This window comes from Mesoplodon mirus (assembly GCF_964341445.2).
Source record: "Mesoplodon mirus genome assembly, chromosome: 11".
Taxonomy (NCBI): Eukaryota; Metazoa; Chordata; class Mammalia; order Artiodactyla; family Ziphiidae; genus Mesoplodon; species Mesoplodon mirus.
In genome coordinates this window covers 14,067,334-14,355,691 of record NC_138987.1, presented here as the reverse complement: position 1 = coordinate 14,355,691, position 288,358 = coordinate 14,067,334, and the positions used below count along the sequence as shown (strand labels likewise).

At 38.1% G+C, this 288,358-nt stretch overlaps 1 protein-coding gene and 1 pseudogene across 4 annotated transcripts; one reads left to right on the top strand and one right to left on the bottom strand.

Moving 5' to 3' along the window:
- Window positions 1-100,961: 100,961 nt before the first annotated feature.
- On the bottom strand, window positions 100,962-115,090 carry LOC309812486 (small ribosomal subunit protein uS2-like; annotated as a pseudogene). The gene is made up of 2 exons: window positions 114,950-115,090; window positions 100,962-101,858 (listed from the first exon to the last, which is right to left on the bottom strand). The product of its transcript is annotated as a small ribosomal subunit protein uS2-like (transcript).
- Window positions 115,091-115,340: 250 nt separating this feature from the next.
- KITLG (KIT ligand) lies at window positions 115,341-222,989 on the top strand. 3 transcript variants are annotated; one of them, XR_014295397.1, is made up of 11 exons: window positions 115,341-115,554; window positions 151,796-151,909; window positions 163,186-163,248; window positions 178,562-178,732; window positions 180,468-180,627; window positions 181,065-181,148; window positions 189,746-189,855; window positions 190,537-190,604; window positions 191,864-191,940; window positions 199,698-200,101; window positions 222,980-222,989. XR_014295397.1 is itself a non-coding variant. In XM_082636876.1 (10 exons), exons 1-9 carry the CDS (start codon window positions 115,540-115,542, stop codon window positions 191,901-191,903), a joined length of 825 nt encoding a protein of 274 aa, XP_082493002.1. In that variant the 5' UTR covers window positions 115,341-115,539; the 3' UTR covers window positions 191,904-191,940; window positions 200,289-203,919. The 3 variants fall into 3 exon arrangements, 1 of the variants encoding a protein (XP_082493002.1); XR_014295396.1 differs by lacking the exon at window positions 163,186-163,248; XM_082636876.1 differs by lacking the exons at window positions 199,698-200,101; window positions 222,980-222,989 and adding an exon at window positions 200,289-203,919.
- The last annotated feature ends 65,369 nt before the right edge of the window (window positions 222,990-288,358 follow it).

The following is a 288,358-nucleotide window of genomic DNA, read 5'->3' as shown; positions in this document are numbered from 1 at the left end:
GGCATAGATGATATATTTGTCCTAGTTTTCAGGATCCTCATGAGGATCAAATGGGATAATGAGTGAAAAAGCTTTAAAACCTTAATTGCCATAGAGTGGAATATTCTATTAATAATAATGAGTCAATAATGACAATTCTGCCTGAAAAACTCAGGTCTCCTTGGCAGCAGGAACACAAGGTGTGTATTTCTGACCCACGGGCATAAGGAGAATCCAGCTCTGCCCTGAAAATGTAGGGCAACTGAAGAACACATGGGATAACTTTGAAGATGACTCCAAAGCAGAAGACCAAAAGCTCTGGTGCTGACAATTTGAAAGAGACAAAGTTGTTGGGGATTTGAAGTACATCAGATATAAAACCATTGGTTTCAAGACACAGGAGGCCAAGCATTGATAACCTGCACCAGGCCTGCTACCGGCTGCAGGCAAGATGATGTCAAGCATCATGCAGGTGACCGTGAGTGGCCAGGGTCCCTGGCACTTTTCTAGCTTAGCTCAATGGCACCGACCTCCTCCCCCTACTGCTTCCCATGGACCATGCACTAAATGGCCTGATAATGTATTGAAAGATTAAAGTGTGCATGTTCTGCCTACATATTCCCTCCCCCTCATTTCTAACAGGCAGCCAGCTTTGTAATTATGGCCTCAAAGATTTGGGCAGAGGCAAAGCAGAAGCAGCCAAATGTTGACAGCTTTTTCTGCTTTTATTTAAAACAAAATCTCTAGAACGATTATGCCAGGGAAGTATAAGAAAGTGGAGAGGGCACTGGAAAAACTATGAGCACTCTAGGATTGACTGAGGAGGGGGAGAGAGGTCTGAGAGGCCTTGTGGTGCAACCTTCTAGCAGCTCATACAGGGGAAAGATTTCCAAGGGAGTGTGCTGCCTTTTGAGCATTTAGAGAGCCATGAGCCCAGGCACCAGGGTTCTTAGTCTCTCCAAAGACAAAGATGCATGTGTCCAAGCAGCAGAGTTGCCCAAGCTTAGGGAACCATGAACTTAGAAAAGGAATATCCTCATGATAAGTGGCATGGACTAAATATCCAATAACCAGAGGATTCCCCACAGCCTTGAGCTATGTAAGATCCAAGAACTTTGCCCCGCAAAGAATGAAGAGCCTCAAAAATGACTGAGATCTGATGGGTTGAGGTCTGGCGTTTGAATTCAGTTGGTTTAAATAAACAATTTTATATGTGATCATTTTGGCCCATGTAAGTGTGTAGACTGAGAGCTATATCTCATTATATTGACCTCTGACTTCTGAAGTCATGGCCCTGCTGGGGTATTTCACTCAATCTTAGACTTCCCTGATATTTGATACATTCACCTTTCCCTTTACTCCGAATCAGAACATAGGTGTCTCAGTGTGGCAGGTTCCAGCATGGAGATAGCTGTCCAAGGGACTTTACAATGAGGTGGGAATGAATGAACATGAGGTTGAACTCTCTAGAATACTTGAATCTCTACTTACATAGTTTTGTTTTTTTTGTGATACGCGGGCCTCTCACTGTTGTGGCCTCTCCCGTTTCGGAGCACAAACTCCAGACGCGCAGGCTCAGCGGCCATGGCTCACAGGCCCAGCTGTTCCGCAGTATGTGGGATCTTCCCGGACCGGGGCACGAACCCGTGTCCCCTGCATCGGCAGGCGGACTCTCAACCATCGCAGCACCAGGGAAGCCCTCTACTTACATAGTTTTTATGAAGAACATTTACTAGCATTCAGGATGCATCTCAGACATCCTATCCCAATCTTCCTCAATTTCCTAATACCTAGTTACGTGGCCCCTGTTTCTTGTTCCCTGGGAACTTGTGCCTATTCCTATCGTGACGCTTACCATTATATGCAACTGCCTATTTGCCTCTCTGCTTCTCTGTTTCTCCACAGGATTGTGTGTATCCTAAGGGCAGGGACTGGGTGTCTAAACGCTAAAACCTCCAAATAGTATTTCAGCATAATAAAGTTCTATATTGGGAATGAATATAACATTGTGAAGGGTACCCCCTGCCTAAAGACTCTATTGGACACTTCTGAGAGGTTATTGACAAACAGATTAGAGTTATGAGGAAAAAATGACACTTCACCAAATGGATCTAGACAGGAAATCCTGTTATTAATAGCATCTCAATTTGGGGGGGATGGTACTGATCTTTCTGCGTAACTTGAAAACCAAAGTTAGACTTGAGAAACAAAAATTCATCAAGTTCAGTTCTTAAACACATACTAACCTCAATAGATGTTCAAAGAAGGAGAGGAAGATGAAATAGGAGGAGGAGGAAGGGGAGGAAAAATATGCACAACATTATTCCCAAATTTTGAGCGTCAAGTTTCTACTGAAATTGAAAATTTGGGGTGTGAATTTCAAATTTTCAGTGAAATTAAATACAAGGAAAACACTTGAAGTCTGGGAATGAAATCAATCAGAATTCAATGATTTTCTAGATCATGACATATCTCTCCAATGTTTATTTTTATTGAATTCTTAGTTCTTATTCAATATTATGGATAATTTTAAGCATTTTTATTGGCATTCACATGTTATATGGATAATTTTTCTACCTTTCAACAGTAGTGAACTGTAAAAGGAAATCTCGGGCTCTTTAGCAAATGATTCTCACACCACATTTGTTGCTATTGTTAAAGTTGTTCATTTTCACAGCATTATAAAAAAAATGTGATCCAGGATGAAACCTGGCTTGTAAAGTCACAACTTACAAGTCAATTTTAAACAAAGTCTTATCATCTATCCATCCCTTTGTTACATGCCATTCTATGAATCAAGTATAGATGTAAGAATTTTAGATGCCTTTTGCAATTGCATCACCAACAAATGGTTTAAAAATATAGTTGTAATTTTAAAAGTACACATGCTTCATAATATTTTAACACCCCTTGACTTGTGAGGTAGAGGGAACAAAAAAAGCAGTTCTTTTTTTTTAACTTCTGAAAAATACCTCCTCCATTAAAACCTTTCTGTTCTTGAACCTCAAACTTTTTCCTAAGCCAATAGTTTTCAGTCTTTTTTATGGCAATTGAAACTCCCTTTAGAATTATGTTTTCTGCAGAATAACGTACACTGAACAGGTGAAAGCAGAGCTGCTCTGATTGAGAGAGATGATTTGAAGCCCTGCAGGTAGGGTTGCCTCCAGCCTCATCCCATGGCCTCTGAAGGGAGTGAAAATGGTGCCAGCTGCTTCAGGACACTCCCGGTTTGCACCAGGTGTTCCAGCATAATTATTAAGAGTCCCCCCCCTTCCACACTCATAAACTGTATGGTCACCAGGCCTCTGAAGCACTGCCACAGAACAGAAGAGCTCCATAGAAAACTGATGAAAACCACTGGTCCATAGACTGATCTAGAAATCAGAGGACAGAACTCTCCTATTCTTTTTTTATTTTTAATTAATATCTTTTCTCTCTTCTCTTTTAAAGACTTTATTGTTTTTAAGTAGTTTTAGGTCACAGTAAAATTGAGAGGACGATGCACAGATACCCCATGTACCCCCTGCCCCCCACCATGCACAGCCTCCCCCATTAAGAACATCCCCCACCAGAGTGGTCCATTTGTTACAAGCGATGACTCTGCACTGACACATTACCGCCCCAGGTCCACACAATAGTGTTCTCTCTTGGTGTTGCACATTCTATGGGGACATCTCTTTCCTTGAGGCACCTCTTCTCCTCGTGCCTCGTGGCACCAACAGCGTCAATTCAGCCAGGCCATATCACATTCTAGATGATTCTGGCTATCTAACAGTAACACAGAATTTGTCCAAAACAAAAGTCCATCACTTTTCCTACTAAGGTACTCAGGCTGTATTCTGTTTCTGCTAATTCTACTCTCTAGTCATTAAAACCAAAACCCTAGTTCATTGTTACTTTTCTTTCCTCCTTGTGCCAAAAGCTATTTCTTTGTCAATTTCTATCAATTCTATTCCCAAACATCTCTCTCCTATGTGCTTTTTACTTCCATTGTCACTATCATTTCTCTAATGAAGGCCTATGTTTGCTCTTGTATGTTGAGTGACAAGGCATAGCCCCTCTCCACCTTTCAATTTCTATTTCAATCGTCTCATTGATTCCCCTCGTTGCAATTTGCCATCACCCCACAAACCTTTCCCAGTTCCCCCCCAGTTTGAAGCAATCTCTCTCTCTTCTGAATGTCATTACAGCTTCATCCATGCCTCACTTGTGACTCATGCAACAACTTTTTACTTTCAATTTTAAGTGTATTGCACATCTTATTTCCTCTATTAGTTTATCAGTTCTTTGAGAGCGATATTCATGATTCATCTTGGTGTTTTTGATAACACCTTGCCTTTTGGAGGTTATGAATGTTTATCAAATGGATGAACAAACAAATACAATGATATAAATTGCTTTTACTACATTCATTGCTTCAACCTTTGCAATCTGACTATATGATATTCTATCTTCTCCATTCCAAGCAGGAAAGTCTACCTAATTTGTCCCAAGCATAAGCCACCTTCTATCATCCTTTTCACAAATGACCTACATACAGAGATTTCCCCTTGTTTTCTGCTACTCCTACATGCCCTCCAGGTTTTCAAAACTCAACTCAAAATTTCATTTCTCCTCACCAATAGCCTAATTAGTGAGCCCCATTGGGCAATATTGTTATTCCATATCATTTAACCAATCCCTATTCCCTGGTATCATCAACTTTTAATGACGCAAATAACACAAAGAGCAGGTAAAACTAATTCATAGTTGTCTATACCATGCATTTCTCCCAGATCTTTCTTATAGTTCACTGTTTTGGGGTATTTACTATATACCAGACCCTGTTCTAAGAGTTTTCCTATAACAATTCATTAATTTTTGCTGGAATCTCCACAAAACAGGTACTACCCTCCTTTTACAAATTAGGAAACTGAGGCCAGAGAGATAAGTAAGGAGCAGAACTGGGCTTCACATATAGGCAGTTAAGGTGTCAGGTTCCACACTTGCACCTACTGCGTGTTTCCGCTTCTCAGTGCTTTGAACATGCTGACCCTGAGGTTGAACATGTGATGTAATATAAAGCCTGCCGAGTTTGGCGAACTAGGGTTCAAAGTCTACATCTGCTACTCAATAGCTCTGAGACCTGAAACAAGATATGTAACTGAGGCCTCAGTTCTTATCTCTAATATTGGGAAGTTTTTAGAATTATGAGAATTGAACAAGTTAGGACACATTTCATCAAAAGTACCCAGCAGAAGTTTTAACACAGTGTCTGGGTTCAATACATAAAGTACATGAAAATGGAAATTTGCAACATGGAGATTCAGAAAGAACCAAGGAGCCAATTGTTATATTGTCTTCACCCTGGCCATAAGGTCCCTAGCCTTTCAACTAAGGGAGAGTGGGTAGGATAAGAGTTCAGAGCCTGGGCTCTGGAGTCAGTTTGTCTAGATGTAATCCCAGAATTACAAAATACTAGCTTCGTGAATTTAAGCACATTTTCTAACCTTAAACTTCAATATCTTCAACTGTCAAATAAGAATAACAATAGCACCTATATCAATAGGATTTTGTGAATATATGAATTGAAATGATAAACAAGGCTTAGTGCATAACAATCTGCTATTATTAACTAACTAGACCTTTAACCCCTTAGTTCAAGAGGCTAAAAGAGCTCCTGAGTGATTTTTATACATTTAGGAACTTTACTATCCTGTACAACATTGCCAGGATCTTTGTGCTAAACAGAATTCCAGATGGCCCCTGTGACTTTAGTCTCCTAGTGTTACTCTTGTAACATGGTGAAAGGGATTCTGCAAATGTAATCAAGGTAACTAATCAGTTGACTGTAACATAGGGAGATTTTCCTAGTGGGCCTAATCTAATTACATGAGTCCTTTAAAGCAGAGCTATTTCTCAGACTGGTGGCAGAATAAGAAATCAGAGAGATTTGAAGCATGAGAAGGACCCTATGCTCTGCTGCTGCCCTTGAAGTTGGACGGGGCCATGTGAGAAGAATATGGGTAGTTTCTAGGAGCAGGGATAAACCCCAGATAACAGCCAGCAAGGAAATGGGACTTCAGTCCTACAGCTGCAAGGAACTGAATTCTGCCAACATCTCCTCTAGATAACAGATCCTCTAGATAAGCACCCAACCCATCCAATATCTTGACATCAGCCTTCTGTGACCCTGAGCAGAGAACCCAGTCGCTCTGTACTGAACATCTGTCTTGCAAAACTGTGAGATAAAAAGTGGGTATTGTTTTAAGCTACTAAGTTAGTGGCAAATTGTTATGCAGCAATAGAAAACAAATAGAATCATCTTTCTAGATGATTGATTCATCATTTCAATGGATTCTAATTATTTTAGCCTGCTGTACAGGACGATCCAAAGTGTTACACTAATCTAATCTTTCCAACTGTATCTCATTTTCACTAGTTGCTCACAAGTAATCGCTCCCATCAAAAGAAACAACTATAAAAAAAAAAAAAAAAGAGGCAACTAACCTTCCATTGTGGCTTTAATTTTCCAAACTCCTGCTCTTAGCAATTGCTCTCACATTGGAGGACAAAGGCACACCTCCTCTCTCAATTCCTTTGTGGCTTCCATTTAGTGTGTCTCATTGGATCTTAAATCTCTATACAGAGGGGAAGGCATAGTCCATGGCTTACACTAACATTTTCCATTTCGGGTCCTTTCACAATGGGTTTCCTGACTCCTGATGATGAAAAGGTTTGGTGATGAAGATGTTGGTGATCATAATGATAAAAAGACTCTAAGAATAACCATAACAGCAATAGCACAACAACCATTTTGTTAAATACTTAGAATGTCCCAAGCTCGGTGTTAATTCTTTACATTCTCTCTTTTACTCCCTCTGTCAGTCTGATAAAATAGCTTTAAATAACCTGTTTGTAGAGGCAGAAGTTCGAACTCAGCTGGTTTAAATAACGTAAGATTACATGGGTAGCAAAGGATACACACCTAAATCTATTTGAGTTAAAAGTCCCTACTTTTAACTAAATTTAAGTCTTAGTCTGGTTCAGGTGCTAGAGGATATCAGGGGACTTAGGAAGGATTATGATTTCTATATTGCCTTGTAGGATGACAGTGTTTTTAGTTGAAATTAGTCAATATTTATTTAAAATTTACTTGTGCCAGCCACTGTGCAAGGCACCAGGAACCTGAAGATGAATATAAGCTGCAGTTTCTTAAGAGGTTCACAATCAAGGTAGGATGATGTAAGAGAAGGAACCCTTAGATTGGGACTTAAAGGATGAGTAAGACTGTCAAAGGGGAGGGGTGTTCCAAGCAGAGGAGACAGAGGGTATAATGGTATAAAGGGGAGAAACAATGAGTGGTTGAGTGAAGACTCAGACAAGACAAGCCAAGGGAGAAGAAAGAGGCTGGAGAGGCACACAGTGGTCAAACTCAGAGGGCAGAGTGCACCAAACCCAAATTATACCCAGTGCAGAGGCAGTAAGGTATCTTTGTTTATTAGATTTGAACAAGGTTAGCAATCTTAATAAGAATAGATAACATTCATCATCGCAGATTTACTATGTTCCTGGCCCTGTGATAAGTGCTTTACATACTTTATAGTTTCTAACTTTCATAATTACCCTATGAGGCAATACGTTGAAGCCAATTCTACATATGACGGAAACAAGGTTCTGAGACATTATGTATTTAACTTGCCCAAGTTGAGCGCTATTAAGTGGTTGGTTCAAAACTCAGAGCCAGAATTACCTGGAACCAAAGCCCATGTTCTTAACTACTAAATTCGATTAAGGTCTCAGTGGTAATCCTGAGGTAATCTTGTGCTAATCTTGAGGTTAGGGCAAACTTTAAAATTAGAGGGACTCATTGACTCAATGGCTAATTAAATAGTTTTGTTTACATGTAATGTGTCCTGTGATAATTAAAAGCACTTTCTCACCTAAAAGTTTGTTCTTACAATATTACAGCAGCAATGAGAAAGAAAGAGAACTTACTTTCCCTTTGGATTTAGACAGGATGAATCTGAAATTCCTTTATACTTTATACTTTCCTGCTATCTTGAATCATTTATTTTAAAGATATGTTTTTTTAAATGTCTTAAAGTGATTAATCTTAAGACCTCATTGTGTATTTAAATATGCATATTTGTAAAAAGCCCCCAGACTTTTAATTTTATGAGTTCTGGGTAAAATAAAAAATGAAATATGAGTTTATTACTCTTTTTGATAATTTGAGAATAAAATGTTCTTATTTCATTTAGAGTATTCCATATGTTACTTTCTTTCCTTTATCAGGTAGGAGTGCTCAACTCATATCTCAAATATTATTTATTAGTCTGAAAAAAAAATACAACTAGAGATTTGACTAAGACAATTCCTGCCTTTGATTAGCTTACCAACCAGATGGGGAGATGCCACATATTCTCATAAAAAATAAAACCAAAATGTCATTCAGTGATCAACACCCAATCAAATCATTAGTGCTGTCAGAATTGAAAGGAGGAAGAGATTTGGAGTGATTTGTGAAGGGGAGGGTGTGGCTATGTGGTCTGGGTCTTGAAAGAGGGATCAGATTTCCTTTGAGAGAAGAAAACAATGAAAGGAAGATAAATGGGCATCAGTTACAGCAAGGAGGTTGGGAAGCAGTGTAATTTTTTCTAAATAAAGACAGGAGACTAATTGTCTAGAAATTAAGGTTTGCCTAGAAAAGTAGATTTTAATATTTGGGTGATACCTATGTCTTTGAGACTCTGATGAAAGCTATATACTCACTTCAGAAAAATGTACAAATGCAAATACACTGTTATCCTCTCATACAGAAACAACTACTCACCATTTTGGTACATAGCATTCTAGACCTCCATCTCCAGTCATAGATATATAGGTATATGTGTATAAACCATTTATTAAAAATTAAAGAATAAATGTTCAAATATAAAATAAAATACAAGAAGATGGGAAGCATATAGATTTTCTGTATGTATATTTATGTGTGTTTATGTATATATCTCTCCCTCTCCACAATGACTGATATGTAAGTTTGGTCATTTGCAGCAACAGGTTCAAGTGCAGGGACCAGCATTCATTTCAGAACCAAAAATGCTATTACATTCAGAAGTCTTTCATTAGAGCAAATGTTCATTCCTTTGAATATTTTTATCTTTTCAAAATAAAAATAGCTTTTATTCTTAATTATATCTAAGAAAAACTATCTGCTCATAGTAAAAATTTCAAGCAATCCACTAAAGTCTAAGAAAGAAAGTGAATATTCAGGTGAAATCCTACCAGGAATGGAGGGGCTTTTGAGCAACAGAATAGTATAATTAGTATAGTTCTCCAATTGGTATTGCTCTGTGAGATGAATTGGAAGAGAAAAAGCCTAGAAGCCAGGAAACCAGTTAGACAACCATGTAATCATCTGATAAATAGCTAAGGTTAAGAGGAAAACTATCACCAGCAGTGACAATGAGAACCAAGTTGTGTTGAGCATCTAATTTGTGCCAAGCACTGCAATGGACATACTGAAGAAAATTTTAAAAACATCTGACCTGTGCTCAATTTAGTGGAAGAGACAAGTTCATACATAATTGAGGTTCACAAAACATGCCTGGGGAATTTGGGTGAATAAAATTCATTCCTGGTACATGTCCTTTTCCAGCTTGCTGCTGTGTTGGGAAACATTTCAAATCCATATTTTTAATTTAAATTTAAGAGATCGGTGATAAGCAATAGAGAATAACCGTATCAGGGCTGTGGTGATACCGAAGTTTGGAAAACCTTCAAATCTACATAAATCATTTGATTTGAGAATGCAAAGAAAGACATAGGTTTGTAGGAAAAGAAGGACTACAGAGTTAGAGAGAGCCTGGAGGGCGGAAGTAATCTCTTAAAGGTGAAGCCTCATAAAACATTTATCTCTTGGTGGCTGTCTGACCAGAAGGGTCAGGCCAGGGTAACATTTGTTAATGATTATTGAGTGTAGAGCTGCTTTGGAATGTACCTAGAGCTAATTTTCAAAGCAAAAGTAAGATACAAGAGTAACTGAGACTACAGCAACAATTAGTTGGAAACAAAAGGGAAAAAAAGAAGGAGCAACTGGGAAAATAAATGGTTCTCCAAGTAGCTGGAGTTTTTCTCCCCAAGAACATGAATTTTAGTGTCTATCTGGAATATTTTTCAATGAATCCACTTCTTTACATAAACATAGGAAACTTAAAATAAATAGACTTTCTTTTATTTTCCATGCATATTTCTGATAAAAAATTAACTGCAATGATATGTCAAAAGTAGCAGAGTTAGAAATGAACAGCTACATTTATAACATTAGTGTGATTTTATACAGTATTCTAACATAATTTTCAAGTTAGATTTCCTTTTTTGACTATATAAGGGGGAAAATGTTGAAAATAGATCTTTGAGAATGCAGACACAAATCATTTCATACTAAAATCTGCATCTGATTCTTCCATGGTTATTGAGGCTGGATCACTTTTTAATGTCTTATTACTCTGGTAATAAGTAATAGACAAAGTTTTAAAGATATGCAAATATATATTGACGTATGACTTACATATGGAAGCTTATATAGATTTTAAATTGAAATACTACTGCATATTCCCCATTTTAATTTCACTAACACTAGACAAATCCTTTTAGTAATCTAAACACAACTTCTAGGCTGGGAGGGGCTGGCATTCATTTTTTGATTCAATTCCAAAGTTCCTTTCAGAGTAATAAAACATTTTCTAAGGAAGCAGAGGATGACTTTGCTTCATTATTTAAGTGGCTCAGTCTCTTTTATTTTCCAAGCTCATGAAGTTGTCTTCAAGGACTTTTTTTTCCCATAAAGGTTTTCAGAGGCGGGATGATATCATCATGGAAGTTGTCAAGCATGATGCTTTCCCAAAGACACTGCTCTGTGCTAGATATTAGGAAGGAGGGGCCCAAAGACAGAAATCGCCAAAGACATATCTAGATTTAGGTCCAGATTCACATCTGTTCTTTTTTAGGAAAAGATTATGCTTTGAAAGTAATTCAAAGGGACAAAAACATATAGAAGCAATTATATGCACCTTTAATGTAAATAATACTAAGATAATAAATCACCACAATCAATTCAGAAAAAAAAATGACATTTGGTGCTGTTAAATTATATTTCTTATTTTAATTGTGTATTTTTAGTTCTGGTAAAGACATATGGCTCCTAGATAATATAAATTAAATATCTTAAAATTAATTGAAAGTAAATGGTAAAATAGTATGTTAGAAAGCATCCTAGAATACACATGTAATTAATTTCTCCATCTTGTCGCAAGTTGATGGATTACATCATCCAAATTCCAGTCTAAATTTCAAGAATGTAAGGAGTTACAGGTAAACTAAAAAAATGGAAGTATCAAAAAGGGCTTTTGCTATATGATAAAAAAAATGACAGTGTAGATTAGGTCTGCATTCTACACAGTGCCCCCAAATTATTTGGGTCAGATATCCATTTTATATAAATATTTAAGCTCCCCCAAATCCTGTTTCTCATTATTTTTACTTTAAAGAATTATACTAAGTCGTCCTCGGTCTTTTCTACTTCTTTTCTCAGCCATTGTAAGACCCTTGATTATTTTGCTCACCTACTCACTCTAGGTGAAAAATTGCTCCGTAATTTATTTTTCTTCCCAAGCTCACTCATCTTCAGTCCACCCTCCTCACAATCTGATGACGTGATTTTCCTAACACCAAGCCCCTCCCTGAGTCTCTTTGGCTCTCAGCCCAGTGCACTGGCCCTTGATCTTCTCAAGCGTACTTTACCTGACCCTTCTATATCCCCACATACACCCCCAGTTATCTCCTCCAGAAAAACTTTTACACTAGTTCACTCTTGAAACTTTTATCAGCTGTGCTAAGCTAAAAGGTCAATTATTTAGGCCTAAAATCAGTGACCATTTAAAAAAAAACCCTCACTGTCAATTGATACTTTTTTATCAGTATAAACTATTAAATATTATGTCTCATTAAAAAATATTACATATTATCTCATGATAAAATCAATAAAATAACTCCTTCTTCATGTATTTATTTATTTATTTATTTATTTATTTTTTATTTTTTTATTTTTTATTTTTTTGCGATACGCGGGCCTCTCACTGTTGTGGCCTCTCCCGTTGCGGAGCACAGGCTCTGGACGCACAGGCTTAGCGACCATGGCTCACGGGCCCAGCCTCACGGGTCCAGCCGCTCCGCGGCATGTGGGATCCTCCCGGACCAGGGCACGAACCCACGTCCCCTGCATCGGCAGGTGGACTCTCAACCACTGCGCCACCAGGGAAGCCCCATGTATTTATTTTGTTATAAAATTTTAAATATCTTAAAAACAATCTACACAGCAGCAGTCACTAAAAGGCCTTTTAGCTCTCCAACTTTTTTATACTCACTCAAATTCAGAACTACATTCATTTCGAGCTCAGTGTCTTCATCTAGTAAAAACTGAGAGAGACAGAAAGTCAACCTGAATTTGAAAAGGTCTTTATTTTTCAAAGTGTTTTAAGGTGAATCCTCAGTTATGTCCTGATGAGAAGAATTCCATTCTACATGGTTAACAGAAGAACTTTTGTCAGTAGGACCGGCAAAATGTGCCTGGAATATGTTCAGCTATTTTGAAAATAGATGTCAGGACATCAGCTCCCTGTTTCTCTTGCCGCGGGCTATCATGATTTAGCTATAGAACACTCATTTGCACTGGCCCTATGTATTAAATAACCCCATTAGAGATGTGTAAACAAAATGAGACAGCTCCTGCTAACCAACTTCCCATTCTTTAATGTCACACACATTAAAAAAAAAAACAAAAACCTTACTTTGGTTTTCTCCCTCAGTGCTGTGTTTTCAGATTGAGCAACTTACTATAGATGTACATCTACAGTCATAAAAATACAACAGAAAAGTAACTCTATCATTTTTCAGTCAGTAATGCTGGTCTATTAAGTATGACAGAGACAGAAGAAAAGGTAGGCTTGATGGAGGAGAGATGAACCTAGCATTCATAAAGCCTTTATAATTACAACTCCAGTAACAGTCACATTCTGTGAGTCTCTGTCATTTTACTTGCTATCTTCATTTTGCAATATTCAAGTGTATTCATAGTAATTTCAAGGCAGTCATGGAATGTTCAAGAACAAATCAGCATGAATTCATTTGTACTTTTAACCTCAGTTTATACCCTGCAGAAGCATAAAGAGAAAAGAAAATACACCACCAAATCAGATGGTCAATAGCTATGTGATTTCCACTTAAGATCTCATCATCACTGCAGATTAAAATAATTCAGCTTATTTTTTAAGTTGCATGAGAAGTCATTTTGAGGATGAATTGGACGCATATATGGAAAGAGGGAAGGAAGGAGAGGTGGAAAACAGTGTTTATTTTCTAGCCATGAAGTTTCTTAACCTATTTATGCCAGTACATCAAAGCTCCATTTTCAAAATTTCCATGTAAGGACATTTATCATGGCATTGTATACAATAGCAAAACAGTTGAAACCACTTGAATGTCCTACACTAAGAGATCAATTAATCAATAAAGATGTCGGCATAACAGAATGTTATACAGCTATTTAAAGATACTAAGATATCATTATAAGAAAATAAATTCATAAAATATTATCTTACAGTTATAAGATAAGCATATGTGTATTTATTTATTAGGCATAAATATGTATATGTATTAAAATCTATATTTATATAGAAGCAGTGGAAGGCCATGTACAAAAATAAAAACATGGTTTATGTTTGTGTGATAGAATTATGGATGATTACTATTTTTTTCTTTTTCTTGTCTGCATTGTTAAAATTCCTATAGTAAACATGTTACAAGTATTACTTTTCTAAAATATATTTTAAGTAAGATTGATGTCATTCAAGAAAAAATTTAAAAATATACTATGCTTACTATAAATATATATGTATGGCTCTGCATGTGTGTATATGTAGATATGTAAAATACATACATATATAAATATGCACAATACATATATAAATTCCCTACCTATCTGTCTCTCTATCTACCTATCTAATTTAAGATATATCACTGAAAATGTCTCCTAACACAAAATTGCTTCTGATCCTGGATTGATAGGATTGCAAATATGTGATTGACAAAATAATTTTCATTTCCATTTTGCATTCAAGCTTAACAAAAGTAGAAATGAGCTAGTACCTTAGAAGTCCGAGTTCCATAGCCTTGACCTAATCTTGTAGGCATTAATTCAAGGATTGATACATTTTCAATTTTCCTTTTAATCAGATCTATGAGCCAGAAACCAGGAAATGAGATCACAGCGGCTGAGTTACAGCTGTAGTCCCCCACCTCCAAAACTGAAGATGAGGCGTATCAGTAGCACAAAGTCCATTTAGTGGCCAAAAATAAGGGGAAAAAAATCACACTACCCAGCACACAGACAGACAGACACACACACCCCACAGTGTTTCCCAAGATTTAGTCAGAATTCTTAGAAAATATTTTAATATGTGAAATCATTTTGCTTCCCTTTTAAAAAAATAATGTAATCAAATACATTTTTTAATAGATCTTTATTGGAGTATAATTGCTTCACAATACTGTGTTAGTTTCTGTTGCACAGCAAAGCAAATCAGCCATATGCATACACATGTCCCCATATCCCCTCCCTCTTGAGCCTCCCTCCCACCCTCCCTATCCCACCCCTCTAGGTCATCGCAAAGCACTGAGCCCATCTCCCTGTGCTATGCTGCTGCTTCCCACCGGCCAACTATTTTACATTTGGCAGTGTATATATGTCGATGCTACTCTCACTTCACCCCAGCTTCCCCCTCCCACCCCATGTCCTCAAGTCCATTATCTATGTCTACCTCTTTATTCCTGCTCTGAAACCATTTTTTTTTCTTTTTTAGATTCCATATATATGCTTTAGCATAATGTATTTGTTTTTCTCTTTCTGACTTACTTCAATCTGTATGACAGACTCTAGGTCCATCCACCTCACTACAAATAACTCAATTTCATTTCTTTTTATGACTGAGTAATATTCCATTGTATATATGTGCCACATCTTCTTTATCCATTCATCTGTTGATGGACACTTAGGTTGCTTCCATGTCCTGGCTATTGTAAATAGTGCTGCAATGAACATTGGGATGCATGTGTCTTTTTGAATTATGGTTTTCTTGGGGTATATGTCCAGTAGTGGGATTGCTGAGTCATATGGTAGTTCTATTTTTAGTTTTTTAAGGAACCTCCATACTGTTTTCCATAGTGGTTATATCAATTTACATTCCCACCAACAGTGCAGGAAGTTTCCCAAATACATGTTTTTAAAATGGAAAACAAAAAGAGAAAAAAATTCCCATAATCCCATTCTAATAAAACCACAAGTGAAATTAGGAAAATATTTTTGTGTAACTATAATTATTAAAAAAACATAAGCTCAGTTATATGAATTTATCATCATTACAAATCTGAATATTCATATGTACATAATATGTAAAATCCTTTTGGGTTTTCATGACTTTAAATTTGTTCTCTTGCAGCAAATGAGTCCATATCCCCTTATTATAATCTTCATAGGTCCCTATATTTTTCCATTAAAACATGTAATTATTTTATCTTAAATTTATTTTATTAATACGACTCCTTAATAAGACTGCAAGCAATTTGAGTGCAGGGACCATTCCAGCTTTTTCTCTTTATGGTACCCCCAGAACCTAGTTCATTGCTTGGCACAGAGTAGGGCTGCATCATACAATTACCAATAAATGAATGGCAGTTACCCAGTGAATGACTGAAAAACCTCTCCCTGAATCTGCATTATTTGATTCACTTTGAAACTTCTAACTGCTTTTGAATTAAATATCCCTTTTTACCTTTCAGTGTTTCCCTTCCTTTTTGCTTTGAGGAATAATAATTGCTATTTTGTAGAGTTATTTTAAAAAGCATGCATACAGCAGAATGCCTATTCATGAGTGCACAAAATTTGCCATTGTGTTATATTGGAAACACCATATATTCTGGAATAACATTAACCTGGGTTCAAAGGCTTGCTCAATTATGTACCTGTGTGGTATTGGGTAAGCTATCTTAACTTCTTTGCACTTCAGTACAAAAACATACACAACCTAACTAGCCAGCCTTGTAGTTGTGGATAAAAAGAAACACACATAAAGCATCTTGTATGCAGAAGGAATTTCCATAACAGTAGTTCCAACCCCTGACATACTTAGACATTAATACTAAATAGCAACCAAGTGACATTGGTTATCTACTTTGTGCAGGATTTCATGTCTTATAACCTATTTAGGAAATCATCACCTGGAATAAACAATCTATGAAACTAATGCTATCTATGAAATTGTCTCAGAATCATGGGCTGCCTTTGCCAAAACAACAGATGATTGGCTCCTGGAAGAGTCTCATTTGCAGCATAAGATCACTAATGCAAAATAAAATAAAATAAAATAAATAAAAATAAAAACCACCATCTCCAGGGGAAAAAGTGGAAGTTACAAAGAAGCTTTAGACACAATGAAAAATCATCAATCATGGTAAAGATAATTTAGCAAAGCAACAAAATCCACACATTAATTAATGAGGGTGTCTACAGTTTTCCATTCAAAGCAAATGGCCAAGATCTTAGAATCACCTTACAAGCAAAGTAACAACATGCCTGCCCATTTTTATGACAGTGTGCTGCCAGGTCTTTGAATCGCTGGAAGAAAACATGATTTATTCAACAACACACTTTGTGACATATCCAATTATTCTACCCAGAATTAGCAGAGACTCATACTTCACAGGTATTCAACTGAAGTTAATTGGGGTCTCAGCATAAAAAAATAACATTATAGGGTTTATATAGCAATTAGACCACATATATGCCTCCTACTATCACTGACTAAACTTTATTTTTAAAGTAACCGCTTCTCTTGTGCTGGAATAATAGGAAAGAGCATGTAAATAAATGAAATTCACACACAAAACTTTCAATACCTGAAACTTTGAACATCTCTTCCCACAAAACTAATAAAAATAAGAAAAGAATATTTATCAGCCAATAAATGTATAACACTTTATAAGTGTTATCTCATCTAAGACTTACCACACCCCATGAGCATTTTCCTATTATTAACCTCAATTTACAGATGAGGAAAGCAGGGTTTACAGAAGTTGAGAAACATACCGGAGTTACATAGTTGGTAACTGGCAAACTCCAATGAATGTACCATTTATCCACCTCCAAACTAGCTCTTAACTGAAGAGAAGGTAACTTTAGAGATCACTTTGCCCAATCTCTTCATCACCGAGTAAGGTCAAGACAGGAAGACAGGGAAGACCGAGCCCAGCCTGGCACCTCCCCATAATGTCATGGTATAAAAATCTTAACATTATTTCTTCCTAACCAGTTGAGAGAAGATTCCACCCTACTCCAGACCAATATCTTGATTTTGTAAGAATTTGTAAGAATTAATCTACATTAATCTATTAATCTAAATTAATAATTTAGATAATGTGCTATGTGTCTTTCCTCTTATTGCTCTGAAATAAATTGCCATGTCAGCAAGACCTATGCTTTAGCGATCGGCTCTGTGGACAAGGAAATGAAACATTCTATGAATGGGGTATTTTCTTCTCTAATGAAGTGGAAAAATAAGTAGTTAGTGAACTAATGTTTAGCATATTTATAGAGTCATTTACATACTACTAAAAAAATATTCAATCCACTTGTGGCTGCATTATGGTTTAAGAACACAACTGAACTATGGTTGACATTAGTTCCAAAACACCTAGGTGCATCAGAAAGGGAATCTTTGGGATTAAAAACTTGATCCAGGAAATACCTCCAGTTTAACTTCTTATTCCTCTAGTCTCTGTTTTACTCTTCATGCTCTCAGCATTTTGATGTTTAATTTGTCTCACTTGTCCTCGTTCTGCTTTCTAAATAGATACTTTTTCTATGCATACATTTGATCTCCTCAAACTAGTATGCCTCATGGGTCAGCTATCCCTGTTCTTTGTTTAGGATATTTTTGCTCCTTTATCCCTTGCTGCAATACTTTGCATGCCCAACGTGGCATTCTAACCCAATTCAGAACAATTTGATATGTAGGGAACTCATTCATGCATTCATTCAACAAATATTTAATTCATGGCAGGTCCACCTTAGGAGCTGACCAAATGTGAACAAGTCATTGTCCAAATTTTCACAGAGTTTAAAGTACTTAAGGAAGAGCTATGTGCAGGGTGTTATGGAAGAAATCGGCCCAGTTTGTTTGCCACAGATGTCTTCTTTAGAGAAGTAGTCCTGAGCTGAGACTTGAAAAATTAGTAAGAAATTTAGCCAGGTGGAGGATTAGAAGGACATAGCATCCTAGCCAGAAAGGGTAACTTGGTAAAGAAAGCAGTAGAGAAGTACCAAAGGGTTAGGCACACCTGTAACGTATAAAACTAACAAAGGGTTGTCTTTCACTTATTGTCAGCTAAAGTGAGCAATGGCAATGGTTTTCAAATCATAGCACTATCTTATATTCCCTCTAAAACCTTGGGCTGGTCTCAGTTTCTTATCTGTAAATGAGGATATACTGCCTCAAACCACACAGAGTAGTTGGGATGGTTAAGTGAGAAAAGCCCATGTTACATACTGAGCATAAAATGCCTTGCAGAAAAGTATTTTACTGTTATTAGTTTCCAGGTCTAGACAAGGTCACAATGGTGGAAATTTGGAGCAATCTGCTTATCGAAAAGACAGGATGTCGTTTAAAATTTTAAATATATTGAAATATGTAATTATTTGTATGCTTATATTAATTTCTATTTATATATATTATAAATATATATACCTCCCTGAATAAAACCATTTAGGCTGGCATAAAAGAGCAAGTGAATAAAGCAAATTTACAACGTTGAGAAGTTAAGACAGGTAAGGAGAGTGCGGAATGAAAGAATGCCACTCTTTTGTTTTCGACAATGAACTGAAATTACCTTGGAACTTGCTATCTTAAGGGGAACTTGGTATTCCTTTTGTGCCCTCAGTTAAACCTTGGCACTCATGTCATTCTTCTGGACACAAATGCGTAGTTAATGAGGCTGGACTGAAAAGCACAAGTCTCTGATCAATCTGTATTATGTTTAATGATGCCCCCTCCTCATTCAAATGCATGCAGTGTTTTACTTTAAAAAGGCACTTTCCCAGCTGAAGACTGATTTCTTCCAACTGCAAAAGGAGCTTTGACATTTCTTTCTGGAAATCTACAAAGAAATGTTAATTATTTACCCAAGGACAAGGCAGCTTACTAAACTAATCTGTTTAATGTTTACCAGAATCTGACTCTTTTTTTTTTTTTTTAATGATCCATTCTTCAATAGGCTCAAATTAGGGATACTCAATGTTTCTGTTTAATCTCATTTTTATCTTAACTACTTATGGGAACAAGTCTGGAGAAGGAAAGATAAATAAATAAAATGCTGTCATGTTAAAGTTGCTAACTTTATGCAAGCCAATATCTGCAAGGCTTTTTCCTTTATTTCCATGGTACTTGTGAGCTGATTTATGTATTACAGGCACCATGAGCTCTTCTAAACTCTGAGTCCCTTGAGGAAAAGGCTGTGTCTTTTCTACTTACTCCTCCATGCTTAACACCAGGCCCACCACTGAAAGATTTTTGGATGGATGGAAGGATACATTGCACAAACAAACAAATGAATCTTCTTAGGAATACAAGACATGCACATGTGTAGAAACAAACACGAATTATCACAAAGCAGTACACAGCTACGTGTGAAAAAATAAGTGGGAAAGACATTGTGTCTTTAGCTCTTAGAAAAATCCAAGTGGCTGCTGATAGTTTGTGGACTTTGAACCAGCATTAACTTGAAATAAGAGTATTGTTTAAATTAAAATAGCTGATTGGATAGAATGGTTCTTTACGTTAAGCAAAATTAAACTAACACTGTTTCTATTAACGATTCATTACTTTTCTACCCTGACATCTAATTTAACAAACATTATTGACCAATAACCTGTCATGTGACTTTCTTGCAATTGGCTGAAATTATTGCAGTTTAATTCTAGTATCCCAGGCTTGCCAGAACTTCTGATTCATACATGTAAAATTAATTTTTAAAAATGGAAAAATACTTCATTATCTGATAATGTCCAGACTTTTTCTAAATGTGGGCTCCACAAAAGAAGCAAGAAGTAACAGATGGTTAAAAAAAATTAAGAAGCGTGTGTTAATCTAAAATATTACTCTCTCATGATGCGCTCCTCTCTCTAAAAATCTGTTTTTCTGTTTATACTAATAATTCACATACATTAATTGTTCAATATACAGTTATATTTAAAACATGTAAACTATGATTATTCCAGAAATGTACAAAAATGTATACATGCTTATTTTTTAATCGAAATTTAGAGAAGTGAATATTATGGAAAGGGAAAATCCTCTATAAAACAGTAGAAAGTCCTAATTCTATAGCAAGAGAAATCTGGGGACCTGAGGCTCTCAAAGGGACTGCCCTATCCACACATCAGCCAAGTTAGCAATCCAAAAAAGACTTATGCCATCATTTCATTTACCCTATAAATGCAAAATGAAAATAGAATTTTCCATTCTGTTAGATATAATCATCTGATTGGATCACAGTAGTTGGTAGAATTAGATGAACAAATAAGATGAAGTAACACATGTGCTGAAATCCGTGCATGACTTTAGACTCTCTGATCGTGTTGACTCTACCCTTCCAATTGTGTTTTGGTGGCACTTGAGAGCAAAGTTATTGGTTTTTGCCACTGTCTCAGTTTATGTGCAACTTGTGTCTGTTCTTTGAAGCTCACTTTATCATTTTGTGACCCCAGTGCACACATACATAGAGCTTTGCTAATGATAGGAATATTTTCCTTTATCCATTGTTCATCTCTGGCAGATCCCCAGATTACCAACTTAGGTAATTAGAAGCTACTGAAGCTAAAATAAGAAAATGTAACAATAACAACAAAAAAAAGCAGCAGGCAAAGAAATAAATCTTAGGACAAGGATCTAAAACGGTGGTTGTTCACCAGTTAGAGTATAACGAATGTAAGTAAAACTAGTCAATTTTTAAAATGTAGATTTTTCTAAAAAAATAATTTCCTTTATGACCATTAGGAAAATCATCCCTCTATAACTATCTTCTGGCTGAGATAAGACTAGGATGGCAAAAGAGACTAAAGGTCAAAAATAAAGATCTATGTACTAGAAAGAGATGAAATATTAGAATGAGTCAATGCTCTCTCGACTTCATGTTTAACCTCTGGTTCACTTGAAGAAGCTTCTTTCAGTGAACACGAAACCCATTAAAAATTAAACCAAAGCATAGAGTGTGTACAGAGAAGAAAATCTTCCATAAATAAATTGGTTAGAGGAGATCTATATCATTTTTCTTCTGATTTAGTTGGAAAAAAGGAAAGACAGAAAGTTATTGATTTGGAACCCAGAAATTACATTACTGTTGGTCTCAAATTTAAAAAGAAGAAAGCGCCTTGTATAATCACAACCTGGGAATAAGGAAAATAAAAAGTCTGTTTCAGTGGTCAGCATGACTGCAGCTATTGCTGACAAGTGTAATAAAGGTTTTCTAACCAAGAATGAGCCTCTGCCCTTCCCATGTTTTCTGTTTCATGCAGACCTCAAGGAGTGATCCACATTTGGAAAGCAGATGGGGTAGAAAGAGCAGTTAACTCCCATTCTAATCCTCTTGTTTGTCTAGGGCACCTCTCTCCTTCCCTGCATGCTTACTTATTTTTATTTCAAAGGACTAAGTGTTCTTTAGCTTCCAAAACGATCATTTTTCATACATGGGTGAAAAGAAAACAGCAAGAATTCTTGTCACTAAGGCTATTTTATTTCAAGACTGAGAATAAAATAGTCAAAGAACCAAAATCCTTCTATTAGTAAGTGATTTTAATTTAACAGTTTCCTCCCAACATTAATCTTTAATTACGCAAAATCAAAAAGAAGACTTTTGAAAGGAGAACAGTTGGAAAAGTGCTGAAATTAGCATAACAGTCTAGATATATTCAGATAAGGCACGTTTAATAACACAGCATGTGAAAATCAGGGGAAACATTTAATAAGCTTGCACTTATGGTAACGTTTTTGTTCTTTAGTGAACAATGAGTTAGGTTATGCCAGGAGAAAATTCAGTAAAATAAAAGAAAAATATCCCTGGTATGATTTGGAAAGCTGATCATAAATATGCAAAAAATAGAGCAGTGAAGAATGAAACTCTTCATATAAAGCAAAAATAACAATACTAACGTTAGCCAAAGTCAAACACATGGTAGAAAATGTTAAAGTCAAGTCATTTTTGATTGATAAGACGCATCATCTAAACTGAAGGCATAACAGACCCACGATTATAGGTGAATAATACAGTATCAAAATGCAACAAGAAAAACACTCTAGAAATAAAAAAGTAATATATATATATAAAGACTGTAGTAACATGAAGAGTTAACAATTCATTGTCAGTCCATCAAAGGCAAATAAAAGACATAAATCAGAACATAAATAATAGCTCTGTTACGATTAATAAAATAAAATGAATAGTTATATTTTCAAACATGCTATTTAGCAACAAAACAAATACACTTGCAGCTCAAGTATTTATAGAAAAATTATAAACACTGCTCAAATACCTGGTAGCAAAAAGTTATGTATTTTATAAAATAGAAATTTTACATAAATATGACTACATTTTTTAATCAAATTGTTTAGATATTTAAAAGCTCAAAATATTTTGTCAATAACAGCAACTTTGAAAATAATAAAGATGAAATTGCCACATATCAAATTTAAGGAATACAATAAACTATAGATAAAGTTAATTTCATGGTCTTAAATACTTTACTAATAAAGTAAATGAATAATAGTACTTATGAATAATTTGTATTCTTAAATACTTATTATTTTAAAATACAGAAGATAAATGAAAATATCCAATTCAGAAATTTTATGAGAAAAAAAAAAAGACCCAAGGAGAGGAAGCATAATGAAGTAATTAACATAATAATTTTTTTAAAACAGGAAAAAAAAAAGAGGTATTTTTAAAAAAATCTGGTCTTTTGAAATAAAAGCAATAATATTGATTGACCTCTCAGAAATCTAATGAAGAAGAATTTAAAAATAAGAATGGAACTATGGAAAGAGCTGAAAAGAAAATTTTAAATATTTCAGAGAATATTGTCTACATATGCTTACAAATAAATGTAAAATCTCAGTGAAATGGATTCTTGGGAAAAATATCAAAATTGACTAATGAAGAAGTATGAAACCTGCATAGGTCATTCATACAGGGAAAGAACTAGAAAAGACTGACCCACCAGCAAAACTTTGGAGCCAGTGCCAATATACATAAATAATCTCACACTTTGAAGAAAGAGATGATTCCCATCTTACCGAATTCTTCCCAGAATATTACAAAGAGGAGACACAGTCCCCTGCTGAATAGGCAGCAGAGTTATGACACAGACCAATGGCATCTTACAGACCAGTGGTTTTTTTTTTTCACTATATAGCAACAGTCTTATTCTCTAGTGTGGCAAAGCATGTCTTACTACAAAAATATGTTTATTTTTCTTTTTTAAACCCATTTTCCTAGGGGGAATACTAAAGCTCAGTGAAGTAAAATAATTTTCCCCAGGTCACCAAGTAGAGGAATCTCATCTGTCTCTTCTAAAGCTCTTTCCACTTCCTGGTACAATGCTTGAGCCCTGAGCCATCAACCTCCAACCAGCAGCCTATACCCAAACAGTCATTCTGCAGTTACACTCACAACAGTCCAGCCTCATTTGTTTTTTATAACCACACTTAGCTCTCAAGCCTTGATTCTATTTGATAGTACAAACTTGAATTCCTTTAAAACAAAATAACTCAGTTACTTCTGTTTTGAACTGGATTTCTTTGGGGAAACTACTCAATCACTTCAGGATTCTTCTCAGGACTTTTCCCCCTCCCCTTTCCTTATTTTCTGTTATGAAGCTCTGGAGGTTCTGGGGTAAGGGTGAGGTTTACACAGACTCTGGGTATAAGCAGAGGGGCACCTGGTCCATGCTAACATCTCTGCTGGTGGACATGGCTCCAGTTCAACTCTTCCATTGGCTCGGGCAAAGCTGGAGCATTACCATCATCATAACCCAGCTTTGGTGGACTTCTGCTCATCCTCTGCTACAGTGTCCCCTTACTCTGCATCTCTGGGACCACCATCAGGCATGCTAGCTCTCATCTTTAGTCTCCTTTCTTGCTCCACTCATTGGATTTCTTCATTACCAGATAGATAAACTGTTCCTACATTGCCTGCTCTTCCACGTTGAGATGGGCAACTAAAGGGTACCGGCCCCAGCAGCTCTACACAAGAGGCAGGACATCTACCTTCTGGAATTTTACCAGCTTTTGACTCTCAGAAGGGGCTGACTAATGAGTATTCTCGGAAACCCCGTGCATTGAATACTAATACCTGCATGTTTAAATCTCCTTTCTCTAACACTTCTATACTAGCCCTGGAAACATGGTGGTGCCTGAGATGGAGTAGAGACCTACCCCAAGAACCCCAGAGAATTCTCAGATGTGGGACAGTCCACTTCAACACTTAATGTTTAGAAGAGAATAGAGGACTGTCATGGAATTCCAAGTCTCTAACCTTCATTCTCCAAACAAAGCCACAATCCACAATTTGGAAAGACAGACTCATTTTTTCTTTTATTCCCAGATTATGTAATCATCACTTCAGAATGCATAAGCAAAAGACCGAGTAAGGAAAAAATTATTTATTAACCTAATTGGCAGTTTTCAAATGTTCCTTTTGACCAACATAATTAAAAATGTTTTTCTACCTTCACAGTATAAGTGTATGATGCTCAGTCGCTAAGGTAACCAAAGATGTACAGAAGACATATACCTAGGAACTTTGCAATTTTAAACTTAAGTGAAATTTTTAGTGATAAGAATTAAGGAATTATCCCTTGGCTAACTTATTTAGTTCAGGCACTGGTACAGTTTATCTGGCATCTGAACTACTCTACTTCTATAGTAAATACAATTCACACACACACACACACACACACACACACACAAAGATCTGCACAGTTAATCTATTCACTTGACATTTTAATGACAAATAGGCTAGTCAGAAGAGTATATGCAGCTGATTTAGTCATATCACATAGACATGCTCTTTACACAAAACCTACGAACCACGAGAAGCTCCCAGAAACATGCAAGTCATCTTAAAAACCTCCTTTCCACTCAGCCTCCCCAACCTATCATTTATGAAATGTTGTCAGTTTTACTACTTTAATCTCTTTGGTCTCTCTCTTCATTCTTCAATTCTGGCAGTCAATGATTCAGTTTAAGATTCATTATTTTGTGACATTTATGACACTGGCTTCATTCTTTCTTACTCTTCCTGCCTTCACCTCCAATTCAACTGCCACACCTGCCAGATATTTCTGATCTGATCTGTCAAAGTTCCTTTTGCAGCTTACTATTGCCTTCAGAATGAAAAGTCCAAACAGCTTAGGGTAGCCTGCCAGGAGCTCCACAGTCTCATGCCAGCTACTTCCCCTGCCTCACCTCTCCCTACTTTCTCATTTTATTCTGCTGGCTACACCTGGAAATTGTCAAGTCTTCTTTCATCTCCAGACTTTGAGCTTGCTTGTTGTCCCTCTTTCTAGAACATCCTCTCTCTCTTCCCTCCCTTCACCTAGCTAGTATTTACTCATCCTCCAATGTGCAGTTTAAGTAGCATCCTCCTTCCAACTCCCCGCCCATCCCCGATCTGATCAGAACGCTGCTCTCCACTGGCTCCAGAGGCTCCTGTGTATATCTCCACCGTTAAGCACCATACTAACGTTGTTTACTTTGTTTCTCCTTCGGCAGTAAATCCCCACAGGACAGTGAATGTGTCTTTGTCACCTTCATAAACCCTGGGCCTAGCACAATGCCAGGTGTAGTAACATTCAAAAAGTATTTGTTGGCTGAGTCATTCAATAAAATAGTTAGTTACTTGGAAGCTGTGTACTCTTGAGCAAAGTACCTAACTGTCTCACCTGTCTTCATCTCCAAAATTGTTATAATATTACGTTTATCTCCTAGGATTTGTAAAAAAGTTAAGTGAAATTATATAACAAGGTTATTTGCTCAAGAACTGTTGTCTGACAGATTTATGTTTATATCCCTATTCTCTTTTATTGGCAGTGTGACCTGCTTTCACTGTATTACCTAGAGCAAATTTAATGATCTTCCCAAACTTTATCTTTCTTATCTGTTAAAAATTTAATGTTACGGTTTCCCAATGATTAAATTACATATGTGCATAAAAGATGTACCAGAGCTTTGTGCACAGTTGCTACCTAATAAAAGTTTGCTGCGATTATTACCACTATTAATATTTGGTCTAGTAATATTTACTATTAATGACATAGGTTATAACAAAGTGATTATGACTCTAGGGGCCAGTATTACAAAGAAGGTTCAGGACTTTCATTAGACTTGTAAAGAAATAAATTTCCTACAACAAAAATTGAACACTTTTGGAAAAACAACGTAAGTAATAAAAATTAATTAATTATTGTTATAACATATGGGCTTTATTTGCAACTAATAACAATAAATTATTCTCAAGATTTATATCAGATTTCTTCTTAGAATTGAAAAGACTTTGATGACAGGGCATAATAATAATAAGCAATGTACATATCTAGGGCAATATATTTTGACATTCTTCAACTACTTTGGAACATTACACATCAAGGGAAGCAGAAATAGCACAGAGAAAAAGGAAAAGAAATTAAGAATGACTTTAAAGAAAGCAAAGGAAACATGATTTTCATTTGACCTACATTTAGAAAGGGAAGTTCTGTAACATAGAAATAACAAGGAAATGTTAGGCACACTGAATATCTAATACTTAAATCCACCTGTTGCTAGAGATTAGAAAAATTATTAGATTTTTAAAACCCCTAATTTGTTGACTATATTTAAGGATCAAAAATGTCTCTTGCAAAAGCAAGTGTTAAAGATTCGGTTATTCAAAAAGGAAGTTTGTCTTAAATTGTTGCTTATGATCAATTTTGACAGAGAACACGTCTTTTAACTGCCGCAGCCAGTCTGAGGATTCATTATTTCCTATTTATTTAACATTACAGATAAAGTCAGTATTGCATCAAACGTAGACAGCTTGGTGCCTGCCCTAAGGGTAGAGGAAATTTCAAAATGGGAAGAGGACACAGCCTTAATAAGTGTATTATATTTATCTTTTGACTTTGGCTATATTTGGCAGCTCCTCAGTACAAATGACATTTTCTCTGTAGTATCAACTAAAACACTGCAGAAAGTTTAGTAATGTTACTTTCAAAAGAAATTAAACAAGCTGTGCCGATAAAGCTGCTTTCTTTGTTCTCCACTTACCTAAGTAGCTGAAAACCTTTTTTGGAAGAAGCCAGGGAATGAAATATAAACATTTTCCTCAAGCAAAGCACATTCTTTTCAGAGCAGCACTGGTTATATTGGGATCCGACTTATCTAGACACAAGTTGGAGGTGCTTAGAGCATGGTGAGAGGGGCATTACAGTTAAGCTTTAAATATTTCTTTTTGTGACAAGATTAGAGCCAAAAATGGTAAATCGTTGGCAGAAGTCTTGGTTTGAAACCAAAACACACCTGTCATAGTGAATGAGCCTCTCGTTCTATGATCAGAATCATAGAAGAACTGATCACTCCATAAACTCTATCAGGAGAATGTGTGTGTGCGTGTGTGTGTGTGTGTGTGTGTGTGCGCGTGTGTCTGGGGGCAGGGGCAACAGGAGGAAAGGACGTGGAAAATAAGCAGAACATGGAATTCAGTACAAAGACAAATCCTAGACAGGAGAAAGGTAAGAGAATTGAAGAAAATATCATGAACAAAATGGTCAGCTCCCACCCCACAAAGAGGTCCTCATGCAATTGCTCAAGAACTAGGAAAACACAATTTTTCTCATGTTTGCATCTCACAATGAGTTTCTCAGTTAGTTTTTACGAAACCAATGTTATTTAGCAACCTCTTGAAAGCTTTTTATTTTAAACATTTAAATACAGTCCTTTCTTTTATTTCAGAAAACGTATTACTGTCTATAAACTTTTGAGTCTACAACAGCTAAGTGTGAGGCTCAGAAAGCAAATTATTTTAGTAATTAAGTATTTCTGCCTCCTGACATTTCATCAGTTTTTCAGTTTGAAACGTTATTACTATCTGTCCTTAGCATTTAACTTTTCATCTGCCAGTCTTATATTCCTAATTAGATTGCAAATCCTTGTGTCTCCATAGGACCAACCCAGTATCTTGTATGTAGACAATAACTGGTTTTCATTTGATTTCATTGGAAATAATATTAGGATGGAAATCAGAAATAAATAACAGCTTCATTTTAAAGTTAACATGGACCCACTAAAAAGAAAATAAGAAATGATACTAGAAATAGGTGGAAAATGAATACTCCACCCACTCATTTACTCATTGAAAAATATTAGAATGACTTCCATGTGCCAGGTACTATTCTAGGCTTTTGGGACATGTTGGTGAATAAAACAGACAAAAATACTTGCCCTCTATAAAAACTATAGGCCAGAGGGTAATAAGTGTTATGGGGAAAAACAAAGGGTAAGGGGAGTGGCAGGGGCAGCAATGCTGGGGGGAATGGGGTGGATTTTTAATAGGGTAGTTAAGGAAGGCCTCACTCAGAAGGTGATATTTGAGCAAGACCCAGTGGAGACAGGGAATGAGCCAGGAGAGTACCTGGGAGAAGATTCCAAGCAGGGGGAACAAGTCCAAAAGGCCTTGAGGTTGAAACAGGTTACTTGTACTCAATGATCAGTGAGGCAGCCCCTGTGGGCCGAACATCGTGAGTGACAAGAGTGTTGTGGGAGATGAACTCAGAGAGATAGTAAGCTTGGGGAGAGGTGTAGATTGTGTAAGACCATTGCAGGGACTTTTTTTATTTGGGGAAGGGGCATGGACAGTGAGATGTAAACTCAGAAAATCTTAACAAGAGAAGTGCCATGATCTGACTTATAGTCCGATTTTTACTTTAGGATCACTCTGTTTGCTCTACTGAAACAGTGTTATAAAAGTGTAAGGGAAACCAAACAGGAGAAATGTCAACAATCTAGGCAAGAAATGATGATGGTTGGGCCCAGAACGATAGCAGTAAATGTAGTGAGAAGGGATAGGATTATGATTATATATTGAAGGTAAGGTCAATGAGATTTGATGATGTAAAGCACAAAAATAGGGCAGAAATCATGGATGACTAACCTAAAACTTGGAAATATGACAAAGGGATGACTGTGTGTCCTTTTATATTAGACCACTGTCTCACAGGCCTGGGCAAGGATGACTGAGTTCTCCAGGGCATATACTGATGTTGACTTACTATTTACTATTGTGAAATAAACTACCATGAAGTTACATGTTCCCTTGCAAACTTTTGTGCAGTAGGGATGCGAATATTTTCCATCCATTGCAGAGGATAACCTCAACAACATGACTGTCCTGAAGATTATTAACCACTTTTGTCTCCAATTTAGCAAACTTATTTTGCTTGCTTTCCTGACTGGCTGTACAACATCTGTTTCTCCTTTGAATCAGCTTTACCTCTTTTGAGTCTTTGATTCTTTTTGAATCAACTTTACCACCCTGCTGGTTCCCTCATACGTGAGCTAATAAATTTTTGGCACAAGTTCACCTTATACTTGTGTAAGAGTCATGTTTTTATCTTTTTAAAACATTATACTTTGACAAGGGTTCTGGGTGTGAGCAATTGGAAGAATAAAGCTACCATTTACTGAAGTGGGGGAGATTGTTGGAGGCACAAAGTTTAGAGGGAAGATTGATAGTTCAGCTTTGGACAGGTGATGTATGAGGTGCCTAGGAGGTCTTCAAGTGGAGATCTTGAGTAGGAAGTTGGATGGAAGAGTTGGAGTAAGGGAAGAGAGCTGTATTCAAGACACAAAATTGGGAGCCATCAGTGTTAGACATGGTCTTAAAAGTCATGAGACTGGATGAGATCTCTAAGGGAGTCTAGCTAGGAAAAAAACCTCTAAGGATTGATTCCTGAGGCCTGCCAACCATTAAAGTTCAGGGAAATAGGATGGATGAGAAGAAAAAAAAAAAAAGTACCTAGGAAATTCACAGGTTTATGCTGTCCTGGAAGCTAACTGAAGAAGATGTTTCAAGTAGGATATAGGAATCTACTCTGTCGATGCCACTGAGTCCTCAAACTACATAAAGACTGAGAATTGACACTGAATTTAGAAACATACGTGTCCTTAGTGCCCTTAACCAAAGTACTTTTGATGCAGTTATGGGGTTAAAAGTCTAAGTGGAAAAAGTTCCAGAAAGAATGAGGATGAAGCAACTGAAGAGAGTAAATACAGACGATCCTTTGGAAGAATTTTACCTTATCTCTTAGTAGAATTGTTCATTCACAGTAAGAGGAGAGCAGGCAGAGGCTGTGGGCACAGATTCAGGCCCAGGTTCATGGCTATGCATGTGAACTGAGACAAGTCAGCCTGACTGTGTACTTTTCTTAAGTCCTACTCTGCTCTGAGGGTATGAGTATAAGATGGACTAAAAGTTTGAACAGCAGCTGGCAACTTTTCAGGTGATCATGATGGAGCAAGAGAGGCTCAAAAACTTGAGGTTATACAAAGAAGTGATTAAAGTGATGGACCACAGAATTAAGCTGGAGAAGGAGAGTAAAAGGTACATGAGGGAGTAAATGAATAGTGAAAAAGAGGATCATAGGATCTTATAAAATGTTGAAGTCAGAGAACTCTAGAAATAAGTGATAAAGTCAGAGAACTCTAGGGAGGTGGAATTGGAAGGTTAAATTCTGGTAATTCAGACTATAGCTGGTTAATTATAAAGTCTAGATTATGACTATGAAACTTTGTGGCTAAAATAGGGTGGAGACTCAGGGTCAGAACCATGAAAAAAGAAGCAGCAGAGACAGAGAACACATTCAACAGTGAACAGGCGCATGGCATTGACTCCCAAGGACTAGTTGCCCAGCTATGAAGTGGTGCGGTGGAGTGAGGTCCCCAGCAAGTCTGGGTGGAGATACTGTGCTCTTAGATAATACCTGGTAATGTCATGCAATTGTTCAGCTGATGTAAAGTAAGTTGCATTGCTTTTCATAGCCTTAAGTTAGAGAAATAGGAAGCATTGTAGAAATATTTATTTTGTATACTAGAGTGGATGGTCTTCTAAATAACACTTTAAAATACCCATCTTTTCTACTCCTCAAAATAGCATTTCCTAAGTGAACAACAGCTCACCTTTTGGCCCTTTTCACCAAGAACACAAACAGAAAGCAAAGTAGGCAGTATAGAAAGCTAGGTAACAGTAAAACCAGTGGCCTACACATGAAAAGAATATAAAACAAATCAAGTGGTGGAGGCAAAAAGGGGGAAAAAATTTTTTTTTAAAGTGTCAAAGAAAGCGGGAAAAGTATGTTCAGGAGAATGAGAAAATAAGCTTATAAGGCTTTGCATAGGGATCGGAAAAGCCTACATATAGTAATAATATATATTACTATATATATAATATAATATTATATATATAATATAATATATTATATATTATATATATATTATATATAATATAATATTATATACATAATATATATATAATATATAATATAACATATTATATAATAATATAATAGTGAGTAACCTATGGAAAAAATTACTCAAGAATTTATACTGGAGAACAAAGGAAGATGTCTGATGAAACAATAAAACCAAGGTGCACCAGTCACTTCTGGTTAATAAACTACAACAGGTATCCTGGGACTGGGGAAGATTCGGAGCGTTTAAAATTACTCACATTGACAGCATTTGCTCAATAAAATACAGCCTATTTGTAATTTATTGTGTAAAGTTTAACTATTTAATACATGTATTATTTTACTCATACCATCTACATCATAACTCACAAATAACGCTTTTTCTGTTTGTTTAAAACACAAATACTACTAGTATTAGTTAATGCTTGAATCCAAATGACCTTAGGAAACATGAAAGAGTAAACAGAGAGTAGCAATGTTCGGGTAGCTATGGAGGCTCTCAAGTTGGTTCTGCTGGCATCTTCTTTCTGCAAGATGGGGTTACAGATTTAATATTTGAATATGTTTGGTTATACAATCACTCCTCTCTTGATATAAACCAAAGTGTTCACTCAAGAGCTTGGCTCAACTTTTTTTTTTTTTTTTAAAAAGATAGTAATTGCAATTAGATTATTATCATGTAAATTTCTCACTGTGATGACAGAAGCGGTAGAAAAATCTAATAAAAACAAATTAAAAAGAATGGTTTTGATATCTACTGAATCTGCCTGTGAAGTCTCAAGTAATCTCTTAAAGACTTGTCCACACCCTCATTATATAAAGGCGATCCTCTGTCACTTTTTCATTATTTTAAAGGAAAAATCGTTTGAGAACAAGTGTTAATTGCATACTGCCAGTTTTACAATAAAAACAAAAAGACTTGGGGTTGGAATGGTGTTATTTAAACAATTCAATTGAGAAATGATTTCGATCTGTCCTAGTACAGCAAACACAATTGAAAATATACACATTTATTCCGTTCTTTTAACTGGCAGGAAACATTGTTCCTTAATTCCAGTTTACACATTCCTAGCCATTTTCATAACAGCACTGAGAAAAACCAAACAGTACATTTCTGGGGGATTATAGCACTTCTCAGATAGTCGTAATCACTTGAAGAGCATTACTAGGTGCAAGGCTTAAGGCCAAAATATGCTAATTATGCACAAAGGCACTGCCTATCTTTAAGGAAGGCATCTGAACAAGACAGAACAGTATCTCTACATACGTCTTATCCTACAACGATTTAAAGGATTTATGGCCATCAAATAACTTGAAATTTTAGAGAGTATTTTTGGTCACTTGTAGAAAAGGCTGTAGTCAAATTATAGTTTCATGACAACAGTACCAGAAAATTTTAGAGTTTGCACTACCCTTTTACCGTCGAAAATGTAGTCCCACTGTTTACTATGATATATAAAAATTTTCATTTTGGATGGATGAATTCCCTGCACTCTCCACATACCCACATCCTATTACGCACTTGTCACATCCCATGTAGTTAGTTCATCTACTGCTAAAGTTTGACTGGACTGTATGTTATCTGTAAATTCCCCAAATCTTGATGAACATGTGAAAATTTCTTTCTCCTGGAGTCAGCAATCTCTGCAAGTCAGTTTATTCCAGGGGCAACTGAGAATCTTGGTCTGTTTCACAACTCTAAGGATTATGTTTGCCTCCTGAATTATAAAGCAACTCAGGATTTCCTGACAGAAAATATTTGTCACTGACCTTATTTATGTTTGTCAAATGTTTTAGATGCTCCAAATTGCTTCATGTCCATTATTTCTTTTGAATTAACTTTGAGAAAGGGCGAAGGGACTGGGTTCTCTTTGTTCAGGTACTGGTCTTTCATAATATCTCAAGGGTTTCTTAATACTCAGAACTCTTAAAGTTAAAAGTGAGAGGTGAGGTACCAACACATGTTTAAACAACAGCAACAGCAAAGTGTGTATAAAGTGAGAAGGGAGTTAGTTGGCTTACGGAACTTGAGCATTAACTTCAGAGAAGCCTAAATACAACAGAATCTAAGTTATATCATCGATGCTCAGTTCTCTTGACCTCTGAACTCTGCTTTCCTCCTGTGTCCTCTCTATTCTTAGACTGCCTCAGCCCTCTAATGGCAAAATGGTTGCCAGAAGCTCCAGATGTACCATATTTCATGAACCCTACATCATCACTGATTGTAAGGAAAAAAATTAATTTTATGTACCAGCAAGAAAACTGTTGACCTTTAAATAATAACACAATAGTTTATGACATAGACTGTAAAATGCATCCCAATCTCAGAGATATTAAAATGTAAGTGAAAATGGGGCATCCTAGAATCAATGAAATATAATTGGCCATTTTCTCAGCAACTCCAAGGTCATAATAGAATTTATAACACTTATCAGGAATAGCTGGACTTAAATAAGATCATGCCTATCTCTAAATGAATTAGAGTGGCTGGCCAGAAAACCAGTATATGCTGATCAATTTCACTCCAGCCCCTTGGGCCAACAGGAAGGAAAGGGTGGTTTCCTTGAGGAAAAAATAAGATCTCTTCCAGAATAAGAGGAAATAAATTCTGGAAAGGCAATATAATAATAAATGTCCAATGTTATAAATCTATAAAATAATAAAACCATAGGATGTCTGACTGTCATTGAATAATTATATGTCTTCACTGAATATTTGATCTCTGTAGCAAGATTTTTAGAACTCTAGAAGAATTTATAGAGAAGGAAAAATAATATTTGGGGGGCTGAACAGTTTCTGAAAATATTTCACTTCTTTTACAAAAGATTGTTTCTCTTTTTATCCCCCATCTCTTGCTTCAATTTTTTTTTTACAATACAGAAACCACCTACTGTTAGTCCTGAGGCCTACAGCATCAAGGCTACAAATATTTCTAGCCGATGAAACAACATTATGATAGTATTCTTCCAGTATTGTATTTGTTTGGACAGTACCCAAAATGTGAGCTCAATTTCATCTTATGTTTTAGTAAGGATGCAATTTATATAATAACTTAGAATTAGTTGAACACCCTATACAGCACTTTCATCACCAAAGGGAATAAACAATAAAAAATGAAAAGTTCCTCTGTAGATCCTTATAATCTGAGTAGCTGGTTACTTTTAATTCAAATTATAGGCAAAAACTAAGAAGTACCATAAAGAGGCTATATGAGATTTTTAGTTGTTTGGTTTTTCCTGTCAATGGGTAGCACTGATGCCCCTTTGCTAGGATCTCAGACCCTTTTTTACTTTAAAAGATGAAGCAAAAGATGCCCCCCAGTCTGGCCATCCAGCGTTAGGAAGAGCATTAATTGCAGATCCACCAGTGTGCAGCTACTCTGCAGCCCTCAGTGGGGTGGTGACCAAGGGAGTCTCTGAGTGACAGGCAGCAGAATCAGAAGTGGCTGCAGAATTTAAGAGCTATTTAAGATTCAATCATTACGCACTGAGTCTCTACTCTGTAGACACTAACATGCTTTTTCATTTATTACCATTTTGAAAGTAGAATTTAATTCAGCAACTAAAGCAGTCAGTGCAGCAAGAGCAGCCAAATAATGAAGAGACGCGTACAGGACAACATCAGGATACAGGTGGCCACAAACAGTGCAAGAGTGAAAGAACTGTGAGAATGAGAAATATATTCTATAAGGATTTACAGAGAGGGCATCAAAGCCCTAACAGAAATAACAAAAACTGAGCACTCGGCCACTCCTAAGAGGGTGGGGTTTAAATCTTCGGTAACAAATGTAAAAAGATGTTTAGGAGGCTGGAAAGGAAGGGAATATAGTGAAGCATCTTTAGTATGCCAAGTACTAAACTAGGCACAATTTCATTTAGACTCTACAACAACTTTAGGAGGTAGACATTGTTCTGTGTGACAGATGAAAACACTGAAACAAAGAGGAATTAAATAATTTCTTTAAGGAAACATAGAAAACCAAGGAAAGCAGGACTCTCCACTAGGCATCCATTCATAAATTTAACAAATAATTATGGGTACCTTCTATGTGCCAGGTACTTACGCTTACTTAGTCATAGTCAAAGTCCATGACACATTTTTAAATAAGAATTCTAAAATTAGTAAAGACATAAAAGAAGGAATCTAAAATATAAGAAAAATAATATGAAGAAAGAATAATCTGATTTGGAAAATAACTAAATAGAACTTCTAGAAATGAAAAATAAGGTCATTGAATTTTTTTTTTTTAATGCAGTGGGTAGGCTCATAAAATAACTGTCACTTCCTGGGCACTTAACCATGTAACAGATACTGTTCTGAGCATCCACTTACTTCGTCCTTACAACCCAGCTTTGAGGTAGGTATTATCAGTATCCACATCATGCAGATACACAAAAATGTGGAGGAACTTGTCCAGAGTCACATGGCCCATTTGAGATGCCAGGATTTGAACCTGGCATTGCAGAGTCTTTATTCTTTAAAAAAAAAAAAAAAAAAAAAAAAGCTGAATAAAGATACAAAAATAGATACATAATTCACATACCATACAATTCACCCATTTAAAGTATACAATTAAATAGTTTTTAGTAAGTTCACAGAGTTGCACAATCATCACCACAAGCTAATTTTAGACATTTTCATCACTCACAAAACAAAACCCATGCCCATCCCCTGCTCCCCATTTCTAAGCAACCATTAAACTACTTTCTGTAGTTTTGCTTATTCTGGATATTTCATACAAATGAAATCATACAATATGTGTCTTTTGTGACTTGCTGCCCTCACTTAGCATAATGGTTGAAAGGTTCATCCATATTGTGGCAGGCATCAATACTTCATTCTTTTTTTATTGTCAAATAATATTTTATTGTGTGAATAGACCATATTTAATTTATCCATTTATTAGCTGATGAACACTGCAGTTTTCACTTTTTGTTATAAGCTGAATAATTCTGTATAAATAATGCAGCTATGAATGTTCATGTAACAAGTTTTTGTGTAGATATATGTTTTTATCCCTCTTAGGCATACAGCTAAGAGTAGACTTACTGGGTCATATGTAACTTTATGCTTAACATATTGAAGAACTACCAAACTACTTCCAAAAGTGGCTACACCATTTTACATTCTAGCAGATGTGAAGTGATATCACATTGTCATATTGATTTTCATTTCCCTATTGACTAAAGATGTTAAATATCTTTTCACGTGCTTAGTGGCCATTTCTATATCTTCTTTGGATAAATGTCAATTGAGATCCTTTGCTCATATTCTGGATATATATTATTACTATTTTTTTTTTTGCGGTACGCGGGCCTCTCACTGTTGTGGCCTCTCCCGTTGTGGAGCACAGGCTCCGGACGCGCAGGCTCAGCGGCCATGGCTCACGGGCCCAGCCGCTCCACGGCATGTGGGATCTTCCCGGACCGGGGCACAAACCCGTGTCCCCTGCATCGGCAGGCAGACTCTCAACCACTGCGCCACCAGGGAAGCCCCTGGATATATATCATTTACATTGCCTTTAACCTAGCTCTTAGCAAGAAGTCTGTGAATGGGGTAGCAGGATAAAATAGGAAAAGGGAGGTAGTTATCATTGGATGAAAAAACCATAAAGCCTGTGATATGAAGTCCTTTGCTGTGAGACTTGCCAAGCCCAGAACACCAAAACTGGTGGAAATTCCATCCCAGAGGAGACAAAATAAATGATTGTTGGCCATGGGAAGGGTTTCCCCTTTTATTCCAAGTGATCAGTGAAGCAATTGGACGGTTTGGAACAGGGGAGTGACATGATCTGAACTACATGCTTAAAAAGTCAACTCTAGCTGCCATATGGAGAATAGACCACAAGGATGGAAGCAAGAGGTTCTGCAATACTGTAGACTTGAACCAGAGTGTGGCAGTGAGACTCCAGAGGACTTATTAAATAGCTGGATACATGAGTCTTGAATGCAGGGAGGAGGGCCAGGCTGGGCATATGAATGTGGACTGGATGAGATCACCAAGCAAATGAATGTAGAGGGGAGGAGTACCAGGCTGAGCCTCAGCACTTCTCTGTATGTAAGTGGGAAACTGAGGGAGATGCCACAAAGAAGACTCAGAAGTGACCAGGGAGGTAGGAGATGAACCAAGAGAGCGGTGTCCTGGACGCCAAGCGAAAAAAAAAAAATGTTTCAAAGAAGAGAGAATCACTAACCGCACGAAATGCTGCTGAGCAAAATAAGGCCTGAAAATTTTCAAGAGAATAATGAGAGTAAAAGTCTGATTGTAGTATGATAAATTTTCTTTACAGAAATTTCTTTTATCCCTCTCTCTGACTCAGTTCTATAGTGCTTAGGTCTCTTTCTTATCAGAGAAACTTTCTCCAACCCTGAGCAGCTCTGACTTACCTTCAACTCCTAATGCTTATGTTTTCTTGTTGTTTTTTGCTTTTGTCTTGCCTATTGGTTAGTAAAACATTATTTCACATTTCATTCATCATTCATTCAACAAATACTTATTCAGTGCCTGAAAAACACTTTCTTGGAGAGTTGTAATGATTGTTACAGATAGTATTTGAAAATTACTGGGAGATAATGGATATTGAAGAAAAATCTTATTATTTTGGTAATATTATTGTTCTGGTGCAATATTTATTCCCATTACAGATCTAAACTGCGGCAAGCATAATTTGTTGCAATAAAGTGGCTACAGAATACTCTGGGGTTAACCAAAATTTGGATAGCAAAAAATCCAGATAGGCCACAAACCTTCTCCCTTTATATGCAGCTCAATATAGGCTTTCATATTATAAAATATGTGTTAGAAAATGGTCTGGATAAAAGAGAGGCAGAGATAAAACTGACCCATTTTCCAATAGTATGGGGAATCAGACACTGACACCAGCCCTTCTGCTGAATAAAATATTTTTTAAATCTTTTGAAATACATTTAGCCAGCTGGCAAGAAATCAAGGAATCTCTAGAGAGCAAATGTGAAGCAAAAGCAAGAACCCAAAGAGGTAAGTGGATTTTCACCCTGTCCTAGCTCAGACTCCCTAGAAGCAGAACCTGAAGCAGGAACTCAGATGCATGGATGTAGTCTCATCTAAAGTCTAGCCTTGGTCTGGATGCAGGGAGCAGAGAGGACAAGAGAGGTGGGGCATACATTTCACTGCAGTATTGTTCCTCTCAAGGCAAGTGGACCAGATTTTTGAACCACTGTATTAGTCAGTTATTGTCTATGGGCTGATAGAGGCAACCTCACGAGGGAATCAGCTCCCATCAGCCCTAACTGGGACAGTTGTTCAGAAAAGAGAGGGAGCTGTGAACTTTTAGCAGCCAACTCACATCAGCTGTGGGATGAAAGCACCAGCCCAGTAAAAGGGTCTAAGGAGGAGACTCTCTGAATCACCACAAGACTATTACAGCCCACCACTTGCACCACTGAGATGCATTTTCTTCTCACATCAAGTTCACTCCAGCTGGTTACAATGTCTCCAGGGTACTATGATGTTAACTCCTGGGAAAACTTAGGAGGAAAGTATTATTGGAATGAATAGAGTTCCCACTGCTGCAGCTGATCTCTGAGAGAAGACTGATGCATATCTTCTAGCTTTCCATCAATCCCGGATAGCACATCCGCAGTCTAATGACTTGCCTAATGGGATGACCCAGATTCTTATCCCTGAGGGGTTGAACCCCTGGTTATCATGGTCTCATCAGGCCGTGATTGCTTTACATGCCCATATACAACTAAAATGGGGCACAAAGATACCCCAAAATGACCCAGTTCACCGTTGTACTAGACACGTCCTACCAGCCACAACACGTAACAGCAGTCATGCCTCCTCATGAAGATCAGGATCAATTACACCTGCCAGTACATCTCCTTTCTGTGCCTGCTCTTCTACAGGCACGGGGAACTCAAAATGACCACATGGCAGCTGCATCTTTAAATTTAGGCAGACTCTTAACTCTGTACCTTGGGCACTACTATCCCCACTACTAGCCAAGACCTCTAAACCCACCAGGAAACACAACTTTCCCCTAAGTAGTTCACTGGGACGGATAGTACATGGGGCCACTTCTATTTTCACCCCTTGATTTCTGAACCTATTTATTCCACCTATTGTGGACACATCAATAAAGAGTAGTCGTTGGTTTAAGGAGTGCACTGCATCTTAAAGGACAGCCCCATAGTGGATGTCTTGGTGCCCCAGCCAGATCTTGGCTGATAACAAATCACATATGCCCCCTCACTAGAAAGTAGCCCTCAGCCAATGGAGCCACTTGGCCCAGGAAGCTATGTATGCCTCCATTCTGGGGAAGAGGAGGGAGTAGATTTTAGCCAATGAGTGACTGACACAAGGTACAAAAGGTCATCACCCTTATTAAATATAGAACTAACTCTATGATACAATGTGTGCTCCGGATCTTCCCGATGGGATTAGATTGAAACTAGTCTCCAGCTGAAACCAGAGTCATACTTAGCTTTTCCCCTCTACCCTATCCAGCTTCAATCGGGGCCTTTCTTCTGAGAATACTCCCTAAATAAACCACTTGAACTGGAGTTTCTTTTTCATGTTTTACCTCTAGGGAACTGGACCAAAGCTAGCAGTTCAGCCTTGCAAAGCAGCGTTTCTATGAATACAATAGATGTGATATTAAGAAGCCAAACCACCACCTGAAAAGCACTGAAGAACACCACTGCCATGAAGAACTATGGAAACAGTAAATAGGTGGGTAACTATACGAGATTACTTTTTCTTTATAAAAATTCTTTAAAAGTTAAACATTTAAAATAAAAATTAATATTAATGTATTATGGGGTTTATAATATATGTAGAAGTAAATATATCACATCGATAACCCAAAGAATGGAGGAAAGGTAATTGGAATTATACTGTCGTGAGGTTTTTACATTATATATGGTGCAATAATATTAATTCAAATAGACTGATAAGTTAAAGACCTATTGTAATCTCTAAAGCAACCACTAAAAAATAATACCAAGAGCTATAGCTAAAATCTATCAGAAGAGCTAGAATGAAATCCTAGAAAGAAAATGATTGTCAGACTAGTTGAAAGCCTAAGACTCAATTGATACTGTTTGAAAAAGATGCATTTTAAATATAAAGAAAGTAAAAGGATGTAAATAAACATACCATTCAATCACTAAGACTAAGAAATTTAGTGTGACTAAATAATTTCAATAAAAGAAGTATTACCAGAGAAAGGGGGTTATTTTATAATGATAAAAAGATTTATTCATCAGGAGGACATAATTCTAAATGTGTACTCATCTAATTACAGAGCTTAAAAATAAATGAGGCAAAAAAGGACAGAACTAATGGGAAAATAGAAATTAACAATGATAGGTGGAGATTTTAACGCCCCTCTCAAAATAATTGATAGAATAACTAGCCAAAACTACTAGTAAGGATATAAAAGTCTCGACTGGTATGCGAAAGGGCACGTCAATACATATCCTGCAGACATTAAATAATAATACATAGATGTTATGAACATCTTTATACCAATAAATTTAATAACTTAAATTTGGAAAATGTTTGTAAAATGGAAACATTCCTTGAATAATAAAACTTTCCAAAACTGACAGAAGTAAAAATAAAAAATCTGTATAGCCCTATACCTATTCAAGAAATTGATGTAATTAAACAACTTCTGAAAAAGAAAACTCTAGGTTTAGATGGCTTCACTGTTGAAGTCTATCAAATATCTAAGGAAGACATATCAATCTTTGTGAGATCTTTTTAAAAACAGAGGAGGTAGATGCTTCCCAATTTGTTTTATGAGGGCAGTAAAACTTGACAAAGAAATTATCAGAAAAAAATATAGAGAGACCAATATCTCTCATAAATGTAGACACAAAAAACCTTACAGATTATCAGCAAATTAAATCTACTAGTACACAAAGAGGAGAATATATCATGACCAAATAGAATTGATTCCAAGAAATTTTGAGAAAAAATTTACATGATTATTTCAATAACACAGAAAGTCATTTGATATACTACACCAGCCATTTATGCTAAAAACCCTTGGCAAACTAGGAAGAGAAGGGAATTTCCTCAACTTGATAAAGGGCATCTTTGAATAACCTACACTAAATATCATATTTAATAGTGATTATTCCCCCTGAGATTGGGAAAAGCAAAAGTGTTTGAACTCACCACTTCTATTTAACATTGTACTGGAGAAACCAAGAAAAAGAAGAAAAAGCATCCAAGCTTGCAAAGGAAGATATATAACTATTTGCAGACATCACTGTTCGTGTAGATAATCCTAAGAAATTTACCAAAAATCCATTAGAATTAAACTAATAAATTTAGCTAAGTTATAGTATACAAAATATAGAAAAATACAGAAAGATCAATTGGAAAATACAATGTAAAAATATGTTTTACAGTAGCAATAAAAACATAAAATAGTTGGGAATATGTCAAATGAAAGATGTGCAAGTTTTATACGTTAAAAAGGTAAAATATTCCAGGGAGAATTTCAAAAAGACCTAAATAAATGGAAAGTTATACTATGTTCATGGGCTGGAAGACTCGATGCTATTAAGATATCAATTATCCTTAAAGGAATGGATAGGTAGAATGAAATACCAATTAAAATTCCACCAGGTTTTTGTTAATTTATTATTTTTTTATTGGGGTATAGTTGTTTTCCAGCAGGTTTTTATTTAGAGAAATCAGCAAGCTGATTCTACAATGATTATGAAAATATAAGGCACTTAAATTAGTCCTTTTATTCAAAAAAATCAAAAATTTCTGAAAAAGAGCAACAAAATTGGAGGACCTATGCTACCTCATTTCAAAGTATACTATAAAGTTGTATTTGTCAAGAAAATGTGGTAATAGTGTAAAGATAGACAAATAGATAAATGAAACAATAGAGAGTCCAAAAACAGACAAACATTTATATGGTCAACTGATCTTATCTATAAAGTAGCAAGGTAATTCAATGAGAGAAGGATAATTTCTTTAGTAAATTATGCTGGAAAAAATGAAAATACATAGAAAAAACAAAAACAAAGCTCAATTTCTCATACATAAAAGTTAATTCTGGATGTATCATTGACCTAAATATAAAGCTAACATTATAAAATTTCTAGATGAAAACATAGAAGAATATCTTTACAGTATTGGGGTGAGCAAAGATTTCTTAGGACATAAAAAGCTCTAACCATAAAAGAATAAATAAATAAATAAATACTCTATCAAAATTAAACTTGTGTATCTAAAAAGACATCATTAAGACAATAAAAAGGCTGAAATAATAATTCACTTTATATATATTCAGATTAGATAAAGAACTCCTTCAACTCAGTAATAAAAATTCAAACCAACAAAAAAAGTGCCAGACTTGAACAGACACTTTAAAAAAAAGAAGATATAGGAATTTCCAAAATATACATGAGAAGATACTCCACATCATTAGTTTTTAAGAAACTACAAATTAAAACCATAATAAGATATCACTTCACACTAACTAGAATGATCGAAATTTAAAATAATAATAACAAGTGTTGAGGATGTGGAATAAATAGGTCTCTCATACATTGCTGGTGGGAGTGTAAAATGAAATGGCCACTTTAGAAAATAGCTTGCAGTTTCTGCAACTATTTAAGCATACGCATACCCTAGGTCCCAGCAATCCCATTTCTAGGCATTTACCCTAAATACATGAAAACATATATTCATAAAAAGATATGTACAAGGAAGTCTGAGCAGTTTTATTCCTACTAGCAAAAAACTGATATATATAAAATGATCTATAGGTTCATCAACATGTAATTGTATTATAGTATTTTAAGAACCTGGAATACTTCACAATAGAAAGGATCAAACTACTGATACATACAACAAAGATGAATTTCAAAACATCATGTTGAGTGGAAAAAGCCAGACACAAAAGAGTACATTCTGTATGATTCCATATATATGAAGTTCTAAAACAGACAAAATAAAGCTGTGGTTTTAGAAATAAGATTGTTTCTTGGGGAATGGGTCAGGTGTGAAAGATTGCAAAGCATATTAGGGAATTTTCTGGGATAATGGAGATAATCTGCGTATTAATTGGAATGCTGATTACACAGGTATATTCATGTGCCAAAAATTACTGATCTGTACACTTAAAATTTGTGCATTTTATTATATGTAAAGTGTACTTCAATATAGTTTTAAAAACATTTTCAAATTAAGAATGACACTGTTGGGCTTCCCTGGTGGCGCAGTTGTTAAGAATCCGCCTGCCAATGCAGGGGACATGGGTTCGAGCCCTGGTCTGGGAAGATCCCACATGTCGTGGAGCAACTAAGCCCATGTGCCACAACTACTGAAGCTCCCACACCACAACGAAGAGTAGCCCCTACTCACCACAACTAGAGAAAGCCCGCGCGCAGCAACGAACACCCAATGCAGCCAAAAATTAATTAATTAATTAATTTAAAAAAAGAATGACACTGTTCTACCTGTTTTCTCTACCAATAGCAACAGCAATAATAAAACTAATGTTTATTGAGCACCTCTTCTTTGTGAGGCACTATGATAAGTTCTTCACACATGTTAACTAATTTAACCTTCTTAAGAATTCTTTAATACTTCATATCATAGATGTGATTATCTCCTATCTCCACTGTATACATAAGAAAGTTGACGCACAGATTATTGCATCAATATGCTCAATGGCTCACAGGTAGAAGCTGGTGGAGACAGTCTATTAATCTAGGCATTCTAAACCAGTCTATTCTAATCACCTAGCTGTGCTAATTTCTACCCTATAGTTATTACTGACTGACTGAAAGATAAACAGTTAATTTTTTAGCATTCTAATTTTAGATTCCACAAGGTTGAAAATTCCTGAGGACTTCGACACTAGGAACCAGATAAGCACGTGTAAATCCAAATTTTCTCTGGGCATCTGTTTGTGTAACATGGAACTACAAAAGTTATATGTCCATCATTTCTCCAAGTGTTACAGACAGGCTGGCAGTTCCTCAAAGCTGGCAACATTACCAGCAGCTGGCCAATCAGGTTTTAGCAGCATCACTGTGTGATCCACCAGAATACTTCGGATGTTTCCTATTCTCCTTTCCATTCCTGGGCTCCACTAAAAGCCTCCAGGTGTGCCTGGTCGCCAGGTGCTTTCAAAAAAGGCCCACTATCATCTTCCTTTAACAACCCATGAACTGAACCAAAAGAGAAAAGGATGTAGGCTTGTGGTAAGTTTCTCAGTGGAGGGCATATCAAGATTTAAGCTAGAATGGTAGGCATTTTGCCATGTCTGCATGGAGTGTATGCTTACTTGACAGCCAACAAGTCGGAACATACAACAGAATCTTACTTATTAAACTAATCAACACTATAATCTATAGGTTTATATTTGCCAAAACACTTAAGAATTGGATTTCATGTCATATGGTCAGATGTTATGAAATTTTTGTACTGCTTTGTAATCAAACCAATGGGTTAATTTGCTTTCCTATTACATGTTTGTGTGTAGTACTCATAGCTACCATTGGAAGGCAAGGTAATCGTACTTCCTTTTCAATCTTTTTTTTCATTTTTAAAAATAATTTACTGTTCTGTTTATGACAATTTGGAGGAAAAGAGAACTCATCAGTCGGACCTAGAAAATATCTTGCAAAGAAAGTTGTTTAATACTCGCATGTTTGCTTTGTTCCAGAGTTAAATTAGGCCAATGTGTCCCTAAATGACCTCCTGCATCAGGGTCAACTGACTGTTCACTTATAAAGTAGGGTCCTGGGTCCCGCCTCCATGCCTACTAAATCAATGTCTTAGCTGAGGATCCCAGGAGTCAACATTTTAGCAAACATTCCAGATGGTTCTTATTTACCCTTAAATTTGGCAACTTCTGCTTTAGGCCTGACAGAGAGGGAAAAATAGCCATCAAACATTTTATTTGTAAGAAGCAATTCCTAAAGTGAGTGGAGAATTAAACTGTAGCCAGCAAAAGAAACGTTTCACATCAGCATGGCAGCTTCTCTCTGCCAAGGGCTGCTTGCCGGCTTGAAAACAGGATCTGTAAAACCTATAGCACACGATGCCATTCTCTTCAACTACACAAAGAGGGTTTTAGATCTGCTACATGAAAGATGTTGTAATAAACCACACGAATGCCACAATGAACTAAAGCAAATGCAATGGGAGAATTTAATACCTACAGATAGAAAACCTCAGTTTGTTTTTAAAGATCCTTTTCATCTCAAGAAGAAAGAGAGATTTAATGAGCTCTTTTGCAGATGTTATCCCATGTCAGACTTGTGCCTGCCTTACTTTAGTTCAAAGGGGACAAAGGTAATTTCTTCTTCTAAACCAAGTTGGGAAAGGGAAGGAACTAAAATAAATGAGCAGCCACCTTTATTTCCATGGTCAGATGATGTATAATATAAGAGGCATTTCTATTTTGAGGAAAATGAACGTGGCTCCTATAGAATCCTTAATGCAGTTAAGCTGTGGTTTCTTTTTGTGTTTGTTTTCTTACTTTTTCCATTAAAATGAAAATGAATGAACGAATGAATGAACTAACAAATACTTTTAAATAATTTGATTGAGCATGTTTTATGTATTTCCTGTTCTTTGCATGATTTTTCACCTGTGACTGGAGATTGCCTGAGCATTACAAATGGGCTTCCCCTACCTCCTGAACCCTGGCTGGCCTTGGTAAACTTGACAAGCTAAAGAGCAAGGAAAAGATCTTTGGAAACAGATGGCTTCAAGCAAGACTTTGTCCTTTCAAAGCAACTCACCCCCTAGCTCCTGTAAAAGGCTGGATATCAGTGTGCTACTTTTCTCTCCAGGCTATTGTCATCATTGCTAGCAGGCTTTGCACCAGCTTCTTGTCTCACTCTTTGTTCCTCTGAACTCAGCTGGAGAGTAGTCCTCAAATCAGCTCTGCAGAACTATGATGCAAGCGCAGGAAAGAGGCAAACTAATTTCTTCTTGTTACCAAAGCAAGTACATTCACTGAAAACCTATTTAATAAAATGGCCGCACTTGATACAAACTGCAAATGCTTAGAAGAAAAGGAGAAGAGGTTTTGAAGTGTGTATTAGAATGAAAGGGTCATATCATGAAGTACTGAATGCTATTAATACTTTTCTTACATATTCTAAATAAAATGGCCACCTCATAGGCTGACCACTTAATTAGTTACTTGGGGGTCAGGTTTAGGTGGTTAAAGAAGTGTGGTAGGAAATAAATAGGCTTTTTGGAGGGATGCCAGTAGAAATGAGAAAAGCAGTTCTGGATTCTTCACTTAACTGGCAAGGATTTTCAAATCTGTTCTCATCGATATTATTCACTTCCTCTTCTGCCACACCTGGCACCATTTCAATTCTCTATCATCCTGAATCTTCTTATTTATTATGTTGACCACACAGCAATCACCTGCATTTTCTGTTATCTTAAAATAATGGTCCATTAACTGTCCCCTGAATTTGACATATAGGGTTTACATAGATTGGTATTTGTCTAATCTAATTGCTCTGCTTTATGAGGGAAAACCAAAACAAAGATTTTGGTGCTAACATGTTGAAGAAAGCCCCACACCACTGGGAAACTTAGCAATGCTCAAGGAAGGGTATTTTATATAATAAGGTATAAGGTGTAAAACTGGAGACTTACATAGAAAGATTAGTGTTTCTAGGACTAACTGAGGATGAAGGTCACACTTGTTCTCTTGTTAATGCCTGTTATGGTGATGGGGGTGGAGAGTTACTGAAACAAGAGTCTGTACATTGCAATTAGAGAAAGGATGTATAGCTATAAGGCTCATCAGATGTCTTTCCTGGAGCTGATCTTAGAGCTATCCAAAGCCATAATCCCTCAACTGCAGGAAGTATGATGGCATTTACAAAAATCTCTTTATAATTTGGACATACTACAACCTCTACCCTCTGTTATCATTGGACTTGAAGGGACACAAATAATAAAGGAATTGAGGTGGGACAATAGCCTGGTACAGTTAAAACCAATAATATCACATTAATATCCATAATGGAGGAGCACAGATGAAACAACCAAGTGTATAATAAATGGAAGCATACCCTCCAAATCTATAAAGTGAAATATTGATCCATCATTCGAGTATTCATTGAATACCTAATACAATCAGTGCTGTGCTAAATGCTGGGGGGATAGATGCATACGGAGCATAAAATGCTATTCCTGACTTCAAGAAGTTTAGATCCAAAAAGTGTATTGTGACAGTGCATTATTTCTTCTGCATTATATCATCCCATGGATAATCACCTCCCTTCTTGGTAAGAACTTAACTTGAATGCATCATTTGCACACACTCTCTGCAGGAATTCAGCCTCATGAAGGAAGGCAAAAAGTTCACCTGATTCCCTGTGGCTTGTCTGTTCTGAATTCATTTCACAGGTAATCAAAAGCTTATGCATTTGAAAACACACACACACAAACTTGTGCACTGGTAAGAATGCTAAAGGAAATAGATCAGTTGAATATTTGGCTTCTCTACTTTCAACATGTTTTATTTGAAATATGAAATTGTAGTTAAAGACAGTCTCTATAAAACATATCACCAGATACAAATTTGAGATTTAATTTATTATTTTAGCAAAACTGGATAAACCATGCTAAATATTTTTTGCTTCAGTTAGCTTTATGTTCTGATAAAATTTGCCAGAGAAATTCCACTGACCTTTGCTATGTTCATATAAATTCATTATGTTCCTATGATCAATATTTGTGTTTTATTACATGAATATTCAAGTTAGTTTTCATGAATCTCATAATTAAATTTGTATCATCTTTATAATTAATATAAATATGTACATTTTTACATTTCAGCTGACACTAATTTAATTCTTACTGGCAACCTGTCTCTTTCCCACTCTCCCTCTCTCAATGCTTCTGTGAGACTGGGTTGAGTATTACTCTCTGAGCTCCTAGATTACTATGATTACTAGATTACTGCTATATAGCATTGATCTGATTACCCTTTAATCATTTTCCCTCTCACTCTGTTTTTCCAAGTTCTATAAGGACAGAGGCTTTGTTTCATTTGTCCTTATTATCTCTAAGTCTTAGCACACAATTTGTCACAGGATAGGTGTACAATACATATTCATTCAATAATTAAATGATACCTCCCCCTGAAAAGATCAAAATTTAGTTGGGCTGGAAGATACGTATGTAACTAACTGTAATGCAAAGCAAAATATGATGAAAGAGTTATTACTTAGAACTTGAGAGATGTGTTTGCTCTATCCATTTATGTAAGATCAAATTATTTTTGCAAATACATTACAATTACTAAAAATTAAAAATTTCTGGCAGAATTTCACATAAATAATTGCATAGCACTTTTTTTCCTAAGTGTGCTATTTTCCTGATATTTCTTTCCCTTAGAAGATAAACAGTGCGTTTGAATTTTTAAATACTGACTTTCTATTTTACAATAGTTTCTTGCATAATTATAATGAACTTAAATTGAAAATTTGTCTTCTGTTTTCTCTCTGACTTTGGGTATATCTGGGGGAAAGGTGTATATAAACTTGACTGTAAGTAAAACAAAATTATGTCATTTATTTCCAAAAGAAGAAAGAAAGGGAAGGAGGAAAGAGGAAAATAAGAAGGAAGGAAGAAAGGAAGGAAGGAAGGAAGAAGGAAAGAGAAAAGAATGGAAAAAAATTTTTCCAGAGTCATGGAAATGCAACCTCCCTGTATAGAAATAGAACCTTAGTCAAATATTTGCCTGATATTAGTACTTAAGCTCTTCAAAATGGCACTTAATATTTTTTTCACTATGATGATGGTACTACCAAAATAAATATAAGTGATTCGTGTCAGTATTTTTATCTTTTTCAGTATTTACCAAAGAGTGCTATATTTACAAAGCACAACTGAATATTCAGAAGCTAGGTAGTTTTTTAAATTTTGAAAACCTTGCTTATATTTCTGTTTCCATCATAGCAGGGTCCCTATGATTACACAATCTTGTCTGGTTAATTTTAAACCAATGATGGCTAAAAAGGCCAGGGTTTTTTTGCTGTTCCACAAATATGAGTTTAATCCTGAATTTGTTACTATGAGCCACTGGCTCCATTTTTACAGAAAATAAAAACTTCCTCTTTTTAAAACAAATCAGAAGTAAGATTCTTTTCCAAAAAATGTATCACTTTATTACTTCAACCTATTGGACTCAAGCCTTCTTTCTTAGGAAAAGTAACTGCAAGAGGTGGATGACTCATATTACTGTCATGCCTCAAGTTTCATTTGTTCTTTTGAAGAATTCTTTATAATGGTTACTATTGTCCATGGTCAAAATTCAATTACTTTTTTTTTTTTTTTTTGCGGTACGTGGGCCTCACTGTTGTGGCCTCTCCCATTGCGGAGCACAGGCTCTGGACGCGCAGGCTCAGCGGCCATGGCTCACGGGCCCAGCTGCTCCGCGGTATGTGGGATCTTCCCGGACCGGGGCACGAACCTGTGTCATCTGCATCGGCAGGTGGACTCTCAACCACTGTGCCACCAGGGAAGCCCTCAATTATTTTTTAAAGGAAACGAAACCTTTATTTCTATTTATCATGAAACTTTCAGCAACACAAACCAATACCAATTAAGTTAAGGTTTGAAACAAATGAGATATAAAAATAATACTTTAAATTTACAAGGATATACATACATATTCTGAGGGGACATAATTTTTTAAAGAATTTGTCATTTGAGGGGATTTTCTGCTGAGAGGAGCTTTGGCTTCAAATCTTGACTATAATAATGACTAGTTATGGAACCTCAGTAAAGTGACTTACTATTTTTAAGCCTCAGTATCTTCATCTATAAAATAGTCATGATAATATAATTACCTCATAGGGAGAGATGCTGGGGGAGATAACATTAATATGTACAAGTATTTAAACTCATGATTGCCACACGATTACCTAACAAGGATTCAATAAAACAGCAGTAATTTTTATCGACATTATTATTATTATTATTTCCAACTGATGGCTTTAGATTTGAATGCTGTTTGCCTTAAATATATATATATATATATATATATATATATATATATATATAATTATGTAAATTCCAACTATGAATACCTATGTCTTTGGTTGGTTTCCTTAAAAGAATTTTAGTGTAAGTAGTTTATTTGGGGGATGATTTCAGGAAGCCTCAGTAAGAGAGAGGGAAACTGAGACAAAGGGGAAGAAAGAGGAGGGATCTAGAAAATGTTAACCAGAACACATATGAGCTTTAATCTGCAAACCCTGAGACAGTCTTCAAGTTAGCCTTAGCATATACGAGATCCAGACTATGATCTTTAGGTGCAGCTTAGCAGACTAAAGAAATGACTGAAAAGAACAAGTTTATCTCTTCTTCAGAGATACTATTCTAGGATTGGTCTTTTCTTAAAACCTTACTGAAAGACGCAGTGCTACAAAAAAATTAACAATAGCATCTACTAACTACGAATGTGTCACATTTTCCATTCTTGTTTGATTACTGTTTAGTATACAGGAAGCACTAGGATAATCTTACTGAAAGGCTGTTTAAATATGGAAGCTGATCCCTGTAACCAGTTACTTTTCACACTAAAGCTTAAGAGATAAGTATCACTCTTGGGCTCTGCTATTCACATGTAAAATATGTTTTACTATCATAATTATCACCTTCCTTATTTATAGAAAACCTGTAACTTTGTGAATAACAAACTATCTACTTTGTCAGTTTTCTATAAATATAATAATAATAATTATTAAAACTGGTGGTAATTGTGAACATAGCTGAGATAATAAACAGGGATGCCATTTACATGCCAAAAATGCAGAGGGAGAAAGTATACAATAAAAAGGCTGTAATCATGATCTCTTTGTTGAATCCAGCCCATAATTTCCAATGTCAGAATTCTATATCCATATGGTTCATGTAATACTCACTTGGTTAAATTGCATGCATTAAAAACAAAACTACCAAAACAAACAAACAACTCTAGGATAACTGAATGAATAAGCACAGGTCTGAAATGATGGAGTTCAAATTATTTCCTCTATTTAAGGGAGCAGCACTTAGGCTAAAATATGAGATAGTGCTTTTGGAATGTTGATAGCCTTCTCTTTAAAAAGTGTTTGAAGGAATTTCATGCCTCCAGAAATTTATCTTATGTAACATCTTTGAATCTGGAAACGTGGATTTTACCGTTGGTCCCACCATTGGTTTAGTAACAGCAATCTAGACGCATGTTTCCCTTCTCTCCTTTCTTATCCATCCTATTTTACAGAGTTTTTGGTAAAGGCAAAGTATAGGTAAACCTACTCATCAGTCTCATTTTTAATAAATAAAAATTCAATAACTAAGTAGACTTTCACATTAAAGTACGTTGAATGCATACATAAGTAATGCTCATTTAAAGATCAATTTTTTTTCAGGCTTACTGATTTCTGATATTTATAACTGATTGACACAAACAGGCTATGACCTGGTATTGCTGTTTTCTATGAGGAACTTTTCACTCACTATTATTCACCCTTAGGTTTCTGCTACTATTCATTCACCAAATATGTTTTAGCATATACATCAGCTACTGTTACAGCTGCTGGGAATGCAGGAGTGAATAATATTTATACAGTAAAAGTGAATATAACAGTTTGTCCTGGAGCTTATGTGTTGATTCAATCCTCCAAGATTCCAGTAAGTTCCAATTTATTGTTAAATTAGAGTAATTTCACCAGGAATAGTGAATTCTTTGACTTGCAGATGACAAAGAATAAATGAGTCTTTTGGAAAGGAAGGTAATTTATAAAGTGAAGAAAACACACATTCCTTGATTATGCACATTTCTTGATTATCCATGATCCAGGAATGAGGACTGTGTTTGACCACATGTTCTACATAACTCAAGAATTAGTACACATACACAAATCATCCACTCTCTCATCATCAATACTTCTTTACTCTTTTCCCTTAGCATGTAAATATGCTCAGATTTTTCCAATATTTAAAAAAAGAAAACTCACCATGGTTTGCCTCCCTCTCAATCTACTTTCTCTCTTTTAAGCATATTTGGAAAAGGAACTTCCCACTTATTTTCAGCCCTCACCTCTTATTGCTCTTCAATTTGCTGTAACCCTCCCTAATTCGTAACTCCTGATGTAAAAGGTAACTCCTGATGTAAAAGGTAATTTTAATTTTGTCTCCCAAGGGTAACTAAAATTAATTCAGGGTAATTTCCCCTGCTCGTAGAAGAAAACCTTGGCCAATGCTATGGCTTCTCTGCTTAATATTAAGTAATAGATGCCCCTGCTGTCAGTTTATGTCTCAAACTCAGTCTCTATTCAATAATTAGAATGTCTTGTCCAACATATTAATCAAAACTCCAAATTTGATTTTAGCGTTAAGCCTTCCCTCCCCCAGGTAGGGCCTGCTTCAGGCCCTCTTCTTTACCACTTTGTGCCTGAATGGGAGGAGGGAGGAAAGAGGAAAGATGATAGAAAAAGTCTTAATTAAACAAAAGTAGAGATGATTAATTTTTAGAAAATTGTAAATGTTTAAACTATACCCAAATACTTCTTTGGAGAGCATGTGCCTGACCCCCTCCAAAATTTAAAATAGGTTACCCCTGTTATTCCCTCTTATATAATCTAGTTCTTCTTCTTCGCATTATTTATTACTATTTATAAGATTATATGTTTTAATTACTAGGTATGTGTTTTTTTCATGTCTGTGTTTCTCACCCAAATTGACTTGATGTCAAGCCATGTCCATTGTGTTCCCCACTCTTTACTCAGGGCCTAGCACAGTGTATAATGCACCGTAAGTGTTCGGTATATATTAATTGAATATGTGAAGACACAGTCAAAGTAACATGGATAGAATTCATTTTTCTAAGATGAATTAGAATTCTGCTTAGAAACTGTCAGTGCCTCTGCGTCATCCTAGTAAACAGCAGTCATTACACTATTAACATGAAGTTCTACAATCCAAAGTTTGTTCTCCGTTGCAGTGTTATCCACATTAGCTCTTAGTATTCATTTAGAATTCACTTTTCAACATTCAGACTCCTTTCCATTTCTGCTTTGTTAATCATACTACACATATTTTACTTGCAATGTGTCTCAAATCAGTTTTTAGAAGGAAGCAGGAAGGAAAAGATGAGAAAGGGAAAGAGGGAAATGGATTATTATTGATTACAGTGGAAGTATGAAACTGCACCATTCTTAATGCTTGAGAACAGCTCACCAAGCAAGTTGCCATGAATCCAAAGCTAACTAATAAAAGACATTTGTTTAATGTTTTACAATTTATAAAGTACTTTCACCATATATACTCTCACACCTAATGTTCACAACAACCTCAGGGGACAGTTAGTACGTGGATTTTGGTCCACATTTCAAATATGGATCAATTTAGGCTCAGAGAAATTGCATGACTTGCTCAAGTTCTCACAGCTATTGGGTTGGTCAAGATATGACTCAGATATAGATCAGCTTTGCCAAGTTCATTGCTCTTTATAGAATACCACTGCACTTCCTTCGACAGTGAAATTTCTGTGTGTAATTGAAAAAACAAAACTTAACTAAGAATGGCGTTTTAATCAGGATTTCTTTTAGGGGAACAAGTAATAGGATCTGCTTATCATATTAAATAACAAGAGGAGTCCATTTACATGTACCCATAGCTTTGAGCTTATTCAAGCTACACTGAGATACTGAAACAAGTTCTACCAGGCATTTCTGAAATAAAGTGATGGAGTTTTCTGAATTCTGCATTTTATCAGATGCAGGTATAGTATTTTATATAGTGCTTGTCAAGTGATAATATCTAAAGCAGATCATTGTTTAATTACAATGAAAGCTGAAGTAAACAACATGAGTGATTTCTGAAAATCTAACCACTAACACCACACCCTTTGGCAACTCTCCTAAGACTCACAAGAAGACAACAGGGTAGATTTTGTTAAGAGAAAATTTAAAAATAAGCATTAAGTTCTGTGCCAAGACATGACAAAAGATAGAATCCTGATGAAAACTAATGAATATAAGTACTTAAACTTATGTAAGGGACCCTTCTTTTGTTTATTTTTTCATTTTTTTGCCATGTTTTAGCCAACAATTTCCTGTGTTTTATGATTACCATGTGAAAGGTATGGTTCTAAACAGAAAAGAACTTTCAATTCAGTCCAATGTAATATTTTTTAAAAGCATAAACTTGGGGGCTTCCCTGGTGGCACGGTGGTTGAGAGTCCGCCTGCCAATGCAGGGGACATGGGTTCGTGCCCCGGTCCGGGAAGATCCCACATGCCGCGAAGTGGCTGGGCCCGTGAGCCATGGCCGCTGAGACTGCGCGTCCGGAGCCTGTGCTCCGCAACGGGAGAGACCACAACAGTGAGAGGCCTTCATACCGCAAAAAAAAATAAAAAATAAAAATAAATAAAAGCATAAACTTGAAGTCAGGTAAATGTGAATTTGAATCCCACCTTTTAATTATTACTATTATCTATGAGGATGAAAACAAACTACTTAAACTTTTTGATAACAGGACATAAAGGACTACTGTCAGGATTAAACAAGATGTCATATTCATCTATTCATTGTTTCATTTAGAACTTACTTTATGCCAGGCACTGTCCAAAGCACCCAAGATACAGTAGTGAACAAAACAAAATCCCTGTCCACCTAGCTTCCATTCTAGTAGGCATGAAATAAGAAAGTGCATACCATAATGCATGATACATGAAAGGTACACAAGAAACACTGACTTTCTTTTTCTGTTCCCTATATCACTCCACCTGAAATCCTAGGTCCTTTGTTAACAGTAATTGTATGGATTAGGCCAACAATACTTAAGCAGTACTGCCAGTAGCTACCTCTGAAAGTGGAATAAAGGGTCTATTAAAAATAATAGCGGTAAAAAAAATAATAGTGGCTAAAATGTGTTTAAAATGAGTCCCATTCAGCCAAGTAACTGCTTATTCCTTATATTTTCTGAGTGTTTGGAGATCAAGAAATCAAAACAAAAAAATAAGAAATGGCCCTGGATATATATATATGTATAACTGATTCACTTTGCTGTACACCTGGAACTAACATAACATTGTAAATCAAGTATACTCCAATAAAAATTAAAAAAATAAAATAAGAAATGGCCCACAGAATGACTAAATCCATCACCCAGGTTTGATTAGCCTGGTCATCTACATGAGCTAAGGGACCATACTTGAAGAGAATAAAGGTTAGTCCAAAATTGTCATTAATTTCATCCATTTACTCTTTTATATGAATATGATGAGTCAGGCTATTTCCAGGAATCAGTTACCAAATGTACTCATCCACATGCTGCTGAGGGAAGGAAAGAAAAACAAAGGAGAAGTCGCTATAGATGTTATAAAGAAAGAAGAGTCAGAATTTGGCAGCTACTTGAAGACATGAAGAAAAGAAACAGGAAAAATCATACACATTTCGAGAATCTTGAGCTTGTCATCTAAGGGTGGGTTTATTTTTATACTTCTACAGGGAAATTAAGAGACAAGAAAAAAGACTCTGGTAACCTTAGTATTGCATGAATGGTTGCATTAAACGTCACTGAAAAAGGACAAGGAAATCTACAAGTTGAACTGCAAAGATGTGAAAACAAAAGGAAAATTTCTGACCTTAACCTAAAACCAGCAATCAAAGCATAAGAAACAAAATCTGCGGTGTGTGGGTCACTCACATTAACCAAATTAAAGTATGGTGGGTCTAGTAATTATCTTAAAGACAGATTTTAATTGTTGCAATCAACTTGATACACACAGTTTGAATTATTAAACATTTAAAATGTCTCAAAACTTAAATCAATATTATTTTGGCTGATTTGATTGTATAATATCCAGATGTAAACCCAGAAAGTAAACCAAGTAAAAGGAAGATGTGGGCTTAAGGAAATGGGATAGAATAAGGAAAGAGGCAATTAGAATATCCAGGATGATGGGGAAATATCCCAGGATGGCAGTCCGGTAGCAGACTTAGAGAACCATTCATCTGTTTTGAGCAGGAGGACAGAAGGCTCCAAGATAGATGTGTCTAAGAAGAATGCAGTGTGAAAATACCTGCTCTGGGGCTTCCCTGGTGGCGCAGTGGTTGAGAGTCCGCCTGCCGATGCAGGGGACACGGGTTCGTGCCCCGGTCCGGGAGGATCCCACATGACGCGGAGCGGCTGGGCCCGTGAGCCATGGCCGCTAAGCCTGTGCGTCCGCTGCCTGTGCTCCACAGTGGGAGAGGCCACAACAGTGAGAGGCCCGCGTACCGCCAAAAAAAAAAAAAAAAAACCTGCTCTGTTTATTAGTTTGAATGATTTGGGGAGGTCATTTGTCAAGAGATACAAGGGAAAGTAAACAATTGGAATGAGATAATAACTATATCCACAGAAAATAAAAGTTGTACCATAGTTCACAATACAGCTCATCTTTTAAAGAATTTACACAGAAATAATAAACACTAAAGATTTGCCTTGCCCTAATCAGCTACATTGAGAGGACGGGAAGAGATGAATGTGTGTGTTGATGGTCGGGGGCAGTTGGAAGTGGAGTGGGGATTTAAAAGACCTAATTCTCATCCTTCATATTGGGAAATACCTACAACTGAAAAACCAAAAGTGTTAATTTAAGAATACTACTTAGGGGCTTCCCTGGTGGCACAGTGGTTGAGAGTCCGCCTGCCGATGCAGGGGACATGGGCTCATGCCCCGGTCCGGGAAGATCCCACATGCCGCGGAGTGGCTGGGCCCGTGAGCCATGGCCGCTGAGACTGCGCGTCCGGAGCCTGTGCTCCGCAACGGGAGAGGCCACAACAGTGAGAGGCCCGCATACCGCAAAAAAAAAAAAAAAAATACTACTTAGAGATTTAGGGGTATGTAAAGAATAAACGGGGGTGGGGAACAGAGAAACAAGAAGAGTGAGCAAGAAGAAGCCTTGTAGACCTGTTTAACTTTTTAAACAATATGCAAATATAATTTTTAAAAATTAAAATTAGAAACAAAAGCAAAGGCCACAGCACTTTAAAGACTTTACCACCATTGCTGTAGAGCTTATCAAGGTAACGCAAACATGTAAATCTAACATAATCTGGTGAGTATCGTATCTAAAGCTGAGTTTATAGAAACACTGTTATCTGAAGGCACAGTTTCCTAAGAGGCTCTTCACTGAATTTTAAGCAAAGCTATTAGATCATGAAAGTCTACAATGTAAGTCTACTATCCAGCCCTAAAATCACACACAGTGATAGGTACACACGTCATTTTGCGATGCATTCTTAGTTTAAGATAAATGCTGCGAACGAAAAGAGACAGCGTGAAGTTTTAAAAGTTTATTATATCAGAACCAACAAAGAGACTGAGCAACTCCATTCTATCTTTCTCTTAAGCTGTCCACTGTCCCCAAACTATAAATGAGTTTAACCCATAATATGCGTACTTTTCCCACGACCCCAAACCCTGAAAAAGCACCAAACCCACCCCACCAGACATACCTACATCCACACACAAATCTGCTCAAAAGAAGACACTTCTGGGGACTTCCCTGGTGGTGCAGTGGTTAAGAATCCGCCTACCAATGCAGGGGACACGGGTTTGAGCCCTGGTCCGCGAAGATCCCACATGCCGCTGAGCAACTAAGCCCGTGAGCCACAACTGCTGAACCTGCGCTCTAGAGCCCACGAGCCACAACTACTGAAACCCACTCACCTAGAGCCCAAGCTCCGCAATAAGAGAAGCCACCACAATGAGAAGCCTGCATACCGCAACAAAGAGGAGCCCCTCACTCGCTGCAACTAGAGAAAGCCCACACGCAGCAGTGAAAACCCAACACAGTCAAAAATAAATAAATTAAATAAATAAATGAAAATTTTTTAAAAAAGAAGACACTTCTGTTATGTATAATTGTCGATGATCCTCCTGAGATGAGATGGAGAGACATGATAATGGGTAAATAAATATTCCAAAGAGGTCTGCCACCCTCTCATTCTATCAGTATGTGCTTAGAAACTATCTGCATATCTTTGACATCCACAGGCACTAACAATATGACGAATAATAACAGGATTGAAAAATTATTCTGCTCATCTACGTGTAAAAAGGAATAATTTTTAAAAACCAATAAAACCTTTCATTTCTATAGTTTGTGGTGATAATCAGTAATGGTACCAACTCAAATGACTGTTTATGATAAGAGAAAACCACACTCTAATTTGTATTCAAAGAGTGGTAATAATACCCCTAAAACAGTCTATTCCTCAAGCATATATATTTATTTTCAATTATCTCTATTATCTCATTGCACAGATCTATACCATTACAAAAGCATGGTAAAGTCCAAAAATAAAATGTAAACTTTATAAAATGTAACAGGCTTGACAGCTGCTTTGTACTTTTTTTTTTTTTTTGCGATACACGGGCCTCTCACTGTTGTGGCCTCTCCCGTTGGCGGAGCGCAGGCTCCGGACGCGCAGGCTCGGCAGCCATGGCTCACGGGCCCAGCCGCTCCGTGGCATGTGGGATCTTCCTGGACCAGGGCACGAACCCGTGTCCCCTGCATCGGCAGGCGGACTCTCAACCACTGCGCCACCAGGGAAGCCCCACAATTTGTACTTTTAAAAATCAATGAGGCAAATGTCTTACTCTTCGGAATTCATGTCTTAGTCTCTCACTTTTTAAATAGCTGTGATATTTCCTATTCTTAAGTGAGATTCTGCTTTTCATTGAAAGATTGCAATCACAGAACCTGAAGTGACACAAAGATCATTTCTCAACTTTCATATTTATTAAGGTTTGCTATGAAGGAAAGTGTTTATATCTGAGGTAATATATTTTTTAATAGTTTAATAATTTATCTATCCATCCATCTCCCCAGCTGATGAAATGATGATGAGAATGCTCCCCTCAAATGGTATTCAAAGAAAGGAGTCTGGTAATATAATGAAATTCTCTAGGTTTAACCTTCATAAAAGTAGAAAATATCCATTCATTCCTAGCTTCTTTGTCAAAGTATTTATTGTCTGCTCAGTTCCCAGCACTACGAGTGTTTTGATATTAGTTTCTGATTTCCAGATCAATGGCACTGTCCCTTCTGTCTTTGGAGACCTGGTTGTTCAATATTTCTTTATCTTTTCTCCCTCCCTCCCCTTTACCTCCCCTCCCCTCCCCTCCCCTCCACTCCCTTTCTTTTTCTCTCTCTCTCTCCCCCCACCAATCCTAGATTTTCTCTCTGTCTCCTTCTCTTTCTCCCTCTCTCTGCCTAAATTCTCTAAGTCAGTAGCATTCTCGTAATCCAAGAACCCTATTTTGAGCTCTGCTATTCTACTTACAACATTTCATAAATGTTTTCCTATTCAGTTTGATGGTTTATTGAGCATAGCCTTAAAATTATCTTAATGGGCATAGGAAATGTCACTGTGTTGATAGAGCACAATTATTAAAATGTTCCCTTAATGTGGGCTTTTCACTGTTTCGTTTGTTTGTTGTTTCTGGTTTGCTTCTCTAGATATTACTACATTGATGAGAAGACATATTTTTATAGCATCTTCTCTTTGGTGACCCCTATACAGGGACTAATCCTCCATCCTTAGAACATCCACCTTTAGAATGTCCACCTCTGTCTCTCTGATTACCACCTGACCTTGAACGACATCCCCTTAGAGTTTCTAGATTTAAGGCTTTTGTCCTGCTTTCAGATGCCCCACAACCCTTGTATCAATGTGGCTATTTCCATCACAGTTAGCTTCCTAAGGAATAATACAATGGGATGGGTGGTAGGGCACGGTGGGTTGCATATGGGGAGGCTTGGAGGCAGAACAGGAATAAAGAAGTAAGCAAAAGATAATTAGCACTTGCACATTTCTTTCTTCTGGGGAAGAAAAATAAAATAGTGAGAGAAAGTTGACCAAAAAATGATTTGAGAAAAATAATGGTAAGGATAAGGAAACTACTGACAGCTATACAGAGAGACATTTTATCCCTTCCAAGTCAAATTTGGGTCATATCAACGTGCAAAAAATGAATAGGTTACAACATGGCCAACATTTATTTTTAGTAAGTTAAGTATTAGTTCATTTCTCTGAATGTCTATTTTGCTGTGATGATTTGGATCAATAAGAGAGACAGTTAACCTTTAAGCTATATTGCAGTTTGGTTCAGCCACTACATAAAGATATAATCCTCATCTTTTATATTTTAGCTCCTTTCATTTAAAGCATGATAAATTTTTCAGTGAATTTTCAAAGACCAGTTTCTAAAGGAAACATGCCTTTGGAGGTCCATCAATGACAAAATATAATTTGATTTATTAGATGCCCATTACTGCAGCTACTGCTATATTATCTGTAGACATTAAAAAAGAAAACAGAGAGCGACTTTTAAATTGAGCTTCTTTAATTGTATATTGGAAAATTGGGAAGATTTGTTGAATGCAGTTTAAGGTTCATATTCTTTCACATAATAAAGATTTATTCAGATAGTATGGAAAGATACTTTATTATAAATGACTTTGGTCTTACTGATAAGAGTCTTCATCCTTAGGAGAAACAGGGTCTATAGGGAAAGACAAGGGTAATGAAAAGTACCCAAGGCTATGTTCCTGTCATAGGCTCAGAGTCAGTCTTTCTGAGACTACTCATTAAACAGCTAACTCACTTCCCACAATCCCACAATTCTATTCATGTTTTCTTTTAGATTGGCATAGCAAATCTACTTTCTTGGGCAAATCTACTTTTGTGGGAAATAACATAATACAGTAAAGCATGTATTTGAGACCTGGCTCCAAAATCTATTGGTACCAACACAATCTTACAAATTGCTCAAACTCTCTGAACATCAGTTCCTTAATCTATGAAATGGAGTGTTAATGTCTGTCAGACAGGGTTGTCATTAGGACTAGGTGAAATAACTTAGCAAATAAGTACTCTATAAATATTAATTCTCTTCCTGCCTCCCATAAGAAAATAATGCTCATTCAAGCCAAATAAAAAGGTCAGGCAACCTTCTAAAATGTGGATGGCTAACTTTATAGGTAGCGACCTAGATAGTCAGTATTGGACTATAGAGTCTCTGTTACAACTACTCACTTCTGCAGTTGTAGTATAAAGTAGCCATCAACAATATGTAAATTAATAAGCATGGTTGTGTTCCTATAAAACTTTATGGAGAATGAAATTTCAATATTATACAAATTTCACAAACATGAACCTTTATTCTTCTCCATTCTTGGGACCTACAAAAACATGTGCATGCTGCCTATGGTCTGTGGACCATAGTTTGCCAGTCTCTGTTCTAGGGAATCAACAACAGGTGAATGAGAAGATTGCTCAGAATCAAAGAATATCCCGTTAAATTAAGAATGGTAAGGCCTGGGGCAAATCAGGATTGCTTAGCATCTCTCCTCTGCTACTTCCATGATTGGTTTTGACACATATTCATCTCTTCCTTCCCTGATCTCCCACAGTACTCATGTTCTCTGTTTTCACACTAAGGGAATATTTGTCTGCATTATACAAAACCCAATACTCCAATGTGTGAGCAGAGATGTCTCAGATAGAAAGAACTTGGTTAAGATGGTCCCATTTATTTTTATCCTAAGCTCTTCTCTAGTCATACCTAGGAGGCTTTTATATCTAGTTTTAATATAGAAAGAGGAAGCTATTTGGATGCTACCTACATCCTGTCTTTTTCTGTTCTATAGTTGCTTTACTTATAAACTTCTTAGCTTCTCATGAAGATGGCAAGGACATTGAAACCAAGAAACATGCCAGGTAATTGTTTTGAATTTTTTACCATGAAATTGTATAGAGCAATATTAATAAACGACACTTAGAAGTACTTAGAAATTGTTGGACACATTTAAACAAGTTTGTGCTTTACCAAAGTTTCCCAGTAAAATAATTTTTGAAATTAGAAAGTATTAACTTTTATGTGACCTCAGAAGTATATCTGTTTCACATTGTTATTCTTCAACTTGTAGGATTGTTAAGAGCACCCAACTTCGTCCTTATTTTATGACCAATAGCACATATTACGATTCATCTGGCTGGAACCGAGAGCTATAAAACAGAGTATATTGTAGTATTTTATTTTTGTTTTTTAATTTTTGTGTGAAACATGTTGACTGACAGAGAAATCAAATGCAATGATGTGGACTTGATAGCGACACAGTGTAAACCACTGGTCTCCCAAGGGGAGGGGAATACTTACATCATAGGGTGCCAAGATGATCCATTGAAGGATAGGGGAAAAAAATTACAATCTCTACTTAGGTTTACTTTTAATTGAAACAATTAAGAAGAAGTTAAGGTTAACTAATATTTAACATATGCTTGAACTAGTGTCATCACTTGCTATCTTTGTAATGTAACCAGATGTCAAGCCCAGAGGCAAGGGATCCTGTGAAAGAATGGGAGGGAATTCTGACACAGGGCCTCTCATTTACTTGTTAGCTCCCAGTTTATTGCAGTTTAAGTAGGCTCATTGTATGTACAGATTAAATAATTTAGATTTAGCTAAGCCTAAGTTTACAAACTGGACAAGTGGCATAAAAACTTTCCAGTGAATAGATTACAAATTGAGAATATTGCTACTAATGCAAGCGCAGCAAACTATTTACAAAAAGAATACAGAGCTGACTCATCTCATGCTCTTAGAACAAGCTGTTCATCATTTATAATACAAGATTAAAGACAAGGACACCCTAATCCCATCTGACAAGAAGTCCACCAAAGAAATTCAAATAACCAATACTGTTTAAACAATGGACTTATATCCACAATTGTTAACAAAGAAACTTGTTCTACATGTATTTCACGCTGTAAAAAATTAGCTAATGAGGGACTTCTCTGGTGGCGGAGTGGTTAAGAATCCGCCTGCCAGTGCAGGGGACATGGGTTCAATCCCTGGTCCGGGAAGATCCCACATGCCGTGGAGCAACTAAGCCCGTGTGCCACAACTACTGAGCCTGTGCTCTAGAGCCCGTGAGCCACAACTACTGAGCCCTCGTGACACAACAACTGAAGCCCACGCACCTAGGGCCCATGCTCCGCAACAAGAGAAGCCACCACAATGAGAAGCCTGCACACCACAACAAACAGTAACCCACTCACCGCAACTAGAAAAAGCCCGTGCATAGCAACGAAGGCCCAATGCAGCCAAAAATAAATAAATTAATGAATTAATATTAAAAGTAGCTAATGATAACATAAAGCCATCACTTCTAATAATACATTTTAAAATATGGTTCACTTTTCATTTTGACCTTTTTAAATGTCTGTGCTTTATATCATTTATATAATTAATTAGTAAAGAATTGTGTGTATATAATTTATAAATAAATTTCCCAAGACACATGTGTAAGGATGTGTGCAAAAGGTTTACTAATAGAAGGGGGTCCACAATCAAAAAGTTTATAGAAAAAATTTTGAAATAACCAGCCGAAACAAATAAATATCATGAAACATAGGTTAATTTTATTCCATGTGTATATTGTCAACAGGGGAAGTGTGTTTAATTTCTGAACCTTAAGGGTGGTGTGCTTATTAGATGACCATAAAGCAGCCAGGTTTATATATGATACTAAAATTTATCCTGATACTGGAAACTTGCAAACTATTTGGCTTTTGAAAAATATCAGAATAACTTATTATCAACAGATATTTGGAAAACATTTTTTTTTTTTTTTTGGTACGCGGACCTCTCAATGTTGTGGCCTCTCCCGTTACGGAGCACAGGCTCTGGACGCGCAGGCTCAGCGGCCATGGCTCACGGGCCCAGCCGCTCCACAGCATGTGGGATCTTCCCGGACCGGGACACGAACCCGTATCCCCTGCATCGGCAGGCGGACTCTCAACCACTGCGCCCCCAGGGAAGCCCTGGAAAACATTTTTTAATACGGAATACCAATTACAATATCTTCAAAAAACAAAATATATGCAGGGAGTGAACATTAAAAACTACAAACATTGCAGAGTGAAGTAAAAGAAGAGAGATTTACTATGTTCACAAATTAGAAAAATAGTATTTTTAAAGTTAATCCTTCCCAAATTGATCTATGAATTAAATGCAATTCCAATGAAAATCCCGGGCTTTTGGGCTTTTTTTAAAAATAGAAATTGACAAGCTGTTCTAAAATTTTATAGGAATATATAAAACATAAAATAGCCAAAATAATTTTTTAAAAAGAACGAAGTTGGAGGACTTACACTATCTGATTTCAAGACTTCTTATAAAACTACAGTGATCCAGACAATGTGGTATTGGCATAAGGATAGACAAATACTTCAATGTAACAAAATAGAGAGGCCAGAAATTAACCCACTTATATATAACCCCTTAATTTTCAACGAAGATGTGGGGAAAGTTAGTCTTTTCAACAAACAATGCTGGAACAAACAACCAGCTATTCGTACGGGGAAAAAAATCATCCTTGACTTTTACCTTATCTATTCATATGGGGAAAAAAATTACCCATGGTAAAAAATTATCCCCTATTCATATGGGGAAAAAATGACCCTTGTGCTACACACAAAAATTTATTTGAAGCTGATCATAGATCTAAATGCAAAAGCTAAGGTTATAAAATTTCTTGAAGAAAAGATAGGAGAAAATCTTTGTCATCTTGTGCTAGGCAAGTATTTCTCAGAACACAAAAAAGCATAGATCATAAAAAACCAAAAGTTCTAAATTGGACTTTATCAAAATTAAATGTTTTTCTCATAAAAGAAACACCATATGAAAATGAAGATATAGCTAAAGACTCATGGGAGGTGGATATTTGCAATTCATGTATATAACAAACGAGGTACATCCAAATTCTTTAAGAACTCTTACAACTCAGTAATAACAAAGCAAGCAACTAATTAAAAGTGGTTGAAAAATTTAAACAGAAACTTCACAAAAGATATATAAATGGCCAACTAGCACAAGAAGTATTCTTCACATCATCTGTCATTAGAGAAATGCAAATGAAAACCCAATGAGCTTATCTGCCATGATCGTTTCGGCTTGCAGGTAACCTGTGCCTGCCCCTGCATGTGCTTCTCCTTACATGACCCTGATTAGGATGATGGGAGTCACGTGTTCTTGGGGCGAGACGGATGGTGGGCACTGGGGCAGGGACCGACTGGGGAGAGTTTTTTCACTCCATCAAAAGAGGAGGGCAATAGCTCCCGCCTTATTGCTAGGATGACAACATATAATGAGTGCAAGATCCTCAACACACACAGTAAAACTTGCCCTTCTCAGGCACAAAGTAAATGCTCAAGAACTCTTTGCTATTATTATTATTTTTTGCATGTCCTCTGAGACCAAGGGGTAGGTGGCTCTGTGATTTCTGCTTTTAACTTTAGGATTAATAAACAGACTGTAAATGCATTGCCCCATACGGTGGCGTACCTAGACACATGTGCTTACTGAGCCCTTGAAGTATGGCTAGTCAGAATAGGGATGTGCTGTAATGTAAAATACACCCAGGACTTAGTATGAAAAAATCATGTAAAATATCTCCATAATTTTTTATACTGATTACATGTTAGATTGATAACATTTTGCATATGTTGGGTCATATAAAATATATTATATTATTATATAATAATTATTATATATAGTTGTATGTAATAATATACAATGATTATTATGCTAAATTAATAATTAATATATAATAATTATTATGGTATTATTTTTTAAATTAATGAGGTACTACACACTTACTAGAAATAAATTAGGAGTATAGGATTAACAGATACACATTACTATACATAAAATAGATAAGCAACAAGAATTTACTATATAACATAGGGAATAATATTCAATATCTAGTGATAACCTATAATGGAAAATAATCTGAAAAAAATACATGTATATATAACTGAATCACTTTGACGTATACCTGAAACTAAATCAACTATACTTCAGTTAAAAAAAAAACAAAGATCCTTAACTCACACACACAAAAGAATGGCTAAAACTGAAAAGAATGGCATTACCAAATGCTGACAAGGATGTGGAGCAACTGGATGTACCCTCACATATTGCTGGAAGGAGTGAAAATTGAATAGCCACATTGGAAAACAGTGTGTCCGTTTCTTATGAAGTTAAACATACTCTTACCATATGGCTCAGCAATTCCACTCTCAGGTATTAAAAGAAATAAAAATATAGGCCCACACAAAGACTTGTATATAAATGGTCAGAGCAGCTTTGGAAATTGAAAATAATTGAAATATTCATTAAGAGGTGAATAGATAAATTATGGCATCTACCTAAAAGAGGATATTATTCAGCAACACAAAGGAACAAATTACTGATATGTACAAATCTAAAAAATATTATGCTGAGTGAAAGAAGCCAGATAAAAAGGAATGGTGTTGTAAGTTTCCACTTATATGACATTCTAAAACAGACAAAACTTATCTCAACTAATAGAAAGTAAGTCAGTGGTTGCTTGGGGTGCTGGGATCAAGGAGGGAAGTAATGACTCCAAAGAGTTCAAGGGAACTTTCTGGCACTATGAAAATGCCCTATATCTTGATTAGACTTGTGATTATCAAAGTCATTAAACCATACCCTTAAAATGAGTGCATTTCACTGCACATTAATTATACCCCAATAAGGTCAATTTTTAAAAATAACTTCTTATATTAGTTATTCATAAAAAAATACAGATGTCAAGTGAAAAAACTTGTACAATATGAGAGTTGTGAGTTAAGTTTTATTTGGCGCAAAATGAGGACTATAGCCTGGGAGACAGCATTTCAGGTAGCTCTGAGAAACTGCTCCAAAGAGGCGGGGGGAAGGTCAGGGGTTTATATGATTTTAGTGAAGGGGGTACATGCAGTCGAGCACACATTTTGGCAGAGGCTTACTGCTAGTCATGAGGAGCAGATGTCACCATTAATAATTTTAGTGCTTTTCTAGATATGAGGAGATGCAAGAATTGGGCTCATAAAATCTTCTCCTGAAAATATCTATCTAAAGACCTGTTCTGCCAGTTTTTCCCAGGGCACAGAGGGCCTCATTCCTGATCTCCGTCCTGAACTCCTTTCAGGGGGTGTTGAAGGTGAGAAGCTGCCGCAGTTCATGATTTAATCCTTGTAGAGGTAGATGGCAAGTGCCAATTTGTAGCTGGCACAGACTTAGAATGTTTACTTGCTGGTTGTTGGTTTGAAACTTCAGGAGCTCCTTGAGTGAAATCTGAAACTGGGCCCTGTACACGGAGGGCAAGGAGAGACTAAAGAAAGAGGCAGACCACTCCAGATAGGTAGGTGGCAGGTTTGATAAACGAGGGAACTTACATACAAGGCTTGTCTTGGGCACCACAAGATGAATAATCTCTGCACCCACCTGCCAGAATCCTCAAAGTTTACATAGAGGTTGTAACTGGTTTCAGTCACTTACACCATCCAGATGGTTCAACAGCACATTGTGCTCCCTCAAACTGTGTCCTTAAAATCAGCTCCCACTGTGGGCAAAACATACATTCCAAGGACAGGTGAAGAGGTGGGGAGCCTCCAATTGCCTGGGCCCAGCTTGTCGGTCAACTCTCAGTCATGTCTTCTTGATGACCTCCCCCAACATTAGTTTTCTCATTTATTCTCTGTTTCTCTCAGCAGACTATAATTTCCACAAGGAGATGAACCATATCCGTTTTATTAACTGTGCATCCAAGGCATACTGTACTTTGCCTGGCTCAAACAAGGCACTCAGTTAACACGTCTTGAAGAGATAACTGCGTGAATGAGTAAATGAGTAGTCATTTCCATTCCATTGTCTCTTGCACATCAGTTTTCTTAACTAAATCCATAATCAACAAGCCTGTTAATTTCCTTATTTTGAACTCAATCCATTATAAAATAAATAAAATTCAAATGTCTTCTGAGAATCATGGGACTCTGAGATTTAGATAGAATTCTCCAGAAAACAATTCATAGGCGAAGTAATACACAGTCCAGACCCTTTAAACCTGTTAAAGGTTTAGAAACCTACTTTAATCAGTAGATAGGTATTTACTTCCACAGAGCCTTAATTCCAGCCCCAGAGTCCCAGCTGGTTGGACACTGAATATGCAGTAAGTCTAATCCACACACAACTGCCTTGTATGAGTGATATTTTTTGGTGGAAATCAAGCATAGCATGTTATGATCCATGTCCGGAATAAGAAGTGGTTGCAGAATTGAAATAGCAGAACAACCCATAAACTAACTTACAGTGGAAGCATTAAACTATGGTTTAAGGAGTGAGGAGGCAGAAGTGTTTAGGATCCCACTGTGGCCCCAACATCATTGGAGAAATGGTGAGCACAGAGTGGGGCTCCATTACAAACGGTGTGTAATTGACACAATGTGATATGAATTCCAAAGGTCAGGGTTTCTTCAGCTGATCTTTGGATTATACTAAGTGCAGAAGTAGGTTATAAGGCAGGAGCCTGTTCTGTGGACAAAACTAGTGGGAAGGTAAGAAATAAGAACTGTGACTCAGAGCCATATGGATAGGTAGAAACAGGGGAGTCTAGAAATTCTGGCCTTGTTATATTTAGATTTTGGAAGGGTAACTCTTTTTATAAAATTCTTTTTCTTGTATTAAGACTTTATTTAAAAAAAATAGGGAAGTAGACACGAAACAAGTAACTTTACAAATAAGTGCTTGTTTACAAATAAATAATATGTGATTAAAAAAACAACCTTTTTTTTAGAAGTTTTAGGTCCCTACACATGCATAGCATCTCCCATTATCAACCTCCCCCACCAGAGTGGTACATTTGTTGTATTTAATGAATCTACATTGACACATCATCATTACCCAAAGTCCATAGTTTACATTATGGTTCAGACTTGGTGTTGTACATTCTATGGGTTTGGACAACTGTATGATGCCATGTATCTATCATCATGGTATCGTACAGAATATTTTCACTGCCCTAAAAACCCTGTGTGCTCTGCCTGTTCATTCATCTCCTTCTGCATCCCTCATAACCACTAATCTTTTTACTGTCTCCATAGTTTTGCCTTTTCCAAAATGTCATATAGTTGGAATCATACAGTATGGAGCCCTTTCAGATTGGCTTCTTGATTACTTATTTTTCAAATCTCAAAGACCAGCAAGAGAAGAGTATTAAATGGTACAGGAATGTTTTCTGGTGAGCCAAAGTTGGCCCAGGAAATGGAATTAAGAAAAGATAAATGAATCCTGTTGGGAAAAGCAGAGACCAGTTACACAGGGGCTGGGCTGATGGAGGGACACACAACAGTAATATTTACCATGCTCAGGAAAAGAGGGGCTTTGAGAGTGGGCAGTGGAACCAGCAGTGGGGAAGGGAGAGGCAAAAAAGGAGGGGAGGTTGTTATGTAATGGCCCTCAGTGTGCTGGATACTAAATAGAACCTTAGATTTCAACACAGAGAAGCTTAATAATGAGGAGCTTTTTTCTCCTCTTCCAAGTTCTTTCCTGTCTCACATTTCAGTTATAACTGAAAATGGCTCTAGAATAGATAGTCTCAGGTGTGATTATCACATTTGAAGGAAGTCAGCTGTTATGGTCTTAAGGAGGGCAGCTTTCTCCCTGTTTTACTAGTGCGTCTATTAAAGTTGATTACCTTTCAGTAATAGGAAGAGTGGTCTAAGTTGCCCTAATTCAAGCTCTTATTAGATTTTGTTGCTTTCAGAGAACTGACCAACTCTGGTCGATTCCAATCTCCCACTTTAAGGTGAGCTGGCCTCAATCTACTAAGCAGGTAAACTGAACCTTCTACCAAAGCACTGGGCATCTGGTTAAAGATTTTCTATTTTTAAAAGTGAAAATATTCAATAGATCTACCAATAACATGGCATGACTAGGTTAGCATGTTTAAAATACGTGACTCTAATACAGGATTTAGAAAAATGGCATTTTTGTGGGAGCCAAGGGCTCACAATGGATATTGGAAGATTGAGACAAGTCTTTTGGAGTAAAGCAGAAACTGTGAAATAGACATAATTTGGGGAAAAGGAGATCATTCTTGACCTTAGAACTATAATAAAGACAAAATGAAAACTGCCAAATAAGAGGAATACATATGGAACTTATTTACTCACAAGTACATGTATCTGATATATGATATTTTTCTTTTGCATAAATATAACTATGTAGGTAAATGTCTGGTCGGTGACTGTTTCATTGCTTGACCAAAAACTCTACAGTACAATGTTGCATAACAATGTCACCAGCTGTTTGTAAGAGCTGTTTTGTTTTGGTTTGATTTCTTCAGTTCAGCTTGGGTTGGCTTGGACTGACTTTAAACCGCTGCGCTCTGGAAACACGTACGTTTGTCAACGTGAGTCAATCCATCTCTCACCAGATGCTACATATCACAAGACTGGAAGCAACATCTAAGATTCTCTCCGCAAATGCCATTAGCACCATCGGCACTACCTTGAACGTAGGTCTGCTCTGGGCCTGAACGTATTCCAGTTATCTTGAATGTAGCTGGGTGAATATGGTCTTTATATTATCACTGATATGGAAGTGGGTTAAGATAACTCAATTGCTTTCCAGAGTAAGTGAAATATAGAATTCCATCTTATCTGCTCTATGCCTTGGGGTGGAAATATAGTAACACTTCACTGGACTGAAGCTACTGGATCATTGCATTCTCAGACTCATTAGAAATAATAGAAAGTACCTGAGCTTTGTAGATCTGGGTTCAAATCCTAACCCCATCAATAGCTGTGTGCCCCTGGGCAAGATATGTGACTCCTCTGGGATCCAGGTTCCTCCTCTGTAAAGTAAGAAGGCATCATCTACTTCATAGGGTTTTGTGTGAGTTAAATAAACTAACACAGATAAAGCATTGAACCCAGGTTTTGTAAAACAGTAGGTTCACAAAAAAAAAGGGGGGGGGCGGAATTCTCTTGCCATGTTCAAAGAGGATTGTATGTGATTTCATTCCAACTAGCTAGGGCCATCACCTAATACTTTATTTCTGTTTGTTTCCATTTCTCATCTATAAGAAAGGATAGAGACAGGTTTTAATGACTGCATTCACATTTTGCAGGGATGGAATTCTGGCATGGCCTAGCATAGATTTGGGTATGCATGTCCCCTCTGACACTCACTGGTTCCATGCATGCGGGATCTTTTTGGTTCCTTAGGGTCTCCTTACACATGGATTGCCTAAGCTGTGCCCCATTTTGATTTGAGGCTTTAGGCTGTTGACTTTTCTCAAATTCTTAAACCCTGTGAGCTTCCACCATCTCCCCCTCCTCATAAGCTTGCTCTTCCCTTTGATTTCAGTGGTCCTCTCACTGCAGAACTTCATACCGTCTACCGCAGTCCAGCTGGGACTGATATAGGCCATAGCACATTGGGAACACGTACCAAATGGTAATTTTCTGACAGCAATTTTACCTTTTTTTTAATACTACATCAACATATAAGATTACTTCGATATGGAGGCTTAATTATTCCTCAAAGTAATTTATTTCGAAGTAATATAAGCCCATAATAACATTTTAGTAAACAAAAATGAACATAAAATGTAACCATAGTTCCCCTTCTATTAATACAGTGACTATGAACATTTTGGTCTATTTTACTTTATTTTTTTCTTTAAACCATGACATTTTTCTCCTTTAACACAATTATAGTCAGAAGGCACATGCTATTTTATATTCTGCCTTTTCACTTTATATTACATTAATTTTTGCAGTGATTAATAATCATACTTTAATATCCAAATTACTATCCTAACAAGTAGATATAATTTTATTTATCCTGTTTTTCCTTTTGGATGAAAATTTAGGTTGTTTCCAAGTTTTGATTATATAAACAATACTGTGATAGACACTTAATGCATAAGGTTTATTATTTGCATATTTATAATTTATTTTTTAGGATTCTCAGAGGTGAAATTACTGAGTCAGAGTGGGCACATTTTTAGGGCTTGTAGTGTAGCTGCCAAACTACTTTCCAAATGGATGTAAAAATTAATGCTAGGAGACTAATTCTGCCTATATCTCAGCTAGAAGTAGGATCAGGCTCCATGTAGAAGTTGGAATTAAAGGCCTTTTAAGTGACTTTTGCTTCCTCCTATCTTTCACTTGGAAGAAAATTCGATGTATATTCTGCTCAGTTTTGTCAAGTCTGTTCTGAGTTATTGTTATAGATACATTTACTTTCAGGAATAAGATGGGGTTTAAATAAATACATGAGATATTCACCAACCAAGCACAGGCAGGTGTCTGAAATGTTTTCAAGGTTTGAGGGAACATAGTCTACTAGTTCTGTGCATTATACTCTAAATTCCAGTTGGTGCATAACCTCTGACAAGATCAAATTTTTCTATAACTCTCTCTGAGGAAATTGCTGCTTTACTGTCACATACAGATGGTGCCCAGTTAACACAACATCAATACGATCATTTTGAAAACATACAAAAATAGATCATCAAAGGAAAAAAATACTAATATACTTGGGCCATATAATTTTGCTCTCAAAAATTAATTTTAGAGAAAAATGCTTATTGTCGGATATATATACACTACCAAATGTAAAATAGATAGCTAGTGGTAAGCAGCCACATAGCACAGGGAGATCAGCTCGGTGCTTTGTGTCCACCTAGAGGGGTGGGATAGGGAGGGTGGGAGGGAGATGCAAGAGGGAAGAGATATGGGGATATATATGTATATGTATAGCTGATTCACTTTGATATAAAACAGAAACTAACACATCAAAAGCAATTATACGCCAATAAAGATGTTAAAAAAATAAATTAAATTAAATTAAATAATCACATTAGAAATCAACCCATCTTGACAGAGGGGCATGATCATGAAATTAGTGAAATTGAAAAAAAAAAAAAAAAAAGAAGCTTATTGAAGCTAAATATTCAGAAATGAGTTAAATATTCAACGGTAGAGAAATGGTTATAAAATTCATAGAGCGTTAGCTGAATAACAGTACAAGTGAACATTTATGATATTTTCCTGCCCAGCATGTACAACCTCTTTTTCTGTTAGCAATTCTCAAATTACCCTTTACCATATCCTGAGTGTATCAATCAAGTCCTTCTAGATGCTGTAAAGATATCCTCTGTTACATGGAGTAAAAATATTAAAATGGCTCCATTCTCAAGAGAGTCAGGGGTACTTATTAACTATACAGTTAGGAAGAAAGATTTCTGACAAATGTACTTTGACAGAAGGAAAAATGTAAGAATTAAACTTGTGAACAAAAGTAGCCTTTCATCCTTTTTGTGTCCTGATTCAACAGAAGTTCAGGCCAATATCAAAGAGCATTTGAGCTGAATAAAAACTGAGTAAGGACAGAAGCTTAAAAATTACTTGGGTAGAAACTAATACTGTATGCACTGTTGAAAAATGTAGCCTTATTTTCTTTTATATTATCTAGGTAAATTCAATATTCATTAAATATTCATAACATAATACAAAATATAACATATATATAGACAACTTAAAATAAGTTAAAATGAATATATATATTTCATTATCACAGTAGAAAAGTAAATATTAGTATGCCACGATGATGAAAATTGAAAAAATATGATATATTCTCAATAACCTACACTAACTATATTATGTTCTCAATTTTTGATATTTGGTAAAACCATTTTTTATTCTGATTTTCTGAAGGTCTTCATTCGGCAACATCTCTTCATTTTCTCATTCAGCCAGCATAAATTTACCATCTACTATGTGTAGGTATTGCTCTCAGCTGCCATATCCATGTCTATTTCCCAATATGTATTCTTCAGGAAGGAAACTGAACTTAATGTTAGCCCAATGAAAAATACAATTGGGAAGGCAAGACTGTAACAAGAAAATCATATAGACCACCACAAAATCTAAAATTTAGATACTCATTTAAATCTCATATGTTAGCAGGAATATATATGAATTCCATATATTACCAATGTCTGTACTAGCTTCTGAAATTTAATTTTAATAAGCAGTGCTTGAACACAAAAGGGAAAATATAAAGAAAACTAAAAATTCAAGAAACACTAAAACCTAGAACTACATACTTTAGGAAAGGAAACTACTCCAAAGAAATAAAATACAACTATGACAGAAAATAAAAATTACATCTTATTTGAAATCATATATGACAGAGTAGATTATTGGCTTAAGAGTTACCCATTTGGAAAATATTTGCCAAAAAACCCAATAGTGTCACTATGCTGAATCCATCTAAGCATTCATTTCTAATAGATAAGACATTTGTGGAAATCATTGTCCTTGATTCTCTTAGGTCCTAAAATATGTTTACCCCAAAGTCAAAGCATTTTTAATGAAATATTACTCTTTTGAAAGAAAAGTTGTGTTTGGTATCCCACAGGGAACATAAACAGCTCATTAGAAAAGAGTAAAACCCTTAGACTTGTAATACAATGTTACAGGGAAGTGCAACCTCCCCCAGCCCTCCAGAAGCCTTAGCCACGCTTGCTAACATAATCTCCCAGTTTATCCTTCAAAGCTGCTCTTATCTTGGCAATGTTTCTCCAAGCAGCTGTGGGCTTTGCTCTTAGTGTTTGTGGCCTCCCCCATCCCCATTACAGAAGGTGAATCTTTGACAAAGTGCCTCAAAACTTTAGCAAAATTCTCTGTATACATACTTAAGAGAAGGGGTCAACACATTTCTAGAAGCATAAAAGCTGATTACCTTTGTCTTTGGACACAGGGCAAATAATCAGTGGTAGAGATGGGCCAGAGTGCACTGAAACAGACAGTAACCTGTGGTTTAGTTCAGTTCACTCCTGTACAGAGGAGAGGAGAGATAAGAAGCTACTTTATGAGATTAGGGGAAAGAAAAATCTATACTTTCCATATGGGAATTTCTCATGTGTTTTCTTCATGAACACAGAGAGAAGTTTAGAGAGACTTTTAAGCTGTTAAAACTTTTAACATATTCCCTTTGGGGCTGGGAGAGTATAAATTTCCTAATTTCATCAGAACCATTAATGACTTCAGTTCCTTCCTTTTTCAACAAAGAAAGTGGAGGTTTTTTTTTTTTTTTTTTTTTTTACTGCACTATGATTTTGAAAAGCATTAGACAGCAGGAGAAATGATTTGTAATCATGCTGTAGAAAGAAAAAAATTTTTTTTTTCTTCTCACTCTAGAAATGATTCTCATTGTTGAAATTCTAAAAGCTTTTTAAAGGCTAGATAATTTATTGTAATGGAACATTCTTATGAGTTAGCATTTCATAATAACAGGGAAGTTATCTTTTCTCTTAGAAGGTTTATTTCTTTAAAGGCTGTCTTAGCCTCCAGTGAAGATTGCATGTTTCTATTTCAACTATAAACTCAAGACAGAACTAAGGAAATGTCAAGAGGGACACATCCCCTCTCATGCTCATCTTTTTCCATGATTTTTCAAAGGAGAGTCTTTTCCTCACCCAAATAACTGAGGTCAACAGAAGGAAGAGGTCAAATGTCAGATAAACAGACCAGAACCAGAAGATAATTCTTGAATGTAGGAAAAGGAACATTGTCCAATGCCCAGGTAATCTGAAGTGCTGTAAAAGGGGGGGAAGGTACAAGCAGGGAAGAAAGCACAAGTTCCTGAAACCAGAAAGGGCAGAGAACTACACCCTAGGACTCAAAATGTAGGCCTGCAAATACTTTGTAGAGCAGGAGGAATGAACAGAAGGAAGCAGCAGCTATTGTGATAGCTATATTGTGCTAGCTATTGTGCCTGGCTAGAGCCAGCAGACATTCATCTAAACAGCTAAATTAAGTGATATAAGTACTAGGAAAAATTTTTTTTAAGATTTAGGTATAAAGAGACTTCCCTGGTGGTGCAGTGGTTAAGAATCCACCTGCCAATGCAGGGGACATGGGTTCGATCCCTGGTCTGGGAAGATCTCACATGCCACTGAGCAACTAAGCCCGTGTGCTACAACTACTGAGCCTGTGCTCTAGAGCCCATGAGCCACAACTGCTGAGCCTGCGTGATGCAACTACTGAAGTCTGCGTGCCTAGAGCCCATGCTCCCCAACAAGAGAAGCCACAGCAATAAGAAGGCTGCACACCACAGCAAAGAGCAGCCTCTGCTCACTGCAACTAGACAAAGCATGTGTGCAGCAACGAAGACCCAATGCAGTCAAAATAAATAAATAAATAAATAAAATTTTAGAAAAAATTTAGGTATAATTTATTTGATTGAATTAAGTCAAATAAGGCATTTGTTTAATTCAGGCCAGTTTTTGCAATGCATATGTCCACACTCACAAATTCGATAACTTAGGTGAAATGCACAAGTTTATTGAAAGACACAAAAACACAATACACAAAAACAAAAACACACAAAAGGAGAAGTAAATAATATAAATAAACTACATCTATTAAAAGTATTAAATTAATAACGTTCCAAAAAAGAAAGCAAGGCACAGATGGTTTTCCTGGTAAATTCTACCAGACATCTAAGGAAGAAATTATACCAATTCTCTATAATCTCTCCCCCAAAATATAAGCAGATGGAACACTTCCAAACTCATTCTATATGACCAGAATTATCTTAATACAAAGGCCAGTTAAAGACACTACAATAAAAGAAAACTATAGGCCAATATCTCTCATGAACATAGATATAAAAATCCTCAACAAGATATTAGCAAATTGAAGCCAACAATGTATTAAAAGAATATCCACCATGACAAAACGGAATTTATTCTATGTATGAAAGTCTGGTTTGACACACTTACAAAATCAATTAATATAAATTTCAAACAAAAATGTAAGTCAAACCATTATGCTGTACACAACTTATACAGTGTCAATTATATCTCAATAAATATGGAAAAAGAATCAACTAATGTAATCTATCACTTCAACAAGCTAAAGAATAAAAGATAAAGGATTCAGTCAATAGATGCAGAAAAAGCATTTAGCAAAATCCAACCATTCATGATAAAAACTAAGCAACTAGGAATAGAGGGGAGTTTCCTCAACTTAATAAAGAATATCTACTAGAAACCAACAGCTAACACCATTCTCAATGGTGAGAAACTTGAAGCTTTTCCACTAATATCAAGTAGAGGCAAGAATGTCCCCTCTCACTACTCCTTTTCAACATCATACTTGAAGCCCTAACAATAAGACAAGAAATAAGACAAGAAAAGGAAAAAAAGAAAAAAAAGAAATACTGGTTGGGATGGAGGAAATAAAACTGTCTTCATTTGCAGATGACATGATTGTCTAGGTAGAAAATCCAAAAGAATCAACAAAAATCCAAAAGTTCAAATCCTGGAACTACTAAGCAATTGTAACAAGGTTGCAGGATACAAGGGTAATAGAAAGAGTCAATTGCATTCCTACATATCAGCAATGAACAACTAGAATCTGAAATTAAAAACACATCACCATTTACATTAGCATCCCCAAAATTGTATACTTAGGTATGAATCTATCAAAATACAAATAAAATCTATATGAGGAAAACTACAAAACACTGATAAAAGAAATCAGAGAAGATCTAAATAAACAGAGACATTTCACATTCATTGATAGGAAGACTCATATTAAGATATTTTTTCTTCCCAACTTGATCCATAGATCAAGGCAATCCCAATCAAAATCTCAGCAAGTTATTTCATGTATACCAAAACCTGACACTAAAGTTTATATGGAGAGGCAAAAAACTCAAAACAGCCAACACAATATTGAAAGAAAAGAGCAAAGTCAGAAATCTGACACTCCTTTACTTCAAGATTTACAATAAAGCTACAGTAATCAAGACAATGTGATATTAACAAAAGGATAGGCAAATAGATCAATGGACCAGAATATAGTCCAAAAAGAGAGCCACATAAATATAGTCAACTGAACTTTAATAAAGGAACAAAGACAATACAATGGAGCAAAGATAGTCTTTTCAACAAATGATGCTGGAACAACTAGATATCCAAATGCAAAAAAATGAATCTAGACACAGATTTTATACTCTTCATAAAAATTAACTCAAAATGGATTACAGGCCTAAATGTAAAATACAAAACTATAAAACTCCTAAAAGATAACAGGAGAAAACCTAGATGAACATGGGAATTGTGATGACTTTTTAGATACAACACCAAAGGCATGATCCATGAGAGAAATATTTGATAAGCTGAACTTTATTAAAATTAAAAACTGTAACTCTGCAACAGATGATGTCATAAGAATGAACAGACAAACCACAGACTGAAATATTTGCAAAAGACACATTTGATAAAGAACTATTATCCAAAATATACAAAGAACTCTTAAAAATCAACGATAAAGAAACAAAAAGCCCAATTAAAAAATGGACCAAAGATATTTACAGACACCTCACCAAAGAAAATATACCGATGGCAAATAAGCATATGAAAAGATGCTCCACCTCATATGTCATTGAGGAAATACAAGTAAAACAATAAGATATCACTACATGCCAACTAGAATGGCCAAAATTCAGAACACTGTCAACATCAAATACTGGTGAGGATGTGGAGCAATAGGGAGCTCTCATTCATTGCTGACGGGAATGTAAAATAGTACAGCCGGGCTTCCCCGGTGGCGCAGTGGTTGAGAGTCCGCCTGCCGATGCAGGGGACACAGGTTCGTGCCCCGGTCCGGGAAGATCCCACATGCCGCGGAGCGGCTGGGCCCGTGAGCCATGGCCGCTGAGCCTGCGCGTCCGGAGCCTGTGCTCCGCAATGGGAGAGGCCACAAAAGTGAGAGGCCCGCGTACCGCAAAAACAAAAACAAAAAAACAGGTGATAGTACAGCCACTTTGGAAGACAGTTTGGCAGCTTCTCACAAAGCTAAAAGCAGTCCTACTTTTCAAATCATAAGACATGGAGGAACCTTAAATTCATATTGCTAAGTGAAAGAAGCCAGTCTGAAAAGACTACATACTATATGGTTCCAACTAGATGACATTCTGGAAAAGGCAAAACTATAGAGACTGCTCAAGTTTCAGTGGTTGCCAAGGTTTTGGTTGGGGCAAGGATGGGGGATTAGGGGAATAAATAGGGGAAGCACAGTGGAAATTTAGAAAAGTGAATTCTGACTAACATGACAATGGTGAATACATGATATTATGCATGTATCAAAACCCACAGAACTGTACAAAGAGTGAACCTTAATGTAAACTATAGACTTTAGTTCATAATAATACATCAACATTGGTTCATTAATTGTAATAAATGTACACAGTACTGTAAAATGTTAATGGAGAAAACTGTGTGAGTGTAGGTATATGGGGACGGTCTATGGAAACTCTCCGTACTAGCTGTTCAATGTTTTTATAAATCTAAAACTGTCCTAAAAAAGTGAAGTTTATAAAAAAAGAAAAAAATTAGAATTATTTACTCTGTCTTTAGACAAGCAAAGAAACAAATTGGTTAAAAATTTGTTACAAAAATTTTTTTTAATGGTTAAAAAAAAAAACTCTAGTTTTCTTTGCCTTTCTTTACCATTTGAAATACTGTACTAACTTCAAGATTCTCAAATTCCAAATTACTCCCAAACAGAAACCTTATTTTATTATTTTCACTTTTTTATCCTAAGTCAGGGTTAATATATTCCCTCATATGTGCTTTCTTGTTTTACATCACTCTCTAACTGATTTGACCATTATTTATGTACTTGTCTCTTCTCGCCTACTCGACCACAGATATTATTTATTTCCCACAGCACCCTTGGTTATGAATTCTGAGGCAACATTAATACAGAAGTTTAGAGCTGGAAGGGGAGATGTTGATACCTGATGAACTCTCCTAGAGCATCACAGACTAGGCTGATTATCTTGAATGCTTATTTTCAGATTTCACATTTAATAGATTTCATTGTTTTCAAAAATTTGTAAGGCTCTCCCCCTTCCCCTTTGGTTAAACTCCTCAACCAAAGAAGCATTTACTTGATATGACGGATACATCTAATTAGTGATTTTTTTTTTGTAATGAATCAACTTCTCTAAGGGAAATATACAGAGTAGCCATAAAGTCTGGCAACAGAGGTGAACTGTGCACACTAAATGGTTTATTGCTATTATGTGATCTGTTCAACCTTCTGTTCCTCATCACCAATGAATAGAGTACTTAGTAAGGGAGCATTATTTTAAATCGCTACATATATTCTATGATGTGTTGCCTCAGGTGGCTTGTATGTCAGTCTGCTAGGGCTGCTGTAAAAAAAGTACCACACCTGGGTGGCTTAAACAACAGAAATGCATTGTGACATAGTTTTGGAGGTTAGAAGTCCAAGGTCAAGGTGTTGGCAGTTTTGCTTTCTTCTGAGGGTTGTGAGGAAGAATGTTTCATGCCTGTCTCCTAGCTTCTGGTGTTTTGCTGGCAATCTGGCTTTCCTTTACTTGTAGACACATCACTCGTTATCTCTGCCTTTACATTCACATGGCGTTCTCCCTATGTGTATCTGTGTCCAAATTTCCCCTTTTTATAAGGACATCAGTCATATTAGATTAGGGGCTCACCCTACTCCAGTAGGACCTCATCTTTACTAACTAATTATATCTGCAACAACTCTATTTCAAAATAAGGTCACATTCTGAAGTACTGGAAATTAGGACTTCAACAATGTGGAATTGGGAAGGACACAAATCTGTAACAGTCTGTGTCTCTAATTTTCACTGAATAAACCTGCACCTTAAGAGTATTTTAGAAGAAGTAATCAAGAAAGCCCCTCTATTTAAACAAAAGATCTATATTCCCGGTCTTTATGGCCATCCTGACTAGTACAGCAACATTGAGCACAGGTTTTGAATACCTGGATTTTAATCTCAAGAACTTACAATCATTATAGACTTTGGCAAACTACTTAAATGTTCTCCACCTCAGTTTTCTTATCTATAAAATGGGACTGGGACTTTCCTGGTGGTGCAGTAGTTAAGAATCCGCCTGCCAATGCAGGGGACTCGGGTTCGATCCCTGGTCCAGGAAGATGCCACATGCTGCGAAGCAACTAAGCCTGTGTGCCACAACTACTGAGCCTGCGTTCCACAACTACTGAAACCCACACACCTAGAGCCCGTGCTCCACAACAAGAGAAGTCACCACAATGAGAAGCCTGCGCACCGCAACGAAGAGTAGCCCCTGCTCGCTGCAACTAGAGAAACCCGGCACACAGCAACGAAGACCCAACTCAGCCAAAACTTTAAAAAATAGAACAAATCAATTTAAATAAATAAATAAATAAAATGGAACTAAGAATTACATCTGCACACAGGCTTATTGCAAATATTAAATAAAATAATTTACATACAGCATTTTTGACAATGCCTGTCGTAACTTCTAATATCAGAAAGAACATCATCTTATTGACCATCATCTTGCTCCAGAGAAATTCCTGATAGAATGTAAGATCTTATGATTTGTCTGTCTGGTTCAGAGCTGTACCTCAAATCCCGATGCCAATCATAATACCTAAAACATGATGGTGGCCCATTAAATCTTTTTGAGATGAATATCTGATATTCTACTTAATCATACCTCAAACTGAATTACTGATACTTGCACATACACACACACAAAATTTGCTCAACCTAAGATATCTTTTACACACAAAATCCAAGTTCTAGGATCTCATTTTTTTGCACCAGCAATGGTGAAGCATCCACTTAGGAGCCTTTAACACCATTAAAGTAGAAACAGTTACTTGACCAATATCACAGGTCAGTCAGATGAAGAAGGAAACCATACTTACTTTTCCTGTAGGTGCATCAGGAAACTAAGAATCATTATTCCTTTCTCTCCCTAGAAGACAAGCAATATTTTTGTGTTCTAGAGACTTTTGCTCTCAAATGTAATTAAAAAGGATCAGGATTATTTTAGAAAGAGACCGTCTTACAGGGATAAAAGAGGGTATCCTGACTCCAGAAGGAGGGGAGATTTCTGGGGACTGGAAAATACTCTGGGAGGAACCAGTAACTCTAATGTAAGTGGGCCTGGAAAGTTTGGGGAACTGAACCCTAAAAACCAAAGCTTTAGAAGCTTCATGGAAGGTCTAAGAAGCCAGAAATCTATGAGGGCTGCAAAGCCCCCAGCCTTCTGATGGGCCATGGCAGCCTAGGCAACAGGCATCTTTTGAGGTGACATAACCCTTCTTAACTTCAAGGCAAGGAAGAATGTTTAATTTAATTTAGAAAAATTAAATTAGTTTGTTTTGGAATAAACTTACATCTGATATAACAATGTTAACAAAATCCTAACCTATCCTGCTTTACCAAACCCGTCCTTTGGAGCTAGACCTACAGGGCAACTGGGGATCTCCCAGGATTTTAGGGTGTCTCTTTTCTGGAAAAAAAGAGGAAAGAAAAATAAAGATTAGATGGGATCATTAAATTCTAATGTCAGAAAGAACATCATCTTATTGACCAAACTGCAAAACTGCAGAAAGATGGAGCACCTTGGCGCTTGGAAAGGTGGTTGAGTACATGTTACTAAAGTATTTGATAGACTACATGGTAAAGCCATATTCTTTGCTTGATGTAGTGAGATGATTCACATTTAAAAGACAAACAAACAAACTCTAGACGGTACTAGATAAATTCATGATACTAAATGGGAGCATTAGAAATAAATAGGTAGACCTTTTTTCACACCAAAGGCAATCGTAAGGTGATTAGAAACTTCTCTCTAAATCTGAGATCTCAGAACAGGTAGACAACTGAACAGACTGGAAATGGCTCACACTTCCCCATATTTTTCTATTTAATTTTTAAGAGAAGATGAAATTCATGCCCTCTTGTGGTAGGGAATAAAAGAGAAAAAAGGTAAAAGCTTTTTGGAATCTTAATCTATTCAGAGGCTGAATCTGACATTGAGATATTTGTAGAATATTCAGACAATTGTTGGGGGGGAAGTGTTTTTTATACTTGTAACAAAAAGAAATGCTGCATGAATGATGACTTAGAAGAACACAGCGGTCTAAAATACACTCATTTCAAAATGCTCAATGGAACACGAATCTATTTGGCCAACAAATCATTCTTGATCACCAATTGCATGCCAGTCACCATGCTGTCACCTCTTCCTCCCCCCTCCCCATAGCTTACCACAATCAAAAAATATATTACAAGGCTTCCCTGGTGGCGCAGTGGTTGAGAGTCCGCCTGCCGATGCAGGGGACACGGGTTCGTGCCCCGGTCCGGGAAGATCCCACATGCCGCGGAGCGGCTGGGCCCGTGAGCCATGGCCGCTGAGCCTGCGCGTCCGGAGCCTGTGCTCCTCAACGGGAGATGCCACAGCAGTGAGAGGCCCGCGTACCGAAAAAAAAAAAAAAAAAATTACAACTACATCTCATCTTGTATGTTCTTCTCTCAGAACACATTTACCTCCTAGAATCCATTTCCTACTCTGGCTAACGTTAGTGTCTCTCATGTTCACGATACTCCTTAGCTAAATGTTATCTTAACTGGGCAGGTAAACCAATAGCAATAAGTTGTTTGTTTGTATACTGTATTTCTAAAGTAGCTATAGAGATCAGGATTAAATACATACAAATTTCCCCAGCTTTCCTAGTTTTTTAGAATCTCTGGAAGCTTTCCGTTGATTCCTTCCTTTGACTGGATTTTCTATTTTTTTTAACCAACTCTACTTGCCTTGCTGACAAGTAGATCTTTGGATCTTTTCTGCTCCTCAAATTCAAAAGAAGGAGAAAGTGCAAGTGAAAATAATACTCCTTGAGTGTCTCCTGTAGTTCAGGAAAGTGCTGGTCACTTTACATACATTTTGTCATTTATTCCTTTCAACAACTCTAGAAAGTAAGTACAATTTTCCCTACTTTAAAAAGCAGGCTTGGGGCTTCCCTGGTGGTACAGTGGTTAAGAATCCTCCTGCCAATGCAGGGGACATGGGTTCAAGCCCTGGTCCAGGAAGATCCCACGTGCCGCGGAGCAACTAAGCCCGTTTGCCACAACTACTGAGCCTGCACTCTAGAGCCTGCGAGCCACAGCTACTGAAGCCCGCACACCTAGAGAAACCGTGCTCTGCAGCAAGAGAAACCACCACAGTGAGCAGCCCACGCACTGCAACGAAGAGTAGCCAGTGCTCCCCGCAACTAGAGAAAGCCTGCACACACAGCAACAAAGACCCAACGTAGCCAAAAATAAAAATAAATAAAATAAAATAAATTAAAAAAAAAAAACAGGCTCCGAGAGGTTAAAGAGCCTCCCCAAGTTTCACAGAGCTAGTGAATAACAGAGCAGAGAACCAAGATTAAAATCTGTGTCCAGGGCCTCCCTGGTGGCGCAGTGGTTGAGAGTCCGCCTGCCGATGCAGGGGATACGGGTTCGTGCCCCGGTCTGGGAGGATCCCATATGCCGCGGAGCAGCTGGGCCCGTGAGCCATGGCCGCTGGGCCTGCGCATCCGGAGCCTGTGCTCCGCAACGGGAGAGGCCACAACAGTGAGAGGCCCGCATACCGCAAAAAGAAAAAAAAAAAAAAAAAAAAAAATCTGTGTCCATGTTCCTTTCACTACAATGCATTTCTTCCCCAAACTAAGAACTTTTGCTTCTTTCACAATTCTTTGTCCTATCTCTCCTAGATTATTTAATACCACTATTCCTTCTATTTCACAAGCTGAAAAATGAGTCATTTACCACTCTTCCTCTTCCAGTGTATCTATCCCTTCTTCTCTTTCTCATTCATTGGTCACCAGTTCTTGTCAAGTCTGCCATCCCCACCCAATGAGTTCTCGGACCCCACGGGTCTTGTCTGTTTCCATGGTGAGCACTGCATGTAAGACTCTCACATTGCCTATTAACTACTAACTGGTATTCCTGCCATGGAGTTTTTCTGGAAGGGGTCTATTCTTCTTTCTGTTACCAAGGTGACCTCTAGTACATGATCTCCATTTCCTCTTCAGGTTAAGTGATACACCAGGCCTGTACCAAGGTGCCCCCAGCCTCATTGCCATCCTCACCTCCTATTCCATAGGACTTCTCACCGCGCTTCACACTCACGGTGCTCATGATATTGCCCCTGCTAAAATACTCTCCTCCTTATTCCTCTAGAATCGTTCTCAAACGTCCTCTCCCTTCTGTAGCCCTTCTTGGCCGCCCTAAACAGAATACAGTGCTTCATAATGCGTGAGTCTCTGAATGTGTGAGTGTTTTTGTGGACTTCTTTCATAGCACTTAACCAATCGCCCTATAATTCTTTGTCTACAAGCTTATTTTTCCTCAAGACTATGTTATAGATACTGAGCACATTGTGTGGTGTGTTGTAGGTGCTCTTGTAGGTGCTCAAATTCATTGTAGTTTTAGAGTGAAGTTTTGGTTGCTGTTAAAACAGCAAAAACATCTGCGTAACAAATTGGCAAAGGATCTATTAAAGAGAACACTTACAACTGGAAACAACAAAAATTTATGGTCATTAAAGTGTTATTTAAATAAGGGGGGCTAAATGATTGTGCATAAATGCTTTCAAATATATCTCCTCAAATAACTGTCCAAGAATAACCCTAACCTATGAAGGCATAAAGAATACAGAGTTCTGATACTTTACTTGGATAGGGCACTAGGTGTTTCAGGAAGTTCTGACCAGTAATTATAACAATAACAACTTTAAAATTTAAATCAAATTTTTTTCTAGAATTACCCCTTGTACGGAGTGTGTTAATGAATCTAACTTATAAACTCTTGTAATAAATCAAATCGTATAGTAGCTGACAGTAGCAATTCTGTTTTATAGAAAGCATTAACTCCCCTCCTAAGAGAGTAAATACATATTAGATAAAGTCTATAAAACACTCCACAAATGTTAGACAAATAAGGAAATTAGAATGCCTTTGTATAAAAAGAATGGATATAATTCAAAGGCAAAAGAAAAATTACTCCTTAAAATGTTTGTAAGTTGTTGTTTAAAATTAAAAGTAATAAGGCATGAATGCATACAGCTTTTTTTCTAAAAAAAAAAACTGGTACAGAATTTCTTGGTCTTAAATAAGCATTTCAAAGACACTGCTTAATAGGAACACTTAAACACTCTTATTCAAACAGTAATTGTTTTCCAAACATTAGTTTAAGAAAGAATGCCTCTCTAGATTTGTTTTTAAGTGTTAGTTATCAGCTCTCCTTCTTTTCCCTTCCTGCAGGTCCCCTGGCCAAATTACATCCATGTCAGGACGCAGGAGAAAATTCTCTCCTCCTAGTAGCTTCCCCTAGCCCGCCCCCCACCTGCACACGTAGAAGCAGAGTTCATTGCTCCCCAGGCTGCAGTTCCATGGTATTTTATAGACACCATTATTATAGTCATTGTTGCTTTTAATTATCGCCATTTATACGTGTAACTCTTTCTCCTGCTAGACTGGCAGCTCATGCAGACAAGGACCACCCCTACTGTTAGGCAACAGAAACGTAACAAAGAATAAACCTTCCTAGTGATCATGGTAAAACAGCAGCAAATTGGCAGAACACAGATGGGTTCCAGTACTATTCCTTTACTCAGGGAAACATTATGGCAGTGACTCTAACGTGTAGCTTACAGCTGTAAAAATTCAGCCATTAAAAGAAGAGAGGCAATAAGTTAAGTATTTGTTGGAAATCACTGAAACCCTAACACTAAACTTTAGTGACCCCAAATATAGGCCAGAGGGGAGGGAGACATGTTAGAAGAAGTGGGAGGGCACATTTTTCAATGTGAGAATGCCTGAGAAGGTGTAGCGTGTCATTCTGAGGACGAAGTATATGTAATCTCCTCAGTTAAGGGCAGCAAGATTGGTTAAGACAGTGCTAAGAAACTGCCAAACTGCTTTGGGCTCAACAAAGCAAACAATGCATTTGACTAAGCTGATGTCTCTTCCCAGGCAAAATGGAACCAGAATGCCTCAAAGAACCAGCAAGCTTACCAACTCCCTAGGATCACGGTCATTTTTTGGGTACTGGGACCTTTTGAAAATCTGATGGAAAAAAATACAAAACGTATATATGATCTGTTTCCCAGAAAAAGACATATATGCAATTTTTTTTTCTTTCATGAGATTCCAGAAGCCCATCCATCCATGTGAGGATAAGGACCCCTGAGGAAGTCAGAAGCAGCTTCAGCAGAAGCATCCAGACTGGTGGGCTTTGGAAATGACAACAGCAAAGACGACTTTCAGAGGTTGGGTGCAATCTTCCAGAAGCCGAGGGAGTCCTCTAGCAGCCGAGCAGAGCAGTTGGGAGCTGAGCCAGTGGCTGCCAGATGCTAAAAGCACTTGGGACTCCAAGCCAGAGGTAGATAGAGCTACATGAAACGAGCCCGAGGTAGGAGGTCCAGAACACCACTTCCCTGCTCTGACCACCTGTTGAAACAAGGTTGCCTTGGACAGTTTCTAGGCCCATGAATGGGACTGGCTCTCCCTGATGCCCCTCTTGGAGCTCTCTCTTTGAAGAGACTTTGCAGGAAGGGAGTACAGATCTTTGAAACTGGTGTTTCTATTCTAGAGAAACAATAGGATATATACATAAAGAGATTTATTATGGAGAAATAGCTATTGTAATTATGGAGGCTGAGAAGCCTGCAGTAAACTGGAGACTCAGGAGAGCCAGGGGGATAGTTTGGGTCTGAGTCTGAAGGCCTGTGAACCAGGACAGCTGATGGTGTAGGTTGCAGTCTGAGTTTGACTCCAAGGGCAAGAAAAGACCGATGTCCCAGCTCCAAGACAGTCGGGCAGAGAGAGACAATTCTTCCTTACGCAGCCATTTTATTCTATTCAGGCCTTCAACGGATTTGATGAGGCCCACCCACGCTGAGGAGAGCAATCGGTTGTACTCAGTCTTCCAATTTAAATGTTAATCTCATGTAGAAACACCCTCACAGACGCACCTAGAATAATGTTTAACCAAATATCTGGGGACCCCATAGCCCAGTCAAGTTGACATATAAATTAACCAACACCATGACCTCTAGTGGAAGAACCACGAAGGAAACATTTAAGGGAAACCAACCACAGTCCAGAGGACATTAAAAAGACTTCAAATACTATTGCTGACTATGATAAACACACTTAACAAAAGCAGTCAAGAGGACATATTGACATTATACCATTCCTCTCTACCATAAGCAAAGTAACAACCCAAAAGTATGAGTTATTCCTTAGATCTTATCCCAAAATATAGGCAAAACTATTTTCTTTTCATATTTCCTTTAAGATAATGTATGCATTCAATGTCTATCAAGAATACACTGTGATGTCTGCCTTGTTGATCATGCTTTTTACAAAGGATTGTTTTCTTTTTATTTGTTGTAAATTTACTTCTGGGGCCATTATAATAGTTTAGAGGGTTACACAATATATATCTTGGCAGAAGTGGCTTAATTTTTTCAAAAATGTTGTATGTAATACTCTAACCCACCACACCCTAAGTACAGAAAACTAGAAGGTTTTGAAAGAACAGATTTTTTTAAACTATTGCTTGGACTTTAAAATGAGATCAAGGGTGATGCTAAAGAAGTATCGAATGTTTGGTCATTTCAGAATGCACCTATCAGTGATTTTATAGTATTTGGTAGTCTTCTTGTTTATCTGTGAGCTCCAGGCACCAGAATTTGTTCAACTGGTAGCCATCCATGCTAGTTAAGAGGAGTAATTTTAACAACAAATAATCTCAAATCATGAACAACCTAAAGCACACGGTATTTGATTTCAGATGTTCTGTGAGATTTTGTCTTTTTCACAAAAAGATTCCCTATGTTTTGTTGACTTCACCATAGCCTTCTTCGTCTTTACATATCAACGGCACAATGGGAGGAAATTCAGACCCTAAAACTCTACTTAATATTTTGATATTAAATTAAAAAGGAGTCTTAGATAATCCATGCGGTAAATAAACCTTGGGGAGTTGATTTAAAACTAAATACACACAGTACATCCAGTTTAAGAATGTTGATGGTGACTTTACTAAACTAAAGCCCATGGGAACAGAGGGCAGCAGAAACATTCTCATCCCCTTGAGTGTAAGTTTCCTCACTAACGTAGCCCCAATATAACTCTAATGCACTTTGGTTCACTGCCATGCAAGGCTTTAATGGCAGAGAAGAGAGGACAGAATTGTTTTCATATTGATTTAAGGGAAATTCTCAGAGGCCCTTCTCCATCAGGCTCTGAAGACTGGTTAAGGAAAAAAAGGAAACTGGAGTTTCCTATCTAATAATCACATTTATTTTTATGAACTTTCATAATACATATCTTTATAGATATTTAATTATTTAATGGGAACACCTACTGCTTTGAAGGCTGTGAGATTACAGAAAAGTTCAGGTGTGGGGAAAGCATGAATGTACACCAGCAGTTAGGGGAAACTCTGAAATGGTCTCTAGCACATGGTTCTTTCTTAAGTGTCCTCCTGCTTTCTTTCCCAACTTCTTGGATTTCTCTGCTAACACTTCCTAACCAGTTCTTCCCCACATCTTTTCCTTCTCAGCCGGCCTCCCTTTGATTTTTTAGCTGTAATGTTTTCTTTCCCAGGTGACACCCAAGCCGTCTCTTTTTGTCAGGACATCCTGTGAGGAGATCCCTCATCTCTCAAGCTTTCTTCCTCGATACCTTCCTCCTCCTAAGATTCCCTTTCTAACGTCCATATTTTTTGAGGTTGGGCTCCTTCATAATCTCAATTATAGTCCCTCAGGCCAACTCCCCAAGCGTCACTTTCCAGATGATAGTCTCTTAACCACGGATGGGGTAAAATGAAGAAAGGGAGGCTAGAAAATTAAGGGAACACAAAAGCAAAAAGACAAATCAATAGCAAGTTTATTCAATACTGGCTGAGCATCTCAGGGCAGGGGACCTGGTAATAGGTCACGACATCCAGAAATCACTTTGACAGCCCAACATCAGTCATGACTAAGAGCCAGGCCCTGTCTGTGCCTGGCGCCAGGTCTGTGGCACCAATTTATATCTCCCTTTAAGGCCCCTGACTCCTGATATAATCACTGATGTAGGGCATGCAGTGTCAACCACAATTAATACCCACGTTCACCTTCTAATCCCAGGCATTGGACTACTGACTAGTAGTAAAGATTCTTTTCCCCCAAAGATTAAAACTAACTATACTTAAGGAATATTATCTATAAAACCCTCACTGTTTGGGCTAGAATGAGCCAATATGAATTGGATGATTTTTAACTTGATGACAACAATTTGAGACAAATTAATTTCATCGTCCCAGAAGTGTCCCTATTTATCTTTAAACTGAAAAGCTCAAGGAGGAGAAAAAAAAATTGAGAGCTATAGAAGGACTATGGATCATGAACTTTTTATTCGTGAATCACTGTTACTGAGTGTGGCTTTGTGTTGCTTAACCTGAAGAGAATTTTGGAGAATAAAGCAGTGACTAAGAAAAAACAGCATGCAAAACAGGCATTGTATCAATGGAAGAATTCCAGGGTGATAGTGAAAAACTACACTGTGACTGATTACAAAGTCAGATTGTTTTTCCATCAAAATTCTCTTCTATGAGATCTGTCAATCAAGTAAACTCCATTCATCTTTCCAAAGTTAGATGACCTCTAAGAGTTCAGACTCTCCAACATTATCCATCTTTTTCATTGCAATCAAGTAGTGGTCTTGTATATCTGGATAAGATTTAACCCTCATACCATCACATAGGGTTTAATAGTCTATGAAATCACTTTTAACAGGAAATTGCTAAACTTAAGGATATTTAAAAAATGTTAGCCTAACAACCTCTTAGAATTGCTTACTTACAAAATGAACACTGTCCTTTTCACTACTTAGCACAGAATTTTTTTTTCCTTTGTACGAACCTCTCCCATCAGAGTCCATGCTCTGGACTTTGCTTTTTTTTTATAAGCAATAGTCCTGTAAAGGTGATTTTTTTCAAACAAAAGGAGAGTCTCCTCTCAACATTATATCATGCTCCCCCCGCCATTACAGAATTCATAAATAGTTGCACTTTTAAAATATTGGCCCGTTGCATGTATTAAATCACTGCAGTCTATGAAAAAGTGTTCTTAGGGCTCAAATGTGTTAGACATGTCACTTTTCAAAGGAAGAAGGAAGAGAGGCAGAGAAGGAAGGAGAGAGGGAGAGAGAAAGGAAGGGTGATAGTTCTAGGGCTGGAAAAGAAAAGGAAACACAGCAAAGAAGGGCCACAATTTCTTGCAAAATACAACTGGGACTTCAATATCCTACATACCATCAGGAAATTTCAGGGTACTGTTTGTATGTGTGAGCATGTGAATGTGGTTATTTTCCTTGTGGTTATGATACACCAGCCTATACCGAATTCAGTAGAATACCACACATAACAGTGAAACCACATTTTTATGTCCTTAACAATTGTAATTTTAAACAAATGTAAGAAATTCTCATGAATTCTGTACAGTGAAATTCCAAAGAAGGAAGAAATCCTCCTTCTTCCTTCTTTCTTTTTTAGGTTAGAAGCCAAGCAAAAGTCAGCAGAAGAGATACTCTCTATCCTAGTACTCTCCAACCGCTTGCTCCCACTTTCTTATATTAGAGTATAACTCCAAGGCCATTTCACCAAGTTAACCCTCTATCACTGTGTGGCCAGCAAACAGGGAATCTGGTCCAAAGTGCCAGAACAGGAGCAAAGCAGCTTGCAGGAGACCTAATTATCCAGTCACTAAACACAGAAAGGAGGTGAGAAGTAAAGAAAGCATCACACCCACACTAAAGGCTACTTAGCATTTCAGTGACCTCCATGTTAAGGAATTAAACTTCTTTATGTTTACAACACTCTCTCTATTCCTCACGCCTCCTCCACCAACCTCATCTCTTGCCCCAGCCAGTTCCAGACACTTCACACCTAAATACTTACAAATAAGGAAGAGATAGGAGAAATTTTAACGGCTGCTCTATTACCACATTGTCAAGGACATGCCCCATAACGGACACCCATGACCATTAGCAGCAGGAATTACTGTCAGAGATAAGCACCCAAGGGCTTGATAACCTCAGGTTTCAAAAGTTTGAAACAATAAACATGATTTCATTAAAGCCGGCTTCCTACTTTAGTAGGACCAGGCACAAACACAAACATGATAACGAGATTTCTTTGGAGGAAAGTTTCTTCTTCACAGTGCCCTGTCATGCTCACAAACATACAAAGCATAGACTCCTGAAACTGGAAGGGGATGCTCAATGTTCAGATGAGAAAGTGAGACTCAGAGAGGGGAGCCCTGTGTGCAAAGCCCACACCAATGGTAAGTGTTAGAACTAAAACTCAGGTCCTCAGATTCCCAGTTACTACTCTTTTATACGTACCAGTGATCCTCAAATGTTTGTATATACCTTGGAATCACCAGCAGTGATCTTGAAAAATGCAAGCTCCTAGGTCTCATCCTCAGAGCATCCAGGCTGGTAGATCACGTGGGACCTAGGAATCTGTATTTCTACTGAGTGGCCCTTTGTGATTCAAATGCAAGTGGACCATGCTCTGGAACAGTGTACAATACCATCTGGCTGCTGAAAAGAGCACCAAAGTTTGCTTGTGATATTTATACACATTTTCCTGCTTTTCTTGGTTTGCCTCTCTCTCACATTTCTTCCTTTGCCAATGGGCTCATGACTAATTTGTCAACAAGAAGAACTCATATTAAAACCCTCAGTGCTTTAAAACTCCATGTAGTATTCTGTGCTGGGGCAGTTGTGGAAAGGACAGTCTCCCACATAAGGAGATACTACCACTTTTTAAAAACTGCATAAGTAATGCACGTGTATACGCTCATTGAAAAATTTAAACAGTGCAGAAGACTATAAACTAAAAAGTGAGGTTCTACCTTTATCCCTCCCTTAATCTCACTCCTCTCCCCAAAGTTACTTACTGCTGCTGGGTATGTACCCTTCAGATTTTCCTATACATTTACATACATAGATACATAAGTATGTGTGTGATTTTTGCCCTTATTTGGAAAGTTTTTCTTAGAGTATGATCTCAGCAATTTTTTTTTTTTATTATATAGGTGACAAAGGATACTGTCACCAGCACAGAACTTAAATCAAGGACATCTCAGGATATGTGACTGCTACTGGTAATTACAGCATCCGCCCTTGACCTTTCTATAAATGAAGACTTTCTGGACCTCACTCACCTCCTCAAATACATTTTGGTCAGTAAGGAGTGTTCCTCAGTTATATAAAAAAAACATCTGCGAGGATGCTAAGGGAAGGGGAAAGGGCGGGCAGTCACATCATGTAAACGGGTGAATACTGTTATAGAGTTCTCACGGGAACACAAGGCGCTAAATTAATTCAACTCGTTGTAAGCCCTGCATGACTGAGGATCTGTTTCTGTGAAAAGGGGTGCATGGGGTAGGGCCAAGGGCATAAACGGAGTGCTGCCATGCATTCGTACAAAATGTACAGCATTTGTCCTGCTTTCCTACCTTCTAAACCCCACAATCCAGCTGTCACCTTCAGCACCCAACTGAAATGGCTCTTGTTAAGGTCACCCAAGACCCCTAACTACTGAACCTCATTCTAACCTTCTGCAGCATTTTTTATTTAACCATTTCTTCCTTCTACAAAGATTCCTCCTCCCTTATATCTCCTTTGGTTCTGGTGACACTGAGTATTCACTGTCCATCTTTACCAGTTTCTCTTAAATATTCACATACCTCAGCGTCCCATCCTAGGATTGCTTTTATTCTGGCTCTGTATCCTCTGTCTGATGGAGCTCATAGCCTCAGCAATGATACCCAGATCGTCATCTACAGCCCCATTTTAAACTGAGCTCAGGGCTCACCTCCTTAAGAGCATCTGCAACTCAAATGTGGCAGGTCTAACGGCAAATTGGTGTCTCCCTCCCCATGTTTCCACCAACCTATTCCCTCTACCCCATGTATTACTCAGATAAGTTAAGGATAAAATAATATATCAATTCCCGAATCAGAAAGTCCATAAACATTCCTCATCCCTCCCTTTACTTTATTCTTCTCATCAAATCCTATGGATTCCACCTCCAAAATATCTATGTACTCTATCCTCTCCACTCTGTTCCCATTGCTATTACCCTGGTCCTCACCATCTCCACGTGGACCAAAGTCATGGCTCCCTAGCAGGCATTCCTATATGAAATTTCTTTCCTCCTCCAATTCCAAATATTTTGCACCAAAAAATGTTCATGTTTCTGCAACATATAACATGTATGTCACTCCCCACTTAATAACCTTAAGTGGTTTCCCACAACCTACAGGATATAAACTTAAAATTCTTAACATACGTTCTAATCCTGCCCCAACCTACATTCCCAGTCTTATCCCTGGTCACAAATAACTCAGCAATTCCCCCCAAATGACATTAGCTTCCTCATCTATGTTTTGGGCATTCAGTTCTCTCAACCCAGAGTGAAGTCTACCAACAACTCCTCAGTCTGTAAAATAAATGCTTTCTCCTCTGTAAATCTATACCCAGCAACACCTGTCCATAACCTCCTTCAAGGCACTCACATCTTTCTCTGCGTTCCCACTCTGCACCTACCTCTAACAGGACACTTTCTCTAGCATTCATTCACATATTCTTTCAGCCAGCATGTAAGTAAGCATTCATAACAGTGTATAGTAATATCATTTCTAAACCCTACTGACCCTAATAAACCTGCTAACCTGGAACTCTGCACCAACTTCCAACATATAGAAAAGTGCCTTATATACAAAAAGTTCTCAACAAACATTTGTCGTTAAATGAATGGATACATGAATGGAACATAAATAATAGCCATGCATGGAAATGACCTTCATCTTATTTCTCATGAAGCCAGCTGCTAGAAAGCCACAGATTTGAACCCTATTACCAGGTCTGAACCCTGTCCTCCAGAATTTGTTCATTCGATCTTTTACATATTCACGTATTCAATAACTGTTTAGTACCTATGGTGCATCATGTCTCAAGGTGTCAGGGAGACAGCAATGAACGAGACAGACAAAAGCCCTGATCTCCTGCAATTTACATTCTAGTGGAAAAAATACGAACTATAGACAAATATAGAGGTAGAATATTTTGCATTCTAGTCAGTGATGAATATTAGGGAGGAAAATAAAGCTGAAAAGGAGATAGAGTGCTGCGAGTATGATTAAAGTTTTGAGGGGGTTAATTCTAAATAGGGAGGTCAAGAAATGGCTTAGGGAAGCATGATTCTAATTTGTGCTCCAGGGATGGCTTCCCACAAAAGCCAAGAAAATAGGATACCAAACCTACTTTCCCAGTTCCTTCTCAGGAGCAAAAAGGGGGGGTGTGTGTGGGAGGGACAAAGAGGCCCCAACACACAACCATGTGATGTGGATTTATAAGGGGCAGGACAGCAGTGTTATCAGCCTGGGCCTAGAGTTATAAGTTCATACTTGGGAGAGCCTCTGGACTTTGTAAGAGAGAAAAAGCTTGAAGCACTAGGGCCTTGCAGGGAGCTTTGGAGAAGAGGCTCAGGTACTTGATCAGAGACAGGCTTGGACCTGAACTCTACAGTCAGGTCGAGGCAGGCTTGGCAGCATGGAAAAGCAAGAGTAGTCCAGGGTTAAGAGTCATGGAATGAGAAGTGAAATGGGCAGTAGGCTTGAGCAGGGTGCCTTTTAAATTTATGTTTATCTCTTTTTCCCCTTCACAGGAGACATAGAACCCAACCACAAACGATTTCCAATTCCATGGCTTCCAATGATTTTACATAGCTAAATTTGTATACACCATCTTGAAGCATTAGGGCCTTGCAGGGAGCTTTGGAGAAGACGCTCAGGTACTTGATCAGAGACAGGCTTGGACCTGAACTCTACAGTCAGGTCGAGGCAGGCTTGGTAGCATGGAAAAGCAGAAGTAGTCCAGGGTTAAGTCATGGAATGAGAAGTGAAATGGGCAGTAGGCTTGAGCAGGGTGCCTTTTAAATTTATGTTTATTTATCTCTTTTTCCCCTTCACAGGAGACACAGAACCCAATCACAAACTATTTCCAATTCCATGACTTCCAATGATTTTACATAATTAAATTTATATACACCATATTTTTAAATGGTGTCAACAATTTTTATGATATAAGGCTGATGTGTATCTTCAGAAAACACTATTTCCAGAATTATTTTCATAATATTTCATTACAACTAACAAATATCATTTGGAAAAAAAGGGAATATTCTAATGAAGAAATATTAGAGTTTCATTCTCTAATCAAATATGGATCCTGTAAATGCCATATTTAATTGTTTTATTGACATTTTAGAAGGCTTCTCTGGGCTTCTCTTGCCTTATAACTAAATGGCAGAAATTATCAATGAGAGTACTGTGACTAAAACTGTACCCAAAAGTCAGATTCATTAAAAAAAAATTGACATGTTAAGGACGGCTATTTTTTTTACCATTATTTAGGTTGTAAATTTCTTCTGGAAATAAAATGATATAAATTCACAGATTTAAACACTGAAAACTCTCATCCTAGCATGTGAGCTAAAGAATATTCTTTTTTTTTAAAATAAATTCATTTATTCATTTTTGGCTGCGCTGGGTCTTCACTGCTGCGCGCGTGCTTCCTCCAGTCACGGCGAGCGGGGGGCCACTCTCCGCTGCAGTGCGCAGGCCTCTCATTGCGGTGGTCTCTCCCGTTGTGGAGCATGGGCTCCAGGCGTGCGGGCCCAGCAGCTGCGGCGCATGGGCCCAGTCGCTCCGCGGCACGTGGGATCCTCCCAGACCAGGGCCTGAACCCGTGTCCCCACCACCGGCAGGCGGACCCCCAACCACTGCAGCCACCAGGGAAGCCCCCCTAAAGAATATTCTTGAAATAGCAAATTTGAGAATGGCATCAGTTGGAAGATAGATTGCTTCAAGCAAGGCAGAACATTTATAAAGGAAAGAGAGAGAAGCTGGAAGATTTTTGTACAAATTATCCCATTTATTTCATTCCTGAAGCTGATTAGAAACAAGCAACTCACTACCAGCCAGAGAAATCCTTTCCTTCAGTGACTGTCTTACCTATTTCATACCTCTCATGCTGTAGGCTTGAGAATGAAGCATCTAATCAAAGGCAGGAGCCAAGGCATTACTAAGGTAATAGGCAAGAACCTTTGTATTCTTTTACGAGTTAATCACTAAAGGGATGTTGCCTATAACATAAATTATACATAATGGTGCATCTCTGGGAAACCTGCCTCCCAGGTGATGAGCATTAAGCTAAAATACTTTTGTTTAGCTCACGGGAAACATCCTGACCAGGCCCAACTATGAATGACTACAGAAAGGAAGAAATTAGCACATCGCCTCCGGAGACTGACCAGAACCAGAAAATGTGTGACTTTACTCCCTCCCCTTTTAGTATAAAAGAAGCCTATATTCTACCGCAGGCAAGACGGTTCTTCGGGACACTAGTCCACCATCTTCTCCATCTGCTGGCTTTCTGAATAAAGTTGCTATCCTTTGCCCCAACAACTCATCTCTCGATTTACTGGCCTGTCGTGAGGCGAGCAGTACAAGCTTGGACTTTGGACTCGGTAACACTAATAACCCAGAAACCCAGCATATCTACCCGGGAGAAAGAAGGCAGGGACTGCCATATGGTGCCTCTTAGGCTTTTGCTCCCTACTCCGGCAGATACTCCAACTTGCTTCCACCTGCCTCTAACCTACACCCACAGAAAATAAAAAAAAAAATGAATCTAAGCAGACCATGGCTCAGACGATTTTCAATGACATAGCTAGCTTTTTCTTGCTGATGATACTGGTACATATCACTCAGATGATCTGCCTGGATTCAGGCAACTTCTCACCCAATCTTTTTGCCTAGTCGCTGACCCCCAGTCCATTATACCTGCCTGAGTTATAAACCTCTGTGGCAGTACTGGTAAGTGTGCTGGAGCTGGCCCAAACTAGCTCATAAGAATGAATTGATAAAATTTCAAAAATTTTTGCAAGCCCATTTATCTCACTTTGGTAGCTTGAAAGTGATTCTGGTAGGAGTATTCATACCAGGGAAATTGGCACAAGCTACAGATTCTCTTCTCCTCCCCCACTCCCGCAACCCCCATGACTACTACGAACCCACTGCCTGTTTAACTTGCAGAACTTGCATGCAGATCCCTGCTTTATCTAATTTCTACGGACGTATCATCATGCCCACCTGATCCTTTCTGTCTGTGGGTTCTTAGTCCCACCCCTCCTAACTTACCCTATCCTGCTGCTGCCCATGTCTTAGAATGGGAATATACTCTGCCAAAAGCTACCTCAGCAGGGGAGATAGATAGATATCCCTCTCGTCCAGAGTATGATCTGGCTTCAGAGCGTAAGTTAACCTGAGTCTACAGGTGGATTGTACAGGCATTAGCTCTTCAACCACCCATCTTATATCTAATAACTAACTGCCCTTCTGTGACAACCCAATGTGTCCAGCCCAATTTTAGAGTGCTAAAATGTGGCCCCAAGAAAGTCTTAGAAGTGAAGACGCATACTAATTACATATAAAATCTTCAAGTAGTATTTAAAAAAAGAAAGCATATTTTGGCAACATAGGTGACCATTTCAGAAAGGAAAAACTACTTGGAGCAGAAAACATGTATAGTTTTTCTTTTTCCTTCAATTTCTCCTAAATCCTGCTGCCGTATTATTTTCCTAAAATACAGATCTTATTGTGACGTAAATTTTTTTGATGGAAGTGTATATGGTTGATAAGCCTCTTGCAATTAATACTAATTTTTATATCTCAATGAGAAAGAATAATTAGGACTATATAACAATAGACAAAATAATGCAAAACTCATTCAGAATTCAAAAGTACAAAATCTGGGGATTATACACTCCGAATTATTAACATCCTGCTCCCATTATTTATGATGATTACGAATTAAATGTAATTCTACTTAGTTTATCTTCCTATATGAAAGAATTGGACAACTAGAAATTACTCCAAAACTTGCTTAACCATTAGAGTCATGTCAGGGTCTTGTTAAAAAAAGGATCCTGAGCAGACCTACTGAATCGCCACAAGGAGAGACTTGGAACATTATTATAACAAAAGCCTTAGGTAATTTCGTGGTCATACAATCTGGAAAATACTGGTGTGGTATAATCTCCTATTTTTTAATAAATGAGGTAACTGGTCTGGAGAAGTAAAATACTGATGGCTAATGACAGCCAACCTGAGACTATTAATTAACTTTTCACTATGTCATAGTTTAAGGCAGTAGACAGAATAATTCAAGATTTATAAGACATTATCTCCACAATAAAAACAGAGAACTATCCTTTATGGAATGGCAAACAAATGTATTACATGACGGCATCAATACTGATTATATGAATCATTTTCAAGAAATTAAGTACTTTTTGAACTATATGAATCATTAAAAAATCAAACATATATTTTTAAAAACATGCCTAAAAATAGTTAACTAAGCTAATAAAAAAAACTTCCATGTTACTTTTTATGACCTGTTTTCAGAAGTCCCATAGTATCTTTTCTGCTGCATTCTATTTATTGAGACAGTCATAAAGACCCACCAAGTTTTAAAGAGGAGGGTTGCAGTGGGAAGAGACATAGACTCCACCTCTGGACTGGGAAATTGCCACGGTCTATGGGATTGGAAACGTTCTTGCAGCCATTTTTGGAAAATACAGTCCACAACCATGGGGTTCTTACTGAACATACTTGGGATGACTTAACTCATAGTACAACCCCACATAATTTATTTTAGTCTATACAAATGTATCCAAAAACCAGGTTGAATGTAGCACGAAACTATAGGTTAATCTAAAAGAGAAACTTTTCAAATGCATTTTTAAACAGAATGCTTTTAGCATGGTGAAAATATGACTGTGGTTATTCATTTGGTCATATGTAATTGGTCAATAAATAGGTATATACTTTTGGTTGTAAATGTATGCGTTAAAAGGTAGATGGGGGGCTTCCCTGGTGGCGCAGTGGTTGAGAGTCCGCCTATCGATGCTGGGGACACGGGTTTGTGCCCCGGTCCGGGAGGATCCCACATGCCGTGGAGCGGCTAGGCCCGTGAGCCACAACTACTGAGCCTGCACGTCTGGAGCCTGTGCTCCGCAACGGGAGAGGCTGCAACAGTGAGAGGCCCGCGTACCGCGATGAAGAGTGGCCCCCGCTCACCGCAACTGGAGAAAGCCCTCGCACAGAAACGAGGACCCAACTCAGCCATAAATAAACAAACAAATAAATAAATACATTTATTTTTTTAAAAAAACATCATCTCAGTTCAGTTGCTGCCCAGCTGCCCTTTCTAAAAAAAAAAAAGGTAGATGTAAACACAGCTGTCTCTCTATTTCTCTACTACCTAAACACATTCATATATATGTGGGGATACATCATATATATGTATGTGTATGTATATATGTATATATAAACACACACACACACATATATATAGTGTCCTACTAAAGCTAATTCAGCAATGTCATTTTTTTTTTAAGAAACTTCATTCTCCACTAATCTATCCATTTTCTGTTTAAGAGTCTGTGGAAGAACAAGCTGAGACCACTCAGTGGTCATTCCTACCTGTTCAGTGGCCTGAGCAGTGGAAGCCGCAGTCCAGTCCCCAGTGGTGGGCTGAGCGCTGTAGGGAACCGCTGGTTGGGCGCAAAGGGCGCCTGCAGACCCGTTTGCAGCCTCAGGTCGAGCAGCAGTAAATTCGGGAGCTGGAGCAGTCCATTCGCCCCGAACTTCCTCCTGGGTCACAGCCTCTCCAGCAGCGGCCTCCTCAGCGTCTCTGCAGAGTAGAAATCAGGCTGACTTCCCCCGGGGGCTCACGGGAGCTGGTGCCACGCATGCGCAGAACTTCCTGCGGGCCCCGCCCCGCAACCACTACCGCAGACCCAGCTCGGGAGCTCCCTTGTTTTTGCTGGGGATGGCGATATCCACACAGCGCCGAGGAGAGACTGTGACACAGTAATGGCAGGCAGGTTAACATAAAACACCTCCGAGATCAGCCTGGATCAATAATCACTGAAAGCCGTGGCTCTGGGAAGGCGGCCTGAATCTGGTTAGGGAAGTTTCCAGAAGAGAAGTGTCTGGCAATACGAGTGGCTCCTGGCAGCAGCAAACTTCAGCACAGCTCGCTGGCCAATATTCCTGGAGGATATGACACTGACATCAGCCCCGTTTCCAATGGCAAGAACTGCGCGAGCCGCCAGGGGAGGCTTCTCTCAGGTTCTCTTTAGGTGTATGAGGTAACGTCATCACTTTTCCTTTTGTAGATGTACTGTTCCAATTGGTAGTCGAGGTTGGTGTCACCTAAGTGGTTCCTGATCCAAGGAACTGGAGGAAATTCTCCTCCTTCATTTGCAGGACATCAAGGGCTCCGGACTTTGTGAACGTTTCCCTTTAACCTCTGAGGGGAACCCAGAACAATGCCTTATGGACCCCTCTCTGGGTAACGCAGAAAAGCAGGAATGTCATTTTTAATAAAAAAAATAAATAAAAGCATTATATTAGCAAATTAAATTGTGGTCAGTTTATATGCCGTGAAAATTTTGAAGAAAATGCATGACATTCTAGATCTGGAAGAATTCTCAGCTCTTTGCAGCTAAAGGTCACAGTTTGGAGCTGAATTGTGTCCCCTCAAAATTTATATGTTGAAGCCCTAACCCCCAATACCTAGAAAGTGACTTTATTTGGAAAGAGGGCCTGTAAAGAGGTGATTAAGTTAAAATGAGGCCAATAGGGTGGACCCTAATCTAATCTGACAGCTGTCCTTATAACAAAAAGAGATTTGAACACACAGAGATACCCAGGGCACAAATGCACAGAAGGACAACCATGTGAGGACACAGCAAGAGGGTAACAACCTGCAAGTTAAAGAGAGAGGCTTCAGAAGAAACCAACGCCACTGACACTGTGATCTTGGACTTTCAGCCTAGAACTGTGACAAAATACATTTCTGTTGTGTAAGCTACCCAGTCTGGGGTAGTTCATTATAGCAGCCTAGTAAACTAACATAGTCACTCAATCTACTACTTGAATGTATAAACAGAACTGGATATCTTTCAATATTTTTCTAAATATTCTATGAAGAATTTTCTACCCAAAAACTTTAAATAAATTTTGGGAAGCCTATCCTTTGTAAGGCCTCATGTTTCCCTAAATTTCCCTCCTACACTTGTGCCCCTGAGCACTCACGTTTAAGGTCCTCTGGCTTTGTGTGTTTGGGATCCTTTTATAAAACACAGTTCTGAGTATATCCAAAGCATGTTATTACTACAGTTCCCCAGGAAAAAACACAAATATTGTTTAAGATTAGAAGTTCTATTATGAAAGCAACCTATGTTTAAATAACCTTTTGGTTTTAATTGATGTTTTTTAAAAAATGAACAAAATGAAGTGTCAGGGTCAGAGCATTTGAGACTTAATAGCCATGAGAGACTTATGCACTCCTCGGTGTGATTATAAATGCATTGCCCTTTCTACACAAGGATGATGCTATGACCGTACAATCATTATTTAAGCATAAGCTGACAGGAGAAACAACAAAAACAAACACCTTTGTCTCATTTAAAAAGGGAAATATATATATTCATAGTTTTTAAAAAAAAATAGAAGTTGCAAGTACTTGTGTTTACTTATGTAAGTTTGTTGGTTTGTGTCTGTATATTTGTGTTAGCATATTAATTCAATAGATTAAACCATTTATGAACTCTGTGTCCTAGGATAAATTCCTATATCTAAAACAAAACAAAACAAACAAACAAAAAAAAACAGTCCCCTCATCTATAAAATGGGGCAAATAAAACTCTATCTCTAAAAGATTGAGGTGAGAGGATTAAATAAGAAAACATATGCAAAACTCTTGGCAAAGTGGCTAATACATAACAAGAGATCAATCAAAAGTTGGCAACTATAAGTTTTTATTACCATAAAGTTCAGATGCTGAATTTCTCAAAGACAGAGACCTCTGTTATCTTAGGGCCAGCATCATGCCCTAGAGAATAGGTTCCCTATGAGTACTGTAGTTTGAACTAAATTATTGTCTGTTGGGCTGAACCAAAATATATATTATATTACATTTACACGTCTTATACTTCTGTTACTTTATAAAAGTATTTTAATATTGCAAAGAAAAAATTTTTTATCAAATGTTAAGGCAGTTAACTGGGGAAAATAAACTATTTTAAGAAATCTAAGTTAGTTTGGGCTTGATTCTTATAAACCCAATGCTTTTAAACAATATGTAGTCATTAACCATGTATGATAAGAAGACTTCTGTTTCAAAGAAAATTTAATAATGTTGTTGGTATTCCAATTTGCTTTATTGATCAAAAATTTAATTTTTCCTTTGCTATTTAGAGTTGATTAATTTGATTTCTGATCTTAAAAACTTTAATCTTTTTTTTCTGAAAAAGGCAAAACATTTTGCTAATTTTCAACTTTCAAGGGTCTGCCATCAGTTCAAGGCTCAAAGCTGATAGTGGCACAAGTCCACTCAATTCAGCAAAAATGAGTTCTCTGTTCCTCTCTAAATGTTACAGAGAATTCATTACCTTTTTTACACTTAAAAAACTGAAACAATAAGCCAAGGATATCAACACATCGTGAACTCGTAAGAGGAAAGCCTATCTTAATTGCTGATTTCTTGCTCTTACAATTTACCCTAACAGAGGATTTCTGGAAAGGTATACCAGAACCGTAGGACAGTGAGACTGTTGGGTGATGGAAGGATCACAGGGACAGAATTCAGGAATCGAGATTCCAGCCCTGATCCTGCTAAACCACACCATTTCTGGTGAATATCACTAAATTTCTCTGGATCTCAGCCTTCTTTTCTGGAAAATAGGGAGTATGATGTGTGTATCCTTCTCCATGAGAATACGATTATGCTTTGAAGAATGGAGAACACAATTAAATATGGGAAATTTTTGTCTCATATGTTGTCTGCTATGGCATATATTTTTCTCTATGAAAATGAGTATTGAGTAAGCCAATGCCACCAATAGATCTTATGAGAATTTAACAATGTTCTCTGAACATTTACTGCATGCCAATTGTGTACAACTTATTGCCTGGCTACTATGAACTAGGGACTTGAAATGTATTACTGTCTAATCTTTAGAAGGCAACTACTAGGCAGTCATTTTTATTCTGATTTGACAGAGCAAAAACCATCAAGAGCATCAGTCCTGTATGTTTTGTCCACATGTGCAGGAAAAATGTTCTAGATGGGAGCCAGAAAGCATGACTATTCCCATCTTATAGATGGAGCTTCTGAGGCTCAGAGAGGTTGAGTTGCCCAAAGTCAAACAGAAGGTTAGTGACAGATAGAGGCTCCAACACTTCTGGGAGATGGGTACTGGGAGCTCCATTTAACCTATGGGGAAACTGAGGCTCAGAGAGGTTTAAGAATCTGCCCTAAATTTCCCAGGCAGAAAGTGCTGAAGCCAGGATTTAATCCCAGGTCTGTTGACTGAAAAGCCAATGTTCTTTTCACTACCATACAGTGTCAAAGGAAGCATGTTACATACACAAAATATACCTCCTCCTTTTATTTAATACACAGTTGTAAAATTAATCATTTTGCATTTTACAACTTCCTTGTTCACTTTTCCCTCCCTCATTGACTACAAAGCCTCTCTCTGCTCTTCTGCCTGATTTAGCTGGGCTCCAAAAGTCAAACCTGTTCTATTTTCTTTTCAGAGAGAAAGGTTTATATAGCATCATACTTTCTTTTTTTCTTGCCAGTTCTGCTTATGTTGCTGAGAGTTCAAGGACTATCTTCCTTAACAATGCCAGATCTTTGATGCATTAGATTTAGGAGAACAGCTTCAGCGTAAGGATGAATTGACAAAAACTCTTTATTGAAGTTCAAATAGGAAAACTTTGTACCACTGCAAATAATCAAGATTTTAGCCAACCCTCTTTGTTCACAACATCCTATGGTGTTGATATTCTTTAGTGAGCCTTCTCCCTAGGAAGCCTTCCTTCTTCAAATACCTTCTTTAGGTTCGCTCTCAGTGCTTTAATACCTTTACTACTTTATTTCTGCTCAGTGCAAACTTTTTGGTTTCTCTTTTCCTAGTTAGCACCATTGGAAACCAGATGAAAGGCAGCTTCTCACTTTGCACTGATAGTTGATCAAGATAAGCCGACAAACACAAAGGTTACAGAGATGATATTGTACAAGCTATATTAAGGTCGGGTAACCAGAAACCCAATAAGGTGGATTAGGGGAAAAATCAGCACAGATAATCTTAAGCTTCCAAAGTTTGCCCTGAAAAGACTCAGTGCTAGCCTATTTCCTTTGCTCTACATAAAAGAACATTTCTTTGCTTTTGGAGCTGTTCATTGTCATGAAATCAGTCATTTGAATCAAAATCCTTAAGGACATTTTCCACGCTGAGAGTCCTGCTTTGAAAAGTGTCTAATTATCTTATAGCCCTGATAGCTACCCAGCATGCCCTAGACTTGACAAATTATTTTCTATCATTGGACCCCATGAGAAAACTCTGCAATGTAAATACTGTACTATCAGAAATATTTAACTCACTTCTTAGCCCATAAATTCTTCTATTAATAAGAAAAAATCATTAAGGGATGCAGTAAAATGTCATGGTTAGAAGGATGGGCTTTTAGAGTCATTCAGGTACAGGTTAAATCCAAGATTGGGCACTTTCCATCTGTGTGACCTTGAGTAGTCACTTAACTACCCTGTGGCTACAGTTTTCGCATCTGTAAAACAGGTAACTGTGCCCACCTCATAGGTGGATTTGATCATCTTGCTTCTCTTTCTCTAGATAATGACAATGATTAGCATCACCCTATGCACAGATGGTTTACCAAAACCAAACAAAAAATACGGTTTTGCTAGGAGTATTTTGAGGATTATTGTATAGATTACTATAAAGGTTAAATAATATTTGCAAAGTGCTTATCACTTGGGAAGTGTTCCATAAACAATTATGAACAGACCTCAAGCCAATTCAATATGCAAAAGTCTTAGGTTCTTTATGGTAGATTATGTGGCCACCAGATCATTTTTGAAAGCAAATCACAGACCCATTTCTGCAACACATATAGACCAATATATTGACAAATAGACCTGAATCAGGTGACACAAAATATTCTTTATAGCTTGATAGAGTACCAGCTCTTGACACAGTTAAGTGTTCCATTAGCATCTTACCTGAAATATTTTCTCAAAACGAACACATCACTAGAAATCCTCTCACACCAATGGCTGGAACCAGTCTGTTTAGGGCTCAGGTCTTAAAAGCATTATTTCTACTGCTAAAAGCTTCAGGCCTCCTTGAATTATTATACCCTGTTCATGACTGCTTCTAGAACAATTTTAGCCAGTACAGGTATCCTGAAGAGCTTTAATTTTTGCCGATGAGATGGTCTTCTTACATTAATGATGCTGGTCAATAAGGCACAATTTTCACCTCTGAAAAATTATTTGCCATATAGTATGCTGTTTATGAATAATAGCGAACATTCTTATTTCTAACTTATTTCCAAAATCTATGCTGAAATAAGCTAAATTTTTATAGCATAGATATGAATAATAGAAGTGCTTGCATTAGTAACCTCTAGAGCATGGAACTTCTAGTTTGAAAGCTAGCTGGACAGCCCTGGACTGAAATTCTTGAATAGAATGTTTCCAGCACCTGGGATGTACCCTCAGTCAAATAACACACGCACAACACCACACTGCATATTTTAAGCAATAATCAATCCAATTTAAGCATGCGTTCTTTATCAATGAGAAACAAAACATATATTTAAACATCAATGATTATGACAATCATCAGCTCACCTTATTTTCAATCCACTGTCTCACCTCGGGTATAGTCTTCAGAATAAGAAACCTGGTAACGGGGATTTGCCATGGGAGCCTCCACAGTATGGAATGACAGATTTGAAAGGAAAACAAATTTTTTTAAAGGAAGGTGGGTGAGGGTGGCCAGTGTATGTGGCTAAGATGACAATGTCTAGGGCTAGGGCTTACTCGCCATTCTAAGCTTGGATCTCAATTCTGAAAGCCACTCTTCCTTCAAGGCCTCTTTAGACTAGGTTGAAAACTGGTCAAGATCCCCATAACCTCTGAAGATAGGGTCATTGCAAATAGTTTCTAGCTGAGGTAAAACATAGACAATAAGGTACATTGTTAACAAATGTCTTTCATACAAACTTGATAAGTGGTCTAATGACGCTGGAGGGAGACATGAAAAATCTGCTACTTGTCCAAGCAAGTTGAATATCCACTAAAAAAAAAAAAAAGTATCCACAATGCTTATTTCAGACTTTGGAACCCACAATGGTAAAGTTTATCTGTTCCCTAGCTGCCTTAAATGTCAAATTCTTTTCACCCACCACCTTGCAGAAGAAGAAAGAAAGAAGAAGTTTCCAAATACATGACAGCTTCTCTGTTATTGCCTGTTTATAATTTTTAAAGGAAGAGATAACTAGGGGAGTCATATTATATCATTAGAGCTTTACAAAGTACTAGTGCACTTGTCTATGTCTCTATATTCTTTATTAACTGTGCCATTCAAGAGTTGTATAGAACAAACTTGTCAATTAGGAAATAAACCATACTCTAGAAACTTCTCATTTAAATGATTCATTAGAGAACACATTTCAAAAAAGTACAATGTACAAAAGAACACTGCCACAGTTGAAGTCACAAATCTCTTTTAAAATCAGATAAGTGGAGAGGATAACATCACTGACAAAAACATCAACCTAAATTAATTTATCTAATACACATAAAAGTTATGAGACATATATGAAAGTCTTAATGTCCAGGAAAATTATGCAAAAACATAGAGTTAAATAATATATTTTTAAATGTCATGGAGAAGAGGGACCTGTAGTAAAATATATAAAAGTTGTAACAGTTCATGGTATTTGATTGTCTAATATATATATATACTCAACATTCTCCTATATTCTGGGAATATAGACTATAGAAAAGCATATTCCCAGAATATACATATTATTTAGAAAATCATTTCTACCTTTTTCTCTTCTCTAGAAATTCTCCTCTAAATAACCTTAAAATCACTGTCTTATTAATAATCACTCTTTACTATAAACAAGGGTAGAATATTTACTCTTTGATCATGATTCCTCGGAAGTAGTGTTTCCAGACTAGCCAGAAAGTGTTTCATTAGTCAATTCTGGAGAAAAGTGTTGTACTCCTTGTTCAAATAAGCCTGTCTGTAGCATCAATTCTTCATATGTAGATTAACTGTGTAAACCACATTTTATCAAAATTTTCTTCTAGTTTTAAAAGCTACGTGTTTGTGAAATAACTCAATTTCCAAAATCTTTAAGGATTAGAAAAAGACATAAACAGAAACATTTATATAAGTTAAATGAAATAATTATACTTATTAAAAAATAAATTTGGAGTCAAAAAATACTTGTTAAACTTTTAGTAGCAAAAAAATAACATGAAGACATAGTGAACGTTTACCAAGCCCCCATATGCATATTCTCTCCCTAGAATGTTCCCATCAAATTTCCACAGCTCATTTTATTCTTTCACTCAGCACATTTTGAGAAGTATCCTTCTCTCCTTCACTGAATGAGGGCTCATGGATTACAAAATAATTTTCCCATTCATTGTAAGCCTAATGAAGTTTGTAAGGAATGAGCAACCACTCTGCTTCAAAGAGGAAGTGTTATTTGAACCAGGATTTGAATGATGAAAAGGAGATTTCAGGCAGAAAATAGAGAGGAAGCTACTACTCCGTGCTAAAAGAACAATGTGAACACAGGAACAAAGGTGTCAAAGAGAAAATGTTGAGAAGTCCAATATGGCTAGTTGGAAGGAAGTGGCTAGTGCAGTTGATGAGTCTAGGGAGCTACAAATGTTGTGGCCAAATTGTGGGGAGCTTCGGATTTTATTCTCTAGGTATGGAGAATCAGAATACATTTATAGACAGTGAGGTGCTGTGCCTAGATTTTTATAGATGCTACAGTAATGTTGGCAGTGATGATGAAGTGGATGGGAAGAAGATATTTGGTGAAGTGGACGGGACAGGATGACATTTGGTGAATATACTGCAATAGTTTAAATGAGATTCATCAGCTCTGAAGTGAGGCAGTGATAACAGAAATGAATGATACATTTTAGAGGAGATTATTGGAAGTAATTTAAAATTATTTGTTATAATTACTGGAAGTATTAAAATTTTGTCAAATGAATTAATTAATGAATAAATAATGAGTTATTTCTGCAAAGTTGAATTAATAGTTTTAAGTGTACCAGGAAATTCTTTCTCTAAGATCCATTGGATTCCTTTTTACTCAGGTTTCTACTGGAATGTTTAAATAAGTTTATTCCTTTAGAATTTCTTGATAATCTCACTTTTTCAGTAGGTCATGATGTCTAATAACTTCTAGATTATTTGATATCCATGGAGGATAATGATCTTTGTATATTATAATTATCTTCAGGAAACACTCCTTTCTTTTTGTCAACCAAATTCCTTTTGATACGTGATCAATATTTATTAACAACACTAAATTGAACATTCTGAGTTAATATTGTAAACATCTCTAGATTTCATAAAAGAGTTAAAAATATCTCTGATTTGATATCATACAGGCTCAACTTTTTTTCAGGAATGTAATTATTTGCTGTTGTTTTTAAATTGGACCTGTGATTAATTTTTAAGCACAGTGTAAAGGGAAAAGAAGGCTGACTATCAATAATTTAAGTATTTACTATCCTTGGCAATATTTTCTAATCTTTATTCTATAATCAAAGAAAAACTAAACAAATGAGTTTGCTGGTATTCCCTGAATATAAGAAATTTGGGGTTTTTCAAAGAATAGTCTGTGAACGGATATCTTTCATCATTTTTAAGGCTGGTCAAACCAGACACCAACAGGATAAAGGAAGCTTCACATTTTTGTAGCTTGTGGCAACTCCATAGGAAGGAGGTAATCTTTCCAATTGACTTTAGCAGGAAAATACCTCAGTGGATTCTGATTAGCCCACCTCAGGTGATATACCCATACCTCACCAATCAGGGAATTGGCCAGACCTGGATCCTAGACCCATCCTTACAGTGAAGGGGGAAGAGGAGGCAAAGCCTTGTGAATGACAATCCCTTCTGAGAGACATGGGATCATCTTGTGTGATTTCTACAAAAGAAAGTGGGATGCTAGTAGCAGAGGAAGAAGAATAGGAGATGTGTAGAGCAGATAAAAAATCCTAACCGTTGTCCACATGCCTGGATTATATCATGCCTTTTCCACTTACCAACCGAGGGATCTTGAATAAATTATTTAACCTTATTGGTCCTTAGTTTCCTTATTTATCAAACAGAAAAATTATCTCCCTTACATGATTGTCGTGAGAAATTGTTGACGGTGTATAAGCTCTGGGCCTTATCCAATTCCTGCCTCCTGCCTGGCATCAGTAAACTAATTCGAAAAGTATTTAAGAGATTCACTGTGTTCTGCTTACTGTACTAAACACTGATGATAAACTAATGAGTGAGGACAGTCATAGTCAGTGACTTTAATCAAATAATCACACAAACAAATGTTTCATAAATGCTACGAAAGAGGGAATTCATACTTGAGTTTATAATAAGAGGGGAGTTGATCAAATCAGAGGTTAGGGAAAACCTGCCTGAGGAAGAGAATATAGGGAATATTGAGTTGAGATCTAAAGAATAAGAAAATATTTACTGGGTAAAGAGGAGATTTGAGCAAAGTGGTCTCTGCAGAAGCAGAAGGAAGAGTATAACCAAAAGCTCTGAAATGGGAGGGAACTCTGAGGAACAGAAAAGGTTTCTTGCCTCTGGAGCAGGGAGCACAGCACAAATTGACTTCGGAGAGGCAGGGAGGGGCCAGACCCGGGAAGCCTGAAATTCTTTGCTTTTCTTTATTCCAAGAACAGTGGCAAGCAACCAGAGTTCTCAGCAGAGGAAGTTTTGTGATCAAAGAGTGATGTGTCTAACAGAGGGCAGCCAGAATGGGTGAACAAACAGATGTTTCACATGCACAAGACTTACTAGATTTACTTACTAAATTAAACCTATCTCTTAACATAAACAACAACAAATGTTAAGGCTCAAAAGAGAAAAATCTTTCCAACAATTAGATTAATCAAAAACAGCATGGTGGGCCAACTAGCACTGAAAGTATGCAAGTAAAGACTAGATAATCATGGATAGACTTTCTTCCCAACGTATCAAATGTTGAACTCCCTGCACCCTATAACAGCAGCCTACTTTTCTACGAGAAAAAATTCCTGATGCTTCCTATCCATTTGGGGCATAGCCCTACCTCTTGTTCACTTTCAAGTAGCTCCTGGTTTTCTTCTGCTAAGGGACTAGATGCTGGCCTTTGTCTCCTCTCAAAAGCCTACACCGAAGAAAGATCTTTGTCTTTCTGACCCACTTCTGACCTCCTGATGAGGTTGCCCACAGTCTTTGATTTGCATGCTAGCTCTTCTAACCTCTTTGGTATCTGCTTTCATATTCTCTTCATTTTGATTTCAAGTATCATGATTATACAGCATAACTGTAGCGCATCAGTATGAAGGACACAACAGATACAGAGTTATGGATGAGAAAGTCAGTGATGGTATTAGTGTAGCTAGAAAGCCATTGAGCTGTGGAGGTGGGAGGAGGAGAAACAACTGAGAGGGAGAAGAAGGGAAGGAGGGAGGGAGGGAAGCAAAGAGAGCGAGTCACTCTAGATTAGTATATTGAGTCCTGAGATGAATTATCCAGTTGATTGAAAAGAAATTGGGTTGAATTTCTGCTAGGTCTACTCCCCGGTTTCTTTAAACCTGTTCTAACCTATTAGGCTATTCCTTCTTATTGGTTTTATAAAATTAGTACAGTTAGATTGATGTTTGCCAAGCTTCAGTCATTCTACCAATGTCATGATTTTTGTCGATATACACCTTCCTTTACTACCAGTTATATTTATTTAATGTTATACATTAAACTGCTTTTAAATTGACCCTTCAAATTTCTTCTTTCTAAGCAATGATCAACTTGGAATCATCTGTTTGATATATGTGTGTTATACATGTATATATTATATACATTTTAAAAATACACATTTTAATTTATACTCATTTGGTAAAATAAACAAAGATGTTCATCAGTGCAGCACCTACAGTCACCTGGGGAGCCTTTGCAGTTATTCATGCCACGCTGCTAAACCCCTGATTGGTGGCAAGGTCATAGAGCCTGCAACAGAGCCTGAAATAGAATCAACCTTTCTCAAACTCCTTTCCCTTTCCATTAGACCATAATGATACATTTCAGGAGTGTAACTCCTTTGTGCATAATATATATGCAACTCTTTGGAAGATTCTGGCAGACCAAAATTGTTCCTTAAGGCTGGCTGTGTTAAGATTGGGATTGGCAGAGAGGAGTCATTAGTTATATGATTTTCCTATACCGCCGCATTTGCTTCTGTTTTCGGACTTCTTTTCACTTCTGCTTAAAATGGTTTGTAGCACTGTTTTGATTGAAAGTAAAAGTAATTATTTAATACTGTGAACTTTCGGGTTTTTCAAACATTTATTTTCGTAACCATGGAGGGGGAGGTAGTCTCCTAGTCAGAGCTCTGTAGCCACTTGGAGTGAAGCACTTGATGGAGGATGCATAGTGACATAACAAGCCCACATTTCCACTCCATGTTCTCCCTGAATTTGTTCGCTATTGAGTGTGGTGGAGAGAATAATGCACACCTGCCACGCCCAAAGATGTCAATATCCTAATCCCCAGAACCTGTCAATAGGCTATGCTTAGTAGCAGAGGGGAATTAAGATTGCAGATGGCATTAATGATGCTAATCAGCTGATTTAGGGAGTATAGCCTGGATTATCCAGGTGAGCCCAAGGTAATCACAAGGTCCTTAGAAGTGGAAGGAGGCAGAAAGGAAGGGCTGAGTGGGTGATGTGAGGACTCAACTCACAACTGACTTTGAAGAGGAAGGAGGCTATGAGCCAAAAAATCTGGATAGCTTCTAGAAGCCTGGAAAGGCAAGAAAAGGAACTCTCTAGAGCTTCTATAGGGAACACAGCCCTGCCAACATTTAGCCCAGGGAGATCCATTTTGGACTTCTCACCTGCAAACTGTAAGATAATGAATTTGTGTTGTTTAAAGCGATTAAGTTTTGGTTATTTGTTACAGCGGTGATAGAAAATTAACACAGTGAGCTTCAAATTTTACCTAGTTTCTTGTTTCTCATGGTTATAGGTTTGGCATATTCTTTTTTAAAAAAGGCACACTGAACTAATTAAGGCAAATTTGGAATCCTACTCTCTTATTAAAATACCTAATTCCTAAATTTACACATTATCCTTACTTCATAGACTATTGATGTTAATGTCTAGTAAATATTTTCTTTTAAAAAATTAATAAAATGCTTTTTAGTGTTCTCCAGTTATAAGAACAAATATAAGAGGGTTTTGGAGCCCGCCTGCGGCAATGAAGACACAGCGCAGACTAAAAAAAAAGCGGGGGGGTGGGAGGGCAGGGGGCGGGGTTTGGAGAGTTAATATTTGTTTTAAGTATTTTTTAAAAGCTCTATAGGGGACTTCCCTGGTGGCGCAGTGGCTAAGAATCCGCCTGCCAACGCAGGGGACACGTGTTTGATCTCTGGTCCGGGAAGATCTCACATGGCTCGCTGAGCCTGCGCTCTAGAGCCCTCGAGGCACAACGATTGAAGCCCCGCGGGCCTGGAGCCCATGCTGCGCAACAAGAGAAGCCACCGCAATGTGAAGCCCGAGCACCGCAACTAAGGGTAGCCCCCAGATCCGGCAAGTAGAGAAAGCCCACACGCAGCAGCAAAGACTCAACGAAGCCCCAGACAAAGAAACAAACAAAAAGCTGTATAGCCAGGGCTCTGGATTCAAGTTAAGTTCTGCCATCTCCTAGCTGTGGTTTGGGAAAATTGACCTAAGACTGTTGCATCAACTATAAACTGGGAATAAAAATGACAGGACCTATCCAATAGATTTATGGAAAAGATTTGATGAGATAATCTCTGGAAAGTACGTAGCACGGCGCCTGGTATGTAATCAAGCGCATCGTGTAATGGTTTTATCTACTATTATTGTTGTTGCATTATCTTTCCGACTCCAAAACCTTCTCCAGCAAAAATGTACAGTTTTCAGAACTCTGGCTGGGTTGGTGATCTCCACGTTTAATAACCTATCGCTTCTCTTTCGATCTTAATTTCTAAAGAAGCAGCAGTAAACGACTCTGGAAACAGCATCTCCCTTAGCAGTATTCAATCCTGAGTCAACAGTGATTTCAATGAGTATTCATTCACTAAAGTAATTGTTTAAAAAAAACAAGGGTAAGACAATGGCCTGAGTATATAGATCCTAATTAAGCTTTAAAAACATTTCCATAAAGCAGGACGGGGCGAATTGTTTGCTAGGCCCCCAGTGACCTCTCCCGCACCGCCCCTACAGAAAAGAGGGAGCTCCGGGCCCTCGCCAGCGCGCGAGGTACTTCTTCCGTCCCCCGGCGGTGCCAGGTGAGCCCCGGCGGGGCTGAGAGGCCCAGCAGGGATTCTCCACTACCCGCGTGCAGCGCGAGCGGCGGCTGCATGGTGTCCGGCTTCACCCCCGGCACCCCCGCGCCCTGGTGGCCGCCCGGCCGTGTGCACACGGGCCCCCCGGCGAGGGGACGCGCTTGGCTTGATTTGTCCAACTCTGGTGTATTCGCGGGGCTCCGGCCGCCCTCCCGGGTCTCCCTCCCGTGCCCCAGCCCAGTCTTGCTTCCCCGGAGCTCCGGAAGGGAAGGAGGCGTGTCCGGAGTAGGCGGGAGGGAGCTGTATAAAAGTGCTGGCGGCTCCCCAGCCCGGGCTTCACTCGCCGCCTCTCGCCGGGACTGGGAACGCTGCGCGAAGCACGGGCAGTGGAGAGGGCGCTGCGCTCGGGCTACCCAATGCGTGGACTATCTGCAACCGCTGCTCATGCAATATGCTGGAGCTCCAGAACAGCTAAACGGAGTTGCCACACCGCTGCCTGGGCTGGATCACAGCGCTGCCTTTCCTTATGAAGAAGACACAAGTGAGTAGGGCGCGCCCGGGAGCTCGCCGGCTCTCCAAGAAAATCGCGCCTGGAGGCCGGCGCGTCCCGGCCCCAAGTGCCGGGGCGTTCGGGGCTGTGCCTGCCGGAAGAGCCTGGAGGGCGCTGGGGAGGCGGGCGTGGCGTGCGAGCCCCAGCCGCCCGGCCCGGGTGAGCCTGGGAGAGGAGTGGGAGTGATGAGAGGGAGCCCGTGTCAAGTTTGGAGCTGCAGCCCTTAAGTTGGGAGCTGTCAGTCGGGAGCCGCAGTTCCTGTAAGATGGAAGGATCTGTTCTTTGGCCGGAGAGTTTAAGTGATTACTGAAAGGCATGTCTTTGCACCGGAGACATTTTCCCGTGGATTTCGGGGACATTACAACAGCTCCCCACGCGCCACGCTCGCTCGCGCACCCAGATTTTTGTGCAGCCCCTGGGTGGGTACCTGGCTCGTGCGGACGCGGGTGCAGCCGCTGGAACTTAGCCAACCCAGAGTTCCTTAGTGGCCGCGTTCGGCTGGGCGGAGAACCTGCCCGGCCAGCCCCGGGAAACTTGACTCCCGCGGCGTCTGCCAGGTTTGCGGCTCTAGGCAAGAGAGCTCTAGAGGGGGTAATACCTCCACATTGCACCCACTTTCTTCCATTTCAGAAGAGAAAAAGTTGTTTGTGTGTGTTAATGGGCACCTCTGATGGTAGTTATTGAGGTAATTCCCAGTGCTGCAAAATTGTGCGTTATACAGAAGCATAGTGGTAAAGCACCGTCCAGGGGTACAGTTAGTGTTGTTTTTTTTTTTTTTTTCTTGCAGCAGATATCTGTATTGTCGTTTAGAAAGGGCCGCCACTGTACTCCCATGCACAGTTCTTTTTGCCACTGCAGGTCTTACCTCTACTTACTTCTCCCCTTAGGAATTTTTCTGTTATCTGCCGCGGGTTGGGTAAGGCTGCCCTTTCACCCCCCAGAGGTGCTGTCGGAGATTGCAGTTCCTGAAGTGTGTCGAAGGGGTGGAAGTGGTGGTGGTGGGGGGAAGGTTTGTCCAGATCTTCAGTTTAGAATGTGCTGAAAATGCTTTATTTAATGACATACTTAGTGTCATATTTTAAATAGGTGTCTAGACCTGGGAAGGGTACACATTCAGAGGGGAGTAGGAAGACTCGAGCCCATTGCACCTGTGTGGAAAAGGGCAGGAGGGAGGGACGTCGCCTGGCAGAAAGGTTTGTGTAGTCTCTAGGGCAGCTGCCCAAGACCGACGAGAGGAGAGGAGCGCAAGTTCCTCTCCTGCAAGCAGATTAGTTTATAGGCAAAGCACCTGGGATCACTACAGTGGGTGGTTGAAATGCAAATGTTAAAGACTGGCAACAGAAGAGAAGTTTTAACCTAATTACTTGATTCGTACATGCTTTCTGCTTTGTGGAATAATAAGCATGGGCGGAAGGGGAACCAATTCTTTGTTATAGTAGCATCTGCTCACGTGAATGGTAGTGGTGAGATGTGGGTGGAGAAACCGCTACCTTGTAGTTCAGGAAAAGAGCCTAAACCTTCCTATTTAAACAAGATCACTGGAGACAGATCAGGTTAATGACCAACAATCCAAAGGGGGGCGATGTACTATCAAGTCGCTTTGAGAGTCAGTAGGATTGATGATCCTTGCACCCTTGTTTTGCAAAACAAATGTGAGCTCTGTAATCTCCTTTCTCACTTTGATTAAATGGCTGTGTAAATTGGATTACATGGGATAATTCCATTGAAAACTAGAAAGAGGTCAGACTAGCCTGAAACTCCTTGGTGTTAGTGACTCAGTACTGCTGACCAGAGACACTGCAGACAGCTAAGTATTTTAGAAATGTGACCTGCTCAGGCCGAGTAAAAGTGCAAGCCCTTTGGGGGAACTTGCTGCTGTTAAAGGACTGAAGGCAAAGGAGGGCAGTGCCCTTGGTGAATGAAGGCATTCATTGCCTGGGATCTAATGACCTTCAAGGTTTCCTTTAAAGATACTTCTAGCAATTCCACATTCTTGCCACAGAAAAAGGGGACCCTGGAAGTAGCATGAAATCAATGAAATAATCAGTGGAAATGGAGGAGGGTGCTTAGATCCTCATTCATATTGTTAAATTTTCTAATCCAAAAGTTACAAAGGAATTTCCTGTGCACCTCTGTATGGATGGAGAGTAGCATAAGGAAATCTGACATTAAGACGTAAGATTGTTCTACTGAATCTAATGTTATACTTGCCAGGGAGGAATATCTATTAACATTCAATAGTTTAAATAATCATTTATAAAGATGGCATCAATTCCAGAGTTCTGTTCTAAAACAAACAGTTGTGTACCCTTCCATTACCCAAGATATAAAATGAGAATTTAATGATAATTTTAAAAATACACTTGAATTGTGCAGCTCTCCAAGAATCACAGGGACACCAGGCATTCTGGACTTTCAGTCAAGCTAAGTAAATGCAGAAATTCACCAACAACCACTTGAGGTTTGATAAATGATTCTTTAATTTATTTAGCACGTGTGATGAACTTTTAGCATATGGGAAATAATTACACGGGCAATAGTCGTGAGCAGCAATTTTAACAATAAGTTTAGTCACAAGTCTACAGAAATGAAAACATTTTGCATTTTTCAGATTTCTGAATGTATTTTATCCATATTGTGTGGTTTTACGTTTTCTGAAGGGAATTGTGTCTCTGGCTTAGAAAGAACATCTATTTCAATGTATAATCTTTTTTTTTCAATGTAGTACTCTGATAAACTGATATATTAAATAACAATTGGACATTAATTTGCAAGACCAATTAGAGAAGTGTTATCAGTTTAACGGGGCTGGCTCCATGTTTATTGATGTTGTACTTACATTTGAGTTTTGAGATGGTCTGATCTGTGAGAGTTTTCATGACTGCTGTCAGTTTTAGAAATATGAAGATAGGAAAAATTCATCTGGCAAATGGTGTAGAAAAGGCCATTTTAGGCACACATTAGTTCTCAGAAGAGGCAAATAGAATGTTTATTAACTTTTGTTTTTCCAGAGAAAATATCCCTCTTTTGTCTGTACAAAGTTTGTCATCTGGGTGATGATGCAAGTTTACAGAAAAATGTAACATTTATGAAAAGAGCATTTTAAAATTTTGTCCTTAAAATCACTCCATTTGGAATGTGTGCTTTGAACAATCCTAATTTTTGTAGCTTTTAATTGATAGATTCTGCCAAGACTTTAAAACTCAAGTGCTAAGTCGATTACATGCAACATAAAACAAGGAAAATAACCATATGGAAGTCTGAAGGCCTGAGCCAAACCAATTAAAATCGCCAAATTTTATTTATATCTAACTGCTGATTTGGAGACAGCAAGTTATGAATCACATTTATTCTATAATGATAGGGTTATTGAAATCTTTCCATCAACATCAATAACATTAAAAAAAATTCTCCCCAAATAGCTAGTCTGAAACTGGAGGTTTCTTGCATGGTCCGGCGAGCCCCACTGCATATGCCCCTCCCCAACCATGTCTAGGGAACACCTGAGATATAGTGGAGAGATCTTAGGTTCTAGCTTTTCAAGACTTTGATTCTAATTCCTGTTTTACCACTGGTAAGACAAATGACTTTAGGCACATGGTTTAACTTCTTGGGGTTTCCATTTTGCAATCTGTACAATGATTATAAAATAATTATAAAGATCTGTAAGGATTAAATGAGATTTTATATATGTCTGTATCCCAGCACAGTGGCTTACTGTAGTTACAGTCTGAATTTATTATCCCTGAGAAGAGAATTGCCTGCCCACTAACTTAAAAGCCGGAAAAAAACTAGCTTTTGCAGGTAGATGTTGCTTAACCATCAAAGCACAGAGACCCAATTTTCGTAAATCTGGATCTCTGCATTGAGCCTTATAAACGGATACCTGTTTGTACTATCATATCAGGAATGTGTGAAAAGAAAGGCTACCTGTGGCAGGAGGGATGATAAGTGCTTTAAAGTTTTTCTTAAAAAGTGAAAATAAGAGAGTTAAAATTGAAAATAGGAATAGAAAATGGGAATATAATCACCATCTCTGATTCACTTTCATATTTCCATACTTTTGCTTTCTAAGTTCCCCTTGTCTGATTCTGAGGGTTTATTTTATTTCATTTTAGACTAAAGAGACTGGGTCAGTTTCCTGTCCTTGGTGTTCTTGAACTTGCTCTTCAGAGTGAGGACAAGCATTCATGTCTGCAGGGTGTCTTTATTGCCTTTACCAGGCAACATGTGGTGACATTTTAATTTTTTTCATTATGCAAGTTTGGGAGATTTTTTCTTTCTTAGTTACCTTAATGTTCCCTTTCATAAATTAGGGTAAGGCATTTGGATATAAATCTGTGAGGAGTGATCTTTTATCTTTGTTTTCTAGTACATGAATCATGAGCAGCTGCAGGAGACTGTCTTTTTGGTGTTAGTCACCTGTGTAGTCAGAACAATTTATAAAACAAATTGAAGGAACACCAGGATGCTTTTATAATATATGCTGTTTTCAGGATTATTTTGTTTAGACTTTGTCTCATAGAAACCATTGACTATAGCCTTACTGATTTATAGATGCAGTGAGATGTTTTTGTCTTTTCACTTAATTATGGGCATGCTAAAAACTGTTTACAGGGGCTGGGAGTTGGAGAGAATTGTCATTATCCCATCTCTACCTATTTCCTTCTGTCCAGAAAAATGGAGGTGATAGGACGTGATTTTCTTAGAATTAGGCCTCATGGATCTTTTTCTAAAATTGCAGTGTGTGTCACCTAAAGGAAGACTGTCTGTTACGTAACTCTCTTTGTCTTTTGACTACGTTTTACTATTTTTTCTAGGCTGCCACATTGACTTGGGTATTAGGGGATGGAGTTCATTTATTAGCACAGATACTATGTTGTATGACTTCGGGAAGGCATTTGACCTCAGTTTCCTCCACTGTAAAATGAGAGAGTAGGGCTAGGTGATTTCTAAGTGCCTTCCAGTTCTCAAATTCTCTATGTCTAAGGTACTAGTAAAATAGATGTTTGAACCACATGGCATTTTAGCTTCCTTTGGTTCTGAGATTCATGTAGTCATTGCTTTGGTGTCAATAGAAATTTTAACCATTGTTTTATGATAATAAAGCAGCCAATGGGGAGAAATGAAGGAGATTTCAACTTAGACTGTTCTACTTTTAGCCTTTTCACCTGCTACTTTATATTTCTCTATAACAAGAATGGTATTTGCACTTGCTATTTTGGCAATATCCATAGTTGAAGGCGATCTTTACTTTCTCTCTTCCAATCTTTAAATCCTCTAAGTGAAGAAGAATCATAAGGCAAAGTCAGACAGCCAGAGGAGGTCATCTTACATAACTAATGAATGTCTGCCTCCCCATATTTGCTTATTGTTTCTACCCCTGTGGTCTCCGATATCTGTGTGCGTGAAGTAGAAATGGAGAGAATTCGATCCTGTAGTGGAAACAACTTTCGTGGAGGGAATCAGAGGTACGGACCCTGCACTTGGCTCTGGCTCCAGGGCCGGTCACTGGATCTTCGTAGTCTTGGGCAAGTCACTGAGCCTCAGTAGTATTGTGCCCTAGAGTTAATCCTGAGAAGAAGAGTGAAGGAGAGAGGTCTGCAGCTGGAGACACAGAGGCTGAGAAAGGAGGGAGCAGCTCTTCTGCCTCCGGGAAAGACAGTTTCTGCGGATGGCACGTTGCCGAGTCTCAGTCTCTCTGTGCCCTGACTTTTTGCAGGTCTGGACCCCCTCCTCCAGGCAAGAGACCACGATTTCCGCAGAAAATAGAGCCGTGACAATGACGATAATGCTCTTCTGTTCTAAGCACTAGCAAAATCTAGTGAACTTCCTGCTAAAACCATGTGCAGCATTGAGGCAATGATACAGACACTTAAAAAAAGTAGCAGTAGCTATCTTTCGTTTATCTGGATGAAGAAATTCAGCACTTGACTTTGCAGGTGTAGCTGTTGCCTTGGGGCTTGGAGTGCTGCTGATTAGAATGTAGTCTCTAAGGGGGCAGTTAGGGTGCCTTTTCTGTGTTCCTGGTGCAGACAGCAGCTCAAAAACCTGACAGTGGCCTTGCAAAGAATGCCTTTCCTCTCTCTAGGGTGACCATGCAAAAGGGCGCACGAGACGAGAGCAAGAGCAAAGCCATCGTCAGTGCTCACTTGAAAAAGTAAGCCCCAGCCTCCTTCACCTTTGCAGCAAGGGCATCCCCACTGGATAATGTACCCTGACTGCATACTGTGCCCCCACTGGAGGCCAGGGAGGGTGGAGCACGGCCTGAAGGGGGCCGCTGTTTGTCTTGCATACACATACTCTGTTGCCCTTTCATCTTTTGTTTAAAAGCCCTGTGGGTGCTTAACACTTTTGCCTCTTTTTCCCCTGGATCTGAAATCTCTGAAGCCAAAGACCTTTCCATTTAAGTGCCTTTACTAAAGTCCAGGGCTGAATCACATCTTGTAATTGGCCTGTTTCTTCTAAGTGCCAGTGTTTGAGTGGTAGTAAACCAGGTTGCCTCTAAAAATTACAGCTTAATAGTGGTTGTCTATTGTGAGGAACCCCGTTGTGCTGAGTTTTCCACTGTTTACTTGGGGTCCCTTTCGCAAAGCCTTCCTAGACAGCTACCTTGTGAAAACACAGATTCCTTGATTTCCAAGAAGAGTGTTGCAAAGAAAGTAGGTTGTGTTTATAAAGGCCTTGCCCCCTTCCTGGTATGCGTTGTCCATATGGATGCCTGTTAAAATTTACATTCACTGCAGAACTTTGGATGGGGGGAGGGAGGCAGGGTAGAGGTGCTTCATATAAAATGGTTTCTAATGTGATCTAGAAAACCCAAGGATTGCAAAACAAACCCCGGCAGTCACACATCGTTATTTATGGGTCTGTGTTAAACCTACAGTTTAACACTTCTGAAATAGTCAACACGTTAGGGATTTCCATTTCTGATGACTGACTGAAACCTCTGTGATTGCTTTAGTTTGGATCTCTGGCGAGTTTAGAAAGCTGCTATCTTCAGCCGGCCCTACCCAGAGATCTCTGATGTGTTCTGTTAGGTGGAGAGCTAACACAGGTCATTCTACTGTTTGTTAGAATGATAAATTATCACAGTAAAAGGAGCTGGGCTGGTGCTTTCTGCTTCCAGGTGGTGCAAAGGGGTTGCTAAAATGCAGGGATAATAAAGTAGTTAGAAAACGTTCATGAAGAATTAAAAGGAGGATATTAGTATAATGTTTTTAGTACTGAATGAAATTAATTCTATGTAGAAAAGCATCCAACGACAAAATAGGGTTTATATAATCTTTCCATTGTTACGCAACAAATTGTAACAGTTTTGTTTTTTCTAATTCTTAACCCCTGCCCAGGAAAATACTTTAAAAGTTTAGGACACATTTGTTTATAATGTACTATGGTCATAATGGTACTCTACATCTTAGTACTAGAAAATAGTGGACTATAAAAAATAGTTCCCCGTTTGAAATTTGGATCTTTCTTATTCTTAAACAATTCCATAGACTTTTATCGATTTGACCATTTATTGTTTGCATTTCTGTATAAATGTCACACATAAACGATTCAGCTTGAAGGAATGAAATTTACTACAGTCTGTGTCAAGCATTTGACATTTAAATGTGTATCCATTTTAAATACTTTCATGATTGTTTTGTAAAATCAAATCACCCTGATAATAAGATCATGCCAAAATGGCACTGAGAAAACAGTTCCAAGATGAATCAAAGAACTTGTCTTCAGGGAGTTAGGTACTGTTTTTTTAAACCCCAATTCACAGACGAGGAAAAGGTCTTTAACCTGCCAACTCCAAGTGTTTTATGGTCATGATTAACACCCAAAGAGATTTAGCTGGCACTACCACAGTGTATTAGTGCGGCCTATTCAGAACCTCAAAGATACACGTTCTGCTTATAGGAACATTAAATCAAAAACAAACACAATTCAGATATTAAAAACACTTGCCTGTAATAGTTGGCAACAAAAATTTTGTGATTCCAGTTACCTAGCAGAGTGGCTCATACTAGAGGTTCAGTGAACACAGATGGAATGTTGTTGAATAAATAAATGCCTGATTTCAGGTTGTTAAGTGCCAATAACCTTTTTTAGAAGCCTTTTTCTTTTTTTTTTTTTAACAGAAGGCAAATTTTAACTACTGTCCTGGCTCTGTTATACACAGATGTGTCTGGTTGATGATTAGAAAGGCTACTTTGTTCCCCATTTACAGTATTAATTTTCAGTGAATGTGCACTATTATTTACTAAGTGAAACTGGTGGGCATGTGAGAATACAGAAAACACTGGACTGAATCAAATGTAGTAGTGGTTCGGCTGCTTACTAGCAGTGTGCCCTTCAGTAAGTGTTTCTCTCTGAACTTTTCTCTCCCAATCTTTAAAATGGGTGCAGAAATAACTGATCTGTTGGTAGTACTGATGTCATGATCAAGTGAGATAGGCTGTGTAAGGGCACAGGGACTTGCTCTTAGTAAATAATCAGTTCCTTCTCTGCAAGAACAGTGAATCATGGAAGCTTTCAGCAAATCCACGTGCTGTAAGACATAAATTCATTGTTCACAGTTCCTGCCTTTGGCTATAGGGCTTGCATGAATAAATGAATTAAAATAATAGAGCTTAATACCTTAACTGCCTTATTTATACACAATCTACCTTCTTTAACACTCGCAAGCACTCTTAGCAAATTAAACAAAATTTTCCTCCAATTTTACCCCCTTTATCTTTCTCCCCTTTCTAAGAAAGGCAACAGTTATACAAAATAGGCCAAAAGACAAGCTGCTTAAGAAGAGAAAGGATAGGGGACTTCCCTGGCAGTCCAGTGGCTAAGACTCCACACTTCCAATGCATGGGGCATGGGTTTGATCCCTGGTCCAGGAACTAAGATCCCACATGCCACGGGGCACGGCCAAAAAAAAAATAAGAGAAAGAATGAAGTAATAAGACTAGCTAATAAGTTAATATTCGTTGATTACTCACTATAGATGAGGCACCAGGCCACAGACTGCACAGGAATATCTCATTTGATTCTAGCAAAAAAACAAAAAAATGTTATGAAGTAGATATTATTATTGATATCATTTTTTTTTAACAAATAAGGAAACTGAAGTTCAGAGAGATTAAGAACACTTGCCCAAGATTAAAAGGGAAAAAAATTGCAAGTAAGTGGAAGAGCTTGGATTTGGAGCCAAGCCTAATTCTAAAAACTAGATTCCATTGAACCACGTCAATGGAACGAACCCATATTTAAATATACGTATACATACAATCTGTAAGACTCAACCTTTTTAAAAAAAAATTTGCGTGTGAAGATGATGGTTTTTTAATCTTATAAGGGGAAGGCTGAGAGCAGGCAAAGCAGGGTTTCCGGGTTGAGCGAGGGGTTGCTTCTGATTCAGCGCGTCAGGACCACCCAGGAGGGTAAATGGCTGTGAAGAGCCGCAGCAGTCCCACAAGTCAGGGATCCAGGGCTTGGTCCCCAGCCTCTCCCACCTCAGTCTCCTTAACCATTGAATGCCTGCCTCAGCTGCCCTGTTGTGTGGGAGGTCCTTATAAACTGGAAAAATGCCATTTTAATTTGTGGAATTAAGAATCACTGCCGAAACCTTAGTGTCTTTCAAATAAAATGGTACTTTTCTTGGCCGAGGGGAGGTTTTTAAATATTTGAAAAATGTGTTGCAGAATAACTTCTTGGGGGATAAAAGATGCTTCGGGGATTCCTTTAATCAGTTTGCTCTATTTTCATGCTGTTTCCAAACACAATTGTAAGTGGCAGTGATCATTTTTAGAAAACTACTTAATGATGTCTTTATGTTTATGTCTGTTTGTTAAAGCTACCAGCCATTAAAGTTGTGACCTTTGCTTTGTAATTCCTTGTCAATCCAACTGCATGAATAGTAAAAATTCATTTTCTGCATTGATGTTACGATTTTGGAAACAATTGACTGTTGGAGCACCCTTAGCGGCAGCATCGCTATGTCATTTATCAGTTTAATGGAAATGAAGTTGTTCGCTAAAAGGTCCTGGAATCATTTGAACGCAGGTGAAGGAAACAACAGAACAGAGGTGTGATGAACCAAATAGACTGCAGTCAGATGACCCACTTTGGCTGGCTAATCCTCTGAGCCTCGGTTTCCCCATCTGCCAAAGAGAGAGAGCAGGAGTACATTTCTCAAAGGTGGTTGTGAAGATTAAATGAAATAATCCACAAAAAGCCCTTAGTCCAGTGCCAGGCACCTAGGAAATCCTAAATAAATATTCACTCTGATCTTCAGCATTAAACAAATGGTAAGCCTATCAACAGTGGTGACTCCTTTCTTAAGAAAGTGACTTTAATTACAAAGTCTCCTTTGTCAGAATGAAAGAGAAAGTTCAAGCAATTTATCCAAATACCTCAGGCTTGGAATTCACTTTAACCCTGAATAATTGTTTTCATTCCCTACTTTAACCAAAAACTGAAAAAGAGCTAAATGTGTATAATTATAATCGCAAGATAGTTTACCTAGAGCAAAGCTACTTCTTTCTATCCTGTGCCCAAGGTCACAGAGCTAATACGTGGTGGAGCTGACTTATGAACCAGGCGGTCTGGAACTAGAGCCTACATTCCTGAACTCTATGCTATGCTTGGAACTGGGGGGACAGAACATGAGTCCTTCCCATAAATTAGGGAAAAGTAGATCCCTCACCATCTGGGAGGAGAAGTCATTTTCTGCATCAACAGAAATATAGCCACTTGTCAAGGGAGAAAGGAAAGAGCATGGCTTTTGTGTCAAAAGCACCAAGGTTTTACGTCTGGCTCTAGCTTGCCAAGGGATCTTAAGCAAATTATTTAACTTTGCTTAACCTTCTCTTAAACTGAATTTCCTCTTCTGTAAAATGGAATAATAATACTTTGTAGCTTTTTAACCTGGAAATAGGATGTTGCATACCTCCTTTGTGACTGTCACTCACAGAATTGTACTATTATAAAAAAAAGTACTTTTCAGACTTAACATGTTTTCCTGCTATACTATTAAGAACTAAGTTGTGTTTGTACAAATGTTTGACTCATTGGCCTCATGTAGACACTCAAAGGAGCATGGACTTTGGAGTTAGAATGAGGCTTAAGTCCTTAGCTCTGTTATTCACCAAGACCCACGTGCATGGTATTTACTTTCTTTCTCAATGTCCTCATATGTATAATGGGGTGGTAAGGATAATATTACATGGTTGGAAGAATACAAAGATTAAATGAGATAATATATGGAAATTGGCTGACCCAGAACTGATGTTCAGTAGGTAGTATCTCTAATCTTTAGGGACTGGATTATGCCAGCTAACAGATCAGTATGGATCAGTCTACTCTGTCCGTTTGCTCCACTTGTGTGATGGCTATAATTTATTTAAGCCTGTTGTCATTGAAAAGCAGAGAGAGATTATGGGTGATTATGCGAAATTGGATTGTGTGACCGTGAACTGAGATTAGTAAGGGTCTGGATCTGGGTCAGCATCCCCCTTTGTAACCGAGAATGCTGATACATGACTTGGCTACGTCACCGGTTATTGTGTGTGTTGTTCCATTCAGAGGCCTACGGTCATACTTATTATTCTAAGCCTTGAGTAATGAAAAATTCAAACTTTCTAAATACATGAAAGCTTTGAGTTTATTAATGTCTTCCAAAATGAGCCTCACACTACTTTATATAGTATGTATTAATAGCTTTGGAGACGCATAGATCTGGCGTCACCTCTTCAAAATGGATGACTTTGAATCATTTAATTCTTCTAACATTCTGATTTTCTCATTTCTAAAATGACATTTATAACAGTGTTTAACTTCTCACATGGTTTTGAGGATTAAATGAGCCAGTATATGAGAAGGGCTATTTCATGCCAGGTACCCAGAAAACCTAGGTAAATGCTAGCTGCTTTCAAGAAAAATTCATTTTTGCCTTCAAAGTTGGTTGTGGGTTTTTTTTTTTTTTTTGCTCTTGTTTTTGTTTTTTTTTTCTTTGCATGTGTTGAATTTAGTAAGGGTGTAGGATCAACAGTTTGGGAATGTTTGCATTATGAATTCAGGTTTTATTTTCTTGTGGGTGATGGTATTTAGAGTTTAAGGGCTTGATTGTCCAGGTTAATCTTCAAGTAAGTTTTGTATCAATCAAGACAGACGCACGTTACTTTTATCTGTCCATTACTTCAGGTAAACAAGCATTCCATTCTTGTACAGAACATTAAACTGTTATGTTCCTCTTGATGAGCTTGTTCAAAGCACTTGTGAAAGACAGAAAACAGCTGCTGTTTTCTGACATTGTATAATCTGAACGCTCTTTCTAGAGGTTTCTTGACTGAATCTTTGACTATCATTACCTCAAAAATTAAGTTATCAACCCAGACAAGTGTGAAGTAACTTTGGGTTCAGTTTAGAGTAGGATCTAACACAACAATTTGAGCCAAGACTCAAGTGAAACCAAAAAGCAAAAATCTCTTTTAAATGTTGAAAAAGGAAAAAGTCTACATCCATTCTTTTAAGACCCAAAGGAGAATGGGACAGAATCATTGGTTTTTATGTCACTTAAGAGGAGAGCTGGATTATAAAGGGACTTAATTTTGCATCTTTCCTTGAAAATGTGTGTCCTGGCACTTGGTGGGGCAAGGCAGGAAAGTCAGAACAAGCACTTGCTGACTGTATAGGAGATCCACAGCCTAAATTCAACTATGTGGTGTTGATATGGGGTTCTTCCCTCCGAGGGCATCCACTTTGTATCCATCCATCCAACAAAACGAAGAGTGAATTCTGTAATTTTAAAGATTCTCTCTAATGCACACAATCTAGATTATTAATGGAATTCTGACCATGTGACTACCCTGGTTAAAATCCTCCATTGACTTTGCATTACCTGCAGGATAAAGTCCAAACCCTCAACACACTGTACAAGATTCTCTGTGATTGGCTGTTGCTTATCTCTACTGCTCCCTGAGTGGTAAATTTCATGCTGGCATCACTTAACGAAGTACAGTGAAATACTGACATATTCCACACTGCATTTGGTCTTGAAAGCCCTGATAGCCCCTCTCCATCCTCCAGCTGGTCTAGCTGAGATGGTTCCTCCTCTTGGAAGTCCTCCCTGAAGTCTGTTTGCCCTTCCTCCCTGCCCCCACTTTCCTTGTGTTTAGTGATCTTACCCCGTGCTTCTATAGCATTAAAAAAATCATATAGGGCTTCCCTGGTGGCACAGTGGTTGAGAGTCCGCCTGCCGATGCAGGGGACATGGGTTCGTGCCCCGGTCCGGGAAGATCCCACATGCCGCAGAGCGGCTGGGCCCGTGAGCCATGGCCGCTGAGCCTGTGCGTCCGGAGCCTGTGCTCCGCAACGGGAGAGGCCACAACAGTGAGAAGCCTGCGTACGGCAAAAAAAAAAAAAAAAAAAAAAAATCATATATTGAAAACAATATAATGAAATTATATTCTTACTTACCTGTCTACCTGGCTAAATTGCCTCATGTTGTTATCCCCAGCTAGTGGTACAACACCAAAATCTTAGTAAAGGTTTTTGGAACCAAGCTATGAGTTAATGAATCACGTCCTATGTATCTTTGACTGAATCTTTGACTATAGCATTCCAAGCATGGATCTGAGTACTTATCAGTTTTATGCCTGCTGACCTCAATTGACACATGGGTTGGCACCAAGGAGGCTGATTTGGAAGATGGGAGGAACATTACCATCACGCATTGATGTCAGACGTAGGAAACGCATATAACTGTACTCAGTACCACCTGGCCCAAACATACGTTGTTCAAACATAATTCTGTTTGGAGAGAGAAGTGGGCCACTTGGGGTTGTAGAAGAGGGTAGAGGCCATGGATTAAAAAAAGAGGAAGGTGGGACAAGTTGCTGGCCATTTTTAACGAAATAACACAATAGGTTGAATAGCAGGTGCCAGATGGTGCTTGCTAATTCAAGACTATAGAGGGTATAAGAGCCAGAAAGGATTTTAGTACATAATACTGCTGCTGATGATGATGAAGAAAATGCTGATTGTGATGCTCATTCCATGTGCCAGGTCCTGAGCTGGACCTGTGTGTTGCATACTTTTATCTCCCCTGATTCTCTCCACCTATGAGGGTGGTTATATCATCCTTCCATTTACAGAAGAGGAACGTGGGCTTAGGAAGGTTGAGCAAGTCGCTCAGCATCTTACAACTAGTTAGTCTTAAACCCAGTCTGTCTGCTTACTATTAGTACTGCTGACATCTTCTCTTTTTGCCTAGGTAAGATGTTTTTCTTGATACATAATAATGAATAAGACTGTTATAAATAGAGTAAATGAATTCTTCTTTCCAGCTCACCCACGTTCAAGAAGCTTCCTTTCATATTTTCTTTCCACGGTTTGTGTTGGTTAATGGTTAGCCAGTGCAATAGACAAGGAGAGGATGTTGTGTAGTTTTAGATTCTGATGTGTATAATCTCTAGCAAGAAATTGATGAAAGAAATATGAGACAATAGACAATATGAGAATTTTAGATGGTTCATTTTAAATGATATTTGTGGATTTAAGACTGATGTGGTTAAGGAACTTAGCAAAAATGATGTTTCATTACTCAAGATCAAAGACATATTTAAGTGTGGAGGAGGAAAGTTGGAGAAGGATTTAATAAGCGATGTTTTCCAATTTCATCTGTGATTAGAAGCCACCATCTTAGTGACCCAAGGCAATGATACAACTGCTTTACAATTCAGTGCTCTAAAGTTAACATTTTTTAGATTTGTGTACTTTAAAAAATCCACAAAACTATTGGGTTGGCCAAAAAGTTCGTTTGGGTTTTTTCATAACATCTTACGGAAAAACCCAGATGAACTTTTTGGCCAACCCAATATTTTGATGCCAAGTTTTCAAAAGTTCTGAAGTTGTTAAAGTTATGCAACCTTACAGCATGGCCTATTTTACCTTTTCTTTTTTTCTGTTTTTTAAATCAGGTAAGCTGCTTGGTTTTGTGTGTAAACTGAAAGGTTATCATTTCTGAAACCCATAAAACTTTTTCAAGTTTTGGATAATAATCACATAACAAGGAGCAAAATCTACCTCCTGTCTCAATTTACAAACAAAATCTCCAAAAAGGACCATAAATGAGAAGAGGAGATGACACACAAAAATTAAACAATGAAGTGGATGTGCAAAATGACTTGTGCAGATTTGGCACTTGAATCATACAGCAGCTGAAGCATATCTTTTAAATTTCATTTAGCTGGATACACGGCCCTGTCTTCATTTCCTGAGATTCCCATTCTCTCCTATACGGTGAGAGAATCTCTTTGCTTTCCAAGCAGTCTTCCTGTTTACATGTATTCCTCCAGCCACTTTTGATTCCGCAGCAAAGCAGCTGCTTTGAAAAAAGCCCAAAGGATAATCTTGGAATGGATACTCACTCATCTTCTTTCCTGACCCAAGGAGAAAGTTCCTTTTTATTTTCCCCTAGCATTATTTAGAGTTAGGACTTGAGGGTTTAAAGTACATTTTCCATATTCTTCTTTTGTTTTATTAAACAAGAAAGCTTAACTGATAATCTTCCCAGGTCGTCTTAGAGGAAGAATTTCATAAGACAAAATAGTTGACATTTACTTTGAAGATTGTTAACTCAGAACATTTTAAAAATATAGTAATAATAAACTGTGTGATGCCACTACTCACATCCTGATACATTGTAAAAAGTCTTTTTTTATTTCTGTCCTACATCTTCCTTTCTCTGCTGAATTTGGAGTCTCTTCCTACATAGTGATATTATGGAGAATGCTCAGCACAACTCCATGATGTCATGGTGAAAAATCGGAATAAAAGAGTTTGCCACTTAATCATGCTTATTAGCATGAAAATGCAATAATAAGCCTATTTTGGAGGGGTGGTGGTGAGGGGGAGTGTCATTTGAGTCCACTCCTGAGTAGTCTGGCATGCAACTTTCTGTTTCTTGCAAACAAGTCTTGTCAGAGGGGAACAGTGATATTATGCCTGTGTTACTCTGAAGAAAAGGTAGTTGATTTTACTCTTTAGTCAAACTAGGAATGGATCTGAATGACGTAAAAAAAATAATTTAGTTCTGTGAGTGTGAGCTTTTCTTTTTCTCTTTTGCCTTCTCTGGTAGGGATGACATATAAGAGTCATCCAGTGCTTTGAGAAGAGATAAGATTAGCATTTAAAAGCTTAACCTATGTCATCACTTCTGAACACGCCTGCTCCCAAGTGAAATCATATTCCTTGCATGTGTTTCCCAGTGCAGAATCACCATGAATAATTTTTTATGCATGGCTGCTTTAGAAATTTTGATGGATTGCAGCTCATTGGGAGAGAGGAAGAAATTTATAGATGCATCTTATACTGAATTCTAAATAAAGTGCAGAATTGTAGACCTCTCAGAGTCTTCCACTGAACTTACTGTAAGAAAGTGTCTGCATTCCAGGTCTGTGGGGTTTTTTTTCTGTTTTTCTGTTTTGTTTTGTTTTGTTTTGTTTTGCCCCCGTTGAGTCAGTAAAGGAAAGTAACTACACGTGATACTCATCTAGTTCCTTTAGAAAGGGAATCTGGGGATTTTACAGGCGGGTCTGCACTTTGGGTCATTATCACATTTTGGCCACATCTGCCAGTGAAGGCATTTTCCACTGGTTGTTCATTAAAAATAGTTTATTAAAAAAAAAAAGTTTATTTAGCATTTACTACAAGCCGAGCACTGTGCTAGAGGCTAAAGCTACAGCAGTGAGCAAAACACATTATTCCTGCACTTCATGGGGCTTACAGTCTATCCCTGGTTTTATATCCTAATTTTCCATTTTCATGGGCTAGAGAAGTATTTAAAGGTGCAAAGAAAAAGTTTAAACATTCAAACTGAGAAGCATTTAGCTAATGTCACATTTTGGATAATTAAGAGAATGTTGCAACATTACTCACCCTTGTTATCATTAAGGTTTAGCAGTTATTGGACCCAAGAGTAGGAAGGAGGACAATGGTTTATGCCTAATGGATGAGCAAAACTCTTCTGTTTATCCTTCATTCATTCATTCATTCAACAAATGTTTATGAAAGGCTTGTCTGTACTCAGCACTGCCCTACCCACTTTGGACAAAACAGTGAGGGACGGAAAGTACTTGCCTTATGGGACTCAAACTCGAGCAGGAGACAGGTAACAAGCACAACTGGTGGGTAATGTTGCAATTCCATTGTGTGGTAGGGCCACCATCTGCTAAGCGGCGAATCACACACTGTCCTGACTTCATCTGTGCCCCATTTCACATACCTGAATTTATTCTCTATTCAGACAGTTTAGAGAGTGCTACCACAATGGTCTGTACTACATGAAAGAGAATTTGATGGTAGGAGTATTTGAGCAGTTCAAGGTGCTAGAGATAAGAATGATGAACAAGAATAGTGTAATTCTCATCCTCACCCCATTTGCACACTTGTCAGAAGGAACAGGTGATGAGAGTAAATGAATTGGGTTATCATCAGTTTCTTATTTCTGATGAAAAGTGCTTCGGTGGAAATAAAACTGATCTGAGAGTGCTGGAGCTGCTTAAGGCAGGTCACCTGAGAAGGTTTCTCCTAGAAGGTGATATCTGAACGGAAGCCTGAATGATCAGAACGACTTGCCTCTTTCAGAGCCCAGGAGGGAGAAAGCTTGTAACTAAGTGCCAAAGGCTTAAGGCAGGAATACATTCCCGGTGTTTCAGGAACAGAAAGGAGGCCAGTGTAGCTGGAGTATGGTGTGGGAAGAGGGCATGGTGAGAGTGAGCATGGAGGTGGGCAAGTCTGCGTTAAATAGGGCCTTGTATACCTCGAGCAGGAGTTTGTATTTTATCGTAAATGTAATGGAAAAGCATTCAGAGGTTGTAAGCAGGTGGTGATGTTTTGCATTCCCTGAAGACCACAGTCTTGTGAGAAGCAAGCATGGAAGCAAAGAAGGCTATTTAGAGGGTCCTTGCTGTCTTCCAGGCAGGAGTAGGGAATTTCGGCACAAGCTGTAGTGGTACAGATGAGACGGAGGGAAGTGACTGTTTCAGGATTTATTTTGCTGGTAGAACTAATGGCATTTGACAGAGTGGATATGGAACTAGGGAAATGGGAAGGATCAAGGATGGTGCTCAGAGTTGCGGCTTGAACCACCAGGCTTCAATTTTGGAAATGACATTACTGGGGATGCTTGTTCTAGGTGTGGTTGAAAAGACAGCCGTGATAATAACCATCATGGACATTTATGAGGGTGAACTGCCTGTCAGATACTATATACCAAGTGTCTATATAACTTTGTGTGAAGTTTGTGAAGTAAGTTCTATTATTAGGCCCATAATACAGGTGAGGAAGCTGAAGCACAGAAAGATGAATAACTTTCCAAAGGCCACAAGGTTAGTCAGTGGCAGAATAGAGATTAAAGCTAGGGCAGCCTGGGGGCTTCCCTGGTGGTGCAGTGGTTGAGAGTCTGCCTGCTGATGCAGGGGATACGGGTTCGTGCCCCGGTCCGGGAAGATCCCACATGCCGCGGAGCGGCTGGGCCCGTGAGCCATGGCCGCTGAGCCTGCGCATCCGGAGCCTGTGCTCCGCAATGGGAGAGGCCACAACAGTGAGAGGCCCGTGTATCACACACACACACACAAAAAAAGCTAGGGCAGCCTGATTCTAGAATCACCGCCTCCCAGCCCCCCACTCTATACCGTTCTCTGTGCTTGAGTAAACACACTTTGTTTTCTTAAGCCATCTTGGATTATTACTGAAGCTAAAGTTGACTTTTGAAACTCTACTATTCAGGTTAACATTCACCCATTGCCCAAACAATTCAGTCTCACTTTTGCTCCAGGTAGAGATGAGCCTGCCCGCTGTGGGAGAGCTGATCCCAAATCCAAGCCCAAGGGTCAGTTTCACAACCTCTTTTTATCACCTTGCTGTGCTGATCTTTAATCTATGGGGGAAGCAGAACATAAATGGGATTGTGACATCCACTCTTAGCATAGCTTTTAATTGAAAAGTCAACATTTAAAAAATTAGTAGTAGTGATAAAATAATAACTACAGGCCTACCTTGTTTTATTGTGCTTCACTTTATTGCACTTCCCAGATATTACGGTTTTGTTTTGTTTTGTTAACAAATTGAAGGTTTGTGGCAACCCTGCCTGGACCAAGTCTACCAGTGCCACTTTTCCAACAGCATTTGCTCACTTTGTGTCTCTGTATCACAAATTTTCACAGTATTTCAAACTTTTTCATTATTATAATATGGTGATTTGTGATCAGTGATGTTTGATGTGACTACTATGACTTGCTGAAGCTCAGTTGATAGTCAGCATTTTTTAACAATAAAGTATTTTCTAATTAAGGTATGTACATTGTTTAAGTTGTAATGCTATTGCACACTTAATAGATGATGGCATAGTGTAAATACAACTTTTATACGCAAGGGGAAACCAAAAAATTAGTGTGACTTGCTTTATTGCAATATTCTCTTTATTGCGGTGGTCTAGTACTGAACCCTCGATATCTCCAAGGTATACCAGTATAGCATTAACAGTCATGTCATGGTCTACTATAACATTGTCTTATTTATTAACCTTTTCAAAAATCCAAAGAAATGTTATCACCATGAGAAAACCGAGGCTCAGAGAGGTTCCATAATTTGTTGAAGGTTGCAGCATGTAAGTGACAGAATCAGGATTTGAATCTACATCTTACTTTGCTGATGTTCTTCTTTTCTAAACATCATCTCATCTCTTTCGTAAGCAATGAACCTGCAGTTGAAGTGTATTGTTATCAGAGGAACATGTCCTGAGCACGTCAAAGGTAGATGCTTTGCTGGGCTTCAGGTGGTAGAATTGCATTAACATTCTCATGGATTGCCAATCAAAAACTGCCTTTTTAGGACTTCCCCAGTGGCGCAGTGGTTAAGAATCCACCTGCCAATGCAGGGGACATGGGTTTGAGCCCTGGTCCAGGGAGATCCCACAGGCCGCAGAGCAACTAAGCCTGTGCGCCACAACTACTGAGCCTGCCCTCTAGAGCCCGTGAGCCGCAACTACTGAAGCCCACGCACCTAGAGCCCATGCTCAGCAACAAGAGAAGCCACTGCAATGAGAAGCCCACGTACCACAATGAAGAGTAGCCCCTGCTCGCCGCAACTAGAGAAGGCCCACACGCAGCAACAAAGACCCAATGCAGCCATAAATAAATAAATACATTTTTTTTAAACTGCCTTTTAAGGATAAAATTTAAATGATTGTTATTTTACAATTCGAATTTTGAAATACTAACGGAAAATTCCTAAGGAAAGTTTAGACTGACCTTTATGAGAAATAAATCCTCAGTAACTTGGATTTTTCTCTCCTAGTGCTTAGGGTTTAGTTGCAGACAATATAATCTACTCTAGCTAGTTTAAACATAAAGGGATATATTGAAGTTTATTTGATGGGTTATAAAACCACTGGAAAGGCTAGAAGAACAGGTTGAGATTTCAGAACACTCCCATCACCCTGAACACAGTTAAGCCCAAGGCAGTATGTAAAGCAGCTACATAACAGCAAGTGCTGTACAACCAGGGTCTCACTGCCTCACTACCACCCAGCAAAATGCCTGCCCGGCATCCATCAAGCTTCTCTTCTCCAGGATTTTCTTTCCATATCAAATCTTGCAGAGTTGTGCCTGACTGCTGAAACCTAAGTCATACCTGCAACTTTAGCTAACTGCAATGGAGTCCAAGATACGGAGATTTTAATTTTGCAGCCACTACAGTATAGAAGAATATGCTCAGAGAGCGGGACTGGGAATTGAGTCAACTCACAGTATCCTCTACATGCACTACTTAACTTTTCTTTCTCCAAGTTCCTCTAAATCAGGAGTATCTAATATGTAGCCCTTGAACCAAATGCAACCTCATTTACCTTTTCAGACATTTTTGTTTTCTCTAATGATATAGCACCCATGAGCTAGTACAGCCTAAAATAGTATGTCTCAGACTTCAGAGAGTACCTAAGAATCTTGTTAAAAGTACACATTCCTGAGATGGACCCTCAGAATTTTGGATTCCACATGATGCCCAGGAATCTGCATTCTAAATAAACACCCCCAGATGATTACACTTTGATCTAAACATAAGACAGCAACTCCCCTTGTTTCAGTTGGAGCACCTTCCATAAAGGGTTACATCTCAACAGTTTTTTCCATTCAACCAGAGGTACTTGGTATGTCCAGCACACATCACATAATCAGGGAAGCTCATACAGTGACCTTTGCAAACCTGGCTTGTCATCTGATGTGATGGAGAAAACGATCAAGATTGTGAGTGTTCTTTGAGCTCAGGCCTTTGACCCCCTCGTTTTTTTTTTTTTTTTTTTTTTGCGGTATGCGGGCCTCTCACTGTTGCGGCCTCTCCCGTTGTGGAGCACAGGCTCTGGACGCGTAGGCTCAACGGCCATGGCTTACGGGCCCAGCCGCTCCGTGGCATGTCAGATCTTCCCGGACCGGGGCACGAACCCGTGTCCCCTGCCTTGGCAGGCAGACTCTCAATCACTGCACCACCAGGGAAGCCCCTCTTTCTAGTCTTGATTTAAACTTGGTCCAGACATACAGATGGCCAATGGGCACATGAAAAGATGCTCCACGTCGCTAATTATTAGGGAAATGCAAATCAAAACTACAATGCGGTATCACCTCACACCAGTCAGAATGGCCATCATCAAAAAGTCAACAAATAATAAATGCTGGAGAGGGTGTGGAGAAAAGGGAACCCTCCTACACTCTTGGTGGGAATGTGAATTGGTACAGCCACTATGGAGAACAGTATGTAGGTTCCTTAAAAAACCAAAGATAGAGTTGCCATGTGATCCTGCAATCCCACTCCTCATCATATATCCAGAGAAAACTGTAATTCAAAAAGATACATGCACCCCAATGTTCATTATAGCACTATTTACAAGAGCCCAGACATGGAAACAACCTAAATGTCCATCAACAGATGAATGGATAAAGAAGATGTGATACATATATACAATGCAATGTCACTCAGCCATAAAAAAGAATGAAATAATGCCATTTGAAGCATCATGGATGGACCTAAAGATTATCTTACTAAGTGAAGTAAGTCAGACAGAGAAAGACAAATATCATATGAGATCACTGATATGTGGAATCTTAAAAAAAAAAGAAAGAAAGAAAGAAACAAGGGAACTTAATTTACAAAACAGAAATAGACTCACAGACATAGAAAACAAACTTATGGTTACCAAAGGGGAAAGAGAGGGAGGGATAAATTAGGAATTTGGGATTAACAGATGCGCATTACTATATATAAAATAGATAAACTACAAGGACCTACTGTATAGCACAGGGAACTATATTCAATATCTAGTAATAACCTAAGAATGGAAAAGAATATATATATTCAACTGAATTACTTTGCTGTACACCTAAAACACTGTAAACCAACTATACTTCAATAAAATTAAATTAAAAGAATAAACTTGGTCCAGGGATTTACTAGAAGAGTAGCCATAAACAAGTTACTTAATCTCATTGAATCATGTGTTACCTACAAAATGGGATAAAAATAATCTATCTGTTGATGGGAAGATCATGCTAAATAACGTCTGCAAACTGCTATGTGTGGCCCTTAGTAGGAGTCAATATATGTGAGTCATTTCCCCCTTTAAGTAGCATTTAAATATAGAGTAAGGATGAACTGTCACAGGGTGATTCTCCCCATCTCCCCATTTCTTCCTATAGATTTAATACCTTGAAATCCTTAAGTTCTCCTTTTACCTTAAAGCCATTGTCTGCCTTTCTATTAAGCAAATCACTTCTAGGAAGTTCAGATTTTGTTATAAGAGCATACTTACCCATATTTCCAAATATCCTGCTTCACAAAAAGATCTGCATTGAGAGAGGCAGAAGAGTAACTTTACAGGATTTTAGTGAACCAACTTGGACTTCAAGCTGGTTTGAGTTTCACTTAATTGGCCTGTTAATGTCTCCTTTCCTCATAGCACTAAAAACGACCAATCTGCGGTTTCCTTTGACCCTTCGAGATTACTGGACAATCAGTAGAGAAGAATTTGTGTCAGTGTAGGTTGCTTAGGTATTTCCTTCATAATGTTAAATGGTGAAATCTTGTTGAGCAATAAAAAATCTTAAGGAAGAAGTCATATAGAATTAAACCGTTATTCACTGACCGATGGTCCGTTGTTGCTTTAGGTTAAGATTATTTGGGGAGGGTATGGTTCCTATGACCGCAGAAAATCTGAACTCAGGACTAATTCCTATACCTGTATCTTGGTAACTTGCTTTCCTGGCTCTGGGTAGCTGAGCCAGTTGGCTCTCTTCCAAAGCACATTTGGGCTGCAAGGGAACTGCCTGCTTGGCTAGCTGGCAGGCGAGATTAAAGAAGAGATGAATGTTGTTTCTGGCAGCAGCTGCTGTTTTGTTCGGGGCAGTCCTAATACTATTTTGTAGTTCTCTGCATAAAGAAAACGAGCTACACAGATGCCCCACTTACCTTTTCGACTTTGAAAAGTCTGTAACGTGGATCCTGGCAATGAATATTTTAAAACCACTTTTCCTGGTCATAGAAAAGTTTGGTTTTTTTCCCAAGTTTAGAAGATTGGAATCTTCTGGTTTCCTGAACAGCATATGTTGCCCTGATGTTCTTGGCCTGCATGCATGTTAGTTTCTACTAAAGGAAAGGAGTCTGCAACCTGACTTCTGTGTAATAACGCATGTTCAGATCAAGTAAATAGTTTGCTTTAGGGGGGCTTTACAGTTTCTTTCTCTGGAATGTGGCTTTTTATTGTACGGAAGGCTGTTATGCTCAGGAAGAATTGATGAATGGGTGAATATTCCACTGGGGTCTGTTGAGATTGGTTCTCAACAAAAATGAGATTTAAGTAAGACCTTTGCCTTCAGAGTGTCCAGCCTTGTCTTCCTGTAAGTTTTCCCTTTTAAAGTTCCTTTTCAGTACCATCTGCCACTGTTAAAACCTGCTCCCAGAAAGAGACCTGCTATATCTGTCATTCACAATTGAGTGTGTATTTTAGTCACTATTACTTCCCTCCACCATGACTGTTTCTACTGCATATTTTAGTTCTAACAGTGCATAAGGATTTCTCATTCGTTTTTTCATCATGTAAATAAATTGAAGGCAACTTTTAGCAATGAAAGGGTTGTTGGAATTTTGAGTGTTGTGCAGAGTACATGGGGGACACTTTTGACGCATGCCTCTAAATTGAAAAAAAAATCTAGAACTGCCGACAATAAGATTAGTTTAATGTGACCGTGCAGTGAGAGGTTATCGTGAAATGAGAGGTTATCACACAACAAGCGTGACCTAGAGAAGAGTTGTACGATGCTAAAAACAAAGTAGCCAAAGAAAAATGTCATATGCAGAAGCAGAGAGTGTTACAGAAAAAACAGCAAGAGATGATTACCCAAATGGAAACAATACGTTTTAGAGCAGAAGTCACAAACGCAGGGACATTTTGCTTCAGCTTTCTATCTAATAGGGTGTGTGTGTGAGCACCTGCGCACACGTTCAGGCATCCGAATACCCTTGTTGGAGTTTCCAGAAGTTAGAGAAAGAGGAAGAGAGAGAAAATTCCATTGGAAGTCAATTGTCTATTAACCGAAGCTACTCTCAACACAGTTGAGAACTAAGAAATAAATTGAAAAATGCATCTGACCCCCAAATCAGCATCAACATACCCGTGTACTAAAGGTCAGACTCTTGGTTCATGCAAGATTCGATAAAGTCCTTTCCCAGACTCTTATTTGTATGGTTTTTAAGCACTTGTTTCCCTGATTTCCTAGACAATCCAAAACCTATAATCCACACAGCAGATCATTGCACAACACCTGTGGTTTGAAAAGATTCTCACCACCGCTCAGTGAACGGGTAAGGCAAAAACGATTCTCATTTTAGAGACTGATAAACAGATACTCAGAAGGATTCACTGGCTTGTTTGAAGTCACATGGTGGAGCTCAGAGGTTTTCTGGATCCATCTTCTATACCCTGCCATCACACTACCGGTTTTCAAAAGTGTGAACTTTTTTCCTTTTTTGCCCTTGGAAACCTTTGTTTGAACAAAATTTTACCCAGAAGCATGAACAAATAGAAAAGAAAAAAAACGGAGCTGCTTTGCTTAAAGCAGGCGTTGGGGGCCCAGAATACTGGCGGGGCAGTGTGTTTTCCTTACCACGAGCAGCTTGAACATTGCACACTGCTCCATTCATTCAGTAATTCACCCAGAAAGTAAGTTTTTTGAGCTCTGATTTATTTTTCTATTGCTGTTGGAATAAATCACCACCAATTTAGTGACCTAAAACAATACAGATTTATGATGTTATGGTTTTGGAGATTCAGAAGTCCAAAATGGGGCTTACTGGGCTAAAAGCAAGGTGTCGATGACACTGTGCCTTCTTGAAGGCTCTAAGGGAGACTGTTTCCTTGCTTATTGCAGCTTCTAGAAGCCACTTGCATTTCTTGACTCCTGGCCCCTTTCCTCCATCTTCAGTGCCAGCAATGGCAAGTCAAGTCCTTACCGTGTCACATCTTTCCGACCCTTTTCCCATCACTGCATCTCTCTGACCAGAGCTGGAAACGTTCTCAGTTTGTAAGGACCTGTGTGATTAGATGGGACTCGGAGAATCCAGTATAATCTCTCCACGTCAAGGTCCTTCGCTTAATCACATCTGCAAAGTCCATTTTGCCATATAAGTCAATATAGTCACAAATTCCAAGAAAATTAAGACATGGCTGTCTTTTTGCTATTATTCTGCCTACTATAAGCACCCACTATGGGCCATGTGTTGTGTTTGCCGCCGGGACTACAGGAGGCTAGAGATGGTCATGTTAACAGTAAAAATACGTTGCAAATAATGACCTGACAGTATGGGAGAAATAGGTAAACTAAGAAACAAACCAACAAAAATGAAAATAAAATTGTAAAAACAATTGTTCAAACAAGTACAGTAATTTGGAGCTCCTTGGAGGTGGGCAGTCACAACTACATAACCAAAATGCTTTCTCCCCCCAGCTTTATTGACGTGTGACTGACAAATAAAATTGTATACATTTAAGGTGCACAATGGGATGTTTTGATATATGGATACATTGTGAAATGATGACCACAGTCAAACTGTCCCGTTACCCTTTATTCTGTGTGTGGTGAAAACACTTGAGATCTACTCTCTTAGGAAATTTCAAGTAAACAATATAGTATTATTAGCTGTAGTCAAAATACTGTACATTAGGTCTTCAGAACTTACTCATCTTATAACTGAAAGTTTGTACCCTGTAATCAATATCTCCCCATTTTCCTCTACCCCCTAGCCTCTGGCACCCACCTTTCTGTTCTACTCTTTGTTACTATGAGTTCGACGTTTCTTTTTCTTGGATTCCACATATAAGTGAGATCATACGATATTTGACTTTCTGTGTCTGGCTTATTTCATTTAGTCTTCACTTTATTTGAGGAAAATGAATCATCAAAGAGAAGCAAAGTTTAATATTTCTAGCCACTGTTTAGGAAATCAGGGAAATGTGTGTACTATATATTAGAAAAATTTCTGCATAGAATAATATGGAAAAAATACTTTTCCATTTAAAGAAGTAAGCTCCTCATTTCGGCCCTCTCCCAAGAATACTGATAGGGAGGTATTACTACTGCTGTGCAGAATTCTCAGTACATTTCTGCCTTGACTGCTCCCCCATCCTAATGTTTAGTTATGCCTGAGTGAATGATTGAATTTTATGAAAGGTGAATACTCATCAGTAGCAAAGTACTTGATCCTTGAACAACATGCATTTGAAACTGCATGGGTCCACTTATATGTGGGTATTTTTCAATAGTAAGTACTTGCAGTACTCCATGGTCCCAGGTTGGTTGAATCCCCAGATGCTGAGGAACCAGGGATAGGGAAGACTGACTATAAATTATACACAGATGACTCCTGCGTTGCTCAAGGGTCAACTGTATATACAAAGTTAAATTATCAGTTTACTTAATAGCTTTAAAATAAAATGCCTCTTGAAATATAAGTTTCTCAGGGATATTTGGTTTTTATTTTTAATTTATTTTATTGAAGTATAGTTGATTTACATTGTGTTAATTTCAGGTGTACAGCAAAGTGATTCAGTTATACATACATATATATATACACACACACATACACACACATACATTCCTTTTCATATTCTTTTCCATTATGGTTTATCACAGGATATTGAATATAATTCTCTGTGCTATACAGTAGGACCTTATTGTTTAATCCATTCTATATATAGCAGTTTGCATCTGCTAATCCCAAACTCCCACTCCATCCCACTCCCACCTCCCTCCCCCTTGGCAACCACAAGTCTGTTCTCTATGTCTGTGAGTCTGTTTCTGTTTCGTTGATAAGTTCATGTGTCATATTTTAGATACCAGATATAAGTGATATCATATTGTTTGTCTTTCTCTGTCTGACTTCACTTAGTATGGTAATCTCTACGTCTATCCATGTTGCTGCAAATGGCATTATTTTATTTTATGGCTGAGTAGTATTCCATTGTATATATGTGTCACATCTTCTTTATCCATTCATCTGTTGATGGACATTTAGGTTGTTTTCATGTCTTGGCTATTGTAAATAGTGCTGCAGTGAACATTGGGGTGGATGTATCTTTTTGAATTACAGTTTTCTCCTGATATATGTCCAGGGGTGGGATTGCAGGATCATATGGCAACTCTATCTTTAGTTTTTTGAGGAACTCCATACTGTTTTCCATAGTGACTGCACCAATTTATATTCTCTCAGGGATATTTAAACGTATTAACAGATTTAAGTTTAGTCCTAACCAAATAGACTCCAATAAATTGAGCAAAATCATCCATACAGATGTTTGTATATAACTGATCCAAAAAAAAATGCTGCCCTGGTGAAATTATTTTGCAATTATTATAGAAGTCTGTATTAATATATATTTTTAAACTATCAAAGAACATATATAAAAATTATAAAATTAAAAGTTCTGAAAAATGTACAATATTCAGCTTTGGCTTGGAATAGGGAACAAACTTACCTCCATATACGTGATATTTGAAAAATTATTAAAGTGTTGGAGAGATGGCGTCAGAGTCTTCACCAGTGATGTAACAGCTTTCTTGAAGTGCTGTGACCGTATGAGGTGGTGAAGACGACAGGATTTCGAATTGGACAAACCTGAGTTTTCGTCCTGATCTCACCACTTAGAAGTCACTGAATCTCTCTCTACCTCAGTTTCTTCATCTTCAGAATTAGGATAGATGAAACTTAAATTTTGTTTGTGGTAAGCTAGACAAAATGTTTGGTACATAGTAAATGTTCAGTAAGTGGAAGCTGTTATTCACTGTATTGTTCAGAAAGCACAAGCATCTGCATACACATTCAGACATCCTGCCTGATGGTGCTGATGAACTACAGTATGTACTCTATTTAAAGCCAGGCCCTATGCTTGAGACAGGATCTCACCCCTTCCTGTCTTCTCGAGGACATCTGATGTCTCTCTGTTCTGACCCACAGTGCCAATTGCACCTCCTACTGGATCATCCCCATAGGCATACAGACATCCTGGTATTTTTACCATCTTATAAATAAGACCTTCACCTCCCCCCAACCTAATTCCTCACCAACTCCCATCTCACTTTGTTTTTACTTATTTCTTTGTTCATTTATTTATTTGCTCTCCTTTGAAGGACACCTCTTTAAAAGAGCTGTCTATATGCACTGGTTTTTTAAATTTTTTATTTATTTAAAAAATTTTTTTACATCTTTATTGGAGTATAATTGCTTTACAATGGTGTGTTAGTTTCTGCTTTATAACAAAGTGAATCAGTTATACATATGCATATGTTCCCATATCTCTTCCCTCTTGCGTCTCCCTCCCTCCCACCCTTCCTATCCCACCCCTCTAGGTGGTCACAAAGCACCGAGCTGATCTCCCTGTGCTATGTGGCTACTTCCCACTAGCTATCTACCTTACGTTTGGTAGTGTATATATGTCCATGCCACTCTCTCACTTTGTCACAGCTTACCCTTCCCCCTCCCCATATCCTCAAGTCCATTCTCTAGTAGGTCTCTGTCTTTATTCCTATCTTACCCCTAGGTTCTTCATGACATTTTTTTTTCTTAAATTCCATATATATGTGTTAGCATACGGTATTTGTCTTTCTCTTTCTGACTTCTTCACTCTGTATGACAGACTCTAGGTCCATCCACCTCATTACAGATAGATCAATTTCATTTCTTTTTATGGCTGAGTAATATTCCATTGTATATATGTGCCACATCTTCTTTATCCATTCATCCGATGATGGACACTTAGGTTGTTTCCATCTCCTGGCTATTGTAAATAGAGCTGCAATGAACATTTTCATACATGACTCTTTTAGAATTACGGTTTTCTCAGGGTATATGCCCAGTAGTGGGATTGCTGGGTCATATGGTAGTTCTATTTGTAGTTTTTTAAGGAACCTCCACACTGTTCTCCATAGTGGCTGTACCAATTCATATTCCCACCAGCAGTGCAAGAGTGTTCCCTTTTCTCCACACGCTCTCCAGCATTTATTGTTTCTAGATTTTTTGCTGATGGCCATTCTGACTGGTGTGAGATGATATCTCATTGTAGTTTTTTTTTGTTTGTTTGTTTTTTGTTTTTGCGGTACGCGGGCCTCTCACTGTTGTGGCCTCTCCTGTTGCGGAGCACAGGCTCCAGACGCGCAAGCTGAGTGGCCATGGCTCACGGGCCTAGCCACTCCATGGCATGTGGGATCTTCCCGGACCGGGGCACAAACCCGTGTCCCCTGCATCGGCAGGTGGACTCTCAACCACTGCGCCACCAGGGAAGCCCCCTCATTGTAGTTTTGATTTGCATTTCTCTAATGATTAATGATGTTGAGCATTCTCTCATGTGTTTGTTGGCAATCTGTATATCTTCTTTGGAGAAATGTCTATTTAGGTCTTCTGCCCATTTTTGGATTGGGTTGTTTGTTTTTTTGTTATTGAGCTGCATGAGCTGCTTGTAAATTTTGGAGATTAATCCTTTGTCAGTTACTTCATTTGCAAATATTTTCTCCCATTCTGAGGGTTGTCTTTTTGTCTTGTTTATGGTTTCCTTTGCTGTGCAAAAGCTTTGAAGTTTCATTAGGTCCCATGTGTTTATTTTTGTTTTTATTTCCATTTCTCTAGGAGGTGGGTCAAAAAGGATCTTGCTGTGATTTATGTCATAGAGTGTTCTGCCTATGTTTTCCTCTAAGAGTTTGATAGTGTCTGGCCTTACATTTAGGTCTTTAATCCATTTTGAGCTTATTTTTGTGTATGGTCTTAGGGAGTGTTCTAATCTCATACTTTTACATGTACCTGTCCAGTTTTCCCAGCACCACTTATTGAAGAGGCTGTCCTTTCTCCACTATACATTCCTGCCTCCTTTATCAAAGATAAGGTGACCATATATGCGTGGGTTTATCTCTGGGCTTTCTATCCTGTTCCATTGATCTATCTTTCTGTTTTTGTGCCAGTACCATAGTGTCTTGATTACTGTAGCTTTGTAGGATAGTCTGAAGTCAGGGAGCCTGATTCCTCCAGCTCCGGTTTTCTTTCTCAAGATTGCTTTGGCTATTCAGGGTCTTCTGTGTTTCCATACAAATTGTGAAGTTTTTTGTTCTAGTTCTGTGAAAAATGCCAGTGGTAGTTTGATAAGTATTGCATTGAATCTGTAGATTGCTTTGGGTAGTAGAGTCATTTTCACAATGTTGATTCTTCGAATCCAAGAACATGGTATATCTCTCCATCTATTTGTATCATCTTTAATTTCTTTCATCAGTGTCTTATAATTTTCTGCATACAGGTCTTTTGTCTCCTTAGGTAGGTTTATTCCTAGATATTTTATTCTTTTTGTTGCAATGGTAAATGGGAGTGTTTTCTTGATTTCACTTTCAGATTTTTCATCATTAGTGTATAGGAATGCCAGAGATTTCTGTACGCACTGGTTTTAATCACTCACCTCTCATGCTCTATTAAATCCACTCCTGCCTGGCCTTTCCCAAACTGCTTCAATAAAAATGCTCTTGTTAATGTCACCAGTGACTATGCTGCTAAATCCAATGATCAGTTCTCAGTCCTCATCTTACTTGACCTATTGCGAGTATTTGATGTAGTTTCATAGTTTAACCTTCTCCTTAAGGTACTTTTACTTTTTCTTTTTTTCTTTTTTTTTTAACTTGGGTTCTTCCTACTCCTCTGGCTCCTCTCTCAGGCTCCTTTGTGTGTTCTAAATCTTTTGCCAGACCTCTTAAGGTTAGAGCACCATAGGACCCAGTTCTTTGTTCTTTTTTCTGATTGTACTCACTCCCTTGATCGTCTCATCCACTCTTTTGCTTAAAATTCCATTTATATATCAAAAGCTGTCATATTTATATATCCAGCCCAAACTTCCCTCCTCAATCCAGATAGAAATATCCTGACCTAGTTTCAACACTAGGATGTCTCAAAACACATCTCAAACTGAGCACACTCAAAACTTAACTCCAGATCTGCCCCCCAAATCTTCTCTACCCCTCAGCCTTCCCCATATCACTTGATGGCAACACCATCCTTCCAGTTGCTCAGACCAGAATCCTTGGAGTTGTCTTTGACTCTCTCTCAAAACACTCTCCAACTGTCAGGAAATCCTATCGGCTCAATCTTCAGGAGGCATCCAGAATCTAACCACCTCTGGGCAATGCGCTGCTACGACCCTTTCTTGCTTGGATTATAGCAATAGCCCCAAATTGGTCACTCTGTTTCTACCTATTGTTAGCCTAAAGTCACAGCAATTAAAGTGGTCTCTTTTTTTTTGGAAATAATTTATATTTTTAGAGCAGTTCATAGCAAAATTGAGAGGAAGGTACAGAGATTTCCCCAGTGCCCCCTGCCCCCCACACATGCATGGCCTCCTCCGTTATCAACATCCCCACCAGGGTGGTGCATTTGTTGCAACTGAGGAACCTACCCTGACACATCTTAATCACCCAGAGCCCATAGTCTACACTAGTGTTTACTCTTGGTGTTGAACATTCTATGAGTTTAGACAAATGTATAATTACATGTATTCAGAATTATAGTATCATATAGAGTACTTTCACTGCCCTGAAAATCCTCTGTGCTCTATTCATCCCTTCCCCTCCAACCCCTGGCAACCACTGATCTTTTTACTGTTTCCATAGTTTTGCCTTTTCTAGAATGTCTTAGTAGTTGGAATCAAAACAGTGTATAGCCTTTTCAGATTGGCTTCTTCACTTAGTAATATGCATTTTTTCCCTCTATGTCTTTTTATGGCTTCATAGCTCATTTCTTTTTAGTGCTGAGTAAAAGTCCATTCCCCAGATATACCACAGTTTATTTAACTATTCACCTGCTGAAGGACATCCTGGTTGCTTCCAAATTTTGGCAATTTTGAATAAGCTGCTATAAAAATCAGTGTGCAAGTTTTTGTATAGACACACATTTTCACCTCTTTGGGATAGAACCAAGGAGCATGATTGCTGGATCATATGGTAAGAATATGTTCAGTTTTGTAAGAAACTTCTAAACAGTCTCTTTAAAAAAGTTTTAAATATATCGTATCTCTCCTACGCTCAAAATCCTGCAATGAATCCCTTTTCATTCACCGTAAAAGTCAAAAGTCCAGGTGGGTATACAAGACCCCACGTGATCTGGCCTCTCCATTCTCTCTGACATCATCATCTTCACTGCCCTCCTGGTTTCTTCTTGCTGTTCCTTAAATAAAGCAGATTCCTTAAATTAACCAGTATGCATTTATTTTATAATAATGGGGAAAAAAGATATACTTTCTAAACGTTGTCAGGGTAGTGACATTCCAACTAAGTTTTTTTTCTTCTCCAAATGTTTGATAATGATAATATATTACTTTTATAATAAAATACCTTGAAAGATTCAGTTGAAAACAACACAAAATAGACCTTAGGGCCTTTGCACTAGCTTCTCTGTCTATAATACTCTCCCACAGACATCTGCTTGGATAGTTCCCTTAGCTCCACCTAATCTTTGATAAAACATTGCCTTCCCAATGCGGCCCCATCAGGTATCAGCTCAGTAGTACACTTGGTGCTGCGTGAGGCCTCTGATGCATCGTGAGTGTGACTGTCACCTTGAACCTTAGACCTTCCCGCTAGTAGAGCAGAGTAGGCATCCTAATCCTGATCCCCTTTAGTGTGATCTAATGTTGCTTTTTCCACAGCACACCTTTGACCCACTATACAATCTGGTTATTTATTATGTTCATTGGTTATGGTCTGCCTTCCCTCACTAGAAGTTAAGTTTATGATGGCAGGAATTCTTTTTTTTTTTTTTTTTTTTTTAACTAATATATCCCCAGCATCTAGAACAGTGCCTGGCACACAGTAGCACTAGGTGCTTAATAAATATTTGCTGAATGAATGAATGAGTGAACAAATATGTGTGTAGTTCTTCAGTGTCAGGCATAAGACATGGCAAAGAGAAGTCAACAGAATTTCTGCCCTTATATTTCTTTTCTTTCGTCCAGTCTTATTGAGATATAATTGACATATGCACTGTCTAAGTTTAAGGTGTACAGCATAATTATTTGACTTGTATACATCATTCAGTGACTACCATATTAAGATTACCATATTAAGAACATCTGCCATCTCATATAGATTCAAAATCTATATAAATCCAAAAGAAATAGAAATGTTTTTCCTTGTGATGAGAACTCTTAGGATATACTCTCTTAACTTTCTTATGTAACGTACAGCAGTGTGAATTATATTGATCATGTTGTACATTATGTCCCTAGTACTTATTTATCTTATGACTGGAAGTTTGTACCTTTTGACCACCTTCCTCCAGTTCCCCCTGCCCCACCCCATGCCTTTATATTTCTTAGAGCCTAGAATATGAATATGGTTATTAGTGAGATTGGCCATTTTCAGAGGTCCTTAGGGAGGATTCCAAAATCATATCATGGAAGAGGATCTTGGAGAAATATATTTCAAGGGAGGGTTAGGTCTTAGCAATGACAGTATGAAAGAAAGCTTGAGTTTAAGCAATTATACTTACATACATGAAGGGATATTAGAGGATATTTTATGTGTTGGGGTTGTCCAAAAAGAAGAATCCCCCAAACAAATCATTTACACAATTCAGTTTTCATTTTGATCCAAGGGAGATGATGCTATGAAGAGTGGGACCCCACCATGCTCAAAGTAGCCTTAAACAAAATTAAGCAAGATTACTGCTAAAATACGTAGATTACAGTGGTAAAACAATAAAAGGGTTTTAGTTTTGTTTCGAAGCCACTATTATCTATGTAGGTAGCATTGTAGTCTTAGAAATTTTAGTAAATGATAATTATAATTTGATCCAGTGTAATATCTATTTAGCTTGCAGATATTAATTGAAAATAATAATCCAGTTCCATATAATACATGGATGGTTACATAATAAATAGGAAAGATTTCTAGCCATGTGCAGATGGGCCTTTGTTTAATTTTAAGATGCCATAGATGAATGTTAACTCTTAAAAGAACTCTCACATTTTAAAATATCTTCACATCTCCATGTTTTGCTCATGCTGTTTATTTTTCCTGGAATACTTGTCCTTTCCTTGTCAACTCTTGCAAACTCTTTTTTTTTTTTAACATCTTTATTGGAGTATAATTGCTTTACAATGGTGTGTTAGTTTCTGCTTTATAACAAAGTGAATCAGTTATACATATACATATGTTCCCATATCTCTTCCCTCTTGCGTCTCCCTCCCTCCCACCCTCCCTATCCCACCCCACTAGGTGGTCACAAAGCACCGAGCTGATCTCCCTGTGCTATGTGGCTGCTTCCCACTAGCTATCTACCTTACGTTTGGTAGTGGCTAGGCCCGTGAGCCATGGCCGCTGGGCCTGCGCTTCCGGAGTCTGTGCTCCACAACGGGAGAGGCCACAACAGTGAGAGGCCCGCGTACCACAAAAAAAAAAAAAAAAAGTGACTCTGGCTGGATTTGAGGACAAAAGAATAGTTTTCTTCGACATATATAGGCAAACTCTTCTTTTGTCCTCAAATCCAGCCAGAATCACATTTTCTCTCTGGCTTTTCTTGGCATTGTCTTTCTGCCACGAATTCTCTCCCTTAAGGTCAACGGATTAATTTTTTCCTCCTCTGAGTTCCCAAAGCATTTATCACAGGGTGTGGGTGTCACTTACTTACCTGCATCTGCATTTCAATGGTGTCTTATCACCTTTGTTTCTCTAGTGACTGGCTCAGTCCCTGTCTCATAATACAGGCTCAATAAACAGGTATCAAATTTGAAGCATTACACTCTTTTTTTTTTTACCTTGGTCGCTGATTCATCCAGCAAATATTTATTAAGAGCTTTTTATATTCAAGGTTCTGTTATGTGTTGTAAAGATACTGAAGAAAATAAATAGATGCCCAGATTTTTAAAAACATAAAATATAGTGTAAAAGAAAAAATAAGCCATGCACAAAGGTAACTATTTTACATATTTGAAAGAGTTATTTTCAAAGAGAGGTGTCTTGGGGGGCGTGTGAGTGTGGGTTCATGCTAGGATTCAAGAATGTCTTCCCATTGACTAAGAAAATATTTTTCCTTATTAAATGGCTGAAAAGCTGTGATTCAAAACAACGATTCTTTTGATGTCTCACAAATTAGGTTAAATTCTGTCCTATATCTAAATCTCTCTCTCTCCCCCTCACTTTAACTGGGTGTACTATTAGATTATTGGATTAAAGCACTGCTCAGGGTTTTGCTGCTACTTGCCAAACAGTCTACATTTAAAGTAGAGAAAGTTTCTTTTGGTGCCTTCAGGTATGAATTTTATGCATTCCCTAGTTTTTAGAAAACACCTTAAGTGATAAATCCTTCACATGTTGCTACAAGTTCATTCCTAATTGCCATTGGGGAATTGCCCGTAGAAAGCTTTTGACAAAAGTTAACAATACTGTCATTGAAATGAAAAATCCAAACCATATTTTAACAGAAAATTTTTTAAAAATTTGGTCAGCATAGTTTGAATGCTCAGCATTGAATTGCATCTAATTGTATTTAAGCCAGTAGCGTTAAAAAAAAAAAAAAGTAGATTCCCTTTTCCACATTAAGGCAGAAGATGTTAATTGTTAATAGTTTTAGTGACTACAGATTTTCACTGATGATCACCAGCATTTTTTCTGTTTTCATTTAGACTTGGATTATCACTTGCATTTATCTTCAACTGCTACTGTTTAATCCTCTCGTCAAAACTCAAGGGATCTGCAGGAACCGTGTGACTGACGATGTGAAAGACGTTACAAAATTGGTAAGTAAGGAATGCTTTCAATTGCTGTGACTCTTTTTCTTGTACTTTTTGAAAAATATTTCCTTTTTTCTTGCCCCAAATTAGTATTTTTTCGAAGACCAGGAGAGAAGTCACTGAGTTATTCTAAAGAGTTTGTAGAGAGCAGGTAGGGAGATATTTAAGGTCATGGAGCATCTTGTTGGTAAAGTTGGCCCGTTACACCCCACGGAAGTGGCTTTGTTTCTTTGCTGGTCTTTTCATCTCCTTCACAGGCAGTGAAGGACACTGGCGAGTTCTCTGTGTGCTGATGTGCCAGCACTAGCTTGTTCCCCATTATCTCTTAAAAGTGTTTTGTTTCCCTTCCACATGCCTTCCTACTCTTCTCTAACGAGCCTAACAAAAGATCTGAGATGGTCTTTCTCCCCTTTCCAACAGCTTGAAGACCCTGTCACATGCGGGTGGGTGTTTGTCCCCTCAGTAAACACAGTTGGAGTCATTTTTGGCCAAATGTTGACCAGATTCATCTCCCACATCCATCACATTGGAACTCTTCCCTCAGGAAAAGCCGTTTTACACTGGTGCCCCTTGGTCACTGCCGGCTTCGTGCCATGCTTCTCTTAAGATGCAAACCACAGAGACGGAGAGCATAACACAGCATCTGAAATGCCTTCCTCCCAACTCTCACGATCTAGCGGTGATTGTACATGCTCACTTGAGCTGTAGTGTGTGCTTTCAAGATGAACAAAGTTTGAGAAGCAGTTTTCTAAGTTCCTGGTTCAAAAGAGCCAAATGGCCCTCAGTTATTTGAATATTGTCTAGGGAACAGATGTGATGTGAGAATAGGAAAGAAATGAGGAATGTAGTATGTAGAAAGAAAGAAAAGTATATTTTTTGAGATATTTATCTTCCCTATTTTGATATGCATCTCCTGGTTTATATGTTTTATTTTGGGTTCATAGCCAAACTCCAAAACAGAGTTTAATGCTACGATCTGAGTCTTGCTGGCTTAGTCTCAATGCAGAATTAAGAATACACACACACACACACACACACACACACACACACACACACACACACACACACACACACACCCCATGCAGATTTCTTTGGATACTTACAAAGTCCAGGTTTAAAAAAATTCTCTGGTGCAGTGCCTGAAGATGTATCACCATGTTTTATTTGAGGAGCTGGTGACCAAAGCAATGCAACATTTGCCTACTATATGCCCAGCTAGGTATAAGGATGGGGGTGGGGTGATGAAGTACTTTTTTCAAAACATGTATCATGATCCTTTCCCTCAAGCTGCATGTTAGTTTGTGAACCAAGAAACTATATTAAAAAGAAAATGTTTATATTCGAAATTTTGTATCAATAGAAGGCACTCATGAAATGTTTGTTCGATGAAGTAAGGATGTGTACCACTGTGCAGCATCATAATCACCTGTGGGGCTTACGAAAATCATAGGTGTCTGGGCCCCACTGATTCAGCAGGTCTGAAGGCATCTACATTTATAGACATTCCTTGAAGGAGGTTTAAGAACCAGTGCTCTAGATGGTCTATTCTGTCACAGTTTAGAGACCAAAATATTGTGACCTTGATTTAATCTCATTTCTTACTATGAGTAGTTTTATCTATGTTGTATGGATTTATATAAATGTTAGATTAATACAAGGCTTAAAGTAGGCCACAACTGGGAAATTACAGCTCTCATGGGGCTGCTGGTTGAACCATGGAGCTAAGATGAGCAGGGGAGGTCTGAAGTGGTCCTAGGTGTCCAGTTTCAAATATGTGGGCAAGGAGTCATAGATGGAAGGTGATGGTGTATCTGACCACACGCTGAGCATGTCCAAAATTAAAATGCTATTTAAGAAAAATTACTTATAGTCATTATTTTTTACTGTTTGAGGAATGCTACTTAATGAGCACCACTTCCTGTGAAATGTCAAACCGATATTTTCAAGTGGCATAAGTAGGTATTATAAGCACCTTCCAAGATTTTCCACTCTTGTCTTTGACCATCTGCATATTTTCAGTCTGTTACCTATCAGTTGATACAGTGAAAAATGGCAGGAAGCATGGAGAAAGAAGTGCCTGGGAAGAGATACTTATTAACACTAAAATATAATTCCTTCCCCCAAGGGCAAATGTAAAAAATCATTAAACTGAAAAAAGTCTTTCTGTCAACCCTCGAGCACCTGACTCAGAGGGGAACTTTTTAATTTCAAGAGTTGATCTAAATGAAATTAGTGTGTTTACTTTGGATTATCGGGGGGGAAAAAATCAAGTTAGTAACAAAAAAGGACTTAGAAGATCACTTCTAACTGAATAAAGACCTACTTAATGCCCAGCCAGTATTTCACAGAGTAGGACACTGAAAGATATAAAATAATCCCTGGTCTCAGAGTGTTTATAATCTAGTTTGGGAGCTAACCCATCTCTATGAATATATGAGTGCATATCACTCAGTCTGCAATAACCACACATAAATGGATACCATTTGAAAGATTTTCTGGTATAGCGTGGGACCCAACCTATGCTAATTTATTGGTTCAAAGAATGGATTTTAGAAGCTGGCACACTTGCTCTTTGACCTTAGATAAGTAACTACGTTTCTAAATCTCAGTTCTTACTTACCATTTTTTAGTGTAGATTAAATAAGAGAATGTATATATAAATTTTTTACCACAGTTATTATCACATAACCTCTCTGTGCCTCAGTTTCCTCATCAGTGTAATAGATTAACAGTACAGTTGACCTTTGAACAACACGGGGGTTAACAGTGGAACATCATTCTCACAGCTTGTAGTTGGCCCTCTCTATACAAGCTTCCTGCCTAGCTGTGGTTCTGCATCTGCAGATCCAACCGACCATGGATCATGTAGTACTGCCATACTTAACTGTTAAAAAAAAAAAAATGGGTATGAGTAGACCCATGTAGTTCAAACCCATGTTGTTCAAGGGTCAACTGTACTTAACCGCATAGAGTAACTTTAAAGATTAAATAAGTGAATAGAACAGTGCTAGGAACATACATAGCAAGTGCCTGCTAAATACTGTCTGTCAGTAATGGTGGTGGTGGCATTTGTGGGGTCATAGGATACTGGAGTCGGAAGGGAATTTAGAAACAATCTAGACAAAGTACTTCAGAAAGAGGAAAACTGAGACCCAAGAGTGGTGAAGCCCAGCTTCTGGTCCCATTACCTGTGCTGTATCTTCTAGGACAGTGGTTTTCAAACTGGCTTCAAGAGCCCACCTTGCCTCCCTGCTTTTATTATTTATGTGTCTGGGTTTCTAAATAAGACTTGGCTTGAAAAAACAATTGAGCTTATGAAAAAATGTTTGCAAGCCACTGCTTTAAATCAGCGTTTGTGGGATATCATTTGAGAACCATCCAGTCACAATCTCTTAGGGTATGTGTTAAAAGTATAGCTATCAGGGCCCTGCTTCAGAAATACGGAATCACAGCTTGTGGAGATGAGATGTAGGAATGTTAATGTTTCTGACTAATATGCCAGGTGATAGTTATTTGCATAGAAGTGGCAGGACCGCTTAGGCCATAATACTTACAATATTGGGTTGTTTCCATGTCTGAAAAGAAGCTGTGTTCCCATCCTTAGCCTAAAACTCATTAATTTCACTAATTCAAGCAGCAACATGAGTGACTTTTGAGTTTTATGGATATAGATCATCACAGCCTCTCTCTAGAGAACAGTGGGGCAAAAAAGCATCTTCAAGAGTAGGTCAGGCTTACCGGGGTGTTTGAATACCAGCTCTGCTATTACCCAGCTGTGTGACCTTGGACAAATAAGTCCCTGGACCTTTCTGGGATTCCACTTCTGGTTTTGAAAATGAGGAACTAGAACATGATCAATACTTAGTTCTTAATCTAGGATTCATAAACTTTGACATTCTTGCAAATGTCAAATAAGAAGAGCATGTATAACTTTCATCTGCTTCCCAGAGACGTCTGTGACACCCAAAAAGATAAGAACTGCTAAATCCGATAACTTGGGAGACCCTTTTTAGCTCTGAGATTCTTTTATTCCACGGAGATACTTTTTTAGGTTGTACCTTTTGGAAAGATTCAGTTATGCCTTGACAAAAGGAGGTTATATCGAACAAGAGGATCTGGTTTCTTTGCAGACATAACTTTGGTACCTTTTATTAGAGAAAAAGAAAGTGGGTTGAGAGTACCCTTTGGCCTTGTTTTTCATAGTAATTTCTTCAGCTGAAATCATTCCTTTTCCCATTCTACCAGTTCTTCCTTTGCTTTAGGTGGCACCTTGCACTGTGCCCACAAACATTAACTTTGTTTGCTTGGGGTGATTCTCATGTCACAGAAGCACACGATTTATGACTTTACTGTCATTTTCTTTTAAATTTCTTATTGGACACTTTGTACTGCGCCTGCAATCCCCATGGTTTTCATTTGAAATCCTTCTGGCATGTTTACTCAGCATAATAGTTCATCTATTTACAGAACATTTTGCTTTGTTTCCAAAAAATGTTGCAGGACTTGTTTTAAATGGCAAACTCAGACCTACCTAAAGAAAGGGTCAAGTATCTGGGAAGGGGATGAATGAAACTCTAAAAACTTGTATCTATGGGATGGTTCAGCTGTAGCTTTCAATGATTGTTAAGTGTTAATATAAGGAGGAATCCACATATTGAAATAGTTCAAATTAATTTTTCCTTTTGTTCTTCCTGCTTTCCTTTCATTTGTGATATTTTTTCCTCCATTTGGGGGAATTTAATTGAATATGACTTTGTTGCTTTTTTAAAAACCTTTTTATCTTTAACTATCTATTGAGTAATTATTTGTCTTCCTCAAAATGTTTAAGGCAGGTTGCTGTCCCAGCCCCATCTTGTAAAGGTGAAATTACTCTGTCTTTTCAAGCTCAGTCTACAAATCAGTAGAGTAGAATTAAAAGTCAAGAATTCGTGGTTTTCCGGGTTTTGAAGTAGGCACTTATTTTAAGTAGATTATATTAATACATGACTCTTAGAGTTTAAAATAATAGAAGATTATAAAAATATAGTTAGATAACAAATTTCACACTTTGAATGGACAGTTTTGAATGATGCGGAATTTTTATTCTTCTTCAAATACGATGTTCTTTGGATAGAATTACCACTGCCTTAAAATGGAAGATTGGAGTCTCTGAGACTTCCCATTTCCAGGTGAACTCTGAGTTTTATTAAGCATACCTTCTCTTTAAAAGCAGAGGTCTCACATAATTTTGTTTGACCCTTGAAGAACAATGGTTTGATAGCTGGAGAGTTTTTAAAGTTTATTTTGATTAGTTTGCAATATTTAGCATTTAAATTTCTGCTTCTGTGGTCAGTAGAAAATTTTTTTCTCTGTTTTAAGCTAAATTTAGGACTTATAGTATGCAAAGAAAGGACAGCAGCGTATTAGAAATAATAGGCTCCTGCTCCTTGACTTTTTAAAGTAATCATTATTGTGTGAGTATCCAGGTACCATGCAAAGCACTTTGTATGGATTCTCTCTTTTAGTCATCACAGCCCTAGGAGGTAATTATTTTTACCAACAGCTTATTGATTAGGAAGCTGAGGCCTGGTGATGGTTAGTAACCTGACAATCCTCACCTGGAAATAGGGAGCTGAATAGAGGTTTGAACCCCTAACTGCCCATCTCTAGAGCATAAGAACCCAGTTCATAATTCATGATATTTTAACTTAAGATGTCAATATCAACTGCAATTTAAGAATTAGCATTCTATCCTCTTGAATTTTATTACCTAGGTAGGAGTCACCTTATCTTATGATTAGGAAACAGTCATATTATAGAAGTTCAATTAGTACTACTTAATTGGAATCCACATTATAAGGTGTGTCTATGAAATAAACCAAAAATGTTTTTAATCTCTTCTATCTGAAAGGAGAATGAGGGTCATCTAACTTCATTTAGATATTCTTCACTGAGAAAATATGACCCAGAAAAGTCTTTGAGTTGTCATGTTAATATTTTCTAAATCACTAATTGAGTTGTTATTAAAGGGAAAAAAAAGGGTAATTAACCTGGTTAGTTAGATTTTTAGTCAGTATTAACAAGAGATGGCTTATAAGGAGAAATAAAAAGACAAAAAGCTGGGACTTCCCGGGGAAGATCCCACACGCTGCGGAGCAACTAAGCCCGTGCGCCACAACTACTGAGCCTGTGCTCTAGAGCCCGTGAGCCACAACTACTAAAGCCCGCGTGCCTCCAGCCCATGCTCCGCAGCAAGAGAAGCCACCGCAATGAGAAGCCCCCGCACCGCAATGAAGAGTAGCCCCTGCTCGCCACAACTAGAGAAAGCATGCGTGGAGCAATGAAGACCCAATGCAGCCAAATAAATAAATTAATTTTTTTAAAAAGGCAAAAATCTTTGTCCTGTGTTATTTCTGAAGACTGAACCACCAGCGTTACACTAAGCTGCTGCAGGAGTGAACTGGGATATTTAAAATATAAACGTAGAAGGTTAGGTTTTTTGCTCTACAGCAGTGATTCTTAAACTTCTCTGGGTCTCCCAACACTCTGAAAACTGGACTCTTTCCTCAGAAAGGTTCACATATGTGCAACATTTTATGTAGTGTCAAGGGAATCATGAGTTATTACTACTGTATTTTGATTCTTATCTGGAACTTGGGAGAAACAACTGAGACAAGTGTGTCTCACTAAAGATGTCCAAGAAGCCACTGATTTCATGAGACTTAGAGACCTCAATGCTATTTGAATCATGAAATCCAAAGATTTTAGATTAAGTGATCTAGAGAGGGAGTTAAATGATCTGACTTTGAGTTCTTTTTCTCCTGAGTCCAAATACCTGCAGGGTATGGTAGGCAGCCAGTGCCTGTTTGGCTTGCAAAGACTTTTTCTTGGCTGAGTTTCCAGCATTTCTACATGCCATTCTCATATACATTTTACCTCCTCATGTCACTGAGTATGGTCAGTCCTTAAGACATCCAAAAAAAGATAACAAATGGGCCCATCTAGTAGTAGAGTCAGCCCATCACAAAGTGACTTGTTTTTGCAGTTTTATGCATTTCATGATCTGGCACAGTACTTAATCCTCACACTCCACACCACAAAGTTCATTGGACCTTTGGAATAATTGGACCTTTGGTAAATTTTCCACCAGTTAGGTTCTATTTTATTTTATTTTTTGCCCTGAACATATTTTACGAGAATAGATTGTTTTTTTTCAAAATCTGTAGCCTTGGTTATGTATCCATTTCACCCTATCAACAGTATGCTTCCCTGGAATCTAAACCACGTCTCTGCTTTTTCAGCTTCCGGTCTCTGTATAAATATTTAATGCATATTCAGTACTTTCCTAGTGGTGTTCTAAACTGGCCCCAGTCTCTATTCTCTCCTTGCTCCAATCCATCCCTCCAAACTCACCTTCCTAAATTTTTTTTTTTTTTTAAGAAGATGTTGGGCGTAAGAGTATATTAATTAATTTATTTTTTGCTGTGTTGCATCTTCGTTTCTGTGTGAGGGCTTTCCCTAGTTGTGGCAAGCGGGGGCCACTCTTCATCGCGCTGCGTGGGCCTCTCACTATTGCGGCCTCTCTTGTTGCGGAGCACAGGCTCCAGATGCGCAGCCTCAGTAGTTGTGGCTCACGGGCCTAGTTGCTCCGCGGCATGTGGGATCCTCCCAGGCCAGGGCTCGAACCCGTGTCCCCTGCATTAGCAGGCAGATTCTCAACCACTGCGCCACCAGGGAAGCCCCCACCTTCCTAAACCGACGGTTATGTTCCCTTCCGGCTTAAACACCTGCAGTGTAGCACCACTGCTGAATTCCAGGAGAAAGGTAAATCAGACGGAATTTTTCATAGTTATCTACTTCACCCTCTTCATCTTACAGATGGTCCCACTGGTCCCGCTGAACCTCACTGCCTCCCTCTTGACCTCCTTGGCCCGACATTCAGGTCCCTCACTGATCATGGCTTTCCCGGGGTATTTCTTACCTCCTACCTGCTAGAGCCTGAATGATCTGTCCCTGGTCTCCCATGTCTTTGTCTTTGCATATAACCCTATACCTAGAATGTCCCACTCCCTTGCAATTAATAATAAACACTCGTACTCATTCACACACCATGCTCAAGCACTGAGTATTTTAAACAAGTTATGTAATCCTTGTTTAGTCTTAATAAATCCACTAGCTCGATTCTATGATTCCCATTTTACACACGTGGAAATTGAGGCTAAAGAAGATTAAGTAGTTTGCCCAAGATCTCTGAGTTAGCACGTGGCAAGACATGGATCCAACCTGAGCAGTGTGTCCCCGGGACCTGTGCTGTGAGCCCTACATCAAACTAACTGCCTCGAAGGAACAGCTTATCTTCCTAGTTCTAGGTCAGAGGCTCCCTCTACTCTTATCAAATTTCCACAGTGCTCAATATACATAAGAGAAACCGAATTTATCACAAGGTTATCTGTGCTTTCTGAATGCTATTTAACATACTATAAATGCTTGGAAAGTCATATAATAATTCATGAAGCAGCCATAAAAATATACAACTTGACTTCCTAATTTCTCTTCCAAATGTAATTGGAAACAAACCAATGCAAGCCAAGAAAGTAATAATGCGGAGACTGATCTGTAGATAACTGTGCTGAGACCAGCACACAAAGCCAAGATTTGTATCCTTACCTCCAATAGGTACTCCTGATGACGGTGACCTTGGGATGCCAGTTAACCTCTCTGTGTTTTCTTCTGTGAAATAGGCTTAATAACACATATTTCTGGGGTCGTGATAGAGACTGTGTATGAAAACTTAAATTGTAAAGCATTTTCCAAAAATAGTATTACTTTTCAGTTCCACCAGAAATATCAGTAAATCAGTTTAATGCAGAAGTTATTATTATATACCCCCCAAGTGGTAAGGTGTGGAGATTTCAGTGTGTTGGTCAGAGAACTTCTTGTAAGGTTTCTTTGACTTCTTTGCACCAATTTTTACATATAGATTACTAATAAGACAGAATTGGCCAGCATATTGCTTACATTTTTTCTGGACTTTCAGCGCATACTCAGATCCTAAGTTATCTGAATACCAGTTTGGTCAATTCTATATTTATTTTCTGATAATGTAAATTGTGCTTAAGGACGGCTAGATTGTCAAGCAGCTTGTGTTCAGAACACCTGCCACTTCTTGCCATGTTTCTCCATCTGGAATGACTTTCATTTACATGGTTTGTTCATAACAAAACAGAATGTTGCTGCTCATTCTGATTCCAGCTTTTAGGTCAGCTATGTCTTCCACTGGGGCTTACATAAAATAACAAGGTCCTTTTGCTTTTCAAAAATGGGGATGAAGATCCACAAGACAAAAGATATTAGGGAAGCATGGTGGGAAGTTTGACCAAGAGGAAGAAAGTTAAATGTAAAGAGTAAGAGAGTCACCCCGAAATTAAAGATAAAAAAATGCCACCTTCTGTGGCAGCCCAGATGTGTTTTCAGTAAGCAGCAAGGACTTTACTGTTTTATTGGGGGTGGCATGAGGAGGGTTGATGGTGAGCCTCACAAGTGGAAAATATCTAGGACAAGTGTGCAGAGAGTAGATCGATGAAAATATGTAGTTGAGCTAAGAGGCAAGGGAGGCTCTGCTGTCAGAGACCTGAGTTCTAGTCCAGACTTAACACGTAGTAATCGTGTGACCTTAGTCAAGTTTCTTGACCTCTTTGAGCCTTAAGTTCTTCATTCATTAAATAGAGATACTATGTGGAAGGGATTCTGAGGCTTGGATGTGATCATGCACCATAAGCCCTTGATAAGCACAGTGCCAGCACATCATAAATATTTGGTAAGTGTTAGGCTGGAGGCTCAGATGAGTGGGAGATGGTACCATTGGAAGTAGAATGGTAGCATGCACCGTGGGATCAGCTACTTCCTTGGCTCCCCTCTGACTGCTTATGCCTTTAACTAGATTCTTTTCTCACCAAATTGTTCTCAGATTCCAGAAGCTATCGGCAAAGCCAAGAAGAAACCACATGGATTGTGTTTTGGGAGGCTTGTCAGAGATGACCTAGTCTGGCAAACATGCACAACATCCCAGCTTACTATGGGGAATAGTAATGATTTTAGAGACAGGCTAAAGGGGAAAATGAGTCCACCAAGGCAAGATAGACCCATTGAGGATATAATAAAGCAAAACCACTTTTTTTATATTGTATATTGTTTTAAGACTCAATGGGCTAACTCAGTTTATACGTATTATAAACGGGCCATATGATACAGATGGAAATTTTATCTGTGCTAGAAGGGTGAGATGTAAGAGGTGGTACTATATGTAGAAAAGGAGACAAGTGAACCTAGAACTCTGTAAGTTACCAGGCTGTGTGCCTTGGAAGTCAGCTGCCAGTATAGCTCTCAGTGAAGAATATGGATTGATTGGCACATTCACTCATCTCAGCTCATAAGTGGACTCTCAGACATGGGTACTTTTATCCCCACTTTACAGATGAGAGAAACCAAAGTACAGTTTAGATTTGTTCCAAATTCCCTGGTTCTAAATCAGGTGCTTGTTCAACTTATGCCACAGTGACTGGTGGAAATGGGTTAGATAGTCTTTGAAAGCCTTTAACAGAAGCTAGGTAAACACTTGAGCCATCTCAAACGTTCAGCACCCACTGAGTGGATTAAGTTATATCACAGAACTGAATCTTTCTAAATTATAATTAAGTGATAAAGCATCTGCCACTCATAAGTATCATTGATCTTTTGAAATTTTGCAGACATTTTTTTCTAGGATCAACGTAGAACAGTAGTTCTCCAACTTGAGCGTACATCAGAGTCACCTGGAGGACTTGTTACATAAGATTCAGTAGGTCTGGTGTGGCCCACGACTGCGTTTCTACAGATTCCCTGGTGACGTTGACATATCACTTGGTAAACCACTTAAAAGAAAAACGTACTGTGTTACTGATCCTTTGGAGGGACAAATAGGAATATAATCCTAGAGGGAAATTTCAAGACCACAGATGGAAATTGAAATTCAAATCATATTTCCAAAACTCAGTAGATTATCCTTAGCCACCCATAACTGAATTTGGAGGAAAAAAGATTTGTATTATCACTTTATTTCTGGAGAGTGCCTTTGATTGCAAAGGGAAATCAAGAATGAAAAATCACTATATATGTAAATATTGAAATTCAGTAGTAACTAAAAGCATAATAGGTTTGTAGGTGTTTTTCTCCAAACCACTAAAAACAATATGACTGATATGTATGGATTTTCTTACAGATATTTTTTCCTTTTTTTTTTTTTTTTTTTTTTTTGGTCTCTGTAGGTGGCAAATCTTCCAAAAGACTATAAGATAACCCTCAAATATGTCCCCGGGATGGACGTTTTGGTATGTAAACCGTACATTTCTGGATTTCATTTTGGTAGCTGACAAAAGAGATGGGATCATTCATATTGAGATAGGAAATTATCTGCCATTTAGGAGTTTGCTAATTGTCAGAATTTGAAGAAGTTATCTTTGGAGTTTGACTTACATATTTTTTTTCCTCAGGCAACTGCTAAACTTTAGTTTTGGATGAGCATTTCAGCACATGTGTCTTACACCTGTACTCCCAAAGTAAATAAGATCACCTTCCTTAGAGCTAGCCATTGATTTCTCTCTTTCCTTCAGTCTTCCCCCAAAAAAGGCTTGAGTGTAAAATTATTTAAATTACTTTCATACCTGAAAAGGTCCTATATAAGTCTCCTATTTAATTTGAGTTAATTTGAGAACCCAAAATGTTTTATCTCTGAATTTATTTGCAATGTGATTGATTCTTAAAACCTTACAATAAAAATATGTGGCTATGATTATAGGTACTCCTTTATTACTGTAACTAAGCAATTTTTATCATTACATAGTATCAGTATTCATACATGAAGAAATATTTCGAGCATAAGGAATAATGTAATGCCTGTGTACTCATCACAGAGCTTGTCAAATGGTACCATTGTGCAGTATTTGCTTCAAATGTATTTTTTAATAGTGAATTATGATAAATATAACTAAAGCCCCATATATGCCCCTTTCCTATACCCATTAGTGCTCACTTTGTCTCTTGGGAATAAGTATTCTGAGCTGGAATTTTTCATTCCAATGCATGTTTTCAAGGCTTGACCTGAAGATACCATCCCCTTGGAGCTGTGTTGAGTGCAACAGCCCACAGTAGCCCTGCTCTAATACTTTGATTGCAAACTGTACATCCATTCATAAGATACCAATTTTTTTGCATATTTTATGTTAATGCCATTATACTGCATGTATCACTTTGCAACTTGCTTATATTTTGCAACATGCCTTTGATGTATAACATGTTCCATGTTGATTCATTTTAACTACTGTATTGTTCCTTTGAGTTAATTTAAAATCATTTGGGTTACTCTCTGCTCTGCAACTTGACATCTTTCCATAACTTACCAAAATTACTTATTACACATAGACTTTGTGCAAGTTGTCTTTTTTTTTTTTTTTTTTTTGCGGTATGTGGGCCTCTCACTGTTGTGGCCTCTCCCGTTGCGGAGCACAGGCTCCGGACACGCAGGCTCAACGGCCATGGCTCACGGGCCCAGCCGCTCCGCGGCATGTGGGATCTTCCCAGACCGGGGCACGAACCCGTGTCCCCTGCATCAGCAGGCGGACTCTCAACCACTGCGCCACCAGGGAAGCCCCTGTCTTAAACTTTGAGTCCTTTCTGTGGACGAGTCCATCAAAATTATTACCAGTTCAAATATGTTAAGCGCGTCACTCAGTGCTGTGTTTAAAACGTCTTTCAAAGACTATAAGGTTGTCATTTCAAGAGCATTCTCTTGAAAGGCATATTTCTTTTCATTAGTTTATGCTAAAATATCTACTATCTACTACGTTCCTTAGAATTCCTTAGAACATGTACCTTCTTGTTGAACAAGTTATCCTCTTTGTTGACCTAGCAAGTCTAGGTCAATGTCTGTCCTATTGAATTAGGAGAGTTCTCTGGAAATAATAATGTAACATTGTAGCAGCCTGAAACTTATTAATCATTTGCTTACTCACTCAGCAAGTGTCTGTTTAGGAAACACTATGGAGCTAGCACTTTATGAGACACTTTAATAAACAAATATACATCAATGAGCCTTATGTTCAAAAACTTTAATAATAATGGGCGGGGGGAGTAGCTGGCCTTTTCATAATGCTTTTCTATTCTCAAAATGATTTCATGTTTTTAATCTCTTTGGATGATCAGAAAAACCCTGTGAGGAAAGCAGGATAGCTACTGTGATTCCTATTTTACAAATGACACCCTGAGCTTTACAACCCAGAAGCATTTTGCCCAAAGTTAAACAACTAGAAAGTGATAGAGCCTTAAAAAGAAACCCTAGGTCATCTGACTCTTAACCCTAAATGTGGATATCTAAATAATTATAATAACAAGGGAAAGTGTTCTAAGTGAAGCATCTAAGTAATAAAGATGCACCCTGCTCCTGACTGTAGAAGCACTTAGGCCTGGGATTGCCAAACTCTCTGAAAGAAATCATGCAACTCTTTGAAAAACAATATGTTAAACTGAAAATAGCGAAATAGATTATTTTGTGCTGGTATAAATCATAGATTTCAGTATCGGTTAGTGATAACAAGAGCTAAACTTGTAAAAATAAAGCTGATTCATTGCCACCTATTTTTTTTTTCTTGTTTCTGTAAATGAGAAAAGTCCGCTATTATTTGGGCTTGGCACACTGTCCTGGCACAACTGGAGAAACTCTGTTCTTGGCTACCGCAGTTGGCAAGAAAAACAAGCCCGTGCATAGGCCTTTGGGTAGAAATAAGGGGTCTTACGCTTTGTTTTACCTTCATTTTAAAATGTTAGTTTCTGCCAAGACCAGAGGAGTTTCCCAGTGGAGAGGCCCCTGATTATTTGTCAGTGGTCAGAGCCCCAGCTGCTGTATCTTTTGTCTTTAAACAACAGAGGGTAGAGTGGGAGCCAGTATGGGTACCAGAAAGATTCTCTGGGGCCAGAGCAGTAAAATTCTGCCAGAGGCACTAGGCAGAAGAAAGTAATAGGGTAGTATACACTTTATTTTTTGCTTTTGTTTTAAAAATAAGCTAAATACTCCTGAAAAGGGGAGGTTACTTTTCTAAGGGCCTTTTAAGAAAATTACCCAGCAGATTGTCTCTCACAAATAGCAGGGTGTGATCCACTGGTTGGTATTTAAATCTAACAATAATTACCAATTTTATTTTAAACTCTTTGAAACTATTATACTGTCAGACTGTTAGGATTTCCTTTAAGTTCCTAAACTAAAAAATCCTAAACGTTTCTGACCCTTTCCACTTACTAGTAATGTTATTATAGAAAGAACAAAAACTGAGTAGCTGAATTTGGGCCACACATCTGCTGTCATTCTCACCCCTCTAAAATGATATAAACTATGAGTTGCTTGTGGTATTTGAGTAAAAAAATTCATCCCTTTTTAGTTAAATTACATATTTATCAGTTTTCTTCTTTTTATTTGAAAATACTTTCAAATTTCCAGAAAAGTTGTAAGAATATTTAAAGAACACCCATATACCTTTTAATACAGATTCATCTATTTTTAACATTTTGCCTCATTTGCTTTACTAAATGCTTGCTTTCTGTGTGCACATGTGTTATTTTTCTAAACCCATTGAGTAAGTTGTATACAAAATGGCTGTTTAACCCCTAAAATACTTCAGTGTGTGTTTCCTGAGGATTTTCTCTTACATAACCACAGTATGGTTGTCCACTTCAATAAATTTAGCAGTAACTAAAATACTTCAATCTATTGGCTGTATTTCAATTTTGTCAATTTTTTTTTGCAATTTTTCCCTCTAGTACAAGATCTAATCTAGGATCATGATTTGCATTTTAATATCATCCATGATTGGCAGAATAATGGTCCCCCAAAGATGTCTCATGCTGTGACTATATTACCTTCCATGGCAAAAGGGTCTTTGCAGATGTAATTAAGGATTTGGGGGTGGGGAGAGTATTCTGGAGTTTCCAGGTGGGCCCAGACTGATCACATGAATCCTTATGAGAGGGAGGCAGGAGTTTAGGGACCAGAGAGAAGATGTTACACTACTGGCTTTGAAGATGAAGGGGCCACAAGCCAAGGAATGCAGGAAATCTCTAAAAGCTAGAAAAGGCGAGGAAAGGGATTCTTCTGTAGAGCCACTAGAAGAAACAGCCCCTGTGATCACCTTGATTTGAGCCTAGGAAGACCCATTTTGGACTTTGACCTCAAGAACTATAAAATAATAAATTTGTGCTGTTTTAAGCCCACTAAGTTCATGGAAACTAATGCATCGTGTCTCTTTGATCTTACTTTAAGACTTCCCAGCCTTTCTTTGTCTTTATGACAATGAAAATTTTGAGTTATACAGCCCTCCCCTTTCGATAAAATAGTTCTCTTTGAAACAATTGATGTTTTTAATGATTATATTCAGAATAAGCATTCCTAGCTGTGATGCTACATTAAGTGATGACGTGTCCTCAGGTTATCATATCCAAAGGCACACAATGTCCATCTTCTCTTGCTGCACGTTTTGATCTCCTGGTTCAGGTGTTCCACCATTTCTGTGTATTTACTCATTAACAACTAAGAAGCAACCTTTGGGGAGATACTTGAAGACCATGTACAGTTCTTCATCAAAATTTCTCTCATGGATTTATCATCTATTGATGATTTTTACCTGAACCAGTCTTTACTGTCATGTCAGTTTTTAATCATTATTCTTTTAAAGACAAGATTAAACAAATAAACCATTGGCCATACGTAATGTTATTCTAACAATATGCCTCCCAGCCATCTTTCCTCTGTAGCACCCTTCCTCCCATCTGCACGATTTCACTATCTCAACTCTCCCCACCTTCTTTTGCCTGGTCTGCTCCCTCTGGGCTCTTCTCATCTCCCTCGCCATTCCAGGATTTATTATGTGAGGTTTCAACTCTTCTTTAGAAGACAGGGTGGTTCTTCTTTAAAAAAAAAAAAAAACAAATACACCTGATCATTTTACCCCTCCTCTTCATATGCTTTGAATGGTTCTTAGGAAAAGGAGCTCCTTAAACAAGGCCTCCAAGGCTCTCATGATCTGGCACCTTTCCAAATTCTTGTTCAGTCCCTCAACCTCACATGTTCTTTGCTGCCACTGTTCCTTTCCTGCATGCCTTTCTCTGTACCTAGAGTGCTGGTCAATCCTTTTGTTTAGGTAACTCCTGAATCTTTCATTTTCTTTTGTTTTTTTTCCTTCTATGGTTTTCTTTTCTTTTTTCTTTTTTAATTGAAGTATAGTTGATTTACAGTGCTGTGCCAATCTCTGCTGTACAGCAAAGTGACTCAGTTATACACATATAGACATTATTTTTTTATATTCTTTTCCATTATGGTTTATCCCAGGAGATTGGATATAGCTCCCTGTGCTATACAGTAGGACATTATTGTTTATCCATTCTAAGTGTAATAGTTTGCATCTACCAACCCCAGATTCCCTCCCCCCCTCCCCCTTGGCAACCACAAGTCTGATCTCTATGTCTGTGAGTCTGTTTCTGTTTTGTAGATAGGTTCATTTGTGCCATATTTTAGATTCCACATATAAGGATATCATATGGTATTTTTCTTTCTCTTTCTGACTTACATCACTTAGTATGATAATCTCTAGCTGTATCCATGTTGCTGCAAATGGCATTATTTCATTCCTTTTTCTGGCTGAGTAATATTCCATTGTATATATGTACCACTTCTTCTTTATCCATTCATCTGTCAATGGACATTTAAGTTGTTTCCATGTCTTGGCTATTGTGAATAGTGCTGCTCTGAACAAAAGGGTACATGTATCTTTTTGAATTGTAGTTTTGTCTGGGTATATGCCTAGGAATGGGATTGCTGGATCCTATGGTAGCTCTATTTTTAGTTTTCTGAGGAACCTCCATGCTGTTCTCCCTAGAGGCTGCACCAACTTACACTCCCACCAAGAGTGTAGGAGGGTTCCCTTTTCTCCACACCCTCTCCAGCATTTGTTATTTGTCTGACTCTTTCATTTTCAATTTCACCTCTTTAAGGAAGCCTTCCCTCTCCTTGAGGAAGCCGTATCCTCCTATTAGAGACTCTTTTCTTAGCACTCCTCAGAGTAGTAGTGCTTTAGTTTATTTGTGGAATTATTTAGTTGATAATCTTCTATTCACCTGTAAACTTCCTGAGGGCAGGAATTGTATAATTTTGCTCTTCTATCCTCAATGTCCAACATATGATAGGCACTTAATAAATTATCTGCTGAAAGAAAATGAAGAAGGAAGGAAGGAGGAAGGTACCCTAATGTGTAATCACTTGTAATTTCCCTGAGGCACCAATTGAATAGAATCGACAAGATTTTGATGATGAGGCAAATAACTGTAACTCATCACACATTATCTGCACCTCAATGTCATCCTGTTATCTTCTTTTAGATATGTGTGCATTTTGTAAAAACTCTTAGGTCTAAGAGCTGTATCATGCAATTTTGAGGAATCATGATTTCTGTGAGCCTTCTGTTATGCTACTTTTATTGAGTCATTTCCTTAATCAAGAACCTTCTCATTGTTCTCAGCGATTGAAGGCTGAAAGCCAAATTCCTGAATCTGATGTTCTTGACCTTCCCTAATCTTGCCCCACCAAAACCACCTCATCTTAATACCCGTTCTTCCCCAACACAAACTCGCCCCTCCAGCCAGATGCATCCCTGCCTCCTAGAATCACCTTGCTTATTCTCAATTCCAAGGCTGCCTAGTACTACTTCCCTTTGCTAGGAATGTTCTTTTCTCCCATCCTCTCATCCAAATTCTACCCACAGAATTACACAATACCCTGCGGCTAAAAGCATCTTAGAGGTCATCCGCCTCCAAGGTCAACTTAAGATCCTTGTTTCTCATAAGACCATTTCCTAGTGTTCCAGACCATGCTTTCTTCCCCGTATCATTTGGCCATTAAAAATGGACATCACCCCTATTTTGTGCTTCTGCTTGGTGCTTGTGGGGGACAAGTAGTCAGCAACACTGATGTGGTATCTGCTCTGGACCTTACCTTTTAGTTTATTATCTCTAAATTTCTATAGAATTTGTCCAGAAACAAATCATTTGGGGTACTTGATCATATATTGCTTACATAGCTGTTTAAAATCGTATGCGTTAGGGACTTGTCTCAAAGTACTGTTGTGAGAAATAATTAAGATATGAAAAACCCAATATATAGTATACATACAATGATTGTCCTATGTCATCACAATTATTTTGTTGTTATATTTTCTCTTTTTGCTGTATTTATCTAAAGATTAGGGATCAAATCTTTTACTCCTTTGTATTTCCTTACCATTTAAGCAGGTAGTAGCTACTCAAAAACCACTTACCAGTAAACATTTAACTATTGGCAAAAAATGCGTGATTTCCAAATCTTGAGGAGCCCATCTTATTTGTTTATATTCCTTTGGTTCTCACTAACAGTAATGAACTCAAGCTTTACCAACAAAGCAAAAAAGTCCCATTATTTTAAGGAGACTGAAGAATAGCATTCCAGTCAAGGATAGGGATGTAGCCAGGCCTCATGAAGGGACTGGAGCCAGGATTGGAAAGCTACCAGGTTTTCCTTTCCCCTTCTCTGCATCTCTGCCTCATTCTGTTTTGCCTGTGCAGAATTTATCTCTGTTCCAGTCACCTGGGGGGCATATTGATGCCCCAGAGCTCCCACATTTACATATTAGTTTTGACCCTGCTCAGAGACTCCTTGTCAGTTCCTATCATTACTACCAGTTTGGGGGAGGGACTTTCTGATTGACCCACCTGGCTCAGGAGGGCACTATTGTTCAGTCAGCTGTGGCCGCAGGGCAAGTTCACTATTTGTAAGTGTGGATCCTCAGAATCCACCCCTATGATTTGATGTGCTCCCTATAGAAATAGACGTCAGTCAAGTAGACACTGCACTTAACTACTTCTATCTCTCATATAATAGAGTATGTATTTCAAAGGAGTAAGTGTAATATGTTAGGTAAATGAATAAAATATAAGATTAAATACGATTTTTAAGTGGCTCTTTTGTATTCTCAAACTACAGGGCCCATCTTCATAAATAAGTGATTATATTAAGATACTTTCAGAACATCTAGACCGTTACTATCTGATAGAAGCCGCATATGTAATGTTAAATTGTCCAGTAGCTACATTTTAAAAACTAAAAAGGACCAGGAAAAATTAAGTATATTAAGTTTTATTTAGTCCAGTATATTCAAAATGTTATCATTGTACCTTACAATCAATATAAAATTATCAATGGGATAGTTTTCATTTTTTTATATTTATTCAGAATCCACTGTGTATTTCATACCTACAGTACACTCCAGTTAGACATTAAATTTTCATCAGGAATATTGATTCATTTAGCTTTTTATAAAATTTACAATTGAAAATGCATATTCCCATACCTAAGCTTTTCCAAACATACTTAAAAGTTTTCCAGTCACCAAATCAAGTATTGATTTTTTAACTTTCAACAGACTGAATTAGTTAAGCAAAACTAATATTTTAGTTCCTTGGTCACAATGGCCACATTTTGAGTGATAAGTAGCTGAAGGTGGCTAACCGACCCCCTATCAGCTAGCACAGATTAGACAGACCCCTGTATTTTATAGAGAAACTGAAGTTCTGAATAAGTGACTTGCTTAAAATCACAAAGTGTGTTAACAGAGTTAGAATTAGACACAGCCTCTAGTTCATCATTGCTGCCCTCACCTCCCCACGCTGATCTTTCCTCATGGTGCTATTTTGTGTCTGGTTCAGAGGCCATTTATAGGCCTGCCCCGGGAAACATCACATATTTATAGTGTTTGGACTGATTACCATCTTAATCAGATTGAGGTTTCTACATCACTTTAATAGAAACAAGAAAATGCAAAGTTAGATGTCTACAGTGAACACTGAAAACCCAAATTAATTGTTTAGACAGAAGACTAAAATAACGACAAAACCCAGCTCATCTAAAAGGGAGTTAAGATTTTGGAGACTCTACAGTAGTAATGTGAGTGCACAATATGTTACAAAGTGTTATTGTAGGAATGTTTTAAATCTGCCTGCCCATGGAATGTTTGAGAGTGGCAGGGAGTGTCAGCTTTCTAGCCCTAAGAGTAAAAACCAGAGAGAGTTCGCTAAAGGCGATTAGCATTTGCTCTTTGGTTGCAAGAATCGCTGGGAGAAATTTGCATTCCGTAGTATAGCTCTGGATTCACTGAAATGAGAAAGAGCCATTTCCAGTTCTTAAGAAATCTCTTAATTGAGGTTAAGGACCAGTGTGCCTTGTCCACATGTGAGACCACATGAGTCATGGAGAACCCAGCAGAAGAAAATACTGCAGCTGTATGTGCGTTGACTGTATTCACTGATAAAAGAACTAGATGAGTGCCTGGGAATCTTGGTTTCTAATATTTGTTTTAAGTTTGTTGTGTAATCTTGGCAAGCCACTTCACTGCTTTAGGCCTTGGTTTTCTCATTTATAAAATTGGTGGGACTGGACCAGATGGTCTTCAGCATTTCTTCCAGATCTAAACCATTGTGATTCCAGTGGCATGGCTCTAGATTCTGTTGTCTGCCCAGCCAGGAGGTAAATGCTAGAAGCACAGAAGAAAGAAGGGAATGCTTTTGTGCCCTGGGCACCCATACCTCTAATTCTGGCAAGATTGAGAGTTGACACTCATTAAAGAAAACAAAACAAAAGCAATCAAACTGGGTGGTAATCCTGGTCATTAGATTGGTTGGATTAGAAGATGGGGTGAAGACTCACTGTGACTATTCCTCAGAAGCCTCATAGTTTATGAGCCAGGCCTTTCCTCCCTCTGAGTCTCTAATGGATATTTTACCCCAGCTCCATTGTGGAGAAATCCCTCACAGTGCAGACAACTACATGAGGCCCACTAAGGAAGCAGACACGTATCTAAGACAGCTACCAAATGGAAAAGTAGTGCCAAGTGCATCCATGAAGAAACGTTACAGTATGTTTTGTCCACTTTCAGATTCTAATTCCAAAAGGCTTTTGGTGACTGCTCTTAGAGACTCTCTCTTCATCTAAGACTGATGTGGAAGAGTGTGGCAAATGTTTTCAACTATTAAACTGGAACAGTTTCTTAAATGAAGCAGGGGATGGAGAGGAGAAAGCAGGCCAGATTTAGCAAGTCCCCAGGATGTTTTTATTTCAGCCAGTGACTCAAATTTACCAGTTCTGGGTCCACAGAGGTATTATGTCATACATCTTATGAAATTCATATATCATCTATTTTAAATTTTCATTGTTGGTTTTTGGAAGCAGTCATACTCCTGGTTATGTTTAGAATGCTTTCAATTGTAGTAGTTTTTATATCTTTAATTGTTGAGTTAAATCATTAATTTGGTGCTTATGGTATTTTAAAATCCCTTAGGAAGTGCACAGTTTTTACCCAGATCTTCTGTGGTGGCATGATAGCAGGTCAAGGACAATGAGTCACTATCATTGATTCAGTTAGCATTCTAGAATGACACATGTTATATGTGTGTGCATGTATATATATATATTATATACATATATACACATATACGTAATATATATATATACACACACACATACAAAGATGAATAGAAAGCATGTGTTGCTCCCGTAGTCCTAAATAGAGCTGCTATAATTGACCCATAAAATGTAAGACAGAGGCTACCAAGAAAGAAGGTAAGAAATTAAGAGTATGGAGTTAAGGAGTTTGGAGTTTTTCAAAGCAAACACTATATTTCTTTTTGTATGTATATGGGTGGATAAAACATTAAATTATGTGTACTTCAGGGATTTGAAAGGTACTCCTTACATCATCTCTTTGACATCTTGTGTGACTTTATCAACTTTATTAATTCTTCACATTCTTCTAGTGAAATAAAGAACATTATGTATATCTTACATTCTTCTGATATATGTTGTGAGTTAATATGTATATAAAACTATTTGTTTAAAATGGTCTCTGAAAGATAAAGAGTGACAATAATGCCTGTTATTAAGGTAAAGGAAAAAATTAAATTTGTGACCCTCAAACTTTTAATTATCTATTTCCTAATCATAATCTTGGAAGAGGTGAAAAACAGAGACTTCCTATCATCTCAGAAATGAAATATTTAGTTCACTGAGTTTTGTTCTCTCTGCAAATCATTGACTATATTTAATTAAAAAGAAAATGCAAAACTGCTTGATAGTCTTATCAAAACTGGTTTCCTTTCTTGCAGGCAGACAAGTTAAAACTGGCTAATATTTAATATTGTTTACCTCAATTTTATCTTTAATAAATCCAATAATCTTTAAAAGCTAAAATATAACTGTTTAAACAAATTTAGTGACAAGAAAGAACTTTGAATTGATTAGTCTTTTCCAAGAATGAATAATGAATGAAATACAGTTAAAGACGTTTAGAGGGCTTCCCTGGTGGTACAGAGGGCTTCCCTGGTGGCGCAGTGGTTGAGAGTCCGCCTGGCGATGCAGGGGACACGGGTTCGTGCCCTGGTCCGAGAAGATCCCACATGTCGCAGAGCGGCTGGGCCCGTGAGCCATGGCTGCTGAGCCTGCGCGTTCGGAGCCTGTGCTCCGCAACGGGAGAAGTCACAACAGTGAGAGGCCCGCGTACCGCAAAAAAAAAAAAAAAAAAAAAAAAAGACGTTTAGAAATATATTTTTCAGCAGTGTAGTCCAGAAGTTTATATCAAATATCAACGAATTTTTCATAAAAATTGACTCAATTTTTTTGAGTCAATTGGACATTGACTCAATGTCCTTCTAAAAGGGCAGATATTGGGCTAGGATTAGACTGTGGGATTTCCAGGATTTAACTAAGAAATTAGAGGTTTAGGATTGAAAATGTTACTCGGAAAAGTTGATTGCTTGGACTGTTGATTAGGTATGTGAAAACAAGGGTGGGTGGCCATGGGGCGAGTAGTCATAGTTAAATAAGAACTTGAATATGGAATGTAAACATAGAGCTCATTTGAAAATAGAGACAAACAGAAGTGGCAGTAAGTACCCCAGCGTTCCCAGTTAAAAATAAGAAACATATAAACAAACTCTTTTCTGCTTTAACCACAAAAACGCAACAAAAAACAAACAAAACCAAAAAGAAACAACAACAACAAAAAAACCAACCTGTTAATTTAAGGCAGAGACCACAGAAACAAAAGGAGGACCTTAGTTCAGAACAAGGGAATTTGATTTTGGTTCCTACACATCAGAGGATCTGAGAGGACAGGCAAGCTTATTCACAAAGTGCAGCAAGGACAGAGTTTGAAAAGATTAATACCTGAGATCTGCTTGCCATGGAAAAATTTGCACAGTTTCAACGGAATGAACGTATTGGTGAAGGCTGTTCTACCGAATAAGTACAATTAAGGCAGTATTTACAGAATGTGCTGTTTCCTATATCCTAGGAAATCTGCCCCTTGCTGATAGGGCTGACTATCTAAAGGGAATTATCACTGTCTAAACAGACGGAAACTTGGAGAGCAGTCAGCCCCAAAAGAAAGACTGACAGCTTGTAAAGAGACTTGTTAATGATGCAAATATGAACTTGCATATGCTTGAGATAAGCGTTAATTTTACAAAACAAAGAGTTCATTCTCAACATGTTTTGGAAACACAGTCTTTGAGAACTTGGTTGATGAGTCAAATGAAATGGCCTAATTGAACTAATTCCCATTTAGGGGTTTGTTTATTCTACTTATCTGAAGCCAGAGCCAACACTCCCTAAAAGTTTTGAATGGCATTTAATGCTTCCAGAAATTGCAGCTTACCTATCTGTAGATAAGCCAGTTTCCCTTTCAGCTGAATCATATTAATTAAAACTGTTCTGTTAAATAAATATAAAATGGCCCTCTTGTATAATTTAGAATACATAAATTACTCCACCTTCCCCCACAGATATATTCTGCTGGTAGGTAAAGAAATAAAGTTTAGTGGTTTTATTCGTTTTACATGGCATCAGTTACTCTCTCTGATTACAACATTTTTATTGCAATAGGAGTCATTTAAAATTATTTAGGATCTTAATAAGCCAAGACCATTTTATCTTTGCCAATAATTATCTTATTTTTCTCACTATAACATTTTAACAGAGTTAAAAAAATAAATCAGGACCTTTACTTAAAAGATCTTTATAAGAGAGAAGATAACGTTACAGTATGCCAAGTATGTGAATTTATGACCAATTGTTATATTTTAAGTGATGTCACATTAATTAAAAAAATTATAATCCATTCTAACATACTAAGAAGTTTTTCCTAATAATCTAAACCTTTATTGAGCCACAGCCATTTATAGCAGGGGTTGGCAAACTATACCCTATAGGCCAGATCCAGTCTGCTGCCTACTTTTATATGGACAGGCAGCTGAGTTTGTTTTTTACAGATAAACATTTACAGTCTATTTGGTGATAGAGAATGCTTTTAACCCCAAGCAAAATGTTGACCCAAAATAAAGCATTCCATTCTTCTTACTGGTAGACCTGTATTACAAAAGAAATTAAATTTAAAAATTTTAAATTTATTTATTCATTTATTTAATTTTTGGCTGCACTGGGTCTTCGCTGCTACATGCAAAAAGGGTTTTCTCTAGTTGCTGAGAGCGGGGGCTACTCTTTGTTGCAGTGTACAGCCTTCTCATTGCAGTGGCTTCTCTTGTTGCAGGGTACGGGCTCTAGGCACGCAGGCTTCAGTAGTTGTGGATCGCGGGCTCTAGAGCTCAGGCTCAGTAGTTGTGGTGCACGGGCTTAGTTGCTCCACGGCATGTGGGATCTTCCTGGACCAGGGCTCGAACCCATGTCCCCTGCATTGGCAGGCGAATTCTTAACCACTGCGCCACCAGGGAAGACCTAAATTCAATTATTATGCAAAAGAAATTAGATTCAAGTATAATCATTACCTTTTAAACTTTGTAATAAAAAAATTTGTGGAAATTTATTTTCTCTTGTATAAATGGACCTACACAATATCCTTGATTTTTGCCTCTTGGCATAGAAAGCCTAAAATATTTACCATCTAGCCCTTTCCAGAAAAACATGGACCCCTATGATGGAGTATTTTTTCTCATTCATTTTTATTTTTGGCTGTTTTGGGTCTTTGTTGCTGTGCACAGGCTTTCTCTAGTTGCCGTGAGCGGCGGCTACTCTTCATTGTGTGGGCTTCTCATTGTGGTGGCTTCTCTTCTTGCAGAGCACAGGCTCTAGGCACGTGGGCTTCAGTAGTTGTGGCACACAAGCTCAGTAGTTGTGGCTCACGGGCTCTAGAGCACAGGCTCAGTAGTTGTGGCTCACGGGCTTAGTTGTTCCGCGGCCGGTGGGATCTTCCTGGACCAGGGCTCAAACCCATGTCCCCTGCATTGGCAGGTGGATTCTTAACCACTGCGCCACCAGGTAAGCCCCTCTCATTCATTTTTAAATCACACCTACATCAGTTCAGCAAGTAGTTTCTGAGCAACTCCCATATGATAGACACTGTTCTAGGCCCCAGGAGACACTGTAGGGAACAAGATTTTATAAAAATACTGCTTTTATGAAACTTACATTCAAATTATGTACCTCATCTCCTCAAAACTACCTTGTTTCCATTATTCTCATTCCGTAGAGAGGCAAAGTGAGGTTCAGAGAATTTATGTAGCTTGTCTGGAGTCTCTCAGCCAGAACTGAACCCAGTTATGCCTGACTCCAAGGCTTGAGCTTCTAACCAGTGGGCAGGTCTGGCTTCATGGGCAGGGGGTTCCATGCTTGGTTTCATTCTCTGCTGTCGCCATCTTGAAACTCTTAATCATTTTTTTGAACATGTTTTTAAGCAATAAATACATTTCCATTGGCCCCACAAATTATGTAGCAGGTCCTGCCACTAAGGCAAATGTACTTCTCTCTCAGACCACATTCTACCAGGGCTACTTTTTTTTTTTTTAAAAAACACACACGGGGGGCTTCCCTGGTGGCACAGTGGTTGAGAGTTCGCTTGCTGATGCAGGGGACACGGGTTCGTGCCCCGGTCCGGGAAGATCCCACATGCCGCGGAGCGGCTGGGTCCATGAGCCATGGCCACTGAGCCTGCGCGTCCGGAGCCTGTGCTCTGCAACGGGAGAGCCCACAACAGTGGGAGGCCCGCGTACTGCCAAAAAAAAAAAAAAAAAAAAAACACCACATGCACGGGAATTTATCTATGAAGAAGCCTTGAAACCTATCAAGGTCTTTAGAAAAATAAGCTATTATTAATCCACTGATTCATTTTCCAATTCACCAAAAGACTGGAAGTTCCTTGAAGACTAGGACTCCCTCCCACAATAGTTTTTTTGTAGTTTCCTCTGGGCCTGAAGTTCTTTTAAATTCCATTAGTATCTGAACCTTGTCAAGGGCTCTGTCTTGGCTCTTCTTGTCTTAATTTTACTTCCATGGAAGAGCAAAATCTTTACTATCAACAGTTTCCTCTGATCTTTATGCATTTGTAAATTTTGAAACAGATGTTAGGTATGAGTTAAACAAAACATAAGAACTAACCTGTTCTGATATAAGGAAATCCTTTGTCCGGGAGTCCATGACTGAAACATTGATGGCTTTGAAGGGTAATCCACAGGTAATCCACCTGTACTTAAAATAGGTGCTTTATCTTCTTTTCTTTCAATTTCTTACAGCCTAGTCATTGTTGGATAAGCGAGATGGTGGAACAATTGTCAGTCAGCTTGACTGATCTTCTGGACAAGTTTTCAAATATTTCTGAAGGCTTGAGTAATTACTCTATCATAGACAAACTTGTGAAAATAGTCGATGACCTTGTGGAGTGCATGGAAGAACACTCATTTGAGGTAACTTTGTATTCATTGGGATTGCTTTTTATTACTCTTCTCTAAAACTTGTGCTGATTGGTCATGGCTGGGATGGGGGCATATTTGTGAGATTTCTGATTTATAAATTTTTTTTTTTTTTTTTTTTTTTTTTTTTTTTTTTTTTTTGCTGTACGCGGGCCTCTCACTGCTGTGGCCTCTCCCGTTGCGGAGCACAGGCTCCGGACGCACAGGCTCCGCGGCCATGGCTCGCGGGCCCAGCCGCTCCGCGGCATGTGGGGTCTTCCGGGATCGGGGCACGAACCTGTGTCCCCTGAATCGGCAGGCGGACTCTCAACCACTGCGCCACCAGGGAAGCCCCTATAAATTTTTAATTAAAAAATTTTTAAGGTGAGTTGGGCTTCCCTGGTGGCGCAGTGGTTGAGAGTCCGCCTGCCGATGCAGGGAACACGGGTTCGTGCCCCGGTCTGGGAAGATCCCACATGCCGCGGAGCGGCTGGGCCCGTGAGCCATGGCCACTGAGCCTGTGCGTCCGGAGCCTGTGCTCCGCAACGGGAGAGGCCACAACAGTGAGAGGCCCGCGTACCGCAAAAAAAAAAAAAAAAAAAAAAAAGATGAGCACATCTCTTAGAGTTAACATCTCTTTTTATATCAATCATATCAGTACAAATAGTGTGCTAATGGCATTGATAAGAAGTAGAGATCACAAAAAGTAGGGTATATTAGACGAGGTATCATGAAGGAAATAACATACGCACTGGGGCCTGAAAGATGAGTTAGGTGGTCAGTAAATGGCAATGTCTGGAAGAGCATTCCAAATACCAGAGAATGTCCATTTACTAATCATAGAGTAGTACATAGTAAGTGCTACATAGGTGTTAACTCTTATCGTTACCTGCTTTTATTTATAGATAATCATGTGCTTATGAATTCCTAAAATAGAGCTTTGACTTGTTTGGAGGATTTTATAGAAAATCATACTCTTTTTATTCTTTTGAGACTTGCTTCTTTCACTCTGTGTTATGTTTATAAGATATGTCCACACTGATGCATAAAGCTGTAGTTTTTTTTCTTTTTTTAAACTGTTTATGGAGCATTCCATTGATTCAATATACCACTGTTTATTAAACCACTCTCCTGTTTATCGGTGTAAGGGTTTATAAACACTGCTGGGAATAACTTTCTTATATGCCTCTTGGTGCAGTTGTGCAAGAGCTTCCTCAGAGTATTTACCTAGAAGTGGAGTTTCTGGGTCACAGGATGGGCACATGTCCAACTTTACCAGATAATATCAAATGTGCCAATTTATGGCATTCCAGTGATTTATAAGAGACCCCTCGGCTCCATGTCCTCGCCAGTACTTATTATCATCAGACTTTTAAATTATTGGCTATTTGGAGCATGTATTAATGGAGGGGTATTTTTTTTTAATGAGGAGTAATAATTTTAATGAGCATCTCTAAAGAAAAGTGTCTGTAATTTGTTGTTAGGATTATTTCATTGTTATGATGTTGTATTCACCTTTCTCACCCTCACCACCACCCTCTTCCTTTTATCCAGAGTTGAGCCCCAGACTGACCTGGATGGGATCATTTACCCTGCAGTACCAATTTGAATTATATGTGTTAAAACAGTTGTCTAAAAGTGTCCGTTTCACTTGAATCTTTCAAGGACACATTTATAGTCTATTACCTTGACATCAGTTAAATCTATAGACTATTTGAAAAATATAATCCTATTTTTTTTCTTCTTCTAGAATGTAAAAAAATCATCTAAAAGCCCAGAACCTAGGCTGTTTACTCCTGAAAAATTCTTTGGAATTTTTAATAAATCCATTGATGCCTTCAAGGACTTGAAGATGGTGGCTTCTAAAACTAGTGAATGTGTGATGTCTTCAACATCAAGTCCTGAAAAGGGTAAGACATATAAGCATTTCTAATACAAGTATAAAAAGCAAGTTTGAATCTTACATGTATAGGTAAGAATCTACCTTTGACTCAAATATATGTGTAGCTAGGGAAAGATGTGTGTATGTCTAATATAAAAGCAAATATCAGTGGCATGAAAGAAACAAACAGTTGTAGATTTGTTGGTGTTCAAGCCAAAACAACACTTACTGTGCATGAGTAAACAATAGATGAGATAGTCATATTTTTATCTGATATTTGCTAGTAATGTACAATTATATTATTCTTCACCTCCAGTCTTCTTAATGTCCCCTTCTCAAATCTGAATAATCTAGATTTGGGAAGCAGACCTGGAAAGTACTCTGATATTGCACTTCACCTTTTGAGGACTCTGTAATTTATGTAAATCACCATGCAACACTGACACATTATTGCTTTCTATTTAGATTCCAGAGTCAGTGTCACAAAACCATTTATGTTACCCCCTGTTGCAGCCAGTTCCCTTAGGAATGACAGCGGTAGCAGTAATAGTAAGTACATGTATCTGATTCAATGCATGCATGGCTCCAATTAGCATCTGTAGGAGTATTGCATGGGCTTTAAAGGAAATTTTTACAATCATTACTATTAACGCTGTTCTGTTGCTATTCTTCCTGTTATGATCTTCCTGAGAATTAAATATTAGGTTTGTGCAATTGGATTTCCCTATAGCTAGAGATAAAGTTTAATCGGGGCAATAAATTTTCTGCTAAGATTATTTTAAATAAGGCATAAAATTACTTTTAGATGTATGATTTATGAACTTTTTTCATTGTTGACTTAAAATATATTTCACATGGAATTTGCCTGACAAAAATGGACTTTTAAAATGGAAAATACAAGTGCTGGTTTTATAAAATTCCAAGGATATTTTCTGTTTTGTTGTCTATATCACTATTTACTATTGTGTGTTTGGAAATTTGATGATTTTTGTTATTTTACTATAAAATTACATGTTGGGGGAGAATATTCTTTCTCTGAGATTTCTGTCCTCGGTGGTGAAGAAGAGCCCAGTTACCTGGAAGTCTAATGTCTTTCTTTCAGATGTAGGCAAAGGTCACTATAAAGGTCATTGGATTTACTAAATATCCTGATCCTCTAGCCTCATGGCAACTGTAGGAGGAAAAAATTCATCCTTTGATCTTAGCTAAGAAAGTCATCCCTTAAGACTTAGTAATGGGGCACTCTCATATGTTCAAGGACATCAAAGACCTCTCTGTAAAAAGGAGTAATCAATTTAATACAAATCCACAATAGCAATGCTACAATTCAGAAATTAAAAGAAAAAGCTCTAAAATCCAATTTGTTTTGGAATTTTTGCCAACAAAACCTGACCTGAATTGTGATGAGGCTATTTATAATATTTATCTTTCTAAAGGTGAATATCTATGCATTTCACTAGGAAATATTAATGTGTTTGATTATAGGGTACTACCCAGACCTCATTGAAAATATTATATAATATACAATATTTACAGGACTAAACCTTCTAAGATCTAAAATTCTGAATCACATAACACATTGGATCTGAAAAGTTTTGAAGAGACACTTTGTATGTTAGTCAGTTAAGGTCTTTCCTACTAACTATGAATTTTATTAATCTTTCCAAAGAAGAAATTTTGTCTTCTTAAATTCTGTTTCTATTTCATTGATTTCTAATCTTATCTTTATTATTTCCCTACTTCTACTTTGGGTTTAATTTGCTCAATTTGTTCTAACTTCTTAAGTTCTTGAGGTAGAAAAAGTAGATCATTGACTCTAAACCATTCTTCTTTTCTAATATAAGCACTTAAAGGTATAAATTTCATTAAAAGCAGTTTTAGCTATATTCTACACATTCTGATATGTTGTGTTTCCATTATCATACCTTTAAGATACTTCTTTTAATTCTCCTTGTGATTTCTTCTTTGATTCATGGGTAATATAAAAGTGGGTTGTTGTCTAAACATGTGTTTTTTTCTAGATATCTTATTATTAACTCCACTATTGTCAGAGAACATACACTGTAATCTTTCGAAATTTATTGAGACATTTTATGAGTATTATTCAAGTTTTGGGTGTAGTCTTCTCAAATTTAATCCAAGTAGTTGATAGTGTTGTTTAGATATTCTATATCCTTATTAAGTTTTTTGTCTAATTTTTTATTACCTACTGAGAGGGGGACATTAAAAATCTTTCCTTTTGGTTGTGGATTTGGTTATTTCTCCTTTTGGTTCTGAGTTTTTTGCTTCTTCTGTTTTGCAGGTCTACTATTAGGTGCTTATACATTTATTATTGTTATGCCTTCCCTGATTAATTGACCTTTATATATTATTGCAATATCCCATATTAACTCTGGTAGAGCTCTTGTCTTGAAGTGGATTTTGTCGGACATTAGTAGAGCCAGCCTTTCTTCTGGTTACTGTTTTCATGTATATCGTTTTTCTTCCTTTCATTTTCAACATATTGTCTTTATTTTAAAAGTACATCTCGTGTAGACAGGATATAGTTGGGCCTTGCTATTTTATCTAGTACTTTACTTTTAATTACAGTGTTTCATCTATTTGTATTTAGTACAGTTATTGGTATGGTTGGATGTGGGTCTACCGTTTTGTTATTGGCCCCATTTGTTTATTGATACTCTGTTCCTCCTTTACAGACCTCTTTTGTGTTCATTTTTTTTTTTTTTTTTTTTTTAGTGTTCTATTTTAATTACTCTGTTGGCTTTTCAACAGCACCTCTTGACGTCATTTTGTGGTTGCTTTAGGAATTACTACATACACCTTCACTTGTAACATTCTACTTAGAGTTAATGTTGTAGCACATCCAGAAACAATAGAAGAACCTTGAAGCAGGATGGTTCCACTTGCCCACAACCATCTTTTGTGCTGTGTTGACATATATATCTACATAGGTTATAAGCCCCACAATGCAGTCTTAAAATTATTACTTTAAACCATCATATGTCTTTTAAAGAAGTAAAAGAAGGGGAAAAAATCTTTTATATTTACCCACATATTTATTATTTCTTGTTACTCCTCATTCCCTCTTGTAAATCCAAATTTCTGTCTAGTGTTAATTCCTTTCTGGCTGAAGAGCTTCCTTTAGCATTTCTTGTAGTGCAGATCTGTTGCCACCAAAACAATTTTTTTTTCTTTTAATTGAAAAATGTCTTTGTCTTCAGTATTACAGGTAATTTTTACTAGACATGGAGTTCTGGGTTAAAAGAATTTTTTTTTCTGAGTCCTTTAAAGATGTCACTCCATTGTCTTCGTGCTTCTGTTGTTTCTCACAAAAAGGCAGGCAGCATTTCTTTGATGTTTTTCCTTGTATGTACTGGATCATTTTTCCCCTCTGCCTTTCAAAATTTTTTTCTGTTTAGGAGTTTAAAAAAGATGCACCTAGGAGTGGTTTTCTTGTTGCTTGTCAAGCAAGCTTATTTTCCTCAAATTTGGGGGAAATTTGGCCATAATTTTTCCAAACATTTTTTTCTTCATTCTCAGCTCCTTTTGAGAGGAATCACACACATGTATAATCACACATGTACCAATCACACATATGTTAGGCAATTTGATAATATCAGTCTCACAGATCATGGAGGTTTTGTTCAGTTTTTTTTTTTCCAACCTCTCTTCCCTCTAGTCTTCAAAGTGAATAATTTCAACCTATCTGTTTTCAAGTTCCCCGGCTTTTCTGGCATCTCTAATCTGCTAAATTTTTCTTCCAGTAAATTTTCATTTTGCCATTAAAGTTTTTTTTTAAATTAAGACCTTACTGTTTTAGAGCAGTTTAAGGTTCACAGCAAAATTGAGGGGAAGGTGCAGAGATTTTCTTACATACCCCCTACCACCACACACCCATAGCCTCCTCCATTATCAACATCCTCCACTAGAGTGGTCCAGTTGTTACAGTCGATGAATCTACATGGACACATCATAATCACCCAAAATCCATAGTTTACATAGGGTTCACTCTTGGTGGTATACAGTCTGCAGGTTTGATTCCAGTGTATCTTTTCATTTCTAAGTTTGTACTTTGTATTCTAGAATTTCCATTTGATTCTTTTTATATTTTACACTTTTCTGCTGGGATTTTTCACCTGCATATTCATTATAACAATATTTTGTTCTTTGGCCCTTGGATATAGTTATAACAGCTGCTCTAAAGTTCTTGTCTCCTAATTTCAACATGTAGGTCATCCCAGCTTGGTTTCTATTAACTGATTTTTTTTCTCCCTGATTATGGGTCACATTTCTCTTTAGATGGCTAGTAATTTTTGAACATATGCTGGATATTATGGATATTATGTTGTTGAATATCTGGATTTTGTAGCATTCCTTCAGAGACTTTTGAGTTTTTTTCTGGTAGGCAGTTCAATTCCTAGCAGATCAGCTTTATTTTCCTTCCCAGTCATGTTTTTAAGCTTTCTTAGAGGGAGGCGAGAGAGTAGCTGTATTTCTAAGGCATGGAGTTTCTGAGATGTTTCTTGAGTACCTGGAAAATCTCTCCATTCTTGCTTGTCAGAACTCCTTTGTCTCTGAATTGACTGCTAGGGTCTCTGTTAAAGTCATAGCTTCCTGGGCATTGTTTATTGCCAGGTTTTGTGAAGTCTTTCCCTGTGTCTGTACAGCTTATTAGTCAACCAATGACTTAACGAGACTCCTCCAGAGACTTCTACCGCTCCTGTTCTGCACAGCTCCTTTCCCACAAGTAACCCTGCCTCACAAACTCCAGCTAGGGCAGCAACCCTGAACTTCATTCTCTAATTCCCTCAGTGAGACTACTAAGTCTGAAGGTGCCTCCCAGCCAGAAAATCAGGACAATCGTGAGCCTTACCACGTGTGTTTTTTCCTTTCTCGGGGATTACACTCTTGGACTGCCTTTTGGCTGATGTCTGAAAATAGCTGCCTCGTATAATTTGTTTAGTATAATAATTATTTAAGTTGGGAAGGCTAATCTGCTATAATCATGGTTGGAAGAAAAAATCTTTTCTACTTGCTTTAAAAGACAAACTGAATATAAAACACCTATTTGGTCCTGTACCTCTGAGTTTATAGGTACTTTTTAAATTGCAACATGAATGACCAGTCTTCTTTTTTGTTTTCTTTTTTCTTCCTTTTTGTAAAAAATATGGGTCTTGCATAATCAGTTTTTGGCCAGGTGTTGTCACTCATGAATGAATATGGCACTTAGATACCCATGCACAAGACTAGCTCTTATGTAGTGTACGTTCACATAGGAGAAACAGACACAAATAAAAATAGTCATAGTATTTTATAATATATATTATTTATATTATAATATAATATGTATACTAGAAGTATGTAAAAGCTTTTAGTTGCAGCATAAAGGAGGTAAGACTTTTTCAGGAGTAGGGTCAGGGAAATTTGAAGAAAGCATGCTAGTTTTCAGGGATAAGACAGACCCCAAATGTGGCCAGGCTGGCCAGAGGACCAGTGCATATGGAGGAGGAATTCAGAGGTGTTAAGTGCCCTCTCTGTAGCTTATAAGGGAAAATCATGGGATAATGTAAAAGTGTATAAGTTATCCAAAGGGAACTGTGTTTTCAAAGTTACAGTAATATCCTTTGTACCAAGCTAAAAGGATGTTTTTAAAATGATTGAGATCCTTACAGAGAGTATATTTAAATGATAGGGAAGAAAATCCTTACTTTGGCATTAACTTACTCATCTTCTAGACTGTCTTGAGTCAGACTGCCTGTGTTTATATCCCAGCTCTAGACCTTGGCTAGCTATGTGACCTTGGGCAACTGTCTTAATCTCTCTGGACTCCTCAATCAAATGGAGGTTGATAATCTCTCCTTCACAGGTTTTCTGTGAGTTTTAAATTAGTTAGCACATGTATACTTGGAGCTGGGCTTGATGTATAGTATATGTTCATCATTAATTATTAGAACAATGAGATCTAGCACCGAGGCTGGGTCAGTGATGAGCTTTGAAGTGCCGGCAAGCCTGTGGTGAGCTTTGAATCTGAATCAAGGGAGAATACTGAGTTGCGTACTTTTTAAGGACCAAGGAGAGAGCCATGTTCATAGACATGGTCCCCATAAGCAGACTCACTCTACAAAGGAGTTCAGCAAAATTGTTGCACAGTTTTTTGTGTTCTGTGTTTGTACAGATGTCTGATGTTATTAGTCAAACCACACAAATCAGTTCCCACAAATTTTGAACTGTGGACAGCTTTGATAATAATGAGATACAATTAACATGAAAACAACCCAGGAATTTGGGATTACTCAAATCCTGTCCAGATGAGCTCCACCACCCCATACACTTTCTGGGGCGATCTTTTCATAAAAGAAAAGCTTTGGCCCTAATACCCTTCATATGGGCCTTGAGGCACATAATTCAGATCTCATTGATCCCTGGCTGATAGCCGCAGTAGTAAGTACTGGGAGTCATGCCCTGGAGGCGTAAGCAGGCCTTTTCTGATAACATCCATTTTTCTCTCCCTGGAAGAGAAATGGCAGGATCACTGAAGAGAACCCAAGGCCTGGCTGTGAAGAGAAATAAGGAAACAAGAGAAATTTTGCATTTGCATTAACAAGAGAAATAAGGAAAGCGAGGTGACACCTCTGTGGGAGGGAGGCTCAGTTCCTGTGGGTCTGACCCCCTCCCTTCTCCCTCCCTCTCTCCTGCCGGAGGACTGCTGCTGTGTGTTAGTCAGATTCCAGAACTTTGTTCAGGGCCATAGTCCTAGGGGTGGAAGTTTAAAGTGGTTAAAAAGTCACAGTGCTCTGGTAGAGGGAGGTGAGCTTTCTTTAGCCTCTAAAGAAACACCTCCCTCAGGGGCTGTCCTCCTACCTGAGAAAGATTTTGAGTGGGGATCCCAGAATACCTGACTCTGTAGTAAGCTCCTTTTGCTTATTGCTGGTGGGTGTGGTCTTTCCTCTGGTCTGATCGATGCAATTCAAGATTTGGCTTTTGGATAGAACAAGAAGAGCAGGGTTTTAGCTGCCTTGATTCTGGGGCATCTGGCTGCCCAAACATAGGTAATGGAGTTCTCCATAGCACCATCTTAGCTCATTAGTTTTCCATTGGAGCTGGGGACAAAATATTAATAGCTTTCTTTGTTCTCTCTGTATATGTCTATGTATGTCACCTGGCCAAATCATAATCACATGCCAGCAATCCCAATAGACAGTGTGGGCCATCGTGGGTTGGCCATCAAGGAGAATTCAAACATGTCACTGGAATATAAACACAAACAGCCAAATTATTTACAGATAATGATATAAGCATTTCTAAAATGGTCGGAATTGCGTGTTAACTCCAAATCCATTTTGTCATAGAAAACACCTAATAAATGGTAGTAAAATCCCTGACAAGTACACATAATCTTATATAACCCTTAAAATAGCTATATTATTGGAATAACAGTATTACTTCAGTTATACCAAATCCCATTTTATAACTAAGGCTCAATTTGGTGATAGAATTCATGTTGAGCTTTAATTTAAGATGCCTAAAACATATTTCCCATGGGGCTATATAGGATGTGAGGTGGGCCAAAAGAGCTGTCACTCTAGTCTTTTCTTTTTCTTTTTTTCGGTACGTGGGCCTCTCACTGTTGTGGCCTCTCCCGTTGCAGAGCACAGGCTCCGGACGCGCAGGCTCAGCGGCCATGGCTCACGGGCCCAGCCGCTCCGCGGCATGTGGGATCCTCCCAGACTGGGGCACGAACCCGTATCCCCTGCATCGGCAGGCGGACTCTCAACCACTGCGCCACCAGGGAAGCCCTGTCACTCTAGTCTTAAGGAAGTAATTCATGGTTACGTGAATGGAAGATTCCACTTTACCCAATGTCCCTTAGTATAAGGGACACCCATGACTCACTACATCCCCCCCACATTCTCCACCCCAGCACACACACAGAGACTTACTGTTTTGAGACCTATAGATAACATTTGTTTCTTGCCTCTTTGGTTAAATCTGTGAGTTTATTTTTCCATCTTAAATGCTGATACACATACAGTGGTTTGGTTCTTTTATATTATGTACTTTAGGTACTTTATATGTTAAATAGGTGACTATAGGCTGACACAGTACCCAAGTATCATTACAAAATATCATAGCCCAAAACAGTCACTTTCCCTTGGATTGGCTTACATTTTGATCATATGATTGTTGAAAGTGTACAATTTCTAACTGTATTACATCTTCAAAAGAAAACTGAAAGTTTAGCTCTTATAAGTTGACACATATGTGTCAATGTTTTCAAACAACTAAGCTGTTCCTTGTAAGGAGATAGACAGAAAAATCTGTCAAAATGTTAAGTTTTGTGTTGGGAGTAAGAGACACTTGGAGGAGATGTGTTGTTTAATTCCTGAATCATTCTGCTTCTCACGGAAGAGCAAAGCAGGGTGAAGGGAGGTGTCCCAAGTTAAACTCATGTGTGTGTCTTCTCTCTCACTAAATTACATATTTAGAGTCAGCTTAAGGGGACACTGGTACTTCCAGCCATTCTTTCATGTTCAGTAGTCTCAGACTTTCGAACACAGGAAGTCTGAAAATTCAAACCTTTACTCCATGGTACAGTTCTGGGCCCTACCTGGCATCCAATAAATGTCAGCTGAAGATGTGATGAGGAGACACCATAATTCTAAACTTGAGGTCCCTAAAAGTACTCTAACCACAATGTACGGGTATTAACTTAATATTTGAGGCAGGCCAAACACAGCCTGATGCATGCATCCAGACCTTGATCCAGGCTGCAAAATGTCTTCTTTAAAATTTCTTGGCAAGATGTGAAGTGTGAGAAAGTGAGAAGATATTAGAAGATAAAGGCATGGAAGATGGATTTGCTTGATGATATAAATCATTTGCAGGTATATGTCATCTGTGTTCCATATGGGTCTGTATTAACCAAGTCAAATAGCCCTCTGTCTGTCGGGTTTCTTTCTTTTTTCAACTTGTATCTTTTGGAGACTACATGGACTTGTATTGCAAGCAGGAAAATCAGCGTTTTAAATATTTTAAACAGATAGGTCAAGAGTACATTTCGGAAACAGTTGGGAACAACCACAGGATAAGAGCAAAACCTCTGGCATGGATATACTGTGTTCACCACTGTACTGTTTAACTTACAGGGAAGGCCTCAAATCCCATTGAAGACTCCAGCCTACAATGGGCAGCCGTAACATTGCCAGCATTCTTTTCTCTTGTAATTGGGTTTGCTTTTGGAGCCTTATACTGGAAGGTAAGTGTTGCTATTCTTTTTTTTTTTTCCCTTTGATCACAAAATTTCTGAACTTTATATATTTATTTGTTCATACTATATTACATCAGTGATTAGCTAACAAACTGCCCTTTTCTAAGAAAGGATCCTACCAAGAAAACAATAAGATGGGATATGATTTAATTCATAACCTCCACAGATCGTGCATCTTAGAAAGGTTCCCCCGTTCCTCATTATGCTTTGAAGACCACCCCTCTAGCTGAGAATGCATACATAAGAAAATGCAAACTGGTTTTATTAGCCTGAACTAAATATAAAAAGGAAGAAATATGCTGAAAAATCATATGATGATTTGATTAAAACCAGCCATTTGTATGATCTGCTATTCTGTATTTCTACTCTTTTCTTCTCTGTCTTGAAGCCTGTCTAAAATTTTTAAATGTGCGAAATGATTGCAACTCAGCTTTTTGAAATGTCTTTTTGATTACTATTTAAATCTTTCAGTTTCTTTATTATTCTTTCAACATCCTAAAAATGCTGAGTTGATAAAACCGTGCATTTTTCATAATTTCTTATTGCAAAAGTATTTTTATATGCTGCATGCTGATGAAAACATAGAGGTGGAGACTGTTTACCTCTTAAATAGTACATGATATATTGATATTTTTACAATATATGTATATATCACTGTTCTTTTCCCAGAAGAAACAACCAAATCTTACAAGGGCAGTTGAAAATATACAGATTAATGAAGAGGATAATGAGATAAGGTATTTTGTTTTACTAAATGTGTGCATAAGCTTGGCCTTGCCACTTCACCTACCGTGCATGTGCTCATAACATCTTTAAGAAGTGTTTCACTCTCATGATGGCAGCTGCCAACTGATGTCTTCCAAGTTTTATCCACATTTCTGATCTCTCATTGTCTCTTCAATCCTACATCTCCATTTACTTGGGAAATACCTTCATATAATTGTCTTCATAACCCTTCTTACGGTATCATCTCTGCTCTCTTTACTTCTATAAACAGCAGAATCTTGCTCACGTTCCTGGTCATGGAGCTCGGGACGCACGTTTGCTTATTCTCCTCTTTTCCACACTATAGCCAAGACATGCTTAGCTCTTTCTTTGGCAATAGTCATTATCTTCATCCATATCTTTATTATGTCTTGACTGAGTTGCTACCACAGAATCTTTCTTTTCCTCGGCCTTTCTAAACTCCACCTTTGTCTCATTCTTCTGTAAACCCCATTCTTTTTTGCAGTACGTGGGCCTCTCACTGTTGTGGCCTCTCCCGTTGCGGAGCACAGGCTCCAGACGCGCAGGCTCAGCGGCCATGGCTCACGGGCCCAGCCGCTCCGTGGCATATGGGATCCTCCCAGACCAGGGCACGAACCCATGTCCCCTGCATCAGCAGGCGGACTCTCAACCACTGCGCCACCAGGGAAGCCCTGTAAACCCCATTCTTAATATCACTTCCAAGTCAAGATACTTCCAGTGATTTTTCTCTTGCATATTCATATATTTGACCTCACTCTGGCTTTCAGAGCCCTTAATTTTTCTCAACCGACTCAGTATTTTCTTCAAAGCCAAATACAAAAACTGTTTTGTGAGACCTTGCCACTTATGGTGGCTGGCGCTGATCACTTTTCTACCCTATCCCATACTGCTCCAGGACCAATGCTTTGATTTTACATTCAGTTATAGTTTTCATTTGGCATGTTATTTTCTCTTCTATCATGCTGCATGTGTACATATTCACAAATTAAGTGCATATAAGCATTTTCCGTATGTGTATCTGCATATGCGTAGAGAAGTTTTTAACTACTTGGGGAGACTGTGTGGAAGCAGATGAAGTCTTCCCTCTTCCCTATAGTAATAGTATGAAGGTAAGCTTCCCACTCAATTTTGCAATCTTTTGCTACTGTATTTACAGAAAAATAAAAACTGCCCTTTACAATGCCCAGATCATGGTTACTTCAGAATCTCTGTCTAAATGCAAATAAGCATGTTTCTTATTCTTTTTCAGTATGTTGCAAGAAAAAGAGAGAGAGTTTCAAGAAGTGTAATTGTGGCTTGTATCAACACTGTTACTTTCGTACATTGGTAAGTTTTAAGAATTCAAGCGAAAAGATATAACCAAGAACTATACAGCATCCTAGACACCAAAATTTATTAAGTCTTCTATCAAGCTGGGGTCAGTATGTTAGCTGAAGCTGTTACATAATTGAATTGTGCATTCTCAAGTTTTGAAAGGCAAGCAATATTATTCCAGTTTAGTGGATTCATCTTGTATGGGAGATATACAAAGCATTAACAGTTGAGTGTTTCCTATTTTTTTTCTTTTTTGGCTGTGCCACTGGGACTTGGGGGATCTTAGTTCCCCAACCAGGGGTTGAACCTATGCCTTCAATGAAAGCATGGAGTCCTAACCACTGGGCCACCAGGGAATTTCTGAGTGTTTCCTATTTTTGAGGCCAGAAAATAAATTAGACAAGGGGCAAAGTAGGACTAAAATAAAATATTATTAATAGAGGAAGAATAAATAAAACCAATTTCAATTAGGTGTGATTACTGTAACACAATAGGGAAAGTATCTCATTTGTTAAATGCTGAAACAAGCGAAAATCAAAAACATTGCCCTGCTATTTTAAGGAAAAGTAGAAAAAGTCAAAATCCCATACAGTAGGAGAGGGACATTGTCAAGGTAAAGTGCCACCTGCCACATGACTGGTAATACTCGTGCCTCATCACAGTCCAGAGCCCAGAACACACTGACTATAAATCGGGGACAGATAACCTGTTGTGATTGTGTGGGTCTGTGAAGGGCCTGGGGAGAAGGGAGACTAGGACAACATGACCAGAGGGCGCTGGTGTTTATACCTCCTCTCTCCTCTCCTGTCTACTTTCTCAATGCCCAAGCTGCAGACGTGGTGCAGGGAGCACCCTGCGTGGCGCTCACTTGATCCAACATCATGCATGCTCTTCCCATTTGTACTTCCGCCAACTCACTGTTAATTCTCTTCTGCTCACGAACCCCCATTTATTACAGTGGTGTGTAGTGTTCTTTCATTTTCCTAAATCTTCAGTTCTTCCCCTGCACTCCCTCGTGGTTAGAGGATCATTTACTTGCCCGATTATTATAGACATGGTCTCTGGTGAGCTTCACCTCTTCCTTACAGGTCACTGTCCTTCCAGCTTTCCCTTCTGTCCCAGATTCAGAGATTTCTCTCTAGATTGAAACTTCCCCAGGGAAACTGGGTCACAGAGCCTCTTGTCTCCTCCAGGAACTCACTTTTATCAAACATCATTTTTCAACAGCCCAAAATAACATCCTATAATAATAGTAATTATGTCGCATATGCCTCTAACACTTTAACCCTGCTATTACCCAGACTTCATTTTTGCCTTGAATCATGCCCTTGATCACCATGTCTGGAGCACGAATAGCACCCTCTCTTTCTTCTGCTCCCATCCTAGCTCTCTCTAGGCTGATGTTTCCTGTCAAACACTGTAAAGGAATAAACCCTTCACTTGACCCTTTTTATTTTCAGGTGCAATATTCCCCAAGCTGAAATCATTGTTATTCCAAGAAACATATTTCTTTGACTCCAATCCCAGTACAAACCTACTGTTTTTTCCCCATCTGCTGTTTCACTTCCCTTAAGCCAGACATCCACCAACTACACATTAAATGGTTAATTGAACCTGAAAGGCTCAAATAATGTTCTCTGTGGTTTGCTTTTGGATGGCATCACTGGAATCCTGTTTTGGCACGTAGGTGATGTGGTGTTTAATTGTGGCATTTGTCCTGTGACATTTGGGAAATGGATTATGATGGAAAAGCCCAGGGCACTTGTCTAGGAGAAAGAAAGATGGCATTTTAAAGCAGCTATAGTCAAGCAACTTACACATACTAGTCAGGGAATATACCAGGACAGGAAGTGAGTCTGTCTGGTCCTTGCTATATCTACTCACAAGTACCTCACTTGTTGCCTAAGCACTGTAGGAGCTCAATAAATGTCTGTTGAAGTGACTGAGTGAATAAATAAACCCTAAATGAAAATCTTACCAAGTGGTAAGGAAGATAGCTCTGCTGAAGTGGCCTTTTTTTTTAAGGTTCTTTTTGTTTTGCAAGACGAATACGTTATAGACACCTGCTATACAACATAATGCTTAGAGTTAAAAAAAGCTACATTGTGTATTTAAAACTGTGTTCAGAGGGTAGGTCTTGTGTTAAGTGTTCTTACTGCAATAAAATAAGATGTTTTAAAACAATCTTTTAAAAAGTGCAGTAAGGTTTATTTTTATCTTGTATGTGTATGTGTGTGTTTAATTTGCTGATTTTGGTCAGTAGGACAGCAAAGTATGTACAGCAAGGGGGAATACAGTCATATGGGAAATGGCTAAATTATTTTTCTTAAAATCTGAAATATTACTCATATAATTAAACAAATGAAATTAGACAGGTTAAAGAAGCCCCAAATTGTTTAGAAATAAACTCTTCACATATCATTGAGGAGCTGGTGTAAAATAGGTGACCTTACTTCTCACCATCTCTGCAAGGCTCTCTCAAGGCTCAGCTCAGAACCACCACCTCCAAAAAGCTAACTTCCCAAATGAAAGTAATCTCTCTTTTATGGCCCTCTAATTATATTTTGTATTACATTTCATACAGTATTAATATGGTATTAGTTACCATTACTTACATAGACATTACTTACAGCCACTTACATAGACGTTTTGTGTCCTCTTCTAAACCATAAGCTCTTAGAGGACAGGATTAGTTTCTGAATTTCATTTTGGAATCCCATTAAACTATATAGCTTACACTTTGCACATGCAAGTGATGAATGTATCTGTTGAATAAATGAATGGAGAGATGGATGAATAGCTCAGAGAATTGCAGTAACGTGAGAATAAAATTTATGGAGTAAAAACAAAAATAGATGTGTGTAGGTAGAAGTAAATAAGAATTCAAATACTGAGGGCAAGATAGATAAAAGGAAGAAAAGAGAAGCAGTTCATTATCATGAATCTGCAAACCCCGAAGTCAAAATATATATGTATCATTTGTAACCATTTATTGAGTACCCACTGTATAGAGAAAGCCTGTTCCTTGTACCAACAGAGGTTTGGCAAAACCTGCCAAGGAAATTTGAGTATAATTTGGGGAAAGAGATGTGATGGAGGGAAAGGCTTGGGAGAACAGACTATGACATGGTAGGAGAGGAAATATGCCAAGAAATAAGAAGAACAGTAGTAAAAAGTACCAAGATAGAAATGAAATGTGGAGTTGTAATTATATATTTTAAAAATTGGATATAATTTGGATTATAGTCATTTTCTTGCTTAACAAAAAAAAGGGGAAAATATAAGGAATGACTCAGGTTTGTGGCAAGGATTTCTCCCTGAAATAGAAGTTTCACGAACTAAAACAAATTAAACCAGGACAAATATTGGAACACTAGAATAGAAAACATATGGAATAGTTCTCCAACCTATAATTGGAAAATGAAGAGGAGGATTTGATATTTTAAATACAAGGAAGGAATGTAGATAATGAACCAGAAACAAAAGAAGTTGCCTCTAAGAGAAAATATACAAAAGCTGTGTTTATTTGACATCAAACGTGAAATTACCTCTGCAAAAAGTTAAAAATGTATTTAGTCAACTAGCTGATGACAAGTATACGTATGTGGCATCCCAGGAGAATTTTTCATTTATTGGGTTGCGTGTAGCACAGTTTAAGAGAAAGAAATAGAGTAGATCATAGCCCAATTTTACTCTTCATTCTAACCACAAATGTGACACCAACAAGCTCTAGTACGTGCATTGTTGGATGCAAAGCTTAATATAACCCAGTTCTGTCCTCAAATTGCTTATGGCCTACAAAAGGAGATAAGACGTATGCATAATAACCTATTTTAAAACAGACTAAAGGAGCTTTTGGTTAAAAAACAACAAAAGGAGCTGACAAAGAAATGCAATAAGGAGTCAAAGGCAAAGCCACTGCATATGGTTGTACAGGATGTACAACCTCTGAACATAGCTCTAGATAATGAATGGTACAGGTGGCATCCCATAGAATTGTACCACCCATATACAATTGTCTTATTTAACAAGGGAGAGAAATCACTCGGAGAAAGGCTTTATTGTATGGGTGATGGAGGTGACATTTGTATGGAACTGGATCTTGGATGATTGCTAAAATTTTACTGGCAATAGGGAAGGGGTAAATCCAGATACTGCAAATGGCATAAGTTAAATCAGGGAGCCGAAAGTACAGCCTGTATTCAAGAGTTTGTACAGCTGGACTCCAGTAGAAGTACACATAAAGGGTTAAAATGCTGAGAAAGGATGGGCATCCGTTTGAAACAGGGTCTGAATTCCAAGTACAGGGCTTACACTCTATTGAGTAATATAAGGAGTTGTTGGAGGGTTTAGAAAAGACGTGAGTAATACAATCAAAGCAGAAGTTTAGGAAAGTAATCAGACGTTGGTGTGGCCAGATGGACGGGAGTGGTGACCTGGGGTCAAGAAGTCCACTTAGGAGGCCAATCTTCAAAACAGATGTGAGAGAATGACAACCTGAACTAGGGTCACAGCCATGGAAATAGGAAAGCATAGGCCATTTTGGAGTCACTGCAATAAAAGAATAAGTCCTAGTATCCTGATGGGATGTGAGGCTTGACATCACAGACAGTAATCAGGGATGATTTGGAGCCTATGGGACTAACCAGATGGCAGTGCCAATAGAAAAAAACGGGAGAAGGAGCCGTTAGTAATTATTAACCAGTGACCAAATATGCTTCACTGGAAATTCAGAGTGCAGTAAGGGCTGGAAATAATAGATTGGGGATTGGGAAGTCATCCACAAAGAATTTTAATTGAGACCTTGGGAGAAGGACTGTGTAATCACGGAGAAGGCCCAGTTTGGTTGACGGTAAATAGCATGAGTTTGTAGATACTGAGATGGCTGTGTTTAGGGACTTATGCCAGCATGGTAAGTGTAGAAAGTAATTTTTTTTTTTTTTTTGGCTGTGTTGGGTCTTCGTTGTGGTGCACGGGCTTCTCATTGCAGTGGCTTCTCTTGTTGCAGAGCACGGGCTCTGGGCATGTGGGCTTCAGTAGTTGTGGCATGCAGCCTCAGTAGTTGTGGCTCGTGGGCTCTAGAGCACAGGCTCAGTAGTTGTGGCACACGGGCTTAGTTGCTCCACGGCATGTGGGGTCTTCCCAGACTAGGGCTCGAAACCATGTCCCCTGCATTGGCAGGCGGATTCTTAACCCCTGGGCCACCAGGGAAATCCCTAGAAAGTAACTCTTATTATAATTAGGTTGGTGGAGAAATTCATAAAAGAAACACAACCTGGAAGTTTACAGTAGATCTAAGACAGAAGAAAGTCGATCCTAGAATTGGAATAGGGATGAGGGCAAGTTATGCTGGGATATTTATTGCACAGGACTCAATAATGGTTGGTTACCAATGGCCAGATCTTTGACTCTTTACCACATATTTCCTAAGAATTTCTAGAACTTTGAAGGTTTTGGTTTGGAGCTTACTCTCTCTAGATACATTGTGATGCAGAGGATTAGAAGGGATTAGACTTGGGTCTAATCTGCACCTTAACTAGATGTAGATTCCTGGATGAGTCAGTTGTCTTTTAACCCCTGATTCTTCAAATGTAATGGGGGAGGATAATAATACTCACCCTATTTATTTCATGAGGTTGTTGCCAGAATCCACGGTATTATTATAAAAATGGTAGTTTCGTTCTATGGGAAACCACTTGTTGGTTTTTAAGTTTGTTTTCTTTGCTAGATGATCCAAAGACATAATCAGAATAGATTTCCCATCTTGCTTCTCTGTGCTTACGTTTAGAGTTTCAAGTTATTTGTAGCTTTTTCCCAAAAAAAAAAAAAAAAAAAAAAAAAAATATATATATATATATATATATATTTGCTTTTTTGTGATTTCTTTCTGCTTTTCTAACAAAGTTTTATTTTTAAAATATCTGCTAGGTAATTTGCATTTCTGAAATTTGCTCTTAACGCCTGTTAATTTTTCCTTCAGTATTTAATTCTGCTTTCCTAAATACAGGTTTTCTATTTTTTAGAGTTCTCTGTTTGGTAAATTGTCATGTAATACGGTTTTTAGTATATTATTGCATTTTATATATTTACATTTTCAATATATTACATTTAACGATTGCATACGTTTTGTATATATACGAATATACATTTAGCATATAATATACATTTAGCATATTACTGGGAAGAAAACACTGTGCTTCTTATCACTCATACTATAAAGTTTTATATATAGCCTATGTAATGATCCCAAACATTTTAAAACCAGTGATCTCTGGTTCTCGGATTGATAAATAAGGACAAAATAGGAAAGAAACTAAATGCAAAATACACATTTATTTAGGGGTTGTGATTGAAGATAGCATGCAAATGATGCCTATAATTAAAAAAAAAAAAAGACAAGGCAGTACAAATACTTCACTTGAAAGTTGAAAAATCTGAAAGCTGAGTCCAAAGCTCAGTGGTTTAACACCAGCACTGAAAAGCTAAAACAGAGTCTGGCTTTCATGCTTCAGCAAGTACAGTGAGCTGTGCTGAGGCCAAATGAACTTCCCCAGAGGCTTTGTCAGGATGTGGTGCCAGGATTTCTGTCTTTCTGTTTTTTTGGCTGACACTACTGAAGGAGATCTTACTGCTGCTATTTCCTCAGTTGGGAGAAGGGATTGCTAGAACCTAGCTAGGCAGTCAAGATACTGGCACTGATCTGTGGCTAGGAGGCTGTCATTTGTGGGTGGCCTCTGATCAGCCTCTCCACCTGTCCCAGATATCTCTTTCATGCCACTCCATCAGTCTCCACTTCTCCACTCTGAACACCGCCACTGTTCTTCAGACCCTCTCCCCTCACCACCTGTTTACAAGCTCTTCGCAGCCTTGTTAGAGAAATTCAAGGCTACATAGATTGATAACCCTCTTATCAGAATTGGAGATAATCTGTGGTGTGTTTGGGGCTGTGAAAGCCACAGGGTATTCATTCATCACTCTATGTTCCAGAAATACTTATTGAGTACAAGTGGCCTCCTCCAGCGCTATGCAAAAGTAGAGCATTCCAATGAAACCTGTCTTAAACCAAAATGGCTTAAAGCAAAGAAGCAATCACCTTAGGATACATCTTGCTAATGGGACGCATAAAATAAATCGATGTAAAGCACAGATGCTCACAGACACAATTCAGAGCTATGGTGGCTTTATGCTGAGAGGCTGAGTGTAGCTCCGGGGAAGGAACTTGGCGGTGCCACTCACTGCTGCCGGTGCACGCTGCCTCTGTAGGCTCACTGCAGAACAAACCCTGAATGCCACGGTCTCTTTTTGCCTTTTTTCATAAAAGCAAAAATCCTCTTTGGATTTCCTTCATTTGTCGAAAACAGGTACTGAAGTAGGTCTTTTGTAAAAGCAAAGTGGTATAAAGGGAACTTTGAAAAGCAGGGGACACCCGTATCTATTTTGTACCAGGCACTGTTCTAGGTGTTGGAGTACAGCAGTGAAAAAGATAAACAAAAGCTCTATGTTCCTCATGGGGCTTACATTCTAATGGGAAGAGACACTCAGTAAACAGTAAGATCATTTCAGATTATGTAAAATGTTACTGGGGAGATCAGCAAGTGACTGATCACTGCATCTAGGAAACATTTGTCAAGTTATTTTAGGCTGTGTGAGTGAAGCATACGTTGTAAATCTATTACTCATTCCGTAGTCACATGCATTCAGCTACTGAGAATGAAAAGAAGGCAGAAAGCAGATATGCTATCATCTCTCTTTTTTCTTCTCTTCTCTAGGCGGGTAACAGTTCATGTTTGCTTCATAAATGAAGCAGCTTTAAAAAAATTTCTATTCTGTCTGGAGTGACAGACCGCATCTTTATCTGTTCTTGCTACCCATGACTATGTGGATGATTCAGAAATTGGAACAAAGTGTTTTACTGTGAAACTGGCGCTGAATTAATCATCTGTAAAGAAGAACTTGCACCGAGCAGGACTCTATTTTAAGGACCTGGGGGATCTGTGGTCTCAATTAGAACTTGCAGCTGATGTTGGGAGAGAAAGCACGTGTCCCAGACTGCACGTACCATTTTGCATGCCTCCAGAAACGTCTAATTGTTGAAAAACCACATAGCTTTATTTTACAGTTACAACCTGCAGTTCATAGTTATCTTGGTCTCTGCAAGTAGATTTCAGCCTGGGTAGTGGGGGGGTCATCATTTTTATCAAAGGGATCTAGAAAAAATTCAAAAAACAAAAACTCAGTAGCATCAGCCACTGTTCATTTAGAAAGCAGTGGGAAAAGAGGGTGGGGGTAGGGGCAGGTCAGCCTTAGAGCTACTGATCAATGAATGATGTGGGTCTGAGCTTGGTCTCTTTCTGACACAGAGTGTGCTCACCCGTATCCCACTAGACAAATGGACATGGTTGTCTGACTCTAGTCATGCAGGGGAGCCAGTACTGAATTACAACAGCGATGCCTTTGCAGAGGAGAGACTCCGAAAGAGTCATCACACGAAGAAGCTGTGGACACTGCCCAGCAGAACAGTCTTCCCAGGAGGGCATCTGGCACCCCTGGTGAAGTCAGCCTTTGCCCTTGACCACTATGGCCTGTACAAATTGTGCTTGCAAATTATATTACAAAATGTTTATATTCTAAAACTATTACAGAGTTATGTAAAGGGACTTAGGTGAAATCACTGAATGTATGGAGGCCGCATTTTTAATTTCTGCTGTGGGAGAGAGTAAATATAAATTATGATATTTAGTATCTATGGTTAGATACCACACTCACATGCTAATATGGGTGTTGAAAACTAGGTGACTTGGCTTTTACAAGAATGCAGGGGATCAGGAAACTTTAGTTATTTATAGTATAATCACCATTATCTGTTTAAAGGATCCATTTATTTAAAATCAGGCACTCTGTATTCATTAAGGTTTATGAATTTAAAAAAAAAGAAAGCTTTATATAGTTACGCATGTCAGTTTGCTATTAAAATATGCGACAGCGTTTTTGTCATATTGAGTGAACTTGGCAGGAATTCCCAAGATGGACATTGCATTTTTAAACCAGAACTTGTAAGACATTAAGTGAATTTCCCTTGCCATTTTTTTTTTTATTTCAAAGGAACATCTGACTAAGGTCAAAGAATGATTTCTTTTGGTTTATTTTGATGAAGATTCTTTTAATATATCACAAACGTATACATAAAGGAATCCAAAGCTTTCCATTCTAACTTGATCCTTGTGATAACATCATTGCCGTGTCTATCACCGTCACATGACTGTTTTCAATGCAGTGATTGATAGAGAAGGGCATGAAACACTGCTCTCTTTCCTTTGTTTTCAAAAGTCCAAGAATTTCTAGTAGAGTTGGATTTTAGCTGATGTTCAAAGCTAATTCAAATACAACTCTAGTAAGTGGCCTTTGCTCTTTCTTATACCAAAGAGCTCAGATGATTTCTACGATCCGTCCTCTAAAGTGCTGTGGTTCCTCAAACACTAGTCATGTCTCTAAGATACAACCCAGATGCTTTGGGAAGCTGCATTAATTTATTCAGTCCCTCAAACATCCCATGGTACAACCGATTATATATAATAAAACCAGAGATCAATTTAATGGCTGAAAGGACCTGTCTCAGTGTGTGATATTGATTGTTTTGAAGAAAATAGACATAGATTAACATGAGTATGTGTGTAGGTCATGTGTCGATTGAGAAGATTGATACTTCTCAATCTAATAGTTTCAGCAATGGTTTCAGTTTTTGTAAGTATGTAAAAATGCTGCCTAATGAGCTTTAGAGTATAATAGATGTACTTCTGTTCTCAAAGCTGGTAGCTGGGTTTTAACACACAAGGACATGATCCTAATTGATAGGGTTAAATAAATAAATTCAGCAAGTTATGAAATCTGGCATGGTAGGTGAGGGGAGCTGTATTCTGCCTAATTAAATGTATTGGTTCATTGAGAGTTGTGTGGATTACCAATTTTTAAAACACTAAAATTCAGTAAAATACACGAACAATAGAAAAACGCTGAACATTACTTTGGTTGGTAGTTGCTTGGGAATGAACTGTCATATCTACTTGGAGATTAAAATAGTCTTTGCTTTATTTTATCCAATATGTGTTCTGAACATCCTTTATAAATCATGGAAAACTCACAACTGACATCTTAAACTGTGAAATCACCTTTTAAATTGGTGCCATGTATCTGATAGTTCTCTTTTGTAATGTTTCAAAATTGTCTTTTAAAATGGTTTCAGAAGTCTGCAGATTCTAAATTATACTTTAGTGTAAAGTATAATTAAGCTTTGTACCTCTGTGGTAGAACCCAAATCTATAGAGAAACTAGCACTGATAAACGGTGCCTGCCCTGTGATATCATAGCATTGCTTGATTTTGTATTATAATCTGATGTGCTTACCACACAGCCACTTTCTAATGAGTCAGACACAAGTTATTTTTTTCAATACTTTAATAGAACAAGTACCCTATTCTCTTTGAAAAGGATTAACTATGTGAAAAATGACAATGTATGATAAAGTATGTTCACAATGAAATATCTGCTTTTAGTAAGAATTAAAGTACTTTGGAGAAACTTTGTGGCATATTTTGGTATTCTAATTCAAATGAAGTTTTAAATTAATAGAAAAATCCACTCAGAATTCATGGATAGGTCTTAATGTTTTTCTGAAGCTAGGTTCTGGTTTCAAAATGTAATTCCAGTATGGGGCTTTTAGCCATTCCCTACCTATTCTAATTTAACTAAGAAATATATTTTTCAAGAAGGCAGTTTGACATAGTGGGATGGATGTTAGGAAAAATTGTCAGGAGCTTCCACTCTGCCATTAACAGGTATTGGTAAATCACTGCCCTTTGGCTCTCAATTTTTATTTATCTATATGGTGAAGTCAGGTCATACCATAGGTATGAGAGAAACCTATTGATATGTGACTGACAAAGATGATAAAATAGAGCTGAAACTATCGCATATAAAATATCCAACTCTGATCTCTGTGAATAAGCAGTTTGAACATAAAAAGCTATGGCTGTTCTTGTTTGTAATGTAAATAGGGTCCATTCGTAAAAGTGAAAATCAGTCTCCTGTAGGGTGAGTCCGATAACCACTTACACAAGAGATGGCTTTTTCCTTTGCTTAAGTAAACATTTTTGGATCACCTCTGAGGAATGAAAACCAAGAGTACATTTTACCCAGGAAAAGATGAGATGTGTGTAACATTTGGAAGTGTACCAAATTAAGCATTTAAATGCTCTCATTTTCTTAAAAGCTAAGAGCAGATGTAAGATGCTCATAAAGTTTTTAAGTGCAAAAAGATACTTTAGAATCCATTTGGAGCTGGGTAAACCATAAATTATATTTCAGAATTGGAAAGTGGGATAAGAATTTTAAAGAAAGCCAGCTTGTTTTGAAACAGTATTATTCTGAAATTGACATTAAAATATAAACATTCAGATTGAAATTCCAACCAGTTCATTTGTGGTGTTTGATCACAGTTTATGGTGTTGCTGGAAATGCCTTTGTTTGTAAAGATAAAATAATGGTACTTTCATTTCCTAACAAGATACTGTTTTAGAAATAATCCATATTAAAATGGATATTCTTGATCCTAAAATGTTTCCTAAGCATTGTACATGTATTTATAACCGCCGTCTCCAATTACATCTTATGTTGTTTTTTAAAATAAAATTGTTTAAACTAAAAAACATAGTATTTTCAGTTACTTGATTGCTGAGCTATGACTCACTAAATAAAAATTTCCAATCAAAATACCCTATTCTCCTATATTCTAAGGATTAATGTGTGATTATAGTGTCCACTTGCCACTATTTTGTAAATCAATGGACTTAAAGTATTCAGACATTTAGATGGATGCACAGATATATTGCTAGTTCAGTCATAGATTGGAGTTTGCATATTGTAATGTAAATGTACGTCTACATTATTCTATAGTTTTATTATGACTGAAGTTAAATAAAAAAGGTTGTAAAATGTGATGTGTATGTGTATGTACTGTATGTGTACTTTTTAAAATAGGTTTATGTCCTGACCCTTTTTTATACAGGTTTGAATTTGAAATTACATTATATATACACATACTTTATTGTTCTAAATAAAGAATTTTATGCACTCAAATTTGCCCTGTCATTATCTTAAAGTTATCACACATGTTCATAACATGGTTGAGCATTTAAGCTAAACTCAAAGTTTTCTATGGAAAACATCATTAATCTAGATTTTGTTGTCATATGCACAAAAGGAGATAAATCATTTTATTCCAATAAATATGTATTGGTTAAGTAATCAAGGAAGATAGGTAAAGTAATCAAAGAAGGTAAAGTTGAATTAATACATTGTTGGATCTCAAGGGGTTTCTAACTTAGTTGGGGAGAAGATAGGAAAACCACTGTCAACTGCATAAAGCCAGTGAGGTAATTATCTAAGTGCAAAACTGCGGTCTAGTTAATGTGCTTGGGGCACACAGGAAGAAGAAATGGATAGACTAGGGATGATCATGGGGGAGTTGGTGTTTGGGCTAAGATTTACAAGGAAGAGAAATTTTGATAAAGAAGGATAATTATGCCCAGCCTGAGCAGTGTTTTCAAAGCAAGAAGTTTTAAAATTTCTCAACTTATCCCATCAGATCCAATCCTGAGCATACAGTGCGTAAAGAGATACACAGTGAGGTGAGACCAGAGCCTTGAATGCCACAAGGAGGGCAGATTATTCTTAGGGGCCATGGGAAGCCATTGCGTGTTTCTGAGAAGAGGGATGGAATGGCAAGATCATACACCATTATGGCTTTTGTGGTTTAGGCAATAAATAATCATCCCACCTATCCCCTGGTTGGTATTGGACTCCTGAGACCACATCCTCTAGCTTTATGACATCACACTTATTCACCCACCATTTCTTTTCAGTTTCTTTGCTGATTTTTCCTCCTCTGCTCACGCACGCCTTATATTACAAACTTCCATCAATATAAGCCTAGACGATAAAAGCCTTGTAACTGATCGCACTCCTCTACTATTTAGCCCTTTTTCAATCAGTTCCTCATGTTAGAGTGAATAATATGGAGACAACTGATAATACTTTTCTCTGATTAAAACACTGAAATGGCTTCTCATTATTTTTCAGTACCAAACCCAAACTCAACATGGTTTATAAGGCCCTCCTCGACACATCTCATAATTTTTTTTGGGAGAGGGGCAGGGGGTTGCTAATTGTTTGTTTTCCCCTTTAAGTTATAAACAACATGAGGACTAGGACCATGAAGACTTATATCATTGCATTCCCCAAATTTAATGCAATAATAAAGCATGGAATTGAAACAAAATTTGATCTGAGTAGATATTACCTATTGCAATGTTCAATAAGTTAAAAGTTATTTTCTAAAACGTTTTATCATAGGCAATTTGAAATATATGCAAAAGTAGAGTAGTGTAATGAACTTCCATGTAACCATAACCTAGCTTCAATCTTACTTAACTGCTGAATGATCTTATTTTATCCAAGTCACCTATTATACCCCTTACCCACCACCCCTTTCATATTATTTTTAGGCTAATACCTACAAATATTTGATCTATAAATATTTATATGCGTATCTCTAAATTATAAATTTTAAAACATAATACCTTTGTCACACCTAAGAAAAATTAAAAATAATTCCTTAATATCAAAGACCCAATAAGTATTCATATTTTGTCTCACATCATCGTGCATTGCAATATTGTACTACAGCAGAGTATAAAATAAAGGTAAAATTCTCCCTCCAACATTTAAGTTCGTTCCTCCAGAGGAAAACAGGTATTTCTTGTTAACCCTCAGAAAAACTATGTGTACATACATATTTATGTAATACTATTCTCTAACCTTACTTTTCCCATTTATTAGAAGAATGTGTAACACTCTGCATCAGCCCAGATAAACCTTTATCCACTACCATAGCCAGGAAATTATAGATGGACATTGAAATTGTACTCTAATGTGTGCCTTTTGGAATTCCAGTCCATACTTAGCAAAATCCAATGTACTTTTAGAACTTTTCCTTCAAAATGAAAATGAGGCTCTCTTTTGAGGATATGTCTGCCTCTTCAGCCCTCTCAGTTGGTGGCTGTGTTTCCTCCATAACTGTCACTGGGTCTGGCAGTGGGTTCTCTGGTCCTCATTGCTGCTTCTGGGTCATCCCTCCCTAACCCCTCCCAGGTTTGAATCTCATGTTATCAGATTACACACCCACTGCTATTCACTGTGGCTTTCATGTACTAACTCTCAGGTTCTTCTCCTTCATTTCTTGATGGTATGAGCACCTACGTCACTGTCACTCAACTCATCTGTACTCCTGTCTTATTTCTTGGGATTATGATACACATATAAATGAGCCTTTCAACACCCTGTCCTTTCTGGTCCTTGAAATGTCTCTCTTAGTGAGCCAGTCCTCAACACCACCCTAGCCACTTAGTCTGATGCACCCTGTAGGCTTTGTCACTTCCAATAACAGCAACTCATCCATATCTCAATTCCATGCATCCCATTTCTTGCCACCACTTTGTATCTTTCCAGTTTACTCTCTCATGGATTCAATTCCAACGATCCTTTGATCCACAAGGCCTGTCAATCTATTGATTCTACCATTATCCACTAACTGTCAACCTTTGATATCCCCTCTCCTCTCTTAATGCAGGTTAAAATTCATATCCAGCATTAGAATCATTCTCTTGCTTACAGCTTCTTCTCCCCTGATCCCCCTCACTTCCTAATATTTGCTTGGTAAATGATGCCCCTGCTCAAATCCAGTTCTCCACCCACTCTTTGTCTATACTTGTGTGGCTAAACATGGCTGCAGTACAGTATACCATCATGCCTACTGGTTTCTCTATAAATTCCTTCCCATGAACTTCAGGTGGGTCCTAATGCTGCTCAATAATTATATTTCCCTAGTCTATTTCCATTCTCATAGCTATTTCATATATTATTTTCTCTCCCAAACCATCCACCTCATTCCCCATTCTCACTGTTAGCAATCCCGATTGCTATTCACCTTGAAAAGTGAAAAAAATTAAAGGAACTTCCAAAGACTCCTAGCACCTGGAGGCTGATTTTCTGTGAAGCTGGAGAAGCTTAAATGCTTGGTCCTCACTTACATAGGTCTTTTATAAGTCATAGCAGGGGGCCTAGCAATATATTCACATAGAAATATATTTTTGTAAAATTTACAGTCATTCCATTTATCTTTTAGGTATTAGTAGATGTTCTGTGTGGCAAATGGCTTCCAGCAACTGTCCCACTGACCACTGCACCAATTCACTAGGGCATCATGACCCAAAGATGTGTGGTCAGAGGCTGTGTCATGATGCCCTGGTGAATGTGTCCTATGAACCTGGCCCCAGAAGTATGTGGGTGAAGGAGGAGAAACAAGGTTTAAAATGAATGGAACCAGAAGCCAGTTTTTGGAAAATTCTCACTATCATCACAGTCACCTGTAAATTGTAAATGAAAGAATCAGGATTTATTAATGCCTCACCAAAACAGATTTCCTTACCAGAAAATACTCAGTAAGGCAGAGTATACATCTATAAACAAACCGTACTTTCTTTTTCTCTTAATGGTGAGGAAACACAATAGAATTTAACAAAATTGCCATGTTTATAGAACCAGAAAATCTGTATGTGAGGACACTGACAAATGCATAGCATTGTATATCCAACATTATATTATTATACAGAATTGTTTCATTGTCCTAAAAAAAATTCCTTATATTATTATACAGAATTGTTTCATTGTCCTAAAAAAATTCCTTGTGCTGGGCTTCCCTGGTGGTGCAGTGGTTGGGAGTCCGCCTGCCGATGCAGGGGACACGGGTTCGTGCCCCGGTCCGGGAAGATCCCACATGCCGCGGAGCGGCTGGGCCTGTGAGCCATGGCCGCTGGGCCTGCGCGTCCAGAGCCTGTGCTCCTCAACAGGAGAGGCCACAACAGTGAGAGGCCCGCATACCGCCAAAAAAAAGCCCTTATGCTTTACATACTCAGTCTTCCTTCCCCTTCCCCTGTACCTCTGGAAACCACTGATTTTTAATTGTCTTTATAGTTTTTACTTTTTCCAGAATGTCATATAATTGAAATCCTACAATATGTAGCCTTTTCAGACTGGCTTCCTTTAATTGGCAATATGCATTGAAGATTCATCTATGTCTTTCATGGCTTGACAGCTCATTTCTTTTTGTCACTGAATAATATTCCATTGTATGAATGTATTATAGTTTGTTTATCCGTTCACCTATTAAGGACATCTTAGTTGTTTCCAGTTTTTGGTGATTATGAATAAAGCAGCTATAAACATTCAATTTTTTGTGGACATAACTTTTCAAATCAGTTGGGTAAATATTAAGGAGTGCAATTGCTGGACTGTATGGTAAGACTGTTTAGGATTGTGAGAAAGTGCAAACTGTCTTCTAAAGTGGCTGTACCATTTAGCATTCCCAGCAGCTGTGAGTAAGAGGTCCTTGCCAGCCATTGTTACTGTCAGTTTTGGTTTTTTTTAGCTATCCTAATCGGTAGGTAATTGTATATTATTGTTGTTTTAATTTGCGGTTCCCTGATGACAAATGAGCATCTTTTCATATGCTTATTTGCCATCTGTATATCTTCTTTGGTGAGATGTCTGTTCAAATCTTTTGTCTATTTTAAAATTGGGTTATTTTTTAATTGTTGAATTTTAAGACTTCTTCGCATATTTTAGATGCAAGACCTCAGTCAAATATGTGTTGCTGCACATATTTTCTACCAGTCTGTGGCTTGTCTTATCATTCACTTAACAGTGTCTTTTACAGAGCAGCTGCAAGGACTTTTTTAAAAGCACATGTAAGAACATAGAGTATGTATCCTATTCAATTCATTCCCTTAATCTCATCAGAGTAAAAGCAGTTACACAGTACCTAAAATTGCTGATTACTTTGGTATTTTGCAACTATTAATATTTTTTCTTTTCAGGGTCCTCTTGTTGATAGAGTATTTTAAACACATGAAAACTTGGACCTTCTAATGTGTTTTTGTGTAACAAGATGTCCTCCCCAGTGTAAGCCTGTTGGGACATAATGACATTTTAAAGACTTCTAACATATATTTTTTAAAGATTAAAAACAAAAAGTCAAAACACATGAGAAGAAAAAAATTGATAAAATTCAGACACATCATTTAACTCCAACTTGGAAAGATATTTTGGAATGGTTCATAAAAACTATTGAGAAATTATAAACTCCTGATTCAAACATGTAAAATAGATACAAAGGATCCCTTTCTGTCATTTTTGTATTTATTTATTAAACAATTGAAAAACTACTTAAATAGATGTAAAATGAATAAAGATGATTGAGGAAATAAATTTAAATTACTATGAGGTTAAGAAGCAAACTGTAACAAAAAAATGTATCACATCAAAAGCAGTTAAAGAAAATATAAATATACTATTATTTATCTTAGAAATGGGAAGGTATTATGAATATAATTGTATCTTTGCTTATATTTAAAATATAGAATGTTAAATCATAAAACAAATTAAATAATTACCTGTGGGAGAAGGAGATAACTGCCTCCTCTGGAAGGAAAAAGCAAGAAGCTAAACTTCTCCAAATATTTGTTTTGTAGATTTGTCTTGAGAACAACGTTTGGGTCCTAATTCTCACAATCCAACTAGAGAGAGTTTATGAAGCAATTCAGGAAATTAAAACTCTTGCTGGATAATGAATTATATTAAAAGGTTTTTTTTTTCTTAAGGTGTGATAATGGTACTATTGTTATATATTGGATTCTTCAGCTTCAGTTGCCATAACAAAATTCCATAGACTGTGTGTCTTAAGTGACAGAAGTTTATTTTCTCACATTTCTGGAGGCTGGAAGTCTGAGATCAGGGTGCCAGCATGGTTGGATTCTGGAGAAGGCTCTTTTTCTGGCTTGAAGACAGCTGCCATCTTGCTGTATGTTCACATAACCTCTTTGTGTGTGTGCTTGTGCAAGCGCATGGGGGGAAAGTAAGAGTGGGAATAAGCTCTCTGATGTCTCTTCTTCTCAGGGCAATAATCCCATCATGAATCCCTGCCCTCGTGGCCTCATACAACCCTAAACACCTCCCAAAGGCCAGATCTTCAAATACCATCCGGTTGAAGGTTGGTGCTTCAACACATGAATTTGGGCAGGGACACAAACATTTAGTCCATAACATATATTAAAAAAAAATACTCTTTATCTTTGAGAAATACATGCTGAAATACATAAAATTGAAATGTTATGAAAATTTCTTAGAATAATTCAGTGTTGCTGGAGATGGATGAGATGAGTATTTATGAATTAATGTTTATTGTCATTCCTGGATGATAAATACATGTGTTCATTTTTCTTTCATGTCTACCTTTTCTATTTTTGTGTATGTTTGAAATGTTCCATAATGAAAAAGTTAAAAATATAAAATTCATGAGATAATTTCATTTTGTGTCTTCATACATGTTCCTTTTAATTATGATCTCATTGTCTTACCTCCTCATGTACCGGATTATTTCTGACTTCTCACTAGACATTGTATACAACCAATTGTACATATAGCCTGAGTCCCAGAATAGCATTATTTTCATCCCAAGAACATTTTATTAGTGTCCAGAGGCAGCTAGGGGCACTAGCAACTCCAGATCACCTTAATCCAGTTTCTCGACTCAGCACTGTTGCCATTAACTGTATACTTTTGTGTTGTATTTTAGGATGTTTAGCAGCATCTGTGATCTCTACTCACTAGATGTCTCAGATATGGCCAAATACTCTCTGAGGGGCAAAGTCAGCCCCCTCCCCTGCCTTAATTTAATGAGAAACTGAGATCTTCTGAAACTAAATTTGGATCCCTGGGAGGGTCCATCTATTCCTATTCACTCCATCATCTTCAGGATCCCAACTCAATGTCCAGGATTTTTTTTTTTAAACCAGGGCTCATACTCCCTGGCAAACCCTGAGTCCAATGTTTGTCCACCAGCCCTGAAAATTTGTTGTAAGTTCTACTTTGCTTCTTAATCTTTTAGCTGGCAGTTCCATTATCAGTAGATAGCTCTGAGAAAAAGGCTCCACTGAATGCTTTGCATATCTCTCTGAGTTTTCTTTTTTAGCTCACCAGTCCCCTGGAAAACTTTTTTGGTTTTTTTTGTTTGTTTGGTTAGTTGGTTTTTTTTTTTTTTTACTATTTTGTCTAGTTTGTTTGCCTTATCTGGAGGGTTGATCCAATTTACCTATAGGATTACTAGAGTAGAAATCCTCCATTCTTTGTTAAACCCAATCAGATTTTCATTTCCATTACTCCAGTGAAACTGTTCTTATCAAGATTTCTATTCAATGAATTCCATTGGTCAGTTCAGAATCCTCATTTGCTGTACATTCCCTGGTACATATTTTCAGTCTTATTTTGTCTTCTTTCCTATTCACTCCTTCTCCTTCTCTTCCTTCGTCATCTTCTTCCTGTCTTGTCAGTGTTGGAGTGCTCCATGGCTCAGTCCTTGGCCCTCTTCTGTCAGAATACACTCATTTCTTGATTATCTCATTTAATCTACTTTCTTTAAGTAACACAGATATAGCAAATACACCGAATTAATGTATCCAGCCCAGATCCATCTCTTGGATATCTGAGTGTAATTTCAAAGTTAAGGTCCAAAACTGAACTTCTGATCTTACCACAAAAACAAAAACAAGAGAAAAAACACAGAAACCCCTGCTTAACTTGATGGGGTTTTTTGTTTTGTTTGTTTGTTTGTTTTTTGGTGGTACGCGGGCCCCTCACTGTTGTGGCCTCTCCTGTTGTGGAGCACAGGCTCCAGATGCACAGGCTCAGTGGCCATGGCTCACGGGCCCAGCCACTCCACGGCATGTGGGATCTTCCCGGACCTTGGCACAAACCCGTGTCCCCTGCATCAGCAGGCAGACTCTCAACCACTGCACCACCAGGGAAGCCCCAACTTGATGTTTTTAAAAGGAGTTCTTTGTTTCTATTATCCAAATAAAGTCTTGGAAATATTAAAATTATACCCTAGGTTTATACTTCTATTAATTGAAAATTATTCTATGACTAGTGTTGTTTGCTACAGTTAAAAATTATTTATCCAACAGGATAAATTTTATACTAATAACAATTCTGCTGTGATTTAAGTACATCTAAAGGTATATCGCTCTTTTTTGTATATGAACAGTGATTTTAGTACCTATTTGTCCGTAAGTAACCCTAATAATTCTCATTCTGAGATGAACTCACTCAAGTGTGGTACTTACATTGGGTCATAAAGACTCTCTAGGATTTTAATCTCAGGCAAAAGGAAATCATGTGTATAATTAAACATAGTCATGTAATATTCATATAATGTAAAATATTTGTCATCTAAAATATTTTCAAGTGTGTCAGCATAACACTCCCCCTAAAAGCTTTCAGAACATAATGTAACCTGAAAGACTGCTGTTTAAAAATAATTCACTCTCTTTCGGTATTTGATGGTGAAAACTACTGTAAAATAAATTATCTTCTTCTACTCTTTATGCACAATTGTTTTTAAATAGAAAATTGGGCACTGCTGTGCTTAACTACTTACTGGAAGGATTTCTTTTGTAGGAGAAAATGGGGTGGGGAAAGAAGGATTTGTAGCCTGTAATACTCTCAAGGACAGCTTTACATTTTAAACAATGATGTCATTAAATGATTCCCTTCAAAGGTACAAAGCTAAGTAGATACATTTATTAATTTAAAAAAATGAATATTGAAATACATACAATAGTTGTTCAAACTTTCTATATCTCAACTTTAAAAGCTATAGAGCTTATTAAAATATCAAAAGAGTCAAATGTAACTGTTTTTTCATTAAACTATTCATTCCTTTTGGAATATAAGTACATTTAAAGCTTATTTTAAAATGCAATGATTCTAAAAAAAAAAAAAAATGCAATGATTCTGTATTTCTCTCAGAGCAAAGTTCTTTAATGGCCCCTGTAACTTTCCTCCTTGATCTTTACTTGACCTTACCTCCTACCACTTTGCATTTGACCCACTCTGCTCTAGTTATATTAAACTCCTCGGATGTTCCTAGCACATTCCCATCTTAAAACTTAAAAACTTTTGCATTGGCTGTGCCCTCGGCTTGGAACAGTCTCCCTTCAGGTATGGATCCCAGTGGCTCACTCCTTCATCTCTTCTAGGCTTTTCCCAAATGTTTCAGCAAAGGTCAAACTATCAGCCCTATTTCAAATAGCAATCTCCCCCCTTCTACCGCCAGTGCTCAGGACAATTATTGTGTTCTGCATTTTTTTCATCAAACTCCAACAAAGAGGTCCCCAAACTTTATCAGTTCATGGTGCCCTTAGTCTCTTAATAATTTTTTTTCACAGTCCCTCTAGCCAAAAGAAATAGCTAACAATTCCATTTATTAAATAGTTAAGTCCAAACAACTTAATAGCCATTTGAAAAAGTAATAGACATAAGTTAAAAGAAAATAATATTTATACTTTGTTCTTAATTAACTATTCTTACTTACTAATATGATGTGTGTACCTGTTGGGCCTTGAATGGCTTGTCAACACTTGGAAACATAATGGACAACACCACCCTCATTTCCTGATGCACCTTGATTTTTGCTAAGTGTTAGTTTGCTATTTTAGCAACCACTAAAATGCTGGCTCTGAGAAGATGTGATGCCACTAAAAGAAATTTGGCATGAACTCATGAATTTTAAGCTGTAGTAATGTGTACCTTGTCTGATAGATGGTGCTGTGTTCCCCTTGAAAATTTAGATAACCTCCATTGTCCTTGTCATTTTGCTGAATTACAGAGATGCTTTGGCATACAGTTTGGGAACCTTGGTGCTGACCTATTATATAATTATTTATTAGGTGTATTATTTATAGTCTTTTCCACTACCATTCCTCATGACAGAATGTGCTGAAGCACTAGAATTTGTGTCCATTTTGTTCTCTGATATATTTCAAGCACTGTGAATAGTCCTGGCATATGTAGGTTTTCAGTGCACATTTGTAGCATAAATAATTATTGGTCATTTATGTTTGTCTATGAACTCTCTATTTATATTTTTGCCAAATTTTCTTTCAGGTTTATCTTTTTATTGGTCTGTGAATATTTTTTGTATATCTAGGAAATTAGCCTTCTGATTATATGTTCAGCAAATATTTTCCCAGTTTGTCTTTTTGCTTTTGACATTTTTATGATACTTCTTGCTTCATAGATACCTTAAATTTTTATGTAGTCAATTCTGCCAGTTCCTTTTCTTTATAGCCTATAGGTGATATTTTATGTTTAAACAGATTTTGCCCATTACATGATCCTAAATAAAGAAAAATAAATAAAACTGTGTCCAATTTTTTTTCTAAATTTTTTTTTCTTTTTTTAGGGTTTGTTTTTCTATTATTATTATTATTTTCAACCACTATTTTACCAAGAATTTATTAGACTCTAGGATAGAGATCCAGCTTGATCTTCATCCAAATGGCTAGCCAGCTGTCTCAACACTGCCTATTAAATAATTGATCTTTCCCCACTGCTTTGAAATAACAGCTTTGCCACACACTAAATCTCCCATGTGTATTTTGGCTCTATTTCTAGAACTGTCGATTCTGTTTTAGCTGTCATTTTGTTCCTTCTCAGCACTAACCTCTTTGACTTACTACGATCTTGAAAATTGTTTTTAGTTTTGTGTCACAAACTAATGGATTTTTAATTTGGGAGGCATAGAATATTACCCTTTGAAACTATCCTTTAAAAGTTAATTCCAACAAAACAACTTGGCAAGTATTAGAAATCACAATTCAAAGAGGACCTAAACAAAAGTTCTCTAGGAGACTTCTTTTTTATCCATTCAACCATTTATCACAGTTCCGGATATATTGTGGGCACATAGAATTTCAATGAATCAAATACCTTCTAACACTGGAAACAGGGCAGCATGAATGAATTTCTTATACATGAAGTACAGTAAAGATGAGTAACAACTGGATTTTTCTGTACACAACCAGCAACCTAGTTATGCTGTTATGAAATTTTTAACACAAAGACAGTGATCTCATGAATTCTATCTTGCTCTCAGTGAATACTCCAAAACCTCACAATATGAAGTTAGAAACACAAAGCAAAGTATTAATAATCTCTTATTTTTATGATATTTTTGAATGGACTTTGCTCATATCAATATACTTGACAAGAAACATCACTGCTAAAGCATGAAACTAACAGCTAAAGAGCATAATTACCCTCTAAACACTCAACAAAACCTTTATGCATCTACTTGAATTCAAAAGAGATACTTATGCACATTTGCATATACATATGTAAAAAAGTAAGGTAGTTTTTGGTAATTTGACGTAAATAAACATTCAAAACGTCAAGACAGGCTAAAAAAGATTTCAACAATTTCAACACCCAGCCCAACTGCTCTCATGAGTAATTTTATTTCTTTTTTGCCTGTCACTCTACATAAGTCCATTAGAAGCAGACAAGACCTAAAAATACAGATTAGAGAGGGTTTTTTTCCTTCATACATATGGGAGACATGGGCTCTTGGTCAACGACAAATACAGAGACAATATCCCTCATTCTTGCCAATGTAACATGCTTTTCTGAGCTGAAGGAAAAATTTTCCTTGGAAACCAACCACAACAGCCCCTCTTCCTTGTAACTAGTAACAAACAGATTCAATGTATAATAGTACAAATGGACCAGTTAGGGTAAAGAACATAAGAACAGAAAGGCACTATGTACCATTTTTATCAAATTTAAATAACTATATCCCAGGCACCCATTTTTTTAAGCCCCCAATTTCAGAAGATCTTTGTTTGTAACCACTTATTCCGTGACATAAGAGACTGTTTAACCAACTGCATTATGTGTATTATTTTATCCCTAAGGTTATCATTGAAATGTCTGGGGCATTCATACAACTGAAAACATAATTCTGCCGGTACAGTCAGGTAGAAGCATTTCCAGCTTCTACAGAAAATGGACAAAGCTGGGATGTTTCCTGTGCCAATTAGCAGTTTCACTGAGCAAGAAGGAAGTGTGTCTAAAGATTCCTGAATGAGAACCCAGAAAGCTCAGTGTTTGAATGAGAACAGCCCAGCAAGCTTTCTTGGGCTTTTGGCACGCACAGAGGCCACAGTAAAGAGTTCCCAGGAAGGTCATCCAATTTCAATGAGCCAGAGGGATTATGTGGGAGGGAAGCGGTTATGTGGCTTGTTCCCTTCAGCATATGTCCAGGGAGGACCTTTGCCAATGCCTGGCACCAAAGGGCTTATAAATATCTTCTAGCTGAACTTGTGAATACAGCTTTTCAAATACCAGACAAATGATGGTGCAAAGGAATAAGTTCGGCGAAAATTATGAATTGTCTGAAAATTCAGTGAAGCTGCAAGTTTGTATTTGGAAGTCACACACATGCCTCAAATATATAATTTGATTTAGATTCAGGAGACAAGTTTATTTAACTATGGGATACTTATCTGATGATTTGTCTATGCTGCTGTTACTCAGCCATTTGGAAAACGACTAACTTTACAATGTTTCACCAATACTTTCATTTTAATGGAGGCGTACAGCATTATAGTATAGTTAGTGTCATTTTAGATGTGTGACACACTTGATTAAGCTAGAATTAGATCTTAATTCATTTAAAAATCCAGGGACAACCTATTCTTCTTTTTTTTTTTTTTTTTTTTTTGCGGTATGCGGGCCTCTCACTGTTGTGGCCTCTCCCGTTGCGGAGCACAGGCTCCGGACGCGCAGGCCCAGCGGCCATGGCTCACGGGCCCAGCCGCTCCGCGGCATATGGGATCCTCCCTGACCGGTCCCTGACCGGGGCACGAACCCGTATCCCCTGCATCGGCAGGCGGACTCTCAACCACTGCGCCACCAGGGAGGCCCCCAAACCTATTCTTTATTTTAAAACTGTAACCTATATTTATTTACCTATGTGCAAGTTTAACTGCGGGCTTCTCACTGTTGTGGCCTCTCCTGCTGTGGAGCACAGGCTCCAGACGCGCAGGCTCAGCGGCCATGGCTCATGGGCCCAGCCGCTCCGCAGCATGTGGGATCTTCCCGGACCGGGGCACGAACCCGCGTCCCCTGCATCGGCAGGCGGACTCTCAACCACTGCGCCACCAGGGAAGCCCTAACTTTTTTTTTTTTTCCTACACTCTACTGCCTTTCATCAATTAAGTGTTGCTCTTCTTTGAAATTAAGCTTACTGTAATCTTTTCAGATTGCACCTGGTAAAACATTTTTCTTATGCCTGATGAAGAGAATAAAACGAATTCAACAAATATATGATTTCCCATTGTCTCTCAAACACTTGTAAGTCACAAGGATATTTAGATAAACAAGCTGCAGCTTTTTCAGTCAAAGGGGGAAGAGATGCCAGAGATTAGTAAACAGCTAATAATCATATAGTGTTTCCCAAAGTCTATTCTCAATCCAGCAACCAGAATGAGCCCTTAAAAACAGAAGTCAGATCCTGCCCGTTCTCTGCTCAAGCTCTCTATTCAGAACCAACAGTTTACAACTCCTACATGATCTGGCCCCCATTTTCAGTTTGGCCCAGTCTTCTACCTCTCTCACTCCTGTTCTACTGCTCTGATATACCTGCTTTTCAGTGGCACACTGACATCGAACATGTTACATATACTCTTGCCTTACTTTTCCCCCAGACATCCACTTACTTTCTTATCTTTGTTCAAATTCCACCGCTTTTTTCCTAATAAATTTATTTATTTATTTATCTATCTATCTATCTATCTATTTATTTATTTATTTATTTGGCTGCTTTAGTTCTTTGTTGCTGTGTGAGGCTTTCTCTAGTTGTGGCGAGCAGGGGCTACTCTTTGTTGTGGAGCGTGGGCTTCTCATTGTAGTGGCTTCTCTCGTTGCAGAGATGGGCTCTAGGTGTGTGGGCTTCAGTAGTTGTGGCACGCAGGTTCAGTACTGGTGGCTCGAGAGCTCAGGCTCAGTAGTTGTGGTGCACGGGCTTAGTTGCTCTGCAGTATGTGGGATCTTCCCAGACCAGGACTCGAACCCGTGTCCCCTGCATTGGCAGGAGGATTCTTGACCACTGTGCCACCAGGGAAGCCCAAATTTCACCTTTTTAGTGAGATCTTCCCTGACCACCCTATTTCAGTCTCTCCCCAGCACACTCTACCTCCTTTTCCAAGATTTATTTATCCATAATTTATCTCCAAAATATTAAAAAAAAATTTTAATAAATTTATTTTTTGTTTGTTTTTTATTTTTGGCTGTGTTGGGTCTTCGTTGCTGTGCGTGGGCTTTCTCTAGTTGAGGTGAGTGGGAGCTACTCTTCGTTGCGGTGTGCCTGCTTCTCATTGTCGTGGCATCTCTTGTTGCGGAGCACAGGCTCTAGGCGCATGGGCTTCAGTAGTTGTGGCACGTGGGCTCAGTAGTTGTGGCTTGTGGGCTCTTGAGCACAGGCTCCATAGTTGTGGTGCACGGGCTTAGTTGCTCCGTGGCATGTGGGATCTTCCCGGGCCAGGGTTTGAACCCATGTCTCTTGTATTGGCAGGCAGATTCTTAACCACTGCACCACCAGGGAAGCCCCCCAAATACTTTTATCTTCATAATATTTTATATCCCTTTACATCTTACCATTTTGTTGGTGGTTAGTTTCTGTCTTGCCCTCTAGAATATAGGTTCTATGAAGGCTGAGATTTTTGTCAACTTGCTAATTTCTATGTTTCCAGTGCCTCTAAAAGAACCTGGTACATACAAATTGCTCAATAAATACATATGTTGAATAAATGAATGTCTATTTGAAGTAAGAACAAGGTACAATGGAACAGAGAATAAAAACCTAAATGATTTCTGCTCATGGGATAAACAAAGCTTCACAGAGGTTGTAACAATTTAGGTTGGCTTTAAAAGAAGAGTAGATATTAATATTTTCCAATTATAGAAATGGGGTGGGGGGGACATTGTAATCATGGAGAACAGTGTAACAGGATGCTTTGAATAGCTAGTAATAGAAAACCTGACTCAGAATGGACTAGTCAATGACAAAATGCATTGACTCATGTAACTGGAGGTCCTAAAGTCAGGTAGGCATCATGATTGGCTTCATCCAGGGGCTCTGGCTCTCTTTCTCTATGATACCTCATCTCAGGAGTGGCTTTGTCTTAGGCTGGCTTCCCTCATCAGAGCAAAGCAGCTATAATGGTTCCAAGATTCAAACCCTCACATTACAGTACCCAAAGGAAAGGAGAAAGCTCTCAGAACAGTAGGTACCCTTCTTTCTCAGATCCGAAGCCTTTTTTTTTTTAACATCTTTATTGGAGTACAATTGCTTTACAATGGTGTGTTAGTTTCTGCTTTATAAGAAAGTGAATCAGCTATACATATACATATATCCCCATATCTCCTCCCTCTTGTGTCTCCCTCCCTCCCACCCTCCCTATTCCACCCCTCTATGTGGTCACAAAGCACAGAGCTGATCTCGCTGTGCTATGTGGCTGCTTCCCACTAGCTATCTATTTTACATTTGGTAGTGTATATATGTCCATGACACTCTCTCACTTTGTCCCAGCTTACCCTTCCCCCTCCCCGTGTCTTCAAGTCTATTCTCTAGTATGTCTGAGTCTTTATTCCCATCCTGCCCCTAGGTTCTTCATGACATCTTTGTTTTAGATTCCATATATATGTATTAGCATACGGCATTTGTTTTTCTCTTTCTGACTTACTTCACTCTGTATGACAGACTCTAGGTCCATCCACCTCACTACAAATAACCCAATTTCATTTCTTTTTATGCCAAGCCTATTCTTAAATCAACCACTTTGGCTACGGATACGCCATAGACCAAGTGATTTACACCTAATTTATATGAATCAATCACAAAGATAAGTGGAAATGGATTCCCATGTTTGGATTAAATTAATCACAGCCACCCTTGGATCTGGAGGTGGAGTCATTTTCCTTCCCAGTCCATGATTACTATCCAATGGCTGAGAGGGTTGTTGGGAAAACCATTATAATTTCCATAATAAATAGATACAAACATAATATATTGGGATAACACTGTGTGTTCTTAAAGAACGCTTAAAGAATAGAGGGATTTGAGGAACTTCCCTGGTGGTCCAGTGGTAAAGAATCTACCTTACAATGCAGGGGATGTGGGTTCGACCCCTCATCAGGGAACTAAGATCCAACATGCCGCAGAGCAACTAAGCCCGCACACCACAACTACTGAGCCCACACACCTCAACTAGAGAATCTGCATGCTGTGAACCGCAGAGTTCACATGCTCTGGAACCCGCGACACATCTACAGAGCCCACGCACCCTGGAGCCTGCACACCACAATTAGAGAAGAGAAAACCTACATGCCACAACTAGAGAGAAGGCCACACACTGCAATGAAGAGCCTGTGCACCGCAATGAAAGATCCCATATGCCTCAGTGAAGATCCTGCGTGCCTCAGCTAAGACCTGACACAGCCAAAAATAAATAACAATTAATAAAGTAAATAATAAATAAATCAAAGAAAAAAAAAGAATGGAGGGAGTTGATTCTAGAAAGGTTAAGTTGAGGTGAGATGAGTCAGGGCCCTGTAGAACTGGATATAAAGATTAGACTTTATCATGGAGCTGCTAAAAAGCCACTGAAGTTTTTTAAAGCAAGACAGTGTCATGATAAGAGTGTTGTTTATTTCTTTGGTATTTTAACTACTTTAGAAAAATAATTCTGCGAGCAATATTAAAAACTAGATTGGAAAAATTTACAGAAAGAAAAGTCGTCTAAGATGCTATCGTAATAGTCCACCACAGGTTGAAGTGAGACAAAGGGAGAGAAACTTAATTGGAGAGATATTTTTCACAAAATAACAATACAAAAATAGATGATAAATAAGAGGAAAGAGAGCTGACTCTGAGGTCTATAATTTGGAGGACTGGTATGTATAATGACTCTCGACAGAAAAAAAAAAAAAAAAAAAGAGGACCCAGGATTAGGAGTATATTGGAGAGGAAAGTTATGAAGAAATTCTACACAAGATTGAATCAAGAACACTGTGGGAGAACTGGGAACAGTAGAACCAATTATTTCTGAGTGACAGAAAGTATAGTGGATTTTTGTTGTGTTTTGATTGCTTCACTAACATTCATTTTCCCTTGTTCATAACACCCTAATTCCCTTTGGGGGAAGTATTGCTTCCCTGTTGATTACAGTCTGATGGGGTGTAAGTGGAGGGCTTCCACTTAGACAAGAAGTAACATCTGTAAACCAAGCCTAAGTCACTTGGATGCTTTCTTCCTGAAGGCTTAGTAATGGGCAGAGTGAAAAGAGACTAGAAACAACTGGATTCATCCCAGAGGTTAGGCTGGAATACCAAGCTGTTTTTGCTGTCAAAGAGACTGTTTTATAATTCCCTCTGTGGTTTCCTTGGTTCCTGTAAATTTCCAAGTTCCCATCTCCAGGCTTCTTTTTAATACTATGATCTCACAATATCTTTCTGATAAATTCATTTTTTCTTAAGGAGAGTCCATTTGTGTCACCCTAGTCAAAGAACATTAGCTGAAACAGAAGGGAGGTAGAAAGATGCTGAAAGAATAATGTTAGAGTAAATAGCAAAATTGAGGATGTTCTTGTAAGATGTACAAATTCTAGGTCACATAAAAACTAGACTATCATTTTTGTGAATTAGGGGCTTGAGAAGAACCATAAAGGTTTTTTTTTTTTTCTTTTTTCTTTTTTTTAACTGTTACTGAAAGGAATGTGTAAAGGGACTAAATGATTAAAAGGATTGCTTATCTTACTGAGGCTGAAAACATAAAATTTTAATGGAGCCAAACCAACATAATTATGCAGTTTTATTTAATAGTATTTAGAAATTCTAGAATGGAATTAAAGAATGCAAATCAGTAGAGTGATCCAGATTTAGAGATTAATGGGCTATACTCTCCAGTTAACAGTCAAGGGAGTAAGAGAATGAGTGGCTGATATACACTTGACATGATGAACCCTGGGATTCCGCCTGGGTAGGAAGCTATTTAGATCATATATATGGAAGTGGGAAAAATCAGTAACAGCTTCACCTATAAGGCTGTGGCAAGGATAGGATTCAGGACTAAACAATTTCAGGAAGGATATTTATCCAGATGCCTATTGGCAGCACAGACCAAGGGAAAACCCAGTCTATGATCCAAGAGGGAAAATAATTATGATCCTAAATGCTGCAAGCCCAGAGAGTAATAAAATGCCATAAATGTCAAAATTAGTGACAAATTTGGATATCTATGGGAGTATGGTGTGATCCAACAAACTTGGAGAATGTTTATAGCAGCAAGGCACAGAGGTATACCTGCTTATTGAAAGTGCTTCTAATAAGCAGAAATGAAGCTTAGACCCTAATAAACTGAAAGATAATAATAAATAAATTGGGGAAAGGGAAGCTAATAATGAAAGCAAAAGTAAACTTACTAAAATTGAGGAAGTAGAAGAGGTGGAGGGTTCATCTGGAGAGAGAAATCTCAGGGTTCAAGATATTAGAGGTATAGACAGCCAAGTGAGTGCTTAGAGGTAAAGTTATTAAGGTAAAACAGATCAGGGCAATGGACCTACAGTATTAAATAAGTCATAAACGTGGAAATTATTTATCGTTGTTGGAAAGTTATGAGAAGGAAGTGTGAAAAAAGTGTTAACATCTTTGGTGACAACAGTTTCTGACAGGCTAGTCAATGATAAAGGGACAGATTGAGAGATGACAGTCAAGGGGGAAATGATTGAAACTGGAGAGAGTATAGACTACTACAAACCAATTGTACTAGGAAGAACTCTGGTTTTGTAGTAACTGTGTCTATTCTCACTCTGACTTTCAAGATGACCTTTCCTTGACCTTTGGCTCAGCCTTCTTGAAATGAAATGATGCCCCTGCTCATATGAGACCCATATCATTATTGTGAGAACCAGGCCTCCTTTATACAGACATCTTCCTTCTACAGGTTTGGTTTCATCATCAAAAGTTCCACCCACAGGCTTGGGAGATAGTGGGGAGAACGTTGAGTTCCCTGGCCTGCGAGATGGCCATCAAGGAGGTAGAAAAGCCCTTATAATGGGTGCAACAAAGGTGCTGGACATAGCAGCTGCCTGAGGGGCACAAGAGCCCTGGAACAAGGATAAGTAGCATCTTGAGAACATAATTCAGATTCTTCATAGGGGAAGCATCTTTGTAAAACATAATTTTTAAGATGATTCATAGTAATAAAGAGCGTGGATTTTGAAATCAGACAAATCTTGATTAAAGTGTTGGCTCTGCCACTTAATTGTGTAACCTTGATCAAGTTCCTTACCTCTCTGAGCCTGTTTCATCATCTTTAAAATAGCTAATAATACTTTCTCTTTACAGAAATTAAACTATGTATATAAAATAAGACCAATAATTTTTCCTCACTAGGTGTGTCCAGGATGTGAGTGGGCCGTTAAGCACATAGTCAGTGCATATATAATGGTAGCTTAAAACTAAAATCTAACCAAGTGGATCTAAATATCTTTGGGTTTCCAATTTCTATTTCTTTTCTGCCTTAACCTCCTATTTTTCAAAATGTCTTCTAATTTACTTTGTTCCTATTTTCCTTTTTTTAAAACCTAACCCATTCAACCTATGGCCGTATTTTCAGTCATTTTGTTTCTTATTGTAGTATCTGTGTCATGGTATAAATAGTATACTATAGTCATAGTTTTTTCCTTCACAGTGTAAATTCAATGGTTATTATGAATTGAGTAGAAATTCAAAAAGGAAAACATAAAATCACTCTCAATCATCCAATGATTTCCCATCATATTAAGCATGACGGTGGAAGTATCATGTACTATAAAACTCCCTTCATCTGACCCTGACTATCACTAATGTAATTTCCTCTAGTCCACTTCATCCCACCCCACCCCTATCTCTGCCCTAGCTCACTCTGTTCCAGCCCCTTGCTGTTTCTAGAACATTCCAAAAACATTCTTCTCTCCAATTTTTGGATGTTGCTCTTCCCTTTTCCTGGAATGCTCTTTCCCAGATATTTGGATAGCTAGCTCCCTCACTTCATTTGTAACTCTTGAAATGTCATATTCTCACATAAAATCTTCTATGATCAACCTGTCTAAAGGAGCATACCTGCCTCCTCATTCAACCCCTTTCCTGCTTTTTTCTTCTCATGACATTTATCACTACCAGATACTACAGGATTATTTATATATTATCTATCTTCTTCAGTAGAAGGTAAACACCATGAGGGTAGAGAATTGGTCTAGTTTTAATAATCCATTCCCAAGTGCCTAGATTACACCATGCACGTAGTAGACACTCAGTAAACATTAGTTCTAACTTACTATTTTTTTCTTAGTTGGCCTAGGTAGATCAGGTCAATATCCAAAATAAACTAACCTCCTGGAACTAATAAGTGATCACTAATAACAAAATTACAGGATATAAAGTGTCTTAGTCCATTAAGTCTGCCATAACAAAATGCCATAAACTGGGTGGTTCATACGCAACAGGAATTTACTTCTCACAGTCCTGGAGGCTGGAAAGTCCAAGATCAAAGCACCAGCAGATTTGGTATCTGGTGAGGACCGTTTCCTGGTTTGTACATTGCCGTCTTCTTGCATTTTAAAAAGGGGCATAAGAGCTCTCTGGGGTCTCTTTTATAAGGCCACCAATCCCATACACGAGGGCTATACCCTCATGACCTAATTGCCTCCCCACAGCTCCACCTCCTAATTCTCTTACACTGGGAGTTTGATTTCAACAAATGAATTTTGAGGGACACAAACATTCAGTCTATTGCACAAGATTGATACACAAAAGTCAGTCACCTTTCTATGTACCAACAGTGATCAAGTAGAATCTGACAATAAAAAACACAATAACATTTACATTAGCATCCCCCAAAATGAAATACTTTGGTATACACCTAACAAAATATAAGATCTACATAAGGGCTTCCCTGGTGGCACAGTGGTTGAGAGTCCACTGCCGATGCAGGGGACACGGGTTCATGCCCCGGTCCAGGAAGATCCCACATGCCGCAAAGCGGCTAGCTCCATGAGCCATGGCCGCTGGGCCTGCGCATCCGGAGCCTGTGCTCCGCAACGGGAGAGGCCACAACAGTGAGAGGCCCGCGTACTGCAAAAAAAAAATAAAATAAAATAAAAAGCTTTTGCACAGCAAAGGAACCATAACCAAGACAAAAAGACAACCCTCAGAAGGGGAGAAAATATTTGCAAATGAAGAAACCGACAAAGGATTAATCTCCAAATTTTACAAGCAGCTCATGCAGCTCAATAACAAAAAAACAAACAACCCAATCCAAAAATGGGCAGAAGACCTAAATAGACATTTCTCCAAAGAAGATATACAGATTGCCAACAAATACATGAAAGGATGCTCAACATCATTAATCATTAGAGAAATGTGGATCAAAACTGCAATGAGATATCATCTCACACTGGTCAGAATGGCCATCATCAAAAAATCTAGAAACAATAAATGCTGGAGAGGGTGTGGAGAAAAGGGAACACTCTTGCACTGCTGGTGGGAATGTGAATTGGTACAGCCACTATGGAAAACAATATGGAGGTTCCTTAAAAAACTACAAATAGAACTACCATATGACCCAGCTATCCCACTACTGGGCATATACCCTGAAAACATAATTCAAAAAGAGTCATGTACCAAAATGTTCACTGCAGCTCTATTTACAATAGCCAGGAGATGGAAACAACCTAAGTGTCCATCATCGGATGAATGGATAAAGAAGGTGTGGCACATACATACAGTGGAATATTATTCAGCCATAAAAAGAAATGAAATTGAGTTATTTGTAGTGAGGTGGATGGACCTAGAGTCTGTCATACAGTGTTAAGTAAGTCAGAAAGAGAAAAACAAATACCATATGCTAACACATATATATGGAATCTAAGGGGGGAAAAATGTCATGAAGAACCTAGGGGTAAGACAGGAATAAAGACACAGACCTACTAGTGAATGGACTTGAGGATATGGGGAGGGGGAAGGGTAAGCTGTGACAATGTGAGAGAGTGGCATGGACATATATACACTACCAAACGTAAAATAGGTAGTGGGAAGCAGCCGCATGGCACAGGGAGATCAGCTCAGTGCTTTGTGACCACCTAGAGGGGTAGGAGGGAGGGAGATGCAAGAGGGAAGAGATATGGGAACATACGTATAACTGATTCACTTTGTTATAAAGCAGAAACTAACACACCATTGTAAAGCAATTATACTCCAATAAAGAAGTTTTTAAAAAAAAGATTTGCTATAAAGCTACAGTAATAGAAGCAATGTGATATCAGTGAAAGAAAAGGCAAATAGATCAATGGAATAGAATAGGAAGCTCAGAAATAGACCCACATAAAAAGAGTCACGTGATTTTTGACAAAGAAACAAAGTCAATACATAAGATCAAAGGTAGTTTTTATAACAAACGCTGCTGGAAAAACTGGACATCCACATGCAAAAATAATGAATCTAGACACAAATCTTATACTATTCACAAAAAATTAACTCAAAATTGATCACAGAGCTAAATTATAATACAAAACTATAGGGAGGAGGAACCAAGATGGTGGAGTAGAAGGACGTGCTCTCACTCCCTCTTGCGAGAACACCAGAACCACAACTAGCTGCTGGACAGTCATCGACAGGAAGACACTGGAACCCACCAGAAAGATACCCCACATCCAAAGAGAAAGGAGAAACCACAATGAGACTGTAGGAGGGGCGCAATCACAGTAAAATCAAATCCCATAACTGCTGGGTGGGTGACTCACAGACTGGAGAATACTTATACTACAGAAGTCCACCCACTGGAATGAAGGTTCTGAGCCCCACGTCAGGCTTCCCAACCTGGGGGTCCAGCAACAGGAGGAGGAATTCCTAGAGAATCAGATTTTAAAGCCTAGTGGGAATTGATTGCAGGACTTCGACAGGACTGGGGGACACAGAGACTCCACTCTTGGAGGGCACACACAAAGTAGTGTGCTCATCGGAACCCAGGGGAAGGAGCAGTGACCCCAGGGAAGACTGAACCAGACCTACCTGCTAGTGTTGGAGGGTCCCCTGCAGAGGCAGGGGTGGCTCTGTTTCACCATGGGGACAAGAACACTGGCAGGAGAAATTCTGGGAAGTACTCCTTGGCATGAGCCCTCCCAGAGTCTGTCATTAGCCCCATGAAAGAACCCAGGTAGGCTCCACTGTCGGGTTGCCCCAGGCCAAACAACCAACAGGGAGGGAACACAGCCCCACCCATCAACAGTCAAGTGGATAAAAGTTTTACTGAGCTCTGCCCACCAGAACAACAGTCAGCTCCACCCACCACCAGTGCCTCCCATCAACCCTCTTAGATAGTCTCATCCACCAGAGGGCAGACAGCAGAAGCAAGAAGAACTACAGTCCTGCAGCCCGTGGAACAAAAACCACATTCACAGAAAGACAGACAAGATGAAAAGGCAGAGGGCTATATACCAGATGAAGGAACAAGATAAAACACCAGAAACACAACTAAATGAAGTGGAGATAGGCAACCTTCCAGAAAAAGAATTCAGAATAATTATAATGAAGATGATCCAGGACCTTGGAAAAACAATGGAGGCAAAGATTGAGAAGATGCAAGAAGTGTTTAACAAAGACCTTGAAGAATTAAAGAACAAACAAACGAGATGAACAATACAATAACTGAAATGAAAACTACACTAGAAGGAATCAATAGCAGAATAACAGAGGAAGAAGAATGGATCAATGACCTGGAAGACAGAATGGTGGAATTCACTGCTGCAGAACGGACTAAAGAAAAAAGAATGAAAAGAAATGAAGACAGCCTAAGAGACCACTGGGACAACATTAAACGCAACAATATTTGCATTATAGGGGTCCCAGAAGGAGAAGAGAGAGAGATAAAGGACCAGAGAAAATATTTGAAGAGATTATAGTAGAAAACGTCCATAACATAGGAAAGGAAATAGCCACCCAAGTCCAGAAAGCACAGCAAATCCCATACAGGATAAACCCAAGGAGAAACACACTGAGAAACATAGTAATCAAACTGGCAAAAATTAAAGCCAAAGAAAAATTATTGAAAGCAGCAAGGGAAAAATGACAAATAACATACAAGGGAACTCCCATAAGGTTAACAGCTGATTTCTCAGCAGAAACTCTACAAGCCAGAAGGGATTGGCGTGATATACTTAAAGTGATGAAAGGGAAGAACCTACAACCAAGATTACTCTACCCCGCAAGGATCTCATTCAGATTCGATGGAGAAATCAAAAGCTATACAGAAAAGCAAAAGCTAAGAGAATTCAGCACCACCAATCCAGCTCTACAACAAATGCAAAAGGAACTTCTCTAAGTGGGAAACACAAGAGAAGAAAAGGACCTACAGAAAAAACCCAAAACAATTAAGAAGGGCTTCAAAGGTGGCGCAGTGGTTGAGAGTCCGCCTGAAGATGCAGGGGACACAGGTTCTTGTCCCGGTCCAGGAAGATCCAACATGCCACAGAGCGGCTAGGCCCGTGAGCCATGGCCACTGAGCCTGCATGTCCAGAGCCTGTGCTCCACAACGGGAGATGCCACAACAGTGAGAGGCCCGCGTAACACAAAACAAACAAACAAACAAAAAAAAGCAATTAAGAAAATGGTCATAGGAACATTCATATTGTTAATTACCTTAAACGTGAATGGATTAAATGCTCCAACCAAAAGACACAGGCTTGCTGAATGGATACAAAAAAAAAGACCCGTATATATGCTGTCTACAAAAGACACATTTCAAACCTAGCGACACATACAGACTGAGAGTGAGGGATGGAAAAATATATTCCATGCAAATGGAAATCAAGTGAAAGCTGGAGTAGCAATACTCAAATCAGATAAAATAGACTTTAAAATAAAGAATGTTACAAGAGACAAGGAAGTACACTACATAATGATCAAGGGATCAATCCAAGAAGAAGATATAACAATTAGAAATATATATGCACCCAACATAGGAGCACCTCAACACATAAGGCAAGTCCTAACAGCTATAAAAGGGGAAATGAACAGTGACACAATGATTGTGGGGGACATTAAAACCTCACTTACACCAATGGACAGATCATCCAAAATGAAATTAAATAAGGAAGGAGAAGCTTTAAATGACACAAGAGACAAGGTAGATTTAATTGATATTTATAGGACATTGCATACAAAAACAGCAGATTACACTTTCTTCTCCAGTGCGCAGAGAACATTCTCCAGGATAGATCACATATTGGGTCACAAATCAAGCCTCAGTAAATTTAAGAAAATTGAAATCATATCAAGCATCTATTCTGACCACAATGCTATGAGATTAGAAATAAATTCCAGGGAAAAAAATGTAAAAAACCACAAACACACGGAGGCTAAACAATACATTACTAAATAATGAAGAGATCACTGAAGAAATCAATGAGGAAATAAAAGAATACCTACAGAAAAATGACAATGAAAACAAGACTATCCAAAACCTATGGGATGCAGCAAAAGCAGTTCTAAGAGGGAAGTTTATAGCTATACAAGCCTACCTCAAGAAACAAGAAAAATCTGAAATATAAAATCTAACCTTACACCTAAAGGAACTAAAGAAGAACAAACAAAACCCAAAGTTAGCAGAAGGAAAGATATCATAAAGATCAGAGCAGAAATAAATGAAATAGAAACAAAGAAAACAATCACAATGATCAATAAAACAAAAAGCTGGTTCTTTGAGAAAATAAACAAAATTAATAAACCATTGGCCAGACTCATCAAGAAAAAGAGGGAGAGGATTCAAATCAATAAAATTAGATATGAAAAAGGAGAAGTTACAACAGACTCCGCAGAAAAACAAAGCATCCTAAGAGACTACTACAAGCAACTCTATGCCAATAAAGTGGACAACCTGGAAGAAATGGACAAATTATTAGAAAGGTATAACCTCACAAGACTGAACCAGGAGGAAACAGAAAATATGCACAGAAAAATCACAAGTAATCAAATTCAAACTGTGATTAAAAATCTTCCAAAAAACAAAAGTCCAGGACCAGATGACTTCACAGGTGAATTCTATCAAACATTTAGGGAAGAGCTAACACCCATCCTTCTCAAACTCTTCAAAAAAATTGCAGAGGAAAGAACACTCCCAAACTCATTCTATGAGGCCACCATCACCCTGATACCAAAACCAGACAATGATACTACAAAAAAAAGAAAATTACAGACCAATATCACTGATGAATATAGATGCAAAAATCCTCCACAAAATACTAGCAAACAGCAAACAGAATCCAACAACATATTAAACATATTAAAAGGATCATACAGATCAGGTGGGATTTATCCCAGGGATGCAAGGATTCTTCAATATACGCATATCAATCAATGTGATAAACCATATTAACAAACTGAAGAATAAAACCATATGATCATTTCATAGATGCAGAAAAAGCTTTTGACAAAATTCAACACCCATTTATGATAAAAACTCTCCAGAAAGTGGGCATAGAGGGAACCTACCTCAACATAATAAAGGCCATATATGACAAACCCACAGCAAACATCATTCTCAATGGTGAAAAACTGAAAGCATTTCCTCTAAGATCAGGAACAAGACAAGGACACCCACTCTCACCACTATTATTCAACATAGTTTTGGGGAAGTCCTAGCCATGGCAATCAGAGAAGAAAAAGAAATAAAAGGAATATAATTGGAAAAGAAGAAGTAAAACTGTCACTGTTTGCAGATGACATGATACTATACATAGAGAATCCTAAAAATGTCACCAGAAAACTACTAGAGCTAATCAATGAATTTGCTAAAGTTGCAGAATACAAAATTAATGCACAGAAATCTCTTATTCCTATACACTAATGATGAAAAATCTGAAAGAGAAATTAAGGGAACACTCCCATTTACCACTGCAACAAAAAGAATAAAATACCTAGGAATTAACCTACCTAGGGAGACAAAAGACCTCTATGCAGAAAAGTATAAGACACTGATGAAAAAAATTAAAGATGATACCAACAGATGGAGAGATATACCATGTTCTTGAATTGGAAGAATTAATATTGTGAAAATGACTATACTACCCAAAGCAATCTACAGATTCAACGCAATCCCTATCAAATTACCAATGGCATTTTTTATGGAACTAGAACAAATCATCTTAAAATTTGTATGGAGACACAAAAGACCCCGAATAGCCAAAGCAGTCTTGAGGGAAAAAAACGGAGCTGGAGGAATCAGACTCCCTGACTTCTGACTATACTACAAAGCTACAGTAATCAAGACAATACGGTACTGGCACAAAAACAGAAACACAGATCAATGGAACAAGATAGAAAGCCCAGAGATAAACCCACACACCTATGGTCAACTAATCTATGACAAAGGAGGCAAAGATATACAATGGAGAAAAGACAGTCTCTTCAATAAGTGGTGCTGGGAAAACTGGACAGCTACATGGAAAATAATGAAATTAGAACACTCCCTAACACCATACACAAAAATAAACTCAAAATGGATTATAGACCTAAATGTAAGACTGGACACTATAAAACCCTTAGAGGAAAACATAGGAAGAACACTCTTTAACATAAATCACAGCAAGATCTTTTTTGATCCACCTCATAGAGAAATGGAAATAAAAACAAAAATAAACAAATGGGACCTAATGAAACTTCAAAGTTTTGCACAGCAAAGGGAACCATAAACAAGACGGAAAGACAACTCTTAGATTGGGAGAAAATATTTGCAAACGAATCAATGGACAAAGGATTAATCTCCAAAATATATAAACAGCTCAAAATATATAAACAGCCTGTTAAAGAAACAAACAACCCAATGCAAAAATGGGCAGAAGACTTAAATAGACATTTCTCCAAAGAAAACATACAGATGGCCAAGAAGTACGTGAAAAACTAGTCAACATCACTAATTATTAGAGAAATGCAAATCAAAACTACAATGAGGTATCACCTCACACCAGTTAGAATGGGCATCATCAGAAAATTTACAAACAACAAATGATGGGGAGGGTGCGGAGAAAAGGGAACCCTCTTGCACTGTTGGTGGGAATGTAAATTGATACAGCCACTATGGAGAACAGTATGAAGGTTCCTTGAAAAAGTAAAAATAGAATTACCATATTATCCAGAAATCCCACTACTGGGCATATACCCAGAAAAAAACATAATTCAAAAAGACACATGCACCCTAATTTTCATTGCAGCACTATTTTCAATAGCCAGGTCATGGAAGCAACCTAAATGCTCATTGACACACGAATGGATAAAGAAGTGGTGGTACATACATACAATGGAATATTACTCAGCCATAAAACGGAACGAAATTGGGTCATTTGTTGAGACGTGGATGGATGTAGAGACTGTCATACAGAGTGAAGTAAGTCAGAAAGAGAAAAACAAATATTGTATATTAACACATGTAGGTGGAACCTAGAAAAATGGTACAGATGAACTGGTTTGCAGGGCAATAGTTGAGACACAAAGGTGGAGAACAAATGTATGGACACCAAGGGGGGAAAACTGCGGTTAGGTGGGGATGGTGGTGTGCTGTATTGGACCATTGGGATTGACATGTATACACTGATGTGTATAAAATTGATCACTATTAAGAACCTGCAGTATAAACAAACAAACAAACAAACAAAAGAAACAACTAATACTAAACTTTCTTTGGGTTATTTGTATGGAACTGTTAATATAAATGTTTCAGACATTGCATAAATTTTCTAAAAATCTTATATGTTCTGGTATAATGTTATAAGTCATAATTCCAATTATTACTTTAAAATGTATATCTCAGAAATAACTAAATTTCCTTGTGAATTGCATTATTATGAACTTCCATCAAATCTTTAACCATGGTCATTTTTAAGTCTTTTGTCATTTACAGACAGTTCTGGGTGTACTCTGATGCTTTTGCAAATATGTTCCTATAAAAGGTTTCATCTTCAGGGAATTCATGGAAAATACTCTGACAATATAGGTTTCTGGTAACTGACTATACTGCTGAACTGAATAAATAAGCATTTTCAGGACTCTAATGGCAACTGATGAATTCATAAAAGTGCTAACAAAAGATCAAGATGAAAAAAATAATTAATCACATGGGAGTGAGTGAACTGATGAGGATGATTATAATTTTTGTGACTTTCTGTTTGAATAAAAAAAAATCCCACAAGGACTCAGAGGCAAAAACTATACCAATCAATTTTCACTGCAAAGTAAAGGAGCTGTTACAGTGGAGGATTCCTGGACTGAATGTCAATATTACGACATAGTGTGAGTGTGTTTCGTGTTTGGTACTTGCAGTCATTGTTGCTTTTGTTGTGGTCACCCATTTACAATGCTTGGTGTCAGTTTATTTATCTCTTGTAAAAATAAAATACAGTGTATGTGTGTGTGAAAAATGCAAAACTATAAAACTCCTAGAAGATAACATAGAAGAAAACCCAGATAATCTTGGGTATCGTAATTATTTTTTAAATACAGCACCAAAGGCACAATCCATGAAAGAAGTCATTAATAGGCTAGGTTTCAATAAAATTAAAAAGACAACGTCAAAAGAATGAGAAGACAAGCCTTACACTGGGAGAAAATATATGCAGCAGACACACTCAGGATAGACAAAGAGTTCTTGAAACTCAACAATAAGAAAACAAACAAATTGATTTAAAAATGGACAACTTGGGCTTCCCTGGTGGTGCAGTGGTTGAGAGTCTGCCTGCCAATGCGGGGGACACGGATTTGTGCCCCGGTCCGGGAAGATCTCACATGCCGCAGAGCGGCTGGGCCCGTGAGCCATGGCTGTTGAGCCTGTGCGTCTGGAGCCTGTGCTCTGCAACGGGAGAGGCCACAACAGTGAGAGGCTTGCGTATCGAAAGAAAAAAAAACAGGACATCTCACTTAAGAAGATATATAGATGGCAAATAAGTAAATGAAAAGATGCTCCAATCATATGTCATCAGGGAAATGCAAGTTAAAACAACTATTAGAATGACCAAAATCCAGAACGCTGACAACACCAAATGCTGTTGAATATGTGGAGCAACGGGAACTCTCATTCATTGCTGGTGGGAATGTGAAATAATATAGGCAGTTTGGAAGATGGTTTGGCAGTTTCATATAAAACTTAACATACCTTTACCATACAATCAAGAAACTGTTCCCTTAGTATCTGCCTAAAGGAGTTGAAAACTTGTGTCCACACAAAAACCTTCACACTGATTTTTATAGCAGCTTATTCATAATGCTAAAAGATGTCCTTCAGTAGGTGCATGGATTAATCAATTGTGATACATCCAGACAATGGAATAGTATTCAGCACTAAAAAGAAATGAGCTATGAAGCTGTGAAAAGACATGGAGGAAAGATAAACATCTATTAGTAAGTTAAAGAAGCCAATCCGAAAAGGCTACATACTATTATGATTCCAACTCTATGACATTCTGGAAAAGGCAAAACTATGGAAACAGTAAAATGATCAGTGGTTGCCAGAGTTTGGAGGAGGGATGAATAGGCAGAGTGCAGAGGATATTTATGGCAGTGAAAGTACTTTGTGTGATAATAGTGGGTACATGTTCTTAAAAATTTGTCTAAACCTAGAGAATGTAAAACACCAATAGTAAGCCCTAATGTAAGCTATGGACTTGGGATAATAGTGGTGTAGCAATATAGGTTCATCAATTGTAACAAATGTGCCAGTCTGGTGGGGGATGTTGATAATGAGGGATAATGCATGTGTGGGGGCAGGGAGTATGTGGGAAATCTATGTACCTTCTGTTTAATATTGCTGTGCACCTAAAACTGCTCTAAAAAAGTAAGGTCTGTTAAAAACAAACAAACCAATAAAGCAACTAAACTATTCAGGAAATAATTTTCTTGATTTAATAAGAAACTGTATCTTGGAGATCAGAATGACTCTCTTTTTTTTTTTTTTTTTTTTTTTTTTTTTGCTGTACGCAGGCCTCTCACTGCTGTGGCCTCTCTCGCTGCGGAGCACAGGCTCCGGACGTGCAGGCTCAGCGGCCATGGCTCACGGGCCCAGCCGCTCCGTGGCATGTGGGATCTTCCCGGACCGGGGCGCGAACCCGTGTCCCCTGCATCGGCAGGCAGACTCTCAACCACTGCGCCACCAGGGAGGCCCCAGAATGACTCTCTTAGTTATAACACTATCACACTGACTAAAAGAGTCACTGCTTAAGTAAAGTTCACTGGAGAAGTTGAAAATAGTTGTACACTTTCTAGAGATCAATTTAAGTGACCTATTTCCAAATGCACATGTTTTTGATACATGACTTCCCCATTTCCAATCCTTATGACCGTAAAATACCTGGCACACCAGTACTCCTCAGAGAATTCTTGATAACATACAGCACTACAAGGTTTTCCACTGCAAAGTTTTAGGAAGAATCTATTTAGCTGGATGAATATCACAACCTTTGGAAAATTGGTCCACTATCTCAATACTAGTTACCAAAGCATTATCATTACAAGAAAGAACTGGACTCAACAGTTCTCAAAACTACTACTAGCTAGCAGGTATTCAGCAGTTATCTTGTGCCCAGGCATATGCTGAGTATTTTATATAAGTTTTATTTAAATATCCTAACAATTTAGGAGATAGCTACTGTCATCATTACATTTTACAGATGAGGAATAGGGAAATTAAGTTCTTGTTTAAACTCATATAACTAGTAAGTGAATGTACTGGGTTGAAATAGTGTTCCCCCATAATTCATGTCCACTCAGAATTTCAGAATATGACCTTATTTAAAAATAGGATTTTTGCAGGTGTAATTTTAAGGTAGGCCCTAATTCCAATGACAGGTACCAATATAAGAAGGCCATGTGAAGAAATGGAGACACACAGGGGAAAAAGCCATGTGAAAACAGAAGCAGGCATTGGAGTCATGCATCTCCAAGCCAAGGAACTTCAAGGATTGCAGAGAACACATACTCCCTCAGAACATCCCAAAGGAACCAACTCAGCTGACACTTTGATTTCTGATTTGGGGCCTCCAGAATTGTGAGAGAATAAATTTCTGGGTCTTAAGTCACGCAGTTCGTGGTAAGCTGTGGTAGCAACCCGAGGAAAGTAGTACGGTAAAGAACTATCTTGAATCCAGGTCTGATTTAAAGGGTAACCTTTCAGTCATTTTACTGTGATAATCTCAGAAGGTCTTATGCAAGTGCCTATCATATCACTAATCACGCTTTATGGCAATTACCTGTAACTAAGGGTAGAAAATATTCATTTTTACCTCCAGGCTGATATACTGCATATTTAACCAGTCATGAAAAAAATAAATAAATATCCATTGTTTTAAACAGACAAATCTTTCCTCCCTTTCTAGTTCTCCCATTCCTTACACATAACAGGCAAATGCTTTGGTTAATATCAACAACAACGAAGAAAATAGTGGGTATAATTATGTTGTTACACATATTTCTATAGTTTATGAGTTTATTACTTTAAAGTTAATCCCTCATTTTTTTTGGCTTTTTGTTTGTTTTTAATTTTTATTGGAGTATAGTTGATTTAAAATATTGTAATCCCTCATTCTTTTTCAAAAATCATTAAGATACCTGTAATTTTCATTTTTAGATTTTTAAAATTCTCTACTTGGAACTGATTTTTAAAAAATTTTTATTGGAGTGTAGTTGATTTACAATGTTGTGTTAGTTTCGGGTGTACAGCAAAGTGAATCAGTTATACATATACATATATCCACTATTTTTTAGATCATTTTTCCATATGGGTCATTACAGCGTATTGAGTGGAGTTCCCTGTGCTATACAGTTGGTCCTTATTAGTTATCTATTTTATATATAGTAGTATAGTAGTATGTATGTTTCAATCCCAATCTCCCAATTTATCCCTCTCTCCCTTTTCCCTCCAGTAACTATCATCCCTCATTCTTAAAGTCATGTTCTGATTGTGAATGATCTTATATTTGGTTTGTTCGTTATATCATGCCTTGTTATAGGCAAGACTTAAAGCAATTACTTCATAACAATGCAATAAAATAAACTAAAAAAATAATTGCATGTGAAAATGGGACAAAGCACAGAATAAAAGAAAAGTTAACATAAAGGTAAGAGCAATGTTTGAACAGAAAACACATAGAATAGATTCTTGACCTTGTTAGAGATGGGCCACAAATTGGTCACTAAACTGGAACAGAAATGCTAGAATAATATACACTCAGAGTGTCCTCAATCTAAAACTTATCAGTTGCTCAGGAGGCCCTTAATAGGTTATTCCAGGCTGAAGACCAGGAAGGAGATTTCTCCCAGGCCTCCACATAAAGAAGGGAATTCTGTGCATTGGGTCTTAAGCTGTGCTGTCTTTTGGGGGAACAGGATTCCATCATCTCAAGAACACAGATTTCAGAGTCATACAAAACTGGGTTCAAACCTTGGCTCTACCACTTGCCAAATGTATGACCTTGGAGAAGTTTCTGAATTGGTTTCATTTTTCTTAAAGGGTAATGAAAATTACCTCATGCGATTATGAGGCTTAGAAGAAGACACAAGACATTTGGCAGAGAGAAGATACTCCTTGCTAGTTCTCATCTCTTAATAATTATTATTTTTCACCATAGACCTCTAAGCAATCCTTTATTTGCAAATGTCTTATTGCCCCTCTCTACTCTCACATCTAAACTGACGTTAATTTTTAACAACTCACAAACTATTGGGTTGTAATTCTATGTTCATATATTCATGTACGCACTGCTTTATATTTAGCAGTGTGACATGTATACACATTTAACTTATGTACATTTTACTTAAATTTTTTTTAAATAAAAAAGACTAAAAATTAGTGATTTTCAAAAGTGTGAGCAATTCGGCTCACCATTCTGCTCAATAAACACAGGCCTCAGATTGAATTTGAGATGGGCGATTGAATGCTACTGTTTAATCCTCTGACTCTGCCTTGATTTCTATCTGCCCAAATGTGTGTCTCACAATGAGTGTGATTCTGGCATGTAAAGACACACATTTGTCAACAATCACAGCCCCCTAACCAAAGCCAACTTTTCGTTTAACTGTTAATCTGAGAGATCATTCAAACTTTGGAGGAAATATTGGAGTTACAGTGAGACAGTTGATTCCCAGCAGACTGTGAACTGAAATTTTGATTCTTTGTGACCATAGTACAATACAGAAGCAGATTTTAAAACCTAGGTTGTACAGAAGGTAGCACTTCTGTACAGATAGAAAGTAGATGCTCAATAATTATATGTTGAGAGAGAGAGAAAAGAAGAGAGAGAGAGGGAAGGAAGGATGGGAGACAAGTTTAGAGTTAGAGTTTTAACAAAGACCTAGAAGAATTAAAGACCAAACAGAGACGAACAATACAATAACTGAAATGAAAACTACACTAGAAGGAATCGATAGCAGAATAACTGAGGCAGAAGAATGGATAAGTGACCTGGAATACAGAATGGTGGAATTCATGGCTGCAGAACAGAATAAAGAAAAAAGAATGAAAAGAAATGAAGACAGCCTAAGAGACCTCTGGGACAATATTAAATGCAACAACATTCACATTATAGGGGCCCCAGAAGGAGAAGAGAGAGAGAAAGACCAGAGAAAATATCTGAAGAAATTATAGTCAAAAACTTCCCTGACATGGGAAAGGAAATAGCCACCCAAGTCCAGGAAGAGCAGAGAGTCCCATACCAGATAAACCAAAGGAGAAACATGCTGAGAAACATGGTAATCAAATTGGCAAAAATTAAAGACAAAGAAAAATCTTTTAAAGCAGCAAGGGAAAAATGACAAATAACATACAAGGGAACTCCCATAAGGTTAACAGCTGATTTCTCAGCAGAAACTCTACAAGCCAGAAGGGAGTGGCATGATATACTTAAAGTGATGAAAGGGAAGAACCTACAACCAAGATTACTCTACCAGGCAAGGATCTCATTTAGATTCCATGGAGAAATCAAAAGCTTTACAGACAAGCAAAAGCTAAGAGAATTCAGCACCATCAAACCAGCTCTACAACAAATGCTAAGGGAACTTCTCAAAATGAGAAGCACAAGAGAAGAAAAGGACCTACAAAAACAAACCCAAAATAATTCAGAAAGTGGTCATAGGAACATTCATATCGCTAATTACCTTAAACGTGAATGGATTAAATGCTCCAACCAAAAGACACAGGCTTGGGCTTCCCTGGTGGCGCAAGTGGTTGAGAGTCCGCCTGCCGATGCAGGGGACACAGGTTCGTGCCCCAGTCTGGGAGGATCCCACATGCCGCGGAGCGGCTGCGCCTGTGAGCCATGGCCGCTGAGCCTGCGCGTCCGGAGCCTGTGCACCGCAACGGGAGAGGCCACAACAGTGCGAAGCCCGCGTACCGCAAGAAAAAAAAAAAAAAAAAAAAGACACAGGCTTGCTGAATGGATACAAAAACAAGACCCATCTATATTCTGTCTACAAGAGATCCACTTCAGACCTAGGGACACATTCAGACTGAAAGTGAGGGGATGGAAAAAGATATTCCGTGCAAATGGAAACCAAAAGAAAGCTGGAGTAGTAATACTCATATCAGATAAAATAGACTTTAAAATAAATAATGTTACAGGAGACAAGGAAGGACACCACATAATGATCAGGGGATCAATCCAAGAAGAAGATGTAACAATTAGAAACATATAGGCACTCAGCATAGGAGCACCTCAATACATAAGGCAACTGTTAACAGCTATAAAAGAGGAAATCGAGTGTAACACGATAATAGTGGGGGACTTTAACGCCTCACTTACACGAATGGACAGATCATCCAAAATGAAAACAAATAAGGAAACAGAAGTTTTAATGACACAATAGACCAGATAGATTTAATTGATATTTACAGGACATTCCATCCAAAATCAGCAGATTACACTCTCTCCTCAAGTGTGCACAGAACATTCTCCAGGACAGATCACATCTTGGGTCACAAATAAAGCCTCAGTAAGTTTAAGAAAATTGTGGAGTCTCTTTTTATGAGAGCACTTATCCCATTCTTGAGGGCTCTACCCTCATGATCTAATCACCTCCCTCTTGATGTAATCACCTCTGACTACAGAGATACTTTTCTGACCACAACGTTATGAGATTAGAAATGAATTACAGGGGAAGAAATGTAAAAAACACAAACACATGGAGGCTAAACAATACGTTACTAAATAACCAAGAGATCACTGAAGAAATCGAAGAGGAAATCAAAAAATACCTAGAGAAAAATGACAGTGAACACACACGATCCAAAACCTATGAGATGCAGCAAAAGCAGTTCTAAGAAGGAAGTTTATAGCTATACAAGTGTACCTCAAGAAACAAGAAAAATCTCAAATAAACAATCTAACCTTACACCTAAAGGATCTAGAGAAAGAAGAACAAACAAAATCCAAAGTTAGTAGAAGGAAAGAAATCATAAAGATCAGAGCAGAAATCAATGAAATAGAAACAAAGAAAACAATTGCAAAGATCAATAAAACTAAAAGCTGGTTCTTTGAGAAGATAAACAAAATTGATAAACCATTAGCCAACTCATCAAGAAAAAGAGGGAGAGGACTCAAATCAATAAAATTAGATATGAAAAAGGAGAAGGTACAACAGAAACCGCAGAAATACAAAGCATCCTAAGAAACTACTACAAGTAACTCTATGCCAATAAAGTGGGAAACCTGGAAGAAATGGACAAAATCTTAGAAAGGTATAACCTTCCATAACTGAACCAGGAAGAAACAGAAAATATGCACAGACAAATCACAAGTAATGAAATTGAAACTGTGATTAAAAATCTTCTAACAAGCAAAAGTCCAGGACCAGATGGCTTCACAGGGGAATTCTATCAAACATTTAGAGAAGGGCTAACACCCATCCTTCTCAAACTATTCCAAAAAATTGTAGAGGAAGGAATACTCCCAAACTCATTCTATGAGGCCACCATCACCCTGATATCAAAACCAGACAAAGATACTACAAAAAAAAAAAAGAAAATTACAGACCAATATCACTGATGAATATAGATGCAAAAAATCCTCAACAAAATACGAGCAAACAGAATCCAACAACACATTAAAAGGATCATATACCATGATCAAGTGGGATTTATCCCAGGGATGCAAGGATTCTTCAATATATGTAAATCAATCAATGTGATACACCATGTTAACTAATTGAAGTATAAAAACCATATGATCATCTCAACAGATTCAGAAAAAGCTTTTGACAAAATTCAACACCCATTTATGATAAAAACTCTCCAGAAAGTGGGCATAGAGGGAATCTACCTCAACATAATAAAGGCCATATACGACAAACCCACAGCAAACATCATTCTCAATGGTGAAAAACTGAAAGCATTTCCTCTAAGATCAGGAACAAGACAAGGACGTCCACTCTCACCACTATTATTCAACATAGTTTTGGAAGTCCTAGCCATGGCAATCAGAGAAGAAAAAGAAATAAAAGGAATACAAATTGGAAAAGAAGAAGTAAAACTGTCACTGTTTTCAGATGACATGATACTATACATAGAGGATCCTAAAAATGCCACCTGAAAACTACTAGAGCTAATCAATGAATTTGCTAAAGTTGCAGGATACAAAATTAATGCACAGAAATCTCTTATTCCTATACACTAATGATGAAAAATCTGAAAGAGAAATTAAGGGAACACTCCCATTTACCACTGCAACAAAAAGAATAAAATACCTAGGAATTAACCTACCTAGGGAGAAAAAAGACCTCTATGCAGAAAAGTATAAGACACTGATGAAAGAAATTAAAGATTATACCCACAGATGGAGAGATATACCATGTTCTTGAATTGGAAGCATCAATACTGTGAAAATGACTACACTGTGCAGAGCAATCTACAGATTAAATGCAATCCGTATCAAACTACCAATGGCATTTTTTATGGAACTAGAACAAATCATCTTAAAATTTGTATGGAGACACAAAAGACCCCGAATAGCCAAAGCAGTCTTGAGGGAAAAAAACAGAGCTGGAGGAATCAGACTCCCTGACTTCTGACTATACTACAAAGCTACAGTAATCAAGACAATATGGTACTGGCACAAAAACAGAAACACAGATCAATGGAACAAGATAGAAAGCCCAGAGATAAACCCACGCACCTATGGTCAACTAATCTACGACAAAGGAGGCAAAGATATACAATGGAGAAAAGACAGTCTCTTCAATAAGTGGTGCTGGGAAAACTGGACAGCTACATGGAAAATAATGAAATTAGAACACTCCCTAACACCATACACAAAAATAAACTCAAAATGGATTATAGACCTAAATGTAAGACTGGACACTATAAAACTCTTAGAGGAAAACATAGGAAGAACACTCTTTGACATAAATCACAGCAAGATCGTTTTTGATCCACTTCCTAGAATAATGGAAACAAAACAAAAATAAACAAATGGGACCTAATGAAACTTCAAAGCTTTTGCACAGCAAAGAAAACCATAAACAAGACGGAAAGACAACTCTCAGAATGGGAGAAAATATCCGCAAATGAATCAACAAAGGATTAATCTCTAAAATATATAAACAGCTCATGCAGCTCAATATTAAAGAAACAAACAACCCAATGCAAAAATGGGCAGAAGACCTAAATAGACATGTCTGCAATGAAGACATACAGAAGGCCAAGAAGCACATGAAAAAGCTGCTCGACATCACTCATTATTAGAGAAATGCAAATCAAAACTACAATGAGGTATCACCTCACACCAGTTAGAATGGGCATCATCAGAAAATCTACAAACAACAAATGTTGGAGACGGTGTGGAGAAAAGGGAACCCTCTTGCACTGTTGGTGGGAATGTAAATTGATACAGCCACTATGGAGAACAGTGCGGAGGTTCCTTAAAAAACTGAAATTAGAACTACCATATGACCCAGCAATCCCACTACTGGGTGTATACCCAGAGAAAACCATAATTCAAAAAGACAAATGCACCCCAATGTTCACTGCAGCACTATTTACAATAGCCAGGTCATGGAAGCAACCTAAATACCCATGGACAGATGAATGGATAAAGAAGTGGTGGTACATATACACAATGGAATATTACTCAGCCATAAAAAGGAACGAAATTGGGTCATTTGTTGAGATATGGATGGATCTAGAGACTGTCATACAGAGTGAAGTAAGTAATAAAGAGAAAATCAAATATCGTATATTAACACATATATGTGGAACCTAGAAAAATGGTACAGATGAACTGGTTTTCAGGGCAGAAATTGAGACACAGATGTAGAGAACAAACATATGGACACCAATCGGGGAAAGTGGCGGGGTGGTGGTGGTGTGATGAATTGGCCGATTGGGAATGACACGTATACAGTGATGTGTATAAAATTGATGACTAATAAGAACCTGCAGTATAAAAAAATAAAATCGAAAAGTTCAAAAAAGAAAAAAAAATTAAAAAAGAAAAACCAAACATTCACATCTATATTATTTCTCTGTCTGCTTATGATATCAGAACTCTTCAGCTCTGGTCCCCTCTTCCTAGCTGGAACATTAAACTTTCCAAGGAATTTCTCTAGCTTCCTGTGTCTTCTCTTCTCAACAGGAATCAAGACAACTCACTACATATCACTTTTTGCAGACTGTTGGACTGCCTTAGCCTCAGAGAGATACAGATGAAAGAACAGTAGATTGGAGTCAGGAGGTCTGAGATCTAATTCCACCTCCCCAAACAATTGTGCAATGTCTGACAGTATGCCTAGTCTTCTCTCTCTGGGCCTCAGTACTTTCATATGTGCAAAGAGGGAGCACGACTAGACTATCTCTATTAGGTCATGTTGATGAATAGTTTTTGGATTTGTATTCTACTTATTTCAGCTTGCCCAGATACCATCTCCTTCACTCCTTAAGGACTTTAGATGGCATTTCATCTCTCTCCACAATTGAAAACTTTTCCTTCCTTCCAACATTGCGAGTTTTCAATGTCAAGCTGAGATTAACTTAAGTTTTTAGGCCATCTCCAATAAAAAAGGATTCTATGTGTTCCTATTTTATATTCATATCTGAAAAATATGTTAATGCTATACCAAAAAACCTCTCTGTATATCTCATAATTTCTTATGAGATAAGAAACAAATTGGAACCATATTTTACCAGTGTATCTGGTTATATAAAAGTTATATTTACATTATACTGTAGTGTTTTAAGTGTGTAATAGCATTATATCTAAAGAATCAATGTACATACATTAATTTAAAAATACTTGATTGCTAAAAGATGCTAACTATCATCTGAGCCTTCAGCTAGTTGCCGATGTAGATGGCTACTGACTGATCAGGTGGTGGTTGCTGAAGGTTGGGATGAGTGTGACAATTTCTTAAAATAAGACAACAATGAAGTTTGCTGCATTGATTGACTCTTCCTTTCATGAACGATTTCTCTGTAGTATGCAATGCTGTTTGACAGTATTTTATCCATAGTAGAACTTTCAAAATTGAAGTCAATTGTCTTAAACCCTGCTGCTGCATTATCAACTAAGTTTTGTCATATTCTAAACCCTTTGTTGTCATTTCAACAATCTTCGCAGCATTTTTACCAGGAGTAGATTCTATCTCAAGAAACTAGTTTTTTTTGTTCATCCATAAGAAGCAACTACTCATCTATTAAAATTTTATCATGAGATCGCAGCAATTCAGTTCCATCTTCAGACTTCACTTCTAATTCTAGTTCTCCTGCTATTTCCATCACATCTGTAGTTACTTCCTCCACTGAAGTCTTGAACACCTCAAAGTTATTCATGAGAGTTGAAATCAACATCTTCCAAACTCCTGTTAATGTTGATAATGACACATAGAATGGTGAATCCTTTCCAAAAGGTTTCAATTTACTTTGTTCAGATCTATCAGAGGAATCACTATCTATGGCAGCTATAATCTTATGAAATGTATTTCTTAACTAATAAGACTTGAAAGTCAAAATTATTCCTTGATTGATGGGCTGCAGAATGGATATTGTGTTAGCAGCCGTGAAAACAACATCAATCTTGTTGTACGTCTCCATCAGAGCTCTTGGGTGACCCAGTGCATTGTCAATGAGCAGTAATATTTTGAAAGGAATCTTTTTATCTGAGCAGTAGCTCCGAACAAGAAAACATGTTGCAAACAGATGTGCTGTCATGAGACTTTGTTGTTCCATTTACAGAGCACATGCAGATTCCCTACTGGGAAATTTGATCCCTGTTCCAGTTCTGGAAAGTGAATCATAAATTATCTGAATTAATTATAGCAATGCCATTCCTTTCCTTCCTCCTCTGACCTGTAATAATTTATCTCTGGGCATTATATGACCCAGTTCTGATCAAGGTGATGTAAAGAAGCTCCGATGGATAGAAGCTTCTGGGAAATTTTTCTCTATTAAAAAAATTAAAGGACAGACTTTGTTGGTAGACTCTTTAATCTGTTTGTATCCCAATAAATGTCTTTCAGAAAAACAAACAAACAAAAAGGCACAGAATAACCATTAAAATCAGGGAATTAATCTTGATCCACCACTACTATCTAATACGTTCAGTTTCACCAATCGTCCTAACAATATCCTTAAGAGCAGAGGGTCCAATTCAGAGTCACACTTTCCATTTGTGTCATGTCTCATTTAAACTCCTAAATCTGGAACAGTTCCTCAGCCTTTCCTTGACTCTCATTACCTTGACAATTTTTTTTTTTTTTTTTTTTTTTTTTTTTTTTTGCGGTATGCGGGCCTCTCACTGTTGTGGCCTCTCCCGCTGCGGAGCACAGGCTCCGGACGCGCAGGCCCAGCGGCCATGGCTCACGGGCCCAGCCGCTCCGCGGCACATGGGATCCTCCCAGACCGGGGCACGAACCCGCATCCCCTGCATCGGCAGGCGGACTCCCAACCACTGCGCCACCAGGGAGGCCCCCTTTGACAATTTTAAAGAGTATAGATTACAGGTATTTTGTAGAATGACGCTCAATTTGAGTTTTTCCTGTGTTTTCTTATGATTAGATTCAGGTACCGTGTCTTTGGCAGGAATACTGGAGAAGAGATGCTGTGCTCTTCTCATTGCAGCCAATCAGGTGATACACAGTTCAGTTTGTACCATTACTAATCACGTTCTCTGATCACTTGGTTAGGGCTGTGGCTGCCGTGGCTGCCAGAATTCTCCACTGGAGAATTACTTATTTTTCCTATGTCATTAATAAGCATTCTATAGAGAGTTACTTCGAGACTGTTATTTCTCATCACAAAATGTGGACTCACGGTTTGCTATTTTATTCAAGATTCACAATGCTACTATTATTTTATATTCAAATTGTCCCCCATTGGGCCAGTGTGAGACTCTTCAAATTGGCTTTCTTTCCTTTTAACATGTTCATGTCATTCTGCAGGCACTTTCTTTCTGGCACAGAAAGATGTCCTAGAACCATTTCGCTCTTTTCCCTGCCCCAGCCTTGAAATCAGTCATATACTGGAGGATCGTATTTAAAAATCAAGATCTGGCTACTAGGTGTCCTCGAGCATATGGAAGTATAGCTGCTACCTCACCCTCCCAACACTCACATACACTTTCACATTAATATCTATGTATTTCTTTACCTATATAGATTGAAAACTGTGGGTTCACAATTTCAATCAAGTAAGGCAGAGCTCCTTCGAGTTTATTTCCTTTTCTGTACTTGGAATTCCCTTATCCAAGGGTGAGAAATGGGGCTCTCACTATCTTCATACTTTTACTGATTCACTCAATCCATGGGTAAGCATCTGATCTCTCACTGCGTCTGCCCCCATCTTCCCCACATGGACATACTCTTTACCTTTTTCGGGCTCTGATTCACTGTACCAGACTCCCTCCCTGTATGGACACCCTACTCACCTGCCCGGTTCTGACACCCCTCATCAGGGAAGCTTCTTCACCCTTCCCTCCTCACATGGCTGGGCTCGGAGGCTGTTCTAAAAGGACACGGCCACACTCTTCTTGGGTCCTGACAACCCAGGTCTGCTGATCCAGACTCAACAGAGATCTTTATATTCCCAACCAAACAAACAAAACAAAGAAAGCTAGAGGGTTTTTTCTAAAGGAGTGTTTTTCCAATCCTTTCTTAATAAACACGTTTAAGGATAAATTTAAGGATCTCCATTGCCCTCCAGTCTAGATTTCATATTTTAAAATTTATAATCATTTTTCCTTTTCCAAATATAAATTAAACTATATACTGAAATATGTTTTTCTAATCTTATAAGGCTCCTGGAGATTCAGACTTCTACTCCACCATACATTCTCCTCAATCCCTAGTACTATGTCTTCATCTGTTGAAAATCAAAGCTCTAACTACCAAATGGAAAATAGAATTACTTCCATTTTTCAGCAGCCATAGCTATACATTAATTGAAAGTTAATGAGTATGATTATTTACGAATGAAAGTTAGGAATACATGATAGAAATTGTTCAAACACAAGTGAATTCCCAAAAAAGGGCAAATATATATAATTTTAAATTAATGATGATTTTTCAGATCAACAAGTGTGATAATTACATGGCCCCTCGTTATACACCACTTACTGCCAAATGGTGCCTAGCCCTCACTTAATCCCTTATCCTTATCACCTAATTTACTCTTATTTCACTCGTCACTATAGCTATTCCGAATCTTATTGCTTCAATGACACCATTGCCTATTTTTCTCTCATCTAAGGAACTGATCTCCGACTTCATCATGAAAATAGAGACTGTCTGGCATTAACACTGTGGAAGGCAGGACACTGGCTCCCCAATGATGTCCACAGTCTTATCTCTGCCAGCATGAGCATGTTACTTTGCACAGCAAAAGGGACTTTGCAGATGCAATCAAGGGTATGGACCTTGAGATGGAGAGATTAGCCTGGATTCTCTGGATGGGCCCAAATCACTTGAGTCCTTAAAAGCAGAGAATCTTTCCTGGCTGCAGTCAGAGAGATGTGCCAATAGAAGATACTGGAGAGATCTGAAGCATGAGAAGAGCTTGCCCTGCCATTTCTGACTTTGAAGATGCAGGAATAGGGCCACCAGCCAAGAAAAGAAGCATCCTCTAGAAGTTCCTAATGGCTCTCGGCTAAGGGCCAATAAGAAACCAAGTACTTCAGTCTTCTAATCACAGGAGACTGACTTCACTCGTAAAGCCCCCATAGGGGAACACAGCTTTGCTGACACCTTGATTTCAGATCTGTGAAACTGGAGCGGAAGAATCATATAAGCCCATCAGACTTCTGACCTACCGTAAGATAATAAATGTGTATTGCTTAAGCCATTACATTTGTTATGGCATCATTAGTACACAAATACACTCTATTGTCTACACTTTGGGTTTCATGCTTGACTGCTTCCCGGCCATATCCAAAGTGAGAAATATTATATTATTTGATGTTATTTGATATCTACTATTTTTATAGTTAATACTCATTACAAAATTATTGCTCTAACCTTTAATGACACTTTTTCAGCCCTAATGTTCTGGTTGAAGGGTTTACTTGAGTTTTAAAGCTCAGAGTCTCCTCCATTCCTTCCTTCCTTCCCTCTCTTCCTCCCTCCCTTTCCAAGAAGGAAAGAAGGAGAAGGAGTTACATGGTGTTTTATTAGAGTGAAGGGTTTGTGAGAGTTTAGTAGTTTAAAATGGGGGAAAAAAAAAAGGAATTGGTGATGTTCCCACTTTGGAAAATGTTCAAAGAGGCTTTCTTAAAGTTAATTTTCTTCATCTCATCTTAAGGACCTTTGTGATAAGGAATATTGCAAGGTTCTGGAGACTGCTCTTTTGATACCCACATGTTTCCAGCCCTCTTCCCTCTAAATCTGTATGATTTTGACTAGTGTATTGAGTTGTACTCAGCAGGGTTCAAGTAGAAGGCAACTTTACTGTTTCGCTACATCCCCCATTAAACGTACTCTCTTGGCTCATTCTTCCTCTTTCCTGGATACAGTCTCCAGAAGATCCTATCGTTCTTAAGATACTACCAGGTGAGAACACATAATCTTATTTTTTCTGTAATAACAAGTTCAGTTCAACCCGCAATCAAAACTTAAGTCTCTCATTCTTATCTGTTTTCAGTATGCTTCCTTCCCCAGCACGGGCTTACCAGAGACTACGGAGAAGCGAGAGGGACATTACACTACAGTCTTCTTCGTTGTTTCCCCCTTTGCTCTTCGACTCCTTTCTCCTAATGCTGGATCCTCCTGGAGCAGAGAAGGAGGAGACGGAAGGAGGCAGACAGTTCTTATTTGATTTGTTTGACTATAATCAGGTGTTGGTACCTTCTGGGTGTGTCTGATGACCAATGCTTCTCTCATGGGATGTTTCTGTGGGTCCCTTAGAGATCGTCCTGCTGAGATGTCCAACTGCTGCTCCCTGGCACTCATACTATTTCCTCTAGCCAGTCAGACGCGATTGCTCTCAAGCCCCTAGCCTCTTGTGCTAAGTGTTAGCCCTCCAGGCAGACTTTTTTAGGAGAAAATGGTCTAGAGGGTTCACAGCAGACTACCTACCACGGGCCTCCTCCAGTCCATAGAAGAAAAACCTGCTTCTGTTTCAATGTCCCAGGAGGTTCCCTTTGCCCCTTCTCACATTCTCTCCCTTCTCTTGGCTTTTGGCAGAACTCACCAGTCATTTAGCATTTCCAGACGTGAGCCAGGTTCTAATCTTTATGTTTTCCTGATTTCAGTGCTCACAGGCCAAGCATTTTTAGTGGTTCTCTTGAAGTCTGCCTCTCTTGAGAAAACTTCCTCAAGCTGAGAAATATAACGAGAGCTGGGGTGACTCTCTCTTTAAATAACCCTCAGTCTCCCATCACTTACTTCCTATTGAATTGGGAAAACCATTTTTTTGTGGGGGGGACACTTCCTTTTTAAATGGTCCACCTTGATTTAACCATGGGAGCACTTTATACATATTATTCTCAGCTTTGGCCTAAACTTCCAGACAGGAAGAGCCATATTTTGATATTCTAGTACATTTCCCCAAATGCTCTGTTTCTATGATAGTGTCTGGTAAAATAAAAGTTAAAGTTCATCTGAAATCAGTGTAACTGTCAGCACCTTAAGAGTGCACATTTAGAAAGTATCCACACAGCACCTGATCTTGCCATTTACTTTTACTAAAAGGAAAATAGACACAAGACTATTTCCTGAGGGAGGCTTCCAGAGAAAGTTCTGCTGCCTGAGGCTGACTATTTACATAAACTCTTCTATAACTTTGAATTGTCCTAAAATCCAATGGATCAGAGAAACACTTGATATAATCACTCTTTCAAATACATGGAATTTGCTACTGTTCACTTAAGAATTTTTCTTTTTCAGTATATATATCATCCAGTTTAAGGTGAATTAAATTTCCAGTACTTCTTTATCCAGATTCATGATTTATTGAACCAATGAACTGCTAACAAAAACAGATATGTCTAATGCACATGTAGAACTTCATCAGATTGAGAAAACAAAAGGAATTTATTGGTTGAAAGGCTCATAAGATTAAAATTGATCAAATGATGCTACATATCTTTATAAAACATGTAACATGAGATTCTATACATGAGGGATTATAAAATATTTCTTAAACCAATTATGCTTTATTAAAAGATTAACAGTCACAGGGTTGGCAGGCACATAATAAGACTAGCAGTTGGCTGTCACCCAGGAATACCTAGCTCAGAGGCTGTATCTTAAAGCAAAATCTTAATCCTCATAGGAGCTCCTCAGTATATGGAGAAACTTTGATGTTAATTTAAAAAATTGCTGAAGCAAAATTCTATATACTGGACTCAGCTTTCTCATTGGACTTACACTATACAATTAAAGATAATTCTTTCAGGTAAGAGAAATTTGTCTAAATTATACTTAATAATAATACTTCTTAAAATATTCAGCCAAAGATAGAGAAAGAAACTGCGGTCCCAGTGATATGACTCAAAGTGATAGAACCTAAAATAAAATAAATATACTCAAAACTAGGCACTATCAGGTGAAATGGAAGTGGCCAATAGCACAGAATACTTTGGTGGTAGCAAATTCAAATACATTTTATTTTGTCCAAATTTCCAATCTGCCTTTTCTCTCTTTTCTTCACATATCCTACTGTGTGTAGCGTTCTATTTGGTCTTTCCTTCCGACTCTTTCAGTATTTCAAGACCCTCTGTCCTCTCCAGCATCTTAAAATTCAAATTGCTATCTCATGTTCTATTTCCTCAAGAGTCTGTCAAGGATGAATTATGTTTATCTGATAAACTATTTCAGGCTAAAATGTTAATGGCTGGCTAAAGATTTATGTCATTTATTCCATATGATACGTGTGTGTTTTCAGTTCTTCAAGTACCTTCTGTAAAGATTATGACTAAATAAAAATTTCAGGGCTTCCCTGGTGGCGCAGTGGTTGAGGGTCCGCCTGCCGATGCAGGGGACACGGGTTGGTGCCCCCGTCCAGGAAGATCCCACATACCGTGAGCCACGGCCGCTGAGCCTGTGCGTCCGGAGCCTGTGCTCCGCAACGGGAGAGGCCACAGCGGTGAGAGGCCCGCGTACCGCCAAAAAAAAAAAAAAAAAATTTCAGTCACGTACCATGCAAGCTGGTAAGGAAGATGTTTTGGAAAACTGCTTTGGGTAGAATGTAGAGTGTATTAAATTTACCGAACATTCTGTATATGCCAGGCACTATGCTAGCCACTGGGGATTGAAGGAGATTTCATATCAACAACAGGAAATGGGGTATGGAGGAAAGGGGAGAGTCAGAGAATGAGAAAAATATAAACAAGGGCAAAGTGATGAAGCAATAAAAGATCTGGAGTAAATACCTCTGAACAAAGCTACTCAGAGAATGAAGAATTTGAAAGCTCAGATGGCTCAATAATTCTGTTGAAAACCTTAAAAGAAGTAGATTATTTAAAGATAAGAAAGACATATTTTTATAAAAGATGGAGGGAAGTGGCTGGCTGGGAGAGAGTATAGCTGCCTAAGAGAAGAATATTAAAGAAGCCACTTGTTTCAGGAATTAGGAGAAAACATCAAGAAGGGCAAGGGACTTTTTTTTTTTTTTAATGCTGAAGAGATATTGAAATAAGATTTTTAAAAATGCAAGACTTGGACTCAGCTTAAGAGATCTCAACTAAATGCTGAGGTTACACTATGGAGTGAAGATGAAATTTTGAGAAGAGGTATATGAAATGACCTTTGGGGGAAGCTTAGTTTAGAGAAAAGATCGATGGAATGCAAGTCAGGAGCTCTCAGTTCTAACTTGAGCTTAGTTGGATGGCTCATGATTAGTCATTTATGCTCTCTGAGGCTTATTCTCCTCAAATGTAAAATCCAGTTGAACTCTGAAAGTTCTAAATCCCCTTTGAACTGCAGAATTCTACAACAGCTGATGATTAGAAGAGTCCCACAAAACAGCAACATTTTATTTGAAGTTGATCATTATAGATTTGCATTAAATAAATGAGTACCAAAATAAATGTACTGGGCCTCCCTGGTGGCGCAGTGGTTGAGAGTCCGCCTGCCGATGCAGGGGATACGGGTTCGTGCCCCGGTCTGGGAGGATCCCATATGCCGCGGAGCGGCTGGGCCCGTGAGCCATGGCCGCTGAGCCTGCGCGTCCGGAGCCTGCGCGTCCGGAGCCTGTGCTCCGCAACGGGAGAGGCCACAACAGTGAGAGGCCCGCGTACAGCAAAAAAAAAAAAATAAAAAAAATAAAAAATAAAATAAAAAATAAATGTACTCATCAGCTAGTTTGAAGTTCCTGTAGGAAATGCTTATGGATCTTTGGTAAGTTCAAAAAACATTCCTCCAGCTGTTTTTGAGTGAGCCTGGCAATCCTTCACAAACCCTATCCATCTTGACCAGTGCTATATTGATCATAGGTGAGCTGGCAAAGTGGTCCAGAAAATGCAGAGAATCACTGTAGAAGACTGGTTGACATGCATAGGAATCATGTCTCAATTCTGGAAGGCATATAACCTACAATTTCTGCATTATCTCACCTACATTGGAGCTGTAGTACTCACAATCATCTCCTTATTTGCAAGTGAGGAAAAATGCTCAGATTTATGACGTATGTTGCCCAAATTGATATAGTTAGTTAGTGGCAGAGTCCTGGCCTGTAAGTAAGTACAAGTAGATATAATGCTTTGTACCAGAGAAAATGAGATTCTGTAGTAGGAAATAAAGAGCTGAAAAACTAATGACATACTCTCATTCATATAGTGACTTATTTCTCATTGACATAAAATAAATTCAGGTGTAGGCCTTCCAGGGGAATATAGAAGCTTCACATTGTTAGGGACCCAGGCACCTTGTATCTTTTTGCTCTACTGAATGTGGCCTGCATCTTAAAACTCACTGCATTGCCCAGGAGAACTGCTGGAGCTCCAGCCATTATATTTGCCTTCAAGGAAGCTTGAAGAAAGAAAGAGAGTAAGAGCGCCTTGTCTTTTGAGGATGCTTGCTAGCGATAAAATGTAATTTCCCCCTATATCTCACAGCCAAAATGTAATATAATCACTATGTCTAGCTACAAAGTAGACTGGAAAGTTTAATCTTTCAGCTGGAGAGAAATGTGACTGACAAAAAATTGGTGTTCTTACAACTAAGGAATAAGTGCAGAATGAGTCCTGGAAGATAACTAGCATCTTGCTAGTCTTTCATTTTGCCAGATCAATTGTGGATTAGCTTGGGACTCTACTACATTTCATCTTCATGCAGTAATACAGGCTGGTAAAGCCTCTATTATCTGGAGTGTAGATGGTTCCTGGGGCCAAGGAATATAGCAGTTGTCACTTCCACTCACTTCCTTTGGCCAGTGGAAGTCACATGGCCACATCTGATTTCAAGGAGGCAGAGAAATGCAATTTCATCATGTGCTCTGATGGAGAAGAACCAGGATATTTGTGAAAAGGCCTGATGACTACCAGAGGGGCCTTCCTCAAAGAGCCAGTTATGCTAAGATTCTAGAACAAGATCCTGAAGGAACAGCTAAATGACTACCCAAGAAGTTTTGACCACAGCAAAGGCATGGGGAACTCTTCTAAAGGCAAACTTTAGTGCTCTTCAGAATCACAATCTAATTATTCATTTAAAAATGCAGAGTTCTTGACACTAGCCCAAGTGCATCTGATTCTGTAGGTTTTGGATGAGATGCAGAACTCTTCATTAAAAAAAAACATCTCAGAAGATTCTCAGGCACATGAAAACCCTTTGAGAAAAACTGCATAACATGTATCAGAATAACCAAAATAAAATAAATTTACTAAACACATAAAGCCCAATCAAAACTTCAAGGCATTTTTAGTATGAGGAAGATGGAGTTGCTCTTAAGACTGGGAGATGATAAGTTAATTTTTCAACTCTCCAAATGCTAGAATATAATCCTGGTTCATTTTAGATTTGAGAGGATTTTTAAAAACAATTATCCTTTATTTTTGCTTACTAAACTACTAACTCTAAAAGGTAAAAAATGGTTATAAGCACCAGCTTCGGTGTCAGCACACCCATGCTTGAATATCAGATCCCCCAGTTACTTCTTATGTAAACTTGTGCAGATTTATACTTTGAGTCTGTTTTCTCAAAATAGGGATAATACTGTCTTCCTTAAAGTTTTGTTACAAAAAATAAATGAAATTATATATGTGAAATACTTACCACCAGTGCTTATTTAGTACAACTAAACATGAAGAATTAGTTAGAAATTAAAGAGTTTCTTCCAATGGTCATTGTCAACATATTCAGTAATCTAAAGATTCTCTGAGCACTAGTATTAAAGAAATTCATATTATTGAATACAATGTTGGCAGTTTAAATAAATTTCAGCGTTGCATGCAAAAGCCTTATGTTAATTTAGAATAATGAACTACTTCTTTAGGCCAAAGAAAAGGAAGATACTCAGCATAGAATATCATTAGACTGCAAAAATTAATTTATTAGGCAAATATTTTCCCCATGCCATTATTCTTCTGATAAGTGCTTGCAAAATCCATGGTAAGCACAAATGTATATTATCTTGTTAAGCAAATCTGCGTTATGCAGTGAAAGGAAATAAAATCTCTGAGTAGTTTTTCAAGGTATGAAATACAGCCAGGAGTCAGCACGAATAAATAGAAGTAGTTTTTGTCTGGGCAAGTGATGAATTGACCCAAGAACTGTGTAACCAGAGTGAAGACTAAAAATAATGCTGTTGCATGTGTATCCACAGAGGCTCCACCCTAGTCACTGGTGTCAACTCTGTTATCAGATGGCAAGAGAAAACCATTAAAGCCTTGAAGCACAGCCAGTTCTGCTGCAACAAAGTTTAATGGCTGCCTCCCAACCTTGCTCAGCTGGTCATCTAACAGTGGTTGAAAACAAAAGTCAGATACATCCCCAGCTGCTGTCCCCTGCACTGAAATGGCTGTCCCAAGGGCAGACAGATGAAATTCTATTAAAAAGTCACTGAAGGAGAAACTTAAATAGTGCCATACAGTTTGCTGTTGACTGTGGGAAGACAATCACGGCTGACAAAGGAGCCAACCATAGGTGTGTACAGTGTTTTGACAGTAATTAGAGATGAAGAGCTCACTTCCAGGAGAAGCAAAATGCAACCAGTGAGGCAAAGTAGGAGGCGGAGGTGGATTTACAGAGAAGCAAATGAAGCTTGCAATGGTGTCTTCCAAGGCACTAGACAGGGAGCTAGCACTTGGATTCATACAGTCATTTGTTTTTGTAAAATTTTCAGAAGTACCATATTTTAACAACAGCTGGTTGAGATCACTGTCTCTTTCTCTCTCACCTTAGTCTCCATCACACTTCTCTTTGTGTGGAGGGTACTGAAGCTCTCAAGGGCATTTTTGAGATCCAACTACAGGGAAGTTGTGTTGGGCAAACATTTAGTTTGGGTTTAATGAGATATATTTATCACTTCTGTGTATTATTTAAATTCTTGTCTTGGTGGAGGAAAATTAGGAATACTCCTATTACCGGGAAGACTCAGCCGGCATCAACACAAAGAAGTTTGCATCACAAACATGTCCTGTGCTCTGGACCTGGAAGAATGTAGGCAGTGGAGGTGAAAGAGGCTAGTCTGTGGGAAATTCTTCCTGGTTGTTAGATAGGCAAAATGTAAAGTAGAGGATTCACTTCCTTAAAATTCCTAGTCAATAGAAGTTCTCTGCTGTTGGGAAAATACTTTATAATACACAGTATAAGATTATAAAAGCACCATATATTTTCATGGGAATTATAAGAAACAGAATTGATCAGAATTCCTGTGTTTGGAGAGTCCAAGCTTATAGTAAAACAACAAACAGTAAATACGTCTGTGTAGGAAATCTTATGTTTTCATTTTAATTTTAAAAAATGGGATCACCATACTAAAGGAAAAACGTTTTTGTAGTCTCTCTGTAGAAAATATTATAGACATACCATTAGGAAGAGGCAATCAAAGAATTTGCCATTATAACATGTAGGAAAATAAATCTTACTGTGTTGCAGGTAGTTAATACAACTGCTTTGTTGTATTCTTTTTATGTTCTAAAGAAATATTCATTTTGTAGCTAATTTTGTATTCTTTTATTTAAAGAGGGCTCCCCTCAAAAGTTAGTTACCCTTACTATCAGTGTTTTCAATCATTTCAAATTTCCTTTCCTGCTATTGTTCTGTTAAGAGCCTGGTCTCTCTATGATAAAATAATGCCAGTTTTCTTAAGAAGAATATTTATATGTATACAAAAGTTATGTATATCATTATATATCTTTGAAAAGTTATCAAAGTAGAAGATATACATCAAAAAGTATACAGATCATAAGGATATAGCATGATAAACTTCCCAAGTTTCACAAACTGAACACATCCACTTAACCAGACCCAAGAAGAAAATTAATAGAATCTCAGATTCTCCCCTGGAACTCCCTGAAGTCTCTCCACTCCCCTCTAAAGGACAGCCACTCGTGACTTCTAATGCCATAGATTAGTTTTCCTTTCTTTTTTTTCTGAACTCTATATAAAAGGAATTATACAATATGTATTCATTTGTGTCTGACTTCTATGTCAATGTTTGTAGCTATAACTTTTTTATCCTCATGGCTGTAGTGTGTTCCATTGTGTGAATGGATCATAATTTATGTGATTTACTGTTGATGGGAATTTGCGTAGCCTCCAGTTTGGGGCTACTACAGATGATATTGTTATGAATACTTTTGAATATGCATGTAAACACATGTACATATTCTAGCTGAGTATATATGCAGGAGTGAACTATTGGCTTATAAATATCATTGAATTTTAAAAACAAAATTAATTGCCATGAGTTAGTTTTATTACTGTGTTTTTAAATCTCAAACCAAATTAAAACTTATATGAGTTGTTGAATATTATAATTTAAATATTGAGTTTAAATTTTATTATGCCTTTATCTATAAGATGATACATTTTGTTCAAATATGATGTAAGATGTTACATTTTATTTGAAAAGTAATTTAAAAAAGTAATAAATAAAACCTCCTTTAGATTGCTGTTGGGAAGGCTAAAAGGGGGGGCTCTCAGGTCCTACCACTCATTGTCATCTGCAGACCCCAGCCAGGAAGAGATGTATCTTGCATCTCCAACTGGAAGAAGGTTACTACTTTGCTACTCCAGCAGGAGGAAGGAAGATTTTCTCCTTGTCTGGTAATAGTCCAGCCAATGAGAGACTGTCACAACTCAGCCAATGAAAAGCCACTAAACTCCCAGTTCCCTCCAATGGACCCTTTGTTTATAACAGTCCCTCTCAACTTCCCCATTTCTTCCATAAGAGAACATTCCTCTCCTTTGTTTCTCCAAACTTGACTATGGTTTTTGTCATAGCATGCTTGTCCCAAATTACAATTCTCTGCTATTCCTGAATAAACCCATTTAGCTGGTAAAATAACTTGGCCATTTAGTTTTAAAAACTAAAACTTAAAAACTCAAGGACACAGGTAGCCAAGATGAATAGAAGAGGCAGAAACAGAGCATATAATTCTGGGTCTGGAGTATTATGTCTTTTACTGATGGTCAGAGAGATTTGGGGATTAGATAGGGTGACCCCAAACCTCATTTATACCCAGGGTTTTGGTATACTTATTAGTAGCACTCCTAATGTCACCTAGGATAAGGAGAAACACTTGAGCCTCTGAAATTACTACTAAAATGCCAAAAAGCAGACAGATAGTCCTTGGCTGAGAGGGCAAGCAGGAGACACTTCGAACTTTGGGGTTGAAGGCTAACAATTATTGGTAACTATTCTATAGGTTTTGCAATCCACTTAGTCTCCTGCTTCATCTCAGGAATAGTAACACTCTGCATTGAGAGTCACAGTTACAAACAAGGGAGAGAGCAATGAAACAGTGCCCAGACGCAGGGTGAACAAATGTGGGCCGTTCACATGGGCATGGGGACTCAGGAGAGGAGGAAGGAGAGAAGAAGATTTTAAGCCTGGAATTATTAATTAGTGATGGAAAAACTGAGTCATGAGGACACAGCAGAGCTATGAAAACAGACAAAATAGTATACAACAGAATCAACCTCTTCAATTGGCATTTTGATTGTCAATGGAACAGTAAATACGGGAAAAATTAATCCAGACTTATTCTCCTTATCCGAGAGTTAAATTCTATGCAACAGTACGCTCTTCAAAATAGAAAGCAGGGGCTTCCCTGGTGGCGCAGTGGTTGAGAGTCCGCCTGCTGATGCAGGGGACACGGGTTCGTGCCCCGGTCCGGGAAGATCCCACATGCCGCGGAGCGGCTAGGCCCATGAGCCATGGCCTCTGAGCCTGCATGTCCGGAGCCTGTGCTCCACAACGGGAGAGGCTACAACAGTGAGAGGCCCGCGTACCGCAAAAAAAAAAAAAAAAAAAAAAAAAAAATAGAAAGCAGCTGGGTCTCAAAGAGTTAAAATGACAGAAGCTGAAGTGTTCAATTTCCTCACTTAGCACATCTATGGTTTATAGCTCCATAATATTTTACTTGGGGCCAATGAACTCTAAAATGATCTTTAGATATTTAGAGCTTCTTGCACAATGGGTTTCAGCTCCTGTTTCTATTGTGCAGATTAACACTGCATACTGAGAAAGTACTTGCAAAATTAAATGTTGATATTAATAGAAAAAAATTGATTCTCTCGTGTCAACAGCCAATAGATATATATTGTAGACCTACTATATTGGGGTTGTTCTATGTATTGTACAGGAAATAACTCTATGCAGTAGGTACTATTATAACTTATTGTACAAGAAAAAATTATTTTAAAGAAAACTGAGGAAAACAAAAGTTTAAATAACTTGCTCATATTCACACAGTTTACAAGTGGAAGAAGCTTTGATTCAAACCCAGGAAGCTAGGCCTCAGAGCTCAAATGCTCAGCCACTATGATATAACTCCATGAGCTAAACTGTGGCAGGTGAGGATTCAGGTAGTTCCCACAGCAATCAAGTGGTTGTAGGAAACAAAGTAGGAGACTTAATGGAAAGAATGTGGGCGTGGGAGCCAAACTGCATTCACTTCTTCCACTTATTGGTTACATGATCTTGGACACAACTTCTGGGAACTTCTGTCTCTTTATACTGACAGTCAGGAACCCAGACTGACATAGGCTCTACCATCTTCAACCCCTTACCTTCCAATCTTGCTCTCTTCATCGCCAGTTTAGCCAGAAGGAGAGGAAAGGGATATGAAGGAATATGCTTGCAGTTTCATAGGAGATTGGCTGGAAGTGTGGAAGTGAAACTCATCACTTCTGTCCACATTTCCCTGGTGAGATCTTAGTCATATGTCCACTCCTAGCTGCAAGGGAGGCTGAGCAAAGTAGTCCATGGCTTGGCAGCTACACCCTAGCCACAACTCTATTACTCAGTGTTATGGGCTCAGTTGTATACCCCCTAAACTTATATATTAAAGTCCTAACCCCTAATACTCAGAATGTGACTATTTGGAAATAAGGTCTTTAAAGGGATAATTAGGTTAAAATGAGTCCATTAGGGTGGACCCTAATCCAATATGATGGATGTCCTTATAAGAAAATTAGAACACAGACACACACAGAGGGAAGACCATGTGAACACATTGGGACTAAATAGCCCTCTGCAAGCCAAAGGATAGAGGCCTCAGAAGAAACCAATTGTGCTGATACCTTGGTTTCCAACTTCTCACCTCCAGAATTAGAGACAATAAATTTCTGTTGTTTAAGCTACCCGTCTGTGGCACTTTGGCAGCCCTGGTATAGTAATAGACTAAAGAGGAAGGACAGATCTGGGGGGACAACCAGCAGTGTCTGTTGCATTATGCGAACTATAAATTGGTTACTGTCTTACTTCAGGCTTCTATAACACACTGCCATAGACCAGGTAACTTAAACATCAAGTATTTATTTCTCACTGTTCTGGAGGCTAGAAGTTGGCGATGAGGCTTCCAGCTTGGGTGGGTTCTGGTGAGAGCTCTCTTCGGGGCTGCAGACAGCTGGCTTCCCTGTGTATCCTCGCATGGCAGAAAGAGAGCTAGCTATCTCACTGGCTTCTTCTTATAAAAGCACTAATCCCATGCACTAGGGCTCCACCCTCATGACCTGATTACCTCCCAAAGGCCCCACTTCCAAATACCATCCCATTGGGATTAGGATTTCAGCATACAAATTCTGGTCCGGGAGAACAAAAACATTCAATCCATAACAATTACTATACCATCCATGAATTTAGTTAGAAGCTATAAACAAATTGTTTAAAGTTCTTTAGAAACAGAGACCTCCAGATTAGTCCCCCTGCCCTTCAACAGTCAGTGACCTTTTTAAAACATAGATTATTTTACTCTTCTGTGTGAAAACTTCGAATAATTTCCCATTTCATCCAGCACAAAACTGAATGTCCTTGTGTCTTACAAGGATCAACAGTATCTGGCCCTCCACCAACTCCAACCTTGGCTTCTATGACGCTTCTCCTCATTCATTTTGCTCCAGACGCATTGGTCTTCCAGGCATGCTCTCGCCTCAGGGCTTTGCTGTTTTCTTTCTAGGAATGCTCTTTCCCAAGAGAGCCACACAACTTACTTTTTTACTTACTTTGTATGTCTGATTAAAAGGTATTTTCTTCCCTGAATGTAAAATCACAACTGTCCCCATGTCTATGCAGCACTCTTGTCAACCTTACCCTGCTTTGTTCATCCTTACAACACTTATTGTTACCTAATATATCACTTATGTATTAATTTGTGTAGTTTGTCCTGCCTTCTAGAATGCACTATGAGTTCATAGAGTTTGTTTTGTTCCCTGCTGTATCCCCAGCATCTAGAACAGCTCAGATAAACCTTTATTGATTGGATACATCAACCAGATATTTTCAGACATCTGTACAAGTATTTTTTCTGGCACAGAAAAACCTGAATTGTAAGCCAAAAGATGAACAACCTTAAGGAGATACAGAGAGGAGCCAAAGAAATGCGGGGATGGTTATGGAAGGAATCTATTCTTAGTATTTCCCAAAAATCAAAATATCTTTTCAGACCCTTCTGTCTGCACTGTAAATCAAATCAAAGGCATCTAAAGGGTGAGGACCACTTAATCTATTTTATACATAGAATGTGCTCAATATATGTTTGTAGAGTAAATAAGTAGTACGAAATCTCTGTGTATTTCTTTTCCCTTGGTTTGCAAGAGTCTTTCTTTCCTGATCTTTGTTTCCCTGACTTCACATTAATTCCACCACCTTAAGGTTGTCTTCATTTCAAGTTCATTTTTCATTTTTTGGCTTGTCTCTTTAGATTGTTGTGACCTGTTTCAGAGCATGTATCCTCACAAGTTAGACCAGTTTTCCTCTGTGTGATATCTCCCAAATCCAGAAACCCAGACTGATCCTTCTCTTTTCAAACCTCAGTTTTACGTATTAAACTGTCTGCTGCATATTTACACGTGGAAGTCCTGTGGTCACTTCAACCTGACCCATTAACATCCCCCTAAACCATGTCACCCTTCTAAATCACTACTGTGGTTTTGGGTACCACCATCCTCCTAGTAACTCAGGCTCCAAACCTGGAAAGCCCCCTTACCTTGGCCTTTGTTAGCATTGCATTCAGGAAATGTTTTGCATACTGGCCTGTGTGTTTAAGATTAGGGGTTTGTACCTTAGTATAACTTTTGTTTACTTGTCTAATTTAGTTTGGGAATTTCATTCATTCATATTTATTGTGGCCCCTGATAGTATATATTTTACCCTGCCATCTTATATTTTATTGTTTGATCCCATTTTTATATGTAATTTACTTCTTTTTCCCCTCCTCTCCTTCCCTCTCATCATCCTTTTTCTTTTCCTTTGCTTTCCTGTCTTCTGCTAAATGAAACATATTTTTATGCTTTTTTCTTCACATTGAGTGGTTTGGAAGTTCTAGATGCTATTTAAATTCTTTTCATTATATATCTTAAATTTTTAAGATACAAATACAAACTTTATTTTTCAGTGAATATGAAGAAATAGTATCTATTTTTCCTCCTCTGAGAAAGAAAGGCTATTAATATTCATTTATTTCACTTTTTCTTCCATCTCCCATGTTTTTTAATTAGTAGACTTTATTTTTATCATATAAAAAGTTTCAGGTGTGCGGCATTATAATTTGACTTCTGTATGCACTACAAAGTGATCACCACCACAAGTCTAGTTACCATCTATCACCATGTAGTTGACGCTCTTCATTCGTTTCACCCACTCCCAAGCCTCCTTCCCCTCTGGTAACCACTAATCCGATCTCTGTATCTATGAATTTGCTTTTGTTTTATTTTGTTTGTTCATTTTTTAATAGATTCCACATATGAATGAAATCATATGATATTTGTCTTTGTCTGACTCATTTCACTTAGCATAATACTGTCAAGCTCCAACCATGTTGTCACAAATGTCAGGACTTCATTCTTTTTTATGGCTAATATTCCTTTGTATATATATCTTCCACGTGTTCCTTATCCATTCATCCATCAGTGGACACTTAGGTTGTTTTCATATCTTGGCTATTGTAAATAATACTGCAGTGAACATATGGATGCATACATCTTTTCAAATAAGTGTTTTTGTGTTCTTCAGATAAATACCCAAAGGTGGAATAGCTGGGTCATATGGTATCAATAATTCTATTCTTAATTTTTTGAGGAATCTCCATACTGTTTTCCATAGTGGCTGTACTGTTTTACAGTCCCACCAACAGTGTACAAGTGTTCCCTTTTCTCCACATCCTCGTTAACATGTGTTATTTCTTGTCTTTTCAATAACAGACATTCTAACAGGTGTGAAATTATATCTCATTGTGGTGTTTTGATTTGCATTTCCCTGATAATTAGTGACATTGAACATATTTTCATGTGCCTGTTGGCCATCTGTTTGTCTTCTTTGGAAAAAATCTATCCAGATCCTCTGCCATTTTTTAAGCAGCTTACTTCCTAATTAGTAGACTATTTTCTAGAACAGTTTTAGGTTTACAGAAAAACTGATTCTCATATATCCTCTATCGCACAGTTTCCATGTATTATTTTTAATCATTAATAGTTATATTTACCTTTTATTATATATAATGCTTTCAATATTGTAGGAATTCTTTTTGTAAAGAACTACACTGAAATTTATGGCCCAAATGTCAATAATTGCTTAAGCTTAACAGTATAGTCAACTGATTTCTACATTCATGGACTTTAATATGTCATGTCTTCTTTCTGGATTAATTTTGGAACAATGAAATATATCTTGAGTAATTTTTTTTCTTGAAACACATCTCAAGTGATTCATTTCCTGACTGTGACTTTTCAGGTCCAGCAAAAATCTCTGTTTCTCAAATATTTGCAAACTAATTGGCTGGGTATAGAGTCCTAATTACAAATCCTTTTTCTTTCAGGACATTGAGGTCATTGCTGCATTTTTCTAGCATTTAGTGTGAAGGCTGAGAAGTCCCATACCAGTCTGAGTCCCAGTTATTTGTTTTGTTTCCTTTTTTTTTTTCCTGTGGAAACTTAACAATTTTACTCTTTATCAAAAATTTCATCAGGATATGTCTGGATAGGCATGTGTCTCCTTACTCCTGATCAGTCCATCAAAGATTTTTCCATTGGAACACTTGGATCTCTCTTCAGTTCAGGAAATGTTTTCTTGTATTAATTGCTTATATCTACCTCTCTGTTTTATTCTTTCCTCTTTCTTTTCATTTTTATAGATGGTTATTGAATCTTCTAATATTCTCCTCTATGGCTCTTAACTTATTTATCTTTAATATTTTCTATGTCTTTGTCTTCTGTATGTCCTGGGAGGTTTCCTTAACTTTATTGCTCACATTAATTTGGCCTTCAGTTCTATCCATTTTGTTGTTTGACTCATATGTATAGGCATGTATGTGTGCTTGTTTTGTTTTGCAATTATATTTTTATTTTCTAAGAACGCTTTTTTTATTCGCTGACCCTCTTCCCAAGCAGCTTGTACCTGATTCATGGCTTTAATAGCCTCTTCAGTCTTTCTGAGGATGCATTAAAATACTTACATTTCCTACAGCTCAGCTCTTCTGTTAGATAATCTTTTATGATGTTGGCTTTCCTTAAATGCATGGAAATTCTTTTTTTCTTACAGATTTGAAAATGAAAGATTGCATTGATTTGTATATGTAGCTAGTATAGGTTTTCTTAAAAGTTGTATAAGTCTGATTTCTTACCAGCCCATCCTTCCAAATGATGGGGAAATCTGATTAGACCCTTAAATGAAAAGTGCAAGATTAGGCTGAGTGATGTGCTGCAGCTGCCGAGCAAGACAAGGACCTCTTCCAAATGCCAAAATATAAAAGGTAGAACACTTGAGTGTATTTCACTGCTGTGTTGAGCCATTTATTCCCTCTCATCTTCATTCATCTCATGTCTGTGTGGGTTTAAAATCAACCCAGGCTCTGCATTATTTTGTTTTCTGCCTCAAAACCACGTTGAGCTTTTACTATCCCTTCTTACCACCTCTCTAGGGTCAACAGAGTCTCCATTTTGTTTTAAAAGCTGTTCTCATTAGGTTTATATCCTGGAGGCAAACACTTCAGCTAGCTGCCCTATATAGAACCCATCAGGTTGTTTCATAACCTTTAAATTCATCATTATGCTAGTCATCTATGGTGAGTTTCTAGTCCTGGGCCAGTTTATTCTGACTTGAATCCTGCAACCCTCTCCTGTGCTTGTTTCAGGTTTCTCAGTTTTGACTTCTTTCTCAATCAGATCTCCAAACTTCCACTAGTCTGCTGATTCACGCTTTCACTTTTTCAGCACGATTATGGATCTTGAAAAATCTATCTCATCTGTTGTTTCAAGAAATGTTGGAACACAGAGAAAGTAAATGAATATATTTGCCCACTGTCTTGAGCCAGAAAACTTATATTTTATGCACTCATTTGTAACTGATAATCCCACACTCCACCACACACCCATACATACGGAAGCAGTTATCAACTTTTCTGAGCTTTTATTTGAAATGCCTTTGTTTTCTTTATACTGGCATGTCCACAAACTCAGTTAAAGCCTGTACTATCTTATACATAATGATTTTAGTAGTTCCCTGCTTTACTTATGCTTAGTCATGCCTCCTTTAGAGGATCAGCATAATATCCAGGGCTGCAGTATGACTTGTCTTGACTTGGTACTTTTGCCCTGTGGTCTATTAAATACAATGAAAAATCATATGTAATGACTATGTTGGTATAAAGATGAATACAATCTAGGTTGTATTCATGATTATTATATTCATTTTGACATTCTGATTTAAAATAAATTAAAATTAAAACATTTTTGTGGGTCCCTAAAAGTATGTGGGCTTTAGGCACTGGGCCTATTATGTCTAATAGATAAGTTGGTCCTGATAATATTCCTAGCTTAACCTTTACACAAATTTCTTTTTCTTCACGTCAGAGTGTGCGTGTGGGTGTGTATGTGTGTGCATGTGTGTAAAAATCATTGACTTTCCAGTACGTATAAGCTAAAGCTGAAATTCTTTTAATGCCTTCCCAGTTAATATTCAAAACCCTTCATAACTTGTTCTAAATTATTTTTCTAGCCATACTTCCCACACCTTGTTTAAAAAATAAATTTATTTATTTATTTATTTATGGCTGTGTTGGGTCTTCATTGCTGCACACAGGCTTTCTCTAGTTGTGGCGAGCGGGGGCTACTCTTTGTTGAGGTGCGCAGGCTTTTCATTGCAGTGGCTTCTCTTGTGAAGCATGGGCTCTAGGTGCGTGGGCTTCAGTAGTTGTGGTGCACGGGCTCAGCAGTTGTGACTCACGGGCTCTAGAGCACAGGTTCAGTAGTTGTGGTGCACGGGCTTAGTTGCTCAGCGGCATGTGGGATCTTTCCAGGTCAGGGATCGAACCTGTGCCCCCTGCACTGGCAGGCGGATTCTTAACTACTGTGCCACCAGGGAAGTCTCCATACTTCCCACAGCTTTTTTTTTTTTTTAATTAATTAATTAATTAATTTTTGGATGCCTTGGGTCTTCATTGTTTCACGCGGGCTTTCTCTATTTGCAGCGAGTGGGGGCTACTCTTCGTTGTAGTGCACGGGCTTCTCATTGTGGTGGCTTCTCTTGTTGCAGAGCATGGGCTCTAGGCGCATGGGCTTCAGTAGTTGTGGCATGCGGGCTCAGTAGTTGTGGCACATGGGCTTAGTTGCTCCGCAGCATGTGGGATCTTCCCAGACCAGGGCTCAAACCCATGTCCCCTGCATTGGCAGGCAGATTCTTAACCACTGCGCCACCAGGGAAGCCCCTCCCACAGCTTTTTAAGCTAACTTCCTGACCTCTTGAACAAGACTGGAACTTTGTCACCTCTATTCATCTGTCCCTGTTGCTCCATGGATCTAACCCCACACACACACACACACACACAATTCTACTTTACTTACCAATCCTATCAATCCCATCCAGTATGGAGTGTGATTAAGAGCACGGACTCTGGAGTCAGTGAATTCACATTTACTATGTATGCCTTGTACAGTTATATGAAGTTGAGTGCACCAGTCTTAATTATAATATGGGGGAAATAGTTGTTCCTATTGAAAGGGTTTGGAAAGAGTAAGACAATAATAAGAACTGTAAATAACACTTATTAAGCATTTATCATGTGCTGCTTACTTGTTTAAATACTTTACATATAGTATGTGTAAAGAGCTTAACACAGTGCCTGGCACAAAGTACTCAAGGATTCAATTATTCTCCTACAGTATTACTCAATATGGCAAATACCACTTAAAAAGAAATCTTTCTGGACAACATCGGCCATGGGGATTGCTTTCTCCTCTGATTTCCTGCTGCATGTTTTATGTACATTCTTCATCTGACTGTTATCATATATGACTTAAAAACAGGGATAGTGCTTCATACATCATCTCTGTATCCCTTGTACAACTTGTCTGAGCCTTTCAGATTGTAAAAGTCCATTATACATCAGTTGATCGATTGCTTTATTAATTTTATGATTTCTTCATGTCCAGCAGGCAAAAGTCCACTCAACCGCCACATACTGGGAGAAAGGCAGCAGAGCGGTCGGCCACAGCGAACCCATAACCAAGAACCACCGTGCAAGTTTCCGTTCATCTTGTTCTGCTGTTAGCAGCACTTCAGCCTCCAGACTAGTGTGGAACAGAACCTGGGTGTGTGTGTGTGTGTGTGCCTTTCCTCACATATGACTAGTGGAAAACTGTTTTACTACCATCTTTGGAGTGCTAAGGGCACCCAAGAGGGAAGGACAGGTGGCTGATTTAATCGTGCCATTTTCCTCTGAAATGCTGTAATTTCCCACCAAAATAATTCCCTTAACCAGAAACCACAGTGGTTAAAATAACACGATTAGTCATCTTTATCACTAAAGATTTATTCTCTGACTTATTCCCCTTGAGGTAATTACAAATCCTCAGACTAATTTTTCTTAAAGCAGTAGTGACTTATTTTCTGCTGGACAATTAGAACAGAGGACTGAGAACCAGAATAGGAGGGAGATGAGGGAGAGAAAGGCCTGGGAAAAAGAGGAAAGGGCTTCATAAATGGAAAGGGCGGGAGCAGAAAACAAGCTTTGCCTTCTCCACCACATGGTTCTGCTCGGAAGTCACATGGCCCTCGGGACTAGAAAGCAACCTAGCAGTTCTCAAATGCAGACCACAGACCAGAACTTCCACACCAAGGTTAGTGAATATGACCCCAACTTTCTCACTTGCTATGAAAAATATGACTCTGACCAACATAGGTTGAAAAGGTTAAGACGACTCAGATACCTTTCTCTGAATTCTTTTCACTCCTAACTATAAAATGTTGCCCCGATTTATGTTTTCATGTGATATGTATAAAAGAATTATTATTATTGAGTGCACTTTATAAAATTTTCACAAGCATTTCTAAAGCAGTGGACTGTATATTTGGTAACACTGTCTATATACCTCTATTATCTCAATAGCCACAAATCCTATCTCTACTCTCCTGTGTTCATATACCTTCCCTGGGCTGCCTGACCATCAGAGGGTTTGTAAAAGCTGGATACAGTGAAAGGAAACAAGCTTGGAAATGGTCACTGCTGAGAGGTGTTCTGTGAGGAAGATGTTACATTGTGACTGGAAATAAGGCATGGGAATCACACAGGTTTGGGCAGGACTGTGGTCCCATGTTTTGTGCCCTTGCACAAATCTCATAACTCCTTGGAACCACAATTATTTTACCCATAAAATGGGAAAACAGTAAATAACTTAGAGTGTCCTGTGAAGATTAAATGGGATCATGTTTACGGAGCCTCTGTTTCTGACAGAGCTGTAGAGAGGCCATGGTGGAGGAAAGTGCCCTGAAGACTGGACTAGAGGGCTGTCCCACTGAGTCCTGGACATCCCAGTCCAGGAGAACTAAGGAAAGTATTTCTGAAACCCCCAAGGGAAGTATGTAAGTGCTGAATGAGCTGAGGGTAACCAAGGAAGACAGAAGGCAAATTCCACAGCTGCATGGCACCTAGCTGTACCTGTGGTGGAGCCAGACCATCAGCAGCAGATGCAGCAAGGGCAGGGAATATCACAGACAGATAGTGAAAGTATCACCCCTGTGGGCTTAATATGTGAAGAGTACTGTACTGAGTGCTTTCCTAAGTTATCTTACTGAATCCTCACAACAATCCCTCAAAGTTCTGCTATTAATAAACTCATTTTACAGATGAAGAAAGAGAAGAACCAAACAAAGTGCCAGTCGCCAGCCTATGATTGCAGAGCAGATAAGAAATAATAAAGTCTCATCTCAGTGTCTGGCTCAGGAGCCTGCCCTCCACTGGCATCAGGACAATGACCCCAGGAACAGGTATTGCCTCCAGGGAGACATCAAGGAGAAGAGGGAAGGGAAAAGACTCTTGGATTGCGTAAATTTGCTTAAAAGAACATGCATTTTAAATTAGAGGTGACCCAGACATCTTTGGAACTTCAGTCCAGGTCTTTTTTTTAATATCTTCCATGTATCTAACTCTACATGCTCAATCTTTTCTCTAGCTTCTTAAACACATGGAATATTCCATAACTATCTGACCTACAGTTATAACAACAGTTTTAATGCCCTTGACTAATAATTCTATCATCTGTGTCATTTCTGGAACTGTGTCTATTGATTGATTTTTCACCGTATTACGAGTCATTTCCACTGTGATATTATGATTTATAATAAGGAATGTATATTTGGTCTTTGTCCCTGTTCCTGGCATAGAGCTCCTAAAACCCTTGGGATTTCCTAAGTGATAAGAGTGAGGTAAATGTGTCTTTTATTATTTATAACAAGCCCCTTTCAACTACACCTGACTTTATGTTAATAAGGTGATTTATGGAAAGCCCCTTAGGAAAGGGACTGGTTGCGAGGGGAGCCAACCCTGTAATTAAAGTGTTAGAACTTTCAGCCTCATAACCCAGGATCCAGGGAAGGGAGAAGGGATGGAGGCTGAGTTCAATCACCAATGGCCAATGATTTAATCAACCATGCCTATGTAATGAAGCCTCCATAAAATTCCAAAAGGACAGGGTTTGGAGAGCTTCTGGGCTGGTAGACGTGGAGGTGTTGGGTGAGTGACAATGCCAGGAAAGAGCATAGAAGCTCCAAACCCCTTCTCACATTCCTGGCCCTATGTATCTCTTCTATCTGGTTATTCCTGAGTTATAGCCTTTCATAATAAACCAGTAATCTAGTAAGTAAAATGTTTTTCTGAGTTCTGCAAGCTGCTCTAGGAAATTAATCAGACCCAAGGAGGGGGCCATGGGAACCACCGATTTATAGCAGTTGGTCAGAAGCACAGATAACAACTTGGACTTGAGATTATTAGCATCTGAAGTTGGGCCGATGCAGGTGCAGTCTTGTGGGACTGAGGCCTTAAGCTGTGAGATCTGACACTAACTCCAGGTGGGTACTGTCATAATTGAGTTATTTGTAGGACACCCAGCTGGTGTCACAGAATTTCTTGGCGGGGGCGGTGTGGGAACTCCACGCATTTGGAATATAGAAGTGCCAGAAGTGAAGTATTCTGTGGGTAGAGTACTAAGATTAGAGGAGACGAACGGGAGTGGTTTTCCTTTACATCCACTTATTGCATAACTGGTAGTTTTTTATTGGATGCCAGATATGGTAAATTTTAACTTATGTGGTACTAGATATTTTTGTATTCCCATAAATATTTTCTGATTTTAAGGAAGCAGCTGAGTTTGTTGTAAACAGTTTGAACCTTCTGAGGCTTGCTTTCAAGCTTTGTTAGGCAGGGTCAGACCAACTTTTAGTCTAGAGCTGATTTTGTCCCACTACCCAAGGCAAAACTGTGAGAATTATGAGCTTTTCTACTCTGGCTGGTGGGAACACAAAGATCTCCTGGTTCTATGTGAGCTCCAGGAATTATTCTCTCTGCTTCTTTTCAGTGATGTTATCTGTAAGCTTAAGTAGTTTCCTTCTTGCATGTGCTGTGCTGATTAGTACTGAACTGAAGACCTGAAGGGGACCCTTTGCAGATACCTTACTCTCTGCAGTGTTCTCCTTTCTGGGACTCTGTCCTGAAAACATGAACCAACTGGTCTTCCCAGATTCCCAGCTCTATCTCCTCAATTTAGGGAGAGCTCCAAGATCCACCTGGGTTTTCTCTCCCTACGTTGCATCCTTGAAACTCCTTCCAGGCTGTAAACTGGGGCAATCATAGGGCTCATCTGATTTGTTGCCTCTCTTCTCAGGGATTGCCTGCACAACCTGGTATCAAATGTCTGAAACTGTTGTTTTATAGTTTTTGTCGAGTTTTTTTTAGTAGTTTCAAGTACGAGAGTAAATCTAGTCTCTGTTACTCTATCTTAACTGAAAGCAAAAATCCTCCTCAATAAAGCCACTTTTAATGCTCTTTAGTCCAATATGCTTAGCATGGGAAAGGGAAGTTACAAGTAGATAAAATATTCTTGATTTTGAGTATGTGTGTGGTTGTATGTTGCATAAAGGAATTTCATATGGTGCACTTGGAGAGGCAAGAAATAAAGTTGGAAAAGTGCCATGGTCAATAGTTGTTTTGTCATTTCTCTGAGGGTCATGAATCTATATATTCCAATGCTATCAAGGCCTGTCTTCCAACAATAAGTTGCAATATTTATTCTGAGTTTCTTGACCTAACTGACATATCATATTTAGTCATACAAATTCTTTCACATAAAAGTCACGTGATATTTTTCTATAAAAGAATTTTATAGACACTATTACTGAATTATAAACTATGAACCTAGTTCAATAGCATATAGATTCTCTGAAGACCTGCTAATGGAATTTGACACACATCCCCTTTCATTACACTGAGTGTCAATACATGGACAACAGTGTCTTTTGACAATGATTTTGATGCACTTGTAACTTCAATTTTTTGCCAAGTGAAAATGAACTCCTTTCTAGAGATTATAGTTTCTGCAGAGAGTACAGAAAATCTTAGCAGACTAAGCACTTGTCCATTATTCTTTTATATACTACTGGGAATTTAATTGATTCAATGGATTTAATTGAAGCAGAATAGCTTTTTGTTCCCATGAATTCTATTTAGCTATAATTATTAATTTTCCTTTAACCCTTTAAGCAACTGTACCATATTTATGACACAGTTTTAACTGTTATGAAAAAACAATTTTTCTATAACTTTATCAGTTAAAAATATATTCCATCATTTAAATGATTTTATTACATATTGAAGTTTTTATTAAGAACCAAGGAATATCGCTCCAGTCCTGTAGAAGAGAATTTGATGCACCTAATGCTAATAGCAATAAACACCAATGCTTACTGAACATTTACTATATGGTAGGCATGCAATTACAAGTCTGTAAGCTCTTGTTCTGAATATTTATTTTGCAAAAACTCACAGCAATTTATATTCATAAACCTGTTATGTATGAAGCCTGATACCTGAAGACTTCAGTACATGCATACATTTTTTTCTCCATTTCTCAATATTTGAGTTCCTGGCGTTACCATGAGTTGGGTACTGCCACTGTTGCAAGTGACATATATATATGGATATATAGATATATTTATTTATAAATATATAAATCCATGAGTAAACCTGTGAGGTGGCTACTATTAATTAAAGTAACTAAGCCATGCCCTGGCAAATGTCAATGCTTGGGTTTGAACCTAGGCTACTGACATCTGTCCCTGAGCCTTTAACCAGAACAGTAATAGCTAATCCTATTGAATACTTCCTCTGTGTTAGGCACTGTTCTAAGTGTTTCATATACATCAACTCATGTAATCTTTACAACCACCCTAGAAGGTAAATACAATTATTATTTCCATTTCACAGGTGAGGAAACTGAAGCCCCAAGAGGCAGAGTAACTGTCCAAAGACATGTGATTGATTACCGGCAGAGCACCAACCCAGGCAGTGTCACCCCAGAGCCCACATTCTCCAGTATTGTCCTCCCAAGCCTCCCTGTACACATTCCTTCTTCTAATGGCAGATGTACCTTCCACCAAAGGGAACCTGTGGCTTTTCTATTTCTGCCCTATTTGTCAGGTAAAGGCATGGGTTAAAAGCAAAGGATAATCTTTCATCACTATGTCCAAGCCAATCCCATAAAAGTAGAATTGTAAAAAGTCAGGTATTTAGTTCAATCTCTTCATTTTACAGGTGGAGAAACTGAGGCCCAGGTTGGTTAAAAATTTTGTCCAAGATTAATTATAGATTTCCGATTTTTGTCAAAGCAGGGCGCTTGGCAGAGTGCTGAGTTCTCTTGTACAACAAATATTGAATGTTCCTGCTCAACAAATATTGGTGGAATTGAATTGGAAGTCAAATTCTTTCTTGAGATTAGATTAGTGCAAAGCACCATGATTAGAAATGCTTTGTAGATCATGTCCACTTGACTGGCTTCTGTGCATTAAGTACTGGTCTTTCTACAAATATTAAGTACTAGAATCATATTGCCTACTGTTGTACTGATATTCTCACAACTTTCTATTGAGTTAGCCTAGAGTTGTTTTATTTTTTGTGTTATAGCCTTAAATCTCCACCATAGCAGAGGTTGTTTATTCAGAACAGCTTCTCTTGGGTTTAACAAATTAGAATCTATCGATTTTTTGACAAAGTAAAGGGTATTGCTGTACACTCAAGACAGACATGGACTGAACTTTACTCTAGTAGAAATATTTCAGGTAGGTTGTACAAGAAAAGTCATTCAAACAAACCAGCAATTTGAAACAACCTTAAATAATTTGATAGGAAAATTTCATTCACCAGCAAGAATCATTATCATCATTTTCTCATAAATTAACATGTATTGATATGAATGTTATTCTTTTTTTTTGCTTCTTGATGGATTTGAAAATGCATTTACATTTGTTCCTATAAATCTCAAGCGCTTTAGAAACCTTTTTTAAAATTATTATAGTTAGATTACTTTTCCCCTATTTTAATCAATATTTTTTTTCAAATTTTTACCTAATGAATAGTATTCTAGCAGGGATGCATTCATATAAACTTAAATAATGTGGTTTCATTGATTTATTTTTGTTTGCAAACCACAGCATTGATGCAATAGATGTTAGATAATCTTTAAAAACTGAAATTAGAGAACAGAGGCTTAGAAACTCAAACACTTCAAGCTCTCCTGTCTTCTTATAGTCCATTGTGCCTTTATGAAACATAGTTCATTCTGATAATAAATTTCAGAAGAATATTTAAAGCTACTGTTTCAACACTTAAAACATATGTCTAGATTTTAGCAATTATAGATATCTTTGGATGAATTTAACCAAAAATGTATTAGAATCCCACTCTATTTATTTATTTATTTATTTATTTATTTTGCGATATGCGGGTCTCTCACCGCTGTGGCCTCTCCCGCTGCGGAGTGCAGGCTCCAGACGCGCAGGCTCAGCGGCCATGGCTCACGGGCCCAGCCGCTCCGCGGCATGTGGGATCTTCCTGGACCGGGGCACGAACCCGTGTCCCCCACATCGGCAGGCGGACTCTCAACCACTGCGCCACCGGGGAAGCCTCTATTTTGAAATTTTTATGTAAAAAACTGTAGTTCTTTTAGAGTAAAGCTTTTCATTCGTTCACCTAGCTTCAAACATTTTACATATATGTATAATTTCTGATATTTCTTTCAAAACATATTGATAAAACATATCAATTACATGATAAAAACATATAAATCATGTGATTAAATGTGATTCAGTAAGTTACCAGTACAAAAACACTTTAAAAAAAATTTTTTTTTTTTAACTTAGAATGCCTGACTATAAGCCCCTGTGGTTATGTTCTCACAAGAATGTATTGTTTATTCAATCTGTGATTCAGTCAGATTGTTTTCAGAAAATTTCTGTGATAAATTACAATGGAGACATATTTTTGTTAAATTTGAAACACAAGATAAAATAAATATTACCCACCTCTCCCTCCCCATTCCTCCAGAGTTCTCAGTTATCTGGGAAGGTGGATAATTCATCTTCTAACAGCAAACAATGGTGAGTAAAAAAATAAATGAAAACCCTAGTATCAAACAGTTATTAACAATGACCTTTTGTTCAGTACAACACATCTATAATGAAACAGGCACTGAGAGGAAATGCTTATTCATTTAACAGAACCAGAATTAGCATCAACAAAAAATTTCACCAGGATTGAAAAATAACTTCTTAAGGGTATACAGTTAATAAACTGTGCCAACTTACAGCTCTTCCTTGAAGATGAGCTTGTCACTAATCAACCTCCACCAATAAGCTATTAGGCAAAGATAACTGTTCTGATATGTCAGATTTTAAGATGTTTATTTAACTGATGACTGATAGTTTCACCAAGTTTTTTTTTTTTTTGTGGTACGTGGGCCTCTCACTGTTGTGGCCTCTCCCGTTGCGGAGCACAGGCTCTGGACATGCAGGCTCAGTGGCCATGGCTCACGGGCCCAGCCGCTCCGCGGCATGTGGGATCTTCCCAGACCGGGGCACAAACCCATGTCCCCTGCATTGGCAGGCGGACTCTCAACAACTGTGCCACCAGGGAAGTCCTCATCAAGTTCTTTTACTATGCAAATACAAGACAAACCAAAACTATCACTTTGGAGAACTAAGAATAAAATACACAGTTTATCATTTTATGTTCCCCCAAAATGAAATTTAAAGGTGATATGTGCCTTAATCAAGGGGAAAAAGAAAAAATAAATAAAAGCTAGTTAAACAAATCACTACCTTGCTAATAGAACTATTAATGTGATTAGTGATCTTGATATACTTAGAACGTAGTTCCTAACATTCAAATTCAGTGACAACATAAAAAATTAAAATGCATAAAAGTTCCATTTCCTTCAGTTTTAAAAGATGTTAAAATTATTTTCTTATTTTAAAGCTAGAAAAGAAAATAAACAAGTGGACCTACCTCGAACTAAAAAACTTCTGCACAGCAAAGGAAACAATAAATAAAATGAAAAGGCAACCTACCAAATGGGAGAAAATATTTGCAAATCATATATCTGATAAGGGATTAATGTCCAAAATATATAAAGAACTCATATAATTCAATAGCAAAACAAACAAAAAAAATCTGTTTAATAAATGGGCAGATCTGTATTTTTCCAAAGACATACAGATGGCCAACAGGTACATGAAAATATGCCCAACATCACTAATCATCAGGGAAATACAAGTCAGAACAACGAGATATCACCTCACACCTGTCAGAATGGCTATTATCAAAAAGACAAGAAATAGAAAGTGTTGATGAGGATGTGGAGAAAAGGGAACTCTTGTGCACTGCTGGTGGGGATCTAAATTGGCACGGCCACTATGGAGAACAGTATGAAGTTTCCCCCCAAAATTAAAAATAGAATACTGGGGCTTCCCTGGTGGCGCAGTGGTTGAGAGTCTGCCTGCCGATGCAGGGGACATGGGTTCGTGCCCCAGTCCGGGAGGATCCCACATGCCGCAGAGCGGCTGGGCCCGTGAGCCATGGCTGCTGAGCCTGCGCGTCCGGAGCCTGTGCTCCGCAACGGGAGAGGCCACAACAGTGAGAGGCCAGCATACTGCAAAAAAAAAAAAAAAAAAAGTAGAATACTGTATTATCCAGCAATTCTACTTATGGGCATTATATGAAAAAAACAAAAACACTAACTCAAATAGATACATGAACCCCCATATTCATTGCACCATTATTTACATTAGCCAAGATATGGAAACAACCTAAGTGTCCATTGATGGATGAATGAAGAAGTTGTGGCATATATATATATATATATATATATATATATACACACACACACATATATATACATATATATATGCATACATACATACAATGGAATATTATTCAACAATAAAAAAACAAAGAATTCTTGCCATTTGTAACAACAAGGTAGACCTTGAAGGAATTATGCTAATTGAAATAATTCAAGCAGATACTATATGATCTCACTTATATGTAGATCAAAACAAAACAAAAACAACAACCAAAAACCCCCCAAACATGCTCATAGATACAGAGAACAGATCAGTGGTTCCCAGAGGTGGGGGAGTAGGGAGTAGGTAAAAAGGGTGACGGGGATCAAAAGGTACAAACTTCCAGTTATAAAATAAATGTCTTGAAGATGTAATGTACAGCATGGTGACTATAGTTAATAATACTGTATTGTATATTTGAAAGTTGCTAAGAGAGTAGGCCCTAAAAGGTCTCAACACAAGAAAAAAAATCTTATAACTATGTATGGTGACCAATATTAACTAGACTTATTGTGATCATTTTGCAATATATACAAATATTGAATCATGTTGTGCAACTGAGGCTAATATGTTACATGTCAATTATAGCTCAATTAAAAAATAAAGCTAGAAAAAAATTGATAAAGAAGACATCTTTATACTTAAACAGGTTTTAAAATTTCAACTTTCAAAATTTCAAATATGATAAAGATTATACATAACAATTTTTAAAAATTAATTAATTCATTTATTTATTTTGGCAGGCTTCTCATTGCGGTGGCTTCTCTTGTTGCAGAGCATGGGCTCTAGGCACGCGGGCTTCAGTAGTGTGGCACGCGGGCTCAGTAGTTGTGGCTCACGGGCTCTAGAGCTCAGGCTCAATAGTTGTGGTACATGGGCTTAGTTGCTCCACAGCATGTGGGATCTTCCTGGACCAGGGCTCAAACCAGTGTCCCCTGCACTGGCAGGCAGATTCTTAACCACTGTTCCACCAGGGAAATCGCCATAATATATTTTAGCATATATTTTTTCTTTCTTTTTTTCTAAATTTGATAGAGTTGAGGGTGATCATTAAAAATATGCCTTTTCACAGATGTGGACACTGATATCTAGACTAATGAGCCAAAATGACGCAGCCAAGGTTTCATTTGCCTTTCAGTGGCATACAAGTATCTAACAGCAATAAGGGTTTACATGTATGAATGTTTATTCTATGTCAGGCACATCCCTAAGTACTTTAGCATAGATTATCTATAACATAAATACTATCATTACTCTATTTTACAGATAAGGAAACTGAGGCACTGAGAAGTATTGAGTTGGCCAAAAATTTTGTTCAGGATTTTCCATAACATCTTACAGAAAAGATGTTAGATGTTATGGAAAACCTCAAATGAATTTTTTGGCCAACCCAATACTTATGTAAAGCAGTGGGGTAGAGTTTGAACCCAGGCACTTTCTTATTCTTAGCCATCATAATAACTAGTTTGATTTTTTCTCCCTCCAATAGATTGTGAGTGCTTTTAGAGTAAGAACCCATATATAATATTGCTAACATGTTTTTCAATTCACCTGTCCCAGAACTGGTGCATAGTGGATGTGCAATACAATTTACTTGTTGATTGATCTTAAAATCATCAAGGTACATGAGCAAAAACTCATCTCAAAGACATTCGCTCCTGTACCATAAATGGATCTGTGCTCTAGGACTGACAACTTCTAAAGAGAAATGAGTCTCATTCGTCTGCTAACATTATGTGGCCTCATACCTGTATTTATCTTTCTACTGCATCTGGAGAGAGCTTTTATAAATTCATTGAAAAAGACATAAGGCAGTGTAGTTTCCAACTGAAGACCAGAGGGCCCAGCTCTAAACTGTCTTTACGAGTGAGAGAAAGTGGTTCTAAACTGCTGTCCAGATGCTGAGGGACCTACAAGTAGACAACAGGTAGGAGAGATATACATACACAAGCCCTACAGACATAGGAGCAACTCCTAGCCACTTCCTCTATAAGCAGCTTCTATAGGGTTCTACCTTTATGTCAAAGAAGTGATGAGGATGTGCTGCTTTCCATAATCCCTACTGTGGTTGGGATCAATTGTTAGAGGCAGTGGAGGGAAGTAATGATCATACAAACAGATATTTGGAATCACTATCATCAAACCAGCTGCCAAAACTGTTTCCAGGAACCTTTATCAATAGCCATGATTGCAACAGACAACTGGAGAAAACATCAAAACCAAGTTTCTAATATTTATTTAGACAATCAAGTAGTAGTGTCAGATGGGGTTGTCCAGAGGTCTCTGGCATTCTCTACCATTTTAATATGAGTAACTGTTAATAACTGTGGGAAGGGTAGATAATGTTGGTCTTTCAATATATTTACAGTGTGAATCTGATTGGTATCGAGCCTTCAGCTTATAAATAGCTGGCATCTCTGGAGGACATGTGGGACTAGAGGGTCTCTACGGAAATAACTCATTTATAAGGAAGACAGAGTCAAGACAAACAGCCTCAAAGACTATCTCAGAAGGGAAAGATAATCAGCTCAATGTCCTTTATTCAGATCATTAACTGAATTAGCCTGATTGATGTCCATGCCACAGGGAGAGAAAGAATACATTTAAAGTTTCACTAAAACCTCTGTAGGACAATGGAAATCAAGGCAGCACTGATTTGTAGCCTATCTATCTTTTAAAGGTGGCATCAGTGGGAGGAAAAGTAGGAAGAATATATATTCTCAATCGTGGACCGATAGAGCTTGGGAAGACACTGGCTGAAGCAGCAGGATGGACCAGAAAATAATCTATTATATTTCATGGTCATCAAATCCAGATGCTGTAGTGACTTCAGTAGAGGAACAAACAGCTTTATAGAAGTGTCGTAGAGTCCTTGGTGGCTTTGAAATATCTTCAAGGGGGCAGAGGTTGCCTCAGCAACAGACGTTGCTACAGGAAACAACAGCAGGGGAGAAGAAAAAAAGCATATGACAGTGAAAGAATAGTACTTGGGAGATGCCCAGAAATAGTTTGAGGTTGACTGTCAAGTGAGGGTTCAAGTTCCTGTAATCGGTAGCGGGACAAACCAGAGATAGGACTCTTAGAACTGAGGAAGCATGGGCTCTATACACTTCACACAAACACAAGATTTGATCAGTTATTAGTGGAGGCATATGGAATCTAATTCCCTGACCAGGGATCAAACCCAGGCCCCCTGCATTGGGAGCACAGAGTCTTAACCGCTTGACCACCAGGGAAGTCCCTCAATCAGTTTTTAAAAATTCAATTGTTTGCCAGTCCTTGGATTTTCATTAGAGGGCATGGCCCAGCAAAGAACCATCTACTGCATTTCTTGTTAAACTTGAAGGGGTTGGGGGGACATTTCCTAATTGTTTTTTAATAAAAGTGTAACAATGCCATAACCCAATCAAGTTTTTTTTTAAAAAAAACTTTATATCCTACATATTTCAGCAATCTATTGTTGTATTACAAACCACCCCAAAACTTATTGGCTTAATACAACAACGTGAGTTATTTTTCATGCTTCTGCATGTTGGCTGGGCTCAGTTGGGTGATTCTTCTGCTCTTCATGGTATTGGCTGGGTCACTTACGTGACTGAATTTCACTGGTGGCTCAGCTGAGGCTAGAACATTGAAGATGGCCTCCCTTACAATATGTGGCAGTTAATGCTGGCTGTTTTCTGGGGAGCCCTGCATTTTTTTCCATTTGGCCTCTCATTCTGCAGGGCCTTTCTCTCCACGTTGCTTCCTCCACAAGATAACCCAGACTTCCTTACATGGTAGCTGGCTTCCAAGATGTCAAAATCAAGAGCTGCACTGTGTAGTAAGGACTAGACTCAGAAGTCACTCATGTCCCTTTGACAAACATTTTATTTGCCAAGGCAAGTCACAGGACCATCTCAATTTCAAAGTGAGTCTGATGAGAAGAGTGGAAAAGTCACCTGCAAAGGCATGTGCAGGACGGGAGGGATTGTTCATCCATCTTTAGAACAATCCCACACCGAGCAAAATACTTGTGTCATACATTTGAGTTCTAGTTCAATACGATGGGTGACTATTCTTCTATGGGGGATAGAATGATTAATGATTCAGTCAGATGAGCATCTGCTTTCCATTGACGTTCTTCTCAATGGATATTTATTATGTAAATTCACTGAAACACAAAAGATGTTCTATTAGGCTTCGGATAGAAGTTTACTCTGAAGAAATCAGATGGCTCACTGAAGACCTCTCAATTCATTTGTTTCTCATTCTAGCATCTAAGTACTGATAGGCCACAAATCACAGACTGCCTCAAGAGAAAAACTGAGGTCTGGCTGACATTTTTATTACCTTAATATAGTTTAATCTTCATTTTCTCTAACTAGCATTATCAAATAAGTGAATATACTAATTCACATCACTAGAAAAATTTAGAAAACAATAGAGAAAAATAAAATTCAACAAATGAAAGTCACTTTCTAGTAATAATTGGGGGTTAGAATTTTTGTGTGTGTTTCCTTTGTTGGCTGTCCACAATCCAGATCTGTTCTTATGCCAGGGAATTCCTTATTGTATAGATTTTAGTGGGAGGCAGAACCCAGGCTTCTCCTTGGCAGCTAATAGGGGTTACATATTGTCTCCTGGGACCGTGACAGCTAGATTGTTGGCACATAACCTAGGAGGCTCCAGCTTGCTGACTGGCACTCCAAAAAGAGAGGAAATGTGTAAAGATACAGGACAGAGATTGCTTACAAGGGTAGAAATAGGGTAAAGAAACCCTTGGGCAACATTGTCTAGTTCTCTGCCTGGGTGTTGTGCTACCCAGCCGTCTTTGATTCCTAATCATCTACTGAGTCTGGTGTTTTAACCTTCCAATCTCATTTCAATAAATTATTTCTCCACTTAAATTATTTAGGACCAGGTAATATTGTAATTTTGTAACTATAAGCCCTGGCTGAATAGGAGGTGGGAAGATTATTTTACAAATATTTATTGGATGTCTAATAGTGTATCATACCCTGTAGATACAGCATTAACAACAAACGAACAAAAAAGGACAAATATTCTTATCCTCCTAGAGCTTGCAATCTAGTGAGGGGGATGGGAAACACAACAGGAAGTCAGCAAATAAGAAGCTCAATATCCAAACAGACAAGTAAAATATATGCTATACTCACTATGGAGTGCTAGGGAGAAAAATGAAGCAGGAAAGGGCACAGATTGCTGGGGAAGGGTGTCCAGCCAATGGAGATTTTGTAATTCTAAATACAGTGATTATGGAATCCTCACTGAGAAGACAGTACTTGAGCAAAGGAGATAACGAAGGGCCTGAGGCAGGAGTGTACCTAGTGGTTTGCTGTACACAGAAGGAAGCCAGTGTGGCTGGCGTGGCATGAGAGACTAGTAAATGAGGGCAAAGAAAGAATCTGGTGAAAGCAAAGTACGGACTTGAAGCCATTGTCAGAACTTTGGCTTTTATCCTGAGTGAGCAGGAGAGGTACTAGAGCAGAGGCAAGTCTTGATTTAATTTAGATTTTAAAGAGATAACTCAGGCTCATATTTTGAGACTAGACTGAGAAGGGGAGGTGTGTACTGGTAAGAGTGGAAGCTGGAGACCCACTAATTATCTCAGTAATTTCAGTTAACGGATGATGGTGGCTTGGGCTAGAAACAGTGAAGACAACTTGTTTATTTATTTTTTGCACTCTGGTTGCTTTTAGTGCTAATATGAGTTTAGAAAAGTAACAGCAGCTGGCACAGCCTCTCTCACATTATTATAAATTCTTCCTTAAGTCAATGTTTTCCAAAAGCTCTATTTCCTATTGAAGAATACTCTACTACAATACATTTTCCCATTTGCCTTCCAGTTTTGTTTTTTAAGGCTCCCAAATACACTGCCACCCTCCATGGCTGGTTGGTGCAAGAGGCAGCTGCCCACGTGGCATTATTCTGGCTCCCTTAGAGGAATCCTCTAATCTGGCTGAAGTTTCCCCTACCAAGGAAGTTACTACTCTGGGTTAAGGCTTTGCAAATTTAGTACTTCTCACATGTAAAATATAAAAATTTTAACTTTGAAATGTCATTAACACATTAGTTTGGATTCATTTACCAAGGAAGCATTAAAGATAAAGTTTAGGAACAAAAATTGCCAAAGGAGGAATCCTCCAACAGTAAAGATATGGCTGGAGCAAGAAAAATAGGTCCAGGATTCAGGCTAACAAGGACCATGGTCCCGCATGTGGAAGAGCAAAGAGAAGGTGAAACCTGCATGAAAATACTGCATCTTTCAAAATTATATCTAGAAAAGGGCCCAGTATTAAACACACAAGTAATCAGGTTCTACCTGCTCAAAGTCTCACAGAATTTGTCAAACTAAACACCTTTTAAAAGTTAAGCAGAAATTAAGAGGAAAATAGAATATGCTCTGCCCTTTTTTTTTTTTTTTTTTTTTTGCGGTACGCGGGCCTCTCACTGCTGTGGCCTCTCCCATTGCGGAGCACAGGTTCCGGATGCGCAGGCTCAGGGGCCACGGTTTACGGGCCCAGCCACTCCGCGGCATGTGGGATCTTCCCAAACCGGGGCTCGAACCCGTGTCCCCTGCATCGGCAGGCGGACTCTCAACCGCTGCGCCACCAGGGAAGCCCCGCCCTTTGTTTTTAATCTCTCTTCCATCTTATAGGGATTCTGTGGGTTTTCAAATGGGAGGACTTGAAAACATTCATTTGCTAGAGGCTGATTTCCAAATCCTTCTAGTTAAGATGTTGAACTTGTGAGAAACTAGAGGACTGAGGACCAGGAGAGACTAATCTGGGGCAGATGAAAAGTAAAAAGTCTTAAAGTCATGTGGTTTCCAAAAAATATTTTCAAAGCTAAGTTTCTACTTGTGACTCAATATCTAATTATAAATGAGGATATATATGCTCCAGCCCTCTTACTCTAAAAAGAGACATCTGAATTTATTCTCATTTTTTAAAATGTCATGCAATGAATAAGAATCACCTTTTGTGCTCAATTCTTACTTCTTATAGTACCTGCTGTGATCTCAGAACAAAGACACACCTGCCTACACCCTCCCTGCCAGAATCAAAACTAACTCCTTTGGTAAATATTTGCAGTTATACAGAGGCAGTGAGATGCCACAAAACGGGAGAAAGTGAATGAGAATTAGCAACGCAGTGGTCCTCCAGTCACAGGCACCTAGATTCAAACCCTGGCTTCTGTGCTTCAGAGATCTGGGTACTGGACAAGGCTCTTCATCCTTCTGAGCCTCAGTTTCCTCATCTTTCAAAGGGGAGGGATAATGCTTACCTAGAGGGATGATAAACATCAAAAGAGATCACATCACAAGTGTCTGGCAGAGTGTTGTTCAGTCAGGATTCATGTGACTGCCAGAAACTCAACTAAAAGTGATTTCAATGCAAGTGGTTTAGTTTTCAATAAACACAGAGGTAGGGATTCCCTGGGTGGACGCACATGCTCAATGGCATCAAAGATCTAGGTGAGTTCTCTGTGATTCTCTTGGCTACGGTAGCTCCCAGTAGCATGTCCTTATATGACAATGCCCAATGCAGAAAGGTGGGCATTTGTCTCTGCATCTCTATCATCAGAGAAAAATTCTTCCCAGAAGGTCTAGTAATAGCCCTTAGCCTGCATTGGATTACATGCCTGTGTCTGGGCTGCAAGCAAAGCCTGGAAAGTGAAGTATTTAGTACTTTCCTTTTTTGTGTGAGGAGGCCTCTTCACCAATAGAAAAACTCGGAGGGAAATGGCAGATGGGTAGAAAGGCAATGATGTCCGTCTCTGGTGCTTGGTTTTGTAATCACTTATCAATGTCAATTTCCTTCTCACTTCAATTGGAAGCGCCATGCAGCATATGCTGGCAGACACCTCCAGACCCCTCTACCTGCTGTGAATGTTGCAGTGTGCTACCCCACGTCCCCTCTTTCACACAGAGCTTTCCTCCTGACTCACCACCTAGAGTTCTATTTCTGAAATACAACTAAACTGCCCATTATAAAAACAAAAATAGCCACAAAAAACAACAAAGAAAACTTCCTTTTCTTGTCAGGCTTACCTCTGTAGGCACACGCCGTGGTTAGACGAAGGTACAGACATGAAAGAAGAGCCAGGGTTCCACACTATTTCTTATCTTGAAATCCTAACAAAAGTACATGGCTATCTCGATGATTTTCCCAGATGGAGTTACCTTTGCTATGCGATGTGTTGCTTCCTGCTTGTGTTGGCCATATCATTTTGCTCAATCTATTCCACATGGGAAATGACATTTTTGGTTTAAAAAAATATTCCTTCGAAATCCTCTATTTTTTTCAATGATCAATTACACTAAACTATCAAAATGCTCAAATCTAATGTGCGCACGTGTGTGTGTGAGTTAGGATGGATAAATGACAAAATATCTAAATGATTTTGTAATCAAAACCTTGCACTTAATAAGCTGGTAAGCCCACCATGGGAAAAAAACCCCAAATATCTCAAATATAAAATTAATGAAAAAAAAGGATATTAAATATTTTAAATAAAGCCCTTTCCCAGTTGCCCCAGTGGCAGGGAAGGACAGTGGAGAACAGTGATCCGGGAGAAAGAACAGAGTTAACAGAGAGGAGAGAGTGATGGACCAGTTAGGCTTGGGGGACAGCACTGAAGTAGGCTAGAGCCAGTGACCGTATTTAGAAAACAAAGCAGTCAATAGTTCACAAAGGGCTTAGGAGGAAAGCAAGGCTCTCATTAAAATTAATTGATGAAGATGCAGCTCTTAGAAGCTCTATTTAGAAAAAGTGCAGAGACACATTTAGAAGTAAAACCAAAAAATAAAATGTGGACACCCCAGCACAGCATTGGCAAATGTGCTTTGAAATAGTGAGAATATAGACCAGACTCAGGACAGAGACTAGTATCTTGTTTGTAATGCTTCAGGATTCTTAGTAAATTTTTTTTTTTTTTTTTTTTTTTTTTTGTGGTACACGGGCCTCTCAATGTTGTGGCCTCTCCCGTTGCAGAGCACAGGCTCCGGACGCGCAGGCTCAGCGGCCATGGCTCACGGGCCCAGCCGCTCCGCGGCATGTGGGATCCTCCCGAACCGGGGCACGAACCCGTGTCCCCTGCATCAGCAGGCGGACTCTCAACCACTGCGCCACCAGAGAAGCCCCTCTTAGTAATTTTTTAGTGAGAAGAAACTGGAGGTTACTCACAGGACCAGTTATAATCCCATTAGAGTTCGTTACACATGAATCATCACAGGAAAAAATATAAATAATATAAATATAACCATATAAGGGTATGTGTGTATACATATTTGTGTGTGTTTGTTCATTTATGTGTGTGTGTGTATATATATATTTTAAACTTACTTAAAATGAATCCTTTAGTCACTGTTGAAACCTACATTGGATTGACATTGTTTGACTGTAACAGTCAAGTTTCTGACGACCAAAATGGGAAAAACAACACTGTCTTAGATCTTTTTTTTTTTTTTAACCAGCCTAAGTTCTGTTTCAGTGTGCTCTTTATTATAATAACTGGGGGTATGTATAATGTCAAGCGAAGATATAGTTTTGATTTTTAGGATCGGAAGACTTAGATTTATTGGTAGGAAAGAAAAACTGCATATTATTTGGGGATTATTTTCAAAGCGTTTTCTGCATATTTGGTTGGTTCCTCCAAATATATTACAAACACTTTGGGTTAGAAGTTGCTTCTCATTTGTTATTTTAATTCTATGTAGTATATCTCTTATAATAGGCTGCACACAAGATCTGATTAATATATTTTGGGGCTGTTCATTATTGTTCTGGTACAGTTCTTAACTCCTTAGCCTTCAGCACATTCAAGAATAATATATAACTGTGCTTATTTATATCAGTTTTATTAATTTATTATGTTAATTTGGACATTACAACATTAGTTCATTGCTACATGCCTCATGGATGTTCAATGCAGCCAAAATGTACTAACTGACTTGTCCATCAACCACATGGCCTGAAAATCCACAGTGAGCAACTCTGGGCATGCAGCGGCCCTTTAAGAAAAATACCAGTGGCCATTATTGTTGGTATGTTATATACTGTGTTTAAACATAGACAAAAAATAAAACCTCCAGAATTCTTTCATGTTTTTTTCTATCACTTTAAAACACAGTATATGTATGTATGTATGTGCACACATGTGTGTGTTTGTGTGTCCAGACTTTTATTCCCCTATGGTGAACCTAAGTTTTACCTACAGAGGATGTATATACTGAGATGGACATGCACAGATCAGTTTAGTATTAGACTGCAGCCTGGGAATGCTGGTGTTGCCCACACAAACCTGGAAGATATGACATACTAGGAGTTGTCTTTTCTCATTGTTTAGGACAGCTGAGGGTTGGGTACCATATTGTACCACAACCTAGTGATGAGAGACACAGTTTTAAAGGCCTGATCACCCCTATTTGAAAACAAAGGTTAAAACCTTTATAAACATGTCTGTCAACTCAGCAACCAGAGTTCAGAGTCAACAACTAAGAAGAGTATAGAAAGAGAGGAAGATCCTTGTTTGTTTACTCTTTTGTCATGTACTTTCAAAATACAATGGTGGGAGAAGGTTAGTTCCAGTTTTTCCCATAGATACTCCTTAGGGAATGCATTTGCACAGAACAAAATAGTCTTTTTATGACTCAACAGAAATAGAATCTACAGTATTATTTTAGCTTAAATGTGATTAGGTGAGAACACTCTTTTGTTATTTGTTTCCTGTACTCTAAAGATGATGTTTAATGTAATCTTGTTTCACTTGGATTTCCCTTTGATGAATGGGAATGATTAATTTTTCTTGAACAAAAATTGAGATTTTTACCCACCCGTTTCTAGGTAGACATCTATTTTTATTAATAGATGAAAATATTTTGTTTCAAAGAACTAAAAGTACTTAGAAACTCTCCTTGTTGTAATATTCTGGTCAGGTAACTTGGATAGGCATTAGAAAGCATTCAGTCCTTTTCTACAGAGAATAAATGTGAGCAGTACAATGAATTGCTGAGCACTTTATAGGTATTCTTACACACAGGGATGGAGGATTAATTATAAGTACAGATGCTCGCAAATATGGCTTCTTGAAAGCATGTAGCATGGCTAAGAGAGGATGAGAGGCACTATCTTTAACCAAGGTTAAGCCTGGAAGCCACATCAGAAGCTGGCTTTTAAGAAAAATGAAGAATCATAAAAACTTGTGTATAGCTCTTCTGTCCTTGCTATTTTATAGTATTTAACTCCTCCAAGTAACCCCTTATTTAGGTGTTGCATTTTTCCTACTCATTGCAATCTCTCTCAGTAGGTCAACTTTAAGTTAATATGTTATCTGTCTCAGGGACTATTTTTTTTTTCATGGACCAAAGTTTTATTTCTCTAATATGTAAAGTTCCTATAAATAGATTAAACAAAGTACCGTGAAAACGGCATTTGTACACTGCAGCTGCAAAAAATAAACAAATTGGAGCACATCTTTGAGATATACCCACACAGAAACTTTCATTGAAAAGAGCAACTAAATTGAGGGGCTACCTCTTGCAGGGCAACCTGAAACCTCACCACTAGAATGTTATGTTGCCAGTAATGGTGAAGATTAGCCATA

Excerpts from the sequence above, each read along its gene's own strand:
- KITLG (XM_082636876.1), top strand. Across the intron at positions 163,249-178,561 it reads TCCCCGGGATGGACGTTTTG|CCTAGTCATTGTTGGATAAG; the intron begins GTATGTAAACCG and ends AATTTCTTACAG. Across the intron at positions 181,149-189,745 it reads TGACAGCGGTAGCAGTAATA|GGAAGGCCTCAAATCCCATT; the intron begins GTAAGTACATGT and ends TTTAACTTACAG.